The 210,216-nt window shown below is 43.8% G+C and overlaps 1 protein-coding gene across 2 annotated transcripts; it reads left to right on the top strand.

Moving 5' to 3' along the window:
- The first annotated feature begins 6,410 nt into the window (after nucleotides 1-6,410).
- On the top strand, nucleotides 6,411-206,893 carry BMP1 (bone morphogenetic protein 1). Of its 2 annotated transcripts, XM_081960734.1 has the most exons (20): nucleotides 6,432-6,894; nucleotides 105,529-105,642; nucleotides 113,761-113,922; nucleotides 118,168-118,285; nucleotides 120,732-120,910; nucleotides 125,689-125,794; nucleotides 142,937-143,061; nucleotides 151,933-152,048; nucleotides 155,029-155,131; nucleotides 160,439-160,555; nucleotides 172,213-172,358; nucleotides 176,840-177,035; nucleotides 179,156-179,281; nucleotides 183,693-183,853; nucleotides 185,759-185,939; nucleotides 199,581-199,706; nucleotides 200,733-200,860; nucleotides 204,222-204,435; nucleotides 205,241-205,491; nucleotides 206,650-206,893. In XM_081960734.1, exons 1-20 carry the CDS (start codon nucleotides 6,747-6,749, stop codon nucleotides 206,782-206,784), a joined length of 2,952 nt encoding a protein of 983 aa, XP_081816860.1. In that variant the 5' UTR covers nucleotides 6,432-6,746; the 3' UTR covers nucleotides 206,785-206,893. The 2 variants fall into 2 exon arrangements, with proteins under 2 accessions (XP_081816861.1, XP_081816860.1); XM_081960735.1 differs by lacking the exons at nucleotides 199,581-199,706; nucleotides 200,733-200,860; nucleotides 204,222-204,435; nucleotides 205,241-205,491; nucleotides 206,650-206,893 and adding an exon at nucleotides 198,398-198,832 and having other exon boundaries at nucleotides 6,411-6,894.
- Nucleotides 206,894-210,216: the final 3,323 nt, after the last annotated feature.

The following is a 210,216-nucleotide window of genomic DNA, read 5'->3' as shown; positions in this document are numbered from 1 at the left end:
GCAATAGAAATTCTTGTCCCAATTGTGGTTTTAAGTTGAGGGCTTCCTATACTTTGTAAAGCATGGGGAAATCCCACCTACTAAAGTGTCCAAATTTGTGTTATTGTTGCCTGTGGGGCTTCCAAAAGCTTTTGCGTGTGCAGCTCCCAAATCGGGAGTCTTATTTGTGAATTTGTATGCCAAGCGGGGGACCAGCACTGCAGGGATTTGAAATGAGAGAACAAGTCTCATCTTGAGGAGAAGATGGAGAAGACTTCACTCATCTATATCTAATCTCTATCTATCTATCTATTTTTCTAAATGGCTCTGTGTGTGTGTGTGTGTGTGTGTATTCCAGCATAGCTCTGGAATGCCTTGATCAATTTCAACCAAACTTGGTACACAGAGGACTTACTCTCTGGAAAAAATATTGTGGGGGTAAGACACCCCTAACACCCCTCGGGGTGTGTGTTCTGTTAAGATACAACCTGTTGTGCCTTAAAACGGTTTCTACTGTACTGCCGTAAAATGGCTTCTATTGTGCAGCGCAGTGGAGTTGCCATGGTAACGGCTTCACAGTACTCTACAAGGGGGCTCCCTCTGCTAAGGGGGAGAATCCAACATTAGAAATTACGTTTAGTCTGGACATTTCCCCCCTATAAGTAAATAAATACCTGGGCAAAGTCGGGTTATCAACTTGTAAAAAACAACATTAGTCCATGATTTCTGGTTGAGTTGTGAACTTACTCGAGAGAAAATGGAAACAGGGCCGTTTCTGAAACAACATTCCAAGTAGAATAACGAGGGACGTTTTAGTGATGGAGAACGGTGAATAAAGGTGACATTAAAGCAAAAAATGTTATGAGAAGATTGGAGGTTAAAATAAAGAGTTAGGGTCTGTGACAGAAAGTCATTTGAAGAGACCAGAACAGTGATGGCGAACTTATGGCACGCATGCCACAGGTGGCACGCGGAGCCATTTGTCAGGGCACGCTAGGCGTTGTCCTGTCGGCTGGCCAAGGCACATGCGCGAGCTGGCCACCTGACTTTGGCCTTCTGAGGCCATTTTTCGTCCTCCAGAGGCTTGAAACCTCCGGAGTGGGAAAACCGGCCCTACAGGCAAAGCAGAAGTTCAGGAATGTACTTCTGGGTTGCTCGTAGGGCCGGTTTTAGCCCTCCGGAGCCTTCAGGGAACCCCCTGAAGGCTCCGGAGGGCTAAAACCGGCCCTACAAGCAAACCAGAAGTGAATGATTGCAGTTGTTAAGTTATTAACACCATGGTTCAGTGCATCTGACTTCCCCATTAACTTTGCTTGTGAACGTCACAAAAGTCTGCTGTGCGCATTCATATGGTGGACGCCAGGCCCTGTTGCACCGTACTGGTTGCAACGGAATCCAGAACCCACCACTGGTGTGTGTGTATATATACCAGTATATACATACACATACACATCTATCAGATAGATGGATGGATGGATGGATAGTAGGTAGGTAGGTAGGTAGGTGGTAGGTAGGTAGGTAGGTAGGTAGGTAGGTAGGTAGGTAGATAGATAGATAGATAGATAGATAGATAGATAGATAGATAGATGATAGATAGATAGATAGATAGATAGATAGATGATAGATAGATAGATAGATAGATAGATAGATAGATAGATAGATAGATAGATAGATAAGGTAGGTAGGTAGGTAGGTAGGTAGGTAGGTAGATGATAGATAGATAGATAGATGATAGATAGATAGATAGATAGATAGATAGATAGATGATAGATAGATAGATGATAGATAGATAGATAGATGATAGATAGATAGATAGATAGATAGATAGATAGATAGATAGATAGATAGATAGATAGATGATAGATAGATAGATAGATAAGGTAGGTAGGTAGGTAGGTAGGTAGGTAGGTAGGTAGGTAGGTAGATGATAGATAGATAGATAGATAGATAGATAGATAGATGATAGATAGATATAGATAGATATAGATAGATAGATAGATAGATAGATAGATAGATAGATGATAGATAGATAGATAGATAGATAGATAGATAGATAGATAGATAGATAGATGATAGATAGATAGCATGGTGGTTTCCGGCAAGCACTACTGCTGGTAGGCTCTTGTATGCACTTGATGCGTGCAGCACGCACATGTGCAGTGCAATTAAAATTGTTCTGTGCATGCGCAGAAGCAAAATGCAAGATGGCGCCACCGATGGCGCCAACCAGGGAACTAGTTTGGGGGGCGTGGCAGGCCTGGGTCGCTGCCGCTTCCAGCAACCCAGGCCGCCAAACCACTACTGGTTCGGCCGAACCGGTCCAACCAGTAGGAACCCACCACTCATATATAGATATTGATATGAGATATAAGATATAGATATATTTCATCCCACCTCTGTCATTTTTACAAGTAACTCAAAAGTGACAAAGATATCCAACACACTTTGTTCTTCGTATTTTCCCCACGATGAGCCTGTGGAGAGAAGGTCGGTGGCCCCAAGTCACCTAGCTGAGTTTTATAGCCTAGGCGCAATTTGAACTCATGGCCTCCTGCTTTCTAGTGCCTTAAACCATGTTACCTAGTTGGGTAACTTAGATTGTCAATACTGAAAAAGAAGAACAAGTGGGAAGTCGATACCAACCCTGCTGTCTGGGGAATTCTGGGAGTTGATGTCCACAAGTCTTCAAGCGGCCAAAGACGGACACCCCTGCTGTCGAACAGTGGCCCCCAAACTTTTCGGCACTGGTTCCAAGGTGGTTTTTCCACAGACCGGAGGGGAAGGGGTTTCGCATGGTGCCTGCATCCCACGGATGGGGCTTCACTCATTTGCACAGACCAGTTTCTGTCATGCCCGGTACCAGTCCACAGACGGGGGTCAGGGATTGGTAAACCCTAAAATAAAGGAATACACACTCCTTCTCTTGGCTGATCTTTTCTTATTTATCTTCCAACATTAGTGACTTACGGTCACTTATGCCCTAGTCCCGAGATGGCAAATCTATCACACATGTGCCAGAGGTGCCACACAGAGCCCTCTCTGTGGGCACAGATACTGTTGCCAGTTGCTCTATGGGTTTCCAGCACAAGCATACGTACCAGCCAGCTGGTCTTCACGCATGACGGAGTGCTGGAAACCTGAAAGACCAAATAGCCGGCGCGCATATGCGCACTGCCCAGCTAGCCTTTGGGTTTCCAGTGCTCCAGTGCGTGCATTCCGGTTTGGGCACTAAGTGCCAAAAAGACTTGCCGTCATTGTTGCTCAGTTCCTGTGTTGATTATTGCAACACGCTGTACATGGGGCTGCCTTTGAAGAGCATCCGGAAGCTCCCGTTTATTTTATTTTATTATTTGATTGATTGATTGATTGATTGCCCAGAAATACAAGGAAACAAGTATCAGTGTAGACATACGGCATGAAAAACACATGAAAAAATGGCACAAATAAATGGATGTAAATAAGCAAAACATAGCCATAAAGCAGGGGTGTCCAAACTTGGGAACTTTAAGACTTGTGGACTTCAATTCCCAGAATTCCCCAGCCAGCAGAGCTGGCTGGGGAATTCTGGGAGTTGAAGTCCACAAGTCTTAAAGTTGCCAACTTTGGACACCCCTGCCATAAAGTCATCAAATGAGGACATATAAATGGGGACAGTAGGACAGGGACGGTAGGCAGACTGCTGAGCTTATGCACGCCCCCTTTACGGACCTCTTAAGGTCCACAGCAGACGGTGGAAAATGCAGCGGCCTGCATGGTTTTGTGCAGACCTCGGGATGCATGTATCACCTCTCCTGCGGAAGCTGCATTAGCTGCCGCTTTGCTTCCAGGTGCAATTTAAGGTGCCGGTTGTCACCTTTAAAGTCCTCCATGCCTTGGGACCCGGTTATCTGAAGGAGCATCTCTTACCGGTCACATCCATCCGACCCACTAGACTGGGGAGGGAAGGAATGTTGCTGGTTCCAGAGATGCACCTGGTGGGACCCAGAAGGAGGGCCTTCTCTGTGGTGGCTCCCTCTCACATCATTCCCCCAGATTTGAATGGCTCCCATCTGACACTCTTACGGAAGATGCTGAAGACTTGGTTCTGCCAACAGGCTTGGGAAACCCATTCAGTGGCCCGTGTGATGTGTGGTCACCAGGGTGAGGGGTGGGGTGGCTATTGTAGGATTTTATTAATTTATTATTTGATTATTTTCTTTTATGATGAGCCACGGTGTCACAGTGGTTAGAGTGCAGTTCTGAAGGCTACTTCTGCTGACTGCCACCTGACTGCAATTTGGCAGTTCGAATCTCACCAGGCTCAAGATCGACTCAGCCTTCCGTCCTTCCGAGGTCGGTAAAATGAGGACCCAGATTATTTGGGGGGGGGGTTTGGCAATATGCCGACTCTGTAAACTGCTTAGAGGGCTGTAAAGTGCCGCATAACAGAGTGAGCTCCCATGACTTGTCCCAGCTTCTGCCAACCTAGCAATTCGAAAGCAGGTGAAAATGCAAGTAGAAAAATAGGCACCCCCTTTGGTGGGAAGGTAACAGCGTTCCGTGCACCTTTGGCGTTTAATCATGCTGTACATATGATCACGGAGATGTCTTCGGACAGCGCTGGCTCTTTGGCTTTGAAACTGAGATGAGCACCGCCCCCTAGAGTCGGGAATGTCTAGCATATACAGTATGTGGCAGAGTACCTTTAAGCCACCTTGAGTCAAATGCGGGCCTATGCCCGGACAGGCAGAGAAAGAAAGAAAGAGAGAGGGAGGGAGGGAGGGAGGGAGGGAGGGAGAGAGAGAGAGAGAGAGAGAGAGAGAGAGAAGAAAGAAGGAAGGAAGGAAGGAAGGAAGGAAGGAAGGAAGGAAGGAAGGAAGGAAGGAAGGAAAGAAATGAATAAATGAGTAGGTAGGTAGGTACGTAGACAGACAGACAGACAGACAGACAGACAGATATAGGAGGTGGTGGGTAGGTAGGTAGGTAGGTAGGTAGGTAGGTATAGATAGATAGATAGATAGATAGATAGATAGATAGATGATAGATAGATAGATAGATAGATAGATAGATAGATAGATAGATAGATAGATAGATAGATAGATAGATAGATGGTAGATAGATGATAGATAGATAGATAGATAGATAGATAGATGATAGATAGATGATAGATAGATAGATAGATAGATAGATAGATAGATAGATAGATAGATAGATAGACAGACAGATAAATAGATAGATATAGGAGGTAGGTAGGTAAGTAGGTAGGTAGATAGATAGATAGATATATACAGATAGACAGAATTAAAGCAAGCAAGCCAGGATCCTCTTGCTGGCGTTTCAAAGCCAGCCGGCCGTCTTCCAAAGCCCCATAAGGACCCAACTCTTTCCCCCTGAAGCCAAGGGCCCACCAGGACCGACAGGAGGCCAGGCGTTCCCTCCGCTCCGGTCCACGTGGCACCAGGCTGGGGAAGGGCGATGCCCAGGGCCGGCTCCGCGGAGGGGGTGGGTGGGATACTTCTGACCCTCGGGGGGGGGGTGAGAGGCGCAGAAAGCCCCTCCATACGGCCAGGGGTCCTTTCAACCCCCCTTTTGCCAGGGAGGGAGGAGGGGTCGTCTTCTCCCTCTGGCGGCCCCCGTGGGAAGCTTCCCACAAGACCCCCGTCCTTGGAAGGCGAGAAAAGCAGGCGTGGTTGGGGGCTCCCCAGCCGGGAGGACAATTTCCCGTCCTGGCCAGCTTTTTTTTGGAGGGGGGGGTCTCCCAGGGAGACCCAGGCCGGCCATAAAAACGACCCATGTGTACCTACCTTCCCAGGAAGCGCCCGGCTTCGGTTCCGTCCCCGCTTTCTGTGGAAACGGCGGGATTTGGGAAGGGGGGGATGCTGTTGAGTGGGGGGGGACGAGGCTTTCCTTCCTCCTTCCACCCCCCGCCCCATATTTCTCCCCCTCCCCTTGGAAAGGATCCAGGCTTCGCCAAACTCTTCCGCTCTGTCCTAAGATGCCCTCGCTCCCCCCCGACTTTTGCGGAGTTTTTGCAAAGGGGTCTCCCCTCTAGGTAAGAAAAACGGGAGCGGCGGTTGGGGGGCGAGGAGGAAGGGGGGGTTTGGGGGGGTCCGTCCGGGATTTCCCCCCCCCCCCACACAAGCTAGCTTTTCACAGAAAGTCCGGGGACGGGATGGGAAAAAAAGTTTGCAAGGGGGTGGGTGGGTGCCCTCTCCTGCCTTCCACGCCCGCCCACCCACGCGCGACCATCCCTCCGCGGACGCTCGTGCTGTGTCGAGCCCCGAAAGCTGGACCGCGCCGGGCAAAGAGCTGCGTTGGGGGATGAGTGGCAGCAGCATCTCCCTGAAGCTCCAGAGCTTTTCTCTCTCTTTCTTTCTCTCTCTCCCCCTTTTTCATCTCCTCCTCCTCCCCCCCCCCCGCCACCCATCCCCAACCCCGGGGCTGGCCCAGTTCCCAGGGTTGTACTGTGATCAAACCCTCCAGCTTGGAGAGGGGGCTGAGCTCCGGCTCTTGAACCCGCCTCCGCCAGATCTCATTTCCCTAAAAGAAAAAAAGGGGGGGAAAGTGAGGGGGAGCGAAAGTGAGAGAAAGAGAGAGAGAGAGAGAGAGAGAGAAAGGAGGAAAAAGAAAAGAAAAGAAAGGAGGGGGGAACCTCCCCATCTCTTTCCATTTCTCTCCCCCCTTCCTCCTCCTCCTCCTCCTCCTCCCCTTTCCCACTCCTCTTTCCTCTCTCTCCCCCCCCCCTCCCGTTTCCAGTTCCGTGGGAGCATTTCCCGGGACCTGCCAGCATGTCTGCATTCAAAGGGGGGGTACTTTTGCTTTCTTTCCTGGTGCTGGTCCTGGGACAAGCCCTGGATTTTAAAGATTACAGCGATGTGTTGGAAGAGGAAGAAGAGGAGACGGAGGCAATTGAGTATAAAGACCCCTGCAAAGCTGGTAAGCTGGGAGGAAAGAAAAGTGGGGTGTGGGGGGGGACGACAGTGTGTCTGTGTGTGAGCGGGTGAGCACTGCCATTCCTTCTCTTGTGGCCACCTCCTTGTGCAAATGTGTGTGTGTGTTTGTTTTTTTATGACTGGGGGGTGGGTGGGGGGAAAGGGGGAGCCGTTGCTCTTTTGTGTGTCTCTAGCAGCCACTCGGAGGCTCTGAAAGGACAGAGGGGGGGGGGTTCTGTTTGAACCCAGGGTCATGCACACTGCCTGGTTGGCAGGGTAGCCTGCAGACAAAAGAAAAGAGGAGAGTCTCCCTCCCCCCCCCCCCCCCCCACTTCTCCATCTCCGCTCTGGCCTTGTAAAGGAACTCATTTCAAAGTTGGATGGAGAAGGTTTGACTTCCCAAACTCCAGCCCTTTAAGAAGTACGTTGGCTCTTGGGATCCCCCTCTCCTCCTCACAGTTGTCAAGAAGTTGTGTTTGCAGCCCCCCCCCCCCCCCGCTTCTCCTCGGCGCACTGATTGTCGTTGTTTCTCAGATTGTTGTTGTTTCTCTGGCTTCTTTTCCTCCCGTCCGGTTTTAAAAATTTTAAAACAAAAGTGTGTGTGTGTGTGTGTGTGTTTTGAGACACTTTGTGCCTGGGGCTGTGGAATGAGGCCACCTCTCTTTATTTTGTAAAGGGGAATGTTTATAGTGGATGAGGAAGCCAAGGGATGCTATATAACAGGAATGCAAAGGAAGCCGTTGCCAGAATCTTCTTTCAATTGTGCATCTGTTCAGGGCTCAGGAATTGAAGGTTTGTGGGATGGGATTGCCCCGATTCTCAGTTTATTTTCTCTTTCCCAGCCAAATGATTTACAGGGCCTGGCAGAGATGTAGCTGTCAAAAGAAAACGGTTTCTTAATTTCAGGAGGATTTCTCAGAGACCACCTAATCTGTGATTGCCCGCAGAGTAACCCCTGTAGCATTTAAGTATTCAGTCACCGTGTGTTCGTGATTTGTAAAATATATCTAAACGGCAATTTTCCTGATTCTTTGTCCCCCTCATGTAGCGTGGCTCATACAGCCGCTCTAAATCTGAAAAAGAGGGCTGTTTTGGCTGCGCTAATCAGATATCTGCACTGATATTCATTGGACCTGTGACCCATAATTGCAGCATCCCGTAGGGCGGGAGGCTGAGGCCAACATTTCTGGAGCGGCATATCCGATTTCATAACTTTGGAGACCCTTTTGCAAACGAAGGGTCTGCCTAGATCTTCTTCACTGATCTCATTCTGTTGAAATTGACCTCGGTGGGACCGCATGTTTAATCCTGCCAATCAGTGGTAGAGCCTCAATGACTTTTGACAGGGCCAACTTGCCAGGCAATGTACTAAGAAGAGACTCTCATGCATGCAAGTGTCAAATCCTTTCAAAATTAAACAGCCATCCAACTATGGAAATGAGTCGGTGGGGTTGAATAAGACAGAGAGTCCTCGACATATGGCCACAATTGTGGCCCAAAATTTATGTTGCTAAGTGAGATCTTAAAGTCAATGTGGGAAGCCAGATTCATTTAACAACTGCGGTGATTCGCTTAACAATTGTGGCAAGAAAAGTCGTAAAATGAGCTTTGCCCCATTTTACGACTTTTCTTGCCACAGTTGTTAAGCGAATCACTGCAGTTGTTAAGTGAATCTGGCTTCCCCCATTGACTTTGCTTGTCAGAAGGTCGTAAAAGGGGATCACCTGATTCCCGGACACTGCAATGGTCATAAACGTGAGTCAGTTGCCTACTGTCTGTATTTTGATCCCCTGAACGTGGGGATACTGCAACGGTCGTGAGTGTGAAAAATGGTCATAAGTTACTTTTTTCAGAGTTGTTGTAACTTTGAGCGGTTGAACTGTTGTAAATCAAGGATCAACTGTAGTACCCTAAAGAGGAATATGGGAGGCAGGAGGTCAGTTTTTAAAAGAAAAGCTTTCGAGTTAAATGGACATTTACATTAAATGGATTCATGCAGAAAATTACAAGCCCCAATCAGACTCTGCCAGCGATAATGATATTTTGCTCCTGATGGAGAAAAATACTAAAATGCAGTGAATTTATGAATTTGTTCTCAGATGGTCTCGGAATGCCTTTTTTAAAAAAATGTATCTAAGCAGCATAGAGGCAGTCTGGTGTAGTGGTTAAGGCATGGGACTAGAAACCAGGCGACTACTGTGAGTTCTAGTCCTGGCTTTGAGCATAAAGCCAGCTGAGAGACCTTGGGCCAATCACCTTCTCTCAGCCCTAGGAAGAAGGCAATGGCAAACCTCTTGTGAAATCTTCGCAGAAAACTGCAGGGACCTATCCAGGCAGTCTCTGAAAAAAAACAGACCTGGTTGAACAGGAAATAAAAGCAGTATAAGAAAAATATAAGTTCTATTATTCATTAAGGCACCGGAAGAAAACTGTTGTCTATATAAGTAATACTTAAAGTAATTAAGGTAAAGGTAAAGAGTCCCCTCGCATATATGTGCTAGTCATTCCCAACTCCAGGGGACGGTGTTCATCTCCGTTTCAAAGCCGAAGAGCCAACGCTGTCCGAAGACGTCTCCGTGGTCATGTGGCTGGCATCTCTAAATGCCGAAGGCGCACGGAATGCTGTTACCTTCCCACCAAAGGTGGTTCCTATTTTTCTACTTGCAATTTTACATGCTTTCGAACTGCTAGGTTGGCAGAAGCTGGGACAAGTAACGGGAGCTCACTCCATTGCGTGGCACTCACTCCGTTACGCGGCGCTATGGATTCGAACTGCCGACCTTTCTAATGGACAAGCTCAGCGTCTTAGCTACTGAGCCACTGCGTCCCTAAGTAATACATAAAGTAATTACATTTACACATTTACCCACAGTTACAGTGCGTGCAAGCAGCATCTTGTCTCACTTGGTGAAGGCCCCCAAATAGATGCAGACTTTGGGGCAGTGAGAACACCAATTTCCGTGTAGACTTAGGACACACTGATATTTTATATATTTACTTTCCCATGCAAAAATTCAAAGAAACCTACAGAGCGATGAGCAGTTATAGACATACATGGTGTGGATTCTCTTCCTTTTGCTAGATTTACAAAGTGTATGCAGATCCTGTTCTGTCCTAGGATTCTGATATAAGCAGTAATGATTTCAAAGAAATCAAAACTCTTAAGGCTTTCTCCTGATTCCAAAACATAAATAATCAGATAATATATTGTAACTTCGATTTTTTTTTCATCCCCTGAAAGCGAAGTGCACTGAAATTGCTGTGATTTATTTCCAAACAGATATATTCAGTTTTGGCCTTTTAAGTCTAGATAGTTCTCGACCTACAAACGTTTATTTACTGACCATTCAAAGTTACAACGGCACTGAAAAAAATGGACTTATGACCGTTTGCACACTTAGCACCATTGCAGTCATATGATCAAAGTTCAGATGCTTGGCAACTGACTCATATTTATGACGGCTGTAGTGTCCTGCAGTCTTTTGTGACTTTCTGGCTTGCAAAGTCCAACTTTTGTTCCTGAACAACTGGGGTGATTCACTTAACATTTGTGGCAAGGAAGGTTATAAAATGGGGCAAAGCTCACTTAACAAATGTCTCACTTAGCAACAGAAAGTTGGGGCTCAGTTGTGGTCGTCAATTGAGGAGTTACCTGTAATCTGAAGACACCCTTTGAGAAAAAGTTTATTTTCTATATTTCATCTCTGCTGAACTGGAGCGCATAATTCACTGCCTGCAGGCCACATGAATTCCTAGTCATATTTGGTGGCTACTCCCATTTCTGCGTGCTTAAGATTGCAGTCTGAGAATTTAGAACAATTTATGTGTCATGCAATCTTCAGTTAGAACTTATTCTTTAATAACAACCTCTCTGGGTTTTATCTCCTATGAAATTTCTAGCCCCAGTAGTTAAAAACAATATGATTTGTTTGTTTCTAGATCTGAAACTCATGAAGGACGTTGTATGGGATAGGACTTGCAGCTCCGTTCTTTTGTTTGGTGTTTAACATTTTTTTAATTAATCAAACAGAATATAAAGCACACAGAAAAAGAAAAGAGTGGGAAACTAGGAGAGGAAAAGGGGGAAAGAAGAAAGTATGGTGTAGAAGGAGAAAAGGGGAGGAAAGCATTGACTCTCTTTAACACAGTGGAAGATAATAACATTACAGCCTCAAGGTTTTACTTTTACACAATAATCTAGACTAGCCATTTCTACAACAACAAACCTATCTAATCAGCGAAAAATCAAAGTTTCATTCCCCCCCCCCCATCACAAGCACAAAATCCAGAAGTGATTTCCAAATCTAATTCCACTCTTTTAAAGCCAAATTGCTAATTTCAAGGATCCTAATTAGGATTTAGTCTTGTGTAAACCGTGCCAGTAACATTTCTTACTGGAAGACAGCATCCAGTGTGAACAAGAAGCTGTTTGCTTCTGGAGCAGGACTGACGTTTCCAAAAGTTAAGTGTATTGTGACAGGCATGTTGAGGCTCTAGAAAGAGTGCAGAGAAGAGCAACAAAGATGAGTAGGAGACGGGAGGTTAAAACATATGAAGAACAGTTGCTGGAATTGGGTATGTCTAGTTTAATGAAAAGAAGGACCAGGGAAAACATAATAGCAGTCTTCTAATATCTCAGGGGCTGCCACAAAGAAGAAGGAGCCAAGCTATTCTCCAAAGCATCTGAGGGCAGGATAAGAAGCAATGGGTGGAAACTAATCAAGGAGAGAAGCAACTTAGAACTGACAGTTAGAACAATTAATCAGTGGAACAGCTTGCCTACAGAAGTTATGAATTCTCCAGCACTGGAAGTTTTTAAGAAGAGATTGGACAACCAGTTGTCTGAAATGTTACAGGGTTTTCTGTTTGAGCAGGGGGTTGGACTAGAAGACCTCCAAGGTCCCTTCCAACTCTGTAATTCTGTTCTGTTCACTTTAATCAGGTGAGCCCCTATTATTGTTTTTAACACATAGTCCACGCTTTTTAAAACAGCACACAGTGAAATCTTAGCAGGTTTTATGGAAATGAGTTGGGGTATTGAAGTATCCAGTGATAACCTTAAATGGACATTTTAAAAAAATTCCAGCAATTGCCTGCAAGCAGGACAGTAACTTGTGAAGATTCTCCCAATGATGCCAATGTTAATGTGCCCAAAGTTATGGCATTTAAATGAAACGGGGTTGTTAATTCCCTATAGTGGAAAACAATATCAAAAAGCATTCAGAAATCCTCATTTGTGTAGTTCATTAATATCCTGATTTATGGCTCTTCAGTCAGTCCGAGAACTACTGTCTATTTACATACAAATGAGCTCACATATGCAGATTTAACGGCATTCAAAGCATTCCTTTGGGAAGTGAAATTTTCCCTCGGCCATGATATTCTGGGACCAGTCAGAGGAGACCTGAGTTTTCTAAATTTGTTGTTGTTAGTTGCAAAGTCATGTCCGACCCATCATGACCCCATGGACAACGTTCCTCCAGGCCTCTACCATCCTCTGGAGTCCATTTAAGCTCAGGCCGACTGCTTTGGTGACTCCATCCAGCCACCTCATTCTCTATCGTTCCCTTCTTCTATTGCCCTCCATCGTTCCCAGCATGAGGCTCTTCTCCAGGGAGTCCTTCTTCCTTCTCATTAGGTGGCCAAAGTATTTGAGTTTCCTCTTCAGGATCTGGCCTTCTAAAGAGGTCAGGGTTGATCTCCTCTAGGACTGACTGCTTTGAACACCTTGCAGCCCAAGGGACTCGCAGGAGTCTTCTCCAGCACCAGAGTTCAAAGGCCTCCATTCTTTGGCGTTCAGCCTTCCTTATGGTCCAACTTTCACAGCCATGCATTGCAATTGGGAAGACCATAGCCTTGACTAAGTTATGTAAATACAAAAGCATTTAAGAGTTTATATAAGAAATGAAATGAACAATAACTTGCGAAGAGAAGTCTATGTAAGACTTACCAAGAAATTAATCAGAATGCTAATGCTACAAATGGCAAGAGACATAAGACTACACTATTACTGGAAAGACACAGGTTGACGTAATGAAAGCTGATAATAAAAATTAGGTAAAATTTAGTTAAATTTAGAGTATTATGTATAAAATCAAGTGATAATGGTTATAGTTAAATAAATGATTGATAATGATAATAATGCATATATATATATATATATATATATATATATATATATATATATATATATATATATATATATATATTCGTTTGTTAAGAGGAAATTCTATATAAATTGCAAAAGGGGACTATGAAAGGAAGTTTAGAAATTAAACATAATCAATTTTTTATTTAGAATATGTTATAAAGATGCAATTTGATTGTAGGATGTTGGGAGGAGTTAATGGAATGCCATTATGTGGTTTAAATTGGAATATTTCATATAAGAGGATGTAAAAACAATTAGAGTCAAATGAAGGCTGAGAGGTATGATGAAAGCAATGTATATAAATACTGCATACTTGATTTAAAAATATGTGATTCGATATGAATTATAGGTGATGACTGTGGAAGGGATGCACCAAAGTTTTTGTAACCAACCGTCACACTTTCTACAATTTGTAATGGAAGATGATTCTGTGTTTTTTTGTTTTTGTCTGTTTGTGTTCATTTAAAAAATAAAAAAAAATCTTCCAAAAAAAAAGAGTTTTATTCCTGCTTAAGCTGCTTGATCCATGCTTATAGACCAATTGCCCTGGGGCTGGCTAGGGAATTCTGGGATTTGAAGTCCACACACCGTTTACAGTGACCAAGGGTTGAGAAACCCTGTTTAGACAGTCAGGCCATCGGAATGAATTATTTTTTCTTGTATTTGAACACATATTTGCTGAAGTGTCTGGATTCCAATCTGGTGAGAAGAAATTATTAGAAGTGCTAGAATATTTAAGTCATGTTATAATAGGTAATGAAGTACAATAAAAAGATAGCCATCCTTCTTTTTAAAACAAAACAATAATAGAATGATAGAATATATGTATTTCTTATATTATTATTAACACGCTCTGATGCTCAAGAGTTAGATGCTCTACTTCCCCTCCCCACTGAAAAGAACTCTGTTCCAACTGCCACTTGGGTGTGAGTGTGGCCAGCGCGTGGTCATCTGGCCTGAAGTTTGCGAGTTTAGACATTCTACTCCTCCTCCCCACCTGAAAAATGCTCTGATGCTAAGTAGTTCATAGCGGAATACGGGTATCCAGCTAGTAACAGAATAACAGAGCTGGAAGGGACCTTAGAGGTCTTCTAGTCCAACCCCATGCTCGGACAGGAAACTCTATACCATTTCAGACAAATGGTTGTCCAATATCTTCTTTAAAATCTCCAATAATGGCTCACCTCAAATATTGGAACACTGATATCATGTCACCTGTCACAATATTTCACCCTTGTTGTACAACTAGCAGTAAGCTTTCTGAATCAGTGTATTTTACATTTTTGGAAGGTCTGAGCAGAGCACAGGTGGACGGTGAATGGCCCCTCCCATAGGGAATAAAGAGGAATGGAGTTTGCAGGAGACAATTAGTTCAATTAATTAGGGTGAAGATCTGTTCCTGACTTCTTGCCAAGTAATTGCTGCTACAGCATGGCGTTTGGAAGATATCGGCCTGGCAGCTCTCCAAGCCTGATAAAGGTCTGCAGTTGTGAAATCTCTTGGAGGACTGTCGGCCGGGACTTTGCTGGAGAGGAATTCCCTTTAACCTAAATAAAAGGGGTTTTATCGGGACAAGGAGTCGGCTTCTGCTTTTGGGGAGCCTAGGTTAGAACAGCGTCTTGCCATTTCTAAAGATATCCATCACATTATTTTAATGAGTGAAGACAAATATACATGAGCCAGGATAATATTGCAGAATCCAATTTGGGTCAGGCCCCAGGACGAGAGGTTTAGTCTTCTGAGCTTTTGGATTCATTCTGGAGCCCAACTTCAGGAAACGTCTCTCTCTCTCTCCAGAACTTCTCTCTCTCTCTTCTGAAGGACAGAAGTTCCCTAAGGATAGGCTCCAGCATAAGTCCAAAAACTTGGATGACTTAACCCAGGGGTGTCCAAACTTGGCAACTTTAAGACTTGTGGACTTTAACTTCCAGAATTCCCCAGCCAGCTCTGCTGGCTGGGGAATTCTGGGAGTTGAAGTCCACAAGTCTTAAAGTTGCCAAGTTTGGACACCCTTGACTTAACCTTTTGTTCCTGGGGACCGAGCCGGATTGGACCTTACAACATCATTTTAAGTGCTGGATATTATGACACCACATCATATAGAATAGAATAGAATGATAGAGTTGGAAGGGACCTTGGAGGTCTTCTAGTCCAACCCCCTGCCTAGAAAGGAAACCCTATACATTTCAGACAAATGGCTATCCAACATCTTCTTAAAGACTTCCAGTGTTGGGGCATTCACAACTTCTGGAGGCAAGCTGTTCCACTGGTTAATTGTTCTAACTCAGGAAATTTCTCCTTAGTTCTAAGTTGCTTCTCTCCTTGATTAGTTTCCACCCATTGCTTCTAGTCCTGCCTTCAGGTGCTTTGGAGAATAGCTTCTCTTCTTCGTGGCAGCCACGGAGATATCGGAGCACTGCTATCATGTCTCCCCTAGTCCTTCTTTCTCTTAAGCTAAACATACCCAGTTCCTGCAACCGTTCTTCATATGTTTTAGCCTCCAGTCCCCTAATCATTTTGGTTGCTCTTCTCTGCACTCTTTCTAGAGTCTCCACATCTTTTCTACATGGTGGCGACCAAAACTGAATGCCGTATTCCAAGTGTGGCCTTACCAAGGCGTTATAAAGTGGTCTTAACACTTCACGTGATCTTGATTCTATCCCTTTCTTGGTGCAGCCTAGAACTGTGTTGGCTTTTTTGGCAGCTGCTGCACACTGCTGGCTCATATTTAAATGGTTGTCCACTAGGACTCCAAGATCCCTCTCACAGTTACTGCTATTGAGGAAAGTACCAAATATATACTGTACATGCGCATTTTGTTTTTCTTGCCTAAATGTAGAACCTTACTTTTATCTTACATCCCGGTGTAGCTTTAGCTTTCTGAAGAAAAATTGATGACCTCCGGCACCTTGTTCTGATCAAACTGCTTCCTTATCGTGATGTCCACCTTGCTTGCCCTTTGAGGCTTTCCCCCTACTAGCCAGTTTTCTGAATTCCCAAGAAGCGCAAAAGGGAGCACAAAAAAAGATTCCTCACTTTTGAAGCTAAATAAAATGATCAGATAAGCCAAGTATGGAAAATTCCTTTGATCTTCCCTTGTAGAATTGTTAGCTTTTTGCAATCTAGAAGAAGAAGGATTTTCCCAGAAGCAACTTAATTATCTCTGCCAGATAATTACCTATTGGATTGGCACATGATAAATAGGAGGGGGGGGGGAGGAGATGGCATTTCCCCCCCTGCTTTCTGCATGACAAACGGATAAGAAGTCCAGCCTGCAGCAATTGTTGATCTGTGAGATGACAAGTAGAATGTCATCTTCTGTGGCCAGCAAAGGAAAGTGAGGAGGGGAAGGCTAGCAGATAATTGAGCTGGTTATCAGTCACAGTGGGTGGTGAGCTAATTATCTCTGCATGCCCCCTAAGACCCTCTAACCTGATTTCCCATCTCAATAAGGAAGAAAGGTAGACTTGATATCTTCATACCATTTTCAAATTGCTTATCCCTTATCTGTGTCTCAGCCTACTCTTTGCTGTTTAACTAGTGTCCAGCAAGCAATGCTGAAAGCCCTTCCTTCCTTCCTTCTTTTTTTCTTTCTTCATTCTTTCTTTCTTTCCTTCCTTCTTTTCTTCTTCTCTTTTGCCACTTCCCTTTCCCTCTTTCTTTCTTTCCTTCCTTCTTCTCCTTTGCCCCTTCCTCTTCCTTCTTTCCCTCTTTCCTTCATTCTTTCTTTCCTTCTCCTTTGCCCCTTCCTTCCTTGCCCCTTCCACTTCCTTCTTTCATTCTTTCTTTCCTTCCTTCTTCTCCTTTGCTGCTTCCTTCCTTCTTCCTCCCCCTTCCTTTCTTCCCTTTCTCCTTCTTCCTTCCTTCCTTCCTTCCTTCCTTCCTCTTTTCCTTGTACCCCCTTCTTCCTTCCTTCCTTCCTTCTTCTCCCCCCTTCCCCTTCCTTCTCCCTCCCCCCTTCCTCTTCCTCCCTCCCTCCCTCCTGAACTTAGAGCTATATTGTTAGTGGGGAAGGCTTGGTACCTCTATCCCCTCCCTCTTTCTCTCAAACCTTAGGTGTTGAATAACACAGAAACACAGATGCAATAAAATATGAATCTGCCCTCAATCTATTTCTTCTTAGCACTCCATGTTATGGTCGGGTGGCTTCCTCATTTCTTTCCCACAAATGACTGTCACAGTCTATACCGTGGGTATTCCTAAAAGGAGTCAATTCATTCACGTAGCAGTAAATACTACATGGGGAGAACCACGTTGAGATTCTGGCTGGGGCTTAGGTCATTTGTTCACCGGTTCACTCTCTGCCTGCCCACATATTCTAAACCAAAGTATGCTTTGTGCTGTTTTGCTGCCCACAATTTTTTTGTGCTGCAAGGTAAGCCGTGCCATTACGATGTGCGAGAACATTGCCAACAGAAGGTACATTATTAGATATTTAAATAACTTGGCACTGTTACCTGCTTTTCTTCTCTCTGTGTCTTAAGAGAGGCTGGTTGACGTGACTTGCAACTCTGGCAAGAGATTGCAAATGGAGTTCCAGTCCTAGCCAAAATCATAGGATTGGGTTATAATTTTTTTTTTTAAGAAACCCGTTCAAATGATGAAAGTAGATGTTGACAAGCCAGGGGTGCCGTAATTCCCTCCTTCGGGGTCTCACTTTGGATGTGGATAAACTTAAGCTTCCTTCTGAAGAAGCCATTGTTTCATTGTGAGTGTTGCTTGAATCTCCTCTCTTGAATTCAGGCTTGTGGTGGGATGGATGGCCTTTTTCTGATTGTGGCCAGTCCTTGAAAGGATAACATGGCTGGAAGGGCTCCAAGAGTAGATAGATGGGTACCATATGTTGTACACAGGGCTATCCAGAGGTTGACTCTAGAGGTTGCAGCTGGTGCAAAATGCCACAGCTAGTTTGTGCAAAAAAAGAAAGGTTATACTATAAAACATGTTATCCCTGCTCTGGAGGCATGGCACTCTGCCTGTTGGTTTGCTATTAGTGATAGCAATAACACTTAGATTTATATACCGCTTCACAGTGCTTTTACAGCCTCTCTAAGTGGTTTACAGTCTCGGCATATTGCCCCCAGCAACCTAGGTCCTCGTTTTACCAACCTCGGAAGGATAGAAGGCTGAATTGACCTGAGATAGATAGAAAGATAGATAAATAGATAGATAGATAAACTGATCGACAGATAGACAGACGAGAGAGGGGGGAGCACAATAGCAATAGACTTATATACTGCATTACACTGCTTTTACAGTCCCTCTCTAAGCAGTTTACAGAGTCAGCCTCTTGCCCCCAACATTCTGGGTCCTCATTTTACCCACCTCAGGATGAAAGGCTGAATCAACCTTGAGCCGGTCAGGATTGAACTCCTGGCAGTGGGCAGAGTCAGTTTGAAATTCTGCATTCTAACCATTGTGCCACCACAGCTTCCTTCCTTCCTTCCTTCCTTCCTTCCTTCCTTCCTTCCTTCCTTCCAGTCAGGATCGAACTGTTGGCAGTGGGCAGAGGGAAGGAAGGAAGGAAGGAAGAAAGAAAGGAAGGAAGGAAGGAAGGAAGGAAGGAAGGAAGGAAGGAAGGAAGGAAGAACAATAGCCATAGCACTTAGGCTGAGTCAATCTTGATCCTGGTGAGATTCGATCTGCCAAACTGCTGGCAGTCAGCAGAAGTCGCCTGCACTACTGCACTCTAACCACTGCGTCACCGCGGCTCTTCTGAGTTCAGGGTACCCATATAATTGCGGGTAGTCCTTGACTTATGACCACAATTGAGCCCCCAAATTATGTTGCTAAGTGAGACATTTGTTAGGTGAGTTTTGTCCCACTTTATGACTTTTCCTGCCACAGTTGCTAAGTGAATCCCTGCCGCTATTAAGTTAGTAACATGGTTGCCAAATGAATCTGGCTTCCCCATTGGTTTGTCAAAAGGGGATCCCATGACCCCAGGACACTGCAACCGTCATAACTATGAGTCAGCTGACGAGCATCTGAATTTTGATCACATGTTGCTGCAACGGTCGTAAGTGTGAAAAATGGCCTTAAGTCACTTTTACGGTGCTACCGTAACTTTGGTCACTAAATAAACTGTTGCAACTCAAGGACCACCTGCACACATAAAATTCTGTAGGATTTCCCTACCAATGAATTGCCAACTAAGATGTCCTGGTAAGTCCCCAAAGTGCTTTTTCAAGAGGCAACTGGACTTTTCTTGTTTACATTTGAAGACTTTTTGCCTCTCACTCAATAAGCTTCTTCGGTTCTGTCCAAAGTGCATAGCTAAATGTCTACGGAGATTCTCCATCATCCAGGTCACAGTTGTCTCAAAGGTGTTTTTTTCAAGAGGCAACTGGTCTTCCTTGTTTATCTTTGAAGATGTTTCGCTTCTCATCCAAGAAGCTTCTTCAGCTCATTGTATCAGCCTCTACCTTGCATGCTTGCTAACGGCTGCCATAGTAACAGGGAGGGTGAGGGCTCATTGTATTTGGGAGGGGAAGAGTGCAGGGGGAGATATCTCTAGAACGGAGTTTTGTTCTCACCATCTTCTGCGGCATGCTGATGGCTCGTGTTTGGGTTTGGTCAAGGCCAACTGTCTCTGCATACCAACTGAATGAGTTGAAGATGTGCCCAACTTGAAGATGTGCCCCATATGACACCTCTGGGGGTTGGAGATTGGACATTGGGTTGGGGTAACGGGGGGAGGGATTCGTGTCAACGTTTGATATGTACAAGTTCGCGCTTTTTTGCTTCAGATCTTGCTTCACTTTTGATGTTTTCATTTCATGTCCAGTCAAAGTAACTTTTCGCTAATTAAATGGAGTTTGGGATTTTCTTTCTTGGATATTGAGTGAGGCACGTCTGACACATTGGATGAGAAGGAAAACGTTAAGAGACAATCCTACCGACACCCTGAATCTGTGCTGATAAAGCAACACTTTGAATTACACTGCGAGAAAACTGGGACCCAGTGCAGCTCACATAATGGGATGGGATGTGGGTAAATTGGGGGGCACCCATCACTGCACCTGCCACTGCATTGTGGACCAGCTGTAACTTCTGGGTGGTCTTCAAGCCCCGTGTAGGGTCTGTAGTAGGAAGCGGCTAATAGAATAATTCATGGAGGTGATATATGCTTGGTTTAATCCAGCAGTGGGATTCAGCCAGTTCGCACCTATTCGGGAGAACCAGTTGTTAACTTTCTAAGCAGTTGGGAGAACCGGTTGTTGGAAGAAATTTCCTTTTGTTTTTCTCCACTTTACAGGGCTAATCCTGTAAGGAAGGCAGGAAGGTAACATTCTGGTGGTGTTTCCAGACTAATCTTGATTGCCCTGCTTACAGAAACTGCCTCTCCTGTTAACCCTTGTTACATTGTAACAGCTAAGATGAAGCGCCCATCGATGTCAGCTATGTTGAGTTGGCCTCCCACACGACCACCTTGCCCTGCCTAACAAGCTGGTCGTATGGGCAGAGAACTGGTTGTTAAATTATTTGAATCCCACCATTGGTTTAATCATCCATAGGATTCGCGGTACCTCGATGAAGTCATGGAGAAGGGAGAACATAGCAAATAGGACAGGAACTGTTTGATCCCAAAGTGGATCCACCCTATTGACATTTTAAAGAAGATGAAACAGTTGATCTGCAAGTGAATTTCAGTGGGAAAACTGGTAACTATTTTGGCCACATGTATAAGAAAGTTATGTTCTATCTGCATTTAAGAGAATAATAGAAGAAAAGATTTGTATGGCTAACCTTTTTGATGGTGAATGCCCAAAGCACATGCGCAAAACCCCAAAATGCAATGCGAGAACCCCCGTGCATGCGCCCCCACTGCGCATGCATCCTCTCCTCCCTTCGCATCCATCCTGCCCCCCTCGCCCACATTTGTCTTCCAGGTTGGTGCAGGAGGCCTTCCAGGCCAAAACAGGGCATGGGGGGGACGCACACACAATCACGAACCCCAAAATGCAATGCATGCAGCCCACCCCCACATGCATCCTCGCATGCATCCTCGCATGCATCCCGCCCCTGCACATGCGCAGCAGAGACCCAAAGACCAGCTAGCTGGTGGGAGGCGTGCAGATGCGTGGTGGAGCTGGGCTGGGCCGATGGCTGGCATGGCCACCGAGAGCACTTTGCATGCCATCTGTGGCACACATACCATAGGTTCGCCATCCCTGACACAGAAGCTCCATTCGCCTGAGTGGAGGGCGCCTGATAACTGGTCGCGCATGCTGATCACACAAATGGAGGTGTGGGCATGCACACCTGCCACTCACAGCCCTACCACCAAGCTGGGAAAATTGGAGACCACTGTCGTACAATACCTACGTGCTCTTAGAAGTGTTTTTCTTGTTCACTCTGTAGGATTCATTACAAAGTTAACTTTGTGAACAGGCTGTTTCCCTTTTCCTGGGGTCAAATGGGTCTCAGCTTACCTACCAAGATTAGAATGGTGTCCTTATTATATACAGGCACAAACGCACAGAACCAACTTCCTGGTGTGTAGGGTACAAACAACGGAGCCAACAGGTTCTTCAAACTCGTGCTAACGTGATCTGCTTCTTCAAAGGCATCATTGAGTGAAATTGCTGCCTTGAAAGTTTTCAAAGAAGCTACCTCTACCCCTCTCATCCCGCTTCTGATAAGGAACACTTTGTTCATGTATTACATTTATTTCCCGCCATTCCGTTAGAAAATGAAAGGCAATGTGTAAGGTATTGTCCATTCATCTTCACACAGCACCTCTGGGAGGTGAGGTGCACAGAGTAACTGATTTGCAGTGATCTCATTCAAATCAAACTAAGCCATAGTTTAAATCGGGGGTCTCCAACCCTCAGGACTGTAGCCCACTACTGGGGGTTGAGCCTTTCGGAAGTGAGCCATGGAAGTAGCAGATGACCGTGCAACAGAGGTGGCTTCCTACCGGTTCGGCCCAGTTCAGCCCAATAGGTAGTAACTTGGCCTGCCATGACCCCCGAACCGGTTCTCTCTACGGCTCTGCCATCTTGTTTTTTTTGCTTCTGCGCATGTGCAGAAGCATTTTTAGTACTGTGTATGCACACGTTGTGTGCATCAAGCACATGCAGCGCATCCCTGAGCAAAGTGGCAGTAGCAGCAGTAGGAACCAACCCCTGGCGTGCACGTATCCCCACCCTCGTGTGAGCAGTGGGCGAGTACGTGCACTCCATTTGTGTGAATGTCGGGCAAACGGAGCCATACACGCAAACTCATCCGCTGCTCGCATCCCCTCTCCCCCCCCCACTAGTCCGCAAAGCCATAAAGGTTGGGGAATTCTGGTTTACAGAAAGTAACTCCAGTTGAATATAATATTAGGTAAGAATTCAGTGAGCAAGTTTCCTAATTGAGGGATGGTAGTGCCAGAGCTCAGGGACGCGGTGGATAAGACGTTGAGCTTGTCGAGCAGAAAGGTCGGCGGCTCGAATCCCTAGTGCTGCATAATGGAGTGAGCGCCTGTTACTTGTCCCAGCTTCTGCCAACCTAGCAGTTTGAAAGCATGTAAAAAATGCTAGTAGAAAAATAGGAACCCCCTTTGGTGGGAAGGTAACAGCGTTCCATGCGCCTTTGGCCTTTAGTCATGCTGGCCACAAAACCATGGAGACGTCTTTGGACAGTGCTGGCTCTTCGGCTTTGAAACAGAGATGAGCACCGCCCCCTAAAGTCGGGAACGACTAGTACATATATGCAAGGGGAACCTTTATCTTGCCTTTTTTATATGCTGGTCTTTGCAACTTGTCCATTTTACTATTACTATTAATCTTCTCATCATTCCTATCACCCATCTCCTCCCCCTTATGACTGTAACTTTGTGGCTTGTATCCTTACGATTTATATTGATTGTTTCCTAGCATCATTTGATGGCTTATTTGTACCCTATGACTATCATTAAGTGTTGTACCTTATGATTCATGACAAATGTATCTTTTCTTTTAGGTACACTGAGAGCATGTGCACCAAAGACAAATTCCTTGTGTGTCCAATCACACTTGGCCAATAAAAGAATTCTCTTCTCTTCTCTTCTATCTAGCTCAATGGTTAGATATTTTTGATCACATGCCCTGTACCTCTTGCCTAATTCGACTAAACTATCATTTTAAATATTTTGATATTTCAGTTGGTTTCAACAGTTCAGCTACATTGTAAGCCATAGTCTGCCCTAATGTAAAATATGAATTAAATGCAAAAATTGCCCTCACCTTGACTTCTAGAACAAAATGCTGTGGGATGAAAAACTTTATTTTCATTTGATTTATACTGGGCTGAAGACCAAGACAGGTTAACACCTCCCTTAATATCTACTTCCACTCCAATATCTGTTTTTGTTCTTAGTTTTCCTAGCTTTTAGCTTCAACTGAAGATCATTCCCATGGGTCTTGTATTTGGGGATGCCAGATAACCACTCTTGATATATCATTAAACTGGGACCACATGGAATAGTATTAATTAGTGTTTCCATTGGTTTAATACAGGGGTGTCCAAACTTGGGAACTTTAAGACTTGTGGACTTCAACTCCCAGAATTCCCCAGCCAGCATGGCTGGCTGGGGAATTCTGGGAGTTGAAGTCCACAAGTCTTAAAGTTCCCAAGTTTGGACACCCCTGGTTTAATAAGAGGTCAGTTAAATCCATATAACCAACCCAAGACTGTAAATCTCAGAATGGTACTGTTTTCCCTATTGTTTAATAATATACGAATAGATAGTATGAATGTTTCTTTTTTTGTTTTTTTCTCTTTTTTATTAATTTTTTAAATAAGTTTTACAATGTTTCTTGTTGTATCTTATGCTCACCAATTTCATTTTTCTTCGTAATAATAAATTCCAAAAATAGGGTACATCTTTAAACCATATTACTCCTACTAAAATAAACCAGGGGGAAAACATATTAAGAGAGTTAGAAGATATGTTTGAAACAAGGATGAAATTCAATTTTTTTTTACTACCGGTTCTGTGGGTATGGCTTGGTGGGTGTGGCAGGGGAAGGATACAGCAAAATCTCCATTCAAAATATCCACTACCGGTTCTCCAGAACCTGCCAGAACCTGCTGAATTTCAGCCCTGGTTTGAAATGGAGGCAGGGGCCTGAGCAGTGGTGGGTTGCAAATATTTTTACTGCGCATGCGCAGAAGCAGGTGGGCGGGGCCTCCAACCACCGCTTTTACCACCCGGAGCAATCCACCGCTGGGCCTGAGTTGAAATTTTAAAAACTCGGCACTGGAAGAGGGTAGAGGTGGGAGGAACACCTGGATTGGACATCCAAGAAATAGACAAATACAGAGATTTAAGAGAGGAATTTGGGAGGCAAGTGAAAAAAAAAGAGCAAAGTATTGAAGCGGGCAAAAAAGGATGGATAGATGATTTTATTGTTTATTGTTGTTTTGATTCTCTTTTCCTTCTTTCCTCTCCTTTTAAAGCATAGCAATTAAGATATAAAGCGGGCAAGAGATGACGTGGATGGTTTCTTTTTTTCTGTTGTTGTTTTGAATTGCTTTTCCCTCTCTTCTCTCTCTCTATTCTTTTTATTTCTTTTTATGTCAAGCAGCTGAGATGATTAGAAGTTAGACAAGAAAGAAAAAGCTTCTTAATAAAGGGTGACATAATTAAAAGCTAAAATAAGTGATAGAAATAAGGGGAATATTAATGTATACATTTTTATTTTATAAAATGAAAGTAATAATGAGAAAAATTGGAATAAATTGAATAATGATAGGCTGCAGGCTAATAGAAATGTGTATTGTTATTAGAAATACCTAAGTTAATTGAATGTAATAATTATGTTTAATTTGAGCAGTTTCATTTGCATTTGAATGTATGGCGCCCAGGGGCTACATTGTTCACACATAGATTTTTACATTTTTATAAATAAATAAAAAAACCTTCATAAAATCTAAAGTAATACTAATAACGTTTTGGAGATTAAACCAAAAACGGGAAAATTAAAAAAAAAACCACACTTCATATTTTTTTTTAAAAAAAACTCTTTACCTTTTCTTAAAATGAGAATATTCTTTACCTCCCGATTCTTAACGATATCCTTTGTTTACTGAAAGGAGTGCCGTTTTTGAACCCTCAACCACATTTCATTGCCGAGAGCAACGCCAAAGTTTTATATGCTGCTAATGCATCGGGGCTGAAACGTAAAATCAAAACCAGTTGTGAGATGGTGTGAGCCAGCTGAGAAAGGAACAGGAGGAAATCCAGGTATAAACAGTCAACAGATGGCAAAGGAATTTGTTTGTAGCTTATCTTACAAATGACAGCTCAGTCCGGGTTGTAAAAATCCATCCAGGAAGAACAGGAGTAAGCAAGTCAGGATGTCCCAGGATACTTTATCAAATCCCTTGGTAAAATCAAGATATATGACATCCATGGCGTATCCACAATCTGCTAAGGCCATTAACCAATAAACAAAACTTAATATTGCAAGCCTTCGCTGACTTCTTGCAATTATTATATTGTTTTTAAGATTACTCTAGTTTGACTACTGTATTTCTCCCTTGTTGAAGACAGAGACAACATGGTTTCTTCTGACAAGCAGTGGGGAAGCCCGATTCATGTAACAGCCCTGTTGCTAACTTAACAACTACAGTGGTTCGCTTAGCAACGGTGGCAAGAAAAGTCGTAAAATAGGGCAAAATTCACCGAACAAATGCTTCACTTAGCCACAGAAATGTAGGGCTCAATGGGGGTCGTAAGTGGATGAACTACATGTATACGTGCTGGTTGCAAAGCACCCAAATTTTGTGGATGGGACCGTGGGAATATTGCAATAGTCCTAAGTTCAAGTGCCAGTCTTAGGTCACTTTTTCAGCCCCACTGTAATTTCGAACAGTCACTAGATCAGTGTTTCTCAACCTTGGCAACTTGAAGATGTCTGGACTTCAAGTCCCAGAATTCCCCAGCCAGCAGGGGAATTCTGGGAGTTGAAGTCCTGACATCTTCAAGTTGCCAAGGTTGAGAAACACTGCACTAGATGAATGGTTGCAAATTGATTGATATATAGAAGTTGATATATAGAGGTTTTTAAGAAGAGGTTGGACAACCATTTGTCTGAAATGCTACAAGGTTTCCTACCTAAGCAGGGGGTTGGACTAGAAGACCTCCAAGAGCCCTTCCAACTCTGTTATTCAATTCTATTCTATTCCATATTCTATTCAATTCTATTCTATATTCTATTCAATTCTATTCTATTCCATATTCTATTCTATTCTATTCTATTTCATATTCTATTCTATTCCATATTCTATTCCATATTCTATTCTATTCTATTCTATATTCTATTCTATTCCATATTCTATTCTATTCCATATTCTATTCTATTCTATTCCATATTCTATTCTATTCTATTCCATATTCTATTCTATTCTATTCCATATTCTATTCTATTCTATTCCATATTCTATTCTATTCTATTCTATTCTATTCCATATTCTATTCTATTCTATATTCTATTCTATTCTATTCCATTCCATATTCTATTCTATGCTATATTCTATTCCATATTCTATTCTGTTTCCATATTCTATTCTATTCCATCTTCTATTCTATTCCATATTCTATTCTGTTTCCATATTCTATTCTGTTCTATTCTATTCTATTCCTTCTTCTCTTCTATTTAGCTGGCACTTCATCTGTTCCCAAGGATTTCTCAAAATCCCAAGTGCTTTGGCCAGACCACCTGAAGCTTCCTTAATTGCTCTAAGATGCAATTCCATTTGGCCCTGGAGATCTGGATTTGTTTAGGGCAAGAAGAGCCTTGACCGTGAGCTCTATCAATTTGGAATCTCTCTTCATGCATCCCTTCTTCAGAATTATCCAGTGGGAGACAGGTCATCTTCCTTTTCCTTTGTTTGGTTGTTATCTCTCATCCTTGACGCTTTTATTGAGCAATCAGGACACAGTTCCTTTTCCTTCTGTTTTCAATATATTTGAAATCATGCTTTTGTCCCTAGCATCCGCCACTAATCTTAATTTATTCTGAGCTTTACTTTTTCTCTGAACCAGCTCTAGAAATCCAAGCTCTCTGTACATCAGGGGTGGGTTTCCACCAGCATTACTACTGGTTCGGTGGTCATGCAATTTGCTCCACATATGTGCATAATTACCTGTAAATAGATCTCCGCATGCGCAGAACATTAAAAATGTCCAAAAAAGATGTCGTGGCAACCGGGCAACCAGTTTGGGGGTGTGGCGAGCATGCCGTCCCTACCAGTTCAGTGACCCAGTCGTCATTTCCACTACCGGTTCCACTGAACTGGCGTGAACCTGTAGGAACCTGTCAGCCTCTATATCGCTTGCTTGCTGTCGGCTGCCATAGTAACGGGGAGGGAGGGGGCTCATGGTATTTTGGAGGGGGATTGTGCTGGTGGAGACATCTCGAAAGAAGGAGTTTTGTGCTCACCATCTTCTGTGCATGCTGAAGGCTCGTGTTTGGGTTTGGTCAAGGCCAACTGTCTCTGCATATCAGCTGAATGAGGCCACCTGAAGATGCACCCTGCATGACACCCTTGGGGGTTGGAGATTGGACATTGGGTCTGGGTAACTGGGGGGAGGGATTTGGGTAAACGTTTGATATGTACACATTCGCGCTTTTTTGCTTCAGATCTTGCTTCACTTTTGCTGTTTTCATTTCATGTCCAGTCAAAGTACCTTTTCTCTAAATAAATGGAGTTGGGGGTTACCTTTCTTGGATGTTGAATGAGGCACGCCTGACACAACCCACCTCTGCTGTACATCCTCTTCCGTTATGACCATCTTTTCAAATCTTTATTTAGTCTTTTTGTGCAGCCCGTTAACCAATTCTGCTGTTTGGGATATTTAGTTCCTGACAGGCAATGTGCTTTCAATATCTCCTTTTCTTCCAAAAATTCCATTGACACTGTCTGTTAAATCCTCCCCATCCAGCTGATCTTATGCCTTCCTCTATTTGCAAAAATAAATAAATAAAAATAAAATAAAGTTAGCAAAACAGATCAGGAATTTCCTGGAAAGGACATGCTTGGCAGAGTTTGTCTTCCACCAGATGTTGAGGTAATTAAGTCCCCATGATCACTGCTTTATGCTCTTTGAAGGATCTATAATTTGATTTTGGAAACCATGGCATTATTCCCATGCTGTCTTTGGTTGGTTGGTCAACAGTGGACATCAACAACAATACTGCTTTCGTTCTTTCTTGAGACTGCAGCAAATTTATCCACTTGGATTTTTGTTTAGATTTTTCAAATATAAAGTGCCACTCCTTCTCTCATTGTGTCAGTTGTGTTCCTTTTGAACTGGTTCTACTTATCATCATGAGAAATATCCTATGTACCCTATAGGGCTCAACCTAATTTCCAAAGCACCTAAACAAATAATTCCCTCACCGTTGTCAAACTATTTACTAAGGTTGCATTACTATTACTATTAGTCTCCTCATTGTTCCTCTCACCCATCTCCTCCCACTTATGACTGCAGGACTGTAACTTTGTTGCTTGTATCCTTAGGATTTATATTGATATTGTTTCCTGATTGCTTATTTGTACCCTATAACTATCATTAAGTGAGGTACCTTATGATTGGGTATCTTGTCTTTTTATGTACACTGAGAGCATATGCACCAAAGATAAATTCCTTGTGTGTCCAATCACACTTGGCCAATAGTAGTATAGTCTTTATTGTCATTGTACAAAACAAATACAATGAAATTGATTAATTCAATAAAATAATTCTATTCTGTTCTATTCCAAATAGCAATAGCAACAGCACTTAGACTTATATACCGCTTTATAGTGCTTTACAGCCCTCTCTAAGCAGTTTACAGAGTCAGCATATTGCCCCCAACAATCTGGGTCCTCCTTTTACCCACCTCGGAAGGTTGAGTCAACCTTGAGCCGGTGACAATCAAACTCCTGGCATTGAGTTGAATTAGCCTGCAATACTGCATTCTAACCACTGCACACCATGCCTCCAGCAGGACAGGAAGCAATGGATGGAAATTAATCAAGGAGAGAAGCAACCTAGAACTAAGGAGAAATTTCCTGACAGTGAAAGCAATTAACCAGTGGAACAACTTGCCTCCAGAAGTTGTGAATGCTCCAACACTGGAGGTTTTTAGGAAGATGTTGGATAACCATTTGTCTAAAATGGTGTAGAGTTTACTGCTTGAGTAGGATGTTGGGCAAGAAGACCCCCAAGGTCCCTTCCAACCTGTTATTCTGTTATCCCATCAGGTTCTCTGTTGTGCCTGTCCAATCATTTATATTACAAACCCAACTTGTTATTGAAATATTGCTTACTTCTCATATTTTTCTAATTAATACGTAGACAGTAAAAGTCCCGAGTCAATGTTTGAGCCAATGTTCTTCTTGATTTCTCCCTAAGCTACCCTGAATTATATGTTAGATGTTATACTGCTTGCAGAAATAGAATATTTGTTTCCTGATTGGCTTCAGGGCCCTTCTGCTTCCAGGATTGAGAACTGAGGTTTGGCTCTGTCTGTGAGCATTCTGGAACTCTTACCTTCTATCTGCTGGAAGGAAAACACAGCCGGTATTTATAGAGAACTTCCAATGTGCAAAATGCTACTCAGTCCTGACCAATGTTTGTTGCTGGAACATTCGTGCTTGCACAGATAGTTCTCAACTTATAACCAGGGGTGGGATTCAGTCGGTTTGGGACGGTTCGGGCAAACTGGTTTCTCCGATGATCAGCTGGGAGTGAACTGGTTCATTCCGATGATCAGCTGGGGAGAAAACTGGTTCACTCTGACGATCAGCTGGGGATCAAACTGGTTCATTCCAATGATCAGCTGGGGAGCAAACCAGTTCACTCTGATGATCAGCTGGGGAGCAAACCTGTTCACTCTGACGATCAGCTGGGAAGCGAACCGGTTCATTCCAACGATTAGCTGGGGAGCGAACTGGTTCATTCCAACGATCAGCTGGGGAGTGAACTGGTTCATTCCAACGATCAGCTGGGGAGCGAACTGGTTCATTCCGATGATCAGCTGGGGAGTGAACTGGTTCATTCCAACGATCAGCTGGGGAGTGAACCGGTTCATTCCAACAATCAGCTGGGGAGCGAACTGGTTCATTCCAACAATCAGCTGGGGAGTGAACTGGTTCATTCCGATGATCAGCTGGGGAGCAAACAGGTTCATTCCGACGATCAGCTGGGGAGTGAACTGGTTCATTCCGATGATCAGCTGGGGAGCAAACAGGTTCATTCTGACGATCAGCTGGGGAGCAAACAGGTTCATTCCGATGATCAGCTGGGAGTGAACCAGTTCATTCCGATGATCGGCTGGGGAGCAAACCAATTCACTACAACAATCAGCTGGGGAGCAAAGAGATTCATTCCAATGATCAGCTGGGGAGTGAACCGGTTCACTCCGACGATCAGGTGGGCTCGCCTACCTGCCCCTGCGTTTTACTTACCTATATCCTCTCAGCTGATTTGTGCGGCAGAGCAGGTTGCCGCGCCTCAGCTGTGTTACTCCCCAGAAGTAACGTGGAAAGTAAGTTTTGTTAAAACTGTGCATGCATGCAGAGCATGAGCATGTGCACAAAACACACAATCACCAAACCGGTAGTTAAACTGGCGGAGTCCCACCCCTGCTTATAACCGTTTATTTAGTGGCCATTTGAAATTACAACAGCACTGAAAAAAATGATGTATTAGTAGAAAATGGAATATGTTAATGCTGCTTTTGATATATAGTTAAATAAGATAATAGTGTTAAGTGCGGATAACCAATTAAGTAAAATGCTTGTTATATTAAAATTGAATTTGATGGTATATGCTACCTTTAGAAATTAGAATAACAAATGGAAAACGAAATGATAAAGTTGGCATATTTGTTTCTGAAAGGGCGAAAAATGATTTTGTCTATGTGTTAAGAAAAATTTAAATTTAAGATGGAAATATGGGAAGAAAATAATGGGGCTGAAATGGGAAATGATAATGTGATGTAAAACTAATTATATATAAGAGAGAATATAAAAGGGGGGGAAATTCCGAACAACAGTTTGCTTGTAAAATTTGTAACAAAAAAAAAAAGAACTTTATTGCAAAAAAAAGAGAGAAGAAATTACAACAGCACTGAAAAAAGTGACTTACGACTCTATTCAAACTTCTGGATGTTGCGGCATCCATATGGACCCATGATCAAAATTTGGCAACTGGCGTGTACTTATGTCGGTTGCAGTGTTCCGGTGTCATGTTGATCACCTTTTGTGACAAGAGGAGCGCTCTTGAATATCTTCAAATATGTCCCCAAATCCTACAGATGCTAATCTTTCCAATAATTGTTGCACTTATATTTACAAAGGATTGATTTTGTTAAGGGTTGGATTTTACAGTGGTGAGATTCGGCACTGGGGATTCGTTGCCAACATGTGCTTTCTCCACCATAGCGATGTTATGTAACAATTGTGGCAAACCCTTTGCACTGCTTAGTCACTTCCCTTTTAGCATTGAACCTACAACGGGCCAGACAGTTTAGGGATTGCAACTCTCTTATATCAGACCATGTATAATTGACACTGGATTTTATTATAGATTTTAGTTGTTTTTTATTATTTTATACTAGAAGGGGTGTGTGTGTGTGCTCTGAGTGATTTTATTTGTTCTGGTCGCTGGTCTAAGACTGTAATAATAAATTGTTTATTATTGTTTATTTATAAAACAATTTTTTATTTATACAAAAATTACTACTGGTTCTGTGGCCGTAGCTTGGTGCGCATGGCTTGGTGGGCGTGGCAGGGGAAGGATACTGCAAAATCTCCATTCCCACCCCACCCCATTAACCTGCTTTCCAGCTCCGTTCTCCTTTGCAGGGTAACAAAAGAAGACCCAGCCAATCAGCTGGGACTCGGGAGGCAGAGAATAGATTGGGGGCGTGGCCAGCCAGAGGTGGTATTTACCAGTTGTCCGAACTACTTGAAATGTCCGCTACCTGTTCGCCAGAACCGATTAGAGCCAGCTGAATACCACAACCTCTGTTTGGAAAGGGATGAGATGTGAAGAAGACGTTTTATACAGTTGTTATTAAATTTATATGCTGCCCATCTCACTGTTGGAGTGATTCAGAGTTCCCTGAAGATTGGTTCATGGAGCATTTCAAATGTGTTGCATGATAATTCTCAGTAGATGGAAGGAAACTAGCTTATCAGAAGAGGAAGCTCTTTCGATCTTTAAATTCAGCATGGTAGTCTTCAAGGTTGCAGCATGGGGCTTCCACTGACATCACCTTTTCTAGAGAATAAGGCCCTTGTTCCGGAAGCAGTGCATGAAGTTGTTCTTTCCAGTCCATTAGATCAGAGCTCCCTAACCCCAGGTTCCGTGGACTGGCACTGGACCGTGGCATGCCAGAAACAGGACCTGTTCCGACCCAGCTCCCCAAACACGACAAACCCTCTGCAGTGAACTCAAAAGATTCCTTTATTAGGAGTGCCAGCAGCCCTGGCCAAAAAGTTTCTCTCTCAGGCTAACAAATCTGGTTGGCTGGAAGATGAATAATTGTCTGCCACATCTATTCATCTCCACCCACTGCCTTTGATCCCCAGATAAAATATTCCCATAGGGTGGGGCTCCTCTAGCAGCGGTCTCTCTTCCTTGCCTAGGACCAGCCCATAGATTTCCACTGCTCTCCTCTCTTCTGCCTTCTGCACAGCCACGCATCAGGCACTGGACCCAGCTGTTCCTCCTCATCTTCATCAACTACTTGCAGACCTGGGGGTTGTTGACTCTCTATCTGAGGGCTGACGGACGGTAGGGGCTCCACCTCTATCTCTATCTCTCTCTGCTAGCTCCATTCCTTCTTCCCCCTCAGAGCTCTCAGGTTGTCTTGATGCTGACCCTGCTTCCCACGCCTCCTCCTCCTCTGATTTGGCTGTGAAGGGACCGGTGGCTGACAGGCCACAGCAGGACTGCGCAAACAAGAGAAGCCCCATCCATGGGATGCAGGCAGCACGTGAAACCGTGGCCCCTCCAGTCAGTGGAGAAACCTCTCTCCACAAAACCGGTCCCTGGTACCCCAAATGTTGGGAACCACTGCACTAGAAAGCCAAAGTGGTACGATTTTAACTAGGGGATTGAAATGCCCGAAGAAGAGGTAACTTCCTCCCCTTATGGTGGCTGTGGTTCATATCATTGATATAATTCCTTGACTGTCGAGTATCACATCATCTCAGCCATGTTTACAAAATGAAGCCCGTCATGGCAGGCTAGTGATTCGATTTAGGTTCACGTTGAAAGTGAAATGACCAGGGGGGCTGACGTGGCAAAGGCACGAAGCTGGCTCAAGCATGACACCCAGTTTGCATTACCTGAACGAGCACCCATCCCTCAGTTTTTGCATGTTCATTCATTTGTTTTGTAATCCCATTTGTTTCTCAGGAACGCTGCCTTGGGGCATTTAGCAAGGATACCATTAAAGCAAGCCAGAATGGAATTTAAAATACCTTACAAATCAATTAAAATGTCATTAAAAGAGATAAGGAAAGGTAACCCACAGGACTCGACATGTTAAAGCCCATTTGAGCACAGCGGTTTCATGCCAACAGCATGCCTGAATAACAAGGCTCCTGCATGCCAGCCTAAGAACGAGACAGCTCACCTTGGCTCCCTTCCAAACTCTGGGAATGACAAGGCACTTTTCCCCTGGTCTTACAATACAATACAATACAATAGCAGAGTTGGAAGGGACCTTGGAGGTCTTCTAGTCCAACCCCCTGCCTAGGCAGGAAACCCTATACCATTCCAGACAAATGGCTATCCAACATCTTCTTAAAGACTTCCAGTGTTGGGGCATTCACAACTTCTGGAGGCAAGCTGTTCCACTGATTAATTGTTCTCACTGTCAGGAAATTTCTCCTCAGTTCTAAGTTGCTTCTCTCCTTGGTTAGTTTCCACCCATTGCTTCTTGTCCTGCCCTCAGGTGCCTTGGAGAATAGTTTGACTCCCTCTTCTTTGTGGCAGCCCCTGAGATATTGGAAGACTGCTGTTATGTCTCCCCTAGTCCTTCTTTTCATTAAACGAGACATACCCAGTTCCTGCAACCATTCTTCATATGTTTTAGCCTCCAGTCCCCTAATCATCTTTGTTGTTCTTCTCTGCACTCTTTCTAGAGTCTCCACATCTTTTTTACATCATGGCAACCAAAACTGAATGCAATATTCCAAGTGTGACCTTACCAAGGCCTTATAAAGTGGTATTAACACTTCAAGTGATCTTTGATTCTATCCCTCTGTTTATGCAGCCTAGAACTGTGTTGGCTTTTTTGGCAGCTGCTGCACACTGCTGGCTCATATTTAAATGGTTGTCCACTAGAACTCCAAGATCCCTCTCACAGTTACTACTATTGAGCAAGGTATCACCTATACTGTACCTGTGCATTTTATTTTTGTTGCCTAAATGTAGAACCTTACTCTTTTCACCATTGAATTTCATTTTATTAGATAGTGCCCAATGTTCAAGTTTGTCAAGATCCTTCTGTATCTTTAGCCTATCTTCTGGAGTGTTGGCTATTCCTGCCAGCTTGGTGTCATCTGCAAATTTGATGAGTTCCCCATTTATTCCCTCATCCAAATCATTGATGAAGATGTTGAAGAGTACTGGGCCTAAAACAGAGCCTTGTTCTTGGTCTTGTTAATGTGACGATGATCTCTGGAGTGTAACTGTTTCAAATACAGGTAGTCCTTGACTTAACAACAGTTCATTTAGTGACCGTTCAAAGTTAAATTGGGACTGAAAAAAGTGACTTCTTGTTGTAGCCCGCCAGCAGCCAGCAGAGCTGGCAGTAGATTCGGACAGTGAGGAGGTTGGGGAGGAATATGGGCCAGTCCTGGAGTCTGGGGAAGGCTCTGATGAAAGCTGTTACCTTCCCACCAAAGGTGGTTCCTATTTTTCTACTTGCATTTTTTACATGCTTTCAAACTGCTAGGTTTGCAGAAGCTGGGACAAGTAACAGGAGCTCACTCCATTACACGGCACTAGGGATTCGAACTGCCGAACTTTCTGATCGACAAGTTTAACATTTTAGCCACTGAAAAAGTGTAGATGGAAACAAATCTAGCGGAAGGAAAGCACTTTTCATGGTTAGTAGAAGGTTCTCCCCTCTGTGGTTGTGAGGGAAAAATGTGTTGAATAAAAGCAAGAAGAAATCATTCAGAGTTGGCAGAATTTTAACAGAAAGACGGATGCTGTAGTATATTTGCCTGGACTAAACATCACCTGCCTTTTCCATAGATATTTCCAATAATAACTGTAATTCCAAAGTGAAAATGTGAGCCCTTGTTCAGCTGAAAACCATTTGTCAGGGCTCCTCAGAGAAAAAGGAGGTAGGAGCTAACATAAGCACAGATAGGGAGCAGAAGTAGTCCTTGACATATGACCAAAATTGAGCTCCAAATTCTCATTGCTAAATGAATCAGTTATTAAATGAGTTTTGATAAGTCACTTTACGACTTTTCTTGCCATAAATTCCTGATGCATCAGTTATTAGGGACCTTAGAGGCAAGATATTTCCTAGAGCAGTGATGGTTAACCTTTTCAGCACCAAGTGCCAAAACTGGAGAGAGAGAGAGAGAGAGAGAGAGAGAGAGAGAGAGAGAGAGAGAGAGAGAGAGAGTGCGCACATGACAAGAATACCGGAACCCGGAAGAGATTTTGGCTCAAAGTTTGTTTCTATACTTGGTTTGAAATTGCAGATCAGATCCAAGAAATACCATCTAGGTTTCCTTTTCTCTCTGTGTGTGCCAAGACAGGCAAATTTCGGGATCAAAGTCCTGCATTTTTTTTTATAAATATGATAGTTGCAGTCGTACAGTATTAGTTCAGACCATATGAGGCCACATCCCTTCACGGGAATTTAGTAGGAGTGCTAATGTGTGATATATACAGATAGATGAGTCGAAGGGATTCCTGTCCTACGCTTTTGCTGACAACGTATGAATAAAAGAGACATAGGTTTTAAGTTTAAACTTCATGATAGAAACCCGATGAATATAGAAAGGGAAAAGGAAAAAAAAGTGGCAATTCTTCTTATGAAAATGCTGGTGTTTTGATTTTCTCCAGTTTGGTAGAATGTATTGTGGCCCGCCAACGGAGCAGGCAGCGGATTCGGACAGTGAGGAGGTTGGGGAGGAAGATGGGCCAGCCCTGGAGTCTACGGAAAGCTCTGATGAGGGCTCTGTGTCGGAGGTAGAGAGCGGACCAGAGCCATATGCCAGTTATCAGCTGCCTTCAGAGTCAGACATCAGTGAGGCAGACAAACAGCTGGAGCCTGTTCCCAGTGTGTGCATGCGCAGAGTTGCCAGACGAAGGGAACAGCTAAAGAACAGGGGTCGACTTGGGAGTAAGGCCACAGGTGGGCGATGAATGGCACCTCCCAGAGGAAATAAAAGAGGAGCGAGGGGGGAGTGGAGTTTGCAGGAGACAATTAGTTCGCTTAATTGATTCGTGACTCTCCGAGACTCCTTGCCAAGTTCTGCAGATATTGGCTGGCAGCTTTCCAAGCCAGATAAGGTCTGTGACTATAAATCCTCCCTTGAAAGAGTTTGCTGGCTGTGAATGAGCAGAATTCACAGTAAATTAATGAAAGGGGTTTTTGTTGGGGAAAATGAGTTTTTTTTTCATGCTCTTGGGAAGCCTCGGTCAGAACAGAGTGACTGGTTATGGTGGAAACATACAATTTGTGGAATTAATTGATGATGGCCATGCTTTCCTTGCCACTGACTCCCCACAGAGCAAGGTATATATTAAGATTACAAATCCTATAACATTACCCTAAAGTTATTGGAAGCTAGGAAGTCAGAGACCAAAATCTTTCCTTGACGTTTATCATAGCAGGTCTTCCATCCCTGATGGTCTAAAATTTGTTTGGTTGATTGAATTCATCCTTTGTCCCCCATTTAAAAGCAGCCTTGACATATATATGGAAAGGTTATAAGTGCTGCACTTATCTTAGAAGGTAACGAGGAAATTCCAGGGTGGACAAAAATCGATGATTTAAAAAAAAATAAAAAAGGATTATTTTGATTTAAATCATTTTTTTTATTTTTATCCAAATTATTGTAATAAAATGCTTTTGGAGTAAAAATATATCGAAATATAAGATACATTCATCATTTATATAAGATATAAATATATAAGCTACATTCATCATTTAATTTATTCAGCACGAAACGGAGCTTAGTTATGTAGCATGAGGCTGTGTATTCTGCAATATTTACATTTTTGGTAAACTCATTCAAAGAATTCAAGCTCTTGCAAGCTGAGATAACATGCCCTGCATGGATGCATTCACACAACTTCACGGTAACTATCAGATAAATCATATAACGAAGTTCAAGGATATTCCTTTATCCCGTTGTTTTCCAAATCTACCTACACTACAAACTGTATGATGGTTTGAAGAGAAATCCATCTGTACCACCAGGCTCTAAGTGGGAGGAGGAAGGGCAAGCAGTGAAAATGAAAGCGAAACCTTCTAAGCAGCTTATAAATGTAATATTAAAGAGTACCTGTCATTTTAGAGCAGTGGGTCTCAACCTTCCTAATGCCGTGACCCTTTAATACAGTTCCTCATGTTGTGGTGACCCCCCCAACCATAAAGTTGGTGTCTCGGTTCCTAAGACCATCGGAAATATGTGTTTTCCGATGGTCTTAGGCGACCCCTGTGAAAATGTCGTTCGATCCCCAAAGGGGTCCCGACCCACAGGTTGAGAACCACTGTTTTAGAGCCTGGCAGTGCCTATTAGTGGGCATCCACTCGCATGCTGTCTGCCTCACCTTGTTGTGTCACTGCCGCATCGCCAGCTGTCCCATTAAAGTGAATGGAGTCAGAGGAGGAGCCGATGCGGGACAGAGTTGACAGCTGCTCCTTAAAAATGATGATTTAAATTGAGTTGATTTAAATCAAGCCTTTTTTTATTAGTGATTTAAATCATGATTTCATTCGACTTGATTTAAATCAAATCCACCCTGGGAAATTCTGATGATCATTGACATGTCCGGCTTTCAATTTTTTAGTTTCATCTGGTACCAGAGAGCACACAACCAAGGATAAAATTCTGTTGGGAAAGCTCATTGCTATTGTACAAATGAGTGACGATATCTATGCACCTGCAGAGATTCTGACGTCCTGACCAAACAGTGTGTTCAGCACAGTAAACATAACAATCCTCTCTCTAAGCCAACTAAAATTTGAAGGACCTTGTGTGATAGACCTTTTCTTTATGCACCTAACATGCTCACGAAGCCCTGTTGTTTTTAAGGATCATGAACGATCCATAACACAATATTACTAAACAGCTAATATTTATTTAGTGCTTTAGAGCACTCACTGTACTTTGTGTATATAGAGTATGGGGGAGGTTGATCTGGTTTCACATATAGCAAAGTTTCACCTACTTTCTGAATAGAATAGAATAGAATAGAATAGAATAGAATAGAATAGAATAGAATTCTTTATTGGCCAAGTGTGATTGGATGAACAAGGAATTTGTCTTTGGTGCATAAGCTCTCAGTGTACATAACAAGACAAGATACACTCAATAGAATAGAATAGAATAGAATAGAATAGAATAGAATAGAATAGAAGTCTTTATTGGCCAAGTGTGATTGGACGCACAAGGAATTTGTCTTTGGTGCATCCGCTCTCAGTGTACATAAAAAGACAAGATACATTCGTCATGAATCATAAGGTACAATCTTAATGATAGTCATAGGGTACAAATAAGCAATCAGGAAACAATCAATATCAATATAAATCGTAAGGATACAAGCAACAAAGTTACAGTCCTGCAGTCATAATGGTAGGAGATGGGTGATAGGAACAATGAGAAGACTAGCAGTACTTGCAATTACAAAAATGTGTTTAGGTGATTTTGCATTGAATGTAAACTTTTTTCTTCCTTTTCTTGTTTTTTCATTTCTTTCATTTTCTTTCATGTCCTCCTAGAAAATATATTCATATTTTACATTTTCATAAAACACACATTTTTGCCTTCAATTTTTCTGTAAGGTACTTTGCATGCATAGCTGAGCCTAGAACTGCCTGATCAAAAGTGAGAAAAGTGTGCAGTGCACACCTTAGAGGGTGTGCATGAACCCAGATAGTGCAGTTAGGCTGGGAAGTCTTGAAATAGAATGAAGTTACTCATCATCTCTAATGTTAAATTCATATTTACCAACAAAGAAATAAAGGGAGGCTAGTATAGATCCATTTCAAGCTACGTAGCTCTCATCAGTTAGCCCTACCCTTCTGGGATTTGAACCCGGGCTACTTGAAAATTCAACACAAAAATTGTTTGTCGCAGAAGCGGCTGCCTGCAGAGGCTCTTGGACTGGAGTTGAAAGGCGAAAGCAGAAGCAATATGCTCCATCCCATATTTGGGTGGACCAGGCTGCTCTGATAGACTGGTCTCACTGGATAAAACACTTAATATCTCCTCTGGTATAACTGACAAAGTGAGGAGAGCCCATGGCTTAAAGGTTAATACATCTACCTAATATGTAAGTTGCCCAGGTTTGAATCCCAGAAGGGTAGGGCTAGCTGTTGAGAGCTAAATAGCTTGAAATAGATCTATACTAGTCTCCCTTTATTTCTTTGTCAGTAAGTATAAATTCAACACAAAAATAGTTTGTCGCGAAAGCAACTACCTGCAAAGACTCCTGGATTGGGGCTGAAAGGTGAAAGTGGAAGTAGTATGCTCCATCCCACATTTGACTGGTCTCACCAGATAAAACACATCTCTAATACATTTTCATACAGTCAAGGCTATGGTTTTCCCTGTTGAAATGGATGGCTGTGAAAGTTGGACCCTAAGGAAGCAGAGCGCCAAAGAATGGAGGCTTTGGAACTCTGGTGCTGGAGAAGACTCCCACGAGTCCCTTGGACTGCAAGGTGATCCAACCGATCAGTCCTAGAGGAGATCAACCCTGACTTCTCTTTAGAAGGCCAGATCCTGAAGAGGAAACTCAAGTACTTTGGCCACCTAATGAGAAGGAAGGACTCCCTGGAGAAGAACCTAATGCTGGGAACAATGGAGGACAAAAGAAGAAGGGGACGGCAGAGAATGAGGTGGCTGGATGGAGTCATGGAAGCAGTCGGAGTGAGCTTAAATGGACTCCAGAGAATGGTAGAGGACAGGAAGGCCTGGAGGAACCTTGTCCATGGGGTCACGATGGTCGGATATGACTCCGCAACTAACAACAATACACTTTCGTGCTAATCATATCCAAAGAGTCTGATTTGATTCTGGGTTTCTTGTGCCAAGCAAGGAATGATGGACAGGAGAGTTGGGACAGGAACATTCAGGAAGAGCTTCCAATTTGTAGCACTCCTTCCCAGGGGAAATTAAATGGTCATGCTATTTTGGACCTCTGAGGTGAAGACATGAGTTTGCCTCCACCCTGCAAGTGATAGATCTGTTTCTCTTACTTTATTCCAGCTTCTTTTAAAAGCCTTCTGTTGAACCGCGCTCTATGCTTGCAAAGTTTCTTTGCAAAGTTGAAATGTTGCATGTTGATGTTTCCATCAGCAATGTACACACAGGGGAACTAAGGCTGAGAACCTGAACCACGGGGCTTTTGGCTCATGATGTCCCTTTCCCCCCTCCCCAAGTACATTGGTTCTCCCGCTGAGTGAAGCCCCTGGGTATGTAATCAACCATCTTGAAGCAAGAAGAAAAGAGTTTCTTTCCAGAATCTTGCTTTAAGTGTCCGAGCCTTGTTGCTATTCTCAGTCTCTTCACACAGCCAAAGCTGCTGCCAAGCAAACATCGAAAACTGGAGCTTGCTTGTGCAAACACTGAGAGATCAGGCGTCCCACAGAGAAGTGAAAAAAAATAATAATAACTTTGACCAACGACGGAGGTGGCTGCTAGGTAACCAGCCACAGCAAGCCCTGGAATCTCTGACTGTGCTGCTATCCAAGAGGCCTTTAATAGAAGACTTTGTTACTCCTGCTCCTTCACCCTTGCAGACCTAAAATGAATTTGGAAAAATTTCACCCTTGTATTACACAGAAAATCTTTCTCTATGATAATAGGGTTGCGGAAAGGTAGGTTGAAGGGCCGTGATCTTTGGCTGATCACGGTTTCCATGCTTTTGTCCTCTTCCGGTGCGGCAACAGTACAGCTGCATTTTTCATGGTGGCGCATGGAGCTCGGTTGCCTTCCGTGATGGATTGAGTGAAGCTGGTTTTTCCTTTTAAATAGATGTACATGCTGGGTTTTGCAACTTGCCCATTCAACGTAGATGGTGTAGTAGAAGCGGCTAAGACGCTGAGCTTGTCAATCAGAAAGGTCGGCAGTTTGGCGGTTCGAATCCCTAGGGCCGTGTAACGGAGTGAGTTCCCGTTGCTTGTCCCAGCTTCTGCCAACCTAGCAGTTCAAAAAAATCATGTAAAAATGCAAGTAGAAGAATAGGCACCACCTTTGGTGGGAAGGTAACAGCGTTCTGTGCACCTTCGGCATTTAATTATGTCAGCCACATGACCACGGAGATGTCTTGGGACAAGCCCTGGCTCTTCGGCTTTGAAACGGAGATGAGCACTGCCCCCTAGAGTCGGGAATGACTAGCACATATGCACCTTTACGTTTTTATATGCTGAGCTTTGCAACTTGTCCATTCAAAGTAAGTGGTAGTCAGAGGTTCTTTTGGATGAATTGCTTGGATGTCCATAATGTTGCACCTGAGGGCAGAAAAAGAAGCAACGGGTGGAAACTGATGAAGGACAGAAGCAACTTAGAACTGTGGAGAAATTTCCTGACAGTTAGAACAATTAATCAGTGGAACACCTTGCCTCCAGAAGTTGTGAATGCTCCAAAACAGGGAAAACAAACTGATTGTAGATTGACAAAGGAGAAGAGACAAGATTGAGTACTTCACTCGCCTTATTTATTCAGACTATATGCTGAATATCTTATTGATGGAGGCTGCATTGGAAGAAGATAACTATGATTTCAAAACTGGAGGAAGAAACATCAATAATGTGCTGGTGACATTATTCCGATAACAGAAAATGTAAATGATCTGGAAGCTCTCTTAATGAAAATAAAGGCTCACAATGAAAAATGGGTATTAGAATTGAATTGACAATACCATGGAGTAATGGATGGCATCTGCCTCTTAGGATTGACAACAATATCAACAATAAAGGAACCAGTAATCAATAAAGATACCGCAGACTGGGTCTTGGTAATCTGATAAAGGGGAATATTTGTAGCTCAGAATTGAAATGAGGGGGGTCCTTAATCCTCTCTGAGCTTGGCTGTTTTCTTGCAGATGTTTTGCTACCTAAACTAGGTAACAATATAAGTGCTCAGTTACCAGGAAGAAAACCAAGATCAGAAAGCACCAAGGTCTTGGTAGTCTAGCAATGAAGGATTTGGAATTAGTGTGTTGCAACAGACCTAAGTTTCTTCTGTGATCAAGATAGATCAACTCCCTTAACTTTCTTTTTTTAAGCTTTTTTCCCCCCATTTTTTTTATTTTTAATAAACATTCATATCATTTTTGTAAAATTTCTAAATCTTTACATATCCATTATACTCCTTTTATCCGTACATATATACCTTTATATGTATGTCCATTTTTACATATCTTTCATGTATTCTTCTATATACATATATTTCTCTTATATTTCTTACTCCGTATTATTTTATATACAATCTATCTTACATTCCCCCCCCCTTGTTAATTTTGCGGTTTTGTGTTTATTTTCTGATCTCTTAATCTTTTTCCCTCCCTTTATTGCTTTCATATTCTTTGCATCTTTCCTCTAGCCATTTGTACCATAAATTCCATACTGAATAGTACTCGCATTTTTCTTTGTCTTTTATTTCCTTTGTGAGTGTGCACACTTTGGCCTATTCTAGTACTTTTTTTTAATCATGTTTTCTTCTGCTGGTGTATTTTTGTTTTTCCAGTTTTGTGTGTATATTATTCTTGCTGCTGTTATTACATGTAGTATTAGATATTTGATTTTTTTCCCTTCATAGTTCCCTGTGATTATTCCTAACAAGAATAGTTCAGGTTTTAATTCTATTGGTTGTGTAAATTATCTCTTTCAGCTAGTTTTTTTTAATTTTTATCCAATATTTTTTTGCAGTTGTACACATCCACCACATATGATAAAAAGTTCTGTGGGCTTTGTTACATTTCCAGCATTAAAGTGAACATCCCGGAAACATTCTGGCTATTCTTGCTGGTGGTAGGTGCCATATGTAGAAGATTTGGTATAAGTTTTCCCTGTATGCTGTTGCCATTGTGAACTTGCAATTTATTTCCCAGGGTCTTTCCCATTTTGTAGCCCACGTTATCATGGTCTCTTCCACTACTTCTTCCATTTCAAATCATAATAGATAACAAAGAGCCCCCCTCAAATATCTTTTAATCACTTCCTTTGACATCCAACTAGATAGAATAACAATAAACAAATATAGTTGATTTGCAAAGCAGCTATTGCAAGGTTCAAGCTTTGATGAATTAGAAATTGGTGTATATACACTGGGAGAGAAGGGAATTGAACTGTCAAACTGCTGGCAGCTGGCAGTCAGCAGAAGTAGCTTGCAGTACTGCACTCTGGCCACTGTGCCACCGTAGCTCCTATTTTGGTTATAAGTTAAGTCCTTCAGGTAGTTATATCTCGTAGCTTCCTTTATTTGTAGCAGCTTCATCAAATAAATGTTTCAGTGAGTTGTGTGTGTGGCTTAAGCCGATTTTTGGAAGGACTCATAAAGAGGAGAAATTGTACGATATGCGTTGCACCTGGTATGTGATTTCTTTGAGGAAAACAGGATTCCCCACTTAGAATCACTTTGTGAGATGGGCAGCGATCCAAATAAATAAATGATAAATAAATAAACCTTCCCACGAATAACTCATTTGCAAGAATGCAATAAGGAAATCAAGAGTAGTGACAGAAATGATTTGGGGAAACCAAACTGAAAACTTGCACTGTGCTCTTGTTGAAATTCCTTCTTCTTCCTTCTGTCTTATTTTCAAAAGGTGGTTTTAAAATCACGATCCCCACAGCTGTATTTAATCACACGCCTGGCAGCATATGTAGAAGCAGCAACGGTGCTTTTATCCTGTGACGGTGGAACTATTAATTTAAGGCAATGTGCTGATAGTATAATTAGCATCCTGCTAATTGGTCAGGAGGTCTGTATAGATTGATTTCTCAGGTATCACTTAAAACATCACAGCCCTATTTTGTGACTCCGTCGGTTTAACCGCTTACTATTACCTATTAAAATACCCAGTTTAATAAACATCTGGAAGCAAACAGAATTAGGCCTTAAATTCCATCTGGGCCTTTGCTTTGAGTTGTTCAGGCAAACTCAAAGGAAATTTTGGCACTATTCCTTCTTTGTAGTATAATCGTAATGTGATTTTTTTTTTTAAGAACAAAATGTGATTCACCATCCTGAGTGGCTGAAGACACCATGGGAAATCCCTATCCACACTTTGGGATTTTGCAAGCCACTCAAAGCCCACAAGAACAACAAAACATGATGCTTTAAACCTTGATCCATCCAGTTGTGTATTTCTTAACCTCGGCATCTTTAAAATGTGTGAACTTTACCTCCCAGAATTACCATATTTCTCAGAGTATAAGACGCGCCTAGCTTTTGGAGAGGAAAAGGGGGGGGGGGAGAAATCTGCTTCTGCCTCCCAGCAATTTGCCTCCTTGCAGCAAACAGCAAACAGTACAGACGATATACACTGTTTGTAGTGTTACATTTCAGACTACACTTGTACAAAATTGATGTGGATTTCTGGAGGTACAGTTATTCTCTGCTAATTAAAAGAAGATACCATAGCACTGGGCCTCTTCAGATCAAGCATTTATTTTAAAACTTCTTCATTTTGTTAAGTTGTCTAGAACAATAATAAAGCAGTCTTTAAAAAATAAGTCTAATAATGTGAACATTCTATAGGCATTTATAGTTATTGACTTACCTCCTTGCAGCAAACAGCAAATAACCTGATTAGTACAAGAAAAAAAAATCTGCCTCTTCCTCCCAGCAATTTGCCTTGTGGAGCAAAAAACAAGTTTCACTTTCAATTTCAGCAGGGGTCTCCTGATCATCAGCTGTTTCAGGCTGCAGGGATTGCTATAGCCTATTGCAGCCTCTGCAAGCCCCATTTTCCCCGTTTGCCGCAAGGAGGTAAATTGCTGGGAGGCAGAGGCCAAAGGGTGGGGGCTGATGAGTGGGTGCGGTACACCTTTGGTGTATACACCTACAGTGTATAAGCCGCACATACATTTTCATCCTCTTTTAGGGGGGGAAAGGTGCATCTTATACTCCGAAAAATATGGTACCCAACCAGCAAAGACCTAAAGTCCACACATCTTAGAGGTGCCAAGGTTGAAAAACATCGGTCTGGTCCAAGACTGTCATCTCCACTTGGCAAGAACCTTACATTTCCTCAGTGGCCAGCCAACATCAACTCATTGGTCTGATGAGCCATTCCCAATGGATCTGGTAATTTCCATCCCACTCACTGCCTGCAATCTATAGGTGGGGGAGTCAGCATCCTCGGCTGTAAAAGCCAAGTTGTGAGACAGATGGGCACTTTCCTTCTCAAGCAGAGTCAACAGCAGGGCCCAAACATCTGGTTATGCAGAGCAGCTCCTCCCAACACGCCCCTGCCAAGAACACATCTAAGGGGCTGAGATGTTTTCCCCATTATTTGTCTCCTTGCTCGAAGTGGCAATAACAGGGATGTAAGCCTTTTCTGGGAGGGACGCAGTGGCTCAGTGGCTAAGATGCTGCGCTTGTCGATCAGAAAGATCGGCAGTTCGAATCCCCAGCACCACGTAATGGAGTGAGCTCCCGTTACTTGTCCCAGCTTCTGCCAACCTAGAAGTTCGAAAGCATGTAAAAATGCAAGTAGAAAAATAAGGACCACCTTTGGTGGGAAGGTAACAGTATTCTGTGCGCCTTTGGTGTTGAGTCATGCCCACGGAAAACATCTTCAGACAGTGCTGGCTCTTCAGCTTTGAAACAGAGATGAGTACCATCCCCTAGAGTCGGGAACAACTAGCACACATGTGTGGGGGAATCTTTACCTTTAAGCCTTTCCTTCCATCATACTTGTGGAACAATGAATTATTGTTGAAGTGTCCAGCCTTCTTCTCCATTCGGGAGCTTCCGTGTCATTTGGGTTCTCTTGGATCAAACATTAACCTACCCTGAAGTAAGCCCCCTATTTCTTGGCCTTGATAAGCCTCTGCTCTTTATTTCTATTAATTCTTCACAGCTAGAAGCATGGATAGGTTCTATATTGGCACTCGGGCTGCCCATGAGCCATGTGGAAGGAGCATTCCTAACATATTTAGCTCCTTCAGGAAGCCAGTCAGAACTGCTGACTTTTGGCTATTACTTTTTGCCAGTTAAGAAGCGAGCAGGAATGTCATTTTTTACTAAACAGATCTGCTAAGCTCCAGAAGGAATCGTGGGACACAACTTCATAGATACACCACCAATTATAATATGTTTTAGGCAATCCTGGTCTTTGAACTTCCTTTTTTCTCTTTCAATAGTTTTCAGAATACCAGAGCCAAGTGTTGAGAGCTGTCGCTGGTGGATTTTTTTGCTTATTTGTATCTCTCTCTCTCTAGCACAGGGGTGTCAAACTTAAGGCCCGCAGGCTGGATCCATCCCCTGAAGTCTGGGGGACCAGCCTGGAAATAGCAAAGGGCCAGCAATGAAAAAGGGACACAGTGGCTCAGTGGCTAAGACGCTGAGCTTGTCAGTCAGAAAGGTCGGGAGTTCAGTGGTTCAAATCCCTACGCCGCGTAATGGAGTGAGCTCCCATTACTTGTCCCAGCTTCTGTCAACCTAGCAGTTTGAAAGCATGTGAAAATGCAAGTAGAAAAATGGGGACCACTTTGGTGGGAAGTAACAGCGTTCCATGCGCCTTCAGCGTTTAGTCATGCCGGTCACATGACCAGGGAGACATCTATGGACAGCGCTGGCTCTTTGGCTTTGAAACACAGATGAGCACCGCCCCCTAGAGTCGGGAATGACTAGCACATATATGCGAGGGGAACCTTTATCTTTAGCAGCCAAAACAGGGCACAATTTTCATGTGGACAGCCACCTGCACCACTCTCCTGGCCAAAATGAGGCTTGGGGGCACATGTGCCCACCACACCCCATTTTGGCCAGCAGGGTGCTGCAGGAGGCCATCCAGCCCAAAAATGAGGCGGGGGCATGCACAGCGCCCCCACCCCACCCCATTTTGGCTGGCAGGTTGCTGCAGGAGGCATCCGTCCCATGTCTCCCCCCAGCCAGCCCATGGAAGAGAAGTACAGTGCTGATTGGTCCTAGAAGAAATGCAGTTTGACACCCCAGATCTAGCAGAATTAAAATCATCTGAGCTGATTGCAAGTGATTTATTTTTCCAAAAAGTATTGCGTATTTTTCTTTTTCAAAAACTACCACCTTACTGGTTGGTATTTGTATGTGATAACTTAGCTAATGGCTACTTTAAGCTCTACCTGTATAAACTCTGTCCAAGATTCTTATGCCACATTTCCTTTCCTTGCATGTGTGAATGAAACTGTTTTAAAATAATTTGGTATTTTAGGATGAGTTGTACTTGTTCCTCATAGCTCTTTAGATGCATACATCTATCTTCAGTAGGAACTCTCAGCTTTTTCCTGTGGTTCAGACAAATATAATAGAATAGAATAGCAGAGTTGGAAGGGACCTTGGAGATCTTCTAATCCAACCCCCTGTTCAGGCAGGAAACTCTACACCACTTCAGACAAATGGTTATCCAATCTCTTCTTAAAAACTTTCAGTGTTGGAGCATTTACAGCCTCTGGAGACAAATTGTTCCACTGATTAATTGATCTAACTGTCAGGAAATTTCTGCTCATAACTGTCAGGAAATTTCTGCTCAGTTCTAAGTTGCTTCTCTCCTTGATTACTTTCCACCCATTGCTTCTTGTCCTCAGGTGCTTTGGAGAATAGTTTGACTCCCTCTTCTTTGTGGCAACCCCTGAGATATTGGAACACTGCTATCATGTCTCCCCTAGTCCTTCTTTCTATTAAACTAGACATACCCAGTTCCTGCAACCGTTCTTCGTATGTTTTAGCCTCCATCTTGGTTGCTCTTCTCTGCTCTCTTTCTAGAGTCTCCACATCTTTTTTACATCGTGATGACCAAAACTGGATACACTCTTCCAGGGCCTTATAAAGTGGTATTAAAAGTCTGTGCCAACTTTTTATTTAAACAATACACTACTGTATTATTCACTTTTGACATTTATTTAGTGCCTTTTTTAAAAAAAGCAACTTTTTTTTTTTAGTTTAACACACTGTGGTGGGAAAGTGGCTTTAAGATCGCTTATGAGGGCTGGTTAGTTAGCATTCTGTACCTCCCTATGGAGGAGTGGGAAAGAAAGTGGTTTCCTGACTTTGCTGCCTGTTAAAATAATCTCAGCTTTGCATAATTGACTTTTCCTGGAAATGATAAGTACGGTTTGCTCCTGACCTCTGTTCAGTTTGGAAGTTTATGTTCCTTCTCAAAAGCAGCTGACTTTACATACTGCTCCTCACTCAAATTATGGCCGTGTTTTCCTTTTGGGAATATAGGCATAAGATAGGAGTCTCTGGCTGTGCTGAGTTCCAATTATTGGAAGAAATATCCATCTGTTTCAGTTCCAAGCCAGGAGAAAAACACTGGAAACATGGAGGCTGATTGGAAAGAGGATTTAAAGATGAAGCAGAACCGAATGGATTCTGGGCAGCCGACTACATGGAGTTGAGAGTGGGTGTTTTTTATACCTTCTCTTGGGCTTGGCACTTGAGCTTCCTGTTCCTGTGGAAGAACGTATATTCTATTGGCTGTTCTCAGACTCCCATGGGGCCATGTAGGGGTCATAGCTGGCTCTATAGGCAAAGTACAAATCCTAGGTGAGCTGAGGTGGTTTGCAGTTTGGAGGGGGATGCCATCCTTAGGAGATTGTGCAATGTAGTGAGCTGTGTGTCTTCTGCTAAATGGTAGTAAGGTAAAGGTAAAGGTTCCCCTCGCACATATGTGCTAATTGTTCCTGATTTTAGGGGGCGGTGCTCACCTCCGTTTCAAAGCTGAAGAGCCAGCGCTGTCTGAAGACGTCTCAGGGGTCATGTGGCTGGCATGACTCAATGCCGAAGGTGCACAGAACTCTGTTACCTTCCCACCAAAGGTGGTCTCTATTTTTCTACTTGCATTTTTACGTGCTTTCGAACTGCTAGGTTGGCAGAAGCTGGGACAAGTAACGGGAGCTCACTCTGTTACGCGGCGCTAGGAATTCGAACCACCAAACTGTGTCCCTTCAAATGGTAGTAAGTTAATCCTATTATGTCCTGAAGGATCATGTCTTAATCCCATCACCCTGAAGCTGAAGGTCTTTTGTTCTGTACAAACTTTTTTAATGGGGACAAAATATCAGCTGGAAGCTATTAAGAAAGACTTGGTGGCTGCTTTCTCTCTTTAAAACCATGATTCTCTTTTAGGGAAATATAATGTTCTGCCTTTTTTAAATATTTCCCAAAATATTTCATTCTTCTTGGATGGGGGGGGGGGGAGGAGGAGCTAACTTTCTAAACTATCACAGACCGTAGTTTTAAACTTGTGTAGAAGGACAACAGTGCAGGGATAGAAACCTCTGGGTTACATGCAGAAAGTCCCAGCTCAGTCTGTGGCAAATCTCTTATAAATATCTTGGATCGGATGATAACAAAGGCTGCTGCCAAGAGTTTGATATGTCAAAGAGAAGGATTTTTCTTCTAGGCTCCAGCCCCAGGAAGTAAGATCCACTTGTATGGAAATATGGCATGCAATTCAGTGCTTTCTTTTCTGTCTTTGCGGAATGGCTTTTTCTTGTACTGCAGGTGTGAGTGCTTCTCTAATCGTACGATTGGAAGAAATGTCCATTTTGGTTCCGTTCCAAGTGGGGGAAAAGACACTGGATTCATGGAAGTTGCTTGGAAAGAAGGTTTATTGATGGACAGGATCACATGACTTGAGATCCTGGGCAAAAAAGGGAAGAGATGCTGAGAGTGCCTAAGTTTTATGCCCTGTGTTGGGCTTTGAATTTGAGCTTGAGGTCTGATTGGCTATCTTTCACAAAACTGGGTAACATCTTCAGTGGAATTTTCCCCTAAACTCCCCTGATGGTGTTACCTAGCCTGGTAATGAAACGTTCAGAAACCAAACCGTAACCTTGGAGAACAAACCTTCATCCTCATAAGCTGCATTTTTAGGAAACTGCAAGAAGGATTGTTCTGTCTTTTAGGAATGATCATCAGCTGCAAAGGATCTAGCAATAAGAAATCCAGCGGTCTAGTATTTTGTAGGACTATAGTGACAGCCTCAGAGACAGTGTTTTTATGTTGTGATCTGCCTCTTGTGGCCTGCCAGCGGCCAGCACATCTGGCAGCAGATTCAGACAGTTGGGGAGGAACATGGGCCAGTCCTGGAGTCTGGGGAAGGCTCTGATGAGGGCTCTGTGTTGGAGGCGGGGGGGGGGCAGATCTGTATGCCAGTCATCAGCTTCCTTCAGAGTCGGAGATCAGTGGGGCAGAAGAACAGCAGGATCCTATTCCCTATGTGCGCATGCGCAGAGCTGCAGGGGAAGGGAACAGCTAAGGAACAAGGGTCGACTCGGAAGTAAAGGCACAGATGGATGGTGAATGGCCCCTCCCATAGGGAATAAAGAGGAGCAAAAGGGGAGGGGAGTTTGCAGGAGACAATTAGTTCAATTCATTAGGGTGAAGATCTGTTCCTGACTTCTTGCCAAGTAATTGCTGCTACAGCATGGCGTTTGGAAGATATCAGCCTGGCAGCTCTCCAAGCCTGATAAAGGCCTGTAGTTGTGAAATCTCATGAAAGACAGTTGGCCTGGACTTTGCTGGAGAGGAATTCCCTTTAACCTAAATAAAAGGGGTTTTATCGGGACGAGGAGTCAGCTTCATGCTTTTGGGAAGCCTAGTTCAGAACGCTGCCTAACCCTTAAACCTGTTCAGGCAGTAGCTCTTCTTATAAAACTCAGTGGATACAGAAGTCTGATTTAGAAGAACAGGACAGAAAAGAGTATTGAGATATTTGTTCTTGATGTTGGAGAAGAGAATAGGACGTCCAGGGAAACAAACAAACAAACAAATCACAGAATAAATCAAGCTGGAATTCTCACTTGAAGCACTAATGGCCAGGGTTCAAATATAACATTTTGGACACCTATGGATTGAGCTTTCTTAAGAAGCCTATGACCTTTGTACCAGTTCAAGGAAGAAGAGGAAGAAGGCTATTTGCAGCCAGTGGATGGATTCCATTCTCACAGCAATTAATACACGGTTGCATATTACTTAAAAGCCGCATTAGACAGATTATTCTGCAGGGAGCATAACCAAGAGGTTGCTAGGATCACCATTATTGTTATGACACTTAATCAATCAAGGAGGAAGACCCAATTAATCTAAAATTGCCAGAAATCCAGAGGCAGGGGAGTTGGCCTTGTGAATTTTATTGTTTCAAAAAGCAAATTCTGTCTCTGCTCTCTGATGCCAGCCTCCACAAGATGTTACTCAATTCCTTGAAGGCTACTAAGGCTTTCTGGAAATGAGAACTCGCATGAATTTAGACTAACTTTCAAGGCTGAACCAGTAAATTACCTTTAATGGAATTGGTGGCAATAGGTTACTCCTCTTTAGAATTGACGGTGTCAATTGTCTTCAATTAAAATAAACTCACAATTTACAAAGATTTCTTTCCTTCTTAAGAATAGAATAGAATAGAATAGGAAATGGAATAGAATAGAGTAAAGTAGAGTAGAGTAGAATAGAACAGAATAGAATAGGAGATGGAATAGAGTGGAGTGGAGTGGAATAGAATAGAATAGAATAGAATAGAATAGAATAGAATAGAATAGGAGATGGAATAGAGTGGAGTGAAATGGAATAGAATAGGAGATGGAATATAATAGAGTAGAATAGAATTAGGAGATGGAATAGAATAGAGTAAAGTAGAATAGAATAGAATAGAATAGGAGATGGAAGAGAGTGGAGTGAAATAGAATAGAATAGGAGATGGAATAGAATAGAGTAGAATAGAATAGGAAATGGAATAGAATAAAGTAAAGTAGAGTAGAATAGAACAGAATAGAATAGGAGATGGAATAGAGTGGAGTGGAGTGGAGTAGAATAGAATAGAATAGAATAGAATAGAATAGAATAGGAGATGGAATAGAGTGGAGTGAAATGGAATAGAATAGGAGATGGAATATAATAGAGTAGAATAGAATAGGAGATGGAATAGAATAGAGTAAAGTAGAATAGAATAGAATAGAATAGGAGATGGACTAGAGTAGAGTAGAGTAGAATAGAATAGAATAGAATAGAATAGAATTCTTTATTGGCCAAGTGTGATTGGACACACAAGGAATTTGTCTTTGGTGCAGATGCTCTCAGTGTACATAAAGAGACAAGATACATTCGTCAAGAATCATAAGGTACAACACTTAATGATAATCATAGGGTAAGCAATCAAATCATACTAGGGATGTAAGCAACAAAGTTACAGTGATACACTCATAATTGGGAGGAGATGGGTGATAGGAATGATGAGAAGATTAATAGTAGTGCAGACTTAGTAAATAGTTTGACAAGTGTTGAAGGAATTATTTGTTTAGCAGAGTGATGGCGTTCGGGGAAAAACTGTTCTTGTGTCTAGTTCAGTGGTTCCCAACCTTTTTCTGGCCATGCCTTACCTAACCGTTTTTAAAATCCTGATCCATCCCTCCCCCCACCCCGGTGACATACAATTCTTATTTTACTCAAAAAGTGACCTCTACTCACACGGGGGAAGCCTAATAGGCCATTAACTTGGTTTAAACAAGGTTCAAATTGCCCCCATTAAAAATCAACATGAGCTCCCACATTGGGAACCTCTGGTCTGGTAGTTCTGGTGTGCAGCGCTCTAAAGCATGTCATTTTGAGGGTAGGAATTTGTTTAGCTAGAGTTTGTTATTTTCTGAATTGTAAAACTGTCTCCCTCCTGTAAGAACTGCCCTGGTGCTTTTTGTATTAGTTACTCAACCCATGTCTGAAAAGGTACTCGCTTATTAAGATGTGAATCATGTGCCATCATCCCAGACAGAAAGTAAATATAAGCCAATGAGACCTGTGGTTGCAGAGATTGTTTCTCAAATCTTCCTGTACCAGTCCAACCAACAACCTTAAATACACAGGATAAACTTAGTATCTCTCTAAATTATTTTTGTCCGACATCACCCACTTTATTTATGTTTCTTTCTGTTTTTGTAGTGATTATCCTAATGCTGGAGAGAACATTTGAATCACGTTTGCGTTGACAAGGATTTCTATTTTTTTATCTTAGGAATACGGGATTTTTAACCCTGAAGTCAGCTCCCATCAGGTGGCTGCCAAATTTAATATTGATGGGACCAAAGGAAATGTGTAGATACTTTTTAATCTTCACTTTTAATCATTACAAGATGCACGGTGATTAAGGTGCTGGTCTAGGACTGAAGGGGTTCCAGATTCAAGTCTGCCACTGCCCTAGTCACACACTGCTCGTCCTATAGGTAGTCCTTGGCTTATGATGGAATTTCCATAGCTAAGCAAGGCTGTTGTTAAATGAGTCATGCTTGATTTTAGAAGGGAGGGAGGGAGGTGATGGAGGAAAGGAAGAAGGGAGGGAGGGAGGAAAAGGAAGGAAGATGAAGGGAAGGAGGGAAGGAAGGCAATGGAGAAAGAAAGGAAAGGGAGGGAGGAAGGAAAAGGAAAGAAGAGAAGGAAGGGGATGGAAGAAGGAAGGAAAAGGAAGGAGGGAGGGAGGAAAAGGAAGGGAAGGAAGGAAGGAAAGAAAAGGAAGGAAGAGGGAAGGAAGGAAGGTGATGGAGGATGTAAGGCGATGGGGGAAGGATGGAAAGGAAGGGAGGAGGGAGGAAAAGGAAGGAAGAGAGAAGAAAGAAAGGGGGTGGAAGAAGGAAAGAAGGAAGGGAGAGGAAAGGAAGGAAGGAACAGTTTGTACATTTGGTGATCTCTTGTCATAGGGGGAGGGGAGAGATAAAGCTTGTGTTTTCAAACTTTTTTAATCCTTTGCATTTATTTGGGCAAAGCTGTATTGAAGACCTATTAAATTCAGAAATGGTGGGCTTTGGCTTGTTGTGAATCATAAACGCCGGGACAGGATCGTATTTTAATCTTGACAGAGCCAGATACATATAACTCTACTTTTAACATTTGACATCGTTTCCTTATTCCAATCTTTTACTTTGGCCATGCACTTCTGTCATAAGATGTCTTGTTCTCTCTCATGGCTTGCCTGGAATTAACCAGAATGATGTGCAGTTTCTGTGCAGCGGACTCACCTTCGGTGTCTGCTGTGCAAGCTGGCTTAATGTTGGGTGCGAAATTGGGGAAATCTCAACTCTGATTTAGGGGAGAAAAAAGTTTATGCCTAGTAAAATCTCCTAAATCAGTGATGGCGAACCTATGGCACGCGTGCCACAAGTGGCACGCGGAGCCATTTGTCAGGGCAAGCGAGGCGCTGCCCTGTTAGCTGGCCAGCGCGCATGCGTGCGCTGGGCAGCTGAGTTCACTTTTTTAAATGCTATTTTTCGCCTTCCCCAGGCTCCGGAGGCTTTATAGGAGCCTGGGGAGGGCGAAAAGAGCCCCCCGCCCCCCCTGGAGGCTTCAGGGACCGCCCGGAGGCTTCCCAGACGCCTTCAGAGCGCTTAAAACGACTCTCCGAGCAACCCGGAAGTCACTTCCGGGTTGCTTGGAGGGTGGTTTTAAGCATTCTCGAAGGCTTCAGGGAAGCCTCTGGATGGTCCCTGAAGCCTCCGGAGGGCCTCCGGGGGGGCGGGGGAGGCTCTTTTCGCACTCCCCAGGCTCCTATAAAGCCTCTGGAGCCTGGGGAGGGCGAAAAAAGCATGTAAAAATGGGGGGGTCGCGCGTTGTGCGCGCATGCGCACTGGGGGTCGCACGTTGCATTATGGGTGCGGCACGCCCGCACACGACTCCCCTGCGCTCCCCCCACTTGTGGCACGCGAGCCAAAAAAGGTTTGCCATCGCTGTCCTAAATGGATACAGAGTGCGTGCGTGATGTGGGTGGGATGAAACAAGTAGGATTTCTAAAGAGAGGGGTTCTTTAGAAGCAAAGATGTATATCTTTGTATTTTTTTATTTATAGCTTGCCTTTATTATTTTTGCAAATAACTCCAGGCGGTGGCAAACACATCTTCCTCCTTGCTAAGTCCCGCTAAGGCAGGCCTAGAACTCGCAATTTCGCAGTGGCTCAGTGGCTGAGACGCTGCATTTGTTGATCAGAAAAATTATTGCTCAGCTCTCTAGGATGCAAGTACAACATGCTGTAAAAACATCCTCTTCACCTGACAAGATGCTAATATTTGAGGGACGGCTAATATTTACTCTAGAGACGCAGTGGCTCAGTGGCTAAGACGCTGAGCTTCTCGATCAAAAAGGTCGGCAGTTTGGGGGTTCGAATCCCTAGCGCCGCATAATGGAGTGAGCTCCCTTTCCTTGTCCCAGCTTCTGCCAACCTAGCAGTTCGAAAGCACATAAAAAATGCAAGTAGAAAAATAGGAACCAACTTTGGTGGGAAGGGAACAATGTTCCGGGCGCCTTCAGCGTTTAGTCATGCCGGCCACATGACCACAGAGATGCCTTCGGACAGTGCTGGCTCTTCGGCTTTGAAACAGAGATGAGCACCGCCCCCTAGAGTCAGGAACGATTAGCACATATGTGTGAGGGAAACCTTTACCTTTACAGAATTTCTAGTGCATTTTTTAAAAAAAAATCTTAGTTAAGAAAATTTATATGCCCGGCCAACTCACCCTCAGTGGCTTTGTTTGACATTGTGTGTAAGTGGTTGGTTCATTTCCCTTAGGTTCAAACAGGAATGTTGAACGTTCACTTTTCCTGATACCCAGGAATCAGGGTAACAGGAAAAGCTGTCGCTAGTCAATGTTTTTATGTCTCAAATGAGTTTGTTCTGTTTGTTTCTTATCTTGTCTTCTCAACAATCTGTTGGATCGTGGATCTTGGACAATAGCACAGAGTGGTCCTCCTTAATCCTGGACTTTCTATTGCCAGAAACCGAATGCGGTTGCATGATAAAGCATTCCACCTTTAGTTTTTCAAGGCTCCTTAAATCCAACTTAACTTTCCTTAAATCTTCTCTGCAATCCACCCATCCTAGGCCTCTTGAATCTCTTTGAGATCCTGCAGTCAGTGGCTTTTAAAATTACAGTGTAAAGCCAAACAATTCCTTTCGTCAGAAAAGTACAACGTCTTCTCCCTTTGAGGTAATTTCTGTCCTTAAGCCACATAAATGATCTCAAAGGCAGAAGAAATTGTACCGACAAAAGCATCTGAAAGAGCTGTGTTAGACTAGTGTTTCTCAATCTTGGCAACTTTAAGACCTGTGGACTTCCAACTTCCAGAATTCCCCAGCCAGCATGGCTGGCTGGGGAATTCTGGGAGTTGAAGTCCTCAGGTCTTAAAGTTGCTAAGGTAACACTGTGTTAGAAAAAAGGGATGGCTAGAGTGATTACTGAAGAGTGTAAGTCTGTGTTCTCCTTTGGGATTAGGTGCTTTTGAGACTGGTCTCTGTTGTAATAAAAGCGTTGCTTCCCTTGACGGAAGACCTGAAATAACATCATCATTGGAAGAATATTTTCAAAAGCAGAATAAAGGGTCAACTAAGGATTAAGCTTTCTTCCAACTGCTAGAAAAAGTTGGTCAAGCCTTAGTGTTGTGGCCTGTCTGCCACCACTCCCTCCAGCAGCTGAATCGGAGGAGGAGGAGAAGAGAGAGAGAGAGATGGATGGAGCCTGGGCCGTCTGTCAGTCCTCAGATGGAGAGTCAACAGCCCCCAGGTCTGGAGGTGGCTGATGAGGAAGAGGAGGAACAGCTGGGTCCAGTGCCTGATGCGCAGATGCACAGAAGGCAGAGGAGAGGAGAGCAGTGGAAATCCATGGACCGGTCCTTCAGATGGAAGAGCCACTGCTGCTAGCGAAGCCTCACCCTAGCTCTGGGGGTAAAAGGCAGGAGGCGGAGAGAGAGGGAGAGAGAAATGTGGGGGGGGGGAGAGAGGGGGAGAGATGGAGCCTGGGCCATCCGTCAGCCCTCAGATGGAGAGTCAACAGCCTCCAGGTCTGGAGGTGGCTGATAAGGAAGAAGAGTAACAGCTTGGCTCAGTGCCTGAAGTGCGGATGCGCAGAAGGCAGAGGAGAGGAGAACAGTGGAACTCTATGGGCCGGTCCTTGGGAAGGAACAGCCACCACTGCTAGCGAAGCCCCACCCTAGCTCTGGGGATAAAAGGCAGGGGGCGGAGATGAATAGATGTGGCTGACAACTATTCATCTTCCTGCCAGACAGACTTGTTAGCCTGCGTTGAGAGAGAAACTTTTTGCCGGGACTGCTGACGCTCCTAATAAAGGAATCTTTGAGTTAACTTTGGAGGTTTGTCGTGTTTGGGGAGCTGGGTCAGAACACTTAGTTTGTTACGGCTCAGACAGAATTCCCTGAGGTTTTGACACAGCAGCTTTTTAGTGATTCATTAGGAGAAATATTCCTATTGCAGGAACTCTCTCGGGCTCCTGTCTTGAGAAACCTCATAAAATTTATGCTGGTTGGGAAACTATGAAACCACAGGGGTTGACTACAGTATTGAGTGATTTGTCCAACTGGTGATGTCAAAAGTCAGATGAACGATGTCTTAATCTTCTCTGCTACTCTATGATCATAATACAGGTAGTTTTTGAATCACAACCATTCTTTAGTGACCATTCAAAGTTAAAATAACACTGAAAAAAGTGACCTAGGGACATTTTTCATACTTGCTGTTCTGACCCAGCCTTAGCAGAAGCAGAAAACAAGACTCCTTGTCACGAAAAACCCCTCTTTATTTACCTCTCGTGAATTAATTGCATTCACACATTGAAAAGTCCAGGCAATAGTCCTTCAAGGAGTTAACTGCAGTAACAGACCTTATCAGTTCCTCCCAGCCAAAAGGCTGCATTATTAAGTTCTGGCAAGCAGCCTTTGTGGCACAAAACACAATGAGCAAAATCTTCAGAAATACGAACTGTTGTCTCCTACAACAACCTCTCCTCTCTCCTTCTATTTATTCCCCAGTTAGGGAGGGGCCATTCAGCATCCACATGTGCCTTGCTTCCTGAGTTGACTCATTGTCCTCCATTATTCTCCTCTCCTAGCAGCTCTGTGCATACGCACATCTGGAACAGGCCCCAGCTGTTCTTCCTCCTCACTCATCTCAGCCTCCAAAGGCAGCTGCCTCTCCAGTGGCTGGGAAATGTTAGACGGCACTGGCTCTATCTCTGCTTCTGACACAGAGCCCTCATCAGAGACCTTCCCCAGACTCCAGAACTGGCCCAAGTTCCTCATCGTCAGAATCTGCCGTCAGCTCTGCTGGTAGGCCACAACACTTGCAACCATTGCAGCATCTCCATGGGTTACAGCAGGGGTGTCCAAACTTGGGAACTTTAAGACTTGTGGACTTCAACTCCCAGAATTCCCCAGCCAGCCATGCTGGTTGGGGGATTCTGGGAGTTGAAGTCCACAAGTCTTAAAGTTCCCAAGTTTGGACACCCCTGGGTTACAGGATCAAAATCCGGATGCTTGTCAAGTGACTCGTAGTTATGATGGTTGGAATGTTCTGGAGTCAGGTGATCTCCTTTTGTGACCTTCTGTCCGGCAAAGTCAGATTCGCTTTACAACCATGTTACCAACTTAACAGCTGCAGTGATTCTCTTAACAACTGTGACAAACCAGTTCATAAAAAGGTGAAATGCAGTGATTCACTTATCAGCCGTGGCGAGCAAGCTCTCTTAACAGCTGTCTTGCTTAACAACATAAATTTTAGATTCAACTGTTGTCATAAGTTGGAGACCACCTGGAAAGATTTGATTTGGTTTAATCTTCTGGGTGAACCAGGTTACTAAGACTTGCTCAACAAACCAGTTTACCACAATGTATGGACTCAATTCTTTTGTAGATAATAATTGGGACCCTTGCTCCCTGTACAGAATAAGCCATAGACGGGAAGTTTGTGTCTAATTTGTTTAATAGCAATAGCACTTAGACTTATATACCGCTTTACAGTGCTTTTTCAACCCTCTCTAAGGGGTTTTACAGAGTCAGCCTCTTGCCCCCAACAATCTAGGTCCTCATTTTACCGACCTTGGAAGGACGGAAGGCTGAGTCAACCTTGAGCCGGTGAGGATCCAACTGCTGACTGTGGGCAGAGTCAGCCTGCAATACTGCATTCTAACCACTATGACACCAGGAAGGAGAAGGAGAAAGGGAGTAAGGAAGGAAGGAAAAAAGGAAGCATAGCAATACACTTATATACCACTTCACAATGCTTTGCAGCCTATCTAAGTAATTTATAGAGTCAGCCTCTTGCCTTCAACAATCTGGGTCCTCATTTTACCCACCTCAGAAGGTTGGAAGGCTGAGTCAACCTTGAGCCGGTCAGGATTGAATTGCTGGCTGTGGGCAGAGTCAGCCTGCAATACTGCATTCTAACCACTATGACACCAGGAAGGAGAAGGAGAAAGAGAGTAAGGAAGGAAGGGAGGAGAGGAAGGAAGAAAGGAAAAAAGGGAAGGATAGCAATACACATATATACCACTTCACAATGCTTTGCAGCCCTCTCTAAGTAATTTATAGAGTCAGCCTACTGACCCCAACAATCTGGGTCCTCATTTTACCCACCTCAGAAGGTTGGAAGGCTGAGTCAACCTTGAGCCTGGTGAGATTCGAACTGCCAATGTTTGTTAACCTCTCTCGGCATCAGTGCACCTGCAGCATAGAATATTTATGAATTGTTTTTTCTTTATCATTGAATTCTAGGGATGTTCTTTTGCAGTCAGACAGAAACATGTAAACAAAGCAATGGAAACAATAAAAAAAGAGGGATGGAAAGCCAAATTACATTTGTATTTATCTAATTTGTCTCTTTATCAAATCAGCGGTGGCTGGGGAATTCTGGGCATCGACCTTCACACCTCTTAAAAAGCAGCTGAGGTTAGGAAATCCTGCATTAGATAGAAAAACAGCAAACAGGAAAAGAAAGAAAAAACAATACCCAGAATGTTAAGCACAAGATAGCCTTGTTCTGTCTTTGACCTTGCTGTACCAAATGTCCTCTCCTTTCTCACAATTAGCAGAAGTACAAGGACATCTGGCCTCTTGCTTTATCAAGGTCAATGTGCCCCAGCCATTTCCCAAGATATCTTGCTCTATGTGTATGTTTCGTTTTGCTTCGCTTTGTTTTTAATAAGAGAAAACAGCATTTTGGCACAGCCTAAATGGGACACGGTAGCTCAGTGGCTAAGACATAAACAGTAAACAGTGACAGAGTTGGAAGAAACCTTGGAGGTCAACTAGTCCAACCCCCTGCTCACCTTTCTGATAGACAAGCTCAGTGGTCTTAGCCATGCTGAGCTTGTTGATAAGAAAGGTTAGCAGTTCAGTGGTTTGAATCCCTAGCGCCGCATAAGGGAGTGAGCTCCTGTTACTTGTCCCAGCTTTTCGAAACTAACATTTCGAAAGGATGTAAAAAATGCAAGTAGAAAAATAGGAACCACCTTTGGTGAGAAGGTAACAGCGTTCCGTGCGCCTTCGACGTTTAGTCATGCCGGCCCCATGACCACGGAGACATCTTCGGACAATGCTGGCTCTTTGGCTTTGAAATGAGCTGATGAGCACCGCCCCCTAGAGTCAAGAATGACTAGCACATATGTGCAAGGGGAACCTTTACCTTTAAACTGGTTTAGATTAGATTATCAGAGATGTAGGTCAACCCTTAGTCCCAAAAGGTTCCTTCATTCCTCCAGAGAGGAAGAAATTAAACATCTGGTGTGCCATGATGACATTTGCAGAGGCATCTGTAATCATTTCATCCGAAAGAAAAACCCAGCAATGCAATCTGGCTGCTCTTGGTCCAGGCCATTGGCCCTCCCTCCTTCATTCTGCCTGTATGGGGGTCCAACCAACCCCCTCCCTTCTTTTACGCCGGGCTGCCAATTAACTGAGCCAAAAGCAGCAGGAAAAGAATGTTTGGCTTTGGGGACCATTTTCCAAGCAAGCTGCAAGGAAGGACCAGCTCTTTGAATTCTTTTGTTGGGTTGTGAATGATGAAGCGCTTTTGAAGGCCATCGGTCCTGTGCGTTTTTAATAATCAGAATAAAAGCGCTAATACCCGAAACTTACAGTAAAGGAAATGCATATTTAATTATACATGTATTAACTGCAGCTAGAATTGTATTTGCTCAAAATTGGAAAAGTGATGAGATCCCTACGGATGAGAATGTGATTAGGAAAATATTAGAATGTTGCAGAAATGAAATAGATTAACGCTTGCTATAAAGGAGAAAGAACAAACTGAATTGACATGGGAGCTATTTTATGGATGGTTGGAGAATAAAAACAGAAGTGAGAAATAAGTGGAGATCAGTGAAACAAAGAATATATATTAAGATAGAGATGTAAACAGTATGATGATGATTATTAATATGATTGTTAAGACTATTATACCTAATATTATATTGTATTTTCATTAGAAGGCATGTTAAGAGGGAAAAATGAATAGAGTGTTAATGCTGATTATTATTATTATTATTGTAAGATTAGAAAAATCATTATCAATGTAATGAATACTGTAAATTTTGATTGTAATAGCACGGAGAGATTTGTACCCAGATGACACACTTTAATGGAAGATGATACGTTTAAGTTAAAAATAAAAATTATGTGTGTTTGTGTACGCACAGGGGCATGTGCAACAGGTTTCTGAACCAAAGCTATTTGAATAATCAGTATTCATTAAATCCAGTGTTATAAATGAAGTGATTTGGATACCTGGGGTCTTAATGTAGGAGTCCCCCAACTTGTTACGGCTTTTAATATGATTTGGGATTAATATTTAGTAATTTTCCTCCTTGTTTGTTTTTCTGATTGGATAGCAGAAAGTAGTTTTGAGATGGGTGGAATCCTCAACATTAAGACTGTACACCAGAATTGATCCCGAAAAGGTTGACTTTGCTTTTTATGCTTTGGATTCCCATTTAAAAACTCAAGGTTAGAAGATCTGGCTTTGTTTTTGTTTTTAAAAACATGTTTTTAAATTGTTATAGAGTATTATAAAATGCATAGGGATGTGGTGGCTCCAGGGCTAAGACCCTGAGCTTGTCCATCAGAAAGCTTGGCAGTTCAGTGGTTCGAATCCCAAGAGTCAGGTAACTGAGTGAGCTCCTGTTACTTGTCCCAGCTTCTGCCAACCTAGCATTTGGAAGCATGTTAAAAAATGCAGGTAGAAAAATAGGAACCACTTTGGTGGGAAGGTAACAATGTTCCGTGCACCTTCGGCATTTAGTCATGCCGGCCACATGACTACAGAGATGTCTTTGGACAGCGCTGGCTCTTTGGCTTTGAGCACCGCCCCCTAGAGTCGGGAACCACTAGCACATATGTGTGAGGGGAACCTTTACCTTTATTATAAAAAAACAAATTACAAAAGTAAATAGAAGAGCAGTGAGGGGGGAGAGGAAAGGGGGAAGAGAAGGGAGGAAAGATGGGGGGGGCAGCGGAGAAAAAGAAGCATTGAATCTCTGTTACAGTAAAATAACGCATTAATATCACAGCTTTTGCTACTCTGTAATAGTATGAACAAGTCATTTCTGTAAAGATCTATAAATCTAATTGGTAAAACCCAAAGTCAGAATTTTATTCTTTTCCACATCAAGCATGAAGTTCAGAAGCGGTTTCCATGTGGAAACAAAAGTACTTATGAAGATCTGGCTTTGTTAATTAAACATTCTGTTGATCCATTGATGCTAACACTGGCTGCTGAACTTTGGGTTGGTCCCTGTCAGGCATAAAAGATCAGATCTACACCTGAAGGTCAAACTAATTTACTGCTACTCATGGCTATGTATAGGAATCTTCTCAACTAATGGTCAGCACAAGCTTAGAATTGCCGTATTTTTCAGAGTATAAGACGCACCAAGATTTTGAAGAGGCAAATTTTTTAAAAGGTTTTTGCACTCTGCAGACCTCCCCAAAACAGTCCGTTTTTCATGAAAACGGGCCTGTTTGTTTTTTTAAAAAGGGCATGAATAGCTTTTAAGAGGCTTATATAATGCTCCTTGGGGCTGGGGCACTCTGAAAGCCTCCTAGAGGCTCTGCACATCCATTTTGGTGAAGGGGCCGGGGTTTCAGGAGGCCAAAAATGCTGTATTCAGTGTATAAGATGCACCCAGATTTTCATCCTCTTTTTTGAAGGGAAAAGGTGCGTCTTATACTCTGAAAGATACGGTAGATAAGCGTACACAGAATTCAAGAGAGCTGGTGGCTAAGTAGGGATTCTAGACTGATCCCTGTTTTAATTCCACCTCATCAGCTTCTACCACTCCTTCTCCTTCTACAGTCCCACAGCTTCTGTTAGGTAGCTGGAAATGCCATTGTGGAAATGGATTGCCACCAATGTAGACCGAGATGCATGTACAGCCCAGTGGTGGGATTCAAATATTTTTGCTACCAGTTCTGTAGGCATGACTTGGTGGGCATGGTGTGGCAGAGGAAGGATACTGTAAAATCTCCATTCCCTCCCCGCTCCAGGGGAAGGATACTGTAAAATCTCCATTCCCTCCCAACTCCAAGGGAAGGATGCTGTAAAATGTCCATTCCCTCCCCACTCCAGGGGAAGGATACTGTAAAATGTCCATTCCCTCCCCACTCCAGGGAAAGGATGCTGTAAAATCTCCATTCCCTCCCCACTCCAGGGGAAGGATGCTGTAAAATCTCCATTCCCTCCCCACTCCAGGGAAAGGATACTGTAAAATCCCCACTCTCTCCCCGCTCCAGGGGAAGGATACTGTAAAATCTCCATTCCCTCCCCACTCCAGGGGAAGGATACTGCAAAATCTCCATTCCCTCCCCACTCCAGGGGAAGGATATTTTTACTACCAGTTCTGTAGGCATGACTTGGTGGGCATGGTGTGGCAGAGGAAGGATACTGTAAAATCTCCATTCCCTCCCCGCTCCAGGGGAAGGATACTGTAAAATCTCCATTCCCTCCCCACTCCAGGGGAAGGATGCTGTAAAATCTCCATTCCCTCCCCACTCCAGGGGAAGGATGCTGTAAAATCTCCATTCCCTCCCCACTCCAGGGGAAGGATACTGTAAAATCTCCATTCCCTCCCCACTCCAGGGGAAGGATGCTGTAAAGTCTCCATTCCCTCCCCACTCCAGGGGAAGGATGCTGTAAAATTTCCATTCCCTCCCCACTCCAGGGGAAGGATACTGTAAAATCCCCACTCCCTCCCCGCTCCAGGGGAAGGATACTGTAAAATCTCCATTCCCTCCCCACTCCAGGGGAAGGATACTGTAAAATCTCCATTCCCTCCCCACTCCAGGGGAAGGATACTGCAAAATCTCCATTCCCTCCCCACTCCAGGGGAAGGATACTGTAAAATCTCCACTCCCTCCCCACTCCAGGGGAAGGATATTTTTACTACCAGTTCTGTAGGCATGACTTGGTAGGCATGGTGTGGCAGAGGAAGGATACTGTAAAATCTCCATTCCCTCCCCGCTCCAGGGGAAGGATACTGTAAAATCTCCATTCCCTCCCCACTCCAGGGGAAGGATGCTGTAAAATCTCCATTCCCTCCCCACTCCAGGGGAAGGATGCTGTAAAATCTCCATTCCCTCCCCACTCCAGGGGAAGGATACTGCAAAATCTCCATTCCCTCCCCACTCCAGGGGAAGGATATTTTTACTACCAGTTCTGTAGGCATGACTTGGTGGGCATGGTGTGGCAGAGGAAGGATACTGTAAAATCTCCATTCCCTCCCCGCTCCAGGGGAAGGATACTGTAAAATCTCCATTCCCTCCCCACTCCAGGGGAAGGATGCTGTAAAATCTCCATTCCCTCCCCACTCCAGGGGAAGGATGCTGTAAAATCTCCATTCCCTCCCCACTCCAGGGGAAGGATACTGTAAAATCTCCATTCCCTCCCCACTCCAGGGGAAGGATGCTGTAAAGTCTCCATTCCCTCCCCACTCCAGGGGAAGGATGCTGTAAAATTTCCATTCCCTCCCCACTCCAGGGGAAGGATACTGTAAAATCCCCACTCCCTCCCCGCTCCAGGGGAAGGATACTGTAAAATCTCCATTCCCTCCCCACTCCAGGGGAAGGATACTGTAAAATCTCCATTCCCTCCCCACTCCAGGGGAAGGATACTGCAAAATCTCCATTCCCTCCCCACTCCAGGGGAAGGATACTGTAAAATCTCCACTCCCTCCCCACTCCAGGGGAAGGATATTTTTACTACCAGTTCTGTAGGCATGACTTGGTAGGCATGGTGTGGCAGAGGAAGGATACTGTAAAATCTCCATTCCCTCCCCGCTCCAGGGGAAGGATACTGTAAAATCTCCATTCCCTCCCCACTCCAGGGGAAGGATGCTGTAAAATCTCCATTCCCTCCCCACTCCAGGGGAAGGATGCTGTAAAATCTCCATTCCCTCCCCACTCCAGGGGAAGGATGCTGTAAAATCTCCATTCCCTCCCCACTCCAGGTGAAGGATACTGTAAAATCTCCATTCCCTCCCCATCCAGGGGAAGGATACTGTAAAATCTCCATTCCCTCCCCATCCAGGGGAAGGATACTGTAAAATCTCCATTCCCTCCCCGCTCCAGGGGAAGGATACTGTAAAATCTCCACTCCCTCCCCACTCCAGGGGAAGGATATTGTAATATCTCCATTCCCTCCCCACTCCAGGGGAAGGATACTGTAAAATCTCCATTCCCTCCCAACTCCAGGGGAAGGATACTGCAAAATCTCCATTCCCTCCCCACTCCAGGGGAAGGATATTTTTACTACCAGTTCTGTAGGCATGACTTGGTAGGCATGGTGTGGCAGAGGAAGGATACTGTAAAATCTCCATTCCCTCCCCGCTCCAGGGGAAGGATACTGTAAAATCTCCATTCCCTCCCCACTCCAGGGGAAGGATGCTGTAAAATCTCCATTCCCTCCCCACTCCAGGGGAAGGATGCTGTAAAATCTCCATTCCCTCCCCACTCCAGGGGAAGGATGCTGTAAAATCTCCATTCCCTCCCCACTCCAGGTGAAGGATACTGTAAAATCTCCATTCCCTCCCCATTCCAGGGGAAGGATTCTGCAAAATCTCCATTCCCTCCCCATCCAGGGGAAGGATACTGTAAAATCTCCATTCCCTCCTGATCAACTGGGACTTGGGAGACAGAGAATAGATGAGGGCGGGACCAGTCATAGGTGGTATTTGTCGGTTCTCTGAACTACTCAAAACGTCCGCTACCGGTTCTCCAAAACTGGTCAGAACCTGCTGAATACCATCTCTGGTACAGCCATTGGAATAATGCTTGGCCCAGCCACATTCCTACCTCGTTCCAACAGGAGAGCTAGCAGCTTCATTAATAGAGAAATGCCACTTGAGGCCTGGAATTGGTTTAATTCTACTTACTTGAAGAGTAAGTTAAATGAGTCATTCCCCTGGAGCTGACCACTAATGTCTGGGTCCATTTTGTGCTCCTCTTTTGGCCATTAATAGGCCAGTTGGAAGTAGTTTTTTTGCCTAAAAAAGACCACCATTTTTACTAAATTTCAGAGCGGATTCTGTATTTCGTCCTCTATGATTTCGGAGCATAGATACACCTACTTTCCCCCAACTTTTCCTGCTGCCCGTTTGACTCCTGAATCTGTGTCTACACAAGGAAACAAAAAAATACAACACATCCCACTTTTGGCAAAAGCCACAGTTCATCCCAAGCATATGTTGCTTGCACGAGCAGCTCACCCTTCTGCATGCTTCTAATTTGAAATGTGGAATAAGAAAAGGGATACCTTGAATGGAAACAACAGGCACATGGCTGGTCTGTTTCCAGCTGGCCAAACTAGGGGGTGGGGGGAGAGTGAAATAAGGCTTGTCTAATGGGAAACTTCACCAAGTTAATATAGTGTTGGAAGAAATGTCCTTCTGGGTTCAGTTCCAAGTGGGGAAAAAGACACTGGAAATTTGGAGGCTGCTTGGAAAGATGGCTTAATGGTGGACAGGATCACATGGTTTGAGCTCCTGAACAGATGTTGGGTGAAGAAGCTAAAAGAGAGAGCGAGATGCTGAAAGTCCCTGGTTTTATACTCTCTGTTTCCTGTTCCTGTGTAAGAAATGTATTCTGATTGGCTGTCAGACTCCCAGGGGTGGGGGTGGGCTTTAGCTAACTTTGTAGGTTGTGTGTCTTTTGAGTCCCAAGCTTGGCTGAGCATTGCTTCTTTCCAAGTGCCCTGTGGTGAGATGGGGAAAAGGCTAATACTATCATGCCTTAATCCCATCACCCTGGAGCTGAAGGGGGGGAGATCTTTGTAATGTAGAATAGACTGGTTCAGGCATTTTAATGGCCCATTGACAAAGGTGGGGGCTATTAAGAGTGAGTCTGTTTCCTGCCTAAAAACATGTTTCTCCATTTCTTATCCAGGGAAATATAATATTCTGCCTTTTCAATATTTCCCAGGATATTTCATTTTTCTAGGTGAGGGGTGGGTGCCAACTTCCTACAATAAGGTGAATTCCTTGGAAATCGTCTTGACTAGCAAGTCAAAAATATGTTGCAATTAAGATTGGGGTGGATAGATTTTCAGCAAGGATAGAGATTCTTGTCTGCTTTTCTTTGAAAATCAGCTACACTAATTCTTATTAGGGACAGGGCTTTCTATTCTCCCTAATTGCTCCTTTAATTATTCTTTTTTTTTAAAAAAAACACCATTAAGATGGCTCTCTATAATCAAATTCACCAAGTTCAGTATACGACTAATGTATTGTGAGTTTTTCTATATTTAAGCTCCTTTCTCCTCTTTTTTATTTATATTGCTGTAAATCATAATGCATTGTATGGTTTTTTGATACCATGAAATGTGTACAGTATTAATTAAAATTACTGGCATTCTATTGTTTAGATAAAGTATTAGAAATACAGGAAATGGGAAACATACTTGCTTAAACTGAATTGCTTAAGGAACCAATTCTTGCCTAGTTAAACTTCTGTTCATTTTTGCTGTTAGTTTTGCTACTGCTGAATATTCTCCAAGTCTCTGTTCCTATTTTTAATTACAGTGTAACGCTTCGCAGTTTTAAACTTGCATTTTGTTTCCCAATTTGATGGTGACTTGATCTGGATTTATATACATAAATAGATGCGTAGGAAAAATTTGGGATTCCCATTAAAATGTCCTTATAAGGGCTAGAAGCTCACCATGTTATTTAAATATAGTGGTTGATTTTGAGATTCCAAAGCATCATTAAGTGTGCATTTAAGTGTTGCTATATAATTTTAACTCGGAAAGCACTATTTCGTGGAAAGGTTATGTTTGTGGTGGGCCCAAGTCTTCCATCCAATGTCCCCACCTAATGTCTAAGAGTTGAACAAGATTCTTGCTTGTAAATACTGACAATGCTAAATTAAAGAAACTATGGAAAATTCATCCTAAGTCAACCAGCTTCCTCTGATCCTAACTGCATTCACAAATATCATTTTGGAAATTGATTCCTCCATAGATCTGGGGGGAAAAATGGAATTTTCTTTTCTCTTATCCTCCACTTGCTCACTCACTCATCACCCAGTAGCATGAATTGGATTCCTCATTGTTTATCTACTGCATGATGGAGACCTGTTCTGCATGTTTCCAAACCAATATGGTCCTGAGCATTCTTTTGCCAATTGGGCCCACAATACTTGCTGATGTTGCCTCTCTATCTTGTTTTAGATCTCTTTCATGAATGCTTTTTATCAAGTGGGATCCATTCTACGACTTCTTTGGTCCACCAACCATCGGTTCTTGCTATGTGACCATTGCAATTATTTTACATTCTTGATGGCACCGTAGACTTCCGTTTGTTTTCTAATCCAGGTGAAGCTCTTTCCATCTTCTCTTGTGATGATGAGCATGTATTTTTCCATGGCTCTTTGCATCACTTGTAGGTTTTGTATCGATTGTGAGGTTGGCGTACATGTTTCGCTGGCATTGGATTCCTATAGAAGTAGAAAATTCTGACTACAAGTGATTTTATTTTTTTTATTTTTTAAAACAAATTTGCTATATAAAGAAAGAGCAACAATTTCACTGTCTATATAAACAGTGTGTTGGGGCACTTGGCACCATGTCCAAGAATTTTACAAGATACATCAACAAATTGCAGCTTCCTGCAATAACACCAGCGGAACTGCAAAAAAATGCGCTACTCAGAACATCGTATATTTTAAGAAGATACTTGGTTGATACCTAGGACGCCGGTAGCAACACGTATTAACCATTAGCACCGGTCACTGGTATTTGTGATGCATTTTTGAATGTTCAGTTGGCTGAGTTTCATGTTTAATGAATAAAGTAAATAACAACAACAACAACAACAACAACAACACCTAAAGGGCTACCTTCCTATTTGGAAATTCTAAATTTATCGGACTTGAACATTCTGATTCTACAAAAAACCACCCTACTTGGAACAGCTTATATCCTCTGACGTTACCTTAACAGTTCCTAGGTCCTTGGTTAGGACTCAAGCTGTTGAGCTACCAACCAGCCCCAAAGGCTGTGAATCTCACCAAATATTAACCAATAATAATAATAATTTCATCATCGAAACTACACGGCTATGGATGAAGCATTTAACAGTGATACCCATTGTCATCGGGGCACTTGGCACCACGTCCAAGAATTTTACAAAACACATAAAGAAATTGCAGCTTCCTGCGATAACATCAACGGAACTGCAAAAAAACTGTGCTTCTAGGAACATCGTATATTTTAAGAAGGTCCTTGGTTGATACCTAGGACGCTGGCAGCAACCCGTATTAACCATCAGCACCAGTCAATGGTATTTGTGATGCGTTTTTGAATGTTCAGTTGGCTGAGTTTCATGTTTAATGAATAAAGTATATAATAATGTTCATTAGTAAAGGTCATATAATAACAGTATTTTCTCAATAATATCAATAGTTACTAGCAGGCTTGAACTCAAAACAAGTGAACAAGGTTAGCTTTCACAAAGACGATGAAGAAAATAAAATTTTAAAAAGTGATTTTATTTTCTTAATCGTCTTTGCGAAATCTACCCTTGTTCACTTGTATTGAGTTCAGGCCTCCAAGTGGATTCCTACCGGTTTGGACCGGTTCAGCCGAACTGGTAGTGGTTTGGCAGCCTGGGTCGCTGGAACCAAGAGCGATCCAGGCCTGCCACACCCCCGAACCGGTTCCCTGGGTGCCACCATAATTAAAGCCATCTTGTTTTTCAGTTCTGCGCATGGACAGAACAATTTTAATTGCACTGCTGGTTCAGGCATGCTAGTGTGCTGTGATTCAAGAGGGTTTTCTCAGGAGGAATAAATTCATGCTTGGACCCCATACACTCTAGAGGTGGTGGTGGTGGTAGTAGTAGTAGTAGTAGTAGTAGTAGTAGTAGTAGTAGTAGTAGATGATGATGATGAAGAGAAGAAAGAGGATTGGCATTTATTGATTAGAAATTAGAAATTAGAAATTTAATTTGTTAGCCGCACCCTCTCCGCAAGGGACTCGGGGCGGCGTACAATAAAATATACATACATACATATAAACATAAAAATACACACATATACATACATATACATACATGCATGGAGGAGGTAATAATTAAAAATACATTACATTAATAATAATAAAATTAAATTAGTCATTAAAATACCCCGAAATAATAATACAATTTAAAAAAAGGACTGTCAGGAGGAAAAGGATAAACTACGGTTGAGCCAGGCCAGATAATTGAAAAAGGTGGGTCTTGAGCTTTACACGGAAGGAGCGGAGATCGGAAGTAATCCTGATATCAAGGGGGAGGTCATTCCACAGGGCTGGGCCCATCACAGAGAAGGCCCTGCTCCTGGGTGTCGCCCCCCGACACTGTTTAGCAGATGGCACCTGGAGAAGTCCCTCTCTGTGTGAGCGGAATCAACTGGCCGCTGTTGTGATGATGTGAGTTCTGTTTGGGTTTTTTTGGCTGGAGTTGTCAAAACAACTCAGAGCAGTTCAGGGAATTAGGTGAAAGCATCAAAGAGTAATCCATAAAAAAATGTAACATTTCTACGTCTATGCTTAAGACATTAAAACAGGCAAACAAATCCACGGGATACGTCAGGTTGGAACACTGAAGGCATGTGAAAGTTTATGATGATCCAGACAAGCAAGAATGTCAACAAGCAAGCTAATCATCTCCTCATTCAGGGCATCTTAATGTGTCTCATGCTATACAATAGAGTCAGGCTAATTGGCAGGGAAATAGAATATCAGAGTCTTTCTCAACCTTGGCCAATTTAAGATGTGTAAATTTCAACGCTTCGCTGGCTGGGGAATTCTGGAAGTTGACATCTGTTGTGGCCCGCCAGTGGCCAGCGGAGGTGGCAGCAGAGTCGGACAGTAAGGAGGTTGGGGAGGAACATGGGCCAGTCCCGGAGTCTGAGGAAGGCTCTTATGAGGGCTCTGTTGGAGGCAGAGAGGGGGCCAAGGCCATCTGGCAGTTCTCAGCTCCCTTCGGAGGTAGACAGCAGTGAGGCAGACGAACAGCTAGAGCCTGTTCCCAGTGTGCGCATGCGCAGAGCTGCCAAAAGAAAAGAACAGCTAAGAAATCAGGGTCGACTTGGGAGTAAAGCCACAGGTGGATGATGAATGGCCCCTCCCATAGGAAATAAAAGAGGAGCGAAAGGGGAAGGGGCTTTTGCAGGAAACAATTTGTTCGTACATATATGCTTATGAGCTAGTTGTTGCTGAGGAAGCAGAAATCTCCCTTTCCCAAAGCCCTTGTCCCTTCATCCTACCTAAGCAGGAGGTTGGACTAGAACAGTGTTTCTCAAACTTGGCGACTTTAAGTCCTGTGGACTTCAACTCCCAGAATCCCCCAGCCAGCATAGCTGGCTGGGGAATTCTGGGAGTTGAAGTCCACAGGACTTAAAGTCGCCAAGTTTGAGAAACACTGGACTAGAAGATCTCGAAGGTCCCTTCCATATTCTATTCTATTCTACTCTACTCTACTCTACTGTCTATTTTATCACTCAGCTGCTCTAACCAGTCGCCCAGTTTTCTGCATAGAAGCTTTTCATGCAGTTTACTGACTATATTTAGAATAGATAAACTCTATAATTTAGGGTATGTGAGGGGAATTCCACCCCACTTTTTAAAAGAAGGGCACAATCATAGCCACAGGAATGCCCGCAGACACGTTGATGAAGAAAACAGGTGAAGATTGGAATGCATCAAACTATGTTGGCCTTAATTAGTTCAGCTGGAATAAAACCATTTCCTTGGGGTTTCCTTTTGTTCAAGTTGCTCAATTAGTTGCTTAATTTTTGAAGGGCTGACTGGGGGCCAAGAGGGGATGGTGCCATTGGCCAGATTGAAGGGAAGGAGAATAAAGCACCGTCACACTCTTTACCAAAGAAAGAGGCCTTCTTAGGTTTGATCACCTGGAGCATACTGTCCACTCTCCTTTTTAAAAAAGATTTTATTTCTTATTAGATAGTATCAGTGTCTGATGGAAGTAAAGACTAGACTAGACTTGACTTGACTAGAGTAAAGAATAGGGAGAAGAGGTGAGGAGAGAATAGGGAGAAGAGGTGAGGAGAGAATAGGGAGAAGAGGTGAGGAGAGAAAACGGAGGAGAGGAGAGAATAGGGAGAAGAGGAGAGGAGAGAATATGGAGGAGAGGAGAGAAAACGGAGGAGAGGAGAGAATAGGGAGAAGAGGTGAGGAGAGAATATGGAGAAGAGGAGAGAATAGGGAGAAGAGGAGAGGGGTGAGGGGAGAATAGGGAGAGGAGGGGAGGGGAGGAGAAGAGAGAAATGGATTATAGAATATAGAATAAAGGTTTTTATAAAAAAGGTAAAGGATTCCCTGACAATTAGTACTTTATTTAGACAAGTTGATTAGACACATATTTCAGGGGTGGGTTCCGGCTACTGCTACTGCCGGTTTGCTCAGGGATGCACCACACACCATTGCGCTTGATGTGCGCAAACGCAGTACTAAAAAAAACCAAGATGGCACCTATGGCGCCGCAGAGAGAACCAGTTCGGGGGCGTGGCAGGCCAAGTTACTACCTACTCGTCCGCACCGGTAGGAATCCACCTCTCATGTATTTATCTCCGGTGCAAAATCTCTCATTGTATATACAGAGAGTGTACATACAAACAACACGTACATACAAACAAGTATACATACAAACAACAAGGTAACCAAGAGGATCTGGAAGTCTGGGGTTAAAATGGCATGATTATTTTATTCTGTTCATTATTATTATTATTATTTTTGCAAATAATTCAGGGTGGCCAACATATCTGAGACACCTTCCTCCTCCTATTTTGCCCACAATAACCCTCCGAGGTGGCTGGGCTGAGAGAGAGGAGCTTGCCCAAAGTCATCCACTGATGTTCTTGGCTAAGCCGAGATTTGAACTCATGGTCTCCCACTTTCTAGCCCAGTGGTGACATAACTACTAGACCAATGATGGTTAACCTTTTTGGTGCCGGGTGTCCAAAGCGTGCATGCACACATGCAAATGCAGACATGCGCCAATGCCCAAAATGCAATGCGTGCCTGTCCCCTGTGCATATGCCCTGCTGCACCACACCCCTTTTTGGCTTCCAAGTTGGTGCAGGAGGCTTTCCAGGCCCAAAATGGATTGTGGAGAGCCTCATGCGGCACCTCCATGCCCAGTTTTGTCTTCCAGGTTGGTGTGGGCAGCAGAAATGGAGTAGAATGGTAGGGCGCGCTGGGGGAATCTGCGGAGATCTGAAAAGGTCCCGCTCCCCACGCATGCACGGCAGAGACCTGAAGACCAACTGGCCAGCGGGAGGCATGCATGCATTCACGGTGGAGCTGGGCTGGGATGACAGCTGGCGTGCCCGCAGAGAGGGCTCTGTTTGCCACCTGTGGCTCGCGTGCCAGAGGTTTGCCGTCATGAAACTAGGCCAGGGGTCAGCAAACTCTGGAGCCGCATGTGGTTCTTTCCTCCCTCTGCTGTGGCTCCGTCACCGGTCAGCGCCACAATTTTGAGAGGAGCTTCCGGTGGGGGGCGGGGGAGAGAAGCACAGTGCGCCAGGAGAAGACTCTATGGCAAGGGGAGGGTTTTCTAGTCGTCTCCACAATTGATAGGGCTTTCGGTTATGACAGGTAGAGGAAAAAGTATGCCACGCTAGGAGGAGACTCTATGGCGGGGGAACTGAAGTTCCGGTCAGCTCCAGAATTGAACAGGGGGCCTCCGGTTAGGACCTTTGTGGCTCCTGGAGTTTTATTTTTCTGTGGGAAAATGGCTCTTTGAGTGTTTAGTTTTGCCAACCCCTGGACTACACCAACCATCTCCTCTTAAGATCTTTTGCCTCTTTGCAACAGGAGTTTCCTCACAGCCCATTCTGTTCTTTGGCCCTTTTCTTAACACCTACCCAAATACTATCTAGAATCGTCTGATGTACCGGCAATCTTTCAGACTTGGCAAATGCTATCTAAGAATCTTTTGTGTATATTTGGTATTTGGCCAGCTCTTTACGTGGTTGGATAAGCCTTCTTGCAAAAGGGGGCTAATAAAAAGAGATTACCAGCTTCTTGTACAATTAGCATTTGGCAGCTCAAACGTTGACTGCATTTCTAATTGCACCTTTCTGCAGGGTAATAGTTTGCAACGAGAGAAAATCACTGCATTTTTTTTTTACTGCAGAAATTCTGGTTGTAGTATATATTTAAAAAATCCTATGCAGAAAGTTACTTGTTTTATAGCCTCTGTTTGCTGTTTGAGGGGGACAGCTGCGAGAATGTGTCTTATGTGTTGAGTGCAGCGTCTTGGGAGGTAGGACAGAATCTCCACCAGAGGTGGGTTTCAAATCCCGGCGCTACTGGTTTGCTCATGCGTGCTTGTGTGCGAAACATTTCTGCACATGCGCAGAAGCTTCCATGTGGGTGGGTGGAGCCTCCCACCACCACCGCCACCACTATCAGTTCGGCCGATCCGGGCTGATCCGGGAGCAACCCACATCTCTACCCGAAGAAACATTTGTTTGCTGAAGTTACTCGTTATAGTTATGAACTACCAGCCATTGTTGCATTGTTGGTGGGCTAACTATAGTTTTGTATCTCTTCCAAGAGATACCACATTTATTAGAGTATAAGACATACTGGAGTATAAGACACACAAAGATTTTGAAGAGGTAAATTTTAAAAAAAGTTTTTGCACTCTGCAGCCCCTCCAAATCCTCTGCACGCCTTGTTTTTTGTGAAAAACGGGGCATGCAGAGAGTTTGAGAGGCCTGCAAAGTGATCCTGGGGGCTGGTAGTGGGGCAAAAATGAGCAAAAAACGGCCTGTTTTTCGCAAAAAAACAGGGCATGCATAGGCTTTGGGAGGCTTGTAGAGTGCTCCTGTGGGCTGGTAGGGCCAAAACGAGCAAAAAAAGGCCCAGATTTTGCTCGTTTTTGCCCTCCCCAGCCCCCAGGAGCACTTTTCAGGCCTCCCAAACCCTCTGCACATCCCTTTTTGCAAAGGGGGCAGGGTTTCAGGAGGTCAAAAATGCTGTATTCCGTGTATAAGATGGACCCAGATGTTCACCCTCTTTTTTTGGGGGGGGGGGGGGGAAGGTGCGTCTTATACTCCAAAAAATACGGTAGGTAGTACAGATAGTTGGCCAACTAACAAACACAATTGTGGGCCAGAGGTTCCGTTCCCAAGCAGGACAATTGTTAAGTGAGTCACACCCAATTTTATGACCTTTTCCCACCATTGTTGAGCAAATCACGGCAGTTAAGTGAGTCACAGAAGTTGTTAAAAAAAATCCGGCTTCCCTCATTGATTTTGCTTGTCCTAAGCCAGCTGGGGAGATCACGAATGGGAAAATCACATGATCTTGGATGCTGCAAATTTGTAAATACATGGAAGCATCCAAATTTTGATCACATGATCGGTTGTGAGTGCAAGGACTGCTTCTAAGTCACTTTTTTCAGTGCCATCATATCTTTGTATTGTTGCTAAACGAATGGCTATAAGTCAAGGACCATCTATATTGGGTTATGTCAAATCCTTATTTTGTTTAATCTCAGGCTTAGGGCAACTCTGAGGTCTCTATTCTAGTTTTTTTTAAACAACAACAAAGGTTTCCCCTGCCCAGGTGTGTCCGACTCTGTAGGGCAGGTGCTCATTTCCATTTCTTTCTTTCTTCCTTTCAAAAAAATATAAATGCATTGTTTTATCGTAGAGAATAAAATACAAAACACGTAAAACAAACAAAACAAAAGCATATATTCAACTCTGACAGCAAGAACAAAAATAGTGTACAAAAAAGGAGGAAAAAAGTGGTCAATTAAATTTAACATTCAACAAGTAGGATCCATCCTAACTGAGTGCTGAAAGACAAGAAAATGTAATAAATTCTCCTCCTCTTTTGCACATCTATCTATCTATCTATCTATCTATCTATCTATCTATCTATCTATCTATCTATCTATCTATCTATCTATCTATCATCTCTCCCTCCACCCTCTCTCTCTTATGAAAAAGAAAAAGAAAAAGCAGTCAACAGGTTGAGGTAAATGTTACACTAATCTTCAAATCCCTCTGTTATAGATCTGTTATTATATTTAGTTCATAGAAAGCATCCCAAATTGTTTTTCAATGGACTTGTCCCAATCATACCTAAAAGAAAAGTTCCAGGCTTCATTAACATTTGAATCTTAAATATATATATTTTTTGCACTGTCATCTCCATTTCTTAGCTGAGGGAGCCAGTATTGTCCAAAGATGCTTCCATACTCATGTGGCCAGCATGACTATAGACTGAGGTGCATGGAATGCTCTTGCCTTCCCACCGAAGTAGGAAGTACCTATTTATCTACTTGCATTTGGATGTAGGTGGGAAGTTGCTGGGGCAAGTAACAAGAGCTCACCCCCGTCATATGGAACCTGGGTCTTGAACTCCCAACCTTCTGACTGATAAGCCCCGGGATTAAATAATGACTGATTCAGCCCATTTGTGGGCTCTTATCACTGGGAAAACCTGGTCCAGTCTAAGTTGTCTGCCTCCTCTAGCATTCAACTGTATGGAGAGAGGCATTTCTTTGTGCCAATCAAAGTTAGCCTCCATGCCTTTCTTTCCTTGGCTTCTGAGTAGGCACCCCCTGCCAAGCAGTTGCATTTAATTTACAGCAGTATTTGGCAAGACCAAACCCATCTTTTAAAATGACACTTCGTTTGGATTCGCATGGTGCCAATCTGTTTGGCAGCCAATTTGGTTAATATCTTTCACTGCTGTAAATCTCTCTCTCTCTCTCTCTCTCTCTGCATTTTCCACACTGAATTTCTCCAGAGGTTGTTGGCAGTAATTGCTTTGCTCTTCCCGGAGATCTAGAACTGCCCTTTTTAACCTTCTGTCCTCCTGATGCGGAAGGATTTTAAGTCTCCCAGGTTTTAGCCAGGATGACCCCGAGTTGATGTAGCACATCCACAGGGTATCAAATTGATGTTTCTCTATCATATACAGTATGTGTGTCTATGTGGGTATATGCATATTTTGAAAGCTAAATGCAGCAACATTTCATTTTAATGTATGGTGATTAGTGTACATTTAAAGTGACAATAAAGAATTCCATTCTATTTTGTTCTATTCCATTCCATCCTAAAGTAGAATAAAATATGGATTAAAAATATAAAAACGGAGACGTGGCAAAAGGAACAGTTAAAAGCTTGCTTAAAGGGACAGGGAAATGTCATCAGCCTTCAGCCACAAAATGTTCCAGTATATGTCCTTACGTCAAAAGCCCAAGACCACAAGGTTCAATTAAAGTTCGCATAAAGACACATAGTCAGCACCTATGGCCCAAGACAAAAGGAGAAGTAAGACCCCATCTACTTATAAGGCTTTTCCCCCAAAATGACCAATAAGAAATGAGTTAAGTGTTTCCATGTTACACTGCCTTTGAGAATGTATAAGAATGTGTGCTTCGATAATGAAGGTTGTTCAGAACTTGCAATGCTAGCCATGGGCTAGCTTTCTGAACCTGGCTGTCAAATAAACTCGTCCTGTATCCTGAGAAGTCTAAGTCTGTCATTTTCTGCAACAATCCCATCCCATCCCATATCTACTCTACTCTACTCTACTCTACTCTACTCTACTCTACTCTACTCTACTCTACTCTACTCTACTCTACTCTACTCTACCCTATTCCTATTCCTATTCCTATTCCATCTTCTTTTCTCTTTTCTTCTATATTCTATTCCAGCGATGGCGAACCTTTGTTGGCTCGCGTGCCATAAGTGGGGGGAGCACAGGGGGGTCGTGTGCAGCCGTGCCGCACCCATAATGCAATGCGCAACCCCCAGTGCGCATGCACGCACTACAGGCGCTCCCCTCCCATTTTACATGCTTTTTTCGCCCTCCCGAGGCTCCAGAAGCTTTATAGGAGCCTGGGGAGGGCGAAAACAGCCTTCCCCGCCCCCCTGGACGCCCTCCTGAGGCATCAGGGAAGGCTTCCGGGACTGTCCGGAGGCTTCCCTGACGCCTTCGGAGCGCTCAAAACGTCTCTCCGAGCACTTCCGGTTTGCTCAGAGGGTTGTTTTAAGCATTCCAAAGGCTTCAGGGACTGTCCAGAGGCTTCCCTGACGCCTCCGGAGGGCTTCCAGGGGGGCGGGGAAGGCTGTTTTCACCCTCTCCAGGCTCCTATAAAGCCTCTGGAGCCTGGGGAGGGCGAAAAATGGCTTTAAAAAAGGGTGAACTCAGCTGGCCAGCGCGCACATGCGTGCCCTGACAAATGGCTCCGCGTGCCACCTGTGGCTCGCCATCACTGTTCTATTCTATTCTATCTTCTCTTCTATCTTCTATTCTATTCCATCTTCTATTCCATCTTCTCTTCTATATTCTATTCCATTCTATTCCCTATTCCGTTCCATTCCATTCATCATTTTTAAGAAATCACTTTTTCCTCCCATGCCAGTGCTTACAGTTTTGCCCGCACCGTGATTAACCAAGTATTATTTATCATTAAAAAAACGTTTTGAAGGCCATTTTCAGGCCATTTTCCAGGATGTTTTTCGAGGTGTTTTTAGGCTGGTTTTGGGACGTTTTCAGGCAGTTTTTCAGGCAGTTTTTGGCCCCCAAATGGCTGAAAAACAGCCTCAAAATGGCCCGAAAAACAGCCAAAAAATAGGCACGCCAGTTGTCTTCAAGTTTCCTGTGCTCTGGCGCTCACGCACACACATTCCGGTTTGGGCACTCAGTTCCGAAAAGGTTTGCCATCGCTGCTATAAAGTGTGGTTATGAAAGGTGTGGTTTTGACTGGTGTATTGTACTCCAAACGGTATACATTTCATTTCAGTTGGCAAAAAAGGCAGAAGAATTGCAAAATTCCCAGAAAATTCAGTTCGATTTGTTACAAAATCTGAGCCAGGATGGATAAAAAAATCAATGAATTTTTTTTCAAAAAAAAATTAGATTTTTTTAAAGGTTTAAATTGGATTTTTAAATTTTTTTAATCAAATTTATTTTATATAAATGCTTTTTGGAGTAAAAATCTATCTAAAAGATAGTTTTCTACTTAAGATGCATTAATAATGTAGTTTATTCAGCATGAAATGGAGCTTAATGATGTAGCATGAGGCTGTGTATTCTGCGATATAGGGACTGTCGGTGAGTCAACAGCGGATCGGAGGAGCCGCTGTGGGACAGAGACGACAGCTGCTCTTTCAAAATTATGATTTAAATCAAGTTGATTTAAAACAAGCCTTTTTACTAGTGATTTAAATCATGATGGAAATCGGGTTGATTTAAATCAAATCTGAGCACAACTAACTATATTTTGTTTTGAGGCACAAGACTTATTAACCTTTCGGCTATTTCAGTGAGCTTTCTATATTTCTTTTGACCATGAAAAATACTGAAAAAAGTTTTTTTAAAAAATAAAATGAAGTTTAAAAAAATAAGCAAAAATGCTTGCAGGAGTAAAGTATTTTATGAACGCTCTGTGTTTCTACTTTCTATAGATTGACTGATTGATTGTGTGCTGTTAGGTTGTTTTCAGTTTCTACCCACTATGAAGGTTGCTTCCTGATAATTTATCTCTCACCTGTTTTTTTTTTTCAACTTTCTTTCTTTCTGTGGACAATTAATTTTCTCACAGGGCCTCATGAGAAACTGAGACTGTTTTGGAGTGGCAGACCAATAACCTGAACTTAATTCTGCTCAAAATTAATTTTACCACTTTATAAAAAGCAGTAAATTGAACAGTTTTGATGAGAAGCTACTGTCAAAAAAATATATTATATCTTATTTACATTTGATTTCTAATTTCCAATAGACCTCACCTGAGCCGGACAGGGAGAGAGAGAGAGGGAGAGGGAGAGAGAGAGAGAGAGAGAGAGAGAGAGAGAGAGAGCTGCCAGAAGGCAAGAACAATTAAGAAAACAGGGTCAACTTGGGAGTAAGGCTTGGAGATGTTTGGCCCCTCCCATAAGACTTAAAAGAGGAGCAAACAGGACGTGAGCCTTTGCAGGAAACAATTAGTTCATCTGGTCGGTTCAGGTTTTGAGAAGTTCTGTTTGACTCTGTGCTCAGTTTGGCCTTGCAAAACTAATTTGGCAATTAGGCAGCATTTCAAGGGGAGATAAAGGTGGGTGCTTATCATCATTCTCCTGAAAGACTGTGGCAACTCCAGCAGACATCTGTCGGAATCTTCACAGACTGTTTGGGAAGCCTTGCGGGCTGTGAATGACCATAATTCACAGCCATATAAATAAAAGAAGGTTTTTGGGACTAAATTGTGATTTATGCTTTCTCAGGAAGCCTAGGTCAGAACAGTAACCTCCCCATAACTCAAAAGGAAAACCTGAAAAACCGATCTTTGTGATATTTCTTCATTGACCAAGCCAGAAGGCAGTGAAGACTTCTTCAAGTTCCACCCATTACAAGGACGTAATGTTACAAAATTGATCTTGCGTTGATTAAGTCATTCGCTCGACAACGATAGCTATGTTTATCTTCAAAACCAGTCTAAATTGGTTTGGAACCCCTGCTAGTAATCCAAACTAAAGAATACTGTAATATTAGTATGTTATAGGATAGAAAGAAAGTGTATATATAATTCAGCCCTTGCTGAATGACACAGCTTCTGTGTAGACTGTTAGAGTCCCCCTGGCCATCAACGCCAGGTGAGGTAATTGAATGTAAGTCTTCTCTGTCAACACAGAAGTAGGGAGATGAATTTGCACTTCATGTTACCCACTGGAATAATGTAAAGAAAAATGTAAATCATTTTGAAACACGTTAAGATAAGCCCTTAAGTTTAAACTTGTCTCGGTTTGTCTGTCTTGAGGTGACATGGTTTGATATGCAATTGTATCTATTAGATTTATAAACTGCCTCGTTCCAAAGACTCTAAGCAGGGAGCTTTTTAAATCTTCAATCAGTGCAGATCTCAGCCTATTCAGGTCAAAATGCTTAGGAGCACATTGCGATATCAATAAGAGGGAGTTAAGGTGAGGAGGAAAATACAATATTGGATAGAAGTGAGACGGTTGTTTGGTCCATTACATCACAATTTTGCATAGTTACTGTCACGGACCTCTTTTATGTGGGCTGCTGGGGGTTCGCAGGGGTTCGGGGGAATCTTTAGCTAAGATTCTGTGCATTTCGGAGAACCCCCAAATCCCACTGCTGGCTGGCCTCGCCCACCCCTCCCCTCCCAGTAGTCCCCACACGGCCCGTTTTGGATGTAGGGTGCAAACAAAGGCTCAGGGAGCCCGAAAAAAGGGCCTACCAGAAGTTCCAGAGGGCCTCCAGAGCCTGGGGAAGCTGTTTTCGCCCTCCCGGAGGCTTGAGCAAAGCCTCGGGAGCCTGGGGAGGGCAAAACCACTCTCCCCCCATAGTGCAGGAGGCCGACTAGGCCACGCCCATCCAGGAACTGGGCAGAGAACCCCTTGTTAATTTTTTTGAAGCCCACCCCTGGTTGAATGCCATCATGAACTGTCTCTACAGCCACAAGCAAATGCCCAGGCTGGAAAACAGCCGCAACAAAAATGATTATTTATCCCGGGAGCCTTCATGTTGCCAAGGAAGAGATGAAAAATTTGGCTGCCTGGTTGTGCCAACGAAGCAGACCACATGGATCTAGAAAATATGAATTAACTTCTCATCAGTATCCGTCAGCATTCTGCAAATATTAAGTTAGTGAGCTCAAATTCAAAGTTCATTGCGTTCAAAAACGACTTCGGAAGCCAACTAACTTGGTTAACATAACTTTCCGAGAAGCACAGGATTGGCACCGGTAATTCAGGCTACACGGCTCAGAAAGTTCATATTCGCCCAAATCGTCACCAGATGATGAAGACAAGTCCGTAGGGCCACCCAACCCAGCTGCCACTCACTCAAGAGAAGCCGAGTGGGAAGCCTGGCTGCTGTTGGCAATCATCCCCATCTACATGGCACTGTGTATTCTACACCTCCCTTGGCACGGTTGAACGAGTGACTTGCCAGCCTTCCTCGGGCGTAACTAACCGAGAAGCACCAGCTGCTCGGGAGGGAAATCAAAAAATGAAAGAGAAGAGCTGGGATGCCTTCCATGGTGGTGCTTTTCACCAGCTTTCTTTTCCTGCTTAGAAGATTTCGCTGTCCTTGCATGCAGCCCAGTACAATTTTAATTGCACTGTGCATGTGCATGCAGCGTGTATCGAGCACGCATGCAGGGTGCGCACATGAGCAAACCAGCAGTAGTGGGGTAGGCAGTAGTTTTTTGCTCATTTTGGGGGGGGCACCCTCCAGGAGCACTCTACAAGCCTCCTAAAGGCTATTCGTGCCTTTAAAAAAAAAAAATGGGCCCGTTTTCACGAAAAAGGGGCCTTTTGGGGGAGATCTGCAGAGTACAAAAACTTTTTTTTTTAAATTTTCCTCTTCAAAACCTTGGTGCATCTTATACTCTGAAAAATATGGGTAAGTTTAAGATGATTAGTGCTATTATTACATACGGTATGTCTAAGCAGAATTCCTCATAACAATTCTACGGGTTTCGTGATTCCTGGCCATGGGAATAAAATATTGTTTATTGTTTGGATACTTCCGCTGTTTCAATCTTGTCCATGTGAATTGCAGCATTTCAAGTAGTCCTCGATTTAGGGACCCAAAATCCCTGTTGCTAAGTGAGACAGTTGTGAAGTGAGTTTGGGCCCATTTGACAACCTTTCTCGCCACCATTGCTAAGTGAGTCGCTGCCGTTGCGAAGTTCGTAACACGGTTGTTAAGTGAATCTGGCTTCCCCATTGGCTCTGCTTGTCCGACGGTTGTGAAAAGGAATCGTGTCACCCCGGGACACTGTCATCAATACCTGCCAGTTGCCAAGCAACCAAATTTTGATCATGTGACCGTGGGGGATGCTACAACAGTCATAGGTATGAAAAATGAACATGAGTCAATTTTTTCAGTGCCATCGTAACTTTGAACAACCATTCAACAAAGTTGTAAATCAAGGAGCACCTGTATAAACCTCTCATAGTTGGTTAATTGAAGCTCTTTGCAAGTGTAATTAGACTGGTAGGATCTAGAAAATTATTTCAGAGCAGTTTTCATTTCCTCCAACAAGTTTAGATGAAAGATATAGCTCAGCAATCATAATAATCTACTTCTTCTACAGGTGCAGAGTCCACTTTTCAGATCATTGAATGCAGTGGTGAAATTCAAATGTTTTTACTACTGGTTCTGTGGGCGTGGCTTGGTGGGCATGGTGTGACTTGGTGGGCATGACAGGGGAAGGATACTGCAAAATCTCCATTCCCCACCCCACTCGGGGGCCAGCCAGAAGTGGTGTTTGCCGGTTCTCTGAACTACTTAAAATTTCCACTACCGGTTCTCTAGAACCTGCTGGATTTCACCCCTGATTGAATGCCACTTTGCACAGTCAGCTGCGTCTCCAGGGCACAGACCTGAGGCTTTCGTGTCTTTTTTGATAGTGTCTTGCCATCTGTGTTTTGGGCGCCCACGAGGTTGCCAGCCATTGACTTCTAGTTGGTAGGCAGTCTTGGGCACAGTGGAAGGTGCTGCTCTCTGGATGTGTCCATGCCAGCAGAGTTGCCCTTCTATCATCTCTGTTCTGACCGAGGCTTCCCAAGAGCATGAAACAAACTGCTTGTCCTGAGAAAAAAACCCTTTTATTCATTGACTGTGGATTCTGCTCATTCACATCCAGCAAAGTCTTTCAAGGGAGGATTTACAGTCACAGACCTTCTCTGGCTTGGAGAGCTGACAGGACGATATCTGCAAAACTTGGCAAGGAGTCTCAGAGAGTCACGAACCAATTAAGCGAAGTAATTGTCTCCTGCAAACTCCACTCCCTTTTCGCTCCTCTTTTATTTTCTCTGGGAGGGGCCATTCATTGTCCACCTGTGGCCTTACTCCCAAGTCGACCCCTTTTCTTTAGCTGTTCTCTTCGTTTGGCAACTCTGTGCATGAGCATACTGGGAACAGGCTCCATCTGTTCGTCTGCCTCACTGATATCCGGCTCTGAAGGCAGCTGATAACTGGCATATGGCTCTGGCCCCCACTCTGCCTCCGACACAGAGCCCTCATCAGAGCCTTCCCCAGATTCCAGGACTGGCCCGTGTTCCTCCCCAACCTCCTCACGGTCTGAATCTGCTGGCGGGCTACAATATTCATGTTTGGTGCCACACCAAAATGTTGTCAAGCTTAGCAGACATCATAATGTACATAGAAAAACAGGAGAAAAAAATTAAAAAATAAACATTTGTCCAACATGAATCCTGCAAAAGGTCAGTATAACTCAATAGTTTTAATAGAGCTTCCCTCCCACCAAAAAAACCCGCCACAGATAAGAAGGCAATGTTTTATATTTGCACAATGAAAATAAAATGCCGTGTCAAGATAAAGCTAAGGTAGAAAAGAATAAACCCTGTAGGGGGGAAAATTACCATAATAGTGATTCAGTGGACTCACCGATGCTTACTCAGGATTTTCTGTACACATATTGATCTTTTTTGAACAGGAAAATGTTAACATTTGTTTTTTTTAAAAATTAAGAATCCATTGGAGTTGGATGATTGATAAATTCAAATAAATAATAGTGGCATAAACCCCCACCCCACCCCCGTGGGTGAATTTGTCATCATGTAGATAAACGGTTATCTTTCCTATCTTGAGAAGTTAACTGAATCTTAGCATTGGTAGAAGTAAATTATTACTCATTAAAGTAAATTTTTAGCATTGGTAGAAGTAAATTGCTGTGAAAGGTGGACCATTGGAAAGACTGAGCATCAAAGAATTGAGGCCTTTGAACGATGGTGCTGGAGAAGACTCTTGGACTGCAAGGCCATCCAACCGGTCAGTCCTAGAGGAGATCAACCCTGACTGCTCTTTAGAAGGCCAGATCCTGAAGAGGAAACTCAAATACTTTGGCCACCTAATGAGAAGGAAGGACTCCCTGGAGAAGAGCCTCATGCTGGGAACGATGGAGGGCAAAAGAAGAAAAGGATGACAGAGAATGAGGTGGCTGGATGGAGTCACTGAAGCAGTTGGCGTGAGCTTCAATAGACTCCAGAGAATGGTAGAGGACAAGAAGGCCTGGAGGAACATTGTCCATGGGTCTGACACGACTTCGCAACTAACAACAACAAAGAAGTAAATTTGAACTCCAGTAGCTTGATAGGGTGAACATAACTCTTTAAAAATCAACTCTGGGTTTCTGCATGTATCCCGGGAGCATTGCAAAACAACTGAGCAAACTATTCTCTATTTAGAATAAAGTGTTAACAGCATTTTGGACAACTACCAGCATCTCCAGCAATTCTTTTGAGTTAATAGAGTTAAACCATGGTCCCTTAAGTCAGATACTTTTCTAAATCCAAGAACCCTAGGGATGAAGAAATACAATGATTCCTTATTTTATACCTTACTATATTCCTCATAAAATGTGCCCGTTCTGTAATCAAACAACATTTTACAGGTCGAAATTCTTTCTCATTTTGAATGAGCAAGATTGATTCTTTCCACACCTAAATTCTTTCTAAAGTTTGAGGGAAGAAATAAAATCTACTTAGATAAACATGACTGTGGGAGAGAAAAAAGCATTATGTTGCATTTTCTTCATTCTTGAGAGGGCAAAACTTTAGATTCTCACATGTATCTTTAATGGGCCTTAGGACAAATTATTTTAGGCTGCCAGTTTTGACGATCACAATTCTATATCACTGGAGGTTTTTAAGAAGAGACTGGACAGTCATTTGTCTGAGATGGTGGAGTCCGTGATAGCGAACCTATGGCACGCGTCCCCGAAGTGGCACGTGGAGCCATGTCACCTGGCATGTGTGGCATTGCCCATTCCTCTTCCAGGTTTCTGGCGCGCATGCGGCAATCAGCTGGCCTTTGTGCGTGTGGCAATCCCAGAAACCGGAAGAGTTGGTCTTCCGTTTTCTGGTGTGTGCATGCACGCCGGCCAACTGATCGGTGCACATGCACGGCACTAACCGGAAGACTTGTTGGCCGGTGGATATGTGCTCCCCAAAAACCGGAAGTTCATTTTCTGGCACGCGCATACACCCTGGGCAGCTCCTCTTCCAGGTCGTGGAGCAAGCGCGCACAAAGTGCTCCCAAGTGCTCAGTGCCAAAAAGATTCACCACCACTAGTATAGGATCTCCTGCTTGAGCACAGGGCTGGACTAGAAGACCTCCAAGGTCTCTTCCAGATTCTATTCTATTCCATTCCATTCCATTCCAGTCTATATATTCTAGTCTAGTCCATTCCATTCCATTCCATTCTATTCCATTCCATTCTATTCTATTCTATTCTATTCTATTCTATGGAACAAAAGAAATTGCTAAAAATTTATAGATTTGTCTTGCTGCCTGTTATAAGGACATCGCTACAGATGTTTTTCTTCCAAGTTGCAGATGGTGATATGTTTATACTGGTAAGTCTTCGACTTATGACAGTTCGTTTGGTGACCGTTCAAATTTACAACAGCACTGTAAAATGTGACTTACAACCGTTTTTCATAGTTGTGACTTTTGCTGCATCCCCATGATCATGCCAACAAAATTCAAATGCTTGGCAACTGGCTCATATTTATGACGGCCGCAGTGTCCCAGGCTCATGTGATCCCCTTTTGAGACCTTCTGTTGATGGGGACAGCCAGATTCACTTAACAGCCAGGTTACCAACTTATCAACTGCAGTGATTCACTCAACAACTGTGGCAAGAAAAGTTGTAAAATGGGGCAAGACTCACTTAACACATGTCTCGAGTAACAACAGAATTGTTGGGCTCAATTTTGGTCATGTCAAGGACTCCCTGTAATTGCATTGGCTCCTCTGAAACCATTTCAACATCGGTGCTTTGTGCTGCTGATATCTTCTCTGTTGTCCCTTTCTCTGCAAGAATATTGCAGCGAAGAGCTAGATTACTCCAGAGCAGTGAAATTATGCATGCCACATAAATCCTTTATTCGCGCACTATCTATCCGTTTGGTGGAAATGATTTTGTTTTGTCTGTTCTAGCAAATTCACAGAAAAGAACCTTGTAGCAAGCGCAGTCAGTATTGTGTACGCAGAGTAAACATAGTGGTGATTCACAACAGCAGCCACATCACAATGTGTGCTTACATATTGTGGCATCTTTGCAAGCCCTCTCAAATCCACGTATCTGTACAGTTGCCAAACAAGCATAGCAACTGGCTTATCTGATCTTCACAAATGGTTAAGCCACAATACATCCTAAAGTTTTTAAGATGCCATAAGACTGTTTACTGGGGGGGGGGGGATACAACAGATGGCTGGAAACTATGACAAAACAACACATAGACTTGAAACCTGTGACATTCCTGTTGGGCATGCTTCCAGAAAATTATAATAAAGGTAACATATATTTACCGTATATGATGCACCTTTTTCCCTCAAAAAAGAGGCTGAAAATCTGGATGCATCTTATACACTGAATACAGCATTTTTTGCCTCCTGAAGCCCCCCCCCCTTCACCAAAATGGCCGTGCATAGCCTTTAGGAGGCTTTCAGAGAGCTCCTGGGGGCTGTGGAGGGCAGAAATGAGCGAAAAATGGGCCGTTTTATGCTCGTTTTTGATTCTCCCAACGCCCCCCAGGAGCACTCTGAAAGCCTTCTAAAGGCTATTCATGCCCTTTTTAAAAAAAAAAAAAAACGGGCCTGTTTCACAAAAGAGTGCAAAAACTTTTTTTAAAAATTTTCCTCTTCAAAATTTTGGTGCGTCTTATACTCAGGTGCATCTTATACTCCAAAAATATGGTCATTTTACATATTCTAACAGCACCCAGGACTGTATACCCACAATACTGGAAAAACATAGAAACTCCTACAGATGATAATATAATCAAAACAATTCTCCAAGGCATCTGAGTGTAGAACAAGTCAAACTATTCTCCAAGTCACCTGAGGGTAGAACAAGAAGCAATGGGTGGAAACTAATCAAGGAGAGAAGCAACTTAGAACTGAGGAGAGATTTCCTGACAGTTAGAACAATTAATCAGTGGAACAGCTTGCCTCCAGAAGTTGTGAATGCCCCAACACTGGAAGTCTTTAAGAAGATGTTGGATAGCTATTTGTCTGAAGCGGTATAGGGTTTCCTGCCTAGGCAGGGGGTTGGACTAGAAGACCTCCAAGGTCCCTTCCAACTCTGCTATTGTATTGTATTGTATAATTCTGGAATGTGCAGAAATACAATACAGAGGTGCAGAGTTTGTTTCCCAGTTGATGTCAGGGTAGTTAAAATCTCCCATTACTATTGTGGTGTGCTTCCTACATACCTTAGTTATGGTAATGCAAATGGATACATTAACCTTAAAAATCAAAGAAAAAGAAGGTTAGCAATATTTTGCGACAGGGGAACCTTTCTGCATATGGTTAGCTGACGGATACAGAGGTTAGATGAGTGGATTTATGTGAAATATGGACTACACGAGAAAGAAGAAAAATGATTAGTAAATATAATGATGGTTATATAATTGATGTTATAATGGAAGATAGTATACTTTTCAATAACAATGGATATCGCATATATGTCTATATGTACATGATTATGATAATGTTTATATTTTAACATGTTGGACACCTAGAAAACACACTGTTCAATATATAAATGGAATTTGTGATATAAAACAATAGCAATATATTAACAAAAGACTGTTTTATTAAATCCCTCTGTTACTGTTAATCATGTCTCAAAATTCCCATCAAGGCACTTCCACACCCTCTGTGATTTCACATGGCCACTCCTGTTGTAATGGTGTGTGTGAATGTCCTTGGAGACAGGAGGAAGAGCCGTAGACTAGACAGCCATCATGGAAAAACTATCTCAGACCACAGAAGCAGAAGGGGGTGGGGGGGCGTGGGAAACATTTCCTCCCTAGCTTCTTGGAAAGTAAAGGCAAGAGGAGGAGATGGGCTTGCATCTATTGTAAGTTTGCAGGATTCTGTCCATGCAAACTTACAATAAAGACAGACCTAGTCTTCACGATTGTACTTCTTGTCTGGGCCACCACGAAGGATAATGAACCTGTTGACCCCATCTGAAGTACCATATTTTTGGAGTATAAGACGCACTTCCCCCACTACAAGAGGCTGAAAATTTGGGTGCGTCTTATACTCCGAATGTAGCTTTTTTGAAGCTTTTTTTCAGTCCTAATGAGACGCTAACGAGTGAAGCTATCTTCCGTGCTTTGCCTGCTTTTCTCATTGCTGCTCCCTCCAACGATCAGCTGTGCTAGCGAGTGAAGCGATCTTCCATGCTTTGCCCGCTTTTCTCATTGCTTCTCTCTCCAATGATCAGCTGTGCTTTAGAAGCTGTTTTTTATCTCCAACCAGGGGATAAAAAGCGCCTTCGCACACACACTCAAAACCAACAAACCTATGTCCTGTAGCTGACTAGACTAAAGATGCTAGCCAGATGAATACCTGGTAGGCAGAATTTTATCTCCTATGTTCTTCCCCCAAAACTAAGGTGCATTTACGTATATTCCGGTGCCTCTTATACTCCAAAAAGTATGGTAGTATTTCTCTCTCATCTAGTGCAAAAGGAGCCACTTTAATTCAGTTTTTGTTAGAAAGGCTGCAAGAAACAAATGTTCAAATGAGTACAAGCTTATTCCCTGCTAGCTGTCTACAAGAATCAGAACTAGTAATGGTCAAGGCATATTGGCGGTCGATAAGAGCCAACAGAATTAGTGGTACGGTGGCCTAGAGCTCTCACCTCACAATCAAGAGGCTGTGAGTTTGATCCTAGATAGAGGCAGATGTTTTTCTCTGGGCACAATGAGAATTTATCTGCTGAATAAAATTCCACATTGGTGACAGGAAGGGCATATGGCCAGTAAACACTCTGCTACATTCAGTTGCCCAGAGTCCACCCTGCAAGGGATTATGGGGTCATTAAAAGGAGATGATGATGATGATGATGATGATGATGATGATAAAGAGTCAACAGAATTCAAGGAGAGCTGGACTTAGATCTCTTTTGGGGCCAAAGGGACTCCAAGCTGATGACATGCTTGACCCTTCCCTCCGGTTCAGCCTGGTCATCTCCTACAGCTGGAGCTTAGTGGAACTTGGGGCAAATCTTTTTCCATTGCTTGGAATTCTGGTTTCATCCCTGTGTCGAAGCTTCACGAGTTTGCTAATGCAGCTGGAAATCAAAGAGGGGCAGCACGTATTAATATGGTAGCGTCTTCTCAGGTTGACCATTTTGGGTTATTTTGAAGAGCTACAAATATCATGCATGCCCTTTGCTGCTTCTTGAATGTGGGTGGAAATTGTGTGCAGATGTTGGTGTTTGCTTGTGAATCAGCTGGTTTGGCTCACGAGTGATGCTAACAACATTTTGGGGTTAGCTGCAGGGACGCTAGTTTGATTTTCAATTATTTATAATTATAAGAGCCGAGGTGGCGTAGTGCAGTGGTGGGCTCTTAACTGGTTTACTACCGGTTCATTGAGAGGGCGCTTTGAATTTAAACTGGGAACCAATCTCTCATCTCTACCACGTTGGAAGAATCTGCTGTTGGCATTGTACATTTATTCATGTGTTATTATGCATATAAAGAAGTTAATGAATCCTACTGAATCCGTTATCTGTATGTGCTTTCTGGATTTGGTTTTTCTGCAACTAACTCTGACAATCTTTGCTGTGTATTTTCTAGAGCACAAAGAATTCTACCCTTTTGAAATGGCTGCTTACTTCTTCACAGTCATAACTTGCCACGACCACCACCAAATCTTGTACATATTCGCACACTCACATTCCCAGCAAATGCCATCCATTCTATCATTTTTGTTTCTTCTAGGTTCAGTCTGCTCAGGAAGAAACCCATTCTATCTCTTTCAACCCCACATCCCTTCATCCCACCTTCTGGAACCAACAGATCAGTCTGGATCCTTCCAAGTCTTTCTTTTACTCTGCCATGTCCCATCAAGTCCTTCGCCAGTTTCTTATTGCTATCTTCCATGACAAGGAACAGTCAACTGGATCTATGCCTTCTGCGTTTTTTTTTCAGAAGAATGAAAGAGCCCTTTGAAACTGTCCTGACTTAGGCTTCCCCAAAAAGCACAAAGCAGATTCCTGGTCCCCGACAAAACCCCTTTTATTAAACGAATGTGAATTCGTTGGACTGTGGGCCTGGCCAACAGTCTTTCAAAGGTGAAGTTATGACCACAGACCTTATGCAGCTGCCATGTAAATATTTTCCAAAACGGAGTGCTGTGCAAGGAAAGACTGGGCACAGAGTCTCTGAGATTCATGGACAGATCTTCACACTCCTGAAATGAATCTAACAAATTGTTTCCTGCAAAAGCCCACTCCCCTTTCGCTCCTCTTTTATTTCCTCTGGGAGGGGCCATTCACCATCCACCTGTGGTTTTGCTCCCAAGTCGACCCTGATTTCTTCGCTGTTTTTGTCTTCTGGCAGCTCTGCGCATGCGCACACTGGGGACAGGCTCTAGCTGTTCCCCTGCCTCGCGTCTGTCTAGCTCAGAAGGCAGCTGAGAACTGCCAGACAGTCTTGGCCCCATCTCTGCCTCTGGTGCAGAGCCCTCATCCGAGCCTTCCCCACCCTCCAGGACTGGCCCATGCTCTTCCCCAACCTCCTCACTGTCCGACTCTGCTGCCAGCTCTGCTGGCCATTGGTGGGTCACAACAGAAACGAATCTCTTTACTTCACCCAAATCCACCATTTTCATGGCTTGAGGATATCTCTGGGGCTACAGGAAATTAGAATGAGCGATTGCAAAGAGCTGAGACTGATTCTGACATGTCCCTGGCCCTCTAAGAGGGAGATGATTGTTAAATAATACATAAACAAACATCAGAAGAATCAGCAGTTTCACCGGGAACAAAGAGAAGTATCTATTGTTAAGAGTCAGACTCCAGGCGGCCTCGATCTAAAGTTACCAGGTTTTTTCCCTATTAAAAATCCCAAGATCCTCAGTCTTAACATACCAGTTGGATTGAGATGCTTAAGATGAGATGAGAGGTATCTCGGTCATTCTTCTCCTCAGCCTTTGAAAGCTCAGTCTGTTGCTGGCAACAACTCCGATGATTAAGCAGTCCATTTATTGCCTAGTTGTATCAACCGGCTTTCTGTGAATCTCTACATTCTTTCTCCACATAGGCATGGCTTTGTAATTACCCTTTTTTCATATTGCTTCTGTCGGGAACAGACAGTTCTCGCAAGCAAGTCTCTTTAATTTAACGTTATTCCTTTACTGTGTTTGCGAACGCTTTGAAGTCTCTGAAACAAGGGGCTAGTTCACACATGCAGCAGCTCTGCCAGCTAGGCTCTTTGGAAATGTTTCTAGGCTCACTATCAAAGTTGGGCTGAAGTTGTGGGTGTCTCTGTGACATTTCAAGAGTAGATATTCTGAGTTCAACCTGTTGGAACTAGAAGCTAAAGCTGTGGCTTGAATTATAGAGTAGTGGTTCCCAATCTTTGCGCTGAAGGATGCTGAGGTTCCCTCAGGGCATGGAAAGTGGAGGTGTGTTTGTGTGGCCAACATGTAATGAGAACACAGGCCCTCCTGATATTTTGGCATCCTCCATCGAAAATATTGTGGGAGTTTGATGCTCTTTATTCCAGTCCCGTAATTTAAAGCAAGGGTCAGCAACCTGCAGCTCTGGAGCCACATGTGGCTCTTTCATCCCTGCGCTGCGGCTCCCTGTCGCCAGTCGGCACCACAATTTTGAGAGGAGCTTCCGGTTAGGAGGGGGAAGCCAGGAGGAGACTCTATGGCTAGGGGCGGGTTTTCCGGTCAGCTCCACAATTGATAGGGCTTTCGGTTAGGACAGGCAGAGGAAAAAGGATACCGTGTTAGGAGAAGACTCTATGGTGGGGAAACCGGACTTCCGGTCGGCTCCAGAATTGAATGGGGGGGGGGCTTCCAGTTAAGAGCTTTGTGGCTCTTTGAGTGTTTAAGGTTGCCGACTCCTGGTTTAAAAGTAATGATAATCATCATAGCATAAAGGCAGGCTAAATTCTTGAAGACAACCGAATGCAGCCAACAATGAAAATTTGACAAAGGCAGCAACATCAAGAGAAGGTTGCAAATACTTGGGTATTTTGGAACCTTCTGATTGATTACAGCAGGGGTGTCCAAACTTGGGAACTTTAAGACTTGTGGACTTCAACTCCCAGAATTCCCCAGCCAGCTGGCTGGGGAATTCTGGGAGTTGAAGTCCACAAGTCTTAAAGTTCCCAAGTTTGGACACCCCTGGATTACAGAATCAAGTCAAAGAATACTTCTACCCAATATATCAAGACAGATCTCAGGTCCTTCAGTTGACTGATGGTGATGTTATCAATGCTGGTGGAATTCAGGTGGTGCTCCAGATGTTTAGGGATTGCACCCAAAGCAACCATTATAATAATTATTCATTAATATTCTTCTTCATTATTCTTATTTACTACCGGTATTAACTATTACTATTTCTGGGGTGCAGTGGCGTAAGGAATGGGATGGGATGGGATGGGATAGTATAGAATAGAATAGGAAATAGGGGATGCGGTGGCTCACCGGCTAGGATGCTGAGCTTGTCGATCAGAAAGGTCGGCAGTTCAACGGTTCGAATCCTTAGCGCTGCGTAATGGAGTGAGTTCCCATTACTTGTCCCAGCTTCTGCCAACCTAGCAGTTCGAAAGCACGTAAAAATGCAAGTAGAAAAATAGGAACCACCTTTGGTGGGAAGGTAACAGAGTTCCATGCGCCTTCGGCTTTTATACATGCCGGCCACATTACCACGGAGACGACTTCGGACAGCGCCGGCTCTTTGGCTTTGAAATGGAGATGAGCCCCCTAGAGTCAAGAATGACTAGCACATATGTGCGAGGGGAACCTTTACCTTTTAGAATAGAATGGAACTCGATCTTGGAGGTCTTCTAGTCCAGCCCCTTGCTCAAGTGCTCTCAGACAAGTGTCTGTCCAGTCTCTTCTTAAAAACCCGCAGTGATGGCGCGCCCACGATTTCTGAAGGGAAACTGTTTCACTGATTAACTGTCCTTACTGTTAGGAAATTTCTCCTTATTTCCAGGTTGTTTCTCTCTTTGATCAGTTTCTGAACTTTTCCAGTTAAGACACTAGCCTTGTCGACTGAAAGGTTCAAAACCCAAGTACCACGTGACAGGGTGAGCTCCCATTCTCGCCTCAGCTCCTGCCCAACTAGCAGCTCGGAATCATGCAAATGCAAGTAGATAAATAGGTACCACTTTGGTGGGAAGATAACAGTGTTCTGTGCACCTTAGCATATAGTCACGTCAGCCACGTGACCACGGAAGCATCTTCGGACAGTGCTGGCTCCCTCAGCTAGGAAACTGAGATTAGCACCTAGGTTCAGGCATGACTGGACAAGGGAAATCTTTATCTTTTTAGCCTTTATTACGATTTCTTGGAATTTGTCTTTAATTTATTTGAAGACTGCTCATTATCCAGAGTTGCTTGCTGAGCTAAGGAGCCCTACAAATTGAATGAATACCGATGAATAAATGCATGTGTAACTAGTTAAAAAGGATGCAGGGAGGGAGTAGGATGGAAGAGAATGGCAACTCTACTGCTTCCAAGAGAAGTTGATTACACAGGATGTCCAGGAGCTTCTTGGAAGCTAGGTACCCAAAAGCCATGCTTTGCTTGCTTTCACTCACTTACTCACCGTAGCTCTTTCCATTTAGTGTTCCAGAAATTCTCACAAGTTGCATTCCAGGAAGGGCTACGTTGCCCTTCCTTCCCTTGTGTGGTCCTTACTGTGCAAAGATTTGGCGTTCTCTTGAGTTATTTTCCCCTTCAAGGCAGTTTATAATTGCAAAGCAAATTAAGACACAATGGGTAAGCCAGCAATTTAATTTCACAATATTTTGCAGCAAAGAGTCAGAGCAAATATTAAGGTAAGGGTAAAGGTTCCCCTCGCACATATGTGCTAGTCGTTCCTGACTCTAGGAGGCAGTGCTCATCTCTGTTTAAAAGCCAAAGAGCCAGCGCTGTCTGAAGACGTCTCCGTGGTCATGTGGCCGGTATGACTAAACGCTGAGGGCGCACAGAACGCTGTTACCTTCCCACCAAAGTGGTCCCCATTTTTCTACTTGTATTTTTTACATGCTTTCAAACTGCTAGGTTGGCAGAAGCTGGGACAAGTAACGGGAGCTCACTCTGTTATGCGGCTCTAGGAATTCGAACCGCTGAACTGCCAACCTTTCTGATCGACAAGCTCTGTCTTAGCCACTGAGCCACCGTATCCCTAGAGCAAATATTAGCTGTCCCTCAAATATTAGCACCTAGTCAGGTGAAGATGATATTTTTACAGCATGTGTTTTGTTTCTGTTTTTGTGACGAGCTTTCAAATATTTGCATCCTAGAGAGCTGAGCAATACTTTTTATAATGCATAAATGGTGATTCTTGATTTAGGGAGGATCTGCAATCCTTGGACTAGCCAGTCCAATGCCTTTTTTTGGAAGAATCAGTTCCCCGTCTTCTGCCTGGACTCCTATAGATTTGGTCATGGCTTTAAATGTGGCAACGTGCTGATAGAAAATGCAAAACTAAGGATTTTGTGAAAATTGGTTTGGTTTTAATTACAGTTTTCAGGGTTGCTGGCTGTAAAAAAGTGGAATTGTAGATGCATGGCCAAAATGGATTGGTCCTTTGGCATTGTGATCTCAGAATGGGAACAGGATCTCGAATTTGCTAGGAACTGAACTGAAAAAGAAATAAATCCAGTCTGGCGCAAAGGAGCTGCACATTGTTATCCGTTTCGTTCAGCTGAACCATATGATTTTGATTCTTTATATGGCAGACAAATGGGAGGTTATTTGAGTACCCCTTAGATTATACGAGCTCCAATTGGCTTGGCAAAATCTGTGCACCGAGAGAGAGAGAGAGAGACAGAGAGTGTACTAGAAAGAGAACTTTCAAAAGAAGCTTGAGGTTAAAACAATTTATGTAATAATATTTTTTTAAAAGAATCTCTAGCACATGCAGCAGACTTTATGGAGACCAGATGTTTAAACATTATAGTTGCCAGCAGAGATGATGGAAGAAGGGGAGGCCGGGAGAAACCGTCCATCATAGTAGCCATTTTTCCTCTATACCAGAGGTCTCCAAACATGGCAACCTATGGACTTCAACTCCCAGAATTCCCCAGTCGGTTATGGGAAATCTGTTGGCTTCCCACAAGCAAAGCCAATGGGGAAGCCAGCAGGAAGTCAAAAGTTGCAGGTTACGAAAGATCCTCATTTAAGTGACTTGCTCAATCCTTACTTAAGGGTGTCAAGCAGGGCATCCGGGATGACCATCGCTAAGTGGCACAGCCATATGGTTTTCCAGTTTATACCCACATTGCTTAATGATGGAGTTTCCAGTCCCAGTTAGCATTGTTAAACAAAGACTGCCTTTAGTAAAATTCCATGGTGGCTGTTTTTAGGATTATTTTTTTCTTCACACTTCTGCAAACATCCATATGAACTTCCTGAAAGCAGGTGGAGAACTAATGACATTTTTGAAGTACAGCGTGATCCAGCTTCAATGAGGAAAATGGATAGTCCATGAAGATGGTTATTTTTAAGACTCTGGCCAGATCCTAGAGTCTTGATGGTAAACCTAGATCAGTGATGGCAAACCTTTTCGGCACTGAGTTCCCAAACCAGAACGTGTGTGCATGGATATGCACCAGAAACCAAAATACTAGATGGCCAATGTGTGCATATCTGTTTTTTAGCCGGTTTGGGCCATTTTTAGGCCATTTTCAAGCCATTTTGGGGTCATTTTCAGGGCCATTTTTGGCCTACAAAACAGCCTGGAAAATGGCCCCAAAAACCAGCCTTTTTTCAGGTGGTTTTCCAGCGCTCCAGCACCCATGAAGACCAGCTGGTCGCTGTGCATGTGCATGCCGAAAACTAGAAGAGCAGCTGGCGATAGCGCGCCTGCCCACAGAGAGGTCTCTATGTGCTACCTCTGGGACACATGCCATAGGTTCGCCATCACGGACCTAGATGGTATCATACAGGACAAATATCTTTGGAGAATGAATTGGGGTAATGATTGAATTCTTGTCCCTAACACAGAGAGGCAGTTTGGTGTAGTGCTTAAAGTCCTGGATTAGAAAATGGGAGACTGTCAGTTCTACCCTTCCTTAAGTGGGGAAAAAAACAGCTGGAGGAGTTGGGTTACCTTGGTTCAGTATCTCTTCAACATTATATCTAAAAATATTTTTTTAAATGTAGGGTTGGCCATGGATATCTCTTTGCCTTCTCTGGTTGCAGAGGAATTCTTAGCTCCTCCTCCTTCTATCTTCTTCTTCTTTCTTTCTTCTATTTATATAAAAATGGCTGTGTGTGTGTGTGTGTGTGTGTGTGTGTGTGTGTGTGTGTGTGTTCCAGCATAACTCTGGAACGTCTTGAGCAACTTCAACCAAACTTGGTACACAGAGGACTTACTCTCTGGAAACAAATACTGTGGGGGTAAGACTGTCAGGGGAAAAAACACCCTGTTAGAGACCGATGGACCGTGGCTGATTCCCTTCTGCATATCTTTTGAGATATTGAGAAAAATAAGTCTTTAAAAGTATTCTAATTAATAAACAAACTTTAATAATAAAATAAAACAGAAAATAACTAATTGGTTACATTTTGATAATGAAAGCTTCGTCAGCCAAAAGTTGGCTGGCGAACAAAGAAGAGAGGAATTTTGGAATGTGTAACGCGTGCGCAATAAATCACTTTCAGATAAGAACCCTTTTTTGTTTTATGACCTGCGCAATAAAGCTTTCTTAGTTTAACTCTTGAGTGTCAATTCAGGCAGTTCAGGCCTAGCAAACCTTTTAACATCGTGACACCCCTTCTTTTGCTAGTCTGGGCTGACGTCATCAAATCATCAATTAAGGCACATCTTCTTTCGCAGATACTCGTGTTGATTTGCGGCGAGTGGTTTGTTAAGCATGTCTGCAATCTGATCATGTGTAGAAACATATTGCAATTTAACAAAACCTTGCTTAACTAATTGCTTTGTGTTTTGATAACGAATGTCAATGTGTCTGGACCTAGAACCTGTAAAATGTGACTCAGAAATATAAACAACAGATACATTATCTTCCATCACGGTGATTGGTCGAATCGGACGTGTCCAGATATCTGTGATCAAAGCATCAAACCACGTTAGAGAATTACAAGCATCTGAAACACAAGCATATTCAGCTTCAGTAGATGAACATGAAACAAAACTCTGTTTTCTCACTTGCCAGTAAACAGGACAACCATTTAGGAACATCATGTAACCAGAAGTGCTTTTGCGTGACTTCTTGTCGCTCGCCCAGTCGGCGTCGGCAAAACAAATCAACTTTGGTTGATCAGTGTGTGTTGGTTCTAGCAATAACTTCATGTGCTTAGTGTGTTTTAGGTATTTCAACAACTTCTTAATGCATGACCAATGAAATTGTGTTGCCTTACCTACGTGTCGTGATAAAAGATTAACACTAAGTGCGATGTCAGGTCTGGTCCAACTACTAATGTATAATAGTGAACCAATGACTGAACGATAAAGTGTTTGATCCTCGAACTCAGGACTTGGTTCATGTGTTAAGTTGTGAAAATCTGTTTGCATGGGTGTCTTTGTTGTGCTAGCATCTTTCATGTTGCAATGATGTAGAATGTGGTCAATTTTCTCCTCTTGTGAAAGACCAAACCCCTTCTGTGTCTTTTCAATTTGAACACCTAAATAAGTGCTAATGTGTCCTAAAGATTTTAGTGTGAAGTATCTCTGCAAACTTTTAGCAAAAATCTCACTCATTTTCTTATTTGGACCAATATAAACAATATCATCAACATAAACAAGAATTATCTCATATGCATTGTTAGATCTTTTTGTGAACACGCATTCATCAGTTTCGGACTTAATAAAGCCCATTGAATTTAGTTTGTCAGTAAGACATAAATACCACATTAAACCTGACTGTTTCAGACCATAAAGACTTTTGTTCAGGAACCAGGTATCCCCTTCTTGCTTTCGGAATCCTGGAGGGCTTCTCACGTAGATCTCTTCATCTAGGTCTGCATGTAGATAAGCTGTGTCCACATCAAATTGGAAAACTTCTAAACCAAGAATAGTTGCAGTGGTTAAAGCAATTTTTACACTTTCAGTTCTGACTGTTGGTGAGTAAGTGTTTGTGTAGTCCTCAGGATAACGTTGAGCGAAACCCTGAGCTACAAGTCTGGCTTTGTATAAAGACTCACCATTTGGTTTCTTCTTGATTCTGTAGACCCATCGGGTGCCAATGACTTTCTTGTTTGCTGGAGGTTTTGCAGGTGTGAATACATTAAGTTTCTTTAAACTGTCCATTTCATCCTGCATTGCATCATACCATTTGTCTTGTTCTGAATCAGGAAGCTGTTTGATTTGTGTGAATGTCTCTGGAGGAAGAGTAACGTTGCAAATCAAAGGTACTGGTGATTTTGTCAGTTGCCATGAATAACGTTGTGGAGGGATTCCTTTTGTGGCCCTCTTGGAGCGTCTAGGAACAACAGACCAGTCTTCTTCTTCTTCTTCTTCATCATCCTCGTCCTCACGTTCGTCGCTAGCATCAGCATCCGCGGCTTGAGAAGACGGAACATCAGGTTGTGAAGAACTGGTAGAAGGAATATCTGCCTGCGAATTGTCATCAGGCTGCGTGGCATCTGGAACACCATCTCTAGGAAAATAAACTTCAGGATCATTGGAATGAATCCTGGACCAGTCAATGTCTTCCTCAAAATTAGCAGATTGTGAAATGACAATCACATGTTTAGTATCAATGAATTTGTACCATTTTGAATTATCATCAATACCCATAAATCTCAGTCTCTTTGCTACTGTACCTCCCTTTCTTCTTTGACTTAAGGGAGTGTTCACCATAGCATATGAACCAAAAATATGGAGGTTCTTGAGATTAGGCTTGTAGCCATATAGCATGTAGAAAGGAGTTTGATTGATTACACTGCTCCAAGTACGGTTGACAATGTAATTTGCATATTTGATTGCTTCACCCCAGTATGCGTTACTGAGATTGGCATCTTCTAGAAGACAACGCATCATGGTTTGTAGAACCCCTTGTCTTCTTTCTACGACTCCGTTATGAGCCGGTGTATATGGAGCAGATGTCTGATGAAGAATTCCATTCTTACGCATCCAGTCCTGGAAACGCTGAGACATGAATTCTGCACCACGGTCACTCTGGATTCTGGCGATGCGAACTTGGTATTGTGTAGAAACAAACGCTGCAAAGTCTTTAAAGATCTGAAAGGTCTCAGATTTCTCTCTCATAGGATATACAAATCCATATCTAGAATGATTATCTACAATTGTTAAAAAATACTTTCTGCCACCAAGTGTTGGTGGGAAAGGACCCACTATGTCAGTGTGTACCAAATCAAAAATGCGTGTTGACCGGCGTGTAGCGTGTTTGGGAATTGCAGCCGCCTTGGATTTAGCCTTTTTGCAAACGGCACAATCCAAAAACACCTTACACCCCTTTAGATCCAAACCTTTTGCGAACTCCGGCATCTTTCTAAGAACACGGAAACTGGCATGCCCCAATCTTCTGTGCCACTTGTGAATACACCTGGAATGCAAAGGTTTACCAGTTAGTGAATTCTCAACATTAACAGTTTCATGAGGACCCTCAGGCTTGCTTTGAGCAATCTGTTTCTGTTTTCTTTGTTTGTTGGCTTTAGGAGCCTTTGGCACAGTAACGCTTTCTCTCTCTGGGACAACTCTCTCTGGGTTTGCGTTGTGCCTTTTTGGAGTTTGCATACTTGCCTGTGCTTGCCCTTTAGGCTTTGGCTTTAAGTAATAAACACCACCAATCAGCATGGTTTCAGCAACAATATCACCATCTTTAACTAAGTAACTTGCTTTTTCGAGGTGGTGAACCTGGAACTTTAACTCTCTAGACAAGTGACTTTGACTAAGCAAATTACTGGTTGCTGAAGGTATGTAATAAACATCAGGGATGTGTGTATCGAGCTCTTCAATGTAAACAGTTCCTTTTCCCATAACCTTGCAAGTGTGGTTGGTGAAGGAATACAGTTCTCGATACTCGGGCTCTGGTTCGCCCATCTCTGTGAAAAGTTCCCTTCTGTGGGTAACGTGCACAGCTGCTCCACTATCTAAAGTCCACAAAAGACGTCTGTCGAACTTTGGATCAGGTTGTGGAACGTTGGTTATGGCCAGTGTTGCAAGCGGAGCTTGTGGATCACGCCTTGGACCACGACGACCTTGTCTTCCGCCTCTACCTCTGCCTCTGGAATCTGTTCCTCTGGGCTGGTACGTGGCGGGAGCTGGAACTCGTTGGGGACAATCCCGGGTGTCATGTCCCACACGGTTGCAGGTGTAGCATTTTGGCATCCTTGGAGCGTAGCCTCTTCCTCGGAAGGGACGTCTGGCTGGAGCCTTTGGTGCTGGAGGCCGTTGCAGATGTGGGGTAGCTAACCTGATAGCTTCGTCTTCCACTAAAAGTCTGCAAACGTGGTTAACTGTGCGTTGAGCAATAGGCACGTAGTTAATCTTTGCAACAGCATCTTTCCATTCATAATTCAATGAGTTAATGATGATGCTAATCATTTGGATATCATCGATTACATGGCCATTTTGTCTCAATTCACTTCTCATTCTTTTCAGTTTGGTCAAATGTCCACCAATTCGTTCACCAGGTTTCAACTTCGAACCATGGAACTCAGACATGAGCAAACATGAGGATTCAATTGAAACGGGCCTGTAGCAATCTTCCAAAATAGCCCATATTTCTTGGGCAGTTGCATCAGGTGGAAAGATACCTTGGATCTCAATTTCCATTGACATGAGTAAAGTCGTGATAGCTCTGTTTTCGAGGTTTCTTATTGCAGGTGTCCAGGGTTGACGGGGAGGATCAAAAACCATGGAATATGTGCCTTCTCTTCGAAGCAAGAGCGCAATTTCACTGACCCAGGCTTTATAATTCTCTCCTGACTCCTTTAATTTGGACTCACCAGTCAAGGGGGTGACTGTGAATACCTGCTGAGGAACAATTTGTTGCTCTGGTTGCAAAGCTGGTTGTTGAACCAGGGGATGCTGGGGTTGCATCATTGGCCTTTGCGTGGCAACATCAAATTGGCTTTCTCGAATTTGCCTCTGGCTTTGCCTTTTTCCATCTAGGGAGAATTCCACACCGCCAGGGGGTATTGAAGACTTAACCTTTGGAGACAAAGTTTTGGCTTCTAAAGGACTCATAGACATATCTCTGAAAATCTGGTCCAATTGCTTAATCTTTTGCTGTAATAATTTTTCTCCGCCAGCAGATGGCAGTGCAGCTTCACTTCTTGGCTGCCTCTCCTTTCTATACGTATGCGGGAGTTCAGTTGACTCAAAGGGACCACGTGACCTCGGTGACGTGTACATGTCTCTTTGTTCTAATTGACCAATGAACTCTGTGGGGTGTGTCTTAGGCTGTTGTTTTGAAGAAGACAAGATGGCGTCCTCAGACATTTTGGGAGTGGGGGAGCTTCTTCTACTTCGCCTTATCTCTTCAAAACACACTCTCGCCTCCCTAACATATTTTTCTAAACGTTCTATTTGATATAGATAGCTTTGCATTTCTTGCTCACCATCTGGGGAGATGTTATAAAATCTGCTTTCTGCGTGGGAGGATTTTAACTCTGCCGGCAGTTGCCATTCATCAATCGTTTGATAATCTGCGAGGGTCTGGGAATGGAGTGGCTCTGGCAGAGTGGGAAGTTTTGGCTTGGCCCCCAAAAATTCATAATCTCCTGGAGATATTTTAGAAGGAGGAACCACTGACCTCGTTTCGTGGATGTCGCGTCCTGTAGCTCCTTCTCCCATATTTGGCTCGGCACCTGAAGGAATTTGTTGTTCCTGAAGCACGTTTTGATCTTGCTTCTCTGTGTCCGAGGGAGCCTCCTTGTCAGAGGAAGCTGATCCATCTGTGCTCGCCCCATCTTTCTTTTTCTTTTTTTTCTTTTTCTCCGACATTGCTAATTAGGCTTAGTCGGTTATCTTTAGATAGCATGAAGGGAAAATACAGCCATAAATTGTAACCATCTCAGCTGGTCATCAAAAGCCATCCTCTGCATACCAAGTTGTCAACCAAACCTCTGCTACCAAGTTGTCAGGGGAAAAAACACCCTGTTAGAGACCGATGGACCGTGGCTGATTCCCTTCTGCATATCTTTTGAGATATTGAGAAAAATAAGTCTTTAAAAGTATTCTAATTAATAAACAAACTTTAATAATAAAATAAAACAGAAAATAACTAATTGGTTACATTTTGATAATGAAAGCTTCGTCAGCCAAAAGTTGGCTGGCGAACAAAGAAGAGAGGAATTTTGGAATGTGTAACGCGTGCGCAATAAATCACTTTCAGATAAGAACCCTTTTTTGTTTTATGACCTGCGCAATAAAGCTTTCTTAGTTTAACTCTTGAGTGTCAATTCAGGCAGTTCAGGCCTAGCAAACCTTTTAACATCGTGACAAAGACACCCCTAACACCTGTTAAGATACAGCCTGTTGTGCCTTAATTTGGCTTTTACCATACTGCCGTAAAATGGCTTCTACTGTACAGCGCAGTGGAGTTGCCATGGTAACGGCTTCACAGTACTCCAAGGGGGCTCCCTGTGGTAAGGGGGAAAATTAGAAATTGTGTTTGATCTGGACATTTCCCCCTTATAAATAAATACCCAGGCAATGCCGGGTTATTGGCTAGTTTTTCATAAAACATTGAATTTCTTTTTTTGTGTCAGTTGAGGCATTTCTTTGAAGTCCTTCTTTAAAGACGCTTTCTACTGCTTTAATAAGGCGGGGGGAATGTAAACATACGAAAGCACATCAAGATCCAAAGAGAAAATCCTCCAGATCCATTCTTATGCAACCCTTAACCCCCCCCCACCCCCCCGAGCACAAATTTACAGATGCTTAAGAGTAAGTTGGGTTTAAAAGGGGGTCTTTAAATGCCTTCTTTGTGCCCCAATCTATGCAATTTGATGAATGATAATGCATACGTTGTACTGTAAAGATTGTACTTTGTACTGTACTTGAATATGTCAGTTAAGAGTTAAGGAAAATGGATATAAAGTGATATGGAGATGGTACCTAACACCACGTAAATTAAATCAAATAGGTGGTAAATATACAAATATTTGTTGGAGGTGCAAGAAAGAGGTTGGAACATATAAACATATGTGGTGGGATTGTATGGGTGTTTAAGAGAAATTAGAGTACTGTTGAATGTAAATTTAGACATGTCACCGAGGATTTCATTATTGTTGCTGGTGGCAAAATGGGATCTAAATGAAACTAAAAAGGAATTGTTTGTAAATTTGATGTTGGCAGCTAGATTAGTGATAGCTAAATATTGGGGACGAAATTGGGATATTCAAACAAATGAGTGGTATAATGAAATTTGGAGTATGGCAACAAATGATAAATTAACAATGGAAATTAAACTTTAAAAAGGGATGATTAAAGAAAATAATTATGATGAAATATGGGGGGATTTTATAAAATCAGGGTTTGTGAAAGGCAAAGGGAATAAACCTGTCAAGAATATATGTTGTTTTGGAGGGGATAAGGGCACAATTGGAATATACTGTATATCTTTTAGTTGTTATAGATGATGAAATATAGCGGGGGGGAAACAGGGTCTCGGGGAGAGTGTACTGTAGTATGCTTTTTTTCCTTTTTCATATTCAGTTGTATATGTACTGTTTGTATTACTTGTGTTTAAAAATAAGAATAATTTTAAAAAAAAGACCGCTCTCTAAATCCATTCAGTTTGAAAATGTAAGTCCCTTTTTCTCCTTCTGCTTTCCAGCTGCCTTTATAGGAGATATCGCCTTGGATGAAGAGGACCTGAAGATGTTCCAGGTGGACAGAATCGTGGACCTCACACGGCATAAAATGGAAAGAACTGCTACGAATACTTCAGGTAGGGCTGCTAACCTTCCCAATGTTAGAGATGGAGATACAGGTAGTCCTTGAGTCATGAGCAAAATTGAGCCCAAATTTTCTGATCTTAGGTGAGACGTTTTGTTAAGTGAGTTTTGCCCCATTTTACGACCTTTCTTGCCACAGTTGTTAAGTGAATCACTGCAATTGTTAAGTTAGCAACATGGCTGTTAAGGAAATCTGGCTTCCCCATTGACCCTGATTGTGAAAAGGTCGCAAAAGAAGATCACATGACCCCGGGACACTGCAACCGTCATAAATATGAGTCAGTTCGCAAGTGTGAAAACCAGTCATAAGTCACATTTTTCAGCGCTGTTGTCACTTTGTGGGAGCTTCATCCCTGGAAGCTTTCTAGAAGAGACTGGACTGCCATCTGTCAGAAATGGTGTAAGGTTTCCTGCTTGGGTGGGAGTTTGAAGTAGAAGACCTACAAGGTCTCTTCCAACTCTACTAATCTGTTAATCTTAATAGCATCTATTAATTTTAAAGCCAAGTCTGTGTACAGTAGATCTACAGGCTGTTTGCTTTTCTAGTAGAAATGAAGTTATGTTAACATTTGCCTCTCTCACCATCCATAAATCCCTTTAATTGAGTTGCCGATAATTAACTTTTACATTTATTCTTCGCTGCCAACCACAACTTGCAATTTAACAATTTAAAACACTTGCTGAACATTGTGGAACGGCTGCCCAATTAAAATATGTATGACTACATTAGTGTTTGTATTAGGAGTTTGTTTATGGTACTTCTAGACTAGGGGTGTCAAACTGAAAGCCCGCAGGCTGGATCTGGCCTGCAGGATGCTTAGATCTGTCCTGTGGTGTTGTGGTCCACCAACTGCCAGTGGACCTGGCACAGTGGTGGGTTTCAAATTTTTTTAGAACCTCTTCTGTAGGTGTGGCCTGCTTTGTGGGAGTGGCTTGCCAGCCATGTGACCGGGTGGGAATGGCTTGCCACCATGTGACCGAGTGGTAGTGGCTTGGCAGTCATGTGACTGGGTGGGTGTGGCCAACTTGTAAAATGTGGTGAAACTCACTTAACAACGCTCTTGCTTAGCAACCAAAATGTTGGCTCAGGAACTCTGGCATTTGAAGCACGCAAGTCTTAAAGCTATCAAGTTACAAGACCCTTGCACCCCTAGTCCTTTAGAGGAAAAAAACCCAGGGGTGTTCAAACTTGACAGCTTTAAGACTTGTAGACTTCAACTCCCAGAATTCCTCCTCCAGTCATGTTGGCTCAGGAACTCTGGCATTGAAGTGTGCAAGTCTTAAAGTTGTCAAGTTACAAGACCCTTGCACCCCTAACCCTTTAGAAAGAAAACCCCAGGGGTGTTCAAACTTGACAGCTTTAAGACTTTAAAGTTTAGATAGGACTCTTAGAGGTGGGTGGGGCGATTGGTGAGCCAGCCAATCAGTGAGCAGCGGGCGGGGCAAGCATGGTGTGGATGGGTGGGGGGAGGGAGATGGAACTGGTTCTAAACGACACGGTAAATTTGTGGAACCTCTTCTATAGAAAAGGTTAGAACTGCAGGAACCCACCCCTGACCTGGTGGCAGACTTGGACAGTGAGGAGGTTGGGGAGGAACATGGGCCAGTCCTGGAGTCTGGGAAAGGCTCTGACGAGGGCTCTCTGTCAGTGGCAGAGATAGAGCCAGGGCCGTCCGAGAGTTATCAGCTACCTTCAGAGTCGGAGATAAGTGGGGCAGAAGAACAGGTGGAGCCTGTTCCTGATGTGCGCATGCGCAGAGCTGTCAGGAGAAGGGAGCAATTAAGGAACAGGAGTCGACTCGGGAGTAAAGACACAAGGGGACGCTGAATGGCCCCTCCCATAGGGAATAAATAGGAATTCATATTAGCCAAATAAAAAGGGTATTTTTCAGGACAAGGAGTCTGTTTCGTGATTTGGTGAAGCCTAGGTCAGAATACGTGGGGCGTCCTTATAAACTGGCCCGTGGTGCCTCTGCCAGTGAAAACAGAGCTGCGCGCAGACCTCCCAAGCTTACTTTTAGGCTGCGACAGCCTCTTGCAGCCCCTTGCCAGTGAAAATGGAGCTTGGGAGGGCCACACAAGCACCGTTGTTGCTGGCAGAGCACTTGGGCCACCATAGGTGCCCCTGATACAAGTGTGTGACATCGAGCTGGCCACACTCACCCTGGCCACGCCCACCCATCCTCCTGGGGTCAAACACAACCCTGATGTGGCCCTCAATGAAATCAAGTTTGACACCCTTGTTCTAGACCAGTGTTTCTCAACCTTGGCAACTTGAAGCTGTCCGGACTTCAACTCCCAGAATGCCCCAGCCGGCTGGAGCATTCTGGGAGTTGAAGTCCGGACATCTTCAAGTTGCCAAGGTTGAGAAACACTGTTCTAGACAATCAGTTTTTCCTTCTCTTAAAATTTAATCTCGAATTCAAAATTGAACAGAGCCAGGACAAACTATTTTATTAAAGTATCAGTTCTTTTTTTCAACATCTACAGCACCTGCAGAGAAGGTACCTTTTCTTGGTTCATACTGGACAGAGATAGTCCAGTCCATCTGCCTCAGTTATTGGCAAGCAACACCAAGAAGACAAATTTGTTACCTCCTTAAGAAAGGGCCAACATAGTCAGCCACAAGGGTCTCACCTCTTCTCCATTGTGACGCTGTTTGTCTCCCGTATTCTGTTTGCCACCTGGCCACATTCAGGCTGCCCAATTAAAGACCCCTTTTGTGGATTGCTGTTGTTGTGGCCCGCCAGCGGCCAGCGGAGCTGGCAGCAGATTTGGACACTGGGGAGGTTGGGGAGGAACATGGGCCAGTCCTGGAGTCTGGGGAAGGCTCGGATGAGGGCCAGTTATCAGCTGCCTTCGGAGTCAGACATCAGTGAGGCAGAGGAACAGCTGGAGCCTGTTCCCAGTGTGTACATGTGCAGAGTTGACAGGCGAATCGAACAGCTAAAGAACAGTGGAGAACTTGGGAGTAAGGCCACAGGTGGATGATGAATGGCCCTTCTCAGAGGAAATAAAAGAGGAGCGAAAGGGGAGTGGAGTTTGCAGGAGACCATGAGTTCGCTTAATTGGTTTGTGACTCTCCGATTCCTTGCCAAGTTTTGCAGGTATCGGCCTGGCAGCTCTCCAAGCCAGATAAGATCTGTGACTGTAAATCCTCCCTTGAAAGACTTTGCTGGATGTGAATGAGCAGAAATCACAGTAACTTCATAAAAGGGGGTTTGTCGGGACCAGGAGTTTGCTTCAGGCTCTTGGGAAGCCTAGGTCAGAACAGTATGCCTCTTGAAAAAGCATCTTTGGTTCTTTGCCTTTAATTTTGGACTTGTTTAGCTTTCTGTAAGAAGGGATTATAGCTGCCTCAGTCTTCATATAGTAAAAAGGACTGAAAACCTTTTTCTAGAACAGTGTTTCTCAAACTTGGCGACTTTAAGTCCTGTGGACTTCAACTCCCAGAATTCCCCAGCCAGCTATGCTGGCTGGGGGATTCTGGGAGTTGAAGTCCACAGGACTTAAAGTCGCCAAGTTTGAGAAACACTGTTCTAGAAGAATGAAAGCTCCTAAGGAGATATAATAGATTTGGACAAGGCACTTCTGAATCATCCTTATCCTTCAATGTAAATCCTCGACTTACAACAGTTCGGTTTAGAGATCATTCAAAGTTACAACAACGCTGAACTTGTGACCGTTTTTCACAGCTACGACATTCGCAGTGTCCCCATGAACAAATTCAGACGCTTGGCAATTGGTTCATATTTATGACCGTTGCTGTATCCCAAAATCGTTTGGACCGTCTGACGAGGGAAGCCAGATTCACTTAACAACTGTGGCAAGAAAGCTCAAAAACCGGGGCAAAGCTCACTTCATAAATGTTTCACTTAACAACAGACGTGTTGGGGTCAATTGGGGTCGTATGTCGAGGATTACCTTTTGCAGAGAAGGCCTTCCCCGGTGGCTTAACCAAAGATGACGAAAGAGATGAGAAAAGTCACTGCAGGAATAATAAACAGAGTGTGAAAGCAGAGAGTTGCATCCATCATGCTGCTGTGAATAGAAAACCAGACATTTGCCGTACTGCTGTTAGCTCAGCTGCTGTTCCTGCTGAGATTTGAAAGCGGGGCGCAGTCACCCTGGCACACGTCCACTGATAACATTGGCAGGATCCCGGGTCACCAGAAAAAAAAGACAAAAGTAGCAAAGATACCGACCATGGGGGGGGGGGAGGGTGTTTAAAGTAGAATTTAGGACAATTATGTGAAGGATTTTTCCCCGGACTCAAGAAATCTCCTTGCCATTGATATTTACTCAACTGTAATGTCCGCAAGAAAAATATATACCCTATTTTTTTTGACTATATGATGCACTTTTTTGTCTCCCAAAAGGGGGTGAAAATGTTTGTGTGTCTTATAGACTGAAAAATATGGTATATAATGACCCGCCGGCCATTTTTTGGCCTCCGCACGCCCCCTTTTCAGGCCTTTTTTTCGGCCCATTTTGGAGGCTTTTCTTGGTCTTGGTCTGTTTTTGAAGCTTTTTTTTTTGGCCTGTTTTCGAGGCTTTTTTTTGGCCCGTTTTTCCTCAAAAAAATGGCCCCCAAAAAGCATACAAAATGGGCTGGAAAAAAGCCTCAAAAATGGGCCAACCAAAGTCTCGAAAACGGGCCAAGAAAAGCCTCAAAAACAGGCCAAAAAGCCCCCAAAATGGGCCAAAAAAGGCTCAAAAATGGGTAGAAAAAAGGTTGGAAAAGGGCCAAAAAAAGGCCACAAAAAGGGCTGAAAATGAGGCGCACAGATGTCAAAAACCGTTTTTGTTGTTTTCCTCTTCTAAATTTAGGTGCGTCTTATAGTCAGGTGCGTTTTATCATTCAAAAAATACGGTATGGGTCAAGAAAAACCTCAAAAACGGGCCAAGGAAAGTCCCCAAAACAGGCCAAGAAAATCCCCCAAAACAGGCCGAAAAAAGCCCCCAAAATGAGCCAAAAAAGCCCTCAAAATGGGCCAAAAAAGGCTCGAAAATGGGTAGAAAAAAGGTTGGAAAAGGGCCAAAAAAAGGCCACTAAAAGGGCTGAAAATGAGGCTCACAGAGGTCAAAAACCTTTTGTTGTTGTTGTTGTTGTTATTGTTTTCCTGTTCTAAATTTAGGTGCGTCTTGTAGTCAGGTACGTCTTATAATCCGGTATGGGCACTTTAGGGTCCTTGTTGACTCCTGGCAACCCCCTGGACCAATCCCCAGGCGTCTGGCTTTTGATTGCATGATTCTGGGGAGCCCGCAACGATCATGTGAAAAATGGTGGTAAGACACATAAATCAGTGCCATTGTAACTTTGAACAGTCCCTAAACAAACCGTTGTAAGTTCGAGGACCCTCTGTGAAGTAAAAGATAAAAAGCGAGATGATTTCTCAGCCTGGTCTTGCAGGATGACCTCTGAGTTCTCCTCCCCCAGGAGGTCCCCTTAAATGAGGCTGCTAGTTGATTCTTCAAAGTTACAACGGCAATGAAAGAAGTAACTTATGACCCTTTTTCACAGTTACGACCTTTGAGGCATCCCCATGATCATGTGATCAAAATTTAGATACTTGGCAACTGGTTCATACTTATGACCATTGCTATATCACAAAGGCCATATGATCTCTTTTTTTGACCTTCCAATATGCAAAGTCAGTGGGGAAACCAGATTCACTTAACAACTGGGCTAGTAACTTACCAACTGCGGTGATTCACATGACATCTGAGGCAAGAAAGATCGTAAAATGAAGCAAAACTCTCTTAACAAATATCTCATTTAACAACAGAAATGTTGGGCTAGATTGTGGTCGTAAGGGACTACCTGTATTTGCTAATTTCATAAGAGCAGACAGGTCTTCTCATTTCAGTTAGATCCAGACAACCAATTCAAATCTTATCTCCCACCTTCTGGTTTTCCAAACCTTACTATCAGAGGTAAAGATAAAGGTTCCCCTCGCACATATGTGCTAGTCGTTCCGGACTCTAGGGGGCGGTGCTCATCTCCGTTTCAAAGCCGAAGAGCCAGCGCTGTCCAAAGAGATCTCCGTGGTCATGTGGCCGGCATGACTCAACACCGAAGGCGCACGGAACGCTGTTACCTTCCCACCAAAGGTGGTTCCTATTTTTCTACTTGCATTTTTTACGTGCTTTCAAACTGCTAGGTTGACAGAAGCTGGGACACGTAATGGGAGCTCACTCTGTTATGCGGCTCTAGGGATTCAAACTGGCGACCTTTCTGATTGACAAGTTCAGCATCTTAGCCACTGAGCCACTGCATCCCAGAACAAATACTTAAATTCTTTTTAAATGGTTTTGAGCCTGTAGAACAAAACTCTTAGCTGTGGTTAAATAAGCCAATTATGATTTGTGTAAGTTGGGGGTTTACCAATTTGCCTAGCCTAAGACAGCCAATTTACTGTCTGTCTTAGAAACCATTTCAATTTGGCACAAGGGTGACAGAGGAAGTGAAATCCCTTGGCAATAGCTGGCTCAATTGTCTGTTTCAGGAGGCTGCAGTGGATTGATATGCCCATGACACAGGAGGGTTCAGAATATTTTACGAGCTCTTGAGAATCTCTTAGTCTGCAGGACTGGCGGAAAAATTGAGACGATATAAGAGGCAGGATAATTTCACCCGTTTGGTTAAAAAAAAAAAGATCATGGGATTTTAAAGGCAAATACACACAAGGAAGAGCCTTAACTGATTTTCTCAAACCTTTGTAAACCCAACCAGAGTTGTAGACAAGTTGGCATTAAATAAATAAATTGCAAGCAGAATTCAATCTGGGTGGGTCATTGGGACCAGAAGTTTAATCTTCCAAGTTTTGGTATTCATGCTGGAGTCCATCCTCAGGGCACATCTCTCTAGCAAGCTGTCTCAATTCACTCAAGATGTCCCAAAAGTGTTTTTTCAAGAGGCAACTGGAATTTCTAGTTTCAACAGAGAGTAAAATGATGAGATCCAGTGTATTGAAGTTTGGATTTAGGAAGAAGGCCGTGCTTTCTAAACCTCACCAGCACAAGTTGATCATCCAATGACTTTTTGCAAGATGAACACAAATTTATTTTTAGCAGATTTGGGTCGTGCAACAGGTTATGCCGTGGAGAAGAAGGGCAACTTTAAAAGTTGACACGGTGCTCACAAATCAAGGGATCAAAGAATGGAATGTTGAAATATGCATACCACTAAAAAGAGGATGTGTGCAAAATTATAAACATGAAAGATGTTTATTGGGATGTAATTATCAATACCAGCAAATATGAAATGAAGTGTCCTCAGATGCTGAAATACGCCACGTAAATTAATTGGGGAGAGTGGAAAGGAAAAGTAGAGGTAAGGAGAAAGAGAGGAGACAGGAGAGAGGGAAGTAGAAGGGAGAGGAGATGTAGGAGAGAAAGGAGGAGTGGAAGGAGGAGAGAGGAGAAGGAGAGAGGAAGGGGAAGTAGAAAAGAGAGGGATGGCAGAGGGAACAAAGGAGGTAGGGAGGAGTAGAGAGGGAGAGGAGATAGGACGGCGGTGAAATAGGTATAATATGGTGTATTGAAAGCAGAAGAGCAAATAGCTGTTCTGGGTTGAGGGATTGATATAATAATGGACAATATAAAAATATATGTTCAGATGTAATGGTATACTTGTGGTTATGCAAAGGGTTCATGCAACAGGTCCTGGGGAAGAAGCGGTGCTCACAAATCAGGGATGTCAAACTCAATTTCATTGAGGGCTGCATAAGGGCTGGGGGTGGCATGGCTGACTGGATGGGTGTAGCCAACTGGTTGGGCGTGGCCAGCTTGACGACACTCCCCAAACTGCTGGCATGTTTCCTCTTCACATTGAGTAGACTGGGCCGAAGCGACACAGGCTGGCCCCTTATATTACCCACAGGCTGGATTCAGCCCACAGGCCTTGTGTTGGACACCCCTGATTTAGATTGTTGTCTAATTTCCTTAGGGTCTTGCATGCAAGCAGGATGGAACAACAACCAATGACCCACTTTTACCGGTCCACAATGGAAAGCGTCCTCACTTATTGTATCACTGAGGGAGCTCAACCAACCTCATTGTACATATGTTGTGCACTGACAAATAAATAATAATGATTGTCATCACAGGGAAAGACGCAAACAGCACCAGCATCAGACCTCGAAGGCAGCAGAGGAGACGATGGAAAGAGGGCTGGGGACGGCCTCGGAGTCGGCGGGCTGCCACTTCCCGCCCTGAGAGGGTGTGGCCAGATGGCGTAATTCCATACGCGATCAGTGGAAACTTCAGTGGTGAGTTTGGAATTTGAGGAAGAGTTTGAAATGTTCCTTGGTGACACCTTCTGTTTTGACCCAACTCTTTGCTTCTCTACATTTCGTGGGTCCCGTATTTTTTGGGAGTATAAGACTCACCGGAGTATAAGACACACCAAGATTTTCAAGAGGCAAATTAAAAAAAAAAAAGATTTGCACTCTGCAGACCTCCCCAAAATGGTCCGTTTTTTTGCTAAAACGAGCCCATTTTTTGTCAAAAAAGGGCATGCATAGCCTTTAGGAGGCTTATAGAGTGCTCCTGGGGACTGTGGGAGGCAAAATCGAGCAAAGAATGGCCTGTTTTCCCCTCATTTTTCCCCTCCCCAGCCCCCAGGATACTCTGGAAGCCTCCTAAAGGCTATGCACGGCCATTTTTGCAAAGGGGGCGGGGTTTTGGGAGGCCAAAAATGCTGTATTCATGTATAAGATGCACCCAGATTTTCACCCTCTTTTTTGAGGGAAAAAGGTGCGTCTTACACTCTGAAAAATATGGTACTTATTGGGTGTTGTAAGATCCTTGGCATGTTTCCAAGAGATGGCTTTTAATTGTGCAATCCAATTTTGTTAACACCATTTTAACATCATTATCTTCTCTTAGTGACTATTCTGGCTTTTCCCCTGCTGCTGTTCTTCCCTCTTTGTGCCAAGAGGGAGAGTCGCTATAAAAGAAAATGGCAAAATAACTGCAAATGTCTTTTGCCTGGTAGCGTTTGACAGATGCATTGTTACTCCCTGAAAATTAATATTCATAATGCCGATGCATAATACAGTGGAGTGTTTGCAGCTGGGCCTTCCTTGTTTCCCTTTCTCTTCGTTCCCTTTCTCGTAGCAATTTAGAAATCCTTGAATCCCAATTTGATCTTCTCTTGAGGAGCTATTGAAAAGAGGAAGCAGGCAAAGAAAGGCTGAAATGAAATGAAAGCTTTAGGCAGCTGCTCCAAACGGAACATCAGGGTTAGAAATTTCTCTTATTCTGGCCAGAATCGGCAACTGCTATCTCTTCAATTTTTTTGCATACAGCTGTATTTTACTAGATGGAATGGAAGCTTGGGGGACATTTGTTCATCAGTCTGTGAAGGATCTATTGTGCGTTATAATCTACCCTTGTGCGTACCTGCTCACAATGTACAATGAGGTAGAGATTGTTGTGGGCTGCCTCTTTCTGATCAACTTCTACAATTCAACTTTAGTCTTAAGGCTAGATACAAACAAAACATTGAATAAAAGTTACACCTATCTGTCTCTCTGTCATCTATCTCTCTATCTCTATCATCTATGCCCATGAGGATGAACCTATGACACGCATGCCAGAAGTGGCACACAGAGCCCTCTCTCCAGGCACTCCAGCCGTCGCCCGTTTCTCTACTGGGTTCCGGCATGCACATGCGCACCAGCCAGCTGGTCTTTGCGTACATGGGAGTGCTGGAAACTGGAAGAGCAACTCCCTGGCGTGCATGCTGGTCTTCGCATGTGCATATGCACCAGAAAATGGAAGAGCAGGTGACTGATGCGCATTTGCATGCCAGAAACAGGAAGCTCAGCTTCCTGGTGTGTGCATGCACACTGGGGAACTGCTCTTCCATTTTCCGGTGCTCCTGTGCACGCATGTTGGGGAGCTGCTCTTCCATTTTTTGGCATTTCTCCATGTGCAAAGACCAGCTGTTTGGCACGCATGTGCACACCAGAACCCAGAAGAGGAATGGGCAATGGCTGGGGTGCCCGAAGAGATGGCTCTGCATTCCACTTCTAGCATGCATACCATAGGCTCACCATCACGGGCATAGAAGATAAATGATAGAAAAAGGTTCACCAACACTGATCTATGCATATGTACAGTATATGTATATGTGAGAAAAACAATATAATGGAGTCTAAAAAGAATTAAGAACATGGTTACTGAAACAAATCCAAATAAAATGCTATTAATGAAGTTTCAGTCCTAAGTAATCGTACAACGCATCGTGCAAAATGGTACCACGGAACTGGAGGACTGGAGAACTTATTTTCACGTCCTTGCCCGAGAATAGTAGCATGAAATAGAAATCACAGTCTTTATTCTGCATTCTTTTTTCCCCAAACAAATTAATTTGCTGCCTCTCTCGCCATGGGGCTAGTCTAGGTGGCTTGCAATAATATAAAGGAAGACAAATGAAAGGAGTATAAAAGAGAACAGAAGTAAAATAATAGAACAAATAGAATAAACAATGACCAAGGAACACACCAAGAATGACTGCATCAATAAAAATGGATGGGTGGAAAGCAGGGAGAGGGAAGGACAGTCTACCATCAATCTAGCAACCATCTCCAGTGTGGGAAACACCCCCCCCCCAAAAAAAAATTTGGTCCCCAGGCCAACCTGCATGTAAGTAAGGGTCTGTCTAGATTCCTTGTACAAGGACCAATATAGAAGTAATTCTTGACTTATAACAGTTCATTTAATGACCATTCAAAGTTACAGCACTAAAAAAGCGACTTATGACCACTGGTGGAATTCAGCCAGTTCGCACCTATTCGGAGAGAACCAGTTGTTAACTTTCTAGGCAGTTGGGAGAACCGGTTGTTGGAAGAAATCTCCTTTGGTTTTTCCCACTTTACAGGGCTAATCCTGTAAGGAAGACAGGAAGGCACACCCCAAAATCAGCTAGCCGATGGGAGCTACGCGCACATGCGCAGTGGAGCTGAGCTGGGCGACGGCTCCCGTGCCCACAGAGAGGGCTCTGTGTGCCACCTGTGGGACTATGATGGGACTAGAGTTTCTACTGAACCATCAGACGTAACTGAAGATGCATAGGAATATCCTCAAAACAGACCCTTAAAATTGGACTGAGTTGTCATGCTCTGGGTCTTATCTACCAAACAATATCATGTGAGGGTCTTCATCACCGCCCTTGGAACAGTGTCTTCATAGAGGTTCATATGGCCCTCACTCTGATCAAACTTAAATAAATTCTGAAAAGTTGGCTTTTTCCCCAGGCCATGAGTAGGGATGGGGTTATCTGCTCAGGGATGATTCAAAGTTTTGATCCCTTTAGTGGAGAGGCCCATCTCTTCTTCCTAAGAATTCACCTCATTGTTTTATAGAAAACAGGATTCTTTATTGGCCAAGTGTGATTGGACACACAAGGGATTTGTCTTTGGTGCATAAGCTCTCAGTGTACATAAAAGCTACAAGTGATCAATCATGATCTTTGTCATTATCCTAAAAAATACATTCATCATAAATCATGAGATACAATGCTTAGTTATAGTTATAGGATATTAAATAAGCAATCGACACAAAGCATACTAGGAAACTAAATAAAACAATATCAATTGTAAAATACAAGCAACAAAGTTATAGTCATAAGTAGAGAAGGAGATAGGTAATAGGAAAAGATGAGAAGAAGAATAGTAATACAGCCTTACTAAATAGTTTGACAGTGTTGTGGGAATTAGTTGTTAAGTAGAGTGATGGCATGAGAGGAAAAACTGTCATTGTGTCTAGTTGTTGTGGTGTGCAGTGCCCTATGGTGCTGTTTTGAGGATAGAAATTGAAACAATTTATGTCCAGGATGTGAAGGGTCCGTATTTTCACAGCCCTCTTTTTCACTCATGCAGTATTTATTATTAGTTGCAAACTCGTCTTCGAACCATCGCGACCCCATGAACAATGTTCCTCCAGGCCTTCCTGTCCTCTTCCATCCTCTGGAGTCCATTCATGTTCACACCTATGCTTCTTCGGTGACTCCATCTAGCCCTCTCATTCTGGGTTGTCCCCTTCTTCTTTTGCCCTCCATTGTTCCCAGCATGAGGCTCTTCTCCAGGGAGTCCTTCCTTCTCATTAGGTGGCCAAAGTCTTTGAGTTTCTCTTCAGAATCTGGCCTTCTAAAGAGCAGTCAGGATTGATCTCCTCTAGGACTGACCGGTTTGACCTCCTTGCAGTCCAAGGGACTCACGGGAGTCTTCTCCAGCATCAGAGTTCAAAGGTCTCCATTCTTTGGCGCTCAGCCTTCCTTAGGGTCCAACTTTCACAGCCACACATTGCAACTTGGAAAACCATAGCCTTGACCATAGGCACTTTTGTTGTCCTCAATGGAAGGCAGGTTGGTAGCAATTGTTTTTCCTGCAGTTCTAATTATCCATTGAAGTCTGTGTCTGTCTTGTTTGGTTGCACAAATGTGAAACAATGGATGGAGGTCTTTTTCTATCTCCAACCACTTTTGGGACTCTTTCTGTTTCTTACAGGCATTCAGCGAGCTATTTTTCGGCAGGCCATGCGCCATTGGGAGAAGTATACTTGCGTGACCTTCTTGGAACGAAGCGACGAGGACAGCTACATTGTGTTTACATACAGGCCATGCGGGTAAGCAGCAGGAAGACTCTGTCATTCGCTCAATTGCATAAAGTCTTTCTCTGGTACAGAGGAGGAAACCTTAATACTCTCAAGTTTCAAAGACTGGCCAAGGAATATAGAATATTGCCAAGTGCTTAATACATTGGACCAAAGGTCAATTGATTGCTCAATCAAAGGTCAGTTGATTGCTCATCCAGTGTCTGTTGTGTAGTCATGTTTATGCCATCAGAATTTCTGGAAGAACATTTGGGAGAAATGAACTGAATCAGAGACCGGAATGATTTGAAACCAAGAAGCAGAATCCCAGGAGGAGTAACTTAACCAGTTTTTAACTTTGCTCTTGGTGATCTCTTAACTCTGATATTGACTTTAAAAAAAGGACAATTACCTTGAGTTCTCCATGGCACCATAAGAACGTGGTTAGTTGCAAGTATCTCTAGAACAGGTAAAACACGACACTATCATTAGAAATAGAAGCAAACTTGAAGCAAGCCTCAGATTCCAGTCCCCTTTCTTTCTTTCTTTCTTTCTTTCTTCCTTCTTCAAGAGTAGCAATAACAAGAGCCTCGGTGGCGCAGTGGTTAGAGTGCAGTACTGCAGGCTACTTCTGCTGACTGCCTGCTGACTGCAATTTTCAGTTCGATCCTGACCAGCTCAAGGTTGACTCATTCCTTCCATCCTTCCAAGGTGGGTAAAATGAGGACCCAGATTGTTGGGGGCAATATGTTGACTCTGTAAACTGCTTAGAGAAGGCTGTAAAGCACTGTGAAGTGGTATATAAGTCTTAAGTGCTATTACTATTGCTACTTAGACTTATATACCGCTTCATAGTGCTTTATAGCACTCTCTAAGCAATATGCAGAATCAGCATATTGCCTCCAAACTTCTGGGTCCACTTTTTTTTAAAAAAATGCTCCCTGCATGATAATTGAACTTAGATATGTGGTAGCACTAAATTTACTAAATTTATTTTGCTTTCTTTTCCTAGCACAGGTTCAAAGACTTTAGGAGTCATCAATAACATTATTTACATTACTTTTCCTTTGGAATATGCTTTTTGATGCTCACATACATATATATTGGGATGCCGTGGCTCAGTGGCTAAGACAGCTTAGGGGTTCGAATCCCTAGTGCCGTGAAAAGGACTGATCTCCCGTTGCTTTTCCCAGCTTCTGCCAACTTAGCACTTCGAAAGCACATGAAAAATGCAAGTAGAAAAATAAGAACCACCTTTGGTGGGAAGGTGACAGCATTCTGTGCGCCTTCGGCATTTAGTCATGCCAGCCACATGACCACAGAGACATCTTTGGAGAGCACTGGCTCTTCGGCTTTGAAACGGAGATGAGCACCGCTTCCTAGAGCTGAGAACAACTAGCATGCATGTGCGAGGGGAACCTTTATCTTTACATATATATTTGTATTTATCTTCATTTGGATCACTTCTCTTGGGGAAAGGAATATGGGAAAGGAGAATGCTTCAAAACTGTGTCCAGTTTTAGTCATCGCACTATAAAAATGATGTTGAGACTCCGGAAAGAGTGCAGAGAAGAGCAACAAAGATGATTAAGGGACTGGAGGCTAAAACATATGAAGAACGGTTGCAAGAACTGGGTATGTCTAGTCTAGTGAAAAGAAGATGTGATAGCAGTTGAGGGGCTACCATAAAGTTGGGGGGGGGGGCAAAAGAGCAGAAGGCAAGCCAAGGAGCAAGGATGGAAACTAACCAAGGTGAGAATCAACCTAGAACTAAGAAAAAATTTCCTAACAGTGAGAATAATCAATCAGTGGAATGGTTTGCCTTCAGAAGTGGTGGGTGCTCCTTCACTGGAATCCTTCAAGAAGAGACTGGACAGTTATTTGTCTGAAATGATATAGGCTCTCTTCCTCGAGCAGGGGATTGGACTAGATCAGGGGTCGGCAAACATAAACACTCAAAGAGCCATTTTCCCACAGAAAAGAAAACACCGGGAGCCACAAAGGTCCTAACCGGAAGCCCCCTGTTCAATTCTGGAGCTGACCGGAAGTTCAGTTCCCCCACCATAGAGTCTCCTCCTAGCGCGGCGTACTTTTTCCTCTACCTGTCATAACTGAGAGCCCTATCAATTGTGGAGACAACTGGAAAACCCTCCCCTTGCCATAGAGTCTTCTCCTGGCGCACTGTGCTTCTCTCCACCACCACCACCCGGAAGCTCCTCTTGAAATTGTGGCACTGACCAGTGACGGAGCCGCAACAGAGGGAGGAAAGACTCCACAGCCGCAATTTGCTGACCCCTGGACTAGATGACCTCTAAAGTCCCTTCCAACTCTGTTATTTTATGTTCCAAAAAGTTTACTTTTTAGAATTGGGGAAAAAAAAAAACTAAAGAAGTTTCTTCCATGTTTTGAACTTCCATAACTTCCATGGCCTTCCTACAAATCATGCATTCAACCTAATGATCATTTGTGTCCAATACAGGTGCTGTTCCTATGTGGGGCGCAGAGGGGGAGGACCTCAGGCCATATCTATTGGGAAAAACTGTGACAAATTTGGCATTGTGGTGCATGAGCTGGGCCACGTCATTGGGTTTTGGCATGAACACACACGCCCAGACCGAGATGCCCATGTCTCCATCTTTCGTGAAAATATCCAGCCAGGTAAACACTTTTCTCTTCTTCTTTTTTGCATCCTAAATGAATCATGAAAACCAGACAAATGCTATGTCAGCCTTCCAAATATCATCCAGAATTAAATCAGGGTCCAAGGCAGAGCTTTCATCAAAGTTCCAATTTAATAAGAGAGACATGTTGGCACATCTGTGGAAAACCCGAATCTGAAAACTTCCTGGGTTTTCCACCCAGTTGAAAGTTCATGATCTTGCTCCCACACCCACAAGTCCTTCACATGGTTCAATCTTTCTCTGCCATGCTGGTATGTCCACCCATCTAGTTCCGGTTAGGTGCAGAGGTGCAGAGACAAAGGATGACCTTGGGCTTCTAGAAAGGAATGTTTTATTTTGACAACAACACATTCTACAATTCTACTCCTTACTATTTCCCCTCCCAATTACCCCACTAATGAAACAGCATAGTAAAATAATAAAGAGTGTGGCAGGCCAAAGATCCTAAAAGGAATATGACTTCAGGCCTGACACGCTCCGTATCTTGGAGAACATGGAAATCATTCTCTCCATCCCCTGCCTTTGTTAAATCTGCTTGCACCTGCATCCATTCCCTTTACAGGTAGTAGTCACGTTACAAAGGTTCCTTTAGTGACTGTTCAAAGTTCAAAGTACTGAAAAAAGTGACTTATAACCATTTTTCACACTTACGACCGTTGTCGCATCCCTGTGGTCATGTGGTCAAAATTCAGATGCTTGGCAACTCATTCATATATATAAAAGGCAAATACCATTCACTTATCACAAAATCTCCAGAACCGTAAAGCCCACAAACTTGAAATTTGTTCCTCTTGGCTTCTAGGTGCTTACTAAAAATGATTTTTTTTCAAAATGACCATCAGATCGTTAGTATTTCTTATACAGTAACAAACACGTTCTGATGCTAAAGAGTTCTACTCCCCCTCCCCATTGAAAAGAACTCTGTTCCAACTGCCAGTTGCCTCACATTCTGTTACCTCAGTTCAAACTGGCAATTCCACTCCTTCACTCAGAAGCGGTCTGGGGCTCCTTACAGTACAAAACGTTGGTACCTCACCACAATGTCTACGCCTTCCACCTATGGAACTGCTTCTGGATTCAAGGTGGCGGGAGTGATATTCCCTTATGTGTTTCACTCATCGACCACCCCTGAACCAACGGATTGGGAACTGAATTTCTCCTGCATAGCCCGATCACATAGTTTCTTTGTGAAGCACGGGTATCCAGCTAGTATTTCATATTTACAATGATTGCAGTGTCCCCGGGTCATGTGATCATATTTTGCAACCTTCTGACAATGCTAAGATTCACTTAAAGGCTGTGTTACTAACTTAACAACTGCAATTATTCGTTTGACAACTGTGGCATGAAAGACCATAAAATGGAGCAAAACTCACTTAACAAATGTCTCGCTTTGCCACAGAAATTTGGAGCTCAATCGATAAATAAAGGACTACCTGTACTTCCCTTTCTTACTAGCTTATTCCACCCTCACTGCTTTTTTCTCCAAATGCATATCTGGGGTTGACATATTCTTCCAAGATACCTTGCTTGATACTGAGGAAAGTCAGCCCTCCTAAGAGAACGAAATATTTTGAGAAATATTTAAAAAGGCAGAATGTTATATTTCCCTAAAGGAGAAACCTAAAGACAGAATCTAACTCCCTGCCCCCAGAAGATATTTGTTGTCCATTAAGAAAGACTGGACCAGCTTGTCTACAAGGCAAAACACCTCCAGCTCCAGGGTGATGGGATTAGCACATGACCCTCCAGGACATTATAGGATTAACCCATCTAACAGCAGACCTCACCACATGGCGGAATCACTGGGGAGATTGCATCACCCAGCAAACTTCAACCAAACCTGAGAGCTCAGACAATCTACAGTTAGCTATGACCCCTACAACAGCCATTAGAATACATGTTCTTGCACAGGAACAGGAAGCTCAAGTGCAAAGCCCAAGAGAAGGCATGTGTATGTGTGTGTGTGTTGCATTTGTGCTGATAAATAAATAAAGGGAGACTAGTATAGATCTATTACAAACTATTTAGCTCTCATCAGCTAGCCATACCCTTACTGGGATTCAAACCTGGCAGTTAGGCAGTTGTATTAGCCTCTAAGCCACAAGCTGTCCTCCCATGAGCCAAGGACACGATTAAGTGTTATGTCAAAGCACTTGGTATGCCCAAATATGGGAGGGAGCAAACAGCCCAGGTTCAAATCCCAGTAAGGGTATGGCTAGCTGATGAGAGCTAAGTAGCTTGAAATAGATCTATACTAGTCTCCCTTTATTTATTTATCAGCACAAATGCAACACAAAAATGGTTTCCTGCCTGGAAGTCTCCTAGGGTGGAGCTGAAAGGCAAAAGGGAAGCAGTATACTCCCTCCCATATTTGGGCATACCAAGTGCTTTGACATAACACTATCCTTCACTCTCAACTCCATGTGCTTGGTGGTCCTGTTCATGATTAAACCCTCCATGTTCCAATCAGCCTCCATGTTTCCATTGTCTTTCTCCCAGCTTGGAACTGAGCCAGATGGATATTTCTTCCAACAATTAAGTATGTACAAGTATAAGTATAATCTTTATAGTCATTGTACTTAAATACAACAAAATTGGTTTTAACCTCACAGGTGCAAAATTATAACAGAAATGAAAAAAGAAAGAAAAAGAAACTAGCGTGTGCGTGGAGTGATTGTGGTTGTATTTAAAAGTCTCACGCCCAAGGATAGAAACTACCTTTAAACCTGTTTGTTCAGCTGGCTGTACTTTAATGTCTTCTACCTGATGGTAGAAGTGCAAAGAAACACTGACCAGGGTGTGACTCATCTCTGAGTATCTTCCTTACTCTGCTAAAGGAGCAAGATCTGGCAATGTCACCCAACTAAGGATTAACTGACATGGTGATAACTTTGTATATCTCATTTTTTTTCTATGTGATTCTTCTTTATAACTGCTATTCTAATAGCAAATCCTTCATAAAATCTATTGCACTGCATTCTTGATTAAATTATCTTTCCATTGATATGTAATGTTATGGTACTACTCCTCCCCCAAAAGTGGTGTTATTAGCCATCAAACCTCAAAAATGCACTTTCCCCAAAAGGTTTCCACAATTTGGGCCACTACTGCATATAAAATGTAAAAAGAGGCAAGAGCAATGTTAAAATAAAGGGCAGAGGAAGGATTTTCAGTGGGCCAACCAGTCCAATGGCTGCATGCTCTTCTGTGCACCCCAAGGAAGGTTGCAGCGCCATGTTGAAGGCCAGAGAATGGGAACCCCTTCTCTCTGGTGGTGGGAGGAATGTCCCCCATAGTAGAGGCAACAGCAGAGAAGGACCCCACCGGTGGTAATTCTTTGACCGACAGGGTCCATCACACACCTCCCCTGCCTGACCGGATGGGAGGGGTTGATTTAGTTTTTAGTTTACTTTATTGTCATTGTAAATGGTACAATGAAATTAAATGCCGTCTTCAGTGTACAGTGAACATTACAATTATAAAAATAAAAACACAAAGATACATCCTTTACATTCTATATAATTGAAATTGAAAACTCAATATTGCACTATACCATAGAATTTAATATGGTTACTGCCCTGGGATAGAAACTGTTTTTCAGCCTATTTGTCCTTGTTTTTATTATCCTGTACCGGCTGCCAGATGGTAATAGTTAAAAAAAGGGGGTGCCCAGGATGAGATGGATCTCTAAGGATGCTTTGAACTTTCTTAAGGCAGCGGGAGCTATAAAGCTCTTCCAAGGAGGGGAGAGGGCAACAAATGAGCCTCTGGGCAATGACGTTGACCCTCTGGAGCGCTGCTGCTGTGCAATTGGCAGAGCATATACAGGTGCAGTAAGTTAGTTAATGGGACGAAGACAGTCCTGTAGGTAAAACTGGTCCCTAATCCATGTAGGGTTATGGGCTCAGATCATGGTTATATGCAGGGCCGGATTTAGATGAAAAGAGGCCCTAGGCTATTCCACTTATGGGGCCCTTTCACCTCCCATTTTTAAGTTTGTAAATTACATGAGAGATAATAAAATACATCATTACTGTGATATATATCAATATATTAAATGAAACATGTTGTAATTGGTACTAACCTTTATAAAAATGTGGCACTGATAAATAAAAGGCCCCTCTTGATCTTGAGGCCCTAGGCTGAAGCCTAGTTAGCCTATAGGAAAATCCGGCTCTGGTTATGTGTTTTGGGGGGGTCACACAGGAGAAATCAGAGGCTGCCATTAACAAGCAGGGTGTGCAAGGGAAAACACCAAATCTTCTAACCCTTAGGAGACAATATTTGCTCCAGACCATCTAATTTCATTGAGGGCCACGTCAGGGTTGTGTTTGCCTTTGGGGGGGCAGGGTGAGTGTGGCCAGTTTGGGTGTAGCCAACTCAATGTCACTCATTTCGGGGGGCCCTCTGGTGACCCAAGCACTCTGCCAGCAAAGACAGATTCCCGAGTTCCATTTTCAACTGCGATGGCTTCCTGCAACCCTCTCCCATTGAAAACAGAGCTTGTGAGAGCTGCCCGTGGCCCTTTCAAGCTCTGTTTTTGGCTGAGATGGCCTCTTGCAACCCTCTACCAGAGCTCCATTTTTGCTGGCAGAGGCACCGCACCCGAGTCCTTTGCTGTTTCCAGGGCAGCCCCACAGGCCAGATCTAAGCACCCCGTGGGCTGGATCCGGCCCCCAGGCCTTGAGTTTGACACCCCTGCTCTAAGCTACCTTGCAATTTTCATGCTTCTTCCTCTTGGTCCTTCTGCAGGGCAGGAGTACAACTTCCTGAAGATGGAACCTGAAGAGGTGGAGTCCTTAGGTGAAACATACGATTTTGACAGCATCATGCACTACGCCAGAAACACCTTTTCCAAGTGAGATTCCCAAGTTGTCTTGTTTTACATGTTTGCTTAGCCTATGCATATTTAGCTTATTTTTCTTCAGCTGAATGAGACACCTGAGGTATGTATGTATGTATATGTATGCGTTTTAGATCCGTGCCTTAACCACTAGACAAAACTGGCTCTAGATTTTATGTATGTCTGTCTGTCTGTCTGTCTGTCTGTCTGTCTCTATCCTATCCTATCTATCCATCTATCCATCTATCCATCTATCCATCTATCTATCTATCTATCTATCTATCTATCTATCATCTATCTATCTATCTATCTATCTATCTATCTCTATATGTATCTCTATATCTATCTATCATCTATCTATATATCTATCTTTCATCTATCTATCTATCTTTCATCTATATCTATCTATCTATCTATCTATCTATCTTTCTATATCTATCATTTATCTATCTATCTATCTATCTTTCTATATCTATCTATCTATCTATCATCTATCTATCTATCTATCTATCTATCTATCTATCTATCTATCTATCTATCTAACTATCTATCTAACTATCTATCTATCTCCATCCATCCATCCATCCATCCATCTATCTATATATCTATATATCTATATATCTATATATCTATATATCTATATATCTATATATCTATATATCTATATATCTATATATCTATATATCTATATATCTATGTATCTCTATCTATCTATCTATCATCTATCTATCTATCTTTCATCTGTCTGTCTATCTATCTATCTATCTATCTATCTATCTATCTATCTATCTATCTATCTATCTATCTATCCTCCACCTAGATCTGGGTAGTCTAGAGCCTGTTTGATCTAGTGGCACCAAGGTAGAAAGTGGGAGAAAGTGAGCTCTAGTCTTGCCTTAGCCATGAAAGCCTGCTGGTGTCTTTGGGCCAGTCTCTCTCTTTCTCAGCCCAACTTTCCGCACAGAGTTGTTGTGAGGAAAATAGTAGGAGGACGGTGGGTTAGATACATTCACCACCTTGAATTATTTGTAAAAATATTAAAGGTGGGGAAGGAAGGAAGGAAGGAAGGAAGGAAGGAAGGAAGGAAGGAAGGAATCAATCTGAGAAAATTGCCTTTCTTGATCAATACCTTTGGATAGGTCAGCTATCTCTGTCTTGTGGTCATTTCTACCCCATACGTTGAGCAGATAAGGATAGCATGTGTTTATCTACTTGGATGGCTGTTTCTTCTCCGGGTGCAGAAAATAGCCAGTTTCTGCTGTGTAACTTCCCTTCGGCATCCCTGTTGTGTGAAGAAGGAGTGAGTGGGCGGGTGGGCTTTGGTGAATGCCTGAGCTTGGGAGTGAAAGAAGCAGCTGCTTCACCCACATGGCAGGGGATGCGCCGGTGCCAGAAGGCATGAGGACTTGGAGAAGGGTAGGGGTGTGTGAGAGAAAACGCCTGTTAGGGGCAACAAAGAGGAAATATTATTGAATCTCTTTTCCTATTCTGAAGTGTTACAGAGTTGGGATAGTCCACTAAAACTGCAGTCACCAACTGGTGGTCCATGAGAAAACTTTGGTGGTCTGTGGAAAAATTATTTGCTTTGCTGGCTGAGGAACTCTGGAAATGGAAGTCCACAAGTCTTAAAGTTGCCACGGTTGGAGACCCCTGTGCTGGAGGATCATTTTGTGATGGCAACTGCACACACTCTTTCAGAGAGAAAAACACCTTGTGTGATGGCTCAAGATTAACACAACCGTCCCCTTGAAATAGTCCCAGCGGAATTTAAATCAATCTCTACCAAAACTAGAAGAAAAGACCCACTCATTCCCTTACTCATAATAAACCAAAGAGCATCCTTCCATAACTCGTTTTGCTCGGAAACAAAATAAAAGCTAACCGTCTCTTTCCACATCGCAAGTGAGAACACAACTATGGCTTTTCTAGATTTCGGCCCTTTCAGACATGGGGTCCCTGACCCCTGGGAGCACAGCTCAATACAGGGCTGTGGGTTGCAGAAGTGATGGGCGAGCTCCATGAATGCGCGCACAGCTCCATTGAGCACGTGATTGGCGGGCTCTCATGTCCGCTACTTCTGTGGAATCATCCCTCTCTCCCTCCATTCGGACCACAAAGCCAAGTTCCATGTTCTTCTTCTTTTTCTTTCTTTTCTTTCTTCCAATTCTTTTCTATTGCCTTTTGCTGTGTCATTCGGTATTCCCCCATCCAAGTTTTCTTTTGTCTCCTCACCTTATTTCCCCCTTTTATTGTTGTGCGTTTTCTTTGTGGTATGCTGCCTCCCTTCTTCCTTCTCTATGCCTCTCCAATCGTTTCGCTTCCTTTCTTCCTTAATCCCCTTTCCTTTCTTTGTTGGGACTCACTCCCCCTTTTCAATTTCCCCAGTGTCACGGTCCTTCCCAGTGTGATCATTAACGTGTTTTTTATTTTTATTTTCCTTTGCTTCTATTATCTTTTCTATAGTTCCGCTTTCTTTTCCTCCTTCTTCCCTGCTTATTTCTTGTTCCTTAATGTCTAGCTTAACATCTTTGTTTACTGTATTTTTCAGAGTATAAGACAAACCAAGATTTTGAAGAGGAAAATAAAAAAAGTTTTTGCATTCTGCAGACCTCCCCAAAATGGCCCATTTTTCATGAAAACTGGCCCATTTTCTTTTTCAAAAAAGGGCATGAATAGCCTTGTAGAGTGCTCCTGGGGGTGGGGGTGGGGCCAAAATGAGTAAAAAATGGTCCATTTTTTGCAAAAGTGGGCCCGTTTTTGGTCACAAAAAGTGCATGCATAGCCTTTAGGGGGCTTATAGAGTGCTTTTGCTCATGTCTGTCCTCCCCAGCCCCCAGGAGCTCTCTAGAAGCCTCCTAAAGGCTATGCACAGCCATTTTGGTGAAGGGGGTGGGGCTTCAGGAGGCAAAAAATGCTGTATTTGGTGTATAAGATGCACCCAGATTTTCAGCTGCTTTTTTGAGGAAAAATGGTGCATCTTATATTCCCAAAAATATGGTAACTTTAGTAATTCATGCATATTTTTTGTAATCTCACAAAATTCTTCAAACTCCCAACTCTCCATAGTACACCACTTACAATTTACAGTTTCTCTTTTAAAATTTACCTCAGTTCGTTACAGTTTAAAGTCCACAGTTTCTTCCTATTTTCTTCTTATTTTCCAATTCTAATCGGATTCAAATATTCCAGTTCAGCTCCCAAAAAAGAAAAAGGAAGTTCTTCCTAAACATGGACATGAACAAAGGAAATGAGTACAAATAAATGGGGACAGTAGGATAGGGACGGTAGGCATGCTGGTGCGCTTTATGGACCTCTTAGGAATGGGGTGAGGTCTACAGTAGACAGTTTGAGGTTGAAGCTGTGGGGCTTTGAGGATGTAACAACGGAGTCCGGAAAGTCAAAATGGAAAGAATCACAACTTCCTGTCACTCCGTCAACTATTTCCCACCCCGAACCAAATTAAGTTCACAGCTTTTCAGCCAAATTACCTAATTCCACAGAACGAAGTTTGATGGATGAGTGGAGAGATTATATGTGGAATCCCAGTGGAAAGGAAGGATCATAAGCGTATCTGGCATTTCCTGCTGTGGTAGCCCTTTCCCTCCCCAGAGTCAATAGAGAGGATTGTTCTCCAGAAAATAATCTCCAGAGCTTGAATGTCAGTAATTTTATATCTGCAATGTTAACCCTTTCCTTGAGAACCTGATAAAAGCTATAGTTTAGTTTCAGCCTGTTGTTTTGTTCCATCTGCTGGCCTTCTCCCCATCTGAGATCAAACCCTTCCACTCTTTGCAAAATGTAAACCATTTAATATTCTGAATGCAGAGGCCGTGAGTTACAGGTACAGATTAACAGAGTTGGAAGGGACCTTCTAGGTCATCTAGTCCAGTGGTCACCAACTGGGGGTCCGTGAGAAAATTTTGGTGGTCCTCAGAAAAATTATTTGCATTTCTTATATTGCACTAAATCAGGGGTCCTCAAACTACGGCCCCTGGGCTGGATACGTGCAGTGAATGCTTGTGTTGCTGCAGAGAGTTAGGGGCCCCTTCAGGGTCTTTTTGTGCAGGTTGGAGTGGGGCAGAAATTCCGACTTGGGGTCTGCTTCAGCCTCCCGATGAGGGGCTTTGGTGAAGGCCGGAGGGTGGAGGGAAGCACAGCTGGTGGCGAAGAGTCGGGGGGGCCTTGTTCCAGGGGACTGCATCATGGTCTGGTACTGGCTGACCATCTCAGCCCACTGAACGTCCAGGCACCGGTACCTGGCCTTGCACTTCCGCAGGGCTTCCCTCTGCTTGGCAAGCCTATGCTCCTAGTTCTCAGTGAGGTGCTTCTGCTGAGCCTCCTTCTCGGTCAGATCCAATTTGAACTGAGCTATTTTGCCAACTCTTTCTCATGGTGGCTGCTTAGCTCCAACAACTGCTTCCTATTGGGGACCTAAGGAGCCCGGGTGGGGAGGTGAGGAGTGGCTGGCAGGAGAGGGGTGAGTAGAGGCTGGCGAGGCGCCCCTCGACGTGAGTGACATCGAGTTGGCCATGCCCACCCAGTCACATGGCCAACTAGCCACGCCCACCCAGCCAGTCATTAGGCAGATCATATTAGGGGTCCGTGGGATTTAAAATTATGAATTTAGTGGTCCTTGAGGTCCAAAAGATTGATGGCCCCTGATCTAGTCCAACCCCTCGCCCAAGCAGGAGACCCTACACCATTTCTGACAGATGGCAGTCCAGTCTCTTCTTGAAAGCTTCCAATGATGAAGCTCCCACAACTTCCGAAGGCAACGTCTGTTGCAAGGATCGATTGTTCTCAATGTCAGTTGTCTCCTTGTAGTTCATTACAACCTAGTCCCCAGGTTGCAATTGTTCACTTAGCAATTATTCAAAGTTACAAAGGCATTGGGGAAAAAGTGACTTGTGACCGTTTTTCACAATGACAACTGTTGCAACATCCTTCTGGTCGTGTGATCAAAATTCAGACATTTGACCATTGTCTCATATTTATGACGGTTGCGGTGTCCCAGGGTCATGTGATCCCCTTTTGCGACTTTCTGATGAGCAGAATCAATGAGATTCTGCCAGATTCACTTCCCAATCATGTCACTAACTTAACAACTGCAGTGATTCACTTAACCGTGTCAAGAAATGTCATAATGTGAAGCATTTCATTTGACAACAGAAATTTGAGGCTTACTTGTAAACATCATTTGAGGACTACCTGTATTGCCATTGAGATGTCAACAGTTTGTAGATGTAATTGACAAATTATTGTCACATTGCATCTGACCTCCAGCGTGGTAGGAGGACTAAGGTGTTGGACTAGGATTTAGGACACCCAAGTTCCAGTATCCTCAGCCATGGGAGTATCTGGGTGACTTGTCCCTGTCCCTGAACTCCAGACCAGTCTACTCTAGTGGGGTTGGAGCTGAAATAGAAGTTGTTGTTGTTGTTAGTAGTAAAGTCATGTCTGGCCCATCGCGACCGCATGGACAATGTTCCTCTAGGCCTTTCTATTCTCTACCATCCTCTGGAGTCCATTGAAGCTCACACCGACTGCTTCAGTGACTCCATCCAGCCACCTCATTCTCTGTCGCCCCCTTCTTCTTCTTTTGCCCTCCATCGTTCCCAGCATGAGGCTCTTCTCCAGGGAGTCCTTCCTTCTCATTAGGTGGCCAAAGTACTTGGGCTTCCTCTTCAGGATCTGGCCTTCTAAAGAGCAATCAGGGTTGATCTCCTCTAGGACTGACCAGTCGGATGGCCTTACAGTCCAAGGGACTCGCAGGAGTCTTCTCCAGCACCAGAGTTCAAAGGCCTCCATTCTTTGGCACTCAGCCTTCCTTATGGTCCAACTTTCACAGCCATCCATTGCAACTGGGAAAATCATAGCCTTGACTAGACACAGTTTTGTTGGCAGAGTGATGTCTCTGCTTTTTAGTTTGCTGTCTAGATTGGCCATAGCTTTCCTCCCCAGGAATAAGCGGAATAGGAGTAGGGAAAGCCATATTCGAATCTGTGCTCAGCCATGGAAATCCCCAAATAATTTTAAGCCAGATATTCTCTGTAGGTCCAACCTACCTCATCAAGTTGTTGTAGTAGGGATAAAATAAAGGGAGATCCACATGGAAGATTTGGAAGAGAGACAAGCTGGTAATCGTATCAATAAATAAACCAACTCGGGGAAGAAAGCCATTGGAGTTGAGCACAGGTTCTCAAACTGATCTTACCTCCATTAGACCACCATTTCTCACATCATGCCTTGGCTTGTTGCCAAGCCGCACTGTTGCTTCCTAGGCCCCTTCTCTCTGGACTCGCCTTTTCTTTTTGTGGCTGTTCAACCTTGCTCCGTAAGGAGGCTGGATTTGCAAGCAACGTTATGTGTGAGCATGAATGGCCACAGGCTGGGAAGGTGTGGCCCACTTAATGTTCCTTGTTCCTCAGCAATTTTCTGCATCTCAGCAGGTTTGGGCTGGTATGGTCTGCGTTATCCTGGATAACAAGGATATGCCTCTGGGTGTCTCCTCAGAAAAATTAATGCAGACTCTTCCAGATGGATATTTTTGTGCCAAAGCTTCCCCTTGTAAACAGAGGAAGATCTGTTTATCAATCCTGCTAGCTCTTTTCCTGGAGAACTACCTTGCCTTCCGCATCTTTGCCTTTACAGTTACCTACCACTGCTGTTGCACAAATGAAGTTTAATGACACAATTTAGCCATGCTGTTTTGCTCACTTTGATGTACCAGCTTCCAGAAACTCCAGACCAGGGGTGTCAAACCAGTGATGAAATTCATTTTTTTTTACTACCAGTTCTGTGGGCGTGGCTTGGTGGGCGTGGCAGGAGAAGAATTCTGCAAAATCTCCATTCCCTCCCCACTCCAGGGGAAGGATACTGCAAAATCTCCATTCCCTCCCCATTCCAGGGGAAGGATTCTGCAAAATCTCCATTCCCACCCCACTCCAGGGGAAAGATACTGCAAAATCTCCATTCCCTCCCCACTCCAGGGGAAGGTTACTGTAATATCTCCATTCCCACCCCACTCCAGGGGAAGGATACTGCAAAATCTCCATTCCCACCCCACTCCAGTGTAAAGATACTGCAAAATCTCCATTCCCACCCCACTCCAGGGGAAAGATACTGCAAAATCTCCATTCCCTCCCCACTCCAGGGGAAGGATACTGCAAAATCTCCATTCCCTCCCCATTCCAGGGGAAGGATTCTGCAAAATCTCCATTCCCACCCCACTCCAGGGGAAAGATACTGCAAAATCTCCATTCCCTCCCCACTCCAGGGGAAAGATACTGCAAAATCTCCATTCCCACCCCACTGTGGGGCCAGCCGGAGGTGGCATTTGCCGGTCCTCTGAACTACTCAAAATTTCCACTACCAGTTGTCCAGAACCTATCAGAACACCTATGTGTTTGACTTCGGGGGGCGGGGGCGGGACAGAGTGTGTGTGGCCAGTTTGATATCACTCGTGTCGAGGGCGTCTGTGGCCTGAGCGCTCTGCCAATGAAAACGGGCTCCCGAGAGTTCCGTTTTCAGCTGGAATGACCTCCTGCAACCCTCTGCCAGCAAAAACTGAGCTCGAGAGCACTATGTTTTCGCTGACAAAGGTACCATGGGCTGGTTCTCTGCTACTTCCAGAGCAACCCCATGGGGAAGATCTAAGCACCCTGCATGCCAGATTTGGCCCCCAGGCCTTGAGTTTGACACCCCTGCTCCAGACTATGAATTGGGAACAAGACAGTGAGCCACCTAAGATAGCCGGTGTGTCTAATGGAAGTTGCAGCATTCTCTGAGTAACAAGAGGGATTGAACTTTCAAAGTGACATGAATCTGGTTCAGGAATTCGTGACCCAGTTGTCAGATCATTTCTTTAGTGCTCTTCCATTCGAAAATCTTTCCCTAACTCGAGTTTTAGCAGTTGGTTTTTAGGAATCTGGGTTGGGAGACAACGTTTCAGCTCTTCATTTAGCCACTGCAATGAATGACCTTCGGGCACCAACCGTTCTTGCTGTTTTTGTTATTGTATAATCTCTTCTGAAGGCTACTCAGCAACTCATGGTAATTTAAGCTTAGGAACCGTGTAAACATTGCCATAATATATATGTGGTTGAGCTGAAATGGTGTGAGATGAAGTAATACTGCCCTCTGTTTTGAGAATCCCCTTGTTATGGATCCAATCATTACAGGAAATCTTTTTGCCAATATCTTCCATAATCTGTTAAATCCTGATGTTATACAATTTTTTTCTGGTCCTTTTTGAACTACTCTGGTATCATTTAGTATTGCAACATATGTACAGAAGGGTCCTTTTTCAAAAAAAAAAAAAGCATTTGCATTTTGTTTGCATTTCCTGCATCAGATGAGGAGAGCACATTTTTCTCCTTCTGTCCTGGCCACTTTTTACAGAGGCACAATTGAGAGAGTTTTAACAAACTGCATCACAGTTTGGTTTGGTGACAGTAGCACCTCAGATAGAAAGCCCATACAGAGAGTGGTGAGGACAACCAAGAATATTATAGGAAGCTTGTTTCCTGTAATTCAGGATGCTGCTTACAAACGCTATGTGCTTAAAGCTCAAAGTATTGTTAGAGATCCCACACACCCAATTCATGATCTGTTTCTGTTGCTCCCCTATGGGAGGAATTTTGAAGTATTTCTAGCAGGACTACTCAATTCTGTAACAGCATTGTTCCTTATGCCGCCCATCTTATAAATTCGCAGGATTCTTCCCCCCCCCCTCTGCCATGTATATGTATACATTCAAACTAGACTGTGATGTTCCTTTGTGTCATATATGTGTGTGTATGTGAGTATATGCATAATAGTTATCTTTTGAGAGCTGAATGCAATGGAATTTCATTTTAATGTATGCTAATTAGTGTACATTTAAAGTGACAATAAAGTTCTTATTCTATTCTAGTCTATTAATTTCGTTATTCTATTCTATTCTGTTCTATTCCTGATTCTCTTTTATTTGTAATTCTATTGTTTTCTATTCTATTCTATCTTCTATTCCATCTTCTTTTCTCTTCTATTCCATCTTCTATTCTATTCCATCTTATCTTCTCTTCTATTCCATCTTATCTTCTCTTCTATTTTATTCTATTCCATCTTCTCTTATCTTCCATTCTGTTCCATCTTCTATTCCATCTTCTCTTCTGTTCTGTTCCATCTTCTCTTCTCTTCTATTCCATCTTCTCTTCTATTCCATTCCATCTTCTCTTCTCTTCTGTTCCATCTTCTATTCTATTCTCTTCTATTCCATCTTCTATTCTATTCTATTCCCAAAATAGACCTGAATAAGGAACCTGAACTATTTGGATAATTTGAAGATGCAAATGCTAAAAGAGGAAAATTGGATTGGTTAACCTAAAGATTATATGAATTGGATATTATTGGATCTGCTTTCTGTGGGACCATATTAGGTCCACCATTGCTTCCCTGGAAGTTCTCTTCTCTATCCCTCTTCATCCACAGCTTTGGAACACCTTCAGCTGAAGATGCAAAATGGACGTGGAGATTTGCCGTCATGACATGGAGTGATTTATTACCTTCCTCTCTCCCTCCCTTTCTCTGTCTGTCTTCCCATTTCCACCATCACAAATCCATTTTTTTGCCAGTTGAGTCAGCAGGAAGTTGCATTGTTTGGAGAAGCTGTGTCTCTCTGTTCCCAGATCTTCCAGTATTTCTCTGAAGAGTGTTACTCAACCCCACCAGTTTTAGGAGGCATCTTCCAAGAACAAGCCAGGCAGTTTTTAAACTTGCTTAGGAAATTAAAATCCCAGCTGTCAGTTTTGCTCGGATTTCCAAGTTTCACTGGAAGCTTTGGTGCCTGTTTCTGTTTGCTGATGACATTACCTCTCTAAGATGCTATCGTTGCGTTTGCTAGTCAGTTTATTTAGAGAAGAGCAGGAAGGAGAAATATGTTTTATCTAGGATGACGCACAGCAGTTTGGGTGATGTTGAGGTAACCTCCCTTCATCAGACTTTCCTTTCTACCTCTAGGGAATTTCAGTGCTTCAACTGATCTGTTTGAGTTGCTTGTTTAGATTCTTTGCCAAATAGAGGAAAGGGTAACAATAACTATGCCAGGCTAGGGGGAAAAAATCCTGAAAATAATTCACAGCAGAAGGATCAAAACTGTTGGCACCAGAGAATACAGCCTAAATAATCTTCCTTCTTCATTCCACTGTAAATTGCGAACAGTGGACAACAAAGATTCCATTGTGTGTAGAGATTCTCCGTCATCCAGGTTCTGGTTGTCCCAAAGATGCTTTTTCAGGAGGCAACTGGACTTTCTGGTTTTTTCTTTTGAAGACGTTTCACTTCTCATCCAAGAAGCTTCTTCAGCTCTGACAGGATGGTGGGGAATGGAAAGATTTATATCCCTTGCAGACAGCTGGTCCTTTGCATCCTTTCAGAGGGTCATTGAGGCCACTTGGAAGTTTATCTGTGCCCTCAGGGTCACCTGAATAGTGCAAATGGTTCCTGTAGTCTGCAATTTTTTTCCTCTGGAAATCCATTCCACACCGTTCAAAGGGTGCTCATCCCAATTGTGTAGCTAAAAGTCTGTAGAGATTCTCAGCCATCCAGTCCCTGGTTGTCCTAATGGTGGTTTTTCAGGAGGCAACTGGACTTTCTTGCCTTTTTCTTTTGAAGACGTTTCACTTCTCATCCAAGAAGCTTCTTTCAGCATTGACCCACTATCCTGTCAGAGCTGAAGAAGCTTCTTGGATGAGAAGCAAAATGTCTTCAAAAGAAAAAAAACAAGGAAGTCCAGTTGCCTCCTGAAAAAGCACCTTTGGGACAAAGATTCCATTGATTAAGTAATGAGACTTCATGCATTGGTTAAGAAAGAGGTACGCAACGCTCAGGAATGTATCTTCATTTTTCTTCTCAGTGGTAATCTCGACCGAGTTGCTGGAAATCCTTCATAGGCCTTAGAACTTAATCACACATTACTATTTTAACAAAAGTTCTCCTTTTTCTAGCTCCATTTTTATATTTTAAACCACACTTTTCAACTGCTCCTTGACTAGGCTAAACTGTGGTAATGGGTTGGTAGTCATAGATCCTACATCTACAAGAGACGAGCAAAATATTGTTTTATATATTCTTGGGGCGGAGGATAGATAATAAATCAGAGATATAGCCTGAGTTTATTTAGGAGATGAAACAACACATCTGTTTCAGGAATCAACTGGACAGTTATCATTAAAAAGGATAAATTTGTATGGTCCCATCAGATGCAGGAGGCCTTTTTTCAGAAAAGCCAAATTCTTGACTTTGTGGAATCTGAAGCAGAATGACTAGATTCTGTAATACAGGGGCGGGTTCCGGATTCTTTTACTGTCGGTTCGCCTTAAGCGCATGCGCAGTAGTGAAAAAACAAGATGGCACCACCCACGCCGCCGCCGATAGAATCAGTTTGGAGGCATGGGTGGCCAAATTACTACCTACTCGGCTGAACTGGGCCAAACTGGTGGGAAACCACCTCTGCTGTAATAGCTTTATATCATATATTATCAACCTTGGTAACTTTCAAGACTCTTTTTTCATGCTATATATTAAAAATGGACTGCGAGGTGTGTGTGTGTGTGTGTGTGTTTATATATTTATTGTCTTTTGAGAACAGGCATCAGAATTTCATATTTTTTAGTATTAGGTTTTTTTATTTTGTTTTATAACATACAAAAGTTTCCATTTCAATTAAACAGTGTGTTGCCTGAGTACAAATCATTTTAGAAAATAATCAAGGTATATCCAACAATATTCATTGTATTAACATCAATTATATTAATATTAATAATAATATTCATAATTTTTGTTTAGCCAAGTTAACATATCTTCTTCATATCACTAATCCTGCCATATATTTCCCTGTTTCTAGCTTCTGTTTTTGTCAGCAAACCATTGATAAAATAAGCCCCAGGTCAAAAAGTATTCAGTTTCTTTCTTTTCCTTAATTGTAAGTGTTAGCTTATCCTGAATTTCATTTTTTAACAAGTGCCAGTGTGTTCACAGAAAAAAGTGACAACAAAGGTTATCTGATCTTATCTGATCTTATCCTATCCTATCCTGTCTTACCTTACTTCATCCTATCCCAGGGGTCAGCAAACTGCGGCTCTGGAGCCGCATGTGGCTCTTTCCTCCCTCTGCTGCGGCTCCGTCACCGGTCAGCACCACAATTTTGAGAGGAGCTTCTGGTGGGGCGGGGGGAGAGAAGTACAGTGCGCCAGGAGAAGACTCTATGGCAAGGGGAGGGTTTTCCAGTCATCTCCACAATTGATAGGGCTTTCGGTTATGACAGGTAGAGGGAAAAGTACGCCGCGCTAGGAGGAGACTCTATGGCGGGGGAACTGAACTTCCGGTCAGCTCCAGAATTAAACAGGGGGCTTCCGGTTAGGACCTTTGTGGCTCCCGGTGTTTTCTTTTCCGTGGGAAAAGGGTCCAAATGGCTCTTTGAGTGTTTAAGTTTGCCGACCCCTGTCCTATCCTATCCTACCTTATTTCTTCTAAGCTTCCTTTTTCTTCCTAATTTCTATCCATTTCCTCAGGCCAGCCTGGCATGAGGTATCCATCTTTGGTCTTGTTCTACTCCCATTTCATGTCACTCCCCACCAGAGCTGGAATTCTACTGGTTTGGACCAGTTCACCTGAACCAGTAGCGGAAATTGCGAGTGCCTCTTCCCCAGCTCTATGGCATCCCACTTAGGCATCTTTTTTAGCCAAAGCGCATGCGCAGAAGCTTGAGCACATGCACAGACAGGGCGCATGCAAGCATAACGCTCACATTTGCAAACCGTTAGAGAAGATAAGTGAATACCACCCCTGCTCCCCACCCTGATACAAAACTGGACAATGATTTATACCTTTATATTACTGCTAATCACGACACTGTTTCTGTGTTAAAGGTTGTTTTTTTTAATGCATTTCCCTGCATTATTTTCCACAATTTTAAGTTCCATGAAATTATAGCCTAAACCTTCCCCTGCTGTTTCTGCAAACTAAATCTTTAAGCTTTGGCTCTTTAGTTTCTAGACCAGCTGACCCATTTTTTTCCCCTTTGGCCGCTTAAGAGAAAGAATCTGCAAATCTCTAGTCCCAGCTTTAGGGGGGTCATATTTCCTGCAGGTCTATAAGAGAGACTTCGGAAAAGGTTCAGGCATCTATTAAGTGCTTCAGTAAAGACACATGTAGGAAATTACTGCTATTATCACAGATTTCCCTTCGTTCCTAATTGTTCTCAACACAAAGGTTGATACTAGCAGCTGTTAGTTTTTCCACCACTAATGGCTTCTGTTGTGATTCAAATTATCCTTTACTCAGGTAAATTTCTTGAGATGACTTCTGTACTGTTTTAGCTCTAGGAGACAATTGTCACATCTTTCAAAATGGTTGACTTCACACAGTAAGAAATCCAGGATTTCTAAAAAAAAACACCCTCTACTTTCTAGTTTGATCTTTCCAGAAGAACAATATCAGCCTGATACTGATTGTTGAGACTCCCACTGTCTGACCTGTTGAAACTGAGTGTGTCAATGTCGCCACGATCAAGAAAATGGATTCTGGTTGATAAAAATCTCACCTGCAAATTCAGCAAAATTATATAATATATAATTGATCACACACACAAGGAATTTGTCTTCGGTGCATAAGCTCTCAGCATGCACAAAAGATATAAGTGATTAAATCATTATCATAGTCATCATAAATACATTCATCATGAATTATGAGCTACAACACTTAGTGATAATCATAGGATGCTAAATAAGCAATCAACATAAATCATACTAGGACACGAAATAAAGCAATATAAATGGTAAATGTTAAGTAAGTAAGCTCCCCGTTAGGAGAGCGAGTGTCCAGAGAAGCGTAATGAGAGTGGTATGGAAGAACATGCACAAACCAGCATACAGAGACACTGAATAGTATAAATAATAGTAGTTTACTATGTAGAAATATAGAAGTATTCAGAGTTCAATTTAAAATCCAAGTCATATACGGTTCAGTCAGTCAGCTATCAATGTTCTCAGTTAAGGAATGATCCTTCGAACACAATCCAGTATCAAATAATCAGTTTAGCACACAAAGAACTAACAGAAGCAAAAACACAGTACCTCACGAAACACTGATCAGCGTCTAACAAACAGAGAGCTAACGGTCATTCTGGCTGCCTCTTATGGCTGCTTGAGGTAACAGCAACCAATCACATTATAGCAGTACTTAAAGCTACAGTACTACCATCATGGTTTATATATTGCTAACCCAACAGTCAGCTTACATTCCTAACAGTAAAGATACAAGCAACAAAGTTATAGTATAAGTAGAAAAGGAAATAGGTAATAGGAAGGATGAGGAGTAGTAATATAGTCTTAGTAAACATTTTGACAAAAGATGGAATGGGACAACTCACCACGGCCAACTCGTCACAGTCAACTTGCCATTGGACAACTTGCCATGGCCAGCTAGCCACAGGACAATTCAAAAAATACAAAGGTTCCATTAAGTTCAATGAAACCATAGCCAGTAAGAATAAAATAAAGAAAGTCAATTTAGAAATATACGTGTTACAATAACTTCAACAAAAACGTGGCCACCAATAATAAAAGTAACTCAATGAAATGATGAATACTGTGTTAAATTGTCCCACATTGAGTTGACCCAACCAAAGAATCCAGGCAATTCGGCAACAAAGATTCTGATTCAGACAGCCAAGTGTCAAGCAGAAGCACAATTTTAATACAGACATCCAACTAGGAGGCAGAAGAAGCAAATGTTTTTCATGTTGGCTTATGAAATAGAAAGCTTTAGCCTTCCATTCCTTGGAGAATGTGTGCTTTTGATTGGATGTTTCACCTCCTTTTTCTACATATTTTCAGTCTCCTAAGCCTTCAGTTCAGAGCATTGTGTAGATGTGACACAGTGTTACCGCCATTCACAGCATGAGACTAAATGTGCTTAACAACCACAGGAGATTTGCTTAACTGTGAGAGATCATAGCTCTGTTGCGGTCACATGAGTCTCGTTTAATGGTTGCAACCCTTAACAATGGAGTATGAAGTCCCAAAAGTAGTTTTTAAGCAAGGATTGCCTATACATTGCTGTAAGAACAGAAGGTTAGTAGTCTCCTTGACTTCAAAAAAGCAGAGTAGGTAAGAGTTTCTATCAATAGGAAATAGTCCATCCAAAAGCTACAGGTTGCTGTAGGGAAAGAGAAATTGTTCCAATTTCAAGTCAACTTGTGCATAACCAGATCTTCTTGGATTAAACCAGCTAGTCCTGTGAGGTCAGATGGGTCTGGAACTACTTCAGAACTACTGCTTGCAAGGTTTTGCGTGGGCAATTCCTTTCCTGTGGTGAGGTTCCTCGATTTACGCCCTTGTGCTTTTCTAATTACAAGGGCATCCATGTCTATTTTTAGTAACTCATCCTATGCTCTTGCAGCCAAGTTGGAAACCTTCATAAGGGCAACTGGTTTAAGAATTACATGGAAACTTGGGAGAAGGAATGAAGTGAGTGTGATGTGGCCAAGAGCAGGAATCAAGACCTAAGTGAGGGATGCCCACAACGTTTTGATGCACCCAACTTGGAATTGATCCACTCCTGAAATAGCTAATGATGTTCCCACCATCCATCTTTTCTGTTCGTTTCCATTTCAGCTCCCATCTCCATCTATGGAAAAGTGGGAATCATGATTTGATGCCCTGCTAATAACACAATTGCAGAATCCCAGTGCTCTATAATCTATAAGTAAAGGATCTACTAATATTTCTGTGATTGACAAAATTTCTGTTCCTCTTGCCACTCAGAGAGACAATAATAACGAACGAAAACCATCAGAAACTTCTAGACAGACAGCAGGTCATTAGAAAGATATTGGACATGATGGCCTACATAGTGGGATTTTTTTTTGTAATTGTTCTAGTTTCAAGACAACTTGTACATAACCAGAAATACTTGGGCTAAAATCTTTATATTTCCTTAAGCATTCTTTAGCTTTCTTATTTCAAAACCCTTTGGAAATCCTCAAGAGTAAAAGTTTGATATAACTTCACCTTCCATCAATGTTAATGCCTATAGAGGAATAATAACAAGAAAATAGAATAACACTGTTGAAAGGGACCTCAGAGGTCTTCTAGTCCAACCCCCTGCTTAGGCAGGAAACCCTACGTCACTTCAGACAAATGGTTATCCAACATCTTCTTAAAAACATCCAGCATTGGAGCATTTACAACTTCTGGAGACACGTTGTTCCACTGATTAATTGTTCTAACTGTCAGGAAATTTCTCCTTAGTTCTAGGTTGCTTCTCTCCCTGATTAGTTTCCACCCATTGCTTCTTGTCCTGCTCTCAGGTGCTTTGGAGAATCGCTTGACTCCCTCTTCTTTGGGAAAGCCCCTGAGATATTGGAAGACTGCTATCATGTCTCCCCTGGTCCTTCTTTTCATTAAACTAGACATACCCAGTTCCTGCAACCGTTCTTCATATGTTTTAGCCTCCAGTTCCCTAATCATCTTTGTTGCTCTTCCCTGCACTCTTTCTAGAGTCTCCACATCTTTTTTACACTGTGGCGACCAAAATTGGATGCAGTATTCCAAGTGTGGCCTTACCAAGGCCTTATAAAGTGGTATTAACACTTCACGTGATCTTGATTCTATCCCTCTGTTGATGCAGCCTAGAACTGTGTTGGCTTTTTTGGCAGCTGCTGCACACGGCTGGCTCCTATTTAAATGGTTGTCCACTAGGACTCCAAGATCCCTCTCATAGTTACTACTATTGAGCCAGGTACCACCTATACTGTACTTGTGCATTTTGTTTTCCTTGCCTAAATGTAGAACCTTACTCTTTTCACCATTGGATTTCATTTTGTTAGATGGCGCCCAAAGCCCATGTGGGGTTTCTCTAAAGCAAAACATGAATAACTTTCCAGTCTAAACTCACACCAGTTCAAAGGATACCGATTCTCTGGAAAAAGGGATAAGTAAAAAAGCAAGCTTAAGTTTATGACAGCTATCATCACAGTTACTTCCTCTTCTGTAAAATAACCAATCTCTTTTTTCTCAGACTCCCAGTCACTAGTTACTTTATGAACCAAGGTTTTTGGTTATGTCTGTGCAAGCCAGCTCAAAGCTGAGAATGTTCTCCTTTGTGTCTTTTCAGGGGGATCTTCCTGGACACCATTCTTCCCAAATATAATGTGAATGGGATGCAGCCCTCCATTGGACAGAGAACCCGGCTGAGTAAAGGAGATATTGCCCAGGCACGCAAACTGTACAAATGCCCTGGTAAGTATTGTTGGTTGCATCTTACAAAAGAGGAGTCCTTCTGGGTGAAACCTCGCCATTAACTGATTTTAAGATTCGTTGCAAGAGATCTCTCCGGTCCTTCTCTGTTTTATTTTTCTTAGAAAATAAGGTAGCAAAGGGGAAACTAAGTGGTTATATGAGCCACTGTGGCACAGTGGTCAGAGTGCAGTACTGCAGGCTACATCTGCTGACTGCAGGCTGCCTGCAATTTGGCACTTCAAATCTCACCAGGCTCAAATCGAATCTCAACTAGGTTGAAGGTTGACTCAGCCTTCCATCCTTCCGAGGTGGGTAAAATGAGGACTCAGACTTTTGGGTGCAAAAGTCTGATTCTATAAACAGCTTAGAAAGGGCTGTAAAGCCCTGTGAAGTGGTAGCTCATCCCGTTAGGTAGTGCTTGGGTCTTGAACCAGAGCTGTCAGTGTTCTAGCAGACAAAAGCTCAGTATCTTTAACCATTTAGTCATTGTGCCCGCTGGTAAGAGTCCTTAGAAGCCTGCCTTCATGTCTCCCCACAGCCCTCTCTTCTTTAGACTAAACCAGGAGTCGGCAACCTTAAACACTCAAGAGCCACAAAGGTCCTAAACGGAAGCCCCCCCCTTCAATTCTGGAGCTGACCAGAAGTCCAGTTTCCCCATGGTAGAGTCTCCTCCTAGCGCAGCATCCTTTTTCCTCTACCTGTCCTAACTGAAAGCCCTATCAACTGTGGCACTGACTGGCAACAGGGAGCCGCAGCAGAGGGATGAAAGAGCCACATGCGGCTCCAGAGCCTGATTTCGACACTACAGTGTCCTATCTGCTCTTTGGAGAGTTACCATGGTAGAAGGTTTGTTTTCTTCAGATTGTTGCTGTGTGTCACTAGCTAAACCCAGAATGTTTCCATCCGTCTGCTGTATCTTACAATCCCCCAAAGGTTTCACTCCAGGCTCCAATCTTACCTCTCCCTTTTCAAATGGATACAAGCATGACATAATGCAAGGCTTTGGAGCGGAATGGATGTCTCCGACCGTCACCCAGTCTTTGGAGACTGTCCAATCCACGCCAGTTTTGGCTCTGGAAACCGAACAGATGTCAGAACAGAAGGCAAGGAATCGGGAGCCAAGGGGTGTGTGAAACTCTTGCTTCCTGCCTGATTCCCAAGACCTGATCTGGCTTGGAGTTTTCCAGCATCCATCCCATCCCCTGCTGGGTGTCTGTTTCCGTGGAGAGGACTGACGTTTACAAACAGAAAGGAGTTGTTTTGCTAGTAAGGAATGCAGCGTTTCCTGCAGGAAATTCTTTGCATGGGTGATTGAGCTAGTACCAAGAAGAGGGAAGAAACATAAGGAAGGACATGGGACCTGTGCAGGGAAAGTATTAGGGAGAAACAGAACTGCAGGTGAAAGAAGGAGAGTTGGGGCTATTAAAGCATTGATACTCTTCTGACCTAGGCTTCCCCAAAAAGCACAAGGCAGAGTCCCGGTCCCAACAAAACCCCTTTTATTAAACAAATGTGAATTCATCTCATTCCCATTTAGCAAAGGCCTGGCAAACAGTCTTTCAAAGGAATATTTATAACCACAGACCTTATCTAGCTTGGAAACCTGCCATGTAAATATTTTCCAAATGGGGTGCTGTGCAAGGAAAGACTTGGCACAGAGTCTCTGAGATTCACAGACAGATCTTCACACTCCTGAAATGAATCTAATCACCGAATAAATGAATTGTTTCCTGCAAAAGCCCACTCCCCTTTTGTTCCTTTTTTATTCCCTATGGGAGGGGCCATTCACCGTCCACCTGTGACTTTACTCCCAAGTCTATCCTGATTTCTGAGTTGTTCTTTTCTTCTGGCAGCTCTGTGCATGCGCACACTGGGAACAGGCTCCAGCTGTTCCTCTGCCTCACTGCTGTCTAGCTCTGAAGGCAGCAGAGAACTGCCAGACGGCCTTGGCCCCGTCTCTGCCTCTGACACAGAGCCCTCGTCCGAGCCTTCCCCAGCCTCCAGGACTGGCCCATGTTCCACCTCAACCTCCTCACTGTCAGACTCAGCTGCCAGCTTCGCTGGTCGCTAGCGGGCCACAACAGATGCCTTTATACAATGCACTACTGATAGTCCTCGACCAAAGTTGAGCACAACATTTATGTTGCTAACCAAGACAGTTGTTAAATGAGTTTCACCCCATCTTACAACCTTTCTTGCCATCGTTGTTAATTGGATAAATGCAGTTGTCGAGTAAATAATCAGGTTGTTAAGTGAATCTGGCTTCACTTAATTTTTTACAAATTAAAATAATCATTTGTTCTTTAAGATGCATGGAGCCAGCTCTGTGGCTATGAAATGGAGATGTTAAGCTTTATTGATTACAAAATCTATGACTTTTTTGCTGTTATGCTCTAGCCCAGGAGTCTCCGACCTTGGCAACTGTAATCCTGGAGGACTTTCAACTCCCAGAATTCGGGGAGTTGAAGTTCTCCAGGCTTACAGTTGCCAAGGTTGGAGACCCCTGCTTTAGCTGACATAAATGACCATCTGACGTTTGGGAATCTTTGCTGAGATAATGACCCTTTGACCTTGATCCAGAAAATGTGGTTGGTTTTAACATGTCAGAGTGAGATATGAATAACTCATAGTCCATTGTTTTAAACTTCCACATCTGAGTTCAAAGTCCAAGAATGTATATCCATATGCCATTTGTCATGGAAATGTAGTCAGAGGCATGAGTCAAATACTTGTTTCTCTTAGAAGCAAGCCCAATTGTGAGAATTAACATAAATTTCTTCTGAATTCCCAGATATTCTCTAGTGGCCTGGGCATACGTTCCTTTCAATTAACAAAATATCTTGTCCAAAGAACAGTCATAGATCAAGATATAATCTGAAACATGTTTTCCTAAGAAACCAACATTTAAAAGTCCGTATAACAGTAATTCAATGGAAACCATAAATCAGTCTACAAAAGACAGTTTCATGTGATTACCTTATTCTACTCCATCAAAAGAAGTTGGAATTTAATGCCTTTTTCTTCCCTTTTTTTCTCTACCCTCCATTTTATCTTTATTTTCATTTTTTCTTTATATTTTTCTATTTTATACTTGGATAAAGTAATAACATTTTGAACCTAATAATGAGATGATAGGAGGCGAAAGGAATTAGAATAGGATAGAGCTGGAAGGGACCTTGGAGGTCTTCTAGTCCACCCCCCGCTCAAGCAGGAGAACCTATACCATTTCAGATGAGTGACTGTCTAGTCTCTTCTTAAAAACCTCCAGTAATGGAGCGTCCACAGTTTCTGGTGGCAAGCTGTTTCACTGGTTAATTGTCCTTACTGTTAGGAAGCTTCTCCTTAATTCCAGGTTGTTTCTGTCCTTGATTAGTTTCCATCCTTTGTTTCTTGTCCTCTGGTGCTTTGGAAAATAAATTGACCTGCTCTTCTTTGTGGCAGCCCCTGAAATACTGGAATGCTGCTATCATGTCCCTCCTAATTCTTCTTTTCTCTAGACTAGCCAGACCCAAATCCTGCAGCCGTTCTTCATATGTTTTAGTCTCCAGGCCTTTGATCATCTTAGTTGCTCTTCTTTGAACTTTTTCCAAGGTCTCAACAACTTTTTTGTAGTATTGTGACCAAAATTGGTTGCAGGATTCCAGGTGTGGCCTTAGTAGGGTTTTGTAAAGTGGCACTAATATTTCACGTGATCTTGATTCTATGCCTCTGTTTATTTAACCCAGGATTGTATTATCGTATATTCCGCCGTATAAGGCGACTGGGCGTATAAGACGACCCCCTACTTTCAGGCACCCGCGAGCCCGCTGAAGGCTTCCGTGTTGCTGGGCTTTTGTAGTTTGAGCTCAGTGCCTTCTTCCTCCAGACCTCCAGCCAGACCTTACTAAGCTATCCCAGCGCTCATCCATCCATGTGCCCAAGCGAGGAGCGCCAAGGTTATATATCGATTGAAAGACCAGGGTCTGCACTGGTGGCAGCGTTGCTTTTTCTTTTGTTTTGGTTTTTTGATATGGCCTTTCTTATACCCGGCGTATAAGATGACCCCCGATTTTTGAAATAATTTTTTGGGGTTAAAAAGTCGTCTTATACGCCGGAAAATACGGTAGCTTTGGGGGCTGTTGCTGCACACTGTTGGCTCATATTGAAGTGATCATCCACTAGAACTCCAAGGTCCCCCTCACAGAGGTCACCTTTTACATTGGGCCTTCAGGCCTGCCACATTTTCTCCTGTGGGAAAATGGGAGAGGGGATTATATGGAGTGTGGGAGATATATAGTCTAAATAACATTCCTTTCTCAGAGGGTCAAGGACATCTGGCCCTACACATGGAATGGCGTGACTGGGAGGCATCTCCAGTTGGGACGGTGCCCGATTGGACCATGTGATGGGCATGTGGGCAGGACTTTCACTTTCCTTTGGATGGGGAAAACCTGGAAGCTTTCAGATTCGGCATTTCCCAGATGTGCCAATATGGCATCTCTAATAAGATGGAACTTAGAGGAACCTCAAGCTTCGGAGTCTTCTTTCATCTGGGGGGAACTTGGAACCCTGACAGCTACTGTTTTCGAGCCAGGTCTCACCTAAACTGTACTTATACCTTTGGTTTTTCTTGCCCAAATGCAAAGCTTTGCTTTTCTCCGCATTAAAATCCATTAGAATTAAAGCACATTTTAACATTCAAGGAATTGACTCCAAAATTAAATCAGAGACCAAGGCAACAGATTCCTCAAAGTTCCAATTTATTAAGAGAGACGTGTTGGCACATCTGTGGAAACCCGAATCTGAAAGCTTCCCGATTGTCCCACCCAGTTGAAAGTTCATGGTCTTGTCCCCACACCCACAAGTCCATCCCATGGTCCAATCTTCCTCTGCCACACTGGCAGTTCCACCCATCCAGTTCTGGTCAGGCTCAGAGATGTAGAGAACAAAAGATGACCTTGGGCTTCTAGAAAGGAATTTTATTTTTTCAACAACACACATTCTACTCCTTACTATTCCTCCTCCCAATTCCCCACTAATGAAAAGCATAGTAGAAAAGAATATTAGTGTGGCACGCCAAAGATCCTAAAAGGAATATGACTGCAGGCCTGACAGGGAGTTTTGATTGGCGCCATCACAGACCATGGCATTTATGCTATGTAGCACCCTTAAAAACCAGGGTAGCATGTCTGCAAAAAAGGGGGGGAGAAATAGGGTCTATTTCTCAGAAGAATCTGGGCCCCCTGATGCTTTGCTGTAAAAAGAAGAACACAGCAACAGAAGAGAACATGAAAAGTCTTGTAAGATTGGCATTGACCATGTTCAAGCCTCAACTTCTGTCACTGTGGCAACATGGCATCCGCTTGGTTTCCATAGTTACTTTCACAGCTGCAGAACAAGCTGTGGATACTTTGGGGGCGGATTAAGGGAGGGGGCTTATCTCAAATGGGAGCCGATTTCAGGAGCCAAACAAGAGATAAGAAATACTAAGTAATGGATGCAGTTTTTGTTGGAAGAAGAATAGGGTGATTCTGTAATCCCTCCTCTATACAGTTACCTGAAATACGATGATGTAGGAACCAGTGTTGTGAAAATACGTGCTCTTCTTTCTCAGTGCACAATGGCAAAGATAGGATGAAAAGTCACCTATGCCTGGGCAAATCTCAGAAATTAGAGGACAGGAGGAACAGGAGAGCTGGCCATAATTCGTTGATTAGGAAACTACTAGAATGTGCAGAAATGAACAGATTAATGCTAGTAGTTAAAGAGAAAGAACAAAAAGAATATTATTTAATATGGGAATTATTTTATCAATGGTTAGAGAAGAGAAAAGAAAGTTGGAAATAAAAGAAAGAGATTAAGGAAGAGCAGAAAATATGTTACGATAGAGATATAAATAATATGATAACTGTTAGTGTTATGATGATAAGTATTATTGTATTTAATGTTATTAGTGTTCTGACCTAGGCTTCCTGAGAAAGCATAAATCACAATATTAGTCCCAAAAACCTTATACGGCTGTAAATTATCAGTCATTAACAGTCCACAAGGCTCAACAAACAGTCTGTGAAGATTCCGACAGATGTCTGCTCGAGTTGCCACAGTCTTTCAGGGGAATGTTGATAAACACCTACCATATCTCCCTGGGAATGCTGCCAGAGACCTAATTGCCAAATGCAGAGCAAGGCCAAACTTAGCACAGAATCCAACAGAACTTTCCAAAGCTTGAACCGACCAGCTGATCTAATTGCTTTCTGCAAAAGCTCTCATCCAGTTCGCTCTTCTTTTATGTCTTATGGGAGGAGCCAATCATCTCCAAACCTTACTCCCAAGTCGACCCTGTTTTCTTAATTGTTCTTGCCTTCTGGCAGCTCTGTGCATGCGCACACTGGGAACAGGCTCCCATTGTTCTTCTCCCTCGCTGATGTCAGACTCCGGAGGCAGCAAATAACTACCAGATGGCCTTGGTTCCCTCTCTGCCTCTGATGCAGAGCCCTCATCCGAGCCTTCCCAGACTCCAGGACTGGCCCATGTTCCTCCCCAACCTCCTCACTGTCCAAATCTGCTGCCACCTCTGCTGGCTGCTGGCAGGCCACAGCAGTTAGCACATTTTTACCAGAAGATATGTTAAGAGGGAAAAATGAACAGGGTTACTATGTTCAAATTCTTAAATTAGAGAATTAATATCGATGGGAATGATGTTGTAAATTTTGATGGTTCTTGCACAGAGGTATTTGTACCCGGACAACACACTGTTTAAGGAAAGATGGAATGTTTATATTTTTAATTTTTTTAAATAATAATAATAACAACAACAACAACAACAACAACAACAATGACGACGATGATGATGATGATGATGATGATGATGATTATGTTATTATGAAGTTTGAATGTTTATGTGAACCAAAGTACAGAAAAATTGCTGCAGGCTGTGAAAACAGAGAACAGCATAAAAACAACAGAAACAAAGGCAGAATATAAGGAAAAACAGCTGGATGACAGATTAAATAGATGGAAAACCAAACCTTTGCATGGACAGCACTTGAAAAACATTGAAGGAAAATGTGATGATAACTTGACATGGACATGGCTTAAGATGGGAACTATCAAGAAAGAAACGGAAGGTTTAATACAGGCTGCTCAAGAACAAGCACTACAAACTAATGCCATGAAAGCGAAGATACAAAAATCCACTGACAACCTAAACTGCCGACTTTGCTATAACAAAGTCAAAACTGTTTCACATTTAATATGTGAATGCAGCAAAATCGCACAAACTGATTACAAAGCTAGACATGACCGAGTTGCTAAATTAATCCACCGGTCATTATGTAAAAAATATGATTTACCTGTATCCAGAAAGTCATGGGAACATAAAGTGGAAAAAAGTTATCGAAAATGAGAAGGTGAAGATCTTGTGGGACTTTGGAATACAAACGGATCATCATTTGGAGCACAACATGCCAGATATCACGGTTTTAGAGGGCCGAAGTGTACAGTTTATTGATATTGCTGTTCCTGGAGATGCCAGAGTCGAAGAAAAAGAACTAGAAAAAATAATGAAATACTGCAACCTGGCCATCAAAACTACACGGCTATGGATGAAGCATGTAAGAGTGATACCCATTGTCATCAGGGCACTAGGCACCATGTCTAAGAATTTTACAAGATACATCCACAAATTGCAGCTTCCTGCAATAACACCAGCGGAACTGCAAAAAACTGCTCTACTCGAAACATCTTATATTTTAAGAAGGTACTTGGTTGATACCTAGGACGCTGGCAGCAAACCGTATCAGCCATTAGCACCAGTGACTGGTATTTGTAATGCATTTTTGAATGTTCAGTTGGCTGAGTTTCATGTTTAATGAATAAAGTGTATATAATAATAATAATTCATTGATCCTGTCCCTGAGAAGGAGAAAACACTTGCAAAATTGGTATCTATAAAACTGAATTCTTTACTTAACCTTACCTAACCTTTACCTTTTGCAAGGCTGTGTGTTTTCTTGTTGGGGAAATTGTGTTCCTTTGACAGGGTTTTTAATTAGAGAAAGGGCATTTGTGTAAAAACCCGAATACAGATCCTTGTCCACTTGGTCATAATTTACAGCTAGCTTTGTAATTGAGTTATACCACCCAATTGACAGGAAATACCCTCAAGAAGGACAAGTTTCTCCCCCCCCCCATAACAATCTGGTAATGCCTGAACTCTAGAAACAGCTGGTTCGGTTCCTGAAATAAACCCTTGGATTGCTTTAGGAATATGTTTTGGGGGGATCTGTTCCAGCCCAGCTCCCCAAACACAACAAATCCTCTGTAGTTGAAGCAATGATTCCTTTATTAGGAGTGCCAGCAGCCCCGGCAAAAAGTTTCTCTCTCATGGCAGGCTAACAAGTCTGTCCGGCAGGAAGATGAATAGTTGTCAGCCACATCTATTCATCTGGGCCTTCTGCCTTTTATCCCCAGAGCTAGGGTGGGGCTTTGCTAGCAGTGGCTCTTCCTTTCCAAGGACTGGCCCATAGATTTCCACTGCTCTCCTCTCCTCTGCCTTCTGCACATCCAAATGTCAGGCATTGGAGCCAGCTGTTCCTCTTCTTCCTCATCAGCCACCTCCAGACTTGGGAGCTGTGGACTCTCCATCTGAGGGCTGATGGAAGGGCCAGGCTCTGCCTCTGTCTCTCTCTCTCTACCAGCTCCATTCCCTCTCCCCGCTCAGAGCTCTCAGGTTGCCTTGATGTTGACCACACACCCCTCTCCTCCTCTGATTTGGCTGCAGGAGGGGCTGGCGGTTGACAGAATCCTAAATTCAGGCAGTGTCCTGTTTTTATTACTCTTTTTTATTTATGTATATTTATTTTTCTGTTTCTTTTTTTTTTCCTCCTGCAGCTTGTGGAGAAACACTGCAAGACAGTCAAGGGAATTTCTCCTCACCTGACTTCCCCAATGGATATTCTGCACACAAGCACTGTATCTGGAGAATATCAGTCACTCCAGGGGAAAAGGTAAATGCTGGTTTAGTTCCCCCTCCCCCTTTTCTTATGGAATCATCCAAACCATCTTACAAAATGCTGGCTTCCTTGTTCTTCTTTGCCAATAGTGCTTTCTCTTGGGAATTCTCTTGCCTTCAGTGGACGCTATGAATGCATCCAACCAGATTATTCCAAGCCGTACAGGTAGTCCTTTTCTTACGACCCCCAATTCAGCTCCACATTTCTGTCGCTAAGTGACACCGTTGTTAAGTGAGTTTTGCCCCATTTCTTTCCAGAGTTGCTAAGTGAATCACTGCCCTTGTTAATTACACGGTTGTTAATTGAATCTGGCTTCCCCGTTGGCTTTGCTTGTCAGAAGGTCTCAAAAGGAGAATCACATGACCGTAGGACGCTGCAACCATCGTAAGTTCAAGTCAGTTGTCAGGCGTCTGAATTGTGATCACGTGATGCTACAGAGGTCGTAAGTGTGAAAAATGGTCATCTGTCCCTTTTTTCAGTAGCGTTGTGACTTCGAACAATCACTAAAAGAACGGCTGTACATTGAGACTTACCTGTAAAAGCTAAATTATGTAACTTATTCTACGTTTTCCTTCCTAATAGGTTATTTTTTCTAGTAAGAAAAAAAAATTGCAGTAAGAAATCAGAGGTTTCTAACCATCCATTTATCCCAGATTTCATGATATTCTGTCTCACCCTTGTCTTTGAGCTCTCGAGTTAGTCTGCCCATCTCTGTGCATATCAGTATCTTATTTATTATTTCTTGTTCCGAGGGAATCTCCTTGTTTCTAACCAATGGTTAGAAATGAGGGGAAAGGCCGGGACAGAAAAACACGGAAAAGTTAAGAATCGGAAAATATGGTATTAAGAATGTGTGATATGTAGGAATTGGATGTGTATTTGTATGATTAGTAATTATACAAAAGAAAGGATCAACAGACAGGTAATCTGACTGACTACATACACCTATGTGATGGATATAAAATGTAATAGTTGTAAGATCTAATCATTATATGGAAATGTTTATGTCAGAAATGTCGCACTACGTCCGATGTTTTTAATGTTTATCTAATAAAAAACTTTAATTAAAGAAAAAAGAAATCATAGGTGAGCTAGTAACAAAAGTATGGTTACGAAGCACTTTGAAAAAGCACATTAAAGACTAGTTGTGGGATGAGAGCCCCGTCCATCGAAGTTAGAGCCATCTAAAACATGAACCAACATAACCTAAGATCACCTAACCACAGATTAAACTGGGTCTGTCAATTCAGACATCTACTCTCCTCTTCCCCTATCCCCCCCCAAAAAACTGTTGCAGATAAAATTGTTCTAATGTACTGCAGATCTTTTGCACTTCAACTCCCATAAGCCCCAGTCAGGATGGCAAACAGAGAGGAACGACGGAAGTTGTCCAAAGCATATGGAGGACATCAGGCTCCCTTAATCCCAGTCCCTTCCTCTCTTAATCCATTTTTAATATTGCTCCTGGTGTCAGATTTCCTCATCTTATTTTGAGAACACAGAAAAAAGCAGAGAAACAGCTGGAGGCAGTTCATCATCCTGGCATATAAACCCATTATAATATTGGGAAGCCGTTTGCCATTGGAAGAAGGGTTCAAATCTACGTTAGGTATTTCGTAGGGTTATTTTTCTCCTCCACATCATTGCAAAGATGCGTACATCGTCCTTTCAAACTTTGAATAAGGGGAAAAAATAACGTATTGCGTTCTTTCAGTACTTTATGAAGATAGCAGACAGTAACTAACATTTTCACTGCGTAGGCTCTTTTGCCATATTTACTATCCCATGCGATGCTGTAATGCAATTCAATGGGATTATCTCTGTTTTTTCTGGCTTGGGAAAAAATATTCTTTCCGGAAAAGCATCCAAATCTTCATGTCTGATTCAAATTCTGAATCAAGCCTAGAGATTTGGGACCGTTTTTTAGATTACGGACTCTAAATTAACTGCTAGTTTGGCACAGCTTAACTGGCTCAGGAATGTCTCCAGTCAACTTGTTTTCCACCCATAACAAAAGAACATAGGGTTAGTCCTTGACTTAACGACCACAATTGAAGCCAACATCTCTGTTGCTAAGCGAGAATTTTGCCCCATTTTACAATTCTTCCGGCCACAGTTTTTTAAGTGAATTATTGCACTTGTTAAGTGAGTAACACAGTTGTTAAGTGTGTCATTATGATGTACGTCTGTGATGGGCAGACTCCATTACGGTTGTAAGTAAGTAAGTATAATCTTTATTGTCATTGTACTTAAATACAACGAAATTGGTTAAGGACTGTTTGTACTTATTACATTTTGGCATAGAAAAGGAACACTATTTACGACTTTAGAAAGCAGTTTGTTAAAGGTGTACGAGATGAACCAGGCTGAGCCCGAGGAAGGGGTCAAATGTATCATTAGTTAGGTTCCCTTTACATCCCCAAGAAATTGAAGTCTGTTCCCCTTTGAATTCCTTATCTGCCGCCAAATTGCTCTGGCTGTTAGTAGTTCAGATTCTTGTAGACAGCTTAAGCTTGCGATAGATCTTTATACCCATTTGAACTATCTGGATCTCGTGATTTCTCTGGCGCTTGACAGAAAGTGACATGTCCCTCAAAATAGTAACTCAGGGAAGAAATAGGAAATACGAATGACTAAGTAATATTTAGGACCTACTCAGGATGGTGTAACTAATGATGTATCATTAGTTAGGTTTGCTTTACATCCCCAAGAAATTGAAGTCTGTTCCCCTTTGAATTCCTTATCTGCCGCCAAATTGCTCTGGCTGTTAGTAGTTCAGATTCTTGTAGACAGCTTAAGCTTGCGATAGATCTTTATACCCATTTGAACTATCTGGATCTCGTGATTTCTCTGGTGCTTGACAGAAGGTGACATGTCCCTCAAAATAGTAACTCAGGAAGGAAATAGGAAATACGAATGACTAAGTAATATTTAGGACCTACTCAGGGTGGTGTGACCTCTGCTTGCTTTCCAGATAATTCTGAATTTTACATCCCTGGATCTATACCGCAGCCGGCTATGTTGGTATGACTACGTGGAGGTGAGAGATGGATTCTGGAAGAAAGCTCCCCTGCGAGGTAATCAGTGAGAACATTGGTGATCATGCACGTGGCCGTATCTCATTGAGGAACATATTTAACAATCGAAACATTTCCCATGCTCATTGATTGACTTCCTTCCCCTTTGCAGAAACCAGTTGTGATTTGTGCGTGTGTGTTTTGTTTTGTTTATTTCACGGCTTACAAATATTTTGGGGAGCAGGAGGGATTTGGGGCATTAAGTATTTCCTCATTTGTTGAAAAATACTGTAGTAATAAAGTTAGGTCAACGTGGTGCAGTGGCTTAGAGGTGGCACTCTTGCCTCACAATCAGGAGGCTGGGAGTTCGATCCTAGGTAGCGGCAGATATTTCTCTCTTTGGGCACATTGAGTAAATATCAACTGCGAACTCTGCATTGGCGACAGGAAGTGCATCTGGCCAGTAAACACTCTGCTCCATTCAGTTGCCCCCAACTTCACCCCGCAAGGGATTGTGGAGTCGTTAAAAGACAAAATAAATAGATAAATAAAGGTAGGTAAATCTACTCCGAGATGTTTACCCATCTCTGTACTGGATCATTCCCTAAGTACTCATTATTTTCACTTTTGACAGTTAAGATGGCTTCCTTTACAGTCATCTGGACTGAGATAACCTAAATAAGATAAGATTGAATGACTCATATACTAAATGAGCTAAGAAGGATTCAGTGCCTCATTCAAATGCAATTCCCTCTTGATCTGAAAACTGCATTTAATCTGGTTGCGTTTTTTTCTTTGCTGAGCCTTAACTGTTGCTCTAAACTAGGGGTCCCCAACTCCTGATCTATGACCCAGTGCTGGGCCGCAGCCTATTTGGAATTGGGCTGAGAAAGGGGTGAGCACGCACATGCATGCACAAAGCTGCACGTGTGAAAGTGGCTCATGCACGCACGAAACCATGCCCTCACCGCCGCCACCTCCTCCTGTCCGCCAAGCCGAAATGGTTGGAGACTGCTGTTCTAAATTGTATCATACTTCCATTATCAATTGGTAGATGTCAGCCTCTGCTACGCTTACTTGCTATTGGCTGCCATAGAAACGGGGGAGGGTGGGGGCATGGTATTTGGGATGTGAATAAATGGTACAGAAGGTGATATGGAAAAGGGAGTTTTCTTCTCACCATCTTCCGCGCATGCTGGTGGCCGGTGTTTGGTCCTAGTCAAGGCCAATCGTCCTGCATACCAACATGATGATGCCTTTTGGAGATGCAATCCACATGACACCTAAGGGAGTTGCAGATTGGACACTGGGGTGGGGTCGTTGGAAGGAGGGGGCTAGGTTATCATTTGATATGTACTTGTTCGCACCTTTCTGGCTCAGATCTTGCTTTACTTTCGCTGCTATCTTTTCATAACCAGTAAAAGTATTTTAATTCCATGAACAATGGAGTTGGGAATTTTCTTTCTTGGTTATTGATGGAGGCATGCCTGACAGTATAGTTTGGACAACCAAACCATCTTTTCATGATGCTTCATCAAGACAGTTGCTTTTTCCTGTCTTCATTCTTGAATTTGTCCAAGTCCTTATGGACAACATCGTCAACATCATTCTGGAGTCGTGTCAATGGAGATCCTCAGACATCCAGGTCATGGTTGTCCCAAAGGTGCTTTTTTCAAGAGGCAACTGGACTTTCTGGTTTTTCTTTGAAGACGTTTCGCTTCTCTTCCAAGAAGCTTCTTCGGCATCTTCAAAGAAAAACAAGAAAGTCCAGTTGCCTCTTGAAAACAAGCGTCTTTGGGACATTCTGGAGGTGTAACATGTTTTGTTTTATCTTTACAAATTAAAACACATAAAGTTGGCAAATATTTAGGCTGTTGGTTTGACATCCAAGCCTGGTAATTTGGTTGCAAACACTTCGTCATCATTCGAGGAGACGTCATCAGTGTGCTTTGAATTAAAATGCACTGACGACGTCTCCGTGAATGATGACAACACATTTGCAACCAAATGCCAAGCTCGGTGCTCAAACCAGAAGGCTAACTACCACCCGAGCGACTAATATTCAAGCTTGTGGTTATGGGGGATTTCAACTTGCCGTCGACGGGGGAAGCATCCGAGGTAGCTCGGGAGTTCATGGCTTCCATGACAGCCATGGACCTGACCCAATTAATTCAGGACCCCACACACGAAGGTGGCCACATTCTGGACCTTGTTTTTGTATCTGAACAGTGGACGAGTGATCTGGGAAGAGGGGATGTAACCATTACCCCCCTGTCATGGTCAGATCACTCATGTCTCCGGCTGGACTTCCCTGGCGCTACCCCCCACCGCGAGGAGGTGGAACCAAACTGTCCAAGTTGGTACCGCCCCAGGCGCCTGATGGAACCGGATAGGTTCCAGACGGAGCTTGGGCCATTCCCTGTAGCCCTGACCCGCTCTCGCTCCGAGAACCTAGTGGCCGCCTGGAATAGGGCGGCCACTGGGGCCCTGGACCGAGTTGCGCCTTTGCGGCCTCTCCTGCGGCGATGACCCACCCGGGTTCCTTGGTTTACTGAGGACCTGAGGGTGATGAAGCGCCATAGGAGACACCTAGAGGGCAGGTGGAGGTCCTCACGCTCCGAATCTGACCGAACACAGGTAAGAGCCTATTCACAGACTTACCTTGTGGCATTAAGAGTGGCCAAACGCAGACATTGCGCCACTCTTATTGCGTCCACCGATAACCGCCCTGCCGCCCTGTTTCGGGTGACCCGCTCTCTCTTATCACAGAGGACGCGGGAAGCCCCTTTACAGGGCAGAGCAGAGGAGTTTGGGGAATATCTGCAGGACAAAATCGCTCAGATCCGGAGCGGATGGGCCCCCTTCAGTGGACCAGAGGAGCCGCCAACAGTGAGTCTTGTGAGACCATTCTGGGAGGAGTTTGATTCTGTTGCCCCCGAGGATTTGGATAGGTTGCGTGGACGGCTGCGACCGACCACATGTTTAATGGACCCGTGTCCCTCCTGGTTGGTACTGGCATCCTGGGAAGTGACACGAGGCTGGCTACTGGGCTTGGTGAACGCCTCGTTGAGCGAGGGGTCCTTGCCTTCCGCCTTGAAAGAGGCGGTGGTGAGGCCCTTACTCAAGAGGCCTTCCCTTGACCCGATGGAGCTAGCTAATTATCGTCCAGTCTCCAACCTTCCCTTTTTGGCGAAGGTTGTAGAGAATGTGGTGGCACAGCAGTTTCCACGACACCTTGAGGAATCCGAATATCTAGACCCACGCCAGTCCGGCTTCCGGCCCGGACACAGCACGGAGACGGCCTTGGTCGCATTGGTCGATGATCTCTGGAGGGCCAGAGATAGGGGTTGTTCCTCTATCCTGGTCCTATTAGATCTCTCGGCGGCTTTTGATACCATCAACCATGGTATCCTATTGCGCCGGCTGGGGGGGATGGGAGTTGGAGGCACCGTTCTGCGGTGGTTCGGCTCCTACCTCTCTGACCGGACACAATGTGTGTTGGCAGGGGGGCAGAGGTTGACCCTGAGGTCACTCACTTGTGGGGTGCCTCAAGGGTCAGTCCTCTCGCCCCTCCTGTTCAATGCATATGTGAAGCCGCTGGGGGAGATCATCCGTGGTTTTGGGGTGGAGTATCATCTGTACGCTGATGATACGCAGCTGTACATTTCCACCCCAGACACCCCAACGAGGCTGTCGAGGTGATGACCCGGTGTTTGGAAGCCGTCGGGGTCTGGATGGGGGACAACAGACTCAAGCTCAACCCCTCCAAGACCGAGTGGCTGTGGCTACCGGCACCCCGGTTCAGTCAGTTGATTCCATCACTGACCATAGGGGGCGAGCAATTGCCCCCTGTGGAGCGGGCGCGCAATTTGGGCGTCCTCCTAGATGCCCGGCTGTCAATGGATGACCATGTGGCAGCCGTGGCAAGGGGGGCGTTCCACCAGGTCCGCCTGGTGCGCCAATTGCGCCCCCTACTGGACCGGGATGCCCTACACACGGTCACTCATGCGCTGGTGACGTCTCGGCTGGACTACTGCAATGCCCTCTACATGGGGCTTCCCTTGGGACGCGCTCGAAGACTGCAGCTAGTCCAGAACGCAGCCGCGCGGGCTATTATGGGGAGTACTAGGTACTCCCATGTAACACCGCTCCTGCGCGAGCTGCATTGGCTGCCTGTGGTCTTTCGAGTGCGTTTCAAGGTGTTAATTACCATCTTTAAAGCGCTCCATGGCTCAGGACCTAGGTACTTGCGGGATCGCATCCTACCACACACTTCCCTGCGACCGATTCGCTCTCACAGGGAAGGACTCCTCCGGGTGCCGTCCACTAAGCAATGCCAATGGGCGGCACCTAGGAGTAGAGCCTTCTCTGTGATGGGCCCAACCCTCTGGAATGACCTCCCCCCCGATATCAGAACCACCACTGACTTCCGCTCCTTTCGACAAAAACTGAAGACTCACCTGTTGCGTTTAGCTGGCCTGGCCCATTTATAGTTTTATTCTACCTCCTGGCAGATATTTTAATTGGGTATTTTTAGGGTATTTAAATATTGCTTTTAACTACTTTACTGCAGATATGTACAGTTTCTTATTGCCTCCTCTTTGTGTTTGTATTTTCTATTTATTGATGTGTTTTTATTTGACTGTACACCGCCCCGAGTCCCTTTGGGGAGAGGGGGCGGTATAAAAATCTAAATAAAAGTAAAGTAAAGTAAAGTCAAACAGGTTTGCAAATATCCTTTAAATTTACATACAGAGCAACAAAGATGATTAGGGGACTGGAGGCTAAAACATATGAAGAACGGTTGCAGGAACTGGATATGTCTAGTTTAATGAAAAGAAGGACTAGGGGAGACATGATAGCCGTCTTCTGATATCTCAGGGGTTGTCACAAAGAAGAGGGAGTCAAACTATTCTCCAAAGCACCCGAAGGCAGGACAAGAAGCTATGGGTGGAAACTAATCAAGGAGAGAAGCAACCTAGAACTAAGGAGAAATGTCCTGACAGTTAGAACAATTAATCAGTGGAACAACTTGCCTCCAGAAATTGTGAATGCTCCAACACTGGAAGTTTTTAAGATGTTGGATAAGCATTTGTCTGAAGTGATGTAGGGTTTCTTGGTTAAGCAGGGGGATGGACTAGAAGATTTCCAAGGTCCCTTCCAACTCTCTTATTCTATTCTATTTTGGGGAGATGCTCCTGCTTCCAAGATTCTGCTTGCAGGAAACATTATCAGGGGAGGAAGAAGAAGTTAGGCAGCTGATCAGAACACAAATAGGTTCCATTCCTCAATCCGTGCTTTGCCATGAAATAATAAATTGTAATAATAAAGCCACATCAGTGATGTGTGTGTATGTTTTTTCTCTAGGTAGATTCTGTGGAAATAAACTCCCAGACTCGATTCTTTCCACCGACAGCCGCCTTTGGATCGAATTCCGCAGCAGCAGCAACTGGGTTGGCAAAGGCTTCTTTGCAGTCTATGAAGGTAGAATATTTTCCTTTTTTTAGTCCAGGTAAAGTAATTGGGGGCACAGAAAGCAGAAACAAAGATGAAAGAATAACATATTTAGGTGCCATTTATTTCGTAGATTGAAATAAATACAGATTGTCAGAGCGCGCACAGCGGGACTGCTATTTTGAAACAACCCAGGAGCAAAATATGGGACACCGAGGTTTTGTCTTTCAACAGTGGCTTATATACAAGACTTCTATACACACACACACACACACACACACACACACACACACACATATATATATATATATGTTAGGCAGGCAAATACCAGACAAGCAATCAAGCTTAAAGTCTACACGGAGAACTACAATGTAGATAGAACACAAGGAGAGAGATACAAGAGGAGAGAGCCATGCCCTCACATGGCTTCCCTTATATACACAGCTTCTTAAAGTGGCAGTAACCCTGCCGACATGGCTTTCCTTATATACACAGCTTCTTTTTTTTTTCTTAGTTTTTTATTTTTTTTTATTTTTATTTTTTTTAACGAACATTTATTTATTTGTGTAACAGACATATACAGGTTGTCTTATTAGGAGTAACATTTTCTCCCTCCCTTCCTCCTCCCCCCACCCACCCCCCCATTTCCCCACCCTAACCCTCCCTAACCCAACCCCTGACTTCCCAGATAGAGACAGAAGCACAGTTACCAGCAAATCTGAAAAACAAATATCCCAATAGTAATATGCATATATGTTTTTAGGATTAGAATATATTTATTTCTTAGTACAGCCTATCTCCCCCTCCAAATGTATCTTAAATGTATTTTATTATTATGACTGGTTTTATTTGTATTGACTGTACACCGCCCCGAGTCCCTTTTTGGGAGAGGGGCGGTCTAAAAATCTAAGAAATAAATAAATAAATATATCAGAATAAGAACAAGATAATACAAAAAAAAAAAAAAAAAAAAAAGGAGAAAAACCATCATAACCTCCTCTCCAAAACCATTACTACATATTTATGAAACATTTCTCAACCAAATCCCATAGACACTTCCTTTGAACCGTACCTTAATTTTACAAAATCAATCCAGGGATACCAATCTATAATATACTTATCGTAAGAATGATCTTTTAGATATACAGAAATTTTATCCATTTCGGCAAGATTTGCTACCTTAAGTATCCATTCTTCTATAGAGCATAATTCTGCTTTCTTCCAATATTGTGCTACCAGCAGTCTAGCTGCTGTAATCATATACAATATTAATTTAGTTTCAGCAACAGTGCAGTCAGGTACTATGCCCAATAGAAAAAATTGGGGAGCAAATTTAATTTTTCTTTTAAGAATCTTCTTCTGCATTATCCACCATATTTTAATCCATAAAGCCTTAACTTTCTTACAGGACCACCAAATATGAAAGTAAGAAGCGTTTGAGCAGTCACACCTCCAGCACTTAGGATTGTGATTTGGATACATTTTAGACAGCTTAGCTGGATCTAAATGCCATCTATAAAACATCTTGTAAAAATTTTCCCTTAAATTCTGAGCTTGCGTAAACTTCACGTTTCTAATCCAAATCTTCTCCCATGTATCTAGCATTATAGGCTCCTCTATATTCTGTGCCCACTTTACCATACAATCCTTAACTAGCTCAGAAGCAGAGTCTCTCTTTATCAAAATATTATATATTCTTTTAATATGAAATTGTCCTTGGTCCCTAATTTGCTCAGTCAACTCATCATACGTATTCTCAATACCTATCCTCATATCTTCCTTAAACCTAAATTGTAACTGTTGATATTGAAACCAAGTCTGAACAATCTTTTTATCTTTTAGTTCATCTATCAACTTTAGCTCCCAATGATTATCTACCCAATCCAACAGTTGGGCATATGTAGTTTCATCGTGCCTCTGTGTTATACTAATATTTTCTATCATATGCCTTGGTATTACCCAGTCAGGAATCTTACATTGCATATTTGGCTGATACTTCTTCCAGACTCTTAACAACGCAGACCTGTATATATGCGTTCTAAAAACAAAATCCTGCTTTTTACCATACATTAAATACGCATGCCAACCATAAAGCAGATCATATCCTTCTAGATTAAGAATTCTCTCCTCCGTCATTTTTATCCAGTTGCTAATTGCTCCCAGGACAGCTGCATCATAATACAACATCAGATTAGGCATTTTCAATCCTCCTCTCTCCCGCACATCTTGTATAATCTTCAACTTAACTCTGGGTTTTTTCCCATCCCATATAAACTTATTTATGTCCCCTTGCCACTCTAACAAAGTAGCCTCTCTTTTAATTATTGGTATCATCTGAAACAAAAATAAGAACCTCGGTAGTATATTCATCTTGACCGCAGCTATCCTTCCTAAGAAAGACAGCTTCAGTTTCCTCCACGAGGCCATTTCTTGTTGAACCTTATGCCAAAGCAGCTCATAATTATTTTTATATAGTTTTGTATTAGAGTTTGTTAAATAAACCCCCAGATATTTAACTTTTTTAACTACTTCAAAACCCGATAACTGCTGGAGTCGTTTAGCTTGAGTACTAGACATATTCTTAAGCAACATTTTTGTCTTAGAATAATTCACCTTAAACCCCGAAACCGCCCCATAATCCAAAATCTCATGTAATAACGGTTCAATAGATTGTATAGGTTTCGAGATAGTAAGAACTAAGTCATCAGCAAAAGCTCTCAATTTATATTCATGATGCCTAATCCGAACACCTTGAATCTCTGTAGATTGACATATCCTATTCAACAATATTTCCAATACTAATACAAATATAAGTGGAGATAGGGGACATCCTTGTCTAGTTCCTTTCTCTATTTTACAATCTGTAGTTAAAGTATTATTTATTATCAACCGAGCTGTCTGTTCTTGATATATAGCTCTAATAGCTTGTAAAAAATACCTACCCATACCCATCTTCTTCAATACCTCAATCAAAAATTGCCAGTGTACTTGATCAAAAGCTTTTTCAGCATCCAAAAATATCAAAGCCGCTGGGTATTGATTATTCTTTTCTAAATATTCCATAAGGTCCAGTACATATCTTACATTATACTTCATAAATCTACCTGATATAAATCCAGTCTGGTCTGGATGAATAATTTGCTGTAGTATCGACATTAATCTATTAGCCAATACCTTTGCAAATATCTTATAGTCTACATTAAGTAAAGAAATAGGTCTATAATTCTTTGGTTGTGACCCCTCTTGACCTTCTTTAGGTATCAGAGAAATAAAAGCTGTTTTCCAAGATGGGGGAATCTTTCCATTGACCATCACTTCCATAAAAAGTTTTTTAAGAGGTTCCACCATCTCTGCCATTAAGGTCTTGTAATAAACAGCTGTAAGACCATCCGTCCCAGGCGCCTTCCCAGTCTTCAATTGAGTAATAGCCTCCCTTATCTCCTCAGTTGTTATTGGCTGGTCTAACCCTTCCTTCTGTTCTAATGTAAGTTGTGGAACTTTAACCCGTCCTAAATAGTTAACTATACCAGATAATGTAATCTTATCCTTAGCATATAACTTAGAATAGAAGTCTACGAACACCCTCTGAATATCTTTTTGTAGATAAACCATTTTACCCTTATCCTCAACCTTATCTATGATATTTTGAGTTCTCCTTTTCCGTAAATGATAAGCTAGCCACCTCCCAGGCTTATTGGCATTACAGAATGTATTATGCTTAAGGTATCTCAACTGTATTGCAGTCCGTTCTGCCACTAACATATTCAGCTGCCTTTTCAACAATTTAATAGTAGTATAAATTGACCTATCTTGAGGGCTTGATATCAGCAATTTCTCTTTGATCTTAATCTCCTTCTCCAATTCTTTCAATTTAGCTTCTCTATCCCTTTTAATCTTATTATTCAAATAGATCAATATGCCCCTCATATAAGCCTTACTAGCGTCCCAGACCATCTCTGTTGAGGTGCCTTTATCCATGTTAAGCACAAAAAATTCTTTCAATTGTTTCTTACACTCCAACACATTCACATCATATTTAAATAATCCCTCATTAAGCCTCCAAGATCTTCGTTGAGTCATCAAGTCCTGTATCTCCATCATCACCGGGCTGTGGTCTGAAATAGTTCTCGGGAAAATCTTAACCTCTTTAATCCTAGAAAGCAAATCATTTGATATTAACATAAAATCAATTCTAGAGAAAGACTGATGTCTATCCGAGAAAAACGTATAGTCTCTTTCCTTCTCATTGCGGAGCCTCCAGACATCCATTAATTCCAATTCATCCTTCAGATCAAAAAAAGCTGAAGGCAACCGCCCTCTACAAGTTGAGGTTGAAGCTCCAGATCTATCCATCTGTGTGTCTATAACCCCATTCCAATCCCCCATAAAGACAAATGATTTGTAGTCCAAATCCGATATTCTCCTCTGCAAATCCTTAAAGTACTTCATCTGCTGTTGATTAGGGGCATAAATCCCAACAAGTAATATTTTCTGATCCAATACCATAAGTTCCACTAAAATATATCTCCCTTGCAGATCTGCTTCCAATAAATTAGCTGACAAGTTTTTATTAACATACAGCACCAGACCATTCTTTTTTTCAGGAGCTGAAGCTACAAAGCATTGTCCCAATTTCCGATTGTCCAAAAATTTTTGATCACTAGACTTAATATGCGTCTCCTGAAGGCAAATTACATCATTTTTATGCTGTTTCAAATAATAGAAAACCTTTCTTCTTTTTTGTGGGGAATTAAGTCCATTAACATTCCAGGTCAGCAGCCTGACCATCGTCAAGCTTAGTTTGAAGCTTCTGAAGCATAGCCCTCATATCAGTAGGAAATCTCTTAGGCCTTGCTCCTCCCACGGCTTCAGATTGTGTAGGTACATCAACAGAGATACTCGAAGTTTGCTGTATAGTCTTCTCCATTTTCTTTGCCGTTGCTCTAGTAATTCTCTGTTCTTTAAATTCCAATCCCAAGCCTACTGCTTCTTCCAGTCTCTCCACAAGCTGTTTATCAACTGACGCAAGTGCCGAGGCTGCTATCTCTATTGGCTCCTGCTGAACAGGCTGGGTCTTTTCCGATTCCAATCCTGGCTCGCCAGCATTCAGAACCTTGGAGTAAAAATCTCTGGCCTTCTGAGTAGAATCCAATCGATATCTTTTCCCAGAGTAAATCAAAGTAACGCCAATTGGCAACTCCCATCTAAATTGCAGGTTACGTTTCTTCAACTCATCCGTCAAAAATTTAAACTCTTTGCGCAGCCTAAGCATTTTCAATGGTATTTCTTTCAAAACTTTCACCTCCTGATCTCGCACAGTACATCTCTGATGATATGCAACCTGTACAATCTCATTACGCAGGTATCTCCTTTCCAGATGAACCACCACATCTCTTGGCAAGTTTCGCTGTCTTGCATACCAGGAGTTAACTCTGTAGGCTTTCTCAATCTGTTGGAGAATCTCTTTTGGATCCACTTGTAGAAGGGGGGCAAAAGCCTCCGCGCAAATCACCCTCAAATCTTCTCCTTTCCCGCTGTCTTTATCCTCTGGCAAACCCCTTACCCGCAAAACAGCCTCTAACTGCTTGTACTCGAATAGCAACTGCTCAAGCTCAATTCTATCCGCCCTCTCTTCCAACTTGTCTGCCCGGTATTCCAATTTTCCAACATCCTTCTGAGTCTCTTTAACCGCATCATCCAGGAATTCCAAATTTACAGCTAGTCCAGAGAGGGCAGAAACAACATCATTTAATAATAATAATAATAATTTGAATTTATTAGCCGCTCCCTTTCCAGGCAGGACTCGGGGCGGCGTACAATGGAGCATATAGAACATAAAACATGTGTACAAACACATAAACATACATATATACAATATATTTCTAATATCTTGATTAGCCCGAGCTGCCTGATCCCTCATCTCTTCCATAGTTTGGTTCATTTGATCCATTTGGTCCTGTTGGCTTCTCATTTGTTGTTTCAAATCCAACATATTTTTCTCCATATTACCAAACTTAATGTTCAAAGTATCCAATATTTCTTTATTGGTAATTGCTGCAGGTGGTGGATTTTGGGATTGAGATTGAGGTTGTGCCAACAAGGACAACTGAGATTGTTGTAAAGGAGAGGAGGTGCCCTTAGGCTTGGTACCTCTCTGTGCAGCCATAACTTGCCAAGGCGCCAAGCAAGTCAAAAAAAAAAAAGGAAAATCCTCTTTTCTTTTTTTCCCCCCTCTTTTTCAATTTCAACCACCAGATGGCACTGTTGTATAAGGTTTCAATAAGAGTCAATTAAGGAGAACCAGCAAAGAAAGAAGAGTAGCCATTTTAAAAGGAAAAAGTTCTCCATTTTTTTTTTCCCCAAAGTGGAAGTCTTTGTTATAAAGCTGTAGAATAATAAAAGAAAGCAGAAAAAAAAACCCAAAAATACTTGCACCCACCGCTTCAGTCTCAGTCTGTCCGTTACAATTCAGCACCAATCAACAATGTAACGGAGACGTGCCTTCCAGAGCTTGCCCTGCAAGGCAGGGGGATCCAGCCGTTGGAGCTTCCTCTCGGGCTACCTGGGGAGCACCGCTTCTACCTCCAGGAATTCCTTCCTGGAGGGTCCAAACGTGCTCAACCCCGCCCGAAAAAGCTCTCCTCCGCCTCTTTGCCCGAAGCAGAGGATTTTCGCCCCTGGGGATCGCCGATGTCCGCGATTCCCGGCGAAACAATCAGCTGTAGATCGGACGCTCTAAAGGGAGAGTCCTTTGCCCTGGTGGCATCCGCCGGAAGTCCTATACACAGCTTCTTAAAGTGGCAGTAACCCTGCCGACATGGCTTTCCTTATATACACAGCTTCTTAAAGTGGCAGTAGCCCTGCCGACATGGCTTTCCTTATATACACAGCTTCTTAAAGTGGCAGTAGCCCTGCCGACATGGCTTTCCTTATATACACAGCTTCTTAAAGTGGCAGTAGCCCTGCCAACTCATCCTCATGTCATCATCTCAGTTTACAGCCTTACAGCAGCTGGTCAGATATTAAGTCATCATTACCGTGACACAGATAGTTCCTTGACATACGACCACAATTGAGCCCAACATTTCTGTTGCTAAGCGAGACAGCTGTTAAGTGATTTTGGCCCCATTTTACCTTTCATGCCACAGTCACTAAGTGAATCACTGGAATGGTTAAGAGAGTAAGTGAAGTGAATCTGGCTTCCCTGTTAAGTTTGTTTCTCTGAAGGTCGTAAAAGGGGATCAAATGACCCCAGGACAGCACAACCGTCATAAATATGAACCAGTTGCTAAACATCTGAATTTTGATCACACGTTCCTAGTCATTGAGGTTGTTAAGTGAATCCATTGAGTTTGCTTGTCAGAAAGTTGCAAAAGGGGATGACATGGACTCCAGGACACTGCAACTATCATAAGTACATGCCAGTTGCCAAGGGCCCAAATTTTGATCACATGACCATGGGGATGCTGCAACAGTTGTAAGTGACGAAAACTGTCCTAAGTCACTTGTTTCAGTGCAGTTGTTACTTCGAGTGGTCACTAAACAAACTGTTTAAGTAATTCAGAACGATTGCTAAATAAATGGTTGTAAGCGAAGGAATAGCCGTATCGGAGAATAAACCTTTTGCATTACCAATTTATTTCCAGGGAGGGGAGGGGACAAACTGTTGTGGTCTGCAGCCAGTGGGGTTAGCAGCAGAGTCGTTGGGGAGGAATATGGGCCAGTCCTGGGGGTTGAGGAAAGCTCAGATGAGGGCTCTGTGTCGGAGGCAGAGAGGGAGCTAGAGAGCAGTGAGGCAGAGAAACAGCTGGAGCCTGTTCCCAGTGTGTGCATGCACAGAGCTGCCAGAAGACAAGAACAACTAAGAAAGCAGGGTCGACTTAGGAGTAAAGCCACACCTTGGAGGAGATTGGCCCCTCCCAGAGGAAACAAAAGAAGAGCAAACGGGGAGTGGGCTTTTGCAGGAAACAATTTGTCCCTTCGGTCTTTTCAAGAGCGGAAAGTTCTGTTTGTGACTATAAGAGAATCTGTGCCAAGCAGTGACGTGCAGTCAGGGGAGGCAGGGGAGGCGGAGCCTCACCGCTCTCATCATGAAAATAAAAAAATATTACTCCGGGAAGCCGTGAAAGTGGCTGGGAGAGGCGCGCGGCTTGGTTTAGCCTCCCTGGACATCTCAGCAGCAGCCCCAAGTGTGCCGATCTCGCCATTTTTTGCATCGGGCGAGCCCGGGATCCTTGCAAGGGGAATGGGACCACGTGTGCAGGAGGCTCCTCAGCTCCAGCCTCAATCAGCGCAGCCGCTGTCCCCTTCATGTTGGCTCAGGAAGGAGGGGAATGGGACCACGTGTGCAGGGGAAGGGGATTGCAGCTGTGCTAATCTGAGGCTGTGCGCTGCTGAGGAGCCGCCTGCACACGTGGTCCCATTCCCCTTGCAAGGATCCCGGGCTCGCCCGATGCAAAAAATGCCTAGGTAACATCATCAGTGCTAGAAGGGGGGAGGGGGGAAAGGAGGAGAAAGGAGAAGTTTCTCTTCTCAGAAATGTCTTCTCAGTGGAGCTGCGGCAGCCTGTCTGTCCCTTTCTGACATTTCTGAGAAGAGAAACTTCTCCGTTTGGGCTGCGCCCGTGCGATCGGACAACCACGCGGTTTGATGACGTCACCAGCCTCACCAGTCATAAACCTCACCGCACGTCACTGGTGCCAAGTATTGCCTTGCCATGCGTTTGGGAACAGTTATCTGGCAGCTCTCTAAGCGAGATAAGGTTTGTGTTGATAAATATTCCTCTGAAAGGGTGTATGCCAAGCTTTGCTGACTGTGAATGAAAGGACTTTACAGTTGTATAAATAAAAGAGGTTTTGCCTGGACCAAGACTCTGCTTCATGCTTTTTAAGGGAGCCTGGGTGAGAAAGCAAACTTTTCAAAGGGCAGGTGCATGCGTAATGACATTGCAACATGCGGTTGTTTCTCTTTTCATTTTTTTTCTTTTACAACACCGCACTTCCTAGTTAAGCGATAAAAATAATTGATTAAAACATGAATCATGTGGTAGCATCATGAATTCATTCCTAAAGAGCGTACAGTGCCAGAAATAACGGTAGACAAATCATATTAAACGTCTTCCGTCTCTAAGGCCATTTCCAGATCGTATGTTTATTGATGGGTAACATCTTTAGCGTGTAACAGCCTTTTCTCAGCCAGATCTTCTGTCTTTGTTAATATTACAGAAAAGGCATTGAGAAGGGAATTTAACAAATAGCTGCACCTTGCCTTCTAACTGTCCCTCTTAAGCACTTTCTGTCTAAAACAGGAATGTAAAACTCTTGGAGGACTGCATCAAGGTTGCGTTTGACTTCGAGGGGACCGGGATGTGTGTGGCCAGGGTGGGCATGGCCAGTTCGACGTTGATCCTGTTGGGGGCCCCTGTGGTAGCCCAAGTGTTCTGCCATCAAAAACGGGCTCCTGAGCTCCGTTTTTGGCTCCCAGGGCCTCCTTCAACCCTCCATCAAGGAAAATTGAGCTTTGGAGGGCTGCATGTAGAGGCCCTGGCATCCAAAAACAGAATTCAGAAGATCATTTTCACTGGCAGAAGCACCACTGGCTGGTCCTTTGCTGTTTCCAGGGCGGCCCCTCGGGCCAGATCTAAGTACCCTGTGGGCCAAATCCGCCTCCTGGGCCTTGAGTTTATACCCCGGTCTAAAAGAAACATTGCTACCCATTCAGCCATTGCTTGATTGTTCTCCAAAGTGTTGATGCTTTCCTTAAACTTGCCATCAGGCCAGAATTTCCGTAGTGCCCATCAATCCATGGCTTGCCTCCATAGGTTGTGGGTGCTCCAACACTGCGGGGGGGGGGGTTGTTAAGAAGTGATTGGACAAGCATTTGCCTGAAATAATGTAGAGTTTCCGGCTTGAGCATCAGGTTGGATTTGAAGACCTCCAAGGTCCCGCCCAACTCTGTTATTCCAGATCTGAGCTTTTGACTCCCTGACTTTCTTTAATGGTACCAGTAGAGGAGGTGGCTCATTGGCTACGATGCTGAGCTTGTAGATCCAAAGTTTGGCGGTTCAAATCCCTAGTGCCGCATAACGGAGTGAGCTCCTGTTACCTGTCCCAGCTTCTGCCAACCTAGCAGTTCAAAAGCACATAAAAATACAAGTAGAAAAATAGGAACCACTTTTGGTGGGAAGGTAACAGAGTTCCGTGCGCCTTTGGTGTTTAGTCATGCCAGCCACATGGCCACGGAGACGTCTTCGGACAGCGCTGGCTCTTCGGCTTTGGAACGGAGATGAGCACCGCCCCCTAGAGTTGGGAATGACTAGCACATATGTGCGAGGGGAACTTTTATCTTACCAGCAGAGGAGAATATTTTCAACTCGGGGTTGAAATGTGGGCTCCTTGATGCGCTGAGCATGGTGTCCCAAAGGTGCTTTTGAAAAGGCAATATGATTTTCTTGGTGTGTTTTTTTTCTTTGAAAACGTTTCAGTTCTCATCCAAGAAGCTTCTTTAGTTCATGAACTGAATTTCACTGTTTTCACCAGCTCGGTGAAAAACAGGCCATAACAGATGCCTCTCAATTCAACACGTCTAATGTGACATTCCAAGTAGGGATTTCATGAAGGCAGCCAGATGGACATCTGGGGTAGCTGGTGGCAAGTCTTTTCTATGTAGGGCTACAGAGAACTCAGGGACACATTTCTCATGCCTCTATGGTGGTTGATATGGTCTATGTCAGCGGTCACCAACCAGTGGTCCTTGGACCCAACCAGTGGCCCTTTGGTCCGCGAGAAAATGTTGGTGGTCCGCAGAAAAATCTTTGCATTTTTTATATTGCACTAAATCAGGGATTCTCAAACTGCAGCCCCTGGGCTGGATACGGCCCACCGAAGCAATTAATCCCGCTCGCTGATGGGATGGGGTCCTTCAGGCACTTAGCTTGGCTGGCTGTTTAGTAGCTCCAGTCCTTCCCCCCTTCACTCCCTGGGAGTACAGGCGCTTCAGTGAGCAGTGCGCGAAACTTCAGCCAAGCTCCTGGAAAGACAGAGTTTGCAGGGGGCCAATCTAGAGCCCGGGCTGGCTACAAGACAAACATTCATTCTTGGCCTTATTTGAGATTCCTAGCTGCAATGGACATCAAAGCTAGGGTTGACCCCAGGCGCTTCTCTCCACTAACAGGCAGCCAAGCTAAGTGCCTGAAGGACCCTGTCCCGTCACTAATTCTATTTGTGGTCCATGGGATTTAAAATTATGAATGTAGTGGTCCCTGAGGTCCAAAAGGCTAGTGACCTCTGATCTACGTAACTAAAGGGTTGGACTTCGACCAGGAAGACTTAGATTCAACTTCCACCTAATTGTGATGCTCCCTAGATCAGGGGTCTCCAACCTTGGCAACTTTAAGACTTGTAGACTTCAACACCCAGAATTCTGGGTGTCTACAAGTCTTAAACACCCAAAGCTGGCTGAGGAATTCTGGGAGTTGAAGTCCACAAGTCTTAAAATTGCCAAGGTTGGAGACCCCTGCCCTAGATGAGTTTGGTGTCTTTGGTTCTTCACTCAGTTTCTTTTTAGCCCAACCTGCCTAAAGGGGTCAATTTTGTGGGGATGAAATAAGGACAGACTCCCCACTTGGTGTAATTTGCCTTCAGCTGTCGCTGAAAAAGCTCTCAATGCAATGAATATTCTTCTTCCAGCCATCTGTGGAGGAGACATGAAGAAAGACAATGGGCACATCCAGTCTCCCAACTACCCTGATGACTATCGACCCAACAAGTTGTGTACTTGGAAGATTACAGTTTCGGAAGGATTCCACGTCGGCCTCACTTTCCTGTCCTTTGAGGTATCAGAAGTAATTCCTGCAGCGTTTTAGAATATGCACTAATGTGCGAGGGGAATCTAATCGTTATAAATGTGAGCCAGTTGTCAAGCACTTGAATTTTTTTTTTTACATTCTGTCACTTTTTATTTCTGTGTTTGAAAAATTTTATTGGTTTTTACAAATGTTTTGGGAAAAGGGTAAATAGGGGTAGAAAATTTTGACAGCTACATCAGGCGAAAGGTAGAAATCCCCCCAAATCTCACAACTTTTACAGAAAAGAAAAAAAACAACATCAAGATTTAAATAAACATTGGCAGCTTTTGATTTTACATTATGTCATCAATATATTCAATCATCTTTTGTGTCACTTCCAACAATTACATTATAACTACAATTGCAATAATGTTTCAACCTCATTTTTGTGACCTGAGTCTTTTCACTGTTGCATCCTCCCCCCTGTCTGCTGGCAGAGCGACGGCCCCTCCCTCCTTCATATCTTGTGTACTGTCCCCTGTTTCATCTAGGAGGGCAGTGTTTATTTATTTATTTATTTATTATTCATATTTATAGACCGCCCCCTCTCCCAAAAGGGACTCGGGGCGGTGTACAGTCACTAAAATACGTTATAAAATACATACAAAACAGTTAAATAATTAAATACGTAGGTGGAGGAGGTTGCAAGACTGTACATAGAATAATAAATATTAAATATAGTATATAGTGTATTAAAAACTTGTTAAAACCCCAAACCCAATTAAAATGAATAAATCCCCGGGAGGTAGAACTAAGAAAGTGCCAGGCCAGCTGATTGAAATAGGTGAGTCTTTAACTTTTGCCGGAAGGAACGGAGGTCGGTGGTAGTTCGAATGTCAGGGGGGAGGTCATTCCAGAGGGTTGGGCCCATCACAGAGAAGGATCTACTCCTAGGTGTCGCCCGCTGGCATTGACTAGCAGACGGCACCAGGAGGAGCCCCTCTCTGTGTGAGCGGATAGGTCGCAGGGACGTGTGTGGTAGGATGCGATCCTGCAGGTAACTAGGTCCACTGCCATGGAGCGCTTTAAAGATGGTGATCAATACCTTGAAACGCACCCGAAAGGCCACAGGTAGCCAGTGCAGCTCGCGCAGGAGAGGTGTTACGTGGGAGTAACGTGTACTTCCCATAATAACCCGCGCGGCTGCGTTCTGAACTAGCTGCAGTCTCCGGACGCGTCCCAAGGGAAGCCCCATGTAGAGAGCATTGCAGTAGTCCAGGCGAGACGTCACCAGCGCATGAGTGACCGTGCGCAGGGCACTCCGGTCCAGTAGGGGGCGCAATTGGCGCACCAGGCGAACCTGGTGGAACGCCCCCCTTGCCACGGCTGCCACATGGTCCTCCATTGACAGCCGGGCATCAAGGAGGACGCCCAAATTGCGCGCCCGCTCCACAGGGGACAATTGTTCGCCCCCTATGGCCAGCGATGGAGTCAGCTGGCTGAACCGAGGCGCCGGTAACCACAGCCACTCGGTCTTGGAGGGGTTGAGTTTAAGTCTGTTGTCCCCCATCCAGACCCCGACGGCTTCCAAACACCGGGACATCACTTCGACAGCCTCGTTGGGGTGGTTTGGGGTTGAAATATACAGCTGAGTATCATCAGCGTAAAGATGGTACTCAACCCCAAAACCACGGATGATCTCACCCAGCGGCTTCACATATGCGTTGAACAGGAGAGGCGAGAGGACCGACCCCTGTGGCACCCCACAAGTGAGTGGCCTCAGGGACGATCTCTGCCCCCCTGTCAACACACATTGCTTCCGGTCGGAGAGGTAGGAGCCGAACCACCGCAAAACGGTGCCTCCGACTCCCATCCCCTCCAACCGGCGCAATAGGATACCATGGTCGATGGTGTATTTTTTAATGAAGGCCTCCGCCTCCACAACTGTATTGATTCTAATTCTGCTGCCCCCCCAGAAAATCAGCATTCCTTCTGGCAATAACCATCTGAACCAAATTCCTTTATTATATAATTTCTTCGCTAAAGAGGAATATTTCTTCCTCTTATCTCTTACTTTCTTCGGAATTTGTTTAAGAATGGCTATTTCTTTGTCTTTATATTTTAATGGTCCCACCCTTTGAGCTCCTAAGACCTCATCTCTTGTAGTCTTTCTAAGAAATTTAACATGTATGTTCTAGCGCAGCGATGGCGAACCTTTTTTGGCTCGCGTGCCACAAGTGGGGGGAGCGCAGGGGGTGTCATGTGGGGGCGTGCCGCACCCATAATGCAACGCGCGACCCCCCAGTGCGCATGCGAGCCAAAAGCCTCCGGACGATCCCTGAAGCCTTCGGAACGCTTAAAACGACCCTCTGAGCAACCCGGAAATCACTTCCGGATTGCTCGGCGGGTGGTTTTAAGCATTCCGAAGGCTTCAGGGAAGCCTCCGGATAGTCCCTGAAGCCTCCATGGGGGCGGGGGAGGCTCTTTCCGCCCTCCCCAGACTCCTATAAAGCCTCTGGAGCCTGGGGAAGGCGAAAAATAGCTTTTAAAAAGGTGAACTCAGCTGGCCAGCGCGCGCCAGTGGCACGCATGCCATAGGTTCGCCATCACTGTTCTAGCGTATGCTGAGTTGATCCTATAAATCAAATCAATATCCCACCATAGCTGTTGTTTCAAGCACTTGAATTTTGATCACTTGACTATGGGGATGCTGCAAGGGTCATAAGTGTGAAAAATGGTCATAAGTCACTTTTCTCAGTACCACAAACAGTCACTAAATGAATGGGGGTATGTTGAGGACTACCTGCAAGGAGGAGGCAGAGGTGGACAGAAACATAGGATGCTACCCTCGTGCTCCTTTTCAGCCAGGTAGGACAGTGGTACTTTCAGCTGAAGTGGAAGGCTCTACCCTCTGAGCTCTAGGCCCATCCAGTTAAAAATGGCTTCTCTAAGCTCCTGTTCCCTGTCTGAACTGAGAGCCATGATTTCTGTTCACATTTAAATACGGTGCTCCATTTAGCATAACATCATTGTTGGTCCTCCATCCATTCTTGATTGTCCCTAAACCTTTTAATATGGTTGCTTCAATTGTGTTGTGGCCCACCAGCAGCCAACAGATTCGGACAGTGAGGAGGTTGGGGAGGACCATGGGCCAGTCCTGGAGTCTGAGGAAGGCTCGGATGAGGGCTCTGTGTCGGAGACAGGGAATGGGCCAGAGCCAAATGCCAGTTATCAGCTGCCTTCAGAGTCAGACATCAGTGAGGCAGACAAACAGCTGGAGCCTGTTCCCAGTGTGCGCATGTGCAGAGTTGCCAGACGAAGGCAACAGCTAAAGAACAGGGGTCGACTTGGGAGTAAGGCCACAGATGGACGATGAATGGCCCCTCCCATAGGAAATAAAAGATGAGTGAAAAGGGAGTGGAGTTTGCAGGAGACAAATTAGTTCGCTTAATTGGTTCCTTACTCTCTGAGACTCCTTGCCATGTTTTGCAGATATGTACCTGACAGTTCTCCAAGCCAGAGAAGGTCTGTGACTGTAAATCCTCCCTTGAAAGACTTTGCTGGCTGTGAATGATCAGAATTCACTGTAAATTAATAAAATAGTTTTTTGCCAGGACAAGGAGTTTGTTTCATGCTCTCAGGAAGCCTAGGTCAGAACAGATTGTAACACCTGAATGGGACCTCTGTTTTCTGAGTTAGTCAACAGTGTGGAATCTAGGATCTAGAACAGGCAGTGTTAAGACTTGTGGACTTCAACTCCCAGAATTCCTCAGCCACCCATGCTGACTGGGGAATTCTGGAACTTGAAGTCCATAAGTCTTAAGTTGACCAAGTTGGGAGGTCCTTGATCTAGAATTTTATTTATCTGATCTCTTAGAGACCAGATACCTAAACATTAGGTTAGTGCCATAAAATATGGCACCTTCTTGGAACTATTTATCCCTAGTAGAACCTGTTCGTCAACTGCCTTTTCCTTTTCTGTTTTGTCCATCTATTGGCAACATCACTTAGACTTATATACCACTTCACATTGCTTTACAGCCCTCTCTAAGCGGTTTACAGAGTCAGCCTATTGCCCCCAACAATCTGGGTCCTCCTTTTACCAACCTTGGAAGGATGGAAGGCTGAGTCAACCTTGAGCCAGTCAGGATCGAACTGCTGGCAGTGGGCAGAGGGAAGGAAGGACGATAGCAATAGCACATAGACTTATATACCGCTTTACAGCCCTCTCTAAGCGGTTTAGAGAGTCAGCATATTGCCCCCAACAATCTGGGTTTTCAATTTACCCACCTCGGAAGGATGGAAGGCTGAGTCAACCTTGAGCCTGGTGAGATTTGAATTGCCAAACTACAGGCAGCCGGCAGTCAGCAGAAGTAGCAGCCTGCATTACTGCATTCTAACCACTGCGCCACCGTGGCTTAATATAGATTAAGGTGCCACCAAGAGCTGGTAGGCATTTTTAAAAAGAAAACTCAGCAGTCTTTCGAGATGTCCATGTCCTCCTCCCTTTTCCCCCCACATCTCCCCAGATCGAACGCCACGACAGCTGTGCTTACGACTACCTGGAGATTCGGGATGGCAGTTCAGAGTCAGACCCTGTGATTGGAAGGTATTGTGGTTATGACAGGCCTGACGATATTAAGAGCACCTCCAACAAGCTGTGGATGAGGTTTGTGTCCGATGGGTCCATCAACAAGGCTGGCTTTGCGGTCAACTACTTCAAAGGTAGGGTATACAGCGCTTGAATTATTCAAAGCAGGGTTGGATAATCTTTGGATGTGCAGCACCCACCCTTTACAGCTTTACAATTGGGGAGAGGGCAACACTATCTGACAAAGGGTTGGTGCAAAGTAGAGAGGACCGTGTCATGGAGAAGTTGTGTTCAGATCTTCTGATATCCCCCCCGCCCCCCGGCTGATAAGAGGAGAAGGTGGGAGATTATATTTTGTTGCTCTAAAACAGGGGCGTCAAACTCAATTTCATTCAGGGCTACATCAGGGTCGTATTTGACCTTGGGGGGGCCAGGGTGTCAGGGGAAGATTTCACCCTGAACTAAATGAGGTCTTAGATCGCGGCGTTTCCAAACAGCGTTATCTTTAAGGTGTGAAAAAAAGAAATAAAATCCCGGAAAACATATTCTAATGAAAAACAAGCTTTAATACAAAAATAATAAAACAAAGAAATAAAACAAATCTATCTAATTGTTACATTTTGGCAGAAACAGTTTGTCTACCAGCTTCCTGGCAGACGGACAAAGGTCAAAAGGGAAGAGAAGTCTCTGGAATGTGTGAAGTAATAAACATGTTAAGCATGCACAATAAATCATTGTCAGATAAGGCTTATGACCTGCGCAGTAACTCTTTCAGTTCAGCTATTCAGTTCAAGCTAGCAAACAATTTAACGCAGTGACACAGGGTGGGTGTGGTCAGCTTGATGTCACTCATGTTGGGGGCACCTGTGGTGGCTCAAGTGCTCTGCCAGCGAAAAGAGGCTCCCGGGCTCCATTTTTGGTTGCCACGGCCTCCTGCAACCCTCTACCAATGAAAATGAAGCTCGGGAGCCCATTTTCACGAGCAGAAGCACTACGGGCTGGTTGTTTGCTGTTTCCAGATCTGGCCCCCAAGCCTTAAGTTTGACACCCCTGCTTTCCCACCCCTGTGGGAAATTAATACCCTGTTGTAGGGCTTGGCAATAGCCCCAAACAAAACAAAAATCAGCAGCAACAACTCTTCGCAGGGGACAAAGTTTGCATTCCTATTGGTGGATGGGGGGATGAGCTTCAGCCTTAGCAAAGCCAACAAATCCGAAAAAGATTCCAGCTCTGTCTTGAAATGATTAATGAAAACTAGAAGGACAATCATGCCCTGGAAACAGTGAAGGACCCGCCCACAGTGCCTCTCTGACTGGACTTCCGGGCTGTCCGTAGGGCCATTTTTCGCCCTCCTGATGTTCAGGGAAGCCTCCCGAAGCCTCTGGAGGGTTTCCGTTGGGCGGGGGAGGCCCTTTTTGCCCTCCCCAAGCTCCTAGAAAGCCTCTGGAGCCTGGGGAGGGCGGAAAATGGGTCTATCACGCGCCAAAGGCGGGGCCAGGGCAGGGGTCTCATGCGCATGCGTGGGTGGGAGTCGCACACACAGAATTATGGGCGTGGGCATGCCCGCACACAACCCCCCTGCGCTCCCCACACTATTGGCACGCGATGGCAAAAAGGTTAGCCATCACTCATCTAGAAGTTGTGAATGGTTCAGCACTGGAGGTTTTTAAGAAGAGATTGGACAGCCATTTATCTGAAATGGTAGAGGGCTTCCAACTTGAGGAGGGTGTTGATCTATTAGAAGACCTCTAAGGTCCCTTCCAGCTCCTCTATTCTGCTAAATGCAGGAGTAGACAAACAGGCAAATATTTCTATTTGCAGGACTATTTGTATTGGGCCACTGGGGGGCAGACTTAACACAGGAAAAAGTGTCGTTTCCCCCCCCCCCCCCCCGACTCTGCTAGGTACATCACCCTTTTACTGCACTTCCTTGAACCAGCTTTTTTTTTTTTTTTTTTTGCTGTTTCCAGAACAGATTCTTGTTTTGCACAGCTGGCCATATAATCACAATGCATCTTTCTTTCTAGACCATGGGGATTTGATCCTTCTTCTCTTTCTCTCCTTTTTCTCTTTCTCTCTTCATCAAAATAGTCCTCTCTTGAGCTCACGGGGATGGAACGCAAGAGAAGTAGATTCTTCCTGCTGAGGTTGGAAACAGAGCACTTTAGCGTTAGAGAGATGCCACGCAGCTTTAGCCTGCGGCATAGACCCAAAAAAGAAATAGATTGAAACGTCACTGCTTTTGTCATTCCAGAAGTGGATGAGTGCTCACGACCAAACAACGGCGGATGCGAGCAGCGTTGTGTGAATACCCTGGGTAGTTACAAGTGTGCCTGTGAACCTGGCTATGAGTTGGCTCCCGACAGACGCAAGTGTGAAGGTGAGCATCTTAGAAAGCATCTGCCTGGTTCCAAGAATGTATATATCCTGTTCCCCTGAAAATAACACCTACCCCAAAAATAGTCCCTAGCATGGTTTATATGTGTGCGCCTAATAAAAGCAATACCCAGGGGTAAGATTCAGCCAGTTCGGATTGGTTTGGGTGAACCGGGAGTTCCGGTGATCAGTTGGCTCTGGCCATCCACGCTTGCTTTATTCTGTCCTATATTTCCTTTGTTTGAAGCCCAGCTGATCGGTGCGGCAGAACGGATTGACCCGTCTCAGCTGTTTTACTCACTGGGGCTGCAGAGTAAGGAATGATTTAGTGCTGATTTTCAAATGCAATGTGCGTACACGCAGCTAACCACAAAGCACACACGAAGTGAACCGATTGTTACACCAATTGAATCCCACCACTGGCCATACTCCCAAAATAAGCCCTACTTAAGAGTCTGCGCAGTCCGCCAGCTTTCGCGGTGCCACGGCCATGGGGTGAGGGAGGGTTATGGTGGAGCTGCAAAAAGAAAAAAATCAGAGGTGATTCAGTGGAAATGGTGGTCTTAATTCTGGTCATAAGTTGTGGGTTATGCGTTCATCTATTTGGGCCATCAAATTCAGCCCAGAAAATCTGATAATACAATTAAAGCTCGGGAGAATATAAGAGAAAACATTATGAATCTAAAAACTAACAGAATAGTGTATCAACTTGTCTTAGCCTTAAATATCAATCCTGGCTATGTTTGTTAAAATATTTTATCTGTTATTAGAATAGTTTATAAGTCAGGTTATATCAGTATAGTCCAGCGGTTCTCAAATAGTGGGGCGCGCCCCCCTGGGGGGGCGCGAGGCTCCGTAAAGGGGGGCGCGAAGGCTCCCTTTCCATCTGGGTGCAACGGCGGCGGCGTGGGCGAGGCATAATATATCCCGGCTTGAAGTGGCAGCGCTGGGGACTGCTCAGAGACTCATCAGAGCCGCGGGCTGGATCTGTGCAAGAAGCCTGCTCGGGCGGGGGTGGGAGGGAGGGAAGCATGGCTGTCCCAGGCTTCCCTCCCTCCCCCCCCCAGCCCAAGCAGACTTTTTGCACAGCTCCAGCCCGCGGCTCTGATGAGTCTCTGAGCAGTCCCCAGCGCTGCCACTTCAAGCCGGGATATATTCTGCCATGCCCTCGGCGGCGTCTTTATGCAGGTAGCTCGCCTCCCCGCCAGCAGCTCCACTGCCAACATTCCGTCTGGAAGCGGAAGCGCAACAGCCGCTGTTGGGGAAGGGACAAAGGGGCGGCGGTCGCCCGATCTTGCCACCCCCACCCCTTCGCCCCTGGTAACGGCGACTGTTGTGCTGCTGCTTCCAGCTGGGATGCTGGAGGAGCTGCTGGCAGGGAGGGAGGGAAGAAAGGGAGGAGGGAGTAAGGATAGACAAGCAAGAGGGAAAGAGGAAAGAAGGCAAGCAGGCAGGAAGGAGGCAGAAGGAAGGAGGGAAGAATGGAACTGGAAGGGAGGCAGGGAAGGAGGGAGGGAGAAAGGAAGGATAGGAGGATAGGGAAAGAGGAAAGAAGGCAGGCAGGCAGGGGGAAAGAGGAAGGAGGGAACTGGAAGGGAGGCTGGAAGGAAGGGAAGGAGGAAGGGAGGGTGGAAGGAAGGATAGACAAGCAAGAGGGAAAGAGGAAAGAAGGCAAGCAGGCAGGAAGGAGGCAGAAGGAAGGAAGGAAGAATGGAACTGGAAGGGAGGCAGGGAAGGAGGGAGGGAGAAAGGAAGGATAGGAGGATAGGGAAAGAGGAAAGAAGGCAGGCAGTCAGGGGGAAAGAGGAAGGAGGGAACTGGAAGGGAGGCAGGAAGGAAGGGAAGGAGGAAGGGAGGGTGGAAGGAAGGATAGACAAGTAAGAGGGAAAGAGGAAAGAAAGCATGTGACTACGGTGGGAGTCGAGGAAAGACCGGTGTGCTATGTTATGCAGAGGTGTACTTATAACAATTTTATAGACAAATTAGACTATTTACAGTCGCGCGGGGGGGGGGGCGCGAAATGTTTTCTTCTTCCTAGGGGGGGCATGACAGAAAATAATTGAGAAGCACTGGTATAGTCCGATCTAACCTACAGGGTTAGAGTTAGGGATGGATAGGTAGGTAGTAGGTAGGTAGGTAGATGGATGGATGGATGGCTACAAATACAGATGGATAGATACAGATGAATAATACAGATAGAGATCATAGATAGATGGATGGATGGATGGACAGACTGACAGACAAATATACACATAGATACCAAGAGACAGATACACATGTATATTTACATACACATACCTACCTACAGGGGTGGGCTGCTACAGGTTCGCCCAGGTTTGGGAGAACCTGTAGCTAATGTTATGGCTGGTTTGGAGAACCTCCAAATCCCACCCCTGGTTGGCCCCTCCCACCCAACCCCACCCCTCCCAGGAGTCTCCATGTGGACCGTTTTTGGATGAGAGGTAAGTGCAGGGCCTTTGCAGAGGCTTAGGGAGGGGGAAAACGTGCCTCCTGGAAGCGCCAGAGCCCGGGGGAGGAAGTTTTCGCCCTCCCAGAGGCTCAAAGAAAGCTTCCGGAGCCTGGGACAGGCGAAAACGCCCCCCCTCTCCACCATAGTGCAGGTGGCCGACTATGCCACGCTGACCATGGCCACGCCCACCCAGCAACTGGGCAGAGAACCCATTGCTGAAATTCTTTTGTATATACGTATCTACTTTGATACTTATATATCAAACGGACAAAAACCTGTGAACTAAAAGTATAGGGAAAGAAGAAGATAGCTCATTCCTTTTAAGATGGGGCACCACAACAAGACTCTATTTATACCCCAGGTTTCCTGATTGGGGATGATAATTAAGCCATATTTGCCACCTTTTAAAAACATTGCTGAGGATTCATTAGCTAATGAAAAGGGTGCATTGTCTTTCCCAGCACAATTGGAGTGATTAACAGGGAAGCGTGGGAATCGATTCAGAGCATTGTGTTATGGTACAATGGACAACACAGCAGAACGGGGAAGTGTGATTCGGCCATACGCACCACACAAAGACAGACTCAGCCCTAGAAGGGAAGGTTCGTGAAACCTGGTGTTGAGCATTGACAAACCTTTTCAGAGACAGCATTAGGCAGACTGAGGCCAGTTTTTTTTAAAGAATGGGCTTTGTAGTACAGCAGTGTGAATTCAGTTCCATAAAGGCAGATGGCAACGTGATCTAGAAAGATGTTTACATTGACCTTCTAATAAAGAACCCGTTTTAGAGTAAAATCTGAAAACCGGCATCACCTGATTTCAAAGCCCAGCCTCCTGAAAAAGCTCACCAAACTTCACTGAATATGAAAAGGAACCTCTAAAACAGGGGTCTCCAACCTTGGCAACTTTAAGACTTCTGAACTTCAAGTCCCAGAATTCTTCAGCCAGCAAAGCTGGCTGAGGAATTTTGGGAATTGAAGTTCACAAGTCTTAAAGTTGCCAAGGTTGGAGACCCTTGTTCTAGAATGGGAGTGTTGTGGACCAGCAGCGGCCAGTGGAGCTGGTGGCAGACGTAGACAGGGAGGAGGTTGGGGAGGAAGATGGGCCAGTCCTGGAGTCTGGGGAAGGCTCTGATGGGTGCTCTGCATCGGAGGCAGAGATGGGGCCAGGGCCGTCCAACAGTTATCAGCTCTCTTCGGAATCGGATATCAGTGGGGCAGAAGAACAGCTGGAGCCTTTTCCCAGTGTGCGCATGCGCAGAGCTGCCAGGAGAAGGTAACAGTTAAGGAACAAGGGCCGACTTGGGAGTAAGGCCACAGGTGGACGGTGAATGGCCATTAGTTCACTTAATTAGTGTGAAGATTTATTTGTGACCCTCGGAGACTCCTTGCCAAGTATTTTCTCGTACAGCTTTGCGTTTGGAAGATATTGATGCCTGGCAGCTCTCCAAGCCTGATAAGGTCTGTGGTTGCAAATTCACCCTCGGAAGGCTGTTTGCCCGGACTTTGCTGGATGTGAATGAGAGGAATTCACATTAGCTTCATAAAAAAGAGGTTTTGTCGGGACAAGGAGTCTGCTTCATGATTTGGTGAAGCCTAGGCCAGAACAGGGAGCCTTCAAAATTAGCAACTTTAAGACTGGGGAATTCTGGGAGTTGAAGCCCACAAGGCCTAAAATTTGCCAAGTTTGGTGACCCCTGATCTAGAATGGGAGCCTCCAAGCTTGGCAACTTTAAGACTGGGGAATTCTGGGAGTTGAAGCACACAAGGCTTTAAAGTTTGCAGAGTTTGGAGACCGCTGCTCTAAAAAAAGGCAGTTTGGTGATGCCTACTGAAGAAATCTGATCGCCTTCATTTTCTCCTAGAATTAGAAATCCACTACTAAGGAAAAACCTTCCAGGCATGAGATTGATTCAGTCTCCATGTTCGGTTTTTGTATCTTGCAGCTGCCTGCGGCGGATTCCTCACCAAACTCAATGGCTCCATCACAAGCCCTGGCTGGCCAAAGGAATATCCACCCAACAAGAACTGCATCTGGCAGCTGGTGGCACCCACTCAGTATCGTATATCCCTGACGTTTGACTTCTTTGAGACAGAAGGCAATGACGTAAGTGCTTTTCCTTTCAAAAGAAGGCCCTGTGTTAGCACAGATCAGTAGTGGGTTCCAACCGGTTCGGACCGGTTCGGCCGAACCCGTAGTGGTTTGGCAGCCTGGGTTGCTGGAACCGGCAGCGACCCAGGCCTGCCAAGCCCCCGAACCAGTTCTCCGGGCAGCGCCATAGGAGCCGCCATTTTGTTTCTTGCTTCTGCGCATGCACAGAACATTTTTTATTGCACTGTGTGCGCGACGAGTGAACCGGTAGTAGTGCCTGCCAGAACCCACCCCTGGCACAGATGGTTGCCTTGGAACTCTTGAGCTGCTGCGGATTTTCATTGATGGAGGATGGGATGCCCATTAAATAAACAATAAGGAAGTGCTCTAGGGTTTAATACTGCTTTGGGGAAGGAAGAAGGAAGATTTATGAACAAGATTATTCCGCAATAGCAGGACAGACCCGGCTTAACTTCCATGCCATAGATCTATGTTTCTGCATTATGAATGATTAGCTGTTGGAATAATTGATTTCTACATTTAGGCAACAAAAATGGAATGCACATGTACAGTATAGATGGTACCTTGCTCAGTAGTAGTAACTGTGAAAGGGATCTTGGTGTCCTAGTGGACAACCATTTAAATAGGAGCCAGCCGTGTGCAGCAGCTGCCAAAAAAGCCAACACAGTTCTAGGCTGCATCAACAGAGGGATAGAATCAAGATCACGTGAAGAGTTAATACCACTTTATAATGCCTTGGTAAGGCCACACTTGGAATACTGCATTCAGTTTTGGTCACCACGATGTAGGAAAGATGTGGAGACTCTAGAAAGAGTGCAGAGAGGAGCAACAAAGATGATTAGGGGACTGGAGGCTAAAACATATGAAGAACGGTTGCAGGAACTGGGTATGTCTAGTTTAATGAAAAGAAGGACTAGGGGAGACATGATAGCAGTGTTCTAATATCTCAGGGGTTGCCACAAAGAAGAGGGAGTCAAACTATTCTCCAAAGCACCTCAGGGTAGAACAAAAAGCAATGGATGGAAACTAATTAAGGAGAGAAGCAACCTAGAACTAAGGAGACATTTCCTGACAGTTAGAACAATTTACCAGTGGAACAACTTGCCTCCAGAAGTTGTAAGTTCTCCAACACTGGAAGTTTTTAAGAAGATGTTGGATATCCACTTTTCTGAAGTGGTGTAGGGTTTCCTGCCTAAGCAGGGGGTTGGACTAGAAGACCTTCAAGGTCCCTTCCAACTCTATTCTATTTGGAAGAAAATTTAGAAAAATTAATGAAGTGAGTTGAGATGGGGCCACTAGGTGTCATGTTGGCCTAGAAAGGTAGCATTTTTAAAAAATAAAATAAAATCATTCTCCATCATCCACACCTGTGGGTTTAAATGGCTGGCTCAGGAATTCTGGGAATTGAAGTCCACAGGTCGCAAAATGTCCATAGTTGCCCACCGTTGATCTAATTAGAACATTTGTTCCGAATGAATGAAACCAACAACAGTGCTGTTTAAGACTCCCAAAGGTTTGTGGGAAGATGGTCTCAGGTATCAAAAAAGAAGATATGTTCCCATGTAGAATGCAGAACGAACTCTTGATTTCAGCCGGTTCAGACTGGTTTGCCCGGAAATAGTGGGTGGGACCACCCAACCGCCCCACTGCCCTGGCTCTATGCCATCCTACTTAGGCATGTTTTTGAGGCTGGGCACATGTGCTGAAGGGGCACACGTGAGCAAAGCACATGCATGGAAGGGCAGGGGCATCTGCTAAAGGACGTGAAGCGAGCGGGCATGCACGGGTCAAACCAGGGATAACAAAATGTGAAACCCACTGCTGGCTGTGGCCACTCATTCCCACCTTCTTCTCCTTTTCCCGAACCTGGGAATTATTTCCTCTTGTCTTTCCCTTTAGGTGTGCAAGTATGACTTTGTAGAAGTGCGCAGCGGCCTCACTTCTGAAGCCAAGCTCCATGGGAAGTTTTGTGGAGCCGAGAAACCCGAGGTAATCACCTCCCAGTACAACAACATGCGCATTGAATTCAAGTCTGACAACACCGTATCCAAGAAAGGCTTCCGAGCTCACTTCTTCTCAGGTAGAGCCACCTGGTCTCTTGAAAGCATGCCTGTCTGTCTCCCGCTTCTTTCCACTCCAGCAAACTAACCTTCACTTTTTGAAATGATGGATTAAGTGTAGAGGATGCAATGCCTGATTCCTCCAAATGGAAGATGTCACATTCTTAGACCAGGAATTCCAGCCTTAGTTTTCTTGGCATAACCTCAGAAGGAAACAGTCGTGATTGCACATAGACATCAATGGGCAAAGTAAGGCTACTCCATTATGTTCCTTGTCCTAGCAGGTTTGCACCATAGCATCCAGCTCAAAAGCAGCTTCTTTTTCTCCTCCTCCTTCTCCACCTTCTTCTTCTCCTTTTCCTTCTTCTCCTCCTCCTTCTCTTTCTCCTTCTCCTCCTCCTTCTTCTTCCTCCTCCTCCTCCTGCTCCTGCTCCTGCTCCTGCTCCTGCTCCTGCTGGTACTCCATCATTGGAGGCTTTTCAGAAGAGATTGGCATAGGAACTTCTGCTTGAGCAAGGGGTTGGACTAGAACATCTCCAAGGTTCTATCCAGCTCTGTTATTCCTTGTTGCTCTTCTCTTCTCTTCTCTTCTCTTCTCTTCTCTTCTCTTCTCTTCTCTTCTACTCTACTCTACTCTACTCTACTCTACTCTACTCTACTCTACTCCCTTCCCTTCCCTTCCATTATAAGCCCCACTTATAATGGAAGCTCAGAGCTACAGTTGGTACCAGCGCAAGTTCAAAACCCGAAAAGCCCATTTTAAGTATTGAAAGCCCCCCAACACTGTCAGTTTAAAGCCACCTAACCTCTCTTTCATAAGGCACTGCATCCTCTGGCTCCATGTTATTTAAATCTCGCTAGCTCACTTACCAAGGCTTTAAACCCCATGGATGGACTGCAGCTCCTGCTTCTGTTATGGTCCCAGTTGCCCTTGCCTCTGTCCTCTCCTTGGCTTGGTCTCGGGATGTCTTTCATTCTCCTCCCCACCCTGCTACCCAGAGTCCAACTGCAGGTCAATAGGACCTTCCCCAACTCTCTGCTTGCCTTGACCAACTTCGATGTAGGCTAGCTGATAAGAAAGCACCCATTTCTGTTTTTTTAGATGGAACGATTTTGAAGGCTGGTTTGTCTTCTTGCAGAAATGACCGATGTGTTTATTTTTTAATTCATAAAGTTTTTTATTTTTATACATCTCATTGCATGAATGGTTTGATTCCTGGGTATCATACTGTTCAATACAAATAAACATAACAGTATTATTCCTAATAATTACATTTCATTTTCATTTTTAGTTTTACTAACGTCTAACTTCTAGTATCATCCTTCAATTCTAAACCTTCTCGTAGTTCTGCCATGTCTTGTATCATCTTAACATCTGTTTTTACTATTTTCCCCCCTCTTTATTTCTACCTCTATTTTAGTCCTTTCCCCCCTTCCCCTATCATTCTAATATTCAAAGACGTGATCCTTCCTCTTTTTTTCATTATTCAGTATTTCAGTGTGCACTTCTAGCATCAATCATGATCTTTCAAGCAATGTATATTCATTGTTAATCACATTTTTACATATTTAATATTTTCCCCACCCTTCAGTCCTTATGATTCTGATATTAATACTCTTGTTTTCATTGTAATATGTTCTTTCTTTGTCTAATCTCAAATTACTTAATCCTAGCTTTTTACTGTTAATTACATTTTTTATACATACCGTATTTTTTGGAGTATAAGATGCACCTTCCCCCCCCCCCCCCAAAAGACCATGGAAATGTTGGTACACCGAATACAACCATTTTTGGTCTCCCGAAGGCCCGCACACACACACCATTTTTGGAAAAAACAGGTGAAAATGGGCTATTTTTCGCAAAAACTGAGGCATTTTTGCCTTCCCCCAGCCCTCAGAAGCACTCTGCAGGCTTCAGCAGGGCTGGGGGCCGGGGAGGACAAAAACATTTTTTCTTACTTACCTCTTCAAAATCGTGGAGTGTCTCATACACTGGTGCGTCTTATAGTCCGAAAAATACGGTATTTAATAATACCCTTCTACAAATTCTGTGTTTCTAATTTACAAACTATTTTTCAACCTGTATAATTCTAATAATAATAGACATTACATTACTATCTTACTAACATATATTCCAAAATGATTTCTTTGACCAATATGTTTTGTGCATTATGTGTGTGGCACGTAAGAAGGAGCAAGATTTCATCCCCCACCCCTTCTCCTCCTTGCTTACAACCATGTGTAGCCAGGCTATTTTAATGCTTGCTGGGATCTGAGAAAAAGGATGTTGGGAAACCATTACCTGCTTATGTTGTCTTGTGTTTCAATGTGGTGTTATTTTTGTGTCACTGCAACGAAGCGTTTTGGGAGAAACTTTTATCTAAGCAGAATTCCCTGCAGATTGATCCAGCTATAATATAAGTGGCTGGAATTCATACCACAGAAATTGCTGAAATACCAAGTAAAAAAATGATGATTCCTGTCTTTACGGAAATATATGCCATGTCAACAATGTTTAAAGACTGGGTAATGGCTGCTAAGAGGGACTGAGCTGAGCCACTGAGGTGGCTTAGTGGCTAGGATTCTGAGCTTGTCGATCAGAAAGATTGGCAGTTCAGCAGTTTGAATTCCTAGCACTGCGAAACTGAGTGAGCTCCTGTTACTTGTCCCAGCTTCTGCCAACCTAGCAGTTCAAAAGTACGTAAACATGCAAGTTGAAAAATAGGGACCACCTTTGATGGGAAGGTAACAGCCTTCTGTGCGCCTTCGGTGTTGAGTCATGCCAGTCACATGACCACAGAGACATCTTTGGACAGCGCTGGCTCTTCGGCTTTGAAACGGAGATGAGCACTGCCGCCTAGAGTCGGGAACGGCTAGCACATACATGCGAGGGAAACCTTTACCTTTACCTAATGGCTGCTAAGGCCTAACCTCTGAGCAGTACAAGTAGTCCTTGACTTACAACAGTCTGTTTAGTGACGGATGTTACACCGGCCCTGAAAAAGGTGGCTTATGGTCATTTTTCACACTTACGACCATTGCAGCATCCCCATGGTCACATGATTGCAATTCAGGGGCTGGGCCAATGAATGACTCATATTTATGATGGTTGTAGTTTCCCCGGGTCATGAGATCCCCTTTTGTGACCATTTGATAAGCAACGTCAGTGAGGAAGTCAGATTCACTTAACAACCATGTCACTAACTTAAAATTCACAGTGATTCACTTAACAACTGTGGCAAGAAAGGTTGTAAGATGGAATAAAACCCACTGAACAACTGTCTCGGTTAGCAACAGACGTTTTGGGCTCAGTTGTGGTCATAAGTTAAGGACTACCTGTATTTTATTTTAAAGCACGTTTATCTATGAAATAGCATGGTGGTCAGTTGGATTAATCAGCCTGCTCTAAATTATTTACTAAATAGGAAGATTTTAAGATGTGTACAACATCCCATTGTCTTGATCCTCTTCCTTCTCTCCTGTTTCATGATACATCATTGTTGTCTTCACAGCCCAGGAAGTATTTCTGAGTTCTTAATACCGGTAGCGTAGCGTAGCGTAGCGTAGCGTAGCGTAGAATGGAATAGAATAGAATAGAATAGAATAGAATAGAATAGAATAGAATACTAGATGGAATAGAATAGAATTTCAAATTTTAGAATCCAGAATGACATTGTGTCCCATTCCACATTGGTTTCTATGACAATTCGTTGTGGCCTACTTGTTGCAGGACAAGAGTTACACTAATATTGAAGACAAGACAAGACAAGAATAGAATAGAATAGAATAGAATAGAGAATAAAATAGAATAAGGAATTAGAATAGAATAAAGGACTGGACTGGACTAGAATAGAATAGAATAGAATAGAATAGAATAGAATAGAATAGAATAGAATAGAATAGAATACTAGATGGAATAGAATAGAATTTTAAATTTTAGAATCCAGAATGACATTGTGTCCCATTCCACATTGGTTTCTATGACAATTCGCTGTGGCCTACTTGTTGCAGGACAAGAGTTACACTAATATTGAAGACAAGAATAGAATAGAATAGACTAGAATAGAATAAAACAGAATAGACTAGAACAGAGAATTAAATAGAATAAGGAATTAGAATAGAATAAAGGAATGGACTGGACTAGAATAGAATAGAATAGAATAGAATAGTTGGAAGGGACCTTGGAGGTCTTGTAGTCCAACCCCCTATACAAAGTAGTATAGTGACCATCCTTGTATAGTGACTGTTCGCATTTACAGTGGTGATGAAACAGTAACCTTACCACCAATTCTTCATATGTCACCTTTGCAAGTCTGTAAACCTGAAGGAAAGTTGAATTCTGATCCCAAGCACAGTCGTGATTTCACTGAGCGACCACTTCGTTGCTGGTCCCACTTGTGGTTGCTAAACAAGGACTACCTGTACCTTTTTACCAAGGACCCTGAATAAACCAAGCTTCTAAGACCAAATAGCCGATGAATGGCATTCTCTCAGACAGGTATTCCTCACCTTACAATCATTTAATGACCCTAGCACTGAAAAAAGTGACTTGCGACTGATCCTTGTACTTACGACCATCAGAGCATCCGTAATGGTGACATGATGGTGATTTGGGCGCTTGCCAATTGTTACACATTTACAAGAGTTGCAGGGATGGCCATTTATGACTTTCCCAGCCAGCTTTCAAAAAAGCAAAAATGATGGGAAAGCCAGAAGGGAAAGTCTGAAGTCATGGTGGCCACAGGATGTCTCAATAACCATAGTGGTTGGTTTAATGGCCATGATTAAAAAAAAGATCACCCACAACTGCCTCATTTATTGACTAGTCCTCTGAATGGCAAGTGCTCCCATCTCTATTGGGATCGTAAGTTGAGGACTACCTACACTGCTCACTGGGGAACTTTCAGCTGGGCCAGAGATGGCAAACATTTTCGGCACCGAGTGCTCAAAAAGGAACGCACATGTGCATGCACGTCAGAGTGCCGAAGACCAGCTGACCGCTGCTCATATGGTCTATGGGTGCATGCACACCAGCGCCAGCCTCCTGGCTTTCGGGTTTCAGATGCGCATATACACACTGGACAGCTGGTCTTTGGGTTTTTGACACTCCGGCATGTGCAAAGACCAGCTGACCAGCATGCATGCATGTGCCAGAAACCCAAAGGCCAGCTGGCCGGCGCTCATGTGCATGCCGGAAAGCAGTAGAGCATGTGGCGCATGTGCCCACAGAGAGGCCTTTGTGTGCCACCTGTGGCACGTGCCATAGGTTCGCCATCACGGAGCTGGACCAAAAAATGATTTTGTTAGAATTGGGACATGATTTGATTTTTTAAAAATAAACACAAGGCCCTGTAACACTTGCAAGGATTCCTCCAGCAATCAAGAAGCCAGAAGATTCCTTGAATCAAATCAGCCGAGAGCCGATCCCAAGAGCAGCAGCGTGAGTACCTCGCTCTCTTTTTCTTTGTTTAAGGTCATCATCCCCGGGCTGGGTTTTGGGAAGGGGCTTATGCACCCCTCGCCTTTTCTACCCTCCTCCTCTAGCTGCAAAGGAGGGCAAAAATAACAACGCCCTGTAAGAAGGCGGCTTACCTCTCATAGTCAACAGATCCCCCCAGGAAAAGTGAGTTCACCCCTCTGGATCTGTACTGGGTTTATTTAATTGGTTAGTTTATTTGTACAACCTTTTTGCAGAAATATATGCATTCTTTGTGTGCTCTCTTTCGTGGGGAGCGCTGTGTCCGGGTTCCAAATAGCATCCAAAATTAAATCAGATAATTTTCTGTTTCCTTGTGGATTAGCAAACGGTACTAATAGCACTTAGACTTATATACCGCTTCACAGTGCTTCACAGCCCCCTCTAAGCAGTTTACAGAGTTGGCCTCTTGCCCCCAACAATCTGGGTCCTCATTTTACTGACCTCTGAGTCAACTTTGAGCCAGTCAGAATCGAACTGCTGGCAGTGGGCAGAGTTAGCGGCAATACTGCATTTTAACCACTCTGTCGCCACGACTCCTGAGGTCAATGCCAACAGACTCACAACGGATGAAATTGGCGGCCCCGTCCCCTTTTTTCTTTCGTTTTTAAAAAGAGGAAAGAAAATGTATCCAGAATGGAAAACAAAGTCCTTATTCCACACATTCGACTTAAATTTTGCTAAATGTAGATTAGGCTTCAGGTATGAGAAGTTGATAATAAACCCCGGCATGTATTATACTGTGCAATGACCAGTGGTGGGTTCCTAACTAGTTTACTACTGGTTTGCTGAGAAGGCGTTTTGCACGCACGCTGCTCGTTTTACTCACGCGTGCACACTCACCACGTGCTGCTGCGCATGCGCAGTAGACTGAAAACTGTTCTGCGCATGCAGAGAAACATGGCAGAAGAGACCAGGGAACTGGTTTGGAGGCGTGGCAGGCCTGGGCCGCTGCCAGTTCCAGCGACCCAGGCTGCCATACCACTACTGATTTGCCCGAACCAGTCCAAACCGGTAGGAACCCATCACTGTAATGACATGTACCGTATTTTCCGGAGTATAAGATGCACCTTTTTCCCTCAAAAAAGAGGCTGAAAATCTGGGTGTGTCTTCTAAACTGAACATAGCATTGTTTTGCCTCCAAAAACTCTGCTCCCTTCACCAAAATGGCCGTGCATAGCTTTTAGGGAGGCTTTCAGAGAGCTCCTGGGGGCTGAGGAGGGTAGAAATGAGGTAGAAACGACCCATTTTTGCCCCCCAAGCTTCCTAAAGGCTACCCATGCCCTTTTTTTTGACCAAAAATGGTTTTTTACTCATTTTGCCTCCCCCCCAGGAGCACTCTACAAGCCTCCTAAAGGATATTCATGCCCTTTTTTTGAAACAAAACCCAGGCCTTTTTTGGGAGGTTTGCAAATTTTTAATTTTCCTCTTCAAAACCTTGCTGCGTCTTATACTCCGGTGCCTCTTATACTCCAAAAAATACGGTATATCTCTGTATTCCATGATACTGGTATCTACCAGTGGTATCCATTCATGATGAATAAGCAGGATCCTATCAACTTTCTCCATCTGGTGGACATTGAGGGTAATGGGAATTGTAGTCCCAACACATCCAGATGGAAGTGGATTCAGTAAGATTGACTTATGTAATTCAATGAAACGTCATTTGTCTTGGCAGGTACTGAAAACATGAACCCACAAACCATTTCTTTCCCTTTTGTCTCTTTTCATCTAGTGTTGGTGTTGACCGCCAGTGAAACGATGAAGCCTACGTTGGGTTCTTTACTCAAAGATGTTTCTCGCTCCAATTTCATACTTGATTATTTTTGCTAAGCAATTTGAAGAGTAATTCTAAAGGCACTTTGACCTGGGGATTACCATATTTTTCAGAGTATAAGACGCACCTTTTTTCCTCCAAAAAGAGGCTGAAAATCTGGGTGCGTCTTATACACTGAATACAGCATTTTTGGCCTCCCAAAACCCCACCCCCTTCACCAATATTGCCATGCATAGCCTTTAGGAGGCTTTCAGAGAGCTCCTGGGGGCTGGGGAGGGCAGAAATGAGCAAAAATGGCCTGCTTTTTGCTCAATTTTACCTCCCCAGCCTCCAGGAGCACTCTATAACCCTTCTAAAAGCTATGCATGCCCTTTTTTGACAAACAAATGGGCCTGTTTTCACACAAAAACCACAATTTTTTACTCGTTTCTGGCCCCACCCCATCCCCCAGGAGCACTCTACAAGCCTCCTAAAGGCTATTCATGCCCTTTTTTTAAAAAAGGGGGGGTGTTTTGTTGAAAAACGGGGAGGTCTGCAGAGTGCAAAAACTTTTTTTTTTAATTTGCCTTTTCAAAATCTTTGTGGGTCTTATACTCCGAAAAATATGGTATGTCCCAATTACAAAAAGGCCCTCCAGATCTCTGTCATCTCACAAGATTGTTGAGTTTGGAAAAATAGCTCAATTCATTTCTGGATAACCTGCAATGTAATCCACATTGTCAAGGGGTCATCAGGAGAGGGAGTTACCTTATCTCCATTTTTGAAAATGTGGAGTGTTGCAGTGGCTCATTCTCCATTCTGAAGGGTTGCCTCACCTTCCTTCCCACCTTCTGAGCTTCAGCTCCTCAGATAACTCCTGTAAGAGTTTCAGGTTTTCTTACTCTAGTTGGGAGGAAAATAGAACAGAAAATAGAAGAGTTGAGAAGCACGTTTTTACAAAGAGTTCCAGTACTTGCAGGCTAAAAGGACATCCTTTTACAGGTAATTCTTGCTTAACAATCCTAACTGGGATGAGCAACTCCATCATAATACATGTATCTTCACTTAATCAAGTGAAAGGGATGTGGTGGCTCAGTGGCTAAGCTGCTGAGCTTGATGATAAAAAGTTTGGCAGTTTGGCGGTTTGAATCCCTAGCATTGCGTAACGGAGTGAGCTCCCGTTACTTGTCCCAGCTTCTGCCAAACTTGCGGTTCAAAAGCAGGTAAAAATGCAAGTAGAAAAATAGGAACCACCTTTGGTGGGAAGGTAACAGCGTTCCGTGTGCCTTCGGCATTTAGTCATGCCGGCCACATGACCACAGAGACATCTTCGGACAGCGCTGGCTCTTCAGCTTTGAAACAGAGATGAGCACCGCCCCCTAGAGTATGGAACGACTAGCACATATGTGCAAGGGGAACATTTACCTTTTTAATCAAGTGAAGCAGTTAAGCAAAACATTGCACGACCACACATAATCACTGTGGCAAGAAGAGGTCGCATAATAGGGCAAGACTCACTTAACAAATGTCTCAGTTAACAAGGGAAATTTGGCCACTCCATTGTGGTCGCAAGTTGAGGACTATCTATAATAAGGAAAGAGCTGTTGGGTGGTAAGGAAATGGAGCCCACTTGTGGGAATATTGGATAGGATGAAACTCCCACCGAGCAAAACGGGAAGTGGCCAAAATTAATGCTGGGAAATTCTAAGAGGAGTTGGTAAGCAAGGCAACCTATCTTGCTTCTGCTAAACGAAAAATAAGTTTGAAAATGCTACAAGCATCTGGTGTTTCTCTGATGATTCATTCAAGAAAGCCTCTCCACCAACTTGCTGGCTCGCAAATTCGGAATTCAGGTAAGATCTCTCTTTACGTCACTGTTTTCATCTGAAATAATCTTGAGATGGTTGAAAAAACTATGGCATTTATCAGCAAGCTTCCCAGCATATTTTGGAGATGAAAGGCTGTTCCGGTTTGGCTTGGTATAATACAGCTTCAGGTGGGGTTTGGCCTTTTGTTTACGTTTTGTCTATGTTGGCTTGTGATTCACTGGATTTGCCTATCGGTGTTCATCCTTGTCTGTGATTCGCACACCTTCCCTCTTGTGAGCTTCTATGCTTCGATTTGCACACGCAGCGGAAGTGAGTAACGTATGTGTTTTCCTTGGGCTGTGAGTGTGTATATTGGAGGCTGAAATAGTACTTGGTTAGTGTCCTTTCAAGATCGAAGTCTCATAATGGGCCACGGTGATTAGTAGTAGCGAAAAGCACATGTTTGCAGAAGTAATGGGAAATCATTTGGCCTTGAAGTATTGAAAATTTAGAATATGCCGAATTTGACTCTGCTGGGATGAGCGTCTCTCTCTCACACTCTCAGATGCACACTCAAATAAAAGAGAAACAATGCTTTGCACTGTCATTTATTTTTAAAAATTCAGTCCAATCCTGTGTGATCCCCAGATTCTCAGATTCATGCATGTGATCTGCCACACGCCGCTTACCTAAAGGAAGTGTCCTCTTTCCGGTGATAGCTCTGGGTCACACAGGCCTTTCTTTCTTGAAGCAGCTTCACAGAGATCTCTTCTGTCGTTTCCCCAGTCTCTGAAAACCACGTGAGAACGCCATGCCCACGTGATTTTGGTCTGGAGGTTGTGCGAGAGCATGGCCCTCTCCCATGTTTTCTCGAGGACACACAAGAGCCACCCCATCCTCACACAATCTCCACAGCCTCCCAAAATCACACAAGAACACGGCGTGGTTTTGAGAATAGTTGGGTGTTGGTGAGCACTGGCGTGTCACACAAAATGTTGTAATGTGACACCTTCGAGACTCGCGCCATAGGTTTGCCATCCCTGAAATAAGCTGTTTTTCTGATATGTGCAGTGAAAAGCGGGTTCAATTTGAGCCATTTCCTTGATGAACATTGACGCTCTTAGTTTTGAAAAAGTCAATTCTTTAGACAAGGAACTTTCCATATTCTGGCTGAGAAGAGCCAGGATTGCAGATTCATTTGGAAACAGCCCATCTACTGAATTCGGATGCACCCAAACTATTCAACCATGGGCTTTTGGGTGGGGAGCCCTCACTGTAGACATTCGCATTGCACTCGTGTCAGAGGCACCAAGGCACTTCTGGTTTGAAAGGGTTAGCCAGTGACATCATCGTTTTCTGGGGGACGCCCACTGGAAGCTTCTTTCGTGTCCTACACCAAGGGTGTCAAACTCAAGGGCCAGATCTGGCTCATGGGTTGCTTTGATCTGGCCCATAGGACTGGCCTGGAAACAGTGAAAGACCAGCCCTCAGTGCCTTGTGCCTTGGGCCATGTGCAGCCCTCCCGAGCTCAGTTTTCACTGGCAGAGGGTTGCAGGAGGCGGTCGCAGCTGAAAATGGAACTCGGGAGCCCGTTTTCTCTGGCAGAGTGCTCTGGCCACCACAGGCACCCCAATACGAGTTACGTCGAGCTGTCCACCCCTGCCCTGGCCATGCCCTGCCCCCACACCTCCCAAGGTCGAAACACAACCCGAATGCGGCCCTCAATGAAATTGGGTTTGACACCCCTCTCCTACAGCAAGAGCTGGAGCAAAGGACAGGAGCTCGCCCCATCCCACAGCAGCACTCGGGTCTCGAACATGAACTTGCTGCTTGTCAAGCCAACACCCTAACCACGCGAGCCACCGTGCTCCTATGAATGAAGATTGTGCAGCCATTTTACTTTTTCCCTCCTAAATATGGAGAAAGTTATGAGAAAAACCACGAGGTCATGGTATCATAAGTTGTCATGAATGATAATGATAATGAGCCAAAGGATGAATGGTAATGTCTGGATTCCTTGTATCAAATGCTATGAAGAAACCCAGGATGATTTTTATAATAAAAAGCCTGGTCTGGAAACCTTGAGGGTTACTTTGAAGTTGTGTAGAGAATGGGAGGCAATTAAGAGTTTATTTGCGTGATTTCCACCGGAAGCTCCAGGAATAAAAGTCTACCTTCCGTCCAGCAAATGAAGAGTCACAGAGTCTTCTTAAAGTTAGGGGAAAAGACTCACATCCCTGCAGAAATGAAGGCTGGCAGAAAACCATTTGCTGTTCCCGAATTTTAGTGAAAGTTGTGCAGTGCCACAGAAAACAGAAATGCAAGTCAGATCAATGATATCTTCAGAGATTGAGTTGCTATACTGAGAGTGGCCAGTTTCAAAACAGCTGCTGGAAGCTTAAAGTGGTTAATAGGCCTGCTTCACTTGGGATCACGTACAACCGTAGTCCTACCCGCCAGTTGGGAACACCATGAAAATTCATCATTTTAGTTCAACAAAATGGCTTCCAAAATAGTTCTTGTCCCTTGGTCCTCCTCGCCTTCTGCTGATGGTTCTTAGAAAGCAAACTAGAAGTATTTGGTCTGATGCCTTAGTTGGAACTCACAAGTCTATACTCTTGAGATCCCTTCTCAAAGCTAATCTCTTGCATTTCATCCCCAATCGAAAGAGATCCCCAATCAGGTCAGATCAGTTTGCTGGTCTGATGAGATGGAGTGATCTTTTCATCATCCAAGAATTCTTGGCATTTGAGGCACGTTCTTCCTGGGTCCCAACCCTCTTTCTATTCTCATCACCCGTAGCAAATTTGCCCTCCTCAGTCAGCCATCATGGCTTTTGAAGATTATCCAGAAGTGTTAGAATCAGGTGGTGGGATTCAGCCAGTTTGTACCAGATCGGGTGAACCGGTAGCTCCAACGTTCAGCTGGGGAGTGAATCAGTTTGCTCTGATGATCAGATTGGCCCACCTACCCGCCCCTGCCCTTAACTTACCTACAGTATATCCTCTCAGCTGATTCGCGCGGCAGAGCAGATTGCCACGCCTCAGCTGTGTTACTCCCCAGAAGTAACGTGGAAGGTAAGTTTTGTCAAAAGTGCTGACGCACGGAAAGCACGCAGTCATCGAACCAGTTGTTCAACCGCCAGGATCCCACCAGTGATTAGAACGATGGTTTATCTTGAATCAGCTGATACGTTCCTCTCTGGCTTCTACTAGATTTTAATGCTGTTCCTTCTGGCAGTCTTCTTCCCGTAACGGTATGCCAACCTGTACCTCAGCTTCTTCTTCATTTGGCTGTTTCTGATAGCTGTTGTAAGAGTATGGCCTCTTTCCTGCATGTCCCTCCAATGGATTATTTAAGAATAACTTTATTCATTTTTGTTTAATGAGCGTTCTCTCTTATCTTTTTAATTTTTTTCCCTTCCCTGTCTCATTTCAGAAAAGGTTCAGCCGCCCAAAATGCGTCCTCCTGGCTTGAAATATCGCCTGAAGAAGCGCACAAAATCCTAAGAATGAACTTGGCTCCCCTTCTGTTTGTTTCTCAGGAACTCCAGAGGAACCAAATCGCCCGCGTTCCTCCTCCTTCTCCCCCCCCACGCACAGCGAGCGCCTCCTTCTCTTTGTTCCGTGTTAAAAGCGTGGAGCGTTTACGACCGAGAGAAGGGGCCAGCACGTTCCACACTCTCTGCCAGCGCTCCTCAAAGTCTTACTTGACTGAACTGATAGTTATTTTTAAAATAATAATATTAATTAATGCCCTGACGCGTTTTAATTTCTCTGGTTTTTTTTTTCATGAGACCAGCTGATTTCATGTTGCATTTTTATTGTGTCTGTGACATTTTACTGTTGCTAAGTAAAGAAGAATGCCATGTCCTGTCCCCTTTTCTGCATCTCCTTGTTGTCGCTGTGTCTGTTTTTAAACTCTGTGTTCAGTAAGCAGGTAATGGTTATGCCCGTTCCAAATTTAAATGCGACTTCGGCTGTTCGTTGGCTCGAATTGTTGGGGGTGGTTCGGCTTTCTCTTAAATGTTCTCCTCTTTTGGCTGAATGCGGATGCTGCTGGTTACAGATTCATTTCCACATCAGCCTCGTGGTTGGCACACCTGTGGGTTTCGTAGCTTACTTTTGCGTTGAAAAGTCAAATTTGGGCCAGTGCAACCACAGCAGTTCCAGAGACACAGCCTAAGAACAGTAACCACAGTTTATTTTGGAAATGACGCACACTAAGATGAAGAGACACAAACAGCGATAAGAGAAACTCAGTTTATAGGACTCTCAGGGAGAAGGTTAGGCTGAAGACGTCTTGACAACTCGATTATTATCTGCAAATAATTTGTAAAGGCACTGGGGAAATTCAAGCGCATAATGCACCTAGACTAATAAAACTTATTTTATTCTGTTTAATGAATAAACTGGCTCCATGTTCCCCTGAGTTCTGCTCTCGTACTAAAGAGGCTGCAGAGAAGGTGGTAAGAAATAGATCTTAAGAAAGGGATTCAGATAAGGGGAAATTGTCTTGTTCTTTTCATTTCCGAACTGATGTGGGTAGAGTTGAGTTGCCCGCTGTGATCATGTGACTCCCTATAGGGCAGCTGGCTAAGCGATTGACGCTTCTTTCCTAGACAAAGACGAATGCTCGAAGGATAATGGGGGATGCCAACATGAATGTGTCAACACTTTTGGCAGCTATGAGTGCCAGTGCCGCAGTGGCTTTGTGCTACACGACAACAAGCATGACTGCAAAGAAGGTATGGCGCCTTGTTTTCTTTGTCAAAAGGGCTCCCACTGGGAGTCTCCAAAGACCATTTGTCATCATGTTTCACTAAATTCCGTACGCAAAAAAAGTTATTTGGGTCAAGTTGTCTACTTATATGGATGCTCTCCAGAGGTGGTATTCTACAGGTTTCAACCGGATCGCCCGAACCGGTAGCAGAAATCAGGGGTAGCCCCACCCACACACCCCATCTCTATGGCATCCCATTTAGGCCCTTTTTAGCGAAAAGCGCATGCGCGAGAGGCTTAGCATGTGCCAGCACGTCAGTGGTGGGTTCCGGATCCCGTTCCAACCAGTACAGTTTGAATGGGCCCGGTTGTGTCCACATGGGCTCGCTCAGTGCACGCATGCAACTTATCACCTCTGTGAGCCTCCGCGATGCTCCAGCTGCTCAGCAGAGCGTTTTGCAGATGCTGTACGCTCTGTGCACATGCTCAGAAGTGCTGAAGACTTAAACGACCGGTAAGGACCTCAGGTGGGTGGGTGCACTGTACCAGAACAGTATTCGGTGCTCCGGGCAGGCTCTGGTACGCCCGTATGGAGGCGTACCGCCTAAAACCCACCATTGCAGCACGTACACATCACATTTGCAAACTGGTAGGGACGGTAAGTAAATACCACCCCTGATACTCTCCATATCCAACATGGCAATATGTTTGCATTGCATTCATTTATACATTCATTCATTCATTTCATTTCATTTTGCTCTAGTGCAGGGGTGTCAAACTAGATTTCTTCGAGGGCCGGATCAACATTGTAGTTCTTCTCCGCGGGCTGGAGTTGGGGGGAGACAGGACAGACGCCTCCTGCAGCATCCTGCTGGCCAAAACTGGACACTGGGGAGTTGCGTGCACACACACACACACGTGCCTCATTTTCAGCCTCCATGGACTCCTGCAGCACTTAGCACCCCACGCAGCCCATTTTGAAGCGGTATAGAAGTCTTATTGCTTATTGCTTTTGGAACTTGTCTATTTATGAACTTATTTTTTTATTCTAGCTGGCTGTGATCACAAGATGACATCCATCACTGGAACCATCACCAGCCCAAACTGGCCTGATAAATACCCAAGCAAGAAGGAATGTACCTGGGCAATAACAACTACACCAGGACACCGTATCAAATTGGTAAAGTACCACGAAGAAGATAGTAAGAGAACAGTAGATGCAAATATTAATAGGTTCTGGTTGTCAAGCCAGCCTCGCTCAGCAACCAAGAAAGAAAACACTTAACTCCATTTTGCAGAATTAAGAATACTTTTACTGGTTATGAAAAGATAGCAGCTAAGCAAAGCAAGATCTGAGGTAAAAGCGTGCGAAATCATACATATCAATATGTGACCAACTCCCTCCCCCTGGTAACCCTCATCCCACTGTCCAATCTGTAAATCCCTTAGGTGTCATGTGAGTTCCATCTTCAAGGAGCATCATCAGGTAGGTATGCAGGACGGTTGGCCTTGACTGACACCAAGCGCTAATCTCCAGCATGCGCAGTAGACGGTGAGACCAAAACTCCCACTTTACAATCTCTCCTGTACTAAAGCTTCCCCTCCCAAATACTAGGCCCCCTCCCCGTTTCAATGGCAGCCGAAAGCAAATAGCGAAACAGAGGCTAACTCTGGTCTTATTCCCAGAAGGTAAAGGAAAAGGTTCCCCTCCCGCATATGTGCTAGTCATTCCTGACTCTAGGGGGAGGTGCTCATCTCCATTTCAAAGCCGAAGGGCCAATGCTGTCCGAAGACGTCTCCGTGGTCATGTGGCCGGCAGGACTCAACACCGAAGGCACACGGAACACTGTTACTTTCCCACCAAAGGTGGTTCTATATTCTCTACTTGCATTTTTTAACGTGCTTTTGAACTGCGAGGTTGGCAGAAGCTGGGACAAGTCACGGGAGCTCACTCCGTTACGCGGCGCTAGGGATTCGAAACACCGAACTTCCTACCTTTCTGATTGACAAGCTCAGCATTTTAGCCACTGCGCCACTGCGTCCCTCTTATTCCCATAGTGGAGTATTATTCCATGCTGGGCATCAAAGAAATTAAAGTCCTTTCCTTGACTATAAAAGGAGGGAATAAAACTATTAGGGAAGCAGAATCTTAATTTAAGCATTATCTGAACAACGTGCCTCCTTGTTAGCATCTGCAGTCCTCCCACACATGACTTCATTAATCCAGAAAACTCCTGCCCACATGGCTTCTGCGGATTACATGATTTCAAATATGATAGTGACATCCAAATGTGTGAAGATGTCAGTATGTTTTTCTTCCCACAATCATGTCAACCAGAGGCATCATGATTCAATTCCCATAACAACATAGAACCAGTCAATAGTATATCTAGGGAAGCATGAGGCAATTCAGGGACGCGGTGGCTCAGTGGCTAAGACATTGAGCTTGTCGATCAGAAAGGTCGGCAGTTCGGCGGTTCGAATCCCTACAGCTGAAAACGGAGTGAGCTCCCATTACTTGTCCCAGCTTCTGCCAACCTAACAGTTCGAAAGCAGGTAAAAATGCAAGTAGAAAAAAATAGGAGCCACCTTTGGTGGGAAGGTAACAGCATTCCCTCCACCTTCGGCGTTTAGTCATGCCAGCCACATGATCAAGGAGACGTCTTCAGACAGCGCTGGCTCTTTGGCTTTGAAACAGAGATGAGCATCACCCCCTAGAGTCGGGAACGACTAGCACATATGTGCAAGGGGAACCTTTATCTTTTTTTATGAGGAAGTTCAAGTCCAAAGCATTCAAAATGTATTCGGATTCCATGGTATGAGTCACTTCTGATGTTCTTAGGGAACGCATCCCCCAGTGGCAAGATGAAACTATTCCGAAAATGTAGGATGGCAAACTATTTCATTTCACAAGTGATATCCTGCAACACATTGTGAGCAGTTCCAAGTAATTCTCCATTAACATTAGTTGCTGACAATAGAATAGAATATAGAATAGAGCTGGAAGGGGCCTTGGAGGTCTTCTAGTCCAACCTCCTGCTCATGCAGGACCCTATACCATTTCATACAAGTGGTTGCCCAGCCTCTTTTTAAAAGCCTCCAGTGATGAAGAACCCACAACATCTGGAGGCAATTGTTCCACTGGTTAATTATTCTCATTGTTAGGAAGTTTCTTCTTAGTTTCAGGTTGCTTCTCTCCTTGATTAGTTTCCGCCCATTGTTTCTTGTCCTGCCCCCTGGTGCTTTGGAGAATAGTTTGACTCCCTCTTCTTGGAGGCAGCCCTTCAAATACTGGAACACTGCTATCGTGTCCCCGCTAGTCCTTCCTTTCTTTAGTCAAGCCATACCCTGCAACTGTTCCTTGTATGTTTTAGTCTCCAGGCCCTTAATCATCTTTGTTGCTGCTCTTCTGCATTTTTGTTTTCAGTTTCAACATCTTTTTTATAATGTGGTGACCAAAATGAAGTATTCCAGGTGTGACTGTGGCCTGATGAGAATTTTAGAAAACCAGTATTTATATGTCTACGGGGATTTTCAATCATCCAGGTCATGGTTGTCCCAAAGGTGCTTTTTCAAGAGGCAACTGGACTTCGTTTTTCTTTGAAGACATCGCCTCTCATCCACGAATCTTCTTCAGCTCTGATAGGATAGTAGGGAATGGAAGGATTTATACTCCTTTCAGGCAGCTGAATCTAAATCCTTCCATTCCCTACTATCCTGTCAGAGCTGAAGAAGATTCTTGGATGAGAAGCAAAACATCTTCAAAGAAAACCCAGTGTCAGGCTGCAGCCATCTTTTCTTTTGGATCTTTGGCCTGCCACACTTTCTATTATTCTACTGTGCATTTTCTATCGTGGGAAAAGGGGAGAGGGGATTGTACAGAGTTCGATGCTATGTAGCCATAACAACATTCTTTCTAGAAAGACAAGGTCATCCTTTGTCTTTGAACCTCTGCACCTGGCCGGAACTGGAGGGGTGGAACTGCCAGCATGGCAGTGGAAGATTGGATCATGTGATGGACTTGTGGGTGTGGGGGCAAGATCTTGAACTTTCAACGAGGTGGGAAAAACCCAGAAGCTTTCAGATTTGGGTTTTCCCAGATGTGCCAAATTGGAACTTTGAGGAATGCTTTGCCTTGTACTCTGATTTAATTTTGGATGCTATTTGGAACCCTGGCACCCAGAAAGTACAGTTGCCTGTTGAAAAAAGCACTTTTGGGACCAATAATAATACTTCATGCAATCTTAATTCTATGCCTCTGTTTATGCAATCAAGGATCGTATTAGCTTTTTGGGGGAGCTGCCACACACTGCTGTCACATATTTAAACGATCATCCACTAGGACTCCAAGATCCCTCTCCCAGTTACTGTTTTTGAGCTAAGCAGGTTTTCCCCAAAATCTGTACATTTGGTTTTTCCTGCCTAAGTGACACACCTGTCTTTTCTCTACGTTAAATTTCATTTTGTTGGCTAGGGCTCCAAAAGTATTGTACATGCACTGTCTTCTTTTTTGTATTTTTTAAACAGCAATTCTTTTTCAGACCTTCAGAGAGCTGGATATTGAACTCCACCAGGAATGCACATATGATCATGTAGAGGTTTACAACGGCAAAGATGCAAAAGCTTCGGTCCTGGGACGATTTTGTGGCTCTAAAGAACCAGATCCTATCTTCTCTACAAGCAACAGGATGTTCCTCAGATTTTTTTCAGACAACTCTATTCAAAGGAAAGGCTTTGAGGCGGCCTACACATCAGGTAATCCCCCGCGCTGGCTCGTTATTATATTTTGGCAGGGCTCCACCAGAATAGTAGTGAGGAAAAGGCTTCTAAAGCTGATAAGAGACCTCCAATGTTGCCATCATCGCAGCTCAAAGTTGTTGGTAAGTCAAGACTGCCACCCTTCATCCTTCCCCATAATACCATAATTTTCAGAGTATAAGACGCACATTAGTTTTTGGGGAGGAAAACAAGAAAAAAATTCTGCCTCTGCCTACCAGCATCCATTGGTATTCATCTGGGTAGAGTCCTTGCAGCAAACAGCAAACAGCCTGGTCAGCTTCAGCACGTTATCGCAGCCTGACTCAGCACGAGCAGCTGATTGGCAGTTGTATCGGCCTCCCGGAATACCGCCAATCAGCTATTCCAGGCTGCGGGGATCGTCACTGCCCATCGCCACCTCCGCACATCACGTTTCAGCCTCCGCACCCTCCATTTTAGACCTGTTTCAGGCTGCCAGGATCACCACAGCCCATCGCCGCTGATTGCCACCTCTACGCATTGCGTTTTCGGCCTCCGCACAATCCATTTTTGGTCTCCATGGATCGCATTTTTGGCTGGTTCTATGTGGCAGAGATTGGTGGCGGAGATCCCCACCACCTGGAACCGGCCAAAAATGCAATGTGCGGAGGCCAAAAACATGATGCGTGAAGGCCATAAATTGCAACGCGACCACCGGGACCTTCTTCTTCCTTGGTGTCCAGACTTTTTGTCCCTTCCCTCTAACCCAATTCTGAGTTAGCCAAGCTTCCTAATTTATGTTTGTGTATTTTGTTGTTTCCAGAATGTGGGGGCCAGGTGCGAGCTGAGGTGAAAACCAAGGATCTTTATTCCCACGCGCAATTTGGAGACAACAACTATCCTGGGGGTTCAGACTGTGAATGGGTGATTGTGGCCGAAGAAGGCTATGGGGTTGAACTCATCTTCCAAACGTTTGAGATTGAGGAAGAGGCCGACTGTGGCTATGACTACATGGAGCTGTTTGATGGCTACGATGGAACAGCTCCACGTCTTGGACGTTACTGTGGCTCTGGGGTAAGACATTCTGTATTGTGTAGTTCTCTCCCTGTGCTTTTGCATGAAAAGCTATACGCATGGCACAGCACGAGGTGATGACATTCACCTGCTCTTTGGAGAAATGGGAGCAGAATACATGAAAATATTAAGTCCTGGTGTAATTTGCTAGGATGAATTGTTATACAATACAATACAACACAATAGCAGAGTTGGAAGGGACCTTGGAGGTCTTCTAGTCCAACCCCCTGCCTAGGCAGGAAACCCTATACCGTTTCAGACAAATGGCTATCCAGCATCTTCTTAAATTTGTTGATAGCCATTGAGATGTTGTTGACACACCAACATCTCTTGGTGATTGGAATTATGTTTTCTGCAAAAATTGTTGATGGTCAGCAATGTTCTTTTTTAAAATGTAGAATCTCATAGGTAGCTTGAAACATTGGCACCGTGTTTCCCCGAAAATAAGACTAGGTCTTATATTTATTTTTTGCTCTAAAAGACCCATTAGGGCAGGGGTGTCCAAACTTGGGAACTTTAAGACTTGTGGACTTCAACTCCCAGAATTCCCCAGCCAGCTCTGCTGGCTGGGGAATTCTGGGAGTTGAAGTCCACAAGTCTTAAAGTTCCCAAGTTTGGACACCCCTGCATTAGGGCTTATTTTCTGCAGAGGTGGGATACGGCCAGATTGGCCCGGATCAGCCGAACCGGTAGTAACGGTGGTGGGAGGCTCCGCCCACCCACCTGGATGATTCTGCGCATGCGCAGAAGCATTGCAAGCGCGCGGGAACGCGCCCGAACCGGTAGTAAAAAAATTAGTAACCCAGCTTTGATTTTCTGGTTGGGTCTTATTTGGGGGGAAACACGATATAATGTTATTTTGAAAACAGAGGCAATATATTCGTATATTCAAACAATTAGTTTGCTTAATTGGTTCCTGACTCTCCAAGGCTCCTTGCCAAGTTTTGCAGAGATCAGCCTGGCAGCTCTCCATGCCAGAGAAGGTCCGTGACCGTAAATCCTCCCTTGAAAGACTTTGTTGGATGTGAATGAGCGGAATTCACAGTCAATTAATAAAAGGGGTTTTTGTCAGGACAAGGAGTTTGCTTCATGCTCTTGGGAAGCCTCGGTCAGAACATTAACCATTTTTTCCATCTTCTCCTCTTTTTTTTTTGCTAGCCTCCAGAAGAGGTCTACTCTGCTGGTGACTCTGTGATGGTAAGATTTCACTCAGATGACACCATCAACAAGAAGGGCTTCCATCTACGGTATACCAGCACCAAATTCCAGGACACGCTGCACACACGGAAGTGATCTCCCAGCTCCCCAAAACCCCTTCAAGTGAGAACGGCCTTCCCTTACTTGAGGGACAGGTTTTCCACCATTTGCAAAAAAGAAAGAAAGAAAGAAAACAAAAAGAAAATTCACATAAACTGGAAGGAGACAATACACAGTACACCTCAGAGTGTGAATCACTCTCACAGAAATAAAGGTGCTGTCAGCTGCTCGGGGCCTAGGTGGACTAGGCTCAGGGTTATTGGGGGAACCCTTTGATTTTTTTTTTTTAAAAAAAAGGACGTCCATTCCTGTGCCTCTTTTCTTGTTTTGACCAGCGTATCTCCAGGACTAACCACTTTGCAGCTTCCATCTGAGTTTTGTCTCCCCCGATTCTGATGGTTTGTGGCAGAGGTGTCCAAACATGGCCATTTTAAGACATGTCGACTTCAACTCCCAGAATTCCCCAGCCAGCACGGCTTCATGGTTCACTGGGGAATTCTGGGAGTTGAAGTCCACAAGTCTTCAAGTGGCTAAGAGTTCGACACCTCTGGTGTATGGTTTAAAATAAAACCAGTGTTTGACAATTCCACCAAGCAACTTTTCCACCTTTAAAAATTTCACCAAGCAAGTTTACCGGCAGAGATGTCGGTACATACAAATAGCGGAGAGGCTAGCGGGCTGGCAGAAGCTGTGTCTGTTGTAATGATGTAATGAATACACTTTCTTGTACTTCTAAGCAGATGCCCATCAGCCTCTTTCAATCTTTACCATTTGTGATTTTTTTTAAAATTCTTTCACCTCCAAGAAAAAGAAAAAAAATATGTAACTTGAAAAATGTCTTGCTCCTTCCTTCACTAACTTTTTTTTTAAATTAAAATTTGAATTGAAACAAAAGCAAAACGTGCATTTCCGCTTCTCCTATCTCTAAAAAAGAACGAGGGCTGCAGGCAGAATGTGCAAATCTATTATTTCTGTAGACTGAATCTTTCTGTTCTTGGGTTTCTGCTTCCGGAGATGCTTTCACGTCCTTAGAACTATTGATAGATAGATTTTATCCTTAATAGATTTCGGGGAGAAGGAAGAGTGAGGAAATGATAGAAAAACAATAGCTTCCTTTGGGACATACAGCAATAGCACTTGCAGGTCCCCTGGACTGCAAGGCGATCCAACCGGTCATTCCTAGAGGAGATCAACCCTGACTGCTCTTTAGAAGGCCAGATCCTGAAGAAGAAACTCAAATCATTTCTCCACCTAAGGAGAAGGAAGGACTCACTGGAGAAGAGCCTCATGATGGGAATGACTGAAGGCAAAAGAAGAAGGGGAGGGCAGAGAATGAGGTGGCTGGATGGAGTCACTGAAGCAGTAGGTGTAAACCTAAATGGACTCCAGAAGATGATAGAGGACAGGAAGGCCTGGAGGAACGTTGCCCATGGGGTCGCGATAGGTCGGACATGACTTTGCAACCAACAACAACAACAAGCAATAGCAATTAGACTTCACAGTGCTTTACCGCTCTCTCTAAGCAGTTTACAGAGTCAGCCCATTGCCCCCAACAATCAGGGTCCTCATTTTACCAACTTCGGAAGGATGAGTAGCTGAGTCAACCTTGAGCCGGTGAGAATCAAACTGCAGGCAGCCGGCAGTCAGCAGAATTAGCCTACAGTACTGCATTCTAAGCACTGCGCCACCACAACTCACTGTATTCCTAGTATCATGATGACTTGGTCTCATTCAAATTAATTTCAGTCCTTGCATATCTGCCATAGTCATCAAACAATATCAATTTTGGTTGTAATTGTGGGTTCATATATAAAACAAGTCCCATTTTTTTTACTTGTCTCCAATGAAATTTGACCCAAATTTGTATGATTCAAATATTAGGGTGGTAACCTATACACCATTCAAAGTTATGATGGATCGCCCAAAAGCTACCTTATTTTTCAGAGTGTAAGACACACCTTTTCCCCCCTAAAAGAGGATGAAACTTTGGGTGCGTCTTATACACTGCATGTAGCCCCACCCACCCAGCGGCCCCCACCCTTTGGCCTCTGCCTCCCAGCAATTTACCTCCTTGCAGCAAACGGGGAAAATGAGGCTTGCGGAGGCTGCAATAGGCTATGTCAATCCCTGCAGCCTGAAACAGCTGATGATCGGAAGACCCCTGCTGGAATTGAAAGTGAAATTTGCTGTTTGCTGCACAGGCAAATTGCTGGGAGGCAGAGGCAGATTTTTTTTCTTGTCCTAATCAGGCTGTTTGCTACAAGGAGGTAAGTCAATAACTATAAATGTCTATTAGAATGTCCAAATTATTTGACTTATTTTTTAAAACTGCTTTATTATTGTTCTAGACAACAAAATGAAGAAGCTTTTTAAAATAAATGCTTGATCTGAAGTGGCTCGGTGCTATTGTATCTTCTTTTAAATAGCAGAGAATAATGTATACTTCCAGAAAACCACATCAATTTTATCTGCATCTGTACAAGTATAGTCTGAAATGTAACACCACAAACAGTGTATATCTTCTGTACTGTTTGCTGTTTGTTTCAAGGAGGCAAATTGCTCTGAGGCGGAGGCAGATTTTTCTCCCTTGTTTTCCTCCCCAAAAGCTAGGTGTGTCTTATACTTCAGAGTGTCTTATACTCTGAAAAATACGGTATTTACAATAGATTCTGAAGGTACAACATCCGCCCCTACCCTGCCAGAATCATGTGACTGCATTTTGTGTGGTAGGCAACCATCCCACATCTTGCCCGTTGTCACGTTACCAGTTTGTTCAATGACCACAATCTCAGCCCTTTCAGTTCCAGTCATTAAGTGATCTCACAGGTTGTTAAGCAGACAAAGTTCCAGGTAAGGCGTATCAGATGCTTCAGAGGTGGGGTGGAGACACTGGGAGACCTGGTGCAGGTGCTCTGCAGTTGAGTGGATCTTTTTAAGCCGGTCCTCTGGAAGTGGTCAAAAAAGGTCCATCTCCAAATCCAAACAGGATTTTCATCCATGGAGGATTTACAAGAGAAGTTGGTTTCATTTCTGGGGTTAGCTACAGAAGGCTGGCTGACTTTCTGTGGAAGCCCACAGAGAAGATTGTACCTGATGATCACACACTCTGTCAGCTGGATCTCCAGCATGGGTTTTTCCCTTTGATGCTTGCTTGCTATTGGCTGCCATAGTAATGGGGAGAGGGGTTGGGAAATGTGCTGGTGTGATGAAGGCCCATGAGAACTACAGAATTACTGCGCTGTTGAATGGAGTTGTTTACACCCATTCAAGGCCAACCGTCCTAGAACTCCAGATGGAGGAAAGCACCTAAAGATGTGCTCCACATGACAATATGTGGGACGTGGATTGGACATTCAGCCTGAGTCCCTGGGCGGGGGGGGGAGAGATTTTGGGAAACTTTCGCGCCTTTTGGCTCAGATCTTGCTTTTCTTTCGCTGCTATCATTTCAGTAAAAGTACCTCAGATTAA

Source organism: Natrix helvetica (assembly GCF_964273705.1).
Source record: "Natrix helvetica genome assembly, chromosome: 8".
Taxonomy (NCBI): domain Eukaryota; kingdom Metazoa; phylum Chordata; class Lepidosauria; order Squamata; family Natricidae; genus Natrix; species Natrix helvetica.
The sequence above is the reverse complement of the archived record's forward strand: the minus strand, read 5'-3'. Positions and strand labels throughout refer to the sequence as shown.

What these genes read in the sequence shown, in the direction of transcription:
- BMP1 (XM_081960734.1), top strand. Translation starts at nt 6,747, where the DNA reads ATGTCTGCATTCAAAGGGGGGGTACTTTTGCTTTCTTTCCTGGTGCTG. An exon ending in TTTACATACAGGCCATGCGG is followed by an intron (nt 118,286 to 120,731) that starts GTAAGCAGCAGG and finishes TGTCCAATACAG; the next exon opens with GTGCTGTTCCTATGTGGGGC. An exon ending in CAAACTGTACAAATGCCCTG is followed by an intron (nt 143,062 to 151,932) that starts GTAAGTATTGTT and finishes TTCCTCCTGCAG; the next exon opens with CTTGTGGAGAAACACTGCAA.